The following is a 288,358-nucleotide window of genomic DNA, read 5'->3' as shown; positions in this document are numbered from 1 at the left end:
TGATCAGTGAAACCTTCTGTGTGTTGAGACCACACAAACACACCTGAACACACACAAAACACATCATTCAGATCATCTGATCATGACAGAATCACAATGAATCACACAAAATGACATGAAATAAACTTACAGAGGAGTGAAAGCAGCAGAGTCTTCATTCTGGGATCTTGTTGAACGTGTTCAGGCTGAACTTGTGTGAAGGTTGATGTGTGTAACTTTATAGCGTCTCTTAGAGGAAGTGCTGCTGCTGAGCTTCACAAAACACAAAATAAACCAAAAATGACTCACTGAAATGATGCAAGTACAACTAAATTCTACTGTTTGTTTACTGTAAGTGATGCCTTGGAAAAGTTAGGTCCAAATATCTTACCTTCAGTTCAAAATCAGTTCATAATTGTTTTAGTTTTAATGAATCTATAATACAAAACAAAAAATATATACTTCCAAAATATACTATTTCTTTTGGAAATGGGTGTATATCATGTGGGTTTGTATCATATCCTGCAGATTCATCAAATTCTTGTTATAGACGTTGAAAATATCTTGCTTCTTTTACATTCCAGACCAAATAAACAGAGAGACAAAATTGAACAATAAAAGCAATCCTCTGTAGGCTACAAATAGATCATATGGACTGAATGGAAACTTTTTCATCAAGTTCAGTATGTCAAAATGAAGTCACAGCGCACTCACTGTATGCTTTAGGGAAAGTGAGTAGTGAGTAAGTAGTTGTTAAATTAAAGAGATAGTTCACCCCCCCCCCCCCCCCAAAAAAAATGTCCCGCTCGCACTTGTCCATATAATGGCAGTGAATAGCGACCAGAATCAAGTGTTTTAAAAAGACGCTGAAGTATCAGTGTGATCCCATGCGACACGTGATGTATATTGCAAGTGTGTTGGGGATGTACGATATGAAATTTTATGTACTATTTAATGAAAATCCTGATTCAGATCCAGGGGCCGGAGTCGGGTAGGTTTAGGGATATGTAAAGTGGGAGGAGTTGGATTCAGATCCAGGGGGCGGAGTCGGGTAGGTTTAGGGATATGTAAAGTGGGAGGTGTTGGATCTATATCTCCACCCCCTGGATCTTGTGTTCTGCAGTGAGGACCATCTCCACCTGAATGAGTAAATGATGACTTAATTATCATTTTAGTGAACTATCCCTTTATGTAGTGTCTGGAAATAAAATATTTTGGTGATTTATTCATCCTAAACAATTGTGTAACCACTACATGAGCTTGATTTGAAATTTAGACACAATTTTCACTTCTTGTTTTTTCCCCCAGAACATATTTCGTCAAAACTTTCTTTGTTTTGTTACTTTTTAAGAATGTTTGATGTACTGAGCATTTTGGTTTCTTTCCTGTTAAACTGTCCAGAGTCATCTGTAAAATCAACAAATTGTGCTCTCTCAGTTTAGATTAATATATATATATATATATATATATATATATATATATATATATATATATATATATATATATATATATATATATATATATATATATATATAATTTAACATCGCTGAGTTATATTAATTTAAAAGTTTCCCACCATTTTAATAAATTCAGCTATTTTTTTTTTTTTTGTGAACTAAATGCAAACATGTTTTATGTAAAATATCTTACTCAGGACAGTACTAAATAAAAAATAACATGCATTTTGTATGATCTCTCTTATTTTATTAAAATTATTTGCATTTTCACAGATTCTGCAAGTGGTTCACATACTTTTTCTTGCAACTGTATATCAACAAAAGTGAGTTTTATGGGTCAAATAATTTTATTTATTTATTTGCTCTTTAACAATTGCATGTTATCAGTTTTTACAGTGTAGGGTTAAATGTGTTAATTCTTTGTTTGGTTTGTTTTTTCTTTTGTTAAAATTATGGAAAATGTTTTGACTTACCCATTAATGTTTTTAAAAATTCAGTAAATGACTGTAAATTTTCAATACTTCAATTTGTGATGTCTGTCAGGGTTGTTTGGTTTGTATGTGTTTTAGGGGCTGTTTACATGACACCATTTTCAACTAAAAACGGAAAACTTTTTATGTGTTTTGGCTGTTCATTTACACGACAACCACATTTGGTGGCCTGAAAAGGCAAACTTTTGAAAACGTGTTTCAAAGTGCAAGTTTTTGAAAACGCTACCATTGTCATCTCCATGTAAAATGCAAAAGCGTGAATCTGTGAAAACGGTGACCCTGGAATACAAATTTTACCAGAGGAGCCCTGCCAAAAATGTGGATTTTACCCCCTGGGTGTGATTTTTTTTATCCCCCAAGGCTACTTTTGAGCAGCAATTGGGCTGGGATTTGTTGTGAAAACCTGGCAACCCTGGTATTACGTGTTTAGTCTATCCACCTTATTTTTCAATAAGGTGTTTTGTATGAAAAAAATAAAATAAAAAAAAACAGTCTTCATTTGGTATTAATTGTGTAAAGTTGTTTGTTCCGTTCGTGATTTGATCCAGAGAATCCTGAGTGTTGTGTTTAGTTTTGAGTTTGGAAATAAAGGACTGCTGCGCATTTAGATCCATCTCCATGTTCTTCCCTGCCAGCTGTGACAATATCATCCTGTAGAAATAAAGACTGATGTTAGTCAACAGTTTTAAAGAAAAGAATCCAAATGTGCTGAAATGTTCCTGTACATTAATGTACATAAACATTTTTTAATAGTTAAAAAAAGAGGTTGATGAAACATAGTCTGTGAAAAATTTAAAAAAAAGGTTGGGTAAGTGAAAATTGGGTCTAAAGTTTAAGTCAAGCTCATCTGGGGTGCGTTTCGTCATTACTAACGCAATTCAATGGAACTTGCGGCCATAGTTGGCTAACAAGTGCTGTTGGGAAACGCAGCCCAAGTGCTTACACAGTTGTTTAGGGTAAATTAATCACCCACATCCCTTTTTTTCCAGACACCACTTAATGGAAATGAAATGCATCACTTTCCCTAAAAATAAATTTGGCTTGGACTGAATTGAACACATCATCATCATGACTAAGTAACATAAAATGTCATACAATAACAAAACATCAGAACATAACTCAACAAAAATGTTATATAAATAAATAAAATATTTTATGTAAGTGCTCATTTATGCTTTATAGGCCCGGTTTCACAGACAGGGTTTAGATTAAGCCAGGACTAGGCCTTAGTTCAATTAGGACATTTAAGTGGCTTTTATAAATGTACCTTAGAAAAAAACATTACTGGTGTGAATCTTGAGACAAAACAATGGCTCTGACATATTTCAAGATATGTCAGTACAAGTGGCTTTCAGTTAAAATTGTTCAAACATGAGTTTTAGTCTGGGACTATCTTAAGCCTTGTCTGTGAAACCGGGGGATAAAGTGAGTCAAGAAGGGGTTAAAAATATAAAAGAATAAGAAAAACTAGACACTAACTGTTAAAATAACTGTTTATTTGGTCTGGAATGAGTCAAGACAGCAACCATTACCAGAAATTAATTTTTAAAGGGTACATAACACACAGTTTCCACCAATCTCATGTTAATCGAGTGCCTGTAGAGTAGTATTGCATCCTTCATATCTCCAAAAAGTCTTTAGTTTTATCATATTTATAAAGACAGATATGCTTTACTGACTCTTTCCGGAAAAAGCTCCTGTAGGCGTGCCGAGGGCAGAGCTAAAGAGTCACGAGCAGCTTTTGCGTAGCGGTCATCTACAAGCTGCAACATCATTATGAATAAAAAGGTAACAAAACTGTGTGTTGTTTACATTATATGCACTTGCGCGCCGATTGCCAACAAAACACAGACATCTGATGCAGTTTTACTCACCGTCCACGATCTGCAAATCTAGTGCCAAACTGAGTGTGCACGCTTATCAGGGAGAAGTGCCTATATAAGGAATTCTGCCCTTTATTATGTAATACGTGGCCATTCTTGAAAAAAAACTTTCCGAAACGTATCAGAATCTGGAAGGAGTGTATTTGGCACAAAAATACTCTGGCATACATCCAACTCGTGTTTTGAAACTTTGGCCATGTTTAGCATGAGAATGCAACTCTTTAACAGTGTAAATAAGTCAGAATGCATGAAATAGCATTACCCCACCCCCTGATCTATGAGCAACACTGTAAAAAAAATCCCAGTAAAATTTACGGTAAAAAAAACGGCAGCTGTGGTTTACCGTAAAAAATACAGTAGCAACGTAAAAAAAAAATCTGTTAAATTTACGGTAAAATAACGTATTTCATTAACTGATATAATATTAATTTACCAACCTAATGAAGTACTAATATCTGTTTTGTACCTTTATAATACACTGACAGTCACCAAACACAATGGTGATAAGAGTCACATGATGAATCAAAGTTCATCACAAGCAGCTTTTCCACAAGCTGAGAAGGACAATACTTATATATAGAAGGTGCACACAGTGTCATTCACACACTCACTAAACACCATCATGGTAACATGCATGAAATTTTAAAAATGCAATAAACATTAATTTAACAACATTAGATAGAAAACCCTAATGTACATAACTGATTAGAAAAAAAATTAGAAAAACTAAGAAGAAACAAGAGTTATTTCAACGAAAATAAATCAAATGTGAAGTGTCACGCAGGGAATTGTGGGAATGTCAATTTACGGTTTTTCACTGTAAATTTTACAATGAATTGTTATTTTTCACTTCCAAAAACTGTGAATTTAACGGTATTTTACCGTAAAATTACATTAAATGTACCGTTAAATCTATTACAGTTATTCACCGTATATAGTACGAAAACTTTCTGTAAACCAATTGACAGTTTTTCACGCAGCATTTTTACAGTCTTTTACTGTTAAAATCACGGTCATTTTTTACAGTGCATGTTTATGTATTCTAGCCAGCACTAGTCATTAGTCAGCTGCACTAATAAGAAAGATTAATGATGACAATGCTGTCAAAACGGATCTGCAAAAATGATTAAAAAGGGTGTATTACTTATGCCAGGCCAGTAGTTGGCGATGTTACTTTGTAAAGAAACACTACCTGCCTATAGACTGAACACGTAATATGCATGTGCATGGTCACCGCTTTTACAAATTCATGTTTTTGTAGTTTACATGGAGATGACAACACTATAATTTTCAAAAACGTGCACTTTGAAACCCCTTTTCAAGCCCCCAAAATGCTGTTGTTGTGTAAATGAACTGCCAAAAAGCATGAAAAGTTTTCTGGGAAACATGTAAGTATATATTCTGTAGCTTCTGAAGGGCAATGCTAAATGAAAAAAATATAATCTTTAAACAAAATAAGAAAAAATTACATATCTTCAGCATGTTCAAATGTTTTCACCCCCCTTCAATGATGCATTGAACCCCCCGGCTCTTAATGCATCGTGTTTCCTTCTGGAGCATCAGTGAATGTTTGAACCTTTTTTAATAGTTGTGTTTGAGTCCATCAGTTTTCCCTAAGTGTGAAAAGCTGAATCTCAAGATCATAGTACTGCTGTAAAGGGTTCAAATATGCAAAAGATGCTGGAAAACTGAAGAATTTGCAGGACCTGGAGGATTTTTCTGAAGAACAGAGCTCAGTTTAACTGCTCAGGACAAACAAGAGACTCATGAACAACCATCACAAAACAAAAAAACAGTCGTGGATCATCCAGGTAACCACACACAGTGTTAAGGATCAAACATATGTAAACTTTTGAATGTGATCATTTTTATAAATTCAGCTATTATTTTGTTTTGTGGACTGTATGTAAATATGTGAAACATCTTATTCAGGACAGTACTAATTAAAGCATTTTATATGATCCCTCTTATTTTCTTAAAATCATTAACATTTTCTTTAATGTAAACTTTTGAACACAACTGTACATAACCTGAGACGATTTCTTCAGTTCGAAATAATGAGGAATGAATGATATGTTTTTATGAAATATAGTGGAGTAAAGTATAATATTATACTGAATAAAAGCCTAAATGCAATCTGTTAATCATATAAAGTGATCGAGTCTCTTCAGAAAATTTGGACTAAACCGCTCTAGTTTTACAATCTCTTTATAAACTTTTTGAAGAGTCGAAGTGATAGTTGCGTAACTGTCTATGGAGGGACAAAAATCTCTCAGATTTCATTAAAAATATCTTTTTTTGTGTTTTGAAGATGAATGAAAGTCTTACGGGTTTGGAACGACATGAGGATGAGTAACTGATGATGATATTTTTATTTCTGGGTGAACTAACCTTTAAGTTGGCATCATTTCATCTGATTCATTTTGTGTTTTGTGAAGCTCAGCAGCAGCACTTCCTCAAAGAGACACTATAAAGTTACACACATCAACCTTCACACAAGTTCAGCCTGAACGCGTTCAACAAGATCCCAGAATGAAGACTCTGCTGCTTTCACTCCTCTGTAAGTTTATTTCATGTCATTTTGTGTGATTCAATGTGATTCTGTCATGATCAGATGATCTGAATGATGTGTTTTGTGTGTGTTCAGGTGTGTTTGTGTGGTCTCAACACACAGAAGGTTTAACTGATCAGCAGGTCACTTTAGGACAGAATGTGACTGTAACCTGTGAGTTTAGATTAAGAGCCATTACTTGGTTTGTGATAAAATCATCCACTCGTCCAATGATGATACTGCGAACATTTGCATCTGAAAAGCCTATTCACTACTATGATGAAAAATTACGCAACAAATATTCAGAGGGAAGCAGGAGCCAATTAATTATTAATAATGTCACTGCTGATGATTTAGGAATTTATTACTGTATAATACCAGGCGAGACCACTCTAGAGGTCAGTGATGGGATCAGACTGGACACTGGTAAGTGTTAAACTGCAATACATTTATACATATTTTTAATATTTCATCAACATTATTTTTCTAATATTATTATAACATGTATATTTTAATGAAACAGTTATAAACTTTTTTTTTTTTTAATGAATGTGTAAGTGTAAAGCGTCTTTATAAATGGGAATGTATGTGTTTTTTATAATGTATGTTTTTTATGATTTGTTTAGGGATCTGATGTAAAGATTCATGAGGGTTACAGAAGAATAACGTCCATTCAGACCAACGGCTCTGTTGTTCCTCCTCTGAATCCACTGACCATTCATGAATATAGATTTACAGTCATACTCTGCATATGAAATATAGCTGACAGATTGATTGCTGTTTGATTCTATTGATCAGTATTGTGTTCTGCTTGAACATGGAATGAAATAATAAAGAACTTTAAAACATGTTTTGCTCTTGTCTATTAATATTAAAAAATGACTAAAATCTGTCTGCAATTCAAATGTCAATCACGTTTTGCAATGTTTGCTTTCTAAATAAATCATCTTTGTAATGTTTCTGACTGTTTGTTTGTCTCTCTCTGAGTTGCTAAAATAGTGGCAGTAATTAGTCCATTCAGCTCTCCTGATTGGCCATTTAAAAATAAAAGCAATATCTGGATGTAACAAGAATAATTACTTTTTGTCAACTTGCAGTTGTAATCGGTCAACAAGCTGATTTGAGTCATTGGAGTATTAGTGCATTTGTGGATGCCACTTTACAAATGTTGTTTCACCAACACAGACCTTAAATATTAATAGACAATATTAGTAATATTAGACAGTATGTTATCCCACGTAGGAGGCGACAGAGTTCAGAGCGAAGGGTGCACATTACTGGACACATCCTACACATGCCCGAACAACAACACCCAATGTGGACACCACCGGGAGAATGCAGGGGACAGGGAAGACCAAGGAAGACATGGAGACAGATGTTTCATGAAGTCCTGAAGAATGTCGGTGTCGCATGGGAAGATGTGGAGAACATGGCCACAGATTGGATACATTGAAGGACACTTGTTGCCCAATGGGCCCAGCACAGGACTTGATGATGTTGTGAGTTTATACATAACTGTAGGACAGGGGTTTTCAAAGTCCGGACTCCGGTCCAGATCCGGAGGGAATTCAATCCGGACCCGCCTCCATTTTGTATTTCAAGAGTGTAGGTATGGGTGCTGTCAAAATTGATTTAAAGATGACGTTTCCTTTATACTCTTGCATTTAACTCTAAAAAGGGCAAGACCATAAAGAGACATCAGAATATTTATAGCTATTTTTTTATCTTATTAGGAAGCAAATCATTTTTTATTTAAAAAAAAAAAAAAAAAAAGACTTTTATTTTTGATTTTAATGTTTGTATATATGCTATACATTAATTATTATACATCATTTATTAATGTTAATATTAATGGTAATTATTATAAATAATTTATTAATTTTAATTTTATTACATTTTTAATTTGAATGTTCATTATTATACATTATTTATTAATATTAATTATTGTTAATATTAATGTGAATTATACATAATTTATTTTAATTTTCATACATTTTTATGTTTGAATGTAATGTTTTTCTATTTATTATACATTAATTGTTCTGCATTAGTAATTAATATTAATTTGAATTATCATCATTTTTACGTTTTTATATATATTATACATTAACTGGTCTACATTAATAATTAATATTTATTAATATTAATGTTAATTTTCATACATTATTTATAATTTTGATTTATAATTTTGATTTTTGATTTTTTTATATATATAATCAAATTTATATAATCACATTAATTATTATACATAATTTATTAATGTTAATATTAATGTTAAGTATTAAAAAAAATGTTTTTACAATTTATTTCATGTTAATGTAAATGCCAAATATGACATTCATAACAGGCTTTGGAGCAACATTTATTCGTCCATCTGTCAATTATCATTAAATTGCATATGAGCTATAAATAGACATTCATACCTGATGTACGAAATATGATACTCAACAAGACACACACATACACACATACGCACACCACACGCACATGCACGCGCACACACATCAAAGTGCATTCAACCTATTGCACAATGTCCCATATTTCTTTCCTTTATAGGTTTGTTCATTCTGTCAACTGATATTTGTTTATGGTCGCCCTGACTATTATTGTATTAACTGTCACGTAATTTTACTGTACTGTTTTGGAGAAAATTAAAGGCAAATCACCCCAAATATCAAAGTGCATTCTAGCACTTACACCATGTCCCATATTCAAACACTCATGGAAAGCTTTTCTTTATAGGTTTGCTCACTCTTTCAATTGATATTTGTTCAGAGTGACCTTGACTATTATTGTACTTATTGTCATGTCATTTTACTGTATAGTTTGGGAGAAAATTAAAGGCAAACTCACCCCAAACATCACTGTGCATTCAGCACTTGAACATGTCCCATTTTCAAACACTGAGAAAGCGCTGCCGGTGTCAGTAAATCGATATGAGTTTTGGAGAGATATTTATCGAAAAATGATATTTTGACAGCATTTTTAAGAAACCTCAAACCTGAAAGATTCGGGGCTTTTGACAAAAACATTCGGGACTCCCCCTAAGCCCACCCCAAGCGCCGCCCCTGTTTAATAGTAATTTAACCCGTGCTGTGTAGGCAACAATTACTTAAATTGAACTTTATTTTTAACTGAAGCACGCTGGACCCCTGCGTCCTCTTCTTGGGGGGTCTCATTTAAGTTGTTGCTGGGACTGAGACTTTATTGGCCTGGATATAAGCTAATTCACGTTTTATTTTCCTTTGGGGGTTTTTTTCTGGACATGCCAGAGGTGGATTTATTTTTGAAGAAAACTAAAACGTGTCGCAAGACATAATGCGGCTGGACACATCTGTGGTTGTTTTGGTCACTTTCGCCTACATCGTGTGCCTCTGCGGATCGCTACATGGAGAAAGTGAGTAACAACACGCTTTAATTCACAAAATGCTGATATGTTATTCCGCTGTGTGTGTACGCTCCGCTCCGTTTTGGCGATTGGGAAATGTTGTGGACATGTTCTCATGGTCATGTACCAGAGATTTTTACGTCCAATCCTTGTTGCCCATATGTCATACAGTAAACATTTTACTTGTATTCATATTATATATTATTTTCATTGCATTTATCAACCTACTAAAATAGAAATAATATATAATACACCAGACTCCGTGTCAGCATACCATATGATTTGTGATCTCTCAAGTGTCATTAGAGGCAAAGCTTCAGCACTAATTATAGTTTAAATATAACTCACTTCCAGGCTTGGGAGGGTTACTTTAAAAATTAGTTCCGTTACAGTTACAAATTACTTCATAAAAAAGTATTCAGTAACATAATCCAGGTACCACAATATAAAAGTAATGTAATCTGATTACTTTTGGATTACTTCAAGGTCACATACAGAAAGACAGAAAGAAATAAAAAAAGAAAGAACAAGATAAATTACATTTTTAAATTTAATTTTAATTGTCTCTTCTCAATTTCTGCAAGTTTTTAAATGTTACACATTCCATACTTTTGAATGGGTCTCAACGATATTTAAAAAAAAAAAATCGTTGTTGTTGTTTAGAGCTTAAAAATATAAAAGTGACATCAGATCATAACTAAACTGAACAAGCTCGGATCAGACATTTCTGTTTATGTTTGCTCTGCTTGAATTTTAATTTTTAGCATTTTGGTTACTTTTAAAACCTTTTTAAACTAAGCAATCATGTCTCAGTTCCACAATTTGGGAATACACAGCACTGAAAATCCTATATATGTAAAGGGCTATACAGACATCTAGTGGCTACAGTATGGTATTACAGATTATTTTTTTAGTCCTTTGATAAAGAAAGTGTTTTCGTTGCTGGAAGGCAGAGTTTGCACTGTACAGCCATGTTATTTGCATTTTTGCATTTTTCTTTGAAAACAAAATAGCAGCGTAATTTTCATGAATTGAAAATGTGTTCCCCGTGGCCAGCATCGTTTCAACTATCAGTGGTGATTCAAATCTGCGTCTGAGGAGATTGTAGACAGGTATTATTTGCGCATGCACCAGCGGGTGGCTCGCGTGAGTCATCACTGGCAACAGAACCAGGAACTACTGCCCTGTTTAAAAAAACAGCATATGCTGGTAAGGTATGTTTTGAAGCTGGGATGCTGGTTTGAGCAGGCTTATGCTGGTCAAGTGCTGGACCAGCATGGACCAGCATATAGTACCAGCATGGACCAGAATAGGACCAACACTTCACCAGCATAAACCAGCTCATACCATCATACCAGCTTCAAAACATAGCTTACCAGCATGCTGTTTTCTTCAACAACCAAGCAGTGCTTAAAATGATGTTATTATGGCAAAATAATGATTTATTTAGTTTTAAATGAAACCATTGTAATCCTTATAGTATTCCGCCATTTTTCAAAATGTAACTGTAATCTGATTACTACGTTTTTTGACGTAACTGTAACAAATTACAGTTTTTTGGATCCTGATCCACATGTGCGAATGAAATATAATAGCCATAAACCAATTCGTAAATCACAAATGAGAAATCGGGAAATCCATTTATTAAACTAAACGAATAAACGAGCCATCTTTTCATTTCTCATTATTCCATTCCAAATAGGAAATGAAATGATCAAAACGTACACGGACCGTGCACTACTATTATAGAAGTAAAATAATGCCATATGTTTTTGAAACAAAAAGCATGTTGAATTGCTCTAATTAAAAAAAAAATGCATTGCATTAACCGTGCTTGTATTTTAATGCATTGTATTTTAGGGCTCATTGCATTTTTATGGGCTGAAATTCAACATGGTTGTATATTTAAGCAGTGAATATTTCAATTCAAAACATTTTACACACATTTTCATTGTTAAAAATGCAATAATCAATATTCACCAAAATATTCATTCTGTTTAAAAATACAACCTATAATATTCAGCAGGCAATTTTCAGTCCATTTTTTGTTTATTTTTTAATATTTTATTTGTATTATACTTTGGGCAGCTCCGACGTGTTTGCGTGGGAACACTGAACATGTGGAACATCAAAACATGCTCAAACTTAGAGCAAGGGTTTAAACTTTTATTTTGGAATTGCAGTTAACTGTTTGCATAATTAGAAACATAATGATGTATTCTCCTGTGTTGGCGTGGGTTCATAAATGATTTACCTTACAAATCTGATGAAATGACGCACATTGTGTTCCCAGATGAACGTTATAAGCAACCCAAACTCACAGCATATGTAGAGATGGACTTTGCGACACTCCACACATGTAAATGTTAACAGTTCATGTGGAGCAGCATGTACTGTAAAATACTTTGTATTTTCTGTTGTTGCAGTTTGCCCCAGCATGGACATCAGCAATAGTGTGACCAACCTGCGCGTTCTCGAGAACTGCACAGTGATCGAGGGCCACCTGAAGATCCTGCTCATGTTCAAGACCAGACTGGAGGACTTCCGGGGCTTGAGTTTTCCAAAGCTGGTCATGATTACAGACTACCTGCTTCTCTACCGCGTCTACGGCCTGGAGAGTCTCGGAGACCTCTTCCCGAACCTCACCGTCATCCGTGGTAACAACCTCTTCTTCAACTATACCCTAGTCATGTTTGAAATGATCCAGCTGAAGGAAATCGGCCTCCACAGCTTGACCAGCATTATACGTGGGGCAGTACGCATCGAGAAGAACCCAGACCTCTGTTATTTGTCCACTCTTGACTGGTCCAAGATCTCAGACTCGATGGAGCACAACTACATTGTGTCAAACAAGAATGGCCGGGAGTGCGGAGACATTTGCCCGGGTACCATCACGGGAACGATAACCTGCAAACAGACCACCATCAACGGGAATTTCGGAGAACGATGCTGGAACCAGAACCATTGCCAGAGAAGTGAGTTGCATTTCTTTTTCTTTTAAAGCTGCTTTTGAAGTTCTTCAGAATAACTGTTTGAATTTTATTAGGCAAATACTTAAGAATCTTGACTGGATCATTATTACAGTGATTATTATGTTTCTAACATGTTTTATGTTTGGCAAAAGTTCTTTTAACCCTAACAGATGGAGTGTGTAGCTTTTCATTTCTTAAACAACCATGTCAGAAGATGTATCATGGCCATATTCCAGAATGACAATGTCAAGATTCACCAGGGTTAAAAGTGTAAAGGAATGGTTCAGAGAGAATGAAGAATCATTTTCACACATGAATTGGCATCTCTGTGTCCTGACCTTTATCCTCAGTCTAAGTCTTTGGGATGTGCTGGAGGAGACTTTACAGAGTGCTCCCCTCTTGCATTGTCAATGCAAGATCTTGACCAAAACTTTATGCCCCTCTTGATGGAAATAACATCACAATATTTATTTCCATCAAGAGGTGCATGAATTCTTGTTTCCTTGCTTCCTTTCCTTGCATCTTAGCTTTACCCCATTAGGATGCAAGGGAAGGATACACCTGTGTGTCCTCGCTCATGACTCCTCAGGAAGCTTCCTTGCTCCTCATTAGAGTGCAATTAGAGAATTGAGATGTCGTTCAAGATGGCTGAGATTGATTGGTTTCCGGGTCACGAGCTGCAGCACAGAGGAGCGAGGAAACAAGGAAGCATTAATTGGAGTATTGAGAAGCACCCATAGCCTTAGGTCACTAGTGCTAAGCCAGTCAGCAAGGTAGCCCAGGTACACGTAGATAGTAAAACATGTGGTTTCCATGAAGAAAAAAAAGCAGTACATATATCTTGGTGATAGGTCTGCTTGTTTTGGGGTTGTTTTGTCGTATCCCTTCCTGTCTGTCATCATTGGGTGAAAAGTTGCTTTACAAATGTATAGCAATAGTCTTTGCACAGCTGTTGCACAACAGCTTTTTTGGCATTGGCTGTACAACCTGTAAATGATCTGTTTAGATGTTTGTGTTGAAGAGGGCTCTGCCGTTTCTCCTGCTTTGTTGGGGGGTTAATTCATGTATGTTGCATGTGCAGCAGCATGTCTTACATGCTCACAGCATGTCTGTGAATGTATTGGCAGTAGCAAGTCTCGGTACTTGCTCTGCAGCAGTGTAGCAGATCTATTCCACCAAGAACAAATACATTGACATTGCTATTAGGGCTGCATGATATTGGAAAAAACTGACATTGCGATATTTTGTTTTTCTGCAATATATATTGCGATATGAAACATTTTTACCAGATGACTCTATTTTGAAAGTATTAATCATTGTAGGATGATTAGGGGGATTTTGTAGGTGAGTGAATACGCATTGAAAATAATGAACAAATTACAAGCATAGATAAATATTGTAAGGTATAGTTTTGTTTCATGTTTCATGTCTTTTATTTTGTAGTTTGATTGATGTTGCTTGTTTGTTCTGTGCTTCCCTGGCTCCTCTTGTGCTCCTTTAGCTCATGTATTTAAAGCCTCTTGTCTGCCATGTTTGGTTTTCGTGTATTGATGTTGTAACCTGCTGTTGGTGAGTTTCATGTTTCTAGCCAAGCCAAGGTCATGTTCATGGTTATGTAATGTTTATTGTCAAGTTTAGTTTTGTTCACTTTGTTTAAATAAACTGCACATGGGTTCTTTAAGCTCCCCTTCAGTGGACTTAAATATTACAGAATACACAACCCACAAAATGTTTTCACGGTGTTCTCAGCCAGGTGATAAACAGGGTTCCTATGCAGCTTGGAAAAGTATGGAATTTGATTTTAGTATTTTCCAGGTCTAAAAAAGTATGGAAGTTCTAAAAAAATAAATCCATCATACAAGCAGAGTGATTTCACTGCAAAAGTTTTGTGATTGTCAAACACGACTGAATGAATTCAAGGCACACATGTTACGTAAAACTGTTTGTCTTTATCATAAGCCAGTCTCTTTTGAACTTCACTAATTGAATGTGCGTATTCCACTAAAACCAGCAACACATTAATAATATGTAAGTTAATTTCTCACGAGTAGAAAATATTGCCGTGTAATGGGAAAGTTAATGTCTGTTATTGATCAGAAAGTGCTCCTAAATTTTTTTCATTAGGAGCACAAGTGCTTCTAAGAAAAATGTTAGCGTAGAGCCCTGCTGATTCATTAAAAGAACTGGTTCATATATTTCATGAACAAACTGGTCCTTTTTAGTTAATTAAAGGGTTAGTTCACCCAAAAATAAAAATTGTTACTCACCCTCATGTCATTCCACACACAGACCTTCGTTCATCTTCGGAACACAAATTAAAATATTTTTGATGAAATCCGATGGCTCAGTGAGGCCTCTAATGCCGGCAATGTCACCGAATTTCTCAAAATCCAGAAAGGTACTAAAGACATATTTAAAACAGTTCATGTGACTACAGTGGTTCTACCTTAATATTATAAAGCAATGAGAATATTTTTTGTGCACCAAAAAAAAAAAAAAAAAAAGAAATAGTGATGGGCGATTTCAAAACATGTGATTTCAGCAGTTTGATACACGATTTTTGACACTCTGATACCGAATCACCTTCGCATCTGCATTGTGTAATCTGGTGATATCAGCTGCCTCAACCACTCTTCTAAAGCTTGTTTTTGTTTGTCGAGTTCTTGGACCGATGAACCTTGAATGACGGGTCACCCGGACATTGTGTTTGTCACATTTATTCCAGGGCAAGGTTGCGTAAACAAAATGTTTTGACTTTGGCCACATTCCAGTGCTTTCTTTCCTTCCTTCCTTCTAACCATGTGACTCTGGCGCCTCAAGCCTTTTTTCCCCTTTCCTCCAGGTTTGTTTTGTTTACATTTCTACACCTCCCCTCTCCCTTCAGCTCACCCCACTCATTTTCTTTAGGGTTCAGGTCAGGGGACTGGGATTGCCATGGCAGAAGCTTCATTTTTTTGATCAGTGACACATTTTTGTGTTGGTTTTTAGATTTTTGCAAATTTTATGAATTAAAGATCAAAAGGATAAACAATGCTGATTTTTACAGTCATCTGATCATATTTACCAAGGGTGTCAATAATTATGACCACAACTGTATATATATATATATATATATATATATATATATATATATATATATATATATATATATATACACAGTGGTGTGAAGAAGTGCTCTCCCCCTTCCTGATTTATTTTTTTGCATGTTTGTCAAACTTTAATGTTTCAGATTATCAAACAAATTTAAATATTAATCAAAGATAACACAAGTAAACACAAGTTCTTCACTTTGAGAACTTCATCTTTGTTTCCAAATGCAATGACTTCAGTTTTGTCTTAGTTTAACTGACGGAAGTTTTGGCACATCCAATTTTTAATTTCATCAATGCATTGGCACAGGGAGTCATTGGGGCTGTAGTCGTTAGGTGATAGGGCTAGGTAAATCTGAGTGTCATCTGCATAGCTGTGATATGCAGTTTGGTTCTTTCTCATTATTTGGCTCAGTGACAGCATATATAGGTTGAACTGTAGCGGTGCCACTGTTGAGCCTTGAGGGACTCCGCATGTCATGCATGTCCACTCAGACTTACTGTATGGTTACCGATACTCACATAATATCCTCTCCCTTCTAAGTATGACCTGAACCATTTAAGGACCATCCCAGAAAGCCCAACCCAGTTTTCCTGCTTGTCAAGAAGTGTGTTGTGATCGACAGTGTCAAACACAGCACTGAGGTCGAGTAGTACCAGCACTGATATTTTACCTGCATTGGTATTTAAGCGAATATTGTTATCTTTATAAGCGCTGTCTCTGTGCTGTGATGTGGTCGGAAAACAGATTGAAAGTTGTCAAAGTATCCATTCAAGCTTAAGAATTTGTTCAGCTGATTGAAAACAACTTTTTCAATGATCTTGCCTATGAAAGGAAGATTAGAGATTGGTCTGTAGTTGCTCAATATGGTGTTATCCTGATTGCTCTTTTTCAGCAGGGGCTTAACAACTGCAGTTTTCAGGGAGCTTGGAAAAGTCCCAGAAAGAACTGAGGTGTTTACCATTTCTAGGAGATCTGCTTTTAAACAGTTAAAGGATTTGTCCACTTTCAAATAAAAAATGTCCTGATAATTTACTCACCCCCATGTCATCCAAGATTATTCTCCTTGTAGTGGACTTCAATTGGCCCCAAACAGTTGAAGGTCAAAATGACAGTTTCATTGCTGCTTCAAAGGGCTTTAAACGATACCAGATGAGGAATAAGGGTCTTATCTATTGAAACGATCGGTCATTTAAAAAAAAAAAAAAATGTATATGCTTTATAAACACACAGGATCGCAAGTGCTTCTGCCAGACCGCCTTCCGTATTCTTCAAAAAGCTTACGCCATATGTCCTACACCTTCCCTATTCAACTTATGGAACAAACGTGGTGCCAGTTCCGTTTTTTCCAAAAGTTGAATAGGGAAGGTATCACAAAATATGTGTGTTCTTTTCTCCCTTTCTCCCATCACAGTTTGTCCTTCCGAATGTGTCCACGGTGCCTGTACCCCCCATTTGGAGTGCTGTCATGATCAGTGTCTGGGCGGCTGCTCTGTGCCAGGGAACGCAACCAAATGCGTAGCTTGTCGCAACGTCCTGTTTGGCGAGGCCTGCGTGGAGCGCTGCCCGCCGGGCTACTACACCTTCAAGGGATGGCGCTGCGTGTCCTTAAAATTCTGCCAGGACCTCCACAACCAGTGCAAGGGCAAGAGCGGCGACTGCCACGAGTACGTCATCCACAACGGGACCTGCATCCCCAAATGCCCGTCTGGATACACCACCATGAATTCCACCACGTACGTACTGGCTTTTGTTTTTAAATAAATGCAAATACATGAGCCACACTGCCAACTGTTAAACAGCATGACACTTTATAACAACTCAACTCAGATTTTGTTCCGATTTAGACACGAGTTGATGAGGAACTGTGACTTTTCAAGTCAAGTCAAGTCATTTATATAACGCTTTTCACAATACAGATTGTTCCAAAGCAGCTTCACAGTGATAATAGGAAAATGAATGGACAGAGATGGTTTTGGCTTTACAGCAGCTCTAGGAAAAAGTTATTATCGAGCTAGAGAAGGGTTTTGATCGAATCACTTCCATTGTAAAAATCGTTAATTATTAATTTAGGGCTACATTGTCTTCGTGTCTATAGCTGCAGGTCCTTCATCTCATCTGGATACGGCCTGGATCTGGCAGACTACGGTTAACCTCGGGATAAACAGAGAGAGACTAACATTAGTGTAGACGCCATTCTAATGTGTAGAAAATGGGTTTTATAGATGCTAGAAATGTGGCTTTCAAATGAAAGATTGGTATCAAAGAGCACACCCAGGTTCCTAACCGACGACGAAGACTTGACAGAACAGCCATAAAGTGTTAGACAGTATACTAGGTTATTAAGTGCAGAAGTTTTTGGTCCAGTAATTATTGTTTTTTTCTGAACTTAGTTGTGGGAAATTACTAGTCATCCAATTTTTTATATCAGCTATGCATTCCGTTAATTTTGTGAATTGGTAAGTTTCATCAGGGCACAAAGAAATATAGAGCTGAGTGTCATCAGCGTAACAGTGAAAACTAACACAATGCATTGTTACTTTGTTTTGTGTAATGCATATTTAAGTCAATTATTTGAATGCATTTATGCACCTAAAAAATCTAAAACGCCTTGAAAAGTTTTATGTAGCCTACTTTATTTTCATCTAACAACTTAGAAAAGGGCAATTGAATTGAATGATATATAGGCCTATCCTATATATTATTAGACACACACACACACTCGCACACACACACATAGACAGATAGGTCAGTCATGCCAGCTGGTGACATCATTGTGAATGCATGTTTAAAGCAACAGTCAGGAGTGTCTGAAAGCCGTTACTCCCTTTGAACGTCTTCAGGCTTGCTCTTGTGGTTTCATCTTCACCTATTGCTCTTAATTAAAAACATGTCATGCTTTCAGGTTGAACTGCACGCCATGTGCCGGTCGATGTCACAAACAATGTACAGGGGTGAAGACGGTGGACTCGGTCATGGCCGCTCAGGCTCTGCGGGGCTGTACGGTGCTCAACGGCAGTCTGATCATCAAGATCAGCAGAGGAAGTGAGTATTGTACACTTTGAAATGTTTTTGTAAGCATATATTCACTGCATTTACATGAATTTTCTGTTTTGTGTATGTTACTGATGCAAATGAAAACTCGTCTTCTGTTCCTTAGACAATATCGAGGAAGAGCTGAAGGCCAGTCTGGGTCAGCTGGAGGAGATCACGGGCTACCTGAGCATCCGCAGAGCCTACGCTCTCGTCTCCCTCTCCTTCCTCCACAAGCTGCGTGTCATTCGCGGTGAAACGCTGGAAGCGGGGTAAGACGCCACTGCTGAGCTGTATTGTTGGGTTTACAAGTGACTTACTGTGTCATTTGTATGACAGATTTTTTTATTTGCCAATGTCGTGTTCTCAGCACTGTCAAAATAAAAGTCTACTTCTGAGACATCGGCCAATGCCGATAATTTAAAAAAAAAAAAGCCAAATATCGCCCAATATATATCGGTCAACCACTAATTATTTGCATTGTGTATCATTGTTCTTTTTAGGAACTACTCGTTTTACGCCATGGACAACCAGAACTTGCGGCAGCTGTGGGATTGGTCCAAACACAACCTCACCATCCTCAATGGCAGGATGTTCTTCCTCCACAACACCAAACTCTGCAAGTCTGAGATCCTCCGGATGGAAGAAGTGACCGGGACCAAGGACAGGATCCCTAAAAACGAAATCAGCATCCCCGCTTATGGAGACCAGGCCTTCTGTAAGACCCACGGTGCTTTTGGTTTCACTGGAGCTTGAGCTTTGTCAAACCAGACCTAATATTGACCCTCTCTTACAGGTGAGAACCAAGTTCTTAAATTTACGCTAATCCGCACGACCCACGACAAGATCCTCATCAAGTGGGAGCCGTTCTGGCCCTCAGACTTCAGAGACCTGCTGGGATTCATGATCTTCTATAAGGAAGCGTGAGTTTGTTTTTTTGTTGTTTTTTTAATAATCTATTATACTTCAATGATGTCAGGATATTACCTTGATCTGGGCCATTTGCAGAAACCGACTGCCTTAAATTGTCCCACTGCCATTTAAATTTATAAACTAATATTTATAATATGTTGATCATGTCAGTATTTTATTACTGTGAACTTATTTCTTTAGAGTTATCTAAAAACATTTTTAAAAAAGAGATGTTCACTGCATCAGCAGTTAAATAAATCTATTAAATAAAACAACATGCAGCTTATCATCAATGTCTCTTCATCTTCTCCTGAACCTAATCACAGGCTCTACTCTTCAGCACAATGGTGACCCACAAAATTAAATTTTACATTAAACTGTTTTTTAACTTACAGTGTGTTACTGTTTAAATACATTTTGTGAATGTGTCTTTTTATCATACACCTTTAAACCTTTCAACCCCACAGGAACATCCTCTAGTGTCCACACTAAAAAGTGTAAAAGTAACATTGACGCTGTGTTGCAGTGAGATAATTAAGTGAATGTGTAAGTGATGATCACACATTAATGATGAACACCTGCTGTTAACAAGCAGAATCACTGAAGAGAAGTGGAACAACGAGAACAGAAAAATGGTTGGTGGCTATAAAAAAAAGACCATTCAACTGCATGATTGCTTCATGCTTTGAACTATGCTGGCACCCATCATGCATTGCAACATTAAACTTTAGATTCGATAAAAGATTAGACACAGAAAGAGATCAGTGAATCAGACAAGTCCATGACAATTATGGCATCATCACAACAGCCATTAACACCTAATCAACTACTTCTTGGCTTTTTCTTGCCATAACAAATGTGCTTTATAAACACTCAGTTACAACAGCCAGAGAAAACTAATGTTAACAAGTCGAGAGCTCAGCTAAAGCAAACACTGATCACCACAACGGTGACTACAAACATTATTATTTTCAATAAAACATCAACATCAAAATCTGTTAATTCTCAACAAGAACATCTGTACATGTATGAAAGAAATAATGTCAAACTGGTTTGTGAACTGATTTCATGCGTTCCTGGGTCAACATATTTTGTTGATCCTGGAACAACATTCCAGTCTGAAAATTTAGTCTTAACCCTATTCCTACCCCTAAACCTAACCCTACCCATAAGTTATCCCAAAAATCAGAGGCAAATGATAGATGAAAAACACTGATGTAGAAGCACCAATTCATGATTTTAAGCCTAAACTTGACATATTCTGTAAACTTGTCCCTCAAATCTGATTGGTTGATTTGAATGTTGTTCCAGGATCAACAAAAATGTTGACCCAGGAACATGTTGAACTCAGCAAAATCAGCTTCTGCCTCAGTGTGGCTGAAGTCAGTTGTATTTCTTGTGTTTCTGCTCGTCTCTTCTCTTTTTTTCTGGTCTTGTTTCTCTGTGCTTCAGTGATTCTGCTAATCAGGTGTTCATCAGTGTCTGAATTCATTCACTCTCTCAAGCATACTATATTAGTGAACTAATATAGGGAATAGTGAATGAGGGTATAGGGTGTGATTTGGAACACAGCCTCTGAGTGTCGACTTTGAGCGATGTTAACTCACAGTATATTCATGTAGGTTTTTTCTCGAAAACAACAAATATTACCCAGAATGCATTGTTTTCTACAGTATGTGTATATATATGTATATATATATATATATATATATATATATATATATATATATATATAGATTTGAACTTAAACTATTACTATTAAATGTAATAAATTTAATAATAATTAATGAATTCAATTACTTAAATTTAACATTTTATTTAATTAGAATTAGTTAATACAATTTTTGAATTTCTTTTAGCATGAAAGTACTTTTTTATTAATATCATTTATTATTATGTTTAATAGTTATTAGTTAATGAAAAGTTCTATGTGCTATGTATAAATTACATAATCTAAGAAAGCATGAAAATCCATTTTCTTTTCCCATTCAGTCCTTATAGGAATGTGACAGAATATGACGGACAGGACATCTGTGGCTCTAACAGTTGGGCGATAGCTGATGTGGACCCTCCACCACGCGTCACTGAGGGAAACCAGATAGAACCGGGTTATCTGATCATGCCTCTTAAGCCCTGGACCCAGTACGCCATCATGGTCAAAACCCAACTCGCCGCCTCTGATGACCATCAGGTCTGCGGGGCCAAAAGCGAGATCATCTACGTCCGCACCAACGCCACCAGTAAGTTGCAGCTGTCTGGGAACTGAGGACTGTCCTGCTTAATAAATGTATTATAAGTTGATAGAGCAGTTACACTATTTTTGGTCATTAAGCAACAATAAGCATATAATACAGGTTTAAAAAATGCATATTCATTTTATACATATGTTTATATTTTTAAAATAAACTATAATTGTATTATAATTGTAATAAAATTAAAATTAATATTATGTCACATCAGTTCCTAAATACAGTCAGTCTGGTTAGTAATAAGTGAAGCTGGTAATGCTGTTTGTGGAGTTGTTTAATCATATTCTGCTGAGATGTTGACAGATGAAATGTCTTATGTTCGGTTGATCTCATCTAAGGCTGTGGCTGAAGTCAGATGTAGTTCTTGTGTTTCTATTTTCTTCATTGATAACATGTATATTTTTTTTTTATGAAACAGTCATAAACTTAAAAAAAAAAAAAATGAATGTGTAAGTGTAAATGTGAAGCATCTATAAATGGGAATGTGTGTTTTTTTATCATTTGTTTAGAGATCTGATGTGAAGTTTCATGAGCGTGACAGAGGAATAACGTTCATTCAGACCAACGCCTCTGTTGTTCCTCCTCTGAATCCACTGACCGATCATGAATATAGATTTACAGTCATACTCTGCATATGAAATATAGCTGACAGATTGATTGCTGTTTGACATTGATCAGTATGGTGTTCTGCTTGAACATGGAATGAAATAATCAAGAACTTTAAAACATGTTTTGCTCTTGTCTATTAATATTAAAAAATGATGAAAATCTCTCTGCAATTCAAAAGGCCAATCAAGTTTTATAATGTTTGTTTTCCAAATAAATCATCTTTGTAATGTTTCTGACTGTTTGTCTCTCTCTGAGTTGCTAAAATCATGGGATTGCAGTTGTAATCGGTCAACCAGCTGATTTGAGTCATTTGAGTATTAGTGCATTTGTGAAACACCACTTTACAAATGCTGTTTCACCAACACAGACCTTAAATATTAATAGACAACATTAGTAATAATAGACAGTATGTTATTTCGGTCAGTTCATGTTCAACTACATCTTTTCAAGGGAGGGGTTTCCTTTTGTTTTTTTCTTAATGGCACTTCCACTCAAATTCATAGTTAACTATCTGCATATGAGTTAAACAACCACAGAATGAGGAGCTTTTATTCTTCTGACTGTAACTTTAAGTTCATGCATGATTTTATTGTGATCTTTTCATGACTGGATGTCTAACAGAAGTAATCTGAATGATCTGTGTGTTTCTTTACTGTTCTGCTGGTGTCAAACTACAGAGAGTTTATTTATTAAACTAGTGAATTTAGGGTAAAGCGTGACTTTAAACTGTCAAATTGATATTAAAGAGATTTATTGGGTTTTCCAGAAACTGACAGATTCTCCAGTGCTGATTCTGTGAACCTTAAGATCAGATTCAACATCATCTCTTTTTGATGATGAAAGACTCAAAGACAAATTTCAGCATGTTACTTATTAGTAACATTACTATTGATGATTTAGGAATATATTATTGTGCAAAATCAGGCTCAAATCTACAGTGATTGTTTCAGAATTGGCAACTCTGTATAAAATTATGACAAACGTGTTTATCTGTAAATACTCCATTAAATTGCCTTTATTTTTGACAGCAGTCTCAATAATGCTGATTAGGGGTGTGACGAGATCTCGTGGCACGAGATCTCGCGAGACTAAACTGTGACGAGATTTCTCGTCGAGGCGAAAACTAGTCTCGTGATGTTGCCATGACAGAGTGTTAGAATGATTAGGAAAGAATATGCCACCGCTACGTTTACATTATGCCTCCACTGTCGTTTTGCTTTGTATTTAAATAAAAAAAAACATTTAATTCAGTTGGAGTTGGAGTATTTACAGAGTACGCGCGACCGTTTAAAAGTGAAAGTAAACGCGCGCGCGCATTCAAACGTGATTTCAATACCCCGCATTTTGAAAGCGGCTCACTGATGAATACAGATATCTCTCAATACGAAAGCTATTTTAGGCTGGGCAGTGTAGTTGTAACCATCTCTCAGCTCTGTATCAAAGAAACATTTGGTTTATTTGATCTTTGAATATTGAGAGAGTGCGATTATGGTTGCACTTATTGTAAAGTGTTACCATAAAAATGAATAACAGTTTTCTCTTCTTATTATTTACTAGTACAAACAATAAGGTTTCATTTGTTAACATTAGTTAATGCACTGTGAACTATCATGAACTAACAATGAATGACTATTTTTATCAACTAACAAAGATTAATAAATACTGTAGCAAATATATTGCTTGTTGTTAGTTGATGTTGGTTAATACATTAATGTTAATAAATGAGACCTTATTGTAAAGTGTTCATTTTTATTTATACTGTTTTTATTTCTGTGATCAGATTGTGGTTCAGTTCAGTTGTTAGGAGGTCAAAAGCTGTAGAAGCTCATAATTCATGTACAGTAGGATCTGAAGAGACTGAAATCATACAGGAGGGAAGTCAGTCAGTTGAGTTAGTGGCAAAACCTTTTACATTACTTGAGTATTGTTGTCTTTTACTGCATATGATAATTCAGTCTCAGAAAGTAGAACTGAAATGACATTCATTACAAAATGATTAGTTACAACATTTCAAATACACCTGCAGAATATTTTTTCTAGTCATGTATTTCGCCATCTTGTCTCGTCTCGTGAACTCAATCTCGAGTCTCGTCTCGTCTCGTGAGATACTGGTCTCGTCACACCCCTAATGCTGATGCATATTTGATATTTCTTAAACACAAAACTCCTAACAGAAGTTGCTCAAGATCAGAATCAGACGAAACTGAATCAGTCACAGCATCATACTGAACGTTGTTTTCTGTAATAATAGGTAAGATTTTAGGGTTCTGCATGTATAATATATAAAATAATAGGAATATAATTTATAATATAAAATACTTTACTTAAATGTCAGTGTATTTGATACTTCATTCCTTTAGTTATCAATTGTTTATTCAGAATATTGGTGGTATTTAAGGCCTATTGCAGATCAAAGTTCAAGCGTGTAGACACAAACAATGTCAAGATGAGGAACTAGAGCAGCTTTACCACAGAAATGGCGAAGAGGTCAAACACATCTCTTATTCTGCTTTCAATGTACAGTTTTTGTTTTGTAGTTTTCCTGAAGTGGAGACTCTGGGTTTTAAATTGAAGTAAAGTAGTAAAAAAGGAAGATGTTCATCACCATTTGGGTTGTTAATTAAAAAATAAAAATAAAAAATCTTTTATCTTCACCAAGGCTTCATTTATTTGATTAAAAACACATTAAAACAGTAGACTTGATGTGAAAATCCCTCTCTTTTTTGGTAGCTATATTTGAAGCAGCTATCACATGTTTCTTCAGAAATCACCCCATTGTGCTGAATTGGTGTTCAAGAAACAAGTTTGTCTTTAACTTTTTTAATGATAAGTTTCCACTTGGAGTGTCGTGCTTATACCAGCAGGTAGATGGTGCTATATCCACTCGTGATGATGAGGTTTTTTATATTAAAATACTTAAAGGGATAGTTCACCCAGAAATGAAAATTTGATGTTTATCTGCTTACCCCCAGGGCATCCTAGATGTAGGTGACTTTTTTTCTTCAGTAGAACGCAAATTATGATTTTTAACTGCAACCGCTGCCGTCTGTCAGTCAAATAATAGCAGTGGATAGGAACTTCAACTATAACAGTAAATAAAACTTGCTTAGACAAATCCAAATTAAACCCTGCGGCTCGTGACACATTGATGTCTTAAGACACGAAACGATCGGTTTGTGTGAGAAACCGAACAGTATTTATATCATTTTTTTACCTCTAATACACCACTATGTCCAACTCCGTTCAGCTTCCGGTGTGTGAGGTCTGATCGCGCTCTGACAACGGAAGTGATGTCTCGCGCTCATTGAAGTATATGGGCGAGACATCACTTCCGTCGTCAGAACGCGTTTTTTGACCTCACTAACAGGAAGCTGAACGAAGTTGGACATAGTGGTGTTTTAGAGGTAAAAAATGATATAAATACTGTTCGGTTTCTCACACAAACCGATCGTTTCGTGTCTTAGGACATCAATGTGTCGTCACGAGCCGCAGGGTTTAATTTGGATTTGTCTAAGCAAGTTTTATTTACTGTTATAGTTGAAGTTCCTATCCACTGCTATTATTTGACTGACAGACGGCAGCGGTTGCAGTTAAAAATCATAATTTGCGTTCGACTGAAGAAACAAATTCACCTACAACTTGGATGCCCTGGGGGTAAGCAGATAAACATCAAATTTTCTTTTTGGGTGAACTATCCCTTTAAGTCATTTATGCGTTACTTCTTAGTAAAGTATAATGTGACTCTATCTAACTAGGCTATCTAAAATTAATTAATTTGTGTGCGATAAGTTTCAGCACGCTAACACTGAAAATCATTTTAATGGAGGTTTTTAAGGGTTTTCTTTTCCATGGCCATTTATACACACTATAAACAGAAATGCAAAGGGGTAAAAATAATTCTTTCTTTCTGAAAACATTGAGTTTTGATTTCTAAGTGATCAATTTATATATAAGAGTTTTCACATGTGATGGTTGTGTGTAGGTAATTGTGAAATGATTGTGGCATTTAAATGGCATTTTCCCAAATGAAACACAAGAGCTGATAGTTTTGAAGTGTGTAATGTAAAGAACTGTGCATTTGGCAAAATGTTTGTTTTACAATAGCAAACTGAGTTTAAAGCACATAATGTGCTTGTAGTTTTGCAGACTTGGTCTGAAGATTAGATGTATGAGTGAATGGTTTCACTTTTTGTGTCTATGCAATTTAAAAAAAAAAAAACTGTAAGCAACTCAAAGCAACATAAACAATCAAAAACATTACAAAGTTGATATATTCTCAAATCCAAAGTTATATTATAAAACTTGATTGACATTTAATGTTCAAGCAGCACACAGTTCTGATCATTAGAATCAAACAACAATCAATCTGTCAGTATGTTATTTCGAGTATGGCAGTACTTCTAGATATTCATGATCGGTCAGTGGATTCTGAGGAGGAACAACAGTGCCGCTGGTCGGAATGGAAGTTATTCTTCTTTCCGAAATCTAAATCAATTATAAAAAAAACAACAACAACAACATACATCAGCTGCTAATTTCCATTTATAAAGACGCTTCACATTTGCACATTGATTTTTTTTAAAATATTAATATAAATTGAATTATTAATATAAACAGCAATAAGACGTTTCTTACCTGATGACCATTTACATATTTGGGAATCTTCTGAGACAGTTTACGGTTCATCATTAATAAACCTAAAATAGCAAAATAATCTCTGATTAAATGCTGTTAAATTTATTGATAAATCTAATACAACCAAAATTATGTAAAATTATGTATTTTTATAATTAATTTTCAATATAATATAAATATATTTTAAGTATTTAATAAAATTTATATAATAAATATGTCAAATATGTTAAAAAGTTTAATTTTCCTGATTTAAATAAATTGAATATGACTTTTAATTCACTCACCTATTACTGCAGCAGACAGCATAACGATCAACAGAGTGAATATGACAATCGGGATCTGATATGATCTCTGATCTTGTGGTGGATTTCGTGTCACGACCGTCAGTGAGAGTGCCCGAATTAGCCACTTGAGGGCACTCCATCCTGGACTGTTTTCACCCCATTGACTACACTACCCATAACGCACTGCCGGACTCATTATCCATTTATCACTTCATTACACCCAGCTGTCATGTATTTTGTAATCAGTGTCTGTCCATTTAATCTCAGTTGTTTCTGTCCTCAGTTGTGGTTTGTTGTATTTGTTACGTGCACCGTTTGTTTCTCTGGCCTTTTGTTTTGTGGACTGTTTCTGTGATTTTGACCCTTGCCTGTTCCTTGGATTACGTGTTTGGAGTTCCCTTTAATAAACATCACTGCACTTGGATCTTACCATCTTGTTCTTGTGTGCACCGTGACAGAACAAACCACCAGACAACAGATCCAGCAGCATGAGCTTCCGGATTCCTCCGCCAGCCACCACGAGGGAGCGGATGGCTCAAGTTCGGGCTTTGACGGCCCAACGTCAGGACGGCTGGGAGGTAGGATGCTTCGCCAAGGTCTTTTGGACGATGGCGGTGGGGCTGGGGTACAATGATGCTGCTTTAAAGGATTTCTTTAATTGCTGCCTTGACGATCCTCTGCCTCAATGTGAGATGGAAGGGCTACGGATTTTAGACTTCTGGAGATTTGCCGCATATCTCCGCCATCGGAGAGAATGGACCTCACCGAGTCAACCAGGCAGTCTGCATGCTCCAGCCCAGGAATCCGTTTCAGAAGGCACAGGGGAGGTGGGCGCTGAGCCTCAGCTTCACTCCGGTAAAGGGAGGAGGAGGAGGAGGAGGAGAAGGAAGGCTTCTTCCATCCTTCAAGGCCCGGAGGCAGCTCCAGCCAGTGAGTCAGCTCCAGCCAGTGAGTCAGCTCCAGCCAGTGAGTCAGCTCCAGCCAGTGAGTCAGCTCCAGCCAGTGAGTCAGCTCCAGCCAGTGAGTCAGCTCCAGCCAGTGAGTCAGCTCCAGCCAGTGAGTCAGCTCCAGCCAGTGAGTCAGCTCCAGCCAGTGAGTCAGCTCCAGCCAGTGAGTCAGCTCCAGCCAGTGAGTCAGCTCCAGCCAGTGAGTCAGCTCCAGCCAGTGAGTCCGCTCCAGCCAGTGAGCCCGCTCCAGCCAGTGAGTCCTCTCCAGAGCCCGCTCCAGCCAGTGAGTCCGCTCCAGAGCCCGCTCCAGCCAGTGAGTCCGCTCCAGCCAGTGAGTCCACTCCAGAGCCCGCTCCAGCCAGTGAGTCCGCTCCAGCCAGTGAGTCCACTCCAGAGCCCGCTCCAGCCAGTGAGTCCGCTCCAGCCAGTGAGTCCACTCCAGAGCCCGCTTCAGTCAGTGAGTCCATTCCAGAGTCCGCTCCAGCCAGTGAGTCCATTCCAGAGTCCGCTCCAGCCAGTGAGTCCACTCCAGAGCCCGCTCCAGTCAGTGAGTCCACTACAGAGCCCGCTCCAGCCAGTGAGTCCACTCCAGAGCCCGCTCCAGCCAGTGAGTCCACTCCAGAGCCCGCTCCAGCCAGTGAGTCCACTCCAGAGCCCGCTCCAGCCAGTGAGTCCACTCCAGAGCCCGCTCCAGCCAGTGAGTCCACTCCAGAGCCCGCTCCAGCCAGTGAGTCCACTCCAGAGCCCGCTCCAGCCAGTGAGTCCACTCCAGAGCCCGCTCCAGCCAGTGAGTCCACTCCAGAGCCCGCTCCAGCCAGTGAGTCCACTCCAGAGCCCGCTCCAGCCAGTGAGTCCACTCCAGAGCCCGCTCCAGCCAGTGAGTCCACTCCAGAGCCCGCTCCAGCCAGTGAGTCCACTCCAGAGCCCGCTCCAGCCAGTGAGTCCACTCCAGAGCCCGCTCCAGCCAGTGAGTCCACTCCAGAGCCCGCTCCAGCCAGTGAGTCCACTCCAGAGCCCGCTCCAGCCAGTGAGTCCACTCCAGAGCCCGCTCCAGCCAGTGAGTCCACTCCAGAGCCCGCTCCAGCCAGTGAGTCCACTCCAGAGCCCGCTCCAGCCAGTGAGTCTACTACAGAGCCCGCTCCAGCCAGTGAGTCCGCTCCAGCCAGTGAGTCCGCTCCAGCCAGTGAGTCCGCTCCAGCCAGTGAGTCCGCTCCAGCCAGTGAGCCCGCTCCAGCCAGTGAGTCCGCTCCAGTACGGCATGCTCTCCCTATCAGTCCGGTGATAGCCAAGAGGGCTGTCCTCACGTTCTATGTTTTGGCGGTCTTGCGTGCCTGGAGGATGCTCTCAGAACAGCCTCAGCCTGAGCCCGCTGCCGTCCCAGAGCAGCCCCAGCCTGAGCACGCTGCCGTCCCAGAGCAGCCCCAGTCTGAGCACGCTGCCGTCCCAGAGCAGCCCCAGTCTGAGCACGCTGCCGTCCCAGAGCAGCCCCAGTCTGAGCACGCTGCCGTCCCAGAGCAGCCCCAGTCTGAGCCAGCTGCCGTCCCAGAGCAGCCCCAGTCTGAGCCCGCTGCCGTCCCAGAGCAGCCCCAGTCTGAGCCCGCTGCCGTCCCAGAGCAGCCCCAGTCTGAGCCCGCTGCCGTCCCAGAGCAGCCCCAGTCTGAGCCCGCTGCCGTCCCAGAGCAGCCCCAGTCTGAGCCCGCTGCCGTCCCAGAGCAGCCCCAGTCTGAGCCCGCTGCCGTCCCAGAGCAGCCCCAGTCTGAGCACGCTGCCGTCCCAGAGCAGCCCCAGTCTGAGCACGCTGCCGTCCCAGAGCAGCCCCAGTCTGAGCACGCTGCCGTCCCAGAGCAGCCCCAGTCTGAGCACGCTGCCGTCCAAGAGCAGCCCCAGCCTGAGCCAGCTGCCGTCCCAGAGCAGCCCCAGCCTGAGCACACTGCCGTCCAAGAGCAGCCCCAGCCTGAGCCAGCTGCCGTCCCAGAGCAGCCCCAGTCTGAACACGTTGCCGTCCCTGAGCAGTTCCAGTCTGAGCCCGCTGCTGTCCCTGAGTCCTCCGCTCTCCCTGATACGGCCACGGAGACCGTTACCGAGCTGCCCGCTCTCCCTGATATGGCCATGAAGCACCCTTGGCCTACTGCCCTGCCGCCGTCCAAGCCTTCTGCCCTGCCGCCGCCGCCCAGGCTTTCTGCCCTGCCGCCACTGCCCAGGCCGTCTGAACCGTTGGAACCAGCCTGGTCAGTTCCTCCGGCACCACCCTGGCAATCAGCCAGGATTCCAGACCCGCTGGAACCAGCCTGGTCAGTTCCTCCAGCGCCACCCTGGCAATCAGCCAGGACTCCAGAACCACTGGAACCAGCCTGGTCAGTTCCTCCAGCACCGCCCTGGCTATCAGTTGGGCACCCTGGATCTGGCCCACCATCCCTCCCCCTGATCCTCCTCCTGTCCACCTCCCTCCTGAGTTTGTGTTTTTCGTTTTTGTTTTGTCTGGTGGAGCGTCTGGTAGCCGCTCCTTTGAGGGGGGGTAATGTCACGACCGTCAGTGAGTGCCCGAATTAGCCACTTGAGGGCACTCCATCCTGGACTGTTTTCACCCCATTGACTACACTACCCATAACGCACTGCCGGACTCATTATCCATTTATCACTTCATTACACCCAGCTGTCATGTATTTTGTAATCAGTGTCTGTCCATTTAATCTCAGTTGTTTCTGTCCTCAGTTGTGGTTTGTTGTATTTGTTACGTGCACCGTTTGTTTCTCTGGCCTTTTGTTTTGTGGACTGTTTCTGTGATTTTTGACCCTTGCCTGTTCCTTGGATTACGTGTTTGGAGTTCCCTTTAATAAACATCACTGCACTTGGATCTTACCATCTTGTTCTTGTGTGCACCGTGACATTTCGGTGGGCTCCTGTGTTTTTGAGAAATAACAAGGTTTTATCTTTTACAGATAATTTGGATAATTATTAAAAATTTTTAAACATTTAGATTGCAAAATAACTTTGTATAAATATGATTATTTTTTTAAAACATAATTATGATTATATAACAATAATAATATTTCTCAGATATATATTTTCCAAGTGACTTGTGTACAGTTAAAGTCCTCTTGACACACATCTTTAGAAAATCAAAGTATTTCATTTGTTGTTTTGATAATTGTTATACAAAACAATTATTTAAATAATAAAATAATAATCTCAGTTGTATATTTATTGCATTGCATCACTTACCACCAGTGTCCAGTCTGATCCCATCACTGACCTGTAGAGTGGTCTCGCCTGGTATTATACAGTAATAAATTCCTAAATCATCAGCAGTGACATTATTAATAATTAATTGGCTCCTGCTTCCCTCTGAATATTTGTTGCGTAATTTTTCATCATAGTAGTGAATAGGCTTTTCAGATGCAAATGTTCGCACTATCATCATTGGACGAGCGGATGATTTTATCACAAACCAAGTAATGGCTCTTAATCTAAACTCACAGGTTACAGTCACACTCTGTCCTAAAGTGACCTGCTGATCAGTTAAACCTTCTGTGTGTTGAGACCACACAAACACACCTGAACACACACAAAACACATCATTCAGATCATCTGATCATGACAGAATCACATTGAATCACACAAAATGACATGAAATAAACTTACAGAGGAGTGAAAGCAGCAGAGTCTTCATTCTGGGATCTTGTTGAACGCGTTCAGGCTGAATTTGTGTGAAGGTTGATGTGTGTAACTTTATAGTGTCTCTTTGAGGAAGTGCTGAGCGTCAAAACACAAAATGAATCAGATGATTCACTGAAATGATGCAAGTACAACTTAATTCTTACTGTTTGTTTACCTTGATGCCTTGTTTTGGAAAATCTTAGCTTCAATTCAAAATTAGTTCATAATTGTTTGTTTTAATGAAACAAAAAAATCTTCCAAAATATACTTTTTCTTTTGTAAAAGGGTATATATCATGTGGGTTTGCATCATATCCTGCAGATTCATCAAATTCCTCAGTAAAAAAATTGTGCTGTAAAATAACGGTAATCTACTGGCAGCTGTGGTTGCCAGTAATGTACAGCCCTCTACCGTAAATTTACAGCATGTTACTGTATGTTATACTACCATGGAAATGAACACATTTCATTTGGGAAAACGATTACTTCACACAGTTCGAGTTTTAAAACTAGTATTTATACAGCGTTAGTACTGTGAACTTATTTCATTTGAGTCAGCTGAAAATGAATATTTCTTAACTGTAAACACTTAATATATAATAGTGAAATAATTATAAACATGATTTTAACTCAAATCACTGCAGTTTGTCCAAGCTAACAATGACACACATATATGTGTTAAAGGATTAGTTCACTTTCAAATAAAAATGTCCTGATAATTTACTCACCCCCATGTCATCCAAGATGTTCAAGTCTTTTTTTCTTAAGTCGAAAAGAAATTAAGCCTTCAACCATTTGGGTTCCATTAAAGTCCACTATATGGAGAAAAATCCTGGAATGTTTTCATCAAAAACCTTCATTTCTTTTCGACTGAAGAAAGAAAGACATGAACATCTTGGATGACAAGGGGGTGAGTAAATTATCAGGAAATTTTAATTTGAAAGTGAACTAATCCTTTAAAGTACTTATCAAACAGCTTATCTGTCTTTAAATTAAGCAACATGCAGCAGAACATCAGTATTTCTCAGCTCATCATGACTGAAGCACAGGCTCTACTCTCCAGCATAATGGTGACCCCCAAAATGAATGAATTATTGTACAAAAACACATAAAACACTTCAGTTCACTTCATTTACTCTCCTTATCAGTTTATTGACTTTGCATAACTTTTTCTATAACTTTCAGTAATATTTCAGTGAAATTAACTTGTTTCGTTTAGAAAATCTGACTGTTATGTTTTACAGAATATTTCTGTTTTTTTCCTTCATTTTATGGTAATCTACTGTCAGCAGGGTTGATGCTGTTTTTTGCTGTTTGGCAGCTGGCATTAGAACAACACCAGGATGAGTAAATGATGACTTAATTTTTATTTTAAGGCGAACTATCCGTTTAAGTAGTGTCTGGAATTAAAATATGTTGGTGATTCATTTACCCTAAACAATTGTGTAACCACCACATGAGCTTGATTTGAACTTTAGACACAATTTTCACTTCCTGCTTTTTCCCCAGAACATATTTCTTTAAAAAAAGTTTCTTTATTTTTACTTTTTTTTAAATGTTTGATGTGCTGAGCATTTTGGTACATTTGGTTTCTTCCCTTTAAAACTGTTCAGAGTTATCCATAAAATATATATATATATATATATATATATATATATATATATATATATATATAAAACATCAACATCACTGAGTTACATTAATTTATAACAACAAATGAGTTTTATGAGTCAAATATTTAACAATTGCAGGTTTTTACAGTGTATGTTTGTTTGTTTCTTTGTTTGTGTTTTTCTTTTGTCAAAATAATGGAAAACTTTTTGAATTAACCATTAATGTTTTTAAAAATTCAGTAAATGACTGTCAGGGTTGTTTGGTTTGTTTGTGTTTTAGGGGCTGTTTACACGACACCGTTTTCATCTAAAATGTTTTTTATGTGTTTTGGCCGTTCATTTACACAACAACCGCGTATTGGTGGCCTGAAAATGCAAACTTTTGAAAACGTGCAGGTTTTTGAAAAAATAGTGTGAAAAGATGAATCTCAGAATCATAGTCAATGCTGGAAAGGGTTCAAATCTGCAAAAGATGCTGGAAAATCAAGTAATTTGCAGAACCTGGAGGATTTTTCTGAAGACCATTGGCCACTTTAACTGTTCAGGACAATCAGAGGACTCAAGAACAATCATCAGAAAACAAAACAAAATGTATGCTATGCTAGTGTAACCGAGCGATACCCAAAGATCACACGGAAATAACTTAAAACAGCAACACAAGTTCGATAGCCAGTAGACGTGACCTCCAAGTTCAACACTTTTATTAACAATCAATAATGAAACCCCTGAGTAAACAATCAACTTCACATTTATAACCATCTAAAAAGAGGGAATTACAATTTTTTGTAGGTGGGGCTATCGAGCCATTTTGCCACACATAATTCTAAAACCCATATCAGATGTAAATTTTCACTACTTCTGACGCGTGTGCTAAGTTTCATGAGTTTTCGATCATGTTTAGGCCTTAAAAAATGCGATTCATTTCAGAGAAGAAGAAGAATTGACTGAGCAATTACAATAGGGTCCTCGGGCCCTAATGATTAGGGTATATAGCAAGATTTTGCATTGGTGCATGTTGATCCAGAGTTTGCATCATCCTAGCAGGATCCTAGCAGGAGTTGGGGCCATTTCTTCACAGGTGTTGGTCATCTGAAGTCTTCATAAGAGGCTGGACCCAAACTCGAGCTGATGTACTCTCGGGACGGGCATCCTGATAATAAACTGGGTGAGTGAGTCTGAGCCCTGAACATTATCAGGAAGGCTATTCCAGAAAGTGAAATAAACAATCAAGAACACTAAAAAGTTGATATATTCTCAAATCAAAAGTTATTATAAAACTTGATTGACATTTACTGTTCAAGCAGCACACAGTTCTGGGCTGCGTTTCCCAAAAGCATCGTAAGCCTAATTTGATCGTAAAAACGATCGTACGAGTGATCTTAATATTAAGGTCTGTTTCCCAAAAGCATCGTAACTTAAGTAGCACTTGATATGTGGCCACACATTTCTTTTAATATGAAAAGAAAAGGGAAGAAAATAAAAAAAATAAAAATACACATGATGTCATAAATAGTGCTGATAAAACATGTCTGCAATAAAAAATTTGTCTACCTGTAGAAATTGGCTAGATGAAGTACATAATTTGTACTACTGTCACCCTATATACCCTTTATATAGGCTTTATATAGGCCTACCACCCAAGGCCTAAAGCTCTATGAAATACTATAGGAGTTCTTCCAAGTGTTTCTGAAGTGACTGACTTTTTTCAACTATAAACTAAATTTTAAAACAAGTTTAGATATTAACTTCAAAAACACTGAATCACAGTTTGATTGATTTCACACACACACACATATATATATATATATATACACTATAATTAATTTAAGTTAAATATAGACACTATAGTTAAGTGAGAATGACAAAATAAACTAAACTGTGACATATTATGCCCAAAAATTCTTCATACAGTGGACTACCAGCAAAATTGATAGAAATTTGGAACCAAAAATTATTTAGACACTTTGACCTGACCATGTTTTGCTAAAGTGTTATTTAAGATCTTGTCATATTTTACTACCATTAAAAAAAAAAAAAAACTATAGTGAATAATCTTTAATAATGAATGAAATGTTCAAGGTGTCTGAATAAATTGTGGTTTGACTGTGTGTGTGTGTGTGTGTATATATATATATATATATATATATATATATATATATATATATATATATATATATATATATATATATATATATATATATCTTTGTTTAGCTCTACCTCCTCCAGAAGAACATTAATTTAATCTTTTTGAAAGGTATCTTTATTTATTTATTTATTTATTTATTTATTTATTTATTTATTTATTTATTCTAAACCACATCAGGTGACGATTATTAGGTTAAACGTTAAAGGATACGATTTTATAAGGTAATATTCAGCACTTGAGAAACGGACAGCGACTCTTAAGTAGCACGTAGAACGCGTTCTCGCGCGTTCATGTGACATTTTTGGGAAACGCACGTGGAATTGCAGCGAACGTTCGTAACCTCGCACGTAGAAAGCGCTCTTAAGAGCTAAGATACATCGTTATTGGGAAACCCAGCCCTGATCATTAGAACCAAACAATGATCAATCTCTCAGTATGTTGCTAATTCATAAGTAGATTCTGGCAGTATTTCTTGATATTCACGATCGGTCAATGAGTTCTGAGGAGGAACAACAGTGCCGCTGGTCGGGAAAGAAGTTATTCTTCTTTCCGAAATCTAAATGAATGAAGAAAAAAACATACATTAGCTGCTAATTCCCATTTACACTTCACATTTTTGCACATTGATTTTTTAATGAAACAATTTCTGTATTATTGTTGCTGCATGGAATATAAAACATTTGCAAAAGCAGTCAAAGTAACTGAATTATCAATATAAACACCAATAAAGACATGTCTTACTTGATGACCATTTACATATTTGGGAATCTTCTGAGACAGTTTACGGTTCATCATTAATAAACCTAAAATAGCAAAAAATCTCTGATTAAATGCTGTTAAATTTATTGATAAATGTAATACAACCAAACTTATGTAAAATGATATATTTTTATAATAAATTTTCAATACAATATAAATATATTTTAAGTATTTAATAGAATTTATATAATAAATATGTCAAGTTTAAAGGTAATTTTCCTATTTTAAATAAATTGTGATCTTGAATATGACTTTTAATTCACTCACCTATTACTGCAGCAGACAGCATAACAATCAACAGAGTGAATATGACAATCAGGATCCGATATGATCTCTGATCTTGTGGTGGATTTTGTTCCTCTAGTTCATCGAAATTTTGGTGGGCTCCTGTGTTTTCGAGAAATAACTCATATCATAATTTGCATAATTATTAAACTTTTTGTCATGCATCCTTGGCATTTAGATTGCAAAATAACTTTGCAAAAGCTTTATTATTATTATTAGAAACAATTATGATTATATAACAATAATAATATTTCTCAGATATATATTTGTGTACAGTTTGTTACTGTCCTCTTGACACACATCTTTAGAAAAGCAAAGTATCTTATTTCATTTGTTGTGTGGATAATTGCAAAACAACTATTAAATAATAATAATAATAAAATATATCTCAGATGTATATTTATCGCATTGCATCACTTACCACCAGTGTCCAGTCTGATCCCATCACTGACCTCTAGAGTGGTCTCGCCTGGTATTATACAGTAATAAATTCCTAAATCATCAGCAGTGACATTATTAATAATTAATTGGCTCCTGCTTCCCTCGGAATATTTGCTACGGAATTTTTCATCATAGTAGTGAATAGGCTTTTCAGATGCAAATGTTCGCCATATCATCACTGGACGAGCGGATGATTTTATCACAAACCAAGTAATGGCTCTTAATCTAAACTCACAGGTTACAGTCACACTCTGTCCTAAAGTGACCTGCTGATCAGTTAAACCTTCTGTGTGTTGAGACCACACAAACACACCTGAACACACACAAAACACATCATTCAGATCATCTGATCATGACAGAATCACATTAAATAACACAAAATGACATGAAATAAACTTACAGAGGAGTGAAAGCAGCAGAGTCTTCATTCTGGGATCTTGTTGAACGTGCTGAACTCGTGTGAAGGTTGATGTGTGTAACTTTATAACGTCTCTAGAGGAAGTGCTGCTGCTGAGCTTCACAAAACCAAAAATGAATCAGATGAAATGACGAAATTTACACTTACGCTGACCTCATTTTTCATTGTTGTTTAATGACCACTATTGTATAAGTGATGTAATGTTTTGGTAAACTTAGGCCCAAATGTACTTAATATCTTTTCTTCCTAAATCATTGAAAGCATTATTTTAGTTGTAATGACTCTAATACGAAAAATAAGGGAAGTTGCCAAAATATACCTTTTCTTTTGAAAATGGGTGTATATCATGTGGGTTTGAATCACATCCTGGCAGATTCCTCGAGTTCTTGTTACTGATGTTATGAATAACTTTCCAGTTACTTTTCAGGCCAAATAAAGAGAGACAAACAAAACTGAACAACAGCTTTGGCTGAATCGCTTTTTGCTTTTACATTTTTTCTGAATTGCTAAAACACATTTCTTAAAACCATCACCCACTAAACATAAAACCAAATCTTCAAACTACATTCAGAGAACATCTGATTCTTCTGGCAAAATCAAACAATTGCCTCAAAACCATTTTGTCTGTGCTCAAATTTCAAACAATGCTTTCAGATCTTATAACAGCCAGTCAAAATATGAACACTACAGATCATTCATTGGACACTACATCAAAAAATGAAGAGCACAGCATCCAAAGCAAGCAGTTACAGTAAAAAGTATACTGTAACACAGTAAACAAATTTTGTAAAAATTACGTAAAAAAGTGATCACAACTTATAAATTGTATTCTGTATGCACTACAAGTATAGTATTGTACTGAATATTGTATAGTAGGCCAGAGACTTATGGTGAATTAGTCACGGCTGAGGGCTTATTCACGATACAGCACTATCCTCAAGTACCTTATTGCTGTTATAAAACAGACCACACAATACAAATATTAAAGCCAAAAATATGTGTCAATGCAATTTTCTTGATGTAAACTTTCTCTAAAAGCCTTCCTTCCACCAGAAAAAATAGTCCCTGACCGTGAACAGCAACAGAAGTTACATTATCACGCCATTAGATAGCGGCAAAGACTGTCTTTATGAGTAGCGAAGACTTTTACATTGAAAAGACTGAATTGTTTTGAACACGGAACAAGATGCAACTGACAAATGCTTTGACTAGCGCTGTCAGTCATGGGAAAACCCCTTAACTGTTAAAAGGACAGGATAATACATCAGACATTTAAACTGATTTTTTATAATGAACATAGGACTGACCTGAAGGAAAATGCTAAATCTGAATGCAGATAATAAACTCGCTCACTCGATCTCTTTTTCACAATAATCTTCTACACAATACAGTGCATTTCAATGAACAATATCAATTGAGAACATATAGTTTACGTTGCTAAGAGTGGTTGCTAAGGGTTTTGTGTAATGATACACAGATCCGTTGGGTGAAGCGGTCATAGCCGTGTTTTATCGTGAATGAAACACAGCTATTGACCAATGAGAATCAAGGACAGGAACTAACCGTTTTATAAATATTTACATTTTTCTTACAAAATCCCATCGTTTAGAACAGTGTTTCCCAACCCTGTTCCTGGATGCACACCAACACTGCACATTTTGCATGTCTCTCTAATCAAACACACCTGATTCAAGTCATCGGCTCATTAGTAGAGACTCCAAGACCTGAAATGGGTGTGTCAGACAAAGGAGACATGCAAAATGTGCAGTGTTGGTGTGCCTCCAGGAACAGGGTTGGGAAACACTGCTTTAGAAGGCCCTGGAGCTATATGGATTATATTTATGATGGAGGGATGCATTTTTGGAGGGCTTCAAAACAGGACCCCCTGTTTTGTGTATAGCTCCGATTGTGTTTGTCTGAAAGAAGATAGTCATATACACCTGGCTTGAGGGTGAGTAAATCATGGGATAATTTTCATTTTTGGGTAAACTATCCCTTTAATGATTCACTCAAAGCACTCCTTGACGACAATGATCCTTGAGGGACTTGAGGGACCTTCCACTGTCATCTGCCATCTTGTGTGATTGGGCCACACATAACGCTGCAGTTTCCCAAGAGGCGGCAGCATCCCCTGCAGTTCCTCTTATCACGGCCACGGAGGCGTTTTCTGAACACCTTGCTGTGGCCACTGAGGCAGATTATGAACTCTGTGAACTCTCTAACATCTGTAATGTGGGCACGGAGGCCGCCCCGGCTCACTCTGTCACAGCCAAGGAGGAAGTCTCTGAACTTTAGCCCAAACTCGGCTAAAGATGGTGCACTCATTTTTATAAATGGAAGAAAGTGCAATGTGCAATATGGCTGAGAATAAGCCCTGCTTTCTAAATAAAAGAGCCAATGAGACAGTTGTCAACAAATTCAGTGGTGTTTTTAAATATTAACATTTAATCATAAGTTTGGTGAACATTTTTGGAGAGTTTGATGTTTCTCCATTCCAAAGTGATAGGAGATGCATGACTGAAATAGCTGCCCAAGAGGCGCTTCAAAGATGGCCACTGAGTTAAATTACTTGCCTTAAAGCAACACTCCACTTTTTTTTGAAAATAGGCTCATTTTCCAACTCCCCTAGAGTTAAACAGTTGAGTTTTAGCATTTTCTAATCCATTCAGCCGATCTCCGGGTCTGGCGGTACCACTTTTAGCATAGCTTAGCATAGTTCATTGAATCTGATTAGACCGTTAGCATCTCGTTCAAAAATAACCAAAGAGTTTTGATATTTTTCCTATTTAAAACTTGACTCTTCTGTAGTTACATCGTGTACTAAGACCGACGGAAAATGAAAAGTTGCGATTTTCTAGGCCGATATGTCTAGGAACTATACTCTCATTCTGGCGTAATAATCAAGGAACTTTGCCGCCATACCATGGGTGCAGCAGGTGCAATGATATTACGCAAAGTTCCTTGATTATTACTCCAGAATGAGAGTATAGTTCCTAGACATATTGGCCTAGAAAATTGCAACTTTTCATTTTCCGTCAGTCTTAGTACACGATGTAACTACAGAAGAGTGAAGTTTTAAATAGGAAAAATATCAAAACTCTTTGGTCATTTTTGAGCGTGATGCTAACGGTCTAATCAGATTCAATGAACTATGCTAAGCTATGCTAAAAGTGGTACCGCCAGACCCGGAGATCAGCTGAATGGATTCGAAAACTGTAAAACTCAACTGTTTAACTCTAGGAGAGTTGGAAAAAGAGCCTATTTTCAAAAAAAGTGGAGTGTTCCTTTAAAGGACTTTGCTCATAAGTCTGTTCAAAATCAGTTTTGGAAAGGAAACATTCATGCACAAACGCCACCTGCAAAGTCAGATTATAGGGCAGCGAGGCAACAAGTCATCTGCCTAAGCTTTCAGATGCAGCCAATGACGGTTGAGCTAAAAAATAAATAAATAAATAAATAAAAATGGTGTCTGAAAGTTGCAGTTGGTGGTCAGTTTGTGTCTACATGTTCTTGATCAACTTTCCCCTCAGCTTTCAGATATAACCTGCAAGTTTGTTGTTTGCTTTTGGGATTTGAAGGAGATGTTTAATTATAGCTAACTAAAGCAAAAAACTCTACATAAAAACAGGCACCAAAGTATGAAACTCCAATAGGAAATAAAAAAGACATTCACAAGATGCCAAATACAGATTCATTACATTTTAAAATAGACCTAATTTCTGCTTTTTTTCACAGGGACACTTAATTTGGAGTAAATTGATACCCGCGCTCTGAATACTGCAGAAGGTCTTCTAACCCAGAAGGACTCTTCATTTGTCGCTCGGTTCCGCCTTGTTGTATGTAAAACTCGCGCGACTTCCGCTTTGAGTGTCAAATATGGCCACGTCCAGACTAGAGATCAATTTCATCAGGTTATTATCGCGCTGTGAATCTCTTGCTTCAGAGAAAAGAGGCGAGACAGAATGGAGACTAGAGAAGGTAATTCCATAACTAAATTACATTTACGTTTAATTATCTGCGTTTGAAGTAAATGTTTATATTTTACACAAGAGAATATTCTGCATGAATACAACAAAGAAATACCAACCTCATTTATGAATTACGTGTCATAAACAAAACAAGCATTTGTATTAATGGATCATGCGCTAGAATTAGTTCATTTATTATTTGTTTACTGTCTTATATATGCTGCCATATGTACAAACATACATACATACATACATACATACATACACACACACACACACACACACACACACACACATATATATATATATATAATTATGTGTGTGTGTGTGTGTATTACATTGAGAATTATTAGAAGGAAAATCATATATAACAGGTTCATTTTTGTCTTTTCAAGTATGTTGGTGCTCTGGAGGAGATGCTTGTAGCCCTTAAAAAGAGTTCAAGGTATGTTTATATAACATTACAGGCAATAATGTGTCACATATCATTACATTGAGTGAAATAAACAAACCATTTCAACATTTATTGTGTGAAAATGATTTATATCAGTGTTTACATGAAACTCAAGATGATGTTGAGATTTAAAAAACAGCTAGTAGTGTTTCTCCTACATTTGTGAAACATCTCAGACTGTGATATATTAACACAGATATTAATGTAGATGAGTCATGGTTTATTTCTGATTCTCCCAGCAAACCAACACCAGAAATCCTGACAGACTACAATCGCAAGGTGGATTTCCTCAAGGGTCTCTTAGAGGCGGACAAACTGGTCAGTCATTATATTATTTGTTCACTGCATGATCAATGACAGAAAATGCATCATCGTCCAATGCCAATCATAGTACAGTAAAGAAATGTTTTGTTTGCTTTTAGCCATCTCCAGCAGAGAAGTCTTTAGCGAATCAGTTTCTGGCTCCTGGACGAACGCCTACGATATCCAGCGAGAGAACGCCGGCGAGTAAGACGGTGCACATGCAGAGTAAAGCGCGATGTGCTGAAGAAATGAGGAAGGAACTAATGAGCACCGTATGACTCTAACCTCTTCACACTACAAATGCACTTTTTATATATTCATAGATTTTTTTTTTTTTTTGACAGCACTAATTTATGCATAAAACAAACAACAATATTGTCAGAAAACAAATCTTTACAGTGTTTAATATCATTAACATACTATTATAGTTTTATTTTTAATACATCTAATATATATATAAAATATTATTATTATTATTATTATTATTAACTTTTATTTTAGTTTTAGTTTTTTTAGTACTTAAAGTTAAACTAGTTGAACACAAGATTTTATTTTCTATTTTCTCTTTCAGCTTATTTTATAATTAGCAATGTTTTATTATGGATTTTATTTAATAACCCTGGTCGTGACAATATTATATCTTCGAAAAATACTGATTAAGAAAATAAATGTTTTGTACAGTGTAAAATGTATATTTTTACTGACTTTTCTCTTTCCTCTTCTTAACAGGGTGCGTCAAGTTCCGGTAAGCTTTGTTTTGTATTTAATTTAAATGTGACGTTTTACGAAAGTAAATTACAGATATTGATCATGCATTTTTCTTTGTTCTTCGTGGTTAGGTTTATTCGAGACTGATCTCAGACACAGAAAGTAAGTGATGCTGTCATTGATTTATTGAATGCGTGGGTGTCATTGGTATCTACGGCATTCGGTTAATTTCTCCTCATTTCTCAGGAGTTTTCCCGTAGACGAGCGACAGTCGGCGACAGAGCTGGACGCTATTCTACAGCATCATAACAGTCTTCAGGAGAAACTAGCCGATGACATGCTGAACCTCGCTCGCAACCTGAAGAACAACTCACTCGCGGCCCAAAACATCATAAAGCAGGACAACCAGGTCTGATGTTTTTTTATCTCCCTTAAATTAATTATTACCACCCCAAAAGAATGGAATAAAAAAGAATGATTGAATAATAGAAGTATTAGTGTAGGTAGTACTATTTTTAATTTAAAAAATGTATATATATATGTGTGGTTTTTTTTTTGTTTTTTTTACATTTTCAAATTATGTATGGGGAGATAATAAATATATATATATATACACACACACACACACACACACACACACACACACACACATACATACATACATACATGTCACCACAATAATGATTGAAGAGGTTATTCATGGATTATTTGTTGTCTGACCACTAGAGAGCAGCAGCATATTAGTTTATTGTTACACTCACTATTGAGATTTTAAAGGGATAGTTGACCCAAACTTTTGCCAGATTTAGATTCTCTTGACAGAATTTTCATTTTTGGGTGAACTATCCCTTTAACTTGCAATGTCTTTTTACTACATCCAGTTATCCACATGGAATTACAAATCTTAACTAATATGAGTTTTTTTTAAATGATTTAATTAAATGATTTAAAGGATTAGTTCACTTCAGAAATAAAATTTCCTGATAATTTACTCACCCCTATGTTATCCAAGATGTTCATGTCTTTCTTTCTTCAATCATAAAGAAATTAAGGTTTTTGAGGAAAACATTTCAGGATTTTTCTCCATATAGTGGACTTCAACAGGGTTCAATGTATTGAAGGTCCAAATTGCAGTTTCAATGCAGCTTCAAAGAGATCTACACGATCCCAGACGAGGAATAAGGGTCTTATATCGGTCATTTTCTAAAAAAAAATTAAGTGTATATACTTTTTAACCACAAATGCTCGTCTTGCACTGCTCTGAGATGTGCCGTGCATTATGTAATCACGTTGGAAAGGTCCAGTGTCTACAAAGCGAACGTGCAAAGACCAAGTCAAAGGGCCTTTACAAAAAAAGGTAAAACAACAATGTCGGACAATTTTGAAGTTGGAGGAGGTGCTTCCACCTACCTCCAGTAAATTATCTGGAAATTTTAATTCTGAAGTGAACTAATCCTCATTAAACGCTTTGCCGTTCTCCTAGCATTGAACGCACTGTGACATTTTCTCCTCCTCGTTTTTAGACCCTCACTCAATCCATGCGTCAGGCCGACATGAACTTCGAGAAGCTGAAGACGGAGTCGGAGCGCCTGGAACAGCACGCCAAGAAATCCGTCAACTGGTTCCTGTGGCTGATGCTGATCGTTGTCTCCTTCACGTTCATCAGCATGATCCTGTTCATAAGACTGTTCCCAAGACTCAGATGATGTTAGTCACCAGTAGAACTGCTAGATTTAATTTATCTATAACAGCAAGTTTACATATAGATACTAGCCAAGGGTTATAGAGTTGACTGACATCCTCATTCTCTTGTCGTCATTCCCGTGAAAATGTACATCACCTGCATGCCATTGTGATGTCATAATGAATGAGTTGGATCCCTGTGACGCAGATCATTCTAATTAACATCCTAAACGAACCCCCCAGTATTTGTTTGGCCATGTTGATGTTCGTTAAAACGAGCGTTAAGTAAACTAAATCAATCTGTCGTTTAATTTACAACTCGTGTAATCTGACGACTAATGCTCTTCTGCTAATTTTGAGATGCACATGACCGAATTGTCACTATGTCCAACATAAAGGTTCTGTTTAATATAATAGCCTTTTTGACAGATATGAGCGTTTTGAGACGCTTAAAATGACTGAAAGTTTCATCTGATTTAATCTCAAGTATGAACACTAAAAACGAACCAAGCTGTTTTAAGGTCCAGTCGACTTGTCCAGGCTTGCCGTGTCAATCAGGAAATGTTCTGGCAAGCAGCAGGAAGTATTTTTGCTAGTCGGAAGCACAGATGGATACTGTCTTCTCCACCCAGAGAGTAAATGCCCCATATTTAGCTGCTATATCTATTTGTGCTTGTTCCCTATATAGCACATGGAGCGTTAAGTATTGCTCGGATCTGGTTAATGTGTTTGTTCAACTGTGTAGCTCTTTTAATGGATCTATTGATGTTCATTTCAAATGGAAGGTCATTGATTGTTTATGTCCTTGTGCTTCTGTGCGCTCCTTTAATTGATTCACATCAACATCTGTGAAGAAAAAACATTATTTTAATAAAACAATCTGCAATCCTCTTATACTTGGTGTCTAATTTTATGTTTTTAACCCTTGTGGATTGTTCAAATTTACTACCCTTTCGTTATGTTCGTGGATGAAAACATCCACTAAATTAAACTGCTGTAAAAATGTATTTTTTTTCAAATTTTTTGCATAAATCTGTTAATCAACCTCAGTCCTGATCAAAACTACTAAATGTTTAAAAAAATCCAGTATTTTTACTCTTTAATGCCAAGTTTATAAATGATGTCACTGATTTGGGGGGAAAAACACACAAAATGACTTATTTTCAATATAAAAAGTGATTGTGGACTGGATTTTTTTTTTTTTTTTTTTTTTTTTACACACACACTATAATATACTGTTATACTCCATATAACTCCATATATGAGCCAGAAACTAAGCTTTTTTTTGTACAGGCCTATCTAAATGGTTAATGGTGCCACCTGATGATCAACTGTAAAAATGACAAATTTTACCTCTTCCCAACAGGGAAAACCACCATAAATCAAGAATGCATGATTATATGGTGTCATGGCTTTGCAATCAAAAAATGTCTTTATAATGGAAGTCAATGGGGCAAAAACAGCCACGAACAGTAAATGAGGGAGAAAAAAATAAAATCTGATGCTGCACAAAAACTAACAATGCATCAAAACCAATGTTGTTACTAATCTTTCACATGTCCAAGACTGTGATAAAAGGTAAAAAAAAAAAAAAAACAGTCCACAATCACTTTTTATATTGAAAATAAGTCATTTTGTGTGTTTTTTCCCCAAATCAGTGACATCATTTATAAACTTGGCAATAAAAGAGTAAAAATCCTGGATTTTTTTTTTTAAAACATTTAGTAGTTTTGATCAGGACTGAGGTTGATTAACAGATTTATGCAAAAAAAAATTGAACAAAATATTTATCTGATACATTTTTACAGCAGTTTAATTTAGTGGATGTTTTCATCCACGAACATAACAAAAGGGTAGTAAATTTGCCCACAGTGTATTTTTGAGGTTTTGAAAATTTTCAAAGCATTTTCCCAAAATATGTATCAAAAAAAGATTTGTCACCAAAAATCATTCCATTTGCTGAAACACAGAGAAAGTTGTGGCCAAATTAAGACTCAAAAACACCCCATAGTGGATTAAAACATCCCCAACAACACATAAGGGTTAATCCTTTTTCATAAGTAGACCTACATTGTGGCAATAAGGTGCGGTCACATCTACTGTTCAAGTCATTTCAATGGTAATTTATGCAATCGGGAATTTTGCCTGAGGAAAGGTTTTCCCACGTATTTTTCTCATTGGGGTCAGCTGGTCAAGTCAAATCATCGGGTTGACCACCAATAGAAAGCTGCTTGGATAAGTGACTTTTGTGTGACAGTAGACGTGAATGCACCTTTTGCATGCCGTTTTACCATTTATATTTTTTTTGGCCAAAATAATACTTTGTCACATTTTATGTTTTTGCTGTTTTATAATAAAGGTAGGGTAGGCTTTTTTATGTATACTCTCTTCATCCTGGTAGCAATCAATAATAGTGGTCCAAATATTTTTTTTAAAATGTACGTGCCGTGGGATGTACCCCCAGACATCACACGCCATCAGCACGTTCCTTAAGGCTATGCTGTGTTCCAAACAAGGTTGGACGTGGGAATATCCCAAATGAAATGCCCCACCTCATTGAGTTCCAGGCAATCAGACATCATGTTCACATGATGACCACATGATGTCAATCATTTGGATTATATTGCTAAATCTGATCTTCTGCTGTACAATCACAGTGCTGCTGTAATCAATAATTAACTCAGAGATTGGGCTCTAAATGAGTTTGGTGATTCAGATCAAATAATGATTAAGTGAAAACATAACCAACACCACCTGATCACCTTTTCCTTTTGCTTGTCTGGTTGTTATAACTCAGTTACAGCAGCCGAAACAAATTCTAATATTAAAATCAAGGGTCAAGAGCTCAACTAAAGCAAATACTGATCTCCAAGATGGTGACTTAAAATGTGTGATTTTTCTCCTTTGATGATTCTGCTTGTTAACATCAGGTGTTTTCAATAACAGTCAATCATTATTCAGTTAACACTACTTCAGAGGGTGGAATAAAAATATGGCAGGACTTTTACTTTCTGACCCCTTGAATGTCCACCTCTGCTTAAAGGAACAAAACTGATCATCATTGAAATCTTGTAATGAAACAAAACCAACTGTCTTTGAAATCTTGTCACAAAACAAAACCTTGTACCTCTCGTAAAGGAATGAAACTGACTGCTATTGAGATCTCCTAAAGGAACAAAGTGACCATCATTGAAATCTCGTAGCAAAATGAAACGTGTGGCACAACACAATTATTACATTCAAATGACATGAGTAATTCATGCTATTTCACAATAATTATAAAATCATCATCATGTTGCTACTGCAAACATGTTTGACAAGCACACTGTCACAGCAGGCAGACAAGACAAACATACAATAGTTAAGAGCCCAACGAATGGAAACACCAATCACCAATATGGTGACTTCAAATGAAACAAACATGAGCGTTAAACTTCTGTTAATTCTCAATAAGAACTTCTGTAGATGAATAACAGAAATAAAGTCAATCTGGTTAGTAATAAGTGAAGCTGTAATGTTGTTTAATCCTCCTCTGCTGATATCTGGAGAGATTTAAAGTCTTCTTTCATCTTCAGTTGATTTCATCTAAGGCTGTGGCTGAAGTCAGTTAGTCTTGTTTCTGTATGTCTCTTTTTTCTGTTCTCTTCTTTCCTTCAGTGATTCTGCTTGTTAACAGGCTTGTTAATGCTAAGATGATTCTATAAATAATATATAAAGATTTTGTGGCTCCAGAGCTCTAATATTGGCTAGTTTGGACAAAAAGGATAGAGTTATTTCTGAATTAAACTCTTAAGTTCTTATAACAAACAATTAGTGGTACAGTTGTTAGCTGTGTCTTGAATTGATGTTTCATGCAGTTTTAAACAGCAGAGTATGAACAGAGCCCATAGTTTTTTATTAAATAAATAAATAAACACACATACAGTATAGCTAACATAGCCTATATAGCCTATGCATGTTTGCATTATCACCTCTGTGATGACATTCACTGTCAGTAATTCACTTTGACAACAATCCCTTATGGAAGCAATGAACTTTAGCTACGTTCGCTATTCATTCTAATGTGTCGGGAATGTCCTTAAAACACTAATCAACCTTCTGTTCTCTTCTTTTTAAAGAACGTCAAAAGATGCGCTTGAACCGTTCCTTTTGAACAAGCGTGAAAAATGATGAAAGCTTGATCGAATCAGAGCTCTGGCACGAAGTGCGCAGCGCGTTACAATTCTGAGTTCTGATTGGTCAATCGCTGTTATTTATAGTTTGTTAATTATCATACAGAGAATTTAAAACTTTCGTTTACATGATAAGACTTACATAATATATAACGCTGTTAATCTAAAGGAGATGGTAAGGGGGATAGTTGCTTACAGAGGGGATGCTTTTTTCTTCTTTTTTTCAACAAGGGGTATTTAAGACATGTAATTTCACTCGGCGGCCATCTTTGAAATATTCAAGTCATATCTCTTTGAATGGGGAAACATCAAGTTCTCCAAAGTTATTTGCCAAGCTTTTGATTAAATTTCATATTTGAAATCATCAATGAAATCTGACAACAACTGTCTCATAAATTGTGTTTCTAAACGCTCGAATCATGACAAAAAACTGTATTTTTCAGGCTGGATCAAGCTAATGCGCGTGCGCAGTCCTAAATGCGCGTCTCGTGCCTCATTTTGGAGGCACGCGTCTGACTGTTTCTAAAGGCCAGAACACACCAAGCCGACGCCGACGAACTAGCGGAGACGAAAGCAGACTGTGGGGTTGGCTCACGTCGGCAGCGTCTGTGTCCAAAGTTGCCCTGCCACACCAAAACGACGCTAAACAGCCGACGGCCAAGCAGCACGTCAGTTCTGCGCCTGCATGAGATGAAATGCCTTTCCGAAGCAGCAGGCGGCAGTAGCTGAGCAGTCAATTAGAATCATCAGATGGCCCGACGGCCCGACGAGCTCCAACGCCGATTCAACATTTCGAATCGGCCGAAAAAAGACCGACGAGGACCAACTTCAGCCGACGGTGCGGAACACACTGAGAAAACTTAGTCGGCCGACGAAGAAAAACTGCCCGACGGCCGACCGTCGGCTTGGTGTGCTCCAGCCTTAAAGAAGCTTCTAACGGCCGCTGCAGTGACTCGATGACTTTACCAGTCGGCGATTGGCTCTTATTTTGAAGGCGGGACTTATTCCGCCATATTGCGTGTTGCTCTTTCTCCCAAACAATAGGAGTGACGCGACGTGTTATTCTCATAGACAGTAAAAGAAATGGACACAGCGACCCCATTGGAACTCAATTGAGTCAAGTGAAGCCCATTTTTAGCGATTTTTAGCACTTCCGTTTCTGACGCGCAGACTCACACTAGGCTTGATGACGTCAGCAACCTGTCTGACAGATGTAAATCTTCTAGTAGCTGTGCGTGCAAACTGCCATCGTTAATCTTGCAGAGACGGCGAGCTTGAGCGGGGAGTTCTTTGGCGTGAGTGAGCAGGAGTAAGTATTCTGATTAATTAGTTTGTATAGTATTTTAAAATGTAACGCCAGTACGCCATATTAAGATAATCTCCCCGACTGTCTGTGAGCTTCTCCTCATGTCTATACGGTAATTTCTGTACTGTGCGACAGAGAGTCGAGTGGTTATGACGCAATCGTTAGCCTATTTTTACAAAAACTGTTTCTACGGGGCCATAATGTAACATAGAAGGTAATGGAGCCCTTTATACATTGTCGTGTATCTTTGGAAATAAATAATGGACAAATGGATTCTTTAAACGCCTCAGATGTAAAGTTATTCACTGTCAAAGTGACGCCAAAATGAATGGGAGTCAATGGGGATGCTAACGCAAGTGAAGTTCTGCTACAAGATGGCAGCACGCGGCCGACTTCAACTTCCGGTCGACTTCCTTGGGCACTGGTTATTCTATAGTCTTTGCCTGCATTCCCCCCTCAAATCGAGCCCCATGGTGACAACATGCTATCCGGTTGTTAAGTCTGACGTCACGCGGCAGCACTTCCGGGTCCAAACGCTCTATCTCATACCACAAGAAAACAACAAATGGTGCTAATATACACACGTAATACTACAAAAACATATATAATTATAACCTTTATCTCCATACCAATATTCCAGATGGCCAGACAATGATTCATCTTTTATAAATCGTTAAAATATGAATAGACTGTAAGTATTTAAAATGTTTAACTTTTTAAAATGATTGATGTTTAATTTGAATAAACGGCCGTCGATGGCATTTGCCAGTGAAACGAGTTGAGGCTTGGACCCGAAAACGGCGTTCCTTACGTCACGACTTAACAAGCGGATAGACCTTATGTAGCCCCGCCCCTTTTCAGCGCTGCGCTCGTTGTCTTTTGACTTCCGGTTTGTATTTCCACAGTGATCTTACGTATTTATGAATGAACTGTTCATTTAAAATCTTCCCGGTCTACTGACATTTGTTAAGACATCTGCTTTAAACATAACAATGCTCATGATAACTTTCATTAACTCTACAACAGGTAAATTCACTTCACCAGCTAATTATTCTTCAACAGCGATGCCATAGAAATATACAGGGCTACCACAAAAACGGAAAGTTCAAAGACAATATTCTGAAGATGGCGGTGCGCATGTTTCTCTGGTAAATAAGGTCAATAGCTAATAAATGAATGACCTGTAGGCAGGCTTGTGTTTTTTTCCCCTGACCACTGATGGTAAAATTGCTTTTTTGTAGTCAAGACTTTAAAATCTGTTATACAGACAAGCGTGTTCAATAAACACAACCTGAGAAGAATTCACTTAAAGAGTATGACAATTTGCTCCAGTCATGACAACATTTCTTTTGCTAGGCTATATAGGAACAACACATCTGCACTTCATCAAGTAATATTACGTCTTTTAAAAAATATTTTATGTTCGGAAAAAATGCTGAAGTACACGGAAATTTATGTGCTTTGGAATAATGTTCTTTATGACCCCTGTCGTTGTTAGCTTAGCAGTCCCCTAATGCATCATAAATCATTGTTACTGACACAAGACTCCTGTGGACCCAAAGGCCTAATTTTCCAAACCAGGTCGATCCACCTTTGAAGTGAAGCGAGCAGATAAAGTAGCTGTGAGCTTTAATTTCGTGGTTCCTGACAGGGAAAGCTCTGATCCGGGCCGCACGGTCTGGAAGGTGGCGGGTTAGCTGAGGTGAAGGGATTGAAGCGACACCTCCGCCCGGCCGTGGGCCTCTGCTCAACCCCTGGGTAACCCAGCAGGTGCTGCAGAGTTCCTGGAAACCGCTCAAGTTCACAGAGATTAAGACACAATAAACCCGCCTTCTCAGTAGATCTTTAATCGTAACATGGAACAGTTTTTACCTGATTAATACGGAAAAAAAATGATTAAATCGTGTAATTTTTGGTCACGGTTGTGAAAACGCACTCTGCGCTGCCAAAGCCGATGTCGGATCCAGAAGTGTAGCATGTAGTATCTTCTCAAGGTCGATTCTAACGTCAAATGTTTTAACATTAACAACTGAATCAAGGTCAGATTTGTCCCACGAATGGTTACTGATAAGTTTGTGCACATATTTCACAACTATACATGATTTTTTGATTGTTTATGAGTCATATACTGAGTCAAGGCATTTTCATGTCGGGTTTGTGTTAAGTTTTGAAGTCAGTGAATAAGTAAAGACAGTTCTGTGGAGTGTGGGGGGCAGTCGGGTGGAGGGCTTGTTTAAAACAAAGTTGTTGCAACATGCCCCAGCAGGAAGTACAGTGTGGGAACGCTCTTCTGCTTTGATCCTCGGCAGCTCCTCGCAGAAGGAGCCGCTATAATTACGCCGTTGGTCCTCCAGGATGGGTGGTATGGGGGATCTGCCCTCCTGTAAACACTAATGGTGAGCAACACAGAGGAAGTTGTTCAGGAAGCTCTTTGGTTACCTGGTTTCTCATTCTTTCCTCCCTGGTGTTGTGGTAAATAACCTCTTCTGTTCTGAAACTGTGCTGGCCAAGTCACTTATCTTATCCAGTTGTATCTTGAGGCTGTTTTGTTTATGGTTATGTTTGTGTAAGTTTAGATAGATTAGATAGATAGATAGATAGATAGATAGATAGATAGATAGATAGATAGATAGATAGATAGATAGACAGACAGACAGCACTCCCCAGCCACTTCATTAGGTAGGACCTTGCTTGTACAAGGTTAGACCCCCTTTTGCCTTCCAAGCTAACAGAATTTTGCTATTAAACGTTCTCTAAACCAGTGTTGGTTCTGGGAACTTAAAAAATTGTCCAGTTTTCTTGACGTTAGAGGAACATTTTTTATAAGGTATGATGTTCCTCAAATGTTCTTTCAACTTAATTTTCAAGGAACATTCTAGAAATGTTGATTTGTTACATTCCAAAACATAAAAATGTACAGTTTCCTTAATGTTAGTAGAATGTTATTTAAAGGTTAGTATGATGTTCCTTAAACATTCTTTCAATCATTCAAACACCTGCTGTGAACAAACACTGAAAGAAAGAGAAATAAGAACACAAAGTACAACTTTCTTCAGCCACAGCCTTAGATGGACTGAAGATAAAAGACATTAAATCTCTGAAGATCTGATTAAACAACTCCACAAACAACATTACCAGCTTCACTTATTTCTAACCAGACTGACTTTATTTCTGTCTCACATCTACAGAAGTTCTTATTGAGATCACCATCATGGGAATCAGTGTTTGCTTCCGTTGGGCTTTTGACTCTTGATGAGTTGCTTCTTTATCAATAATTGCAGGTGTTTCCAGAAAACACTTTTGCATTGATAAAGCAGATGTCTGTTTTAATAACAAACAAATGACTGCTTTAAGGTGGTGTAAACAGCTGTGTTTTATGGATTTGATGCATTATTGAGAATAAGACATTCGGTTTTAGACATGTTTTGTGTCATTCATACACTCACAGACATCGACATTCAGCTTATGAAGCACAACAATGGTGACGCTTCATGCCAACATTCAAAACACATTCATGAATCCCAGCATGCATTGTGGCATGCTCTATCAATTATTTATTTTTTTATTGTCACCATTGTTGAGGTTTGTATGATGAGTGCTGATGTCTAAGTGTTGTGTTTAACTTTGAAATAGCTTCAGACAATCTTACAAAAATCACTTCAGTGTTACAAATGATTTTATCACATCATTTGAGTTTATTATTCTCAAATATCATTTCAATTCTAATAGTAAGCAAAACTACAGAAAAAGCTGTTGTTTAAACCACATTAATGCAGTCATTTATCTGTTATTATATCAGACAATCTTCTTTATCAATGCATAAATGTTTTCTGAAAACATCTACAATTGCTGATACAGAAGCAACTCAACAAAAGTCAAGGGTCAAGAACCCAACTAAAGCAAACACTGATCCCCATTATGGTGACCCCTAAACTAAACATTTTCAATAAGACATCAACATCTAAACCTTTGTTAATTGTCAATAAGAATCTTCTGTAGATGTGTGACAGAAATAAAGTCAGTCTGGTTAGTAATAAGTGAAGCTGGTATTGTTTGTGGAGTTGTTTAATCAGATCTTCAATGTCTTTTATCTGAAGAAAGTCGTAGTCCTGTGTTATCCTGCCGGATGTAGTCATCAGAAGATGGAACACAGTGGTCATAAAGGGATGGACACGGTCAGCAACAATACTCAGATCGGCTGTGGCATTTAAATGATGCTCAATTGGTAAGGGGCCCAAAGTGTGCAAAGAAAATACCCCCTACACCATTACACCACCAGCAGCCTGAACCGTTGATTCAAGACAGGATGGATCCATGTTTTTATGTTGTTTACGCCAAATTTTGACTGTCGCAGCAGAAATCGAGACTCATCAGACCAGGCAATGTTTTTCCAATCTTCTATTGTGTAATGTTGGTGAGGCCGTGTCAATAGCCTCAGTTTGCTGTTCTCAGCTGACAGGAGTGGCACCGATGTGTCTTCTGCTGCTTCAAGGTTGGATGTATTGTGTGTTCAGAGATGCTCTTCTGCAAACCTTGAGTGATTATTTGAGTTACTGTTGCCTTTCAATCAGCTCGAAACAGTCTGGCCATTCTTCTCTGACCTCTGGCATCAACAAGGCATTTTCACCCACAAGATAGATAAAACCCCCTATAACAGTACTGCATAGAGGGAGAATAAGAGAAATAGAGGAGGAGATGGGGAGGAGGAGGGATGCTGGAAGAATTGTCGCTGGGATGACGCAGTGACTGCTGCTTATATACGCTTGTAATGACGTTTGGAACTACATGAGTGATAATAGTTCAAATATACTAGGCGTGTCTAAACAAATGTTGTATGGACATCCGATCTATTCGTTCCTCTAATAATGTCAATATCCCATTGGCAAAAAAATCTAGTGTTATTGACAAAGGGGTGTAAGTAATGAAACAGCAAACAATATTTGCTCTATCAATGTTTGTTCATAGACGTTTGACATTTGCTTGTGTGTTTCTTTTAGTTAAGTTATGGCTTTAAAAGGTCCCTACGCAAATGAAACAGGTGTGGCCAGGGGCACTAAGTTTCAGATTAGTTTGCTCCAATCCTGGGTAATAGCGGTGTTCATCACCATAGTAACTTACCCTCAGTAAGTATAACGGTATTTATATCATTTTTAACTCTAAAACACAACCGGATGTGCAGGGCAGTTGGACATAGTGGTGTTTTAGAGGCAAAAATGATATAAATACTGTTCAGTTTCTCTCACAAACTGATCGCTTCGTGTCTTAGGACATCAATGTGTTGTCACGAGCTGCATGGTTTTATTTAGATTTGTCTGTGCATGTTTTTTTTTTTTACTCTTATAGATGAAGTTCCTATTGACACGCATTATATGACTGACAGACAGCGACGGTTGAAGTTAAAAATCATCATTTGTGTTCTACTGAAGAAACAAAGTCACCTACATCTTGGATGCCCCGGGGGTAAGCAGATAAACATCAATTTTTTATTTTTGGGTGAACTATCCCTTTAAGCATTTAGTTTAAATGAATATTAATATATACAAATCATATGTAATATAAATAAGCTGTAAATAAACTCTTTAAAAATGACTACATGTGACCTTACATGTTTGAGTCTCCATAGCTATATTATCAACTATAACTAAGTTCATAAGTTTCACTTGCACTGATAGAGCAAGATCATTTCTTTTATTTGTCCTCTTTCATGGACAAGTATTTTTTTTAGTGTAAATGCATTTAAATTCTTCAATATTCTTCAAACTCTTAACCTTCAGCAGAAGAGTTTTGAATCACGCTGGCTCTCTCGCAAGAAGTGAATGTCAGTTTCTCTCTGTTGTAAGGCATGTGATTGGCTGTTCACCACTGATGTCATGGATTCATGTGCACACACTCCACAAACTCAGGATCAAAGCCTGAGTTGACAGAGAAAGATGATGATCAGCATCATGGTACCAACAAAGCCGAACTGGAGTGGTTTGGTTTTGTCAACTTGAAGCTAATCCTATAACCCTGAGTCTGTGCAGGTGTATCAATAACATATTTTGCTTCTCATTTGTACATATTTCTGTCACACAATTATTTATTTAAACTTATTATAATTTTTCTGCAAATTAAACTGTGAATTTAGTGTTTTATGTTACAGAATTCACTCAGCAGTCACATTTTTCAAATTGCGCATAATATTATATAAAACAAAGTGAATCTCTTGAAAACATTTTGAGTTTCACAGCATCAAAATCATTAGCATTTGATCTATAAATGCTTTACAATTTGAATAATATACTGCAGTTTTTCTTCACTATGAGAACGAGGATTATTTTTACATATACAAATTCAAATGTGTGATCTTTTTTAATAGTATGGTAATGAGAATGAGTTCTCATTGGCTGTGAGAATTCTATTGAGAACAGAAAATGACAGCAAAGCACACAAAATGACATGAACGCTCACCATCTGACAGGTGTGTATGTGGCTGGGTTGATAAAGGGGGGCGGGAATAATCTGATCACAGAAATCATTTTGGATTACTGGTGTTAGAACTGTCAGTATATGAGCTCTTGTATAACAGATAGATTAATCACAGCTTTAAAGCAAGCAAGATGTTCTGTTCCTGAAGTGCTTTCACAGATTAAACTGTCCAATTAAATTACATTTATGTTTTAGGCAGACGCCTTCATCTCACAGTGACTTCAGTGGCAAATCATCGCCATCAATGTTAGTACGTTAACAGTCATCATATCTGTTCAAACAAGTCAGTGAAATCATTCCCAGAAACAGGTTATGACTAAAACTAAAACCATAAAAAAGTTCATTGCTTAAAATAAATAACATTAAATAAAATAAAATGAAACCTTAAAAAAGTATTTTATTTAATAGTTGCCAAAGAAACATTTTTTATTTTCATTGAACTAATCATGTATTTAAATAATTAAAACTAAAACTGAAATATAAATTAATACAAACTAGACATATTATATTATGTGCTGTCAAATGTATTATATATATTATATAATATTGATATGTTTTATATTTTTACAAAATTTTATGTTAGATGTGATTAATCGATTTGACAGCACTATTATATTATATTATATTATATTATATTATATTATATTATATTATATTATATTATATTATATTATGTTATATTATGTTATATTATATTATATTATGTTATATTATGTTATATTATATTTAGTGCTGTCAAATGTATTATATATTATAAAATATTGATATGGTTTATATATTTACAAAATTTTATGTTAGATGCAAATAATCGATTTGACAGCACTATTATATTATATTATATTATATTATATTATATTATATTATATTATATTATATTATATTATATTATATTATATTATATTATATTATATTATGTTATTATATTATATTATATTATATTATATTTAGTGCTGTCAAATTATATATATTATACAATATTGATATGTTTTATATATTTACAAAATTTTATGTTAGATGCAAATAATCGATTTGACAGCACATATTATATTATATTATATTATATTATATTATATTATATTATATTATGTTATATTATGTTATATTATATTTAGTGCTGTCAAATGTATTATATATTATAAAATATTGATATGGTTTATATATTTACAAAATTTATGTTAGATGCGAATAATCAATTTGACAGCACTATTATATTATATTATATTATATTATATTATATTATATTATATTATATTATATTATATTATATTTAGTGCTGTCAAATTATATATATTATACAATATTGATATGTTTTATATATTTACAAAATTTTATGTTAGATGCAAATAATCGATTTGACAGCACATATTATATTATATTATATTATATTATATTATATTATATTATTTAGTGCTGTCAAATTATGTTTATTATATAATATTGATATGTTTTATATATTTACAAAATTTTATGTTAGATGCGAATAATCGATTTGACAGCACATATTATATTATATTATTTTCATTTTTGAAAAGTTCAAATTTTTAAATATTATTTATTGATCAACTAACATTGAATACATATATTTTAATTGATAAATCAAAATATAATTTTTATATATTTTTAAAAATAAATTTCATATAAATTAATTATTTTTTACATGTAAAATACCTCATGGATTCAGATTTCAAGTACCAAACTTCTAAACAGTCTTAAGCCTTATAGCAACACCATGGAAAAAGCGTCAATATTTTTATTTCTTGACTCTTGCTTTCTCTTTAAGTGGGTGTAACAGATCCATTCCAGCAGCTATGATCCGCTGCGATCCGCTCCGTGTTTTCGGCTTCACTGCTGCTCTACCCCAGCTGACTGGCAGTACTTGTTTACTGGTGGAGGTACACAGGGAGAGACGAGAGGGGGAAAACCATACTGCCGACAACACGAGAGAAGTTTTTCCCACTTTCAGCCCATTCCCACGCCAATGAGTTCATCTAAACCGCACACTGGGGTCTTGTGGACGGAATTGAGTGGTTTTATGGGCAGGCCCGACACGCGTTGGACGCTGGTCTGTTGATTAACGTGGAAGATTAAAACGCAACGCGACCGTGACGCGCGTACGCTCACACACTTCGGGAGCATTGTGCTAGAAGCAAAGACTTTAGGGAAATATCCATATTTTTATTTGGCTCTCAACGCTTTGAAAATACACAAACGTGTGTGGATACTTAATTTTAGGGGACGGTGGCTTATCTGACAGCGGAATAGCAAAAAAGCTCTTTTGGTTTATATGCATGTGTATATGGGGGCGAGGAGATGCCCATTTTTCTGATAAGAACATTTGGCAATACATGAAACGACCCGTGGAATAACGCATATATTTTGCCTCTGCCCTCAGAGACACTAAAATCTGTCAAATTATTGGAAATTTTGACTATTTGGAAACATCTGCAAGCTTTTCTGAGAACTGTGGATTTTTTCCCCCATTTTTTTAAGGCAGCCTGGGCTACTATACTCTTATTAATTTTACAGGAATTTGCAAACTAAAACAGGGGTATGAAAAAGTTGCAATGTACTGTACCCTTAAGGGTACCTCATTCCTAGAAGTGTGGGGTTGATTCCATGGAAGAAATGCATGGACGTTTTTCATGCCTGATCTACTCAAAGCAGAGATGCATCTGAAAAATCGCTCAAAATGATTTTTATTCATTTATTTTTCACTAGAGTGCAAGATCATGTTATTTAATAGTAATTTAACCCGTGCTGTGTAGGCAACAACTACTTAAATTGAACATTATTTTTAACTGAAGCACGCTGGACCCCTGGGTCCCCTTCTTGGGGGGTCTCATTTAAGTTGTCGCTGGGATTGAGACTTTATTGGCCTGGATATAAGCTAATTAACGTTTTATTTTCTTTTGTTGATTTTTGACACGCCAGAGGAGGATTTATTTTTCAAGAAAACTAAAACGTGTCGCGAGACATAATGCGGCTGGACACATCTGTGGTTGTTTTGGTCACTTTCGCCTACATCGTGTGCCTCTGCGGATCGCTACATGGAGAAAGTGAGTAACAACACGCTTTAATTCACAAAATGTTGATATGTTGTTCCGCTGTGTGTGTACTATTATAGTTTACAACTGAGGGGACTTGTGGAATTCACTCCATGTATACTTCGGGCTGCTCCGACGTGTTGTTGAGGGATGTCGCATCATTTGTTTGTTTTTAAATTGCCTTTTGTGTTGAACATGGCTATTTCTAAGCCGTTTTATAAATAGTTCATTTTATAAAGGTACAATTTCGGTCATTTGGAGAATTAAATATAATTGTTATTTTTGTAGTCAAACGTATGTTTTATACATCGTCCCCCCGCTTCCTCTCAAAATGGACTGCTCCCTAGGCCTGGCGTTCTTTGCGTCAGCCCGAAGGCCAGATTAGCGCTCGTGACTGGACTCGGCGGGATTCGCGAGCGCGCGCACGCCTGGATTCCAGTCACGGAGACGCACACGCACGTTCTTCACGTTCGATGTGGAAGCGCGTTGTAAACAAGTTGAGGCCCTAAAGCCGGGGACACACCTAACGATTAGCTGAAACATTCTAAGACTGAACTGAACACACATACCGATTGTTTCCTTCAACTGGAGCCGATTTTAATCGTTGACAGTCGGAGAAGAACACAAACGTTTACGATTGAGACCGCTGCTAAGCAACACACTGTGCGCGGGATCTTGAAAATGGATGTAAACAAACAGCTGGCGCTCTTCTGCAGCTATATTTGTGCGGAAAATAACAAAAAAAAGAGGAAAACGCGCACTTTGTTTTCAACAGAGAGAATTTGAGGTGAGTAAACTTTGGTAAATTAATCTATTTTTAGAGCTTGCACTCCGGTGGTGTCGCCGTTGTTAAGCAACGATAAGCTGCGATCCTCAATGAAGCTTGTTCGACTTGAAACGGCACTGTACAGACCAATAAATTACCACAGAAGTAAATGATACTACCACAATGCGACCTCAAAGGGCACTTTCACTTTCGCGATCAAAGGGGCAGGGCTCTTTATATTCTCTCTGTATATATTGTATCATTAACTGTTAATTTTGTATCCGTATCTTTCCAGATAAATAATATATATACAAAACATGATAAAAAAAAGTCTAACGTTAGTCATTATCTTTATCACTTGTTGCCCCCTATTGGCTGGTGCCCCAGGACACTAGCCCAATCCCGTCTATGGATAATCCGGTCCTGTACCTGATACGTTCAAAGCTTCCGCAATAGCAGCCCAGCTTCTTTCCTTATCACTTCTATTATGGTACGTTATTCCTTCGAAGATATGTTGTATTCGTACTCTTGCCAGAGTTCAACCAGTTTTTCTTCCATACCGGTTGTCCAATGTGTATTTATGACTGCAAACGTTTTTTGACGCCATTTCGCCGCTTGTTTACAATCGCCTGACACAGTCTCCAAGGAAACAGAGACGTCATCGGTCGCAAATATTATGCTGCCTTCACGTGCTCTCAGCGCTATTGTAAAAATGACTTTCCTTTCGAAACTTGAATGCGATTTGCTCGTAATCACTACTTCAGAAATGGGAATTATCAAATTTGAGAAGAATCTTTGCGAGGAGGACTGGCAATGACTGTTTCTAAAATTCTAAGACTAGAATCGTTAGACGCAGCACACTGCACGATTTTAAGCACCAACTGTAAACACCGACTGAACGCAACTGGCTCTGACTCGGCGCGATTGGACATGATCAGTCGTAAGTATCAAATTACATTCATAATCGGCCTTACAATCGTTAGGTGTGTCCCCGGCTTAAGAAGATTCCCAGATCCCATAATTGCAGGATTAGCCTACATTGGTTTTCTTTCTATCTATATTTCCAGAGATGTGTGCTCGTCTTCTGAATGACATCAATTTAATAATTGAGAAGGAAAAGAATGTTGCTTGCGTTCACAATATTGTACTGTAAGATATTTTAAGCTTTGTGTGGGAGTAGCTAACTCTTTATAATCATTTTTATTGCTATATAGTTCATGTTTTGATGATAATTTATATGAATTATCATTATATCAAACATCATATCATACTTAACAGAACAGTGGTTTGTTTATATTTAAATCAGTATAATATTTATTATATTAAATATATATTATTATAAGTAAGATATATTCATATTAGTTCTTGTTAATTGTATTGTAAGTCATTAACCAAAAAAGCTTTGACCAGTGGTACATTTATCAAATCATATGTTATTTATAATACATTGCCATTATTTTGGCTACCATATATGTATATACGTATGTACATGCAAAAGTTATTATAAGGCGCTATCAGGTTTGTGCTAAATTGAATTTTTATATTCACAATATTTCTCATTCATGTGTCAATGGAGTAACTTCAGCACACATTTAGTGAGATCCTGTATTGCTGTGAAATTTATAGCTACTATATCTAAACCCCTTCAGCTTTTCCATTTCTGAACATCATTTTAAATTTAGGATAGGCACTTTTATGGGCACACTTAGAATCGTCGCCTGTTAATGCTTTTTAGAGCTGCCGTCTCAAGAAAGTGCTGGACTGATGCCTGCAATAAGTAACGTGGTGTTATAAATAATGGTCTGGGAATAATTGGATCTTCCCTATTATAGGGAACTGTTGCATCCCAGCGATCCATTTGAACTGTAGATAGGGAAAACATGAGGTGTTTGCAGGTGGTGTTATTGTTTTAACAGAAACTTGATAAACCTTCATGCAATCTTTTTGTTTTTCAGGTAAAGAATCTTACCAAGCTTTGCTCTATTTGAAACCATCCCCAGTGCTTAAAGTAAACTCTCCCGTCATTGTTATCTTCGGTTGAACTTGAGAATATTAAGATGTTAGACTACGTTGGAATAGTTTTAACATTACCGTTGGCCTCTTTAACTCCATGGACCTGTTTGGGATCTTCTGACACTCTGTAGTTTGCCTTGGTATGTCTCCCAGAATTCCAAGAGTGTGGAATGTCTTTGAAGTGGCCCACCCTGTAGGTGCTCTTGCCGTTGAGGGTTTCGGGACTCATTTCGGCGTCTGCTGCCTGCTGACCTCTTGTCTTCCAGGTCATGTATCTGAACATTTGCCATGTAGCATGTGAGCTCTATGTTCAGCTCTCCGAATCTCCGGGGTGGGCTTTTTCTCAGGAAATCGGAGCATTTTCGCAGGTGCATTGGTGTGTGGCCATTTTCTCGAGGTTGTTACTTTAAAACTCATCTTCATACATTCACATACAAGAACAAACTTTAAATACATGCATAAAATGTTTGCATTATTTAAAAAAATAAATAAATTAGTTATTGAAATCTTGGTATTTATTAAAAAAAATGCTTTTAAATATATAATTTCATAAATCATTTATTATAAAAATAATGGACAAATGTTGCTGTTTTTCTTTCAAAGGAATTGTTTAACTGAAGATAAACAGCATTTTTTTTTTGCAAAACACTTACGAAAGAAAGCGATTGTTAATCAGTTTTTTGTTTTTTAATCACATTTTTTGTTCATAGTTTGTGCAAAGCAAGACTTTTAAAATATTTAACATTTTATATATATATAAATAATATATTTTTTTAAAGTATAACAGAATTTATTTTTTATGAAAAAGGCAGTGATCCTTTTTGATACTGATTATATAACTTTTCACATTAAGTTTTATGATGGTGAGAAATCAAGGAAATAGCAGGTGTTATAGTTTAGACCGTTTTAAGCCATTCACGTTACACTCTTTTCTGTTTGTGATCTTGTTACAAACACATCAGTTTTAACTCCGTATCCTCACTTTACCATGTCAAGATGTTCCAGGGCATGAACGGAGCAACCTGCCCTTATTCCACCTCGCAGGGGCTGTAATTTCCACATTGACGTATTCGACTGACCTGTTGACTTGTTCAGTCTTAACGTTGTCACGCCTCTACTCAATATTCATTGACTAAAGATTCAAGGCGGCTTGTTTCTTTTATTGACACAGTTCTCCATGTTGGGTTGTTGTAGGCCACAAATGAGGTCGATGCCTCTTACAACATGCCTGAAAAATCTGATCTGATGAGCTGGTTGCTGTTTGTATCCGTCCGGCTTTATCTGTCAATGATCTCATGCCATAATGTCTCTGTCAAACCATGCTAGTAATGCAGGGATCAGTAAGCGTTGAGTTGGGATCCTTTCAGCACATGAGAGGGTGGAAAGACAGCTTGTCTCCAGCATTTGTGTGCTTTAGAGAATTTTGGCAGCTCTGTTACACTACCTGATGGGTTACATGTATTTTGAGAACAGGTTTTTTGACCTTAATTATTAATCAAATCCCAATGTAAGGGTGAAATCAAAATGGAAGTTATGAGTTTTTTTTATTATTATTCCATGTCTGTTATTTTGGAGGCTAATCTCTTCACTTTAGTGGCTTATTGCTTTTCTAAAACGGCGGCAACATCAATATGTTAAAAGGGTCCAATGCTCATTCAGTTGTTGTTTATTAATAATAATAATCGGAATAAACAATTGTGTAAAACTTTAGGTTCCATTTAGGTTAGTTCACCCAAAAATGAAAATTCTGTCATTAATTTCTCACCCTCATGTCATTTCAAACCCGTAAGACTTTTGTTCATCTTCCGAACACAAATGAAGATCTTTTTGATGAAATCTGAGAGATTTCTGTCCCTCCATTGACAGCTATGCAACTATCACTTTGATGCTTCAAAAAGTTCATAAAGAGATCGTAAAACGAAATCATATGAATCGAGTGATTTAGTCCAAATTTTCTGAAGAGACTCGATTGCTTTATATGATGAACAGATTTAATTTAGGATTTTATTCACACATAAACTTTTTTCATTAAAGCATTGTAAGCCATGAACCAAGCCAATCAGCTACAAGGTGAATCATAACATAACAAACTTTAATTTGAAGCAAAAAAGTATTTGAAAATTGGACAAAAAGACAAAGGTACAAGACTTTGTACTTAAAGACTTTAGTGAGTGAAAGAACAACAGCATTGAGAACAGCATAATCAAATTAAAAATTGAGAAATATAAAACTACTCATTTAAAAATTTTGATTATATATAAAAACAATATATTTTAAGTTTATTGCAATATATGCATATATATATTCAGACATTTAAATATTTGAAGAGTGTAGAGATCGACTCGATTACATCATTCGCAGTGCTTCATGGGAGTGGGCGGAGCTAACGAGATCTTTTGTTGCATTTTGCTTGTTTTGACTATCTGATTGGTGTAATTTTCAATACAGCATCATGGGTAATGTAGTTTTTCACAACTTCCACTGTTAACACGATTATTTTACAACTAAGTTTAAATATTGTGGACTGACGGCTTCAACAGCAGCAAATACTAACAATTACCAGTCTCGTAGCTCACAGTAAGGCTGTCTTTAAAGGTTTCGAAGTTATCGTTAAAAATCTATTTCCCCATGGAGAAAATTCATGGAGTTTTTGCTTCTTGAACCCGACTGTTATAATACTGCGTAAACTGCAGTAGCACATCAAAATGTGTTATCACAGTTGTGTTCATCATCATTTTCAACACAGACTCATTGGAAAAACATACCTGTGTCAACATTTTTGCAAAACGCAAAATACGTATCAGTACGTACATATCATTGCAGTTTCTAACAAGCACTTTTAATCATTTTCATACACAATTATGATTACAGGGCCAGTAATCATACTCCAACATAAAACATTGCCATATTCACATTTATCTGTTACGGAAAAACTAAACACGCTTTTAGCGCCACTCACTGGACATTTCACTTCGAAACTGTCACAAAACGTGCATGTCACAACGTATTTTGCGTTTTGCAAAATTGTTGACACAGGTACGTTTTTCTAATGAGCCTGGGTTGATCATTTTACAATGACTTCAAATGTGGCTTATCCAATCAGAATTTAGAGTCTGAACAATTTTTCCACTTCAGATGCAGAAAGTTATTACATTTTGATGAAAGACTCTGAAATAAACTTTCTTCACTGTAACATGTAGTGATGACTTGCACACAATAAGACAAAATTAAGTCAATTTTGATTTTTTTTTTTTTTTTTTTCAAGTGGTCTTTCAAGTGGTCATAACTATGTTGAAATACAGTAGCTGAAATATAGAGGGGTTAAATATATTGAAACTAAATGATGTTATTTTGAATGATGATGTTTTTCCTCAGTGCTAGGGCTGTTTTTAGAGGAAGTATTGTACAAAATAATTTACTGGGTGAAGACAAGCTCCTTTTTCTTTATTGAGCTGCATATCTCAATGTGTGTGGCTATTCCCGCAATTACAGAGCCGTAAATGTGAGCGATACTCATCTTTATTCTGCCAATAAACCTTTCAACAAGGTTAAGGAGGTGACATTAATTTGTTTTACTTTGCGGTAAATCAAATTAGGATTTTTTTCTCCCTTCTCACTGCAAGTAAATATTATCAGATAGTTGAAGGGCAAGTGATTCTGAAGCAATGAATGAAAACAAGCTTTAATCACCATTTCAAAGAAGTTCCAAGAATCCCTACATTTTATGTCATATTTTCAAAATTCAGAGTTAAAAAGGTGTCTAAATTCTGAAATGTGTTGTTGTACTTGAATGTTTTGCAATCTCCAAGTTATTTTGCAGATATTTCTGTTTAATTAAAAAGTGACCAAATTACAGATAGTTGGGTTACACTTTAGTTTAGGGTCCAATTCTCACTATTAACTATGACTTTTGCCTCATTAAACTCATAATTACTGCTTATTAATAGTTAGTAAAGGTAGTTGTTAATTTTAGGTATTGGGTAAGATTAAGAGATGTAGAATATGGTCAAGCAGAAATTAAGGAATTAATATGTGCTATATAAGTACTAATAAACAGCAAATATCCTAGTAATATGCATGCTAATAAGCAACCCTAAACTAAAGTGTTTGAGAGTGTACAATTTCTCAGTTTAGCATAATTAGCAATGTTGTTAATATTATAACCTCAGTTGTATGTGCAACAAAGCAAGAGTTTATTAAATTATATTTAGTTTACTTAAGGATAAATGGGGGCTTTATGAAATTCTAGACATTTAAGTCAACTATTTCAAAACTGATCCTTTTTTTTTTTTCTTAAATGTTTTTGGACTATCTGTGAACAATATATTGCTGCACGTTATTCTTAAGAGAAGTTTTGTCTTTTTGAAAAACTGATTTTTGCTCATTGAGTGTCTTTGAATTTTCACTCAGAAATATGCCATGGAAGTAAAAAGAGTTGCAGTTGTTTCATTTTGACTTCAATAACATCTCAGGTTTCGAAGCCATTTACCAAGTGGTTTAGGAGTGAATACTAATTGAGTGTTTTGTTTGATTCATTTTTTTTTTTTCCTGTTTGATCTAGACTTTGAATGTTTAAAGGTTTCTTCAGAAGAGTCAAACTCAGATCCTGTCAAGTAATTTTACATGAAATGAACTGTTGTTTTATGCTTTGCTCTGTTCTCAGCTTGAAATCTCATTGCCTTCAGCCTGACCACATTAGGAGACGTAGCTGAAGATGAAGAATTAGATCATACTCTAGCAGGATGCCGTCCAAGTCTTTGTTGTTCTCGTAATCTCGTGTGGAAGCGTAGGTCTTTAGTCCTTTAACTGGATTGCGTTTAGAGCCTTTATATTGGATTGCTCCACCTGTTTTACTCTCTTTGTAGAGGTGTGGGATGAGAAATCAGAGGTTATTTGGTTTATTTTTAGTCATTTTACTCTGGCGCTAATGCTGCAGACCACGTTACAAAAGTGAACATTCCCGTCGCTGGGCCACGTTCCCCACCCGAGGCCAAAAGCACGGGTGTCTTTGTGAGGTTGTGGCTGTGTGCCCGAGCGCTGCTGTCAGACAGCACGTCGTCCCAGAGTTTTTCTCATTTAAGGGGAGGTGAGAGAGTTCACTGCCATCCACAGTTTTGTTTTTCCCCTCATACAACACGTATTTGCAGCCGTCCTGCCTGGATAACACATAAACAATGCCTGAATACAATAATCCAGGCCTGTATGGTTTGTAAGTGTGAACACAACCTTCATCGCCTGCTTGTTTTCGTCCAGTGCAGTTATGCTTAAATAATGTTTGGAAGGGAAACTTGATTGCTCAAGCTCCGATGTTTTTTCTTTATATAGCATTTACGCTACAAGTTTTAGCCTACTTTTAATTGAGAAAAATGGGAGACTACAGTTGTAAAGTCAACATGAAATTGTAAGATTCTTATAAGTTACATCTGTACCATATTGGATTTCTTAATTTATTGATTTCGACCAATATTGGGTTTTTAATTGTGGATGGTAATTTGCGTTTAGATTACCTTTGTCGCCATCAAACACTCACTTAATGTTAACCTTCAGGAGCAATGTCACTGTTAAATGTTAAAAATATTAAAAATTAATATACTTTTTCATATAGTAGATTATAATGCTGTGATGCTTGAATTCACTTGTAGTATTTCAAACAATGTAATTTTAGTTTTAGTGTTTTTTTTTTATTGTTGAATAGCATCAAATTTTGATTTAATTTTAACTTTAAAGTACACTGTAAACCTGAATAAGTTGGCAAAACTAAGAAAATTTGAGGCAATCAGGCAAAGTTTAAGCAAGCAGAACTGGCAGATTTTTATTTTGTACTTATACATTATAATTTTACTCAACTTGAAATGTTTGAGTACATTAATTCATACATTTATCATGTAACCTCAATATAAACATTTTTATTACTGTAAACTTAGCTAGCTATAACTAGCTAATTCAGAAAATGCTCATTTGTTAATATGTTAACAATAGCATGGTATAACACTTGCTGTATGAGTACAGCTATATAAAGCACTTAACACTTGTTCTCAAACCAAGCCGCATGCACCACTTGACACCATGATGGTAACTCTCCAAAAACCCACATTAACAGAGTCACTCTTCTAAATTAGCATAACAAAACATTAATCACTACTAAATCTCCCACTTAACATTATATAACACTTAATTTTAGCATTTACTCTCTCTTTCGAGTGCCATGGGCAAAGCATGCTGGGAAATAGAAATCCCAGCCCAGTTTCAGTTCAATTTAAGTTTGTCTAAATTAAAAGAAATAAGTTCATAAAACTCAAAATAATGTAAGAGTTCAGTTTACTTAAAATATATCAGTTCTGTGAACTTGAAAGTAAAAAAGTACTCATAAAAGTTAATTTGACTGAACTAATTTGTTTAATTTAAGCTTGTCCTGCTCAAACCGATTAATTATTTTGAAACGTTTCATTTTAAAACAATGTGTTGGAATATCTGCACTGAAAAAATGTTAGAAATTGTTAGTAAATTACAAAAAAAAGGCAAGTAACATATTGAATTAAACATGACATTTTGAGGTATAAAAACAGAAATTGTAAAAATTTACTCCAATAATCTAATGATGCAGATTAATGCAGTTAGCTTTTCTTTTGCAGTGACGACATCTCAAAAACAACTAAATTGGTTTATCCAGTCAGATGTGATGCACACAGTTTGTTTTTGGAGTCTTTGCATTCAGCCGTTCATCACCTTTTCACAGCCATAATGCATCATTTTAGACAGCAACATTTTGTGACGCAATTTTGCTCACAACGTGTTTTAGTCTTTCTTTGTGTCAGATGCTTCAACGTGAGAGGAAAACTTCAGAAATGTGTCCAAACAGTGAGCCAAGCGCCGAGGCGACGGCTCATACTGCACTTGGCAGCCAACCAGGGCAAGAAATTAACCGTGGTTTACTACAGTGGCAAAGGAAACAGTGTATCTATTGTTAATAAAGTAAAGTACACTCGCCAAGCTTTATTTGTTTGCTTTGGTTAGTCCTTTTTTCCCTTTTCATGTGCTGTTACGTCTTGTTTGAGTCGTCTGTCAAGTGCCCAACTGCCCATGAGATATTTGAAGAGGCTCACGTAGATGGTGGGATGCTTGGAGGATAGCGTCACAGCAGAAACACCAAAACTATCCATTTATTCATATTGTATCGCAGAGATGTTTCCATGAATTGGGCTTTTATTGTGTTGTCAAGTAAATCCAAATGTTTGTGTCTTTCGGAATATGCAAAGTTTTGACCTGGTTTGTGGCTGTGCTTTGGTTTTTGGATCTGTTAGGTCCATTGAGACGACAGTGAGTGATTTGTGGGTTTACTTTTTCAGAGTCTGCAGGTTCTGTACGTGTCCCACCTTGCTTGGGTTAAGGATATCCAGAATGGAAAAACCAACACGCTCCCGTGTGTTTGAAAATCTTTTAGAAAACTGTTTAGTGTCCAGGGAAGTCTAACGGGAAAACAAGTAGTGGAAATATTAGTTGAGCTGCATAATGAATTGATATTTCATTGCTGTCTAATGCTGCAGGTACATGTTTAAAAATATTCATAAATGTTTGAATATCGGACGTTGTTTATGAAGGGGCTCCTCTATCCTAGGAGAAATTTTGTAGTGGAGAAATTTGTGCCTAAGGATAGTGCAGCGAAATTAATAACATTTGACAGTTTCACTTAGAGATGCATTTCTGTTTTGTTCTGTTTGATTATATAATTTTTTTTGGCTCTAGCTGGCTCTGTAAGTTCCAGTTTGATTCTGTTCGGTTTAATTTGGTTCTTTCCATTTCTGTTTGATTCTGCTCAGTTAGATTCAGTTTTTTTTTGGATTCTGTTCTATTTGGTTTTATTAGAATGTTTGAAAAAACTTGAAATACTTCTTGTTTTATTCGTTTCTGCTGCGTGATTCTATTCAATTAGGTTCCATTTGGTTCTATTTGTTTTTGATTGATTTCTATTTTGTTCTAGCGAGTTCCATTTGTGCTTGTTGAATTTTCTGTTTCTATTTGATTTGGTTCATTTCAGTTCTGTTTGTGTCTGTTGGATTCTGTTTTTTTCAGTTCTGTTCTTTTCTTATTTTACTCTGTTCATGTTTTTTGTTTTTTTTTATTTCTTTTTCGATCTCTTGCATTCTGATTCTATTCATTTGGGTTCCATTTGGATCAATTTTATTTTTGATTGACTACTATCTGGGGCTTGACAGTTTTTTGTGTTTGTTGATTTATTTTTTCTTCTTCTTCTATTCTCTTTTGCTTTGTTTATTCTGGATTTGTTTGTGTCTGTTGGATTCTGTTCTTTTCTGCTCTCCACTTTTCTTTACTTTTTTTATTTCTATTAGATTCTATTTGGTTCTTTTTTGGCATCTTTTGGATTCTGTTCTATTTGGTTCTGTTAGTTTCTTTCAAAACAATCCAAATACTTTATGGTTCTATTCGGTTCTACCTGATTCTGTTCAGTTGGATTCCATTTGGTTCAGTTTTATTTTTGGTTGATTTCTGTGTGTTGCTTGCCAGTTCTTTTTGTGTTTGTTCTGTTTGACTCTTCGGTTCTTCAGTTCTGGTTTTGTTTGTGTCTGTTGGATTCTGTTCTTTTCAGTTCTCCTCTGTTCTTTCGTTTATTTTTTATTTTAATCTATTATGTCTATTTGATTCCTTCTGGTTATGTTGTTTATGTTAGATTCTGTTTTGTTTGGTCCTGCTTGATTTTGGTTTGGTTAAATATTTTTTTCCCTTTCCGTTTATTTTGGTTCTGTTATGGTCTGTTTAATACTTTCCTATTCTGTCCAGTTTGGTTTTATTGAATGCTTTTCTGTTCAAACATTTAAATAATTTTTTTCCGATTCCGTTCTAAAGGGTTCAGTAGAGTTCTTGCTTTACCCATAATGATCACACACCACCCAAAGCTGCTTCATGATGAGCCATAGAGTCTGACAGAGCGTGTGGGTTTATGGGTAGACGTGGGCTTACCCAGCAGCAGTCAGTCTGAGCCGGTGGTCTCCAGAACAGACAAACAGCCCATTAAATTGACCTGTCTTTCCCTGCAGACGCTCGGCCGCTCCTCTCCCTGCGGTAACTGTGTGGACTGATTCCAGAGACGGCAGGGGAGGGGCCGCACTGCAATGGCCATATTCATCTCGCACAGTCTCACCCAAACACGCAGCGCCCATCAGCACTCTGAATGAGGAATTGATCAATATTGGCTTTTGTCTCCTTGGTTCTTTGCAGCTTTTCTTCCTTAGCTGCATCCTGCTTTCAAGATGCTGTGGAAAAACATAACACGCATCCTGCGGTTGCTGTATGTGACCACGTTAGCAGTAAATGCTGACGAGAATGTGCGTTTCACGCGGCATGACGTGAAGAGCTTAGTGTTTGACGTAACAAAACATTGTAATAATCCTTTATACTCTCCCCTCCAAATACACACACCACGTTGTGTAGCGTAAGTCCTCACGCATGTTCGGTAGCATTTGTCGTCATCTGTTGGTAGAAACGTGTTTTTTTCCAGGGGTGTCGACGCAAAGCACGCTTGTGTGTTCAAATACGACACAACAAAGTGCAACAGAATGGCACAAAACACACTTTAGCTTGACAAGTGACGTTACCGTAACCCCTTAAGCCCTGAAAGCATTTTTAGAGTTGTTTTTTCTAAATGACATACACAAAAGTAACTCCAAAACTATAGCAAGGAGAATCAAAAGATAGGTATCGTTTGATAGAAAACTTTTTACATTTTTAGAAAATATAGATTGTCATTACATTTGGACATTCTCAGGCTGAGAAACTGCTGATAAACATATACATGTTTTTATTGTAATTTTACATATCTTTCTTATTTGACATGCAGTAACTCAGGAAGGAAAAAAGTAGGAGGACAATTCTTTTTGGTGAAGTTTCAATACATGTGAGCTGCATCTGGGTTAAAATTTTGTGGAGATAGCATAAAGTAATCAAAAGTTGGAACCAATGTAGCCTTTTTGTCTAGCCCTTGACGCCCCCTAATGGGAATTTTTAAAATTGTTGTTTCTCCGTGAGGAATATCTCGTGATTGTCGCGATGGATTTTGTTGATTTTAGATTCATTTCAATCGGGATCATCCACTGTAAGTAATGTCTACGATCCGTGCATGTTTCATGAAGTTATGAGCAAAAACACACGAAATCTACATATTTGATTTTAGTTAGCACCTGTGGGGTTTTATGTGTCGTAACTCCGCGAGGAATATCTCAATGGTTTATTGATTTGGACTCATTTTAATTATGAGAATCTGCTGTAAATGATGTGCCATTTTTCTCAATCAGAGCACGTTTCATGAAGTTAGGAGTGAAAACGTAAATGACATAGGCCTAAATGTCGCATTCGTATGTTATTTACATATGGTCCTTGCCGGGGCTTCTCGTACAAAAAATGCACTCAAGTTTAGTCAAAGCCCAAAACAATTATGCATGTTTTATTCTACTCCATGAGTCCTTTTAAATGACATATAACACATGATTATCTGAACTGTATGATGTTTTTGACACATTGCAGTACATAGTACAAAAAAGTATTTCATAAATTGTGAAAACATTTTTTTCCCCTTTATCAGCAAATAACTCAGCACTGCTTAGGACTTAATCGAAGTGGCTTCATTCATTGTTAAGCTTTGAAATGACACCTATTTTGTGTTGATCAGTGTAGTCGTTTTGAATGCTTTGGTGTTAATGTAATGCCCTACTTTAGATTTTTTTTTTTTTTCGTCCAAAATTTGCCAAATTCCGCAAACATTCTGTAATACTGTAAATTCCATTCTAATGACTGGATTGCTCAATTCCATCCGCATTTGCTTCATTGCAGAAATTAAAAAAGGCCTATAAGTTACCTGAATGATGATATTTTAAGCTAGGCTAGCTTAATTTCACTAAATATTTGGAGTCTGAGTGTAATTATTCATGAAATGTATTGGTAGAGGCAATGACTTGCACGCAACTTCTTGGAGAGGGTTTATTGCGCAGACAGTGTGTGATGTCAACACATGACTCATTAGTACTAACACTTACTATTTTAAATATCTATTAAAAAAAAAAAACCTTTCTACGTGTACAGTGCTAGACTAACTGGGACACAGCACATATTGTTTCCCTGTTGTCTTGATTTGCTTCTATTGCTCTCATTTGTAAGTCGCTTTGGATAAAAGTGTCTGCTAAATGATTAAATGTAATGTAAAAATACTCAAATATTTATGCTTTGAGCTACACAAGCTCAATTTCATGCATTACGTTCTGAAATGTGCATGTTTATGTTGCATTCTCAGACAGAAGGGGCGCTATTGTTGAAATTGTTTTTTTCTATTTGAGGTCACAATTTCAAGGAAATATTTTTGTTAGCACCTCAGTATTGCAAGAACTATGTACAACCAGACCATCGGTTGTGTGTTTGCATACTAGAATTCATATTCAAAATATTTCTGACCTAACTGGCGGACTGTCAGAAATTCTCAGAGAAATTAAAAATCTAGATCTCGCTAAAACTGTTGCTCTTTAAAGGCGTGTTAGAAACGTGGCTGCCTCCTCTGGATTTGAAAGAAATAGCCGAATAGTCAAGATGCCAGATCCCATCTGGTTTTGGAGCAGTGTGCTATGAGGAGCATACCTCTGCTGTCGGAAGCCGCGTCCCCGATGACCCGAGGGCCTCGTAGCTGCTTTTAGAAGCACTAGGAAATGTGTTCTAGTGTCTCTTCAGCGTTAATGGGGGCAGAAGCCTTTCAGAAAGAGCGTAATTACCCCACAGCTATTGATATTTGATGCACTCACTGTTTCACAATAAATTTTTGCTCAAAAAGCATGTTGCTACAAATTGCTTTTTGAACAGAATCCACGTTCTTGTTTGTCATGTGCAACTTGGATTCCTGACAGATAAATCTTTTGGGGTTTTTTTTTTAGACCTAGACTGATTTTTCCTGTGTTTAGGCTAAAAGCATTTTCTGCTGGCCAAAAGCTAGCCTAAATAAAAGCCATTCGTTCCATTGCTCCTACTTGGGACATGATTGCATGATGCAGAAAATTAAGATGTTCTCGAGCTCAAGTTTGAGTAGTTTAAGCTCTCTGAACACCTTTTTCCATTTTAATGGACGTTTTCTGTACCTTCTGTTCGTGTTTGTTGGAAATGGTCATTTAATTGGCTTTTAATTTGTTGTGCTTAATCAGCAATACTACTACCAATGGACTACTTGACAACATTTTAGTCAGAGGGATTAGTCAGTCAGAGTTTTGCACAAACTAACAGACCATTCTCTGTAATGGCTTATGTAAACTAAACTGAATGTTTGGAAATAGACGCAATGCATTGTGGGAAGCAGAACCTCAGCACCTCTTTTAAAGCTGTTGCTTCATTTTATCTTAATGCGTGAATCTTAAATGTCAAGAAATATCTAGCTCAAATTTCACCTCAAAAACAAATGAGTAATATTACTATAGTATTATATGAAAATAATATTATTTAATAAGTAATATAGTATATTATGCAAGAAAATTATACCTGTTTTAGGACAATTTTTTCATTATATCCTATTACAACCCTTGATGGACACATTGAAGCTCGAGTCGCCATTGGCTAATAAATTTTTTATTTTACTCGCCAGATTTTTTTTTTTACATGGAATGCAAGAACAATTCAAATGAAAAAAATCGACATAATTATAATATATAAATTTCAAACACAATTAAAGTCAAGTAAACAGTCTGTAATAAAATAAGGTCAAATAATCAAACTACAAGCAATAGCACAAATAAACACAGTAGAAAAGATGCCAATTAAATAAACAGTGCTTTTCAGGTAGATTAGGTATAGAAATTGAATTAAGTAATCAAATGCAAAATAGCACCACATAGTCTTCACTGTATAAATTAAATAATCCTTATTAAAGTTAGAAAAGTTTTTATTTATTTTTTTGCGATTAAAAATACGGATAGCAGCAGGAATATTAGGCTGCTGTCACTTTAAGACTAATGCACAGATCCAATATACTGTTACACACAAGTTTACTTTTTCAACCGTTTACATTCACTAAAGACATAACTGATGACGTTTAGTAGGATACTCTCCAAGAGAACTCAATTCAATATTCACGTGCTGTCAGACCCAGCTTTTCTGGGCATGCGCGAGTTATCTTTTACGTTTTCTTGCGCTTGAATGTTTAAATTGACAAGACTTAAAACACGTGCAAATGATAAACTTTCATGACGACACAGCACGGGTCCGACTGGGGCGGTGTCACCGAGCCCTGCAATGTGCTCTCTCTTTCTCTCACGGTGAGTGTGCGGGTGTGAGAGAAAGCGACAGAGGGCGCTCTGAGCCAAGCATCCATGCGTAAAGCTCAGCAGGCAATGAAATTATATCTGCGCTAAACTTATTTTATTGCCTCTAACTCAATTACAGGTGAGTGAAAACATTCAATTTACTAGCCATTGGCTAATAAAAGATATTTTTTAGTCGCCTCTCATGAAATTTAGTCGCATATGCTACTGATTTACTCGCATTGTATTGTGTTGTATTATTAAAAAAATTTAGTTTGCTATTAAGTATAAATTTGCATATATATATTTATTTATTTTTATTTATGTTCCTTGGAGTTTATAATGTTAATTAAGTCATGCACCAAAAAACTTATACATATGCAGAAAAATTATTATTTTGACTGTCTGAAATGAGTGGCTCCTTTAGGGTGTAGATGTATTGCTTTAGAGGAAGTCATATGCAAATATTTTTGCCCATTTGATGTCACAGTGCTTGATAACATAAATGCTTCGATTTATAATGAGGAGGACATTTAAAAGGTCCCGTTCTTCGTGATCCCATGTTTCAAACTTTAGTTAGTGTGTAATGTTGTTGTTAGAGTATAAATAAAATCTGTAAAATTTTAAAGCTCAAAGTTCAATGCCAAGCGAGATATTTTATTTAACAGAAGTCGCCTACATCGAACGGCCAGTTTGGACTACATCCCTCTACTTCCTTCTTTAATGATGTCACTAAAACAGTTTTTTGACTAGCCTCCGCCCACAGGAATACACAAAAAGGGGGCGTGGTCTTGTTGCGCTCCCACGGAGAAGAGCAAGAGTTGCGTTTGTAGAGTGTGTTTGTCGCCATGTCGTCGAAACGCTGTTATTTTCATCCCGCAGTCCAATCACCTTTGTTTGGCCTTCCCAGGGACGCTGTACTTAGAGATCAATGGTTACAATTTATGTTTAACTCGTTCCCGAAAATGATAATCCACTGAGTGCATGCATCTCCACGTTATGGTAAGAGGCGTGACCTTTCCGGGCAAGGAGCGCTAAGCTGCTGTCGAATCACAACACAGGAACCGCTGGCACAATCAGAACTCGTTACGTATTTCTGAAGGAGGGACTTCATAGAACAAGGAAGTCATCAGCCCGTTTTTATGACAGTGGAAACAGCGGTATACAGATAAGTAAATTATGTGAAAAATACTGTGTTTTTTTACACGCAAAACATGAACACATGTTATTTTGCACACTATAAACACAATCAAAGCTTCAAAAAAACACGAAAAACAGGACCTTTAAGCAATGAAACGTGCAGGATGTTTTAATGGATCAAAAGATCGAGGAAATCAGTGTTGTCACGATACCAAAATTTTGACTTCGATACGATACCCAACTTAAATATCACGATACCGATACTTAAACGATACTATGGCAAAAACCTAAAACAGCAGGAAATAACATATGACAGAACTTCTTTCTTCACCAGTGTGCAGGCTGATAATTCTGGATTTGAGCTTCATTGCCATGAAGTTAGAGTTAGCTTTAATATAATTTTTAATGTTTATTATTTTCATGCTCAATAAAATTGTAAATTATTTGCTGTTATGCTTTTTTCCCGTTTTTTTTATACATGTAGGTGTTTTTGACAGTAAGATTATTGTAAATATTAGATTACTATAAATAGAGCAATGTTATTCAAGCATAAATTGGTTTAAAATAACCGTAGCCTATATACCTTCACATATTTATGTATTTTTAAATTAATTTTATTTTTGCAACCAAAAATCACTTATTAAACTTACACTCAATAATACTCCTCTTTGTGGAGGTCTGCTTGCACGAGCAAAATAAATAAATAACACTCATTTATCTCATTTATTTAAATAATGCCATATTTCGCTTCGTGCATCTGCTTTCTCAACAATTTGTGCACGGTCTGCAAGAGCACCTATATTTGCCATCATACCTCTCGTTTCGTCACCATAAAAGCCGTTGCGCAGTTGAGAGGAATAAACACGCACTCAATAATGTGCTTTAGAAGCAGCGCGCTGCACGCACACTGCCCCCTGCTGTCGCACATTAGGAAATACAGCTGGCACTCAAAGTACCGGTACTAATAAAATGAAGAACCGGACCGTTTTTAAAAGCAGGGTATCGCGATACCTTTCTACTACCGGTATATCGTGCAACACTAGTTAGTATGCGGGGTATTGAAATTGCTTTTGAATTTGTGGTCATGCGTAGGCTACTCTGTACTCTGCGAATCCTCCGCCATCGACCTGTCAGTCATCTCTCCTCTTTATCATCACGTAATAAGTGAAATCTGACTGCGACTCTGCAGCTCGTGCTGTATGGAGCAGAGCAGACGCTTTGTTTATAATTGTAACGTCCATTGTCCAACTGAACTAAATGGTTTTTATTTCTATAAAAAGCAAAACAACAGTGGTGGCGGTGCCGCAAATGTAAACTGTGTACGGCCGAACACCTTATAACACCAGGAACAAAGGTTACATGAACTTTATCTTTAACTTTATATGTTTATAACTAATAACTTTAATTTTGTGGGAAGACAAAGGCAATGCAAGTGAAGATTAACTAAAGCAGTCACTTCTCTGAGCCTCCATGATCTTCCTGACATGTGGTGTAAGAGCCATCATGCTCCAATTTCCAAGCGCTAGTCACTATTGCTAGAAGCATATTAAATTCTCCATTGGGAATGTGATGCTAAAAATAAGGAAGCATCTCATTATGTAAACAGTGGGATATTGTAGCTAAGACATTGATGGTCATTTCTGATTGCGATCGTCACGTTCATCCATGGCTACTAAATTTTCTTGTCGAATAAAGCCAAAGTGCAAAAGTTTTGGCGCTCACTTTGAGTGTGAAATTGAATCCTTGAGTGGGTGTTGAAGGTTGAAGCCTCTCGATTGCCTTGCAAGATTCCTCCCCCGAGCCTCATTTCCAGCCCTGTTATGGAAGTCACATTTCCAGTGGCATTGTCTGGGTGTGTGTTTGTGTTCACATAAGAGGCTATTGGCACATCTATTCATGCGTGTGATCGCTAACCGTCCTGCTCGCCTTACGTCATGGATAGCGAGGCTCATGTTACAGCTTAAGTGTCCCCCTTTTATTCGGCCTGATGTGTGCCGATGGGGAAAAAAATGTTTTTAACCTGCAGTGCCCCTTCGATGGGCCCCTCGTCTCTGGTGTGGCCCTCGGCCCTTATGTAAACTCACAAACGGCCCTGCTTTAGTGTCTCAGAAGCTGTTTGCAGTTGGCCCAGATCTATTGAGAAGATTTTGGATAGATGACCTTTTGATTTAACCAAAAAAGCTTCGCAGAATGAATCAACCTTCAGATATGCGGTTATAAAACTGTTCCTGGATGCTGATTGGCCAGTGTTATTTTAGTATCATTTAAGATACTTCATAGTTTTATTTTTATATTTTCTGTTTTCATTTTACTCACATTTTTAATAATGTTGTTGTTGTTGTTGTTGTTGTTGTGTTTTTTTTTTTTTTTTTTTTTTTTAAATGTGTACACTTTTTTATTATTTTTATTTTAAAGTTAATATACTGTACTGGCTATAGCTGAAATTTTTTTTTTTTTTATTTCAAGCTAAAAAAATAAAATAAAATTTATGGTTCAGTTTTAGTAGTTAACATAATCCAGTTATGCTAAAATACACAATATGGATAAATCATGTTATAGTCGGTGCTATTGTGAGGTACCATTTGAAATTGTTAATTAATTTTTTTATTTATATTTTAATCTATTTTATTTTATTTTTTCCCCACTAAACTGTTTAGCTTAGTTTTGCTAATTTTCAGTTTTCAAGAGTTTTCTTGTTTCAGTGTGGTTTTCAATTTAATTTGTTTTATTATTTTAGGGCTGCCAAAGTTAATGCGACAACTGTTACCTTTAAAACATGTTAAACTTCTCAGCAGTTTACTGTTATTGAGTGGCATTTTCATGTTTAATGCTGGCAAAAAAGTTTTATTATATACTGTACCATATATCTATATGCCTAAAATTCAAATGAATTTTTGTTAGTTTTAGTTAAGTTTTCCGGTTTTAGTTTTTTTTTTTTTTTTTCGTTTTATTTCATTATTTTGTTTTTGTTAGCAGAATTAGTATCCTTAATATTTTCATTATGCAATAACAATTTTTCAAAACCATCAAGGCATTTGAGGCTGTGCTATTTTGTGAATATATTCCAACTATAGCGCAACCCCTCAAACATTGTTTAAAAAAAGGTCACCTGGTTTATTTTCTGCACTTCGGCAGCGTCGGTTGACCCTCATAGCTGCAGTCAGGTGCTATTTAGATGCCGTGCAACTCATCTCTGTGCGTTTGAACGCAAAGCTGTTACTTTCACAGTTGTCTGCGCCCTGGTTGATGGGTTTCATGATAAGCACCAGCGTTGTGTTTCAGACGCTGAGTTGCCACCTCAACACGCTGCCTGTTGTTTATCTGTAGATCTTTCTAGATATTCATGCACTAGTGTTGCTTGCTTTCTACTACTGTACTGTAGTTGAAGTATTTACATTGTTGACCTGTATATACTGTTGTTCTTATATTTCATGTACAACAGCAATAAAGTTTTGCTCAACTGTTTTGCTGTTCGGAGTTATCTATTATCTGTCTATTAGATCCATCGGTTTCATCAGCACTTTTATGGAGTTTGTCATCATTTCATCACACATTACCCAGTAAGCATTACTAGACCAGCTGCAGCTTCTTTTCGGCATCTAAAAAGCCCCCCCGTTCATTCCGAGAGCGTGGCATAAACAGGCAGCAACTTAAAACCTGACGTCACTGCTGTGACACCCATAAATCAGGGTCCTAAATGATGGCTAGGTGTCCGCTTTCAGTCAGGCTGAGGCAGGACGCTTCCCTCTCTTCATATGGATGAAGAGCAGTTTTAGTTGTTTAGCGAACAAGAAAAGGGGAAGTTTGGAAAGTGTGTGAACAGACAAGTGCATGAGGTCTCATGCGATTACACAAACAAGCTCCATATCTGTTTACAGCCGACCTTGGAAATGTTGACCAACACAATAAAATGTAACCTTGTCCTCATTCAGATCTAAGCGCTTTCAGGGCTCCACACTAACATTTGAGAGCAGTAGCAGCGGTGCCACTAAGTTGTGCAGATAGTGGCGCCAGCGCCTGATTCGGTAGCGCTTGTTTATTTCTTGGAAATGTACATTTGACAGTAAAGCATTGAGATGCAAATAAAATTAACTTTCAACAACAGTAACATAGCAAAAACCTAATTTTATAGGGAAAATTGTTAAATATTCTACTCTTATTAAATATACCATTGTTATTCTATATACTGAACCGACCAAAAGCAGTTCAAAGTAATTCAATAAAAAAGTAATTCAGTCGCAATTTGAAGAGTTTGTTTTTTCTTGTGACTTTTTCTGCTACATACTTCAGTACAAAAAAGTACCAAACTTTGACAAAAAATTATATTTTTTTTCATGATTTGATGTTTTATAATACTGATTTCATAATGTCTATATATAAATTCAAAAGCGAAACATAAGAAAGTATATACCAGGGAGTGAAAATGGCTAATAGGCGCTCCTCTGCTGCCATCTACTGGCTAAAGTGGCAATTTCATGTCTTATTTTTAAATAAGTGTTTATTTGCCATGAGGTGTTAGTTTTCCTACATCTTGAAGCTTTTAGTTATACAAATGGGGACAATCTATGAAGGATGAATAATGAAATAATGTTTTACGTCATCACATTGAAAGTAACATTTAAATTTGATCATATTATTTAGAGGTTTGAAGTTCTGGAAAAAGTGTAAAGCACTGAAAAGCCCTTAAAAAGTCTGAATCTTCACTCTCTGGCTACTTCTGCCACAATACCATGGTTACAGTTAGACTTACTAAATTAAATCCATGGTGAATGTTGGTGATTTGTGGACTAAAAAACGTATAACTTGTTCGTTCATGGCACAATGTTTCTCCTGGTTTCCACATCAGCGTTATTTGATTTGATATCTATGGTTTATGAGAATTCAGCGCTGTCTATTATTGGTCTGAGCTGATGAACTGCACCAATGCAACATCTAACAAAATTTAGTTGCAACGGCAGGAAAAATGGTTGCAGTCTGGAGCACTGGCTTTACTGCAACAAAGATTAAATTAGGCTATAATTTAGTTAGTTGTGTTACTTTTTATTGTATGTTTTTGTGTTAAAACAATTCAGGTTGTTGTAGTAAAAAAAAAAAAAAAACTAGTTGAAATATTAAAGTTATTTTTATGTCCCACATTTTGCATGCAATTTGTGGAGTCTGTAAAACTGTTGAATGGCATTTTCCATGGTTAGGCTCCAATTTTATTACTTTTTATTGTATGTTTTGTTTTATAACAGTTCTGTTTGTTTTAGTAGATAAACAGTTGAAATATTAAAAGTATTTTAGTTTCTCACATGCAACCCTGTTACTGCATGATTTTCTTTAGTTTGAATTTATTTATTTATTTGAAGAGTTTTTCAGGTTTTGTGAAAAATGTAGAATATTTCAACAAATTTGTATGTTGAATAGTTGAATTTTGCTGACTATTTTCTGGCAGTCCTTGAGCTTTGGCACCAGTCTGTTACAAGATATTATTTGTTTTATATATTTTTATTTTCCCCTCAGGACTATTTCTCAGAGGTAAACGGGCTGAAGTGCATTTTTGTCTGGCAAACGCTCTCTGTTTGTGCATGCTGGGACTTGTTGCTATGGAGAGATGTTGCCATTTTATGATGTTTGCTCAATTATCTTTAGGGACCTGATGTAACAATTTCTTGTATGTGTGTGAAGTCTTGCTGCAGTAATATTAGAGTTTGGATAAGAAACTTGTGTCTGCAAGGTGAGGGGTCTTCATCTGTCCTAATGTACTAATGTTGCTTTACTGACCTTACAAGATCAATGATTTCTGTGTCAGTCTGAAACGCAGTCAGTTTTATCTAGTGTCTACGTAAGTTGGTTATTTTAGGGAAATCAGGTTTGCACAACTGCTTGTTGATCTCATGAAAAATTTCAAACACATATAGATCATATTATACCTCTTAAACAAAAAGGAATTATATTTGTTATATTTTAAAGAAGCTAAGTCCTATTTTTAAGATTGTTTACCTGACAATTAAGCACATTTTCCACATCAGTTCTCATTACCACAATGTGAACGATTCTCATTCTCATACTATAATGCGAAACAACATAACATAACGCATACTATAAAAATTTTTAAATATTGTTGGGATAAAGGTATTTGTATTTGTTGTACTGTTTATAATATATATTATTTTTAATTTTAAGCAAATCGTTTTATGGTCATTTTTTTAAACAAAACTATTTATGTGAATTTATTTATTTATTTATTTTTTTTATTTTTTTTGCCAAAAGTTTGCATTTTCTATTTATACTTTGCTCTGAAGGAAGCACCTGAATCTCGATAAATTTGCGTTTTGCTTGCTGAATTTGTCAAATGTGCATCCTTAACAGCAAGTCTGTGGATTTATTTGGGTTTTATCCATATTAGGCTGACATATCATGATAAGATGAGGTAAAACTGACTTTTCAGGCTGTGATGTGAAAACCATTAACCCGCAGAAAGATGGAGGAAAAACAGAGTCCGTTGAGATCAGCAAAGTCTCAGACTTTGACACCTGCTCACACCACAAATCACATGCTCTCTTTGTCTCCAGGAGAAAAACGTTTGTCAGAAAAGCCCTTTGTTTTCCAACGACGTCCTTGCAGTTGAGATTTCGCCGCTGAGAAATCATCGTAATCTATAAATCGCACGTTCCACCGTCATTCTTTTAAATGATTTAGTCTCGTAGTGTCTTAAAATGGGTGTTTCTAGTACACTTCAGTGTTTAAAATGAATAGGCCGCAGTGAATATCTCGTAATGATTTCCAACACGAAACAAGAGGAAACCCCCACCCGTTGAAAAAGGCCTGTGAGAATTCTTTTGATGGTGAATCAATGGAGCAGCTCTGAAAGGAATTCTGCTTGATGTTATCCATTAGCAGATGCTCTCTTTTTGAGAATCGCTTTGCTAATGAATTCTCTCTGCCTCGTCTCAGCGTGTGCGGGTTTGGATTATGAATGGACTAAGAAAAGCAGCCGCGCAGAGACACGCTTTATGCATTATTCAGTGTTGATAATCTTTCATGCTCCTGTTAGGATGGTCTTCATGTGCGCTTTTACGTGAACATGAAATTGTGGCGGGCGGTTAATTGTCATACAAATAATTGCAATTTTGCAATTTACATGTCTTTTTTTTTTCGTATCAAGTAAAACGAGTGAATCTCATAAATTCACGTATTTATATTAACTCGAAATCATGCAAAGTTTTATTAAAGATTAAGATGTTATTGTCAGCAAATATTGCAGAGGCATTTTGCAATATTTATAAAAAAAAATTATATTAAGATTGTTATTAGTGTCATTTAAAATAGGTAACAGTAATGATATTGATGCTTATTTTTTATAAAAATGCATTAAACATTGCAATTCTCAATACCTAGTTCAAAATCACAGCAAAAGCTATTATATAAACATTGCTTATTAATTTTAATTTTTTTTGATAATAAATTAATAATATGCTTTTTCTTTTTTTGCCAATTTTGATTCATATTATTATATAATGAACTGTTAATTTTTAATTTCTGCTTTGAGCGTGTTTGGGAAATGCCATGCCTTTTCCCATAACGGTTTCATCACATGTGGACATCAAAACATGCTCGAACTCAGAGCAAGGGTTTAAACTTTTATTTTGAAATCGTGATGAACAGTTTGCATATTAAGGAACATATTGATGTTTGCCGTAGGTTTATAAATGATTTACCTTACAAATCTGATGAAATGGCGCACATTGCGTTCCCTGATGAACCTTATAAGCAACCCAAACTCACAGCATATGCAGAGAAGGATTTTGAGATGCTCCACGCATGTAAATGATAACAGTTCATGTGGAGCAGCATTTACTGTGAAAGGAGCCGCTCTGAGATGCACGTAACCCACAAGCATAACCTTCACGTTACTCGACGCAGGCAAATTGCAGTCGAGGATTTTTTCAGCACTCGAATTTAATCGAGTAATCGTGACAGCCTTAGTTGTGGCGTGTTTATTCCCGGAAGAAAACTCTAAAGTCAAGGTGTTTCAGGGAGTTCACAAAAAGTGTGCACTGATATAGAGAATATCCTTTGGAGTGACTTTGTGCTTTGTAACTTTGCAGACTGCTTTTCATGTTCAAACAACAACATTATACACTGAAGAAAGTTGAAAATGTGTAAAAAAGCAACAATGTCAACAATGGACTTTGCAAGTGACTTTGTCATTAAAATGCTTAGTGAATCACAGTTATCTCAAATAATTGCAGCAATATAATGTTTCCAACAGACATATAATGTTGGCACTTTGCCAATTGCGTCCAAATAAACGCTTTCACATGCTAATAATAACTTTGTATTTTCTGTTGTTGCAGTTTGCCCCAGCACGGACATCCGCAACAATGCGACCAACCTGCGCGTTCTCGAGAACTGCACGGTGATCGAGGGCCACCTGAAGATCCTGCTCATGTTCAAGACCAGACTGGAGGACTTCCGAGGCTTGAGTTTTCCAAAGCTGGTCATGATTACAGACTACCTGCTCCTCTTCCGCGTCTACGGCCTGGAGAGTCTCGGCGACCTCTTCCCGAACCTCACCGTCATCCGTGGTAACAACCTCTTCTTCAACTACGCCCTAGTCATGTTCGAAATGATCCAGCTGAAGGAAATCGGCCTCCACAGCTTGACAAACATCACACGTGGGGCGGTACGCATCGAGAAGAACCCAGACCTCTGTTATTTGTCCACTCTCGACTGGTCCAAGATCTCAGACTCGATGGAGGACAACTACATTGTGGCAAACAAGGATGACCGGGAGTGCGGAGACATTTGCCCGGGTACCATCACGGGAACGATAACCTGCAAACAGACCACAATCAACGGGAATTTCGGAGAACGATGCTGGAACCAGAACCATTGCCAGAGAAGTGAGTTGCATTTCTTCTTTTAATTCTGCTTTTGGAGTTCTTCAGAATAACGTCGCCCACAATTGTTACTCTGAAAATTAGGCATTAGCACAACTAGGGCTGGGCGATATATCGCATGCGATTGTCACACGCATTTCGTGCCGCTCCATTTGAAAGCAGGTGATGGCGATTTCGCGGTAATCAGGGAACCGGCTTTACTGACGAAATGCGCGTGACAATCGCATGCGATATATCGCCCAGCCCTAAGCACAACATTTCTTTCTACACTGCCCGGCCAAAAAAAAATGACACTGTTTGGATTTTGACCAAAAATTGATGCACCTTTTGATGGAAATAACATCACAACATTGATTTCCAACAAGAGGTGCATGAATTCTCGTTTCCTTTCCTTGTTTCCTTTTCTTTGCTTCTCAGCTCCACCCCATTAGGATGCGAGGGAAGGATACACCTGTGTGTCCTCGCTCATGACTCCTCGGGAAGCTTCCTTATTCCTCACCTCCTCACGTTGCAATTAGTGAATTGAGATGCCGTTCATGATGGCGATTCAATTGGTTTCCGGGTCACGAGCTGCAGCACAGAGGAGCGAGGAAACAAGGAAGCATTAATTGGAGTATTGAGAAGCACCCATAGCCTTAGGTCACTAGTGCTAAGCCAGTCAGCAAGGTAGCCCAGGTACACGTAGATAGTAAAACATGTGGTTTCCATGAAGAAAAAAAAGCAGTACATATATCTTGGTGATAGGTCTGCTTGTTTTGGGGGGTGTTTTGTCGTATCCCTTCCTGTCTGTCATCATTGGGTGAAAAGTTGCTTTACAAATGTATAGCAATAGTCTTTGCACAGCTGTTGCACAACAGCTTTATTGGCATTGGCTGTACAACCTGTAATTGATCTGTTTAGATGTTTGTGTTGAAGAGGGCTCTGCTATTTCTCCTGCTTTGTTGGGGGGTTAATTCATGTATGTTACATTTGCAGTAGCATGTCTTACATGCTCACAGTAATGTCTGTGAATGTATTAGTAGTAGAAAGTCTCGGTATTTGATCTGTAGCAGTGTAGCAGATCTATTCCGCCAAAACCAAATACATTAACATTGCCATATCCATTACCATGCTAATCTCTGTTACCATACCAATCTCTCAGAGTGACAGAACTAATAGTAAAGCAGAAGAGATTCGTTCATGTGAATTTGAAAGCTGAGACTTTCATATCAGAAGTAACAAAGCACAAAGCTTTTTGCGATTTAATGGATGGAAGCTATAAAGTTCTGTTCATTCATCACTTAAACTTGTCGAGCATCCAAAACAATGCTGTGTGCTGGGCTAAATGCGCTCGTTGTGTGTGCGTAACCTACATTCGATAGTATATGATGGGACTGACAACTTGTGAAGAGCTTAAAATGTGTAAAGAAGTCAAAACTGCAGCAGGAACCCTCTGTCACACACACAAACCAACATCTGCTGCGGAGATGCGGTTCTGATGCCTGTACCACACTGTGATGGGCAACATCATGACTATGATGAGAAAAAACAGGTATGCTTGAGCATTTTGTCCTTTTCTTGTCCATCTTGTGACATCATGTCCTGCTTTTGGTTCGTTTACATGTCTTTGGTCCTTGTTGCATTCATATTTTATTCGAATCCCACCAGAATTTGTTTGAAAGCAGACCAAGACCCATCTTTTCAGCGGTCTCAGTCCGCCTCTTTGGTGCACACCAGGATTTGGATTCACACTTATTCAAATGAACCGCACTAACAGAGCAGTCGCACCAGCGTTCATTTTAATTGAATAAAACATGCCAAGTGTGAACACATCCTAAAAGATCTATTCTTAGAATTTAAGAATCTGTATTGGTACTTTTTTTTTTTTTTTTTTACCCAGCTGTAGTAAACATGGGTCTTGTGTGACCCTTGGCTGATTTGCAAGTCAAAGCTACAATAGCAAAGATGAACAATGTGTATGTGAGCGAGATAGCGCTTGTGTTTGGCTGGAGGAAGCCAGTCTGGTACATTGAAGGACACTCTGTGCCAATACAAATCTTGTCTTGTTCAGCGTGTACTGCACCTGCTCGCTATTCGCCTCACACCCCGCTCAACCTGATTCAACTCGAGTACCTTGTTTACTTCCACCTCTTTTTGGAGGGAAATGATATAGAAGGGCTCGATGCGTCCATTCAGGAATCAATCGATAATCTATTACTTTTTTCCTAAGGAGCACATGTGCTTCCAAGTTCCACAAGCATGAAGAACACGCAAAAGCACTATGTTTAAAATGTGCCGCTCTCATATTTATTTAACGAAATAGCCTTTTTGAAGTTTAATAATCACATTAGGCTATATCGTTATTCCTGTTTTTCTGTCCCTAAACTTGCATGTTCCTATATATATTTTACAGTTCGCACACATCTATTTTTAGTCGCAAATGCAAGTCCAATGGATTGCACTGTTGAGCCCTAAAAAAAGTGCTGTATTTTTATACAGCATATAATTAAATCCAAAAGACAGACCAGACTACCCGTCAGATAACCTAATGACCAGTTGGTTTGGAGGTATGTTATTTCATGCATCCCTTATTAGTGATATCACAGCTGCGTTCATATGGATGAGGTCAGGTTCTTCAATAAGACCAGCGGCGCTCGGCCCAAATAAAGATCCACGTTGGTAACTAGGAGGTGTCCCATGCTCTTCAAAGGGCAGCATGCATGCATGCATGCATGAATCAACTCACTCTTTGTCATGTGATAGTGTAGTCGGGCGTAATGTCAAATCGAAACCCCATTTCTAGAGTATGATGCAATGGCGCTGTATTTGGGCAGGCACTGGGGTGAGCGAGTGTGTAACCCTACAACAAGATACCATGTCCCCAAAGAAACACGCACTCTCTGTCATGCCAAATAAACACAACCTGTCTGTGTTTGTTTGTTTAGCCTGACATTCATGTTTTCTTGTTCCTCCAAGAAATTCTGTATTTCTGCAGATAAGGGGAGGAAATAGTTTGTATTCCAGGTGGAAGGTTTTTGCCTTTCTATTGCACTTATTTCCAGATGGAACTTGAATACATATTTTATTTTATTTTATTTTTATTTTATTTTATTTTATTTTATTTTATTTTATGTTATGTTATGTTATGTTATGTTATGTTATGTTATGTTATGTTATGTTATGTTATGTTATGTTATGTTATGTTATGTTATGTTATGTTATGTTATGTTATGTTATGTTATGTTATGTTATGTTATGTTATGTTATGTTATGTTATGTTATGTTATGTTATGTTATGTTATGTTATTCCAAAACGGAAAAAAAAACAGCTTCAGTCTTTCAATACTTAACTGTTTGCACTGATTCAACTGTGAAAATGTTTACCAAATGAATTAACGTGGAAAGTTCTTGTTCCATTTATGAATGCAATAAACTGTTTTCTGTGCAAGCAGGCATTTAGCGTCATAACCGTTGTGAGTTCAGACGGAGGATGCAGACGTGAGGTTGAGTGGAAAGATAAAATCTGGGCAGGTGCTTCTGTAAACGTCGCTTTCCATACTTAGCTAGACAAAAAAAAAAAAAAGCTCAGCATGCTTGAAGTATGAAATGTTTAGTGTTTGGTTCATTTGGTATTTTGTGCTAGTTTCTAGAGTGCAGCTGATAATAAGAGCATAAACACGGACACACTTCGTCCTGCATCTCAGGGAACTTTTATTTCCTTTTGAAGAAAAGAAAATTTAGATAATTCTCCCGGCCCTCAATGTAGCAACGGTGTTAAAACTCGTCCTTTTTTTCCTCCATAAAAACGTCACAAACACAAACATGGGAAGAGGCGGAGTGTCTACAAGCAGTAGATCTGCTGTCAGATCAGTGATATCTTTTCCTCTGGCACATCGTGTTCTGTTATTGTGAGCGTTGTTCTGTTGCGCCGACAGCGGCTCTTGCGCAACCAGGACCTTTTCAGGTCAAAGTTCAGCAGCCACAGGTTTGCGATTTTTGTTGTTGTTGTGGTCATAGCCATTTTGTTTCCGTCTGATGACGTCAGAGCATTGTGCGTTGTGGACTTTAGTTCGGTTTTTGTCTGTATCGATCTCTCTTAATAAACCTGAACCTGATTAAACGAACACAAACACAAAGACAAGAATGTCGTTTTTGGTTTCATAGCAAACAATGTGTTTCAGTTAAGGCTTTCTGTTGTGTTAAATGAGTTTTATATTGTGATTATTGAGATTGAAACAGTTAAACATAATATTAGAGCAATAATTAATAAAAGCAAATAATGTTATATATGATATGTATTATATGTATTATTATTATTATTATTATTATTATTATTATAATACTAATTATTATTGATATTTTTATTATTATTATATTATTATTTTATACTGCGACAAATAATAACAATAATGATTTTATTTATAAATATATTTTATATAATATATTTATAAATACTACTACTACTACTTCTACTACTACTAATTATTATTATTATTATTATTAATAATAATAATAATAATAATAATAATAATATAATAATAATAATAATATAATTATTATTTAAAAATATATATTTCTAGTAGTAGTAGTAGTAGTAGTAAAAAATAATATTTTTTAGTATTATCATTATTATTGTTGTTTATTATTACCATTATTATTATTTTTTCTGCATTATATTTATAAATAATAAGAATAATAATACATATATAAATATTCTTTAGATGAAGTGTTATTATATATAAATGTAAAATATAATATTACTGCTACTGCTAGTAGAAGTAATAATAATAATAATAATAGTTACAATAATAAATACTTTATTCAAAGAGTATTATTATTACTAGTAGTAGTAGTAGTAGTAGTAGTAGTAGTAGTAGTAGTAGTAGTAGTAGTAGTATTTAATTATAATAATACATTTTAAATAAACTATTACTATTAATTGTAGTAATAATAGTATTATATATTATATTACAATATAAAATATATCAATAGTTAATAATGATAATGATAATAATAATAATAATAATAATAATAATGTTTCATTTAAAAAAAATGATTAGATAAAAATCATTTTAGATCATTATCATTAGATAAAATCAAAATTTTTGCACTTAGGAGCTCGAAAAATCACTGGTATGGTCTTGAGTGCTGTTAGCCATGTTTTGGTTTCTTAGAAAAGGAGACAGGAAAAAAACATCAGGAAAAACAGAAGGAAAAATGCGGAGCTCCACAAGTGCTGACATCCAGTAATAAATCTCTGACACATTTGCTCGGCAAAGATCACAGGGTTCAGTGAGTTTAAGGAAGCGGATTTTCTTGTTTTCGTGGTCCAGGTGAAAGATTCTGGAAGAAGCCTGATGTCACATCTCCTGATCTTCAGTCTGACCTTGATCTTGTTGTTTGTGTACTTGTTTATTTGATCTTGTCCAAGCTGGAGCTGCTTTTCAAACCAGAAGGACTTTGATGAATCGGACTGAATTAGATTTAACAGCTGAAAATGATTTTCAGAGGCACTTTGCGGTTAAACTCTTGTTTGTCTTGTCCATCGGAATTCATAACTATGGCGGCAGAGCGCAAAAATTCGTGCGTGGGTTGAGCCGAGGTGTCGTGTGATGCCTGCCGACAGGTGGGTGCTTTAGCTTCCGTCCGCTGTTAGGGGAAACGGTTTTCTGAGTATCAGCATCTCGGAAGTGCCAGAGGGTAAGGGTGCTTTTCCTAACCGTCTAAGAGTAGGTCATTCACTTCCCACCTCAGAGTAAAGAAGCCCTTAGCATGACAGATGAGGAGCCTGTGAGGATTCTCTTTCTCCCACTTTACTGCTCTTTTCCCGACTGTAGCCGACACTCATTTCACAGTGGAATAGCTGGGGGATCGTCTGCACAGCTTGAGCAAGCAACGGCTTTTTTGTAGTGCTTCTCAGAGTTTCGAAGAAAAAAACTCTCCAGGCACCTCTTCTAACAGAATAGGAGTCGCTCGTTGGTTAACTTGATTTGATTTTCTTTAGCAGGCGAACTCTAATGGTTGCTGTCAGTCTGAGAGCCTTATATCAAGGCCTAGATGAAATCTGCAGGTTTTTTGCACTGTTTATGAGGACAAATATGTGGAATTGTGCATAAACGAGTTTAAACATGGTTAAATGGAACTGAAAGTGCTGTTTTTTTGTATTATCAAATTAGCCTAAATATTTAACAAACGAACACACAAGAGGTAGAGGTAGAAAAAGAAGAGAGAAAATTTGTAAATTTTTGTGATTGAAAGTAAAATTCTTTGTTTTCCAATTACATTCTGATTCTTAAATGTTTATGATGTTTATAATACTTTATTATACTCTCCTGGTGTTAAGGCCCGTTCACACCAAGATTAATAAAACTTTATCATTGTAGTTATCGTTGAGGTCCATTCACACCAAGATTATTGAAACTTTATCGTTTATAGTTATCGATAAGGCCCATTCAGACCAAGATTAATAAAACTTTATCATTACAGTTGTTGTTAAGGCCCATTCAGACCAAGATTAATAAAATTTTATCATTATAATTAGCTTTAAGGCCCGTTCACACCAAGATTATTGAAACTTTATCATTATAGTTATCGTTAAGGCCCTTTCACACCAAGAACGATAACTATAATGATAGCTACATTAGCGTACATGATTAAAACTATATTATAGTTATCGTCCATAGTGTGAACAAACCATTGTTTGGGCAAAATGCTTCAGTTTCCGATTTAAAAAAAACCTCTTAAACGACTTTCCTTTCAGATGACGTCATCAGGTCCTCTTATTATTTAGCCCTGCCCTCCATATATCTTTCCCAATGAATAACATCAAGTTCCGCCTTTTTCCATAGACAGATTTCACTCAAATGTGTCGAAAGATCGCAAAAGTGAAAAGTTGAAATGTGACTTTCTGTATTAAGTCCCTTTTTAATACATTTCTCATCTGATGTCCAGTGAGTTTAAACGTTGTAAAAAGTACTGCGTTCTTATAGGTATCAAATTATCATAAATATTTCTATTTTCAATCCTCTTTTAATGCATTTTCATTTCATTTGTTTGTTGAATTAATTATTCATTATTAAAATTGACAATAATATTTATTATTTTTTAAAATTAATTTTGTTTATTTTTTTATTATCCCCTTTAGTTTTAATAAGTGACAATAAGCCTAAAGTCACATGCTTTGGACTTTGCTTGACTATATGTAGTACGTTTTTCAATTTTAACCTGTAATCTTACAGTTATGAAGGTAAAATCTGTGGACTTTGCATAAAACCCCCTTGATAGTGGAGCTGATCCATGATCCCACCGTGTCCTTCCTTCCGCTCACAGATCGCCTTGCACGTGACCATGAGGGTTTAAGTTACCCCTCTGCTTGAACTCTGACACAGATACTTTCTCGCCGTATAGATTTGTAAGCTCGTCTGAACCATCAGTATGTGCCATTTGCATGCAGTGTGTTTGTGACCGTTTACATATGGAAAAGGGGAAGTAAATGTGTTTGTGTTTATGCGTATGCCTGCAGGTAAAGATATTGTGTCCGCACAGGAAGTATGAGGCCCTCCGGCAGCTGCTAGCGATTGATTCTCACAGACAGTGAAGCAACGAACTGTGCTGCATGGGGCAAAAAAATGCATTCTGCCTTGCAACCGCACACAGAGGTCGAAACTAACTCTTGTCAAGCATCATATATATAATTATATATATTAGGGATGCACCAATACCGATACCAGTATCGGTATCGGGCCCGATACCAAGCTCATGTACTTGTACTTGTACTTGTACTTGTAAAAATACCCCCGATACCAAAGACCGATACCTCACGTGGCGTAACTGATGAAACAATGTCAGTCTCAGGGGTGTGGAAATACTTCAAAATTAATGATGACAACCCACACATTGCGAACTGCATGCTTTCAATCATTCGTTATTGATTAGTGAAGTCAGGATAGGCCGAATCGCGCTGAATGACACAGACCAGAAGCGCTCTCTCTCGCACACGCTCTCTCTCTTTCTTGCGCGCGACCATTGCGCCTGAATGGTCAAATGCACACATAGTTGTGGAGTATCTCTCTTAAGTGGACATAAACATTTGGGTGAAAACAGGATATGTGTCAGTATCCATGGATTCAGTCTTAAAGGGACCTAGCCTATATTTGTCATTAATGTCAATAAAATAAAATGTTAAATAAATGTATACATGTTAAATAATGACCACTATATCTGAAGTTTATTTAATTTGTATCTCTATAGTATTTGTTGTATTGTTTGTAAATTTCTTTTTATATAACAACAATTATATATTGGTAATTATGCCCTTTGAAGGTTATTGGACACTGTGAAATTTTTGTTCTTTAAGTTTGTGACAAGCACATAAAAATGATTACTTTTTTCATTAGAGTAAAAGTAAAGAAGCTGTCCTACATTCATTCACTGTGTTGTGCTTGGAAAACTGCAACATTACCCCCAAAAAAAAGAAAAAAGAGAGAGAGAGAGAGAAAGAGAAATTAATAAATGTATAGGCATCGGTATCAGTATCAGCTATATATATATATATATATATATATATATATATATATAAAAATATTTCCACATTGTATTTTTATGTATAACATGTTTTACAGACAATCAATCGTGAATTAAAAACATCCATTTCACAATTGTTTTATTCCCGGTGGTTTGTGTTTGGATTAGGAAGTGCAGATAGTGTTGGATTAGCTGTTTCGGAAGAATCACATTAGCAGCTGTACTTCCTCCATGATTGTGTGTGTGTGTGCGCGCTCCACTGCAGTCGACTACCGTCTACGCCAACTTCCATTCATTAGCTAAACAGGAAGCCCTGAGGGAGATGGAGGTGCTTGTGTCCTCGACGTTATCAATGGCTGCGTTTCAACGCCCTACATTTGCATAGCACCACTGACATGCTATTCTGACAAACCGTCGTCTCACGCCGAGCACTTTTCCCTCTGTTTCATGTCCTTTGGAGAAACGAAAGGAAGAGCCACAGGGGCAGTTTCAGAAACTAGATCCTTCTGACATGCATGTGAACATGGGAAATAACCGGGGAAAGTATTTGCATGTGGCTAATGACAGTTAAATGCAAACAAATCAAAATCTGTCTATCATCAAAATGTTATACAGCAGTATTTATATATATATATATATATATATATATATATATATATATATATATATATATATATTATAATTAAATAACTATATGCTAATCAATATTAATATTATTAAATTAATATAACGAATTTAACATGTAAAACGTATTTTTAATTAGTTTTTTAGGTAGCATATTGATTAAATGTTTAACACCGTTTTAATGCAATAATTTAACATAGCAATTTGTTATTTGTGTTTGTGGTTGGAAATCATGAGATTAATCGTGATTATTTGATTGTATTGAAAGCTATATTATTCAAACAACGAAAAGTTGTTTAATATCTGAGAACCTGAGAAAGTTGAATCACATTAGGTAAAGACTATTTCCAAATAAATGTAACTATCTTGACTTCTTTAGCGAACTGTTTCTCAAAACGTCTGCTCTCAAAGATTGGTTGTATTAATAACTGAGGAGGGGTCGAGGACACGTGGGCTGCTCCTGTTTTCGGGGTTGCTAGGCAACAGTGAAGCAGCTGTGATGAAGAGCGAATGTGTGCGGCGACGTGTCTGAATGCATGCGTGTGTTCACATGGGTGTCTCCCAGAAGTTTTCATGAGGGGGAACCATTTCAAATCCACACTGACAAGGAATCTGGCGTCTTTCTGAAGTTCACAGAAAATTCTTGGAATTGTTTCCTGCCTTTGTGTGGCTGCTTTTGCTTCCACGGCTATCAGTGTCTCAGGGGATCCGTGGAAGTGACAAGGGTTCCCGTCTTCCACGGTGAGATGGTTATTAAGTACATTGTTATTAGGTCTACTTGGAATCTGCCAAATTGGGATGATAGCGTTTCACCAATTTTATTAAATATTTTGGCTAATTCGACTCATTTGAATATGAGCTACCAATACTGGTGTACGTTTCTCTCTGCTGGGTTATATTAGTTAACTAGAACTAAAACCGTAAAAAAAAATCGTAATATGACAATAAAATAAACTTGCACTGAAATAAAATAAAATAAAATAAAAACATATTTTATTTCAGCTGGTTGTCGAATGTACTAAAAACTTAAAGGTGCCCTAGAACGTGTTTTCACAAAATGTAATGTAATATAAGTCTAAGGTGTCCCCTGAATGTGTCTGTGAAGTTTCAGCTCAAAATACCCCATAGTTTTTTTTAAATTAATTTTTTTAATTGCCTATTTTGGGGCATCATTATAAATGCACCGATTCAGGCTGCTGCCCCTTTAATTCCTTGCGCTCCCTGCCCCCGAGCTCTCGACTATAAAACAGTGCATAAACAAAGTTCACACAGCTTATATAACCCTCAAAATGGATCTTTACAAAATGTTCATCATGCATACTGCATGCATGGATCGGATCATGTGAGTATAGTATTTATTTGGATGTTTACATTTGATTCTGAATGAGTTTGATAGTGCTCCATGGCTAAAGCTAACATTACACACTGTTGGAGAGATTTATAAAGAATGAAGTTGTGTTTATGAATTATGCAGACTGCAAGTGTTTAAAAATGAAAATAGTGACGGCTCTTGTCTCCGTGAATACAGTAAGAAACGATGGTAACTTTAACCACATTTAACAGTACATTAGCAACATGCTAACGAAACATTTCGAAAGACAATTCACAAATATCACTAAAAATATCATGATATCATGGATCATGTCAGTTATTATTGCTCCATCTGCCATTTTTCGCTGTTGTTCTTGCTTGCTTACCTAGTCTGATGATTCAGCTGTGCACAGATCCAGACGTTAATACTGGCTGCCCTTGTCTAATGCCTTAAACATGAGCTGGCATATGCAAATATTGGGGGCGTACATATTAATGATCCCGACTGTTACGTAACAGTCGGTGTTATGTTGAGATTCGCCTGTTTGTCGGAGGTCTTTTAAACAAATGAGATTTATATAATGAGGAGGAAACAACGGAGTTTGAGACTCACTGTATGTCATTTCCATGTTCTGAACTCTTGTTATTTAACTATGCTGAGGTAAATTCAATTTTCGATTCTATGGCACCTTTAAATAAAAATGAATAACAACTTTATAAACATATTTAAAAAAAAAAAAAAAAAAAAAAACACAACACAACAACAAAATTGATAAATTGTAACTAAAATGAAAATGAAAACAGAGAATATAAAAAAAACATTAAAAATATTACTAAAAAATATAATAGAATTTCATTGATACTAAAATAACACTGTCTCTCAGATAGTTTAATACATTTTACCATTTTTAAGTCCTTTCCACACATTTTCATGCAACATGGGTTTGAATCTGGCTCGCAACATTTCCCAGTGCTTCTGTGCCTTTTCTGGTTCATCATCTTCTTGTTAAATGACAAAAGGCCAAAACATCTTATTTTTGCCCCATTTATAATTTTTTATAAAAGTTTATATGTATAATTACATTTTCTGAACAATGTTTTTATAGTATTTTTGTTCAGTAATATTTAAGTATAGTAAATGTCAACATATGATTTTATATATAAATACAATTAATAATATCAGTTAATGTTTTCAGTTGAATGTTATATTCAGTTTACAAATGGTTCAAATATTGGCGAAAAAATTAAACAAAAATATTTCTGTCAATATTTTAGGTCTTTTGCTTTCTTACTAAATATTATCATATGATATGTAAATGATGTATGTAAAATGAAATGTATGTAAATTATAAATAAAACTATTTAAAATGTATATTACTGTTACATTTTTTATAAATTAAATATATATGTAAAAAATGTTGCTATATTTGTTTATTTTTATAAGTTAAATAAATGTATAAAAGAAATATGCATTTTATTTCAGCAATTTGGTCATTAATTATCACCATTGGCATCGCCAATTAAAAAACCCAAACAAGCTAGCCAAAAATAAGAATTAAAATTAAAAAAGACTTTTAATGAGCGTATTGGGATGTTTGTAATTGTTAATGAGCGTAAGCACGTGTGGACTAGAGAGTAAAATAAGTAGCTTGAAGCTCCCCGAAGGGAAGAGTTTAATGAATTGAGGAGAGGAGGTGGCATTGCATAACTTGTTTGTGAGCAAAACAAGCCCTCCCTCTTTGTGGGTGATGAGAGGATTGTTTTCAACCCTTGGAAGTGTCACATGTCCTCCGTCGCCCATTTAGAAAGCATCTCTCCTTGTTGTTCCCCCATGTCGGATCACTCTTGTACCGTTTGACTAATGAGTCAGTAGCTCCTCTTTCAAGCGAATGACTCAATCAGTTGCAGATTGTGTTGATGTAGTGGCCAAAGTTTGATTGACGGTCCTACACAAAAGCAAAACCATCAAACCGTTTATAGGGGTCATGTGATCATTCATATCTTACCTATTATTTAACTCTGAGATCATTTACAAGGGCGTTTCCTAGTGGTTCTTGGGTTACCAGTGGTCGTCGTGCCAAATGAAGCAACATGTTTGTACTCGATGCCAGCAACATGTTGACACAGTCATTACTGCGAATATATCGCTTGTCCGTTCGTAATTAGGCAACGTTAAATAAATTCAACATGTTGCTGTCAGAGATTCCCCTCTAGCTTGTTTTTCCCAGGCTGTTGTTGTTGTTGTTGTTGTTGTTGTCGTTTCCACTTAACCGTACATCTGGACGCCTGGTGCCTCGATCATAAAACCCCACAGCTGGAGAATGACGAATGGAAGAACGCAGAGCTCTCGCTTTGCCGAATGCTTGTCCCCCCAACGTTGGACCATGGATGGTGGGTAGTTCTCGGTTACGAGCCTTTTGATCAAAGCATGAGGCTTCCCCGAGAGCAAGAACCAGCTGTGGACGCTCCCACACCGAGCACTGACTCAGCTCTGAAAGCTCTCAAAGAAACTGAGCTAAATCACATGCTAACCCATCACCACAAACTTTCCATCGTTGCTCTCCCCAAAATATGACAAACTCTTGTGATTTGTAGCCGAATCTGTAGTCTACACTGTTTGGGCGATGCCTAAAAGACAAGATTTACCATTTACAAGGCCAACCTCACCAAGAAGTTGAGGCGAACCCTACTTGGGTGATCTTCTAAGTTTGAAGAGTCCATTTGTAGTGTTCACATTTAAGCCGAATTGCTTGCAAACTGCTTTGAAAACCCTTTGTGAAGTCAAACTCTTGATTTATAGCTTTATTCTGTTTGGGTATCACCTAAAATTTTGTATTAATGAAGACCGTAATAAGCGAACCCTACCCACCTCCTGGTTTTAAAGGGACAGTTCACCCAAAAATGAAAATAGTGTCATCATATATACTTTATAAAATTGGTTTTATTGTGAAAATGAGTCTTAACAGGCAAAGCACAGTAAGCGAATTAAACTATCGTCAACATTTTTTTTAGATTTTGTTTTATTATCCTACCATGAGTGTTTTTTTACAGTAAAACATTTGTAAAAGTTGTGCTGGATTGTTTTCAAACCGCTTATAGCCCCTTTTGAGAAGTCAAACTCTTAATTTTTTGCCTTGTTCGGTTTGGATAAAACGAAAACAATTTTGCATTAACGAGAAATGGCATTCATGTCATAAGCAAACCCCACCCACTTGGATACTATGGAAGTCATTATTGGTCCACTTTGACTGCCATTTTATGGGAAAAAAAAGGGTTCAAAATTTTGTCTTTTTGGGTGAACTATCCCTTAAGTTCAGTTCACTTTAGAGGGGACTGAGTTCGTTTAGCGCGTTAACCTAAAAGCCCACATTCCTGCATTCTGAGACTTGTCTGGGGCTCGTCGAGCTCTCGATTTGTTACGTATTAGGATGTTCCTTTGTTTACTCTATTTGGCCATCGCCTAAACGACGGCTAGTTTTATGGTTCCCTCACTCCATTTAAGAATGTGCCGGCTCATTTAAATGGTAATTACAGAGCCAGCCGGACCCAAACACCTGGACCTCGTGAAGAGCGCAAGCTTGGCCTTGTCTCGTACAGCTGTGGAGAGTCACCTTCCAGCAAGTCTGGGGGAATTCCCTCCTAAATCAGCCAAGTTTGGGAAGGAAAAGCAAAGCGAAGCTCTGGATTCTGTCACCGTGCCATACTCCACTCTGGACTGTGAGTCAGACCCCAAAAAAACACGCTCTTCTGATCCAATTTAAGCCTCCAGAAGCTTGCCAGTTCGCAGTTGTTCCAAGAAAACATGTAAACATCCCAATCGCTAGCGCTATAGGCGGGATGAGCACAGAAACACTTGGCGGAGCTGTTAGGGGAGGCCAAATATTTTTAGATCTCTTGAAAGAGGGGCCATGCGGTTCACAGCAGAGTATTTTTGGGTTATCATATCTCGTTAAAAATTAGCACCCGCGCTATCACTACCACCGCCGCGTGGTGTGTGTGTAGCATCTGTGTGCGAGGATTCCCTTAACTTAGTGTTAATGAAGTTTATGTAAATGAGACCAACACATTTTGTGCATCATGTGTGATTTACGTTTGTGCTAATTTGTATAGGTCTTTGCAAATATATGTTGATTTCCTCCCAATGCTGTATTCAATGAATGTGTTATGTGTGAAATAAATATTCATAACACCAAATATATATGCATTTAAAATGATACATTTTTAACTTTCTGGTTGTGTGTTATATAGGATTCGCAGCAGTCCACTTTGCAATTGCTTTATTATCTCCATATATAAAATATTTTGGCTAATAAACCGCCATTTAATCTATTCCACACAAATCTTCAGATTTTTCCGTGCAGTCGGTGCAGAAAATGTGGAAACCGCTCTGTGTGGGTCCAGTCATTAGGTTGAAAATGTCTTTAGTCAAATCAGATGGAGGTCCACAAGATCGATATCACATGTCGTTCTAAAAAGCAGTAAAAAAGAGACAGTTCAGGAAATAAGCCAGATCGCACTAATGGGGCTGTTCTGTCATATCTGATCTGATGTGGTGTGGTTCTCTGTTTTATCTTTGCTTGTTTTCCTGCTTGTTTTCCGAGAACGCGCAGACTTAATTGCGTCCGGTTTGTATAAGGCACCATGAAACTCAGTCTCAAATTGGTCTCAATGCAACATTTGCAATGCATTTAACTTTATAATGTGTAGGGTTTTTTTTTTTATTATTGTTCAGTAGGAAATTTCATATGTCTGGACATAATGTTATCTATCCGGCCTCCTCAGAGGTTGAAATACACAAAACCCCCGCTACAAATCATTTACAATATATTGGTGAGAAAATCCCTGGTTGCGTGGTCTGTTTTTCTGCAGGTGCTCCAGGAAGACGCCCATGTGGGACCTGCTTCATTTGGCCCTAGGAATAAAACAGACCTTCCTTAATTGGGAATGAGCTTGTTTTCATTAATGGCCTGCCAGCGTGACACAATGAGCCGTCCTGCCAGTAGACTAATTGGTGTAAGTAGGGAGCACACAGTGTCAGGCATGGCAAGAACCTCCTGGCTGTTATTGGCCGGCTCAGAGTGGACTGTAATTATAAAGGGGGGGATTGTCCGGTTATTAGCGGTGTTTGCTAAGACAAGCGTCACCATTACTAATGCTCATACGTAAGTGGTGTTTACATGGACAGCGTTGGCAGTGACAAAGCGACCAGAAGTCACAGTTTTTAACAAGTGTCGTGAGCTTCTGATGTGGGTGTGGCAAATGAGCACAATCAAAAATATATAGGTAACTATACAAAAAGTTTTTACATTTATTTCTTATTAAATTATTATTAAAATAAAAATATAATAGCTCACTTTACTCCGCAGTTATAAACTTAAAAGTATAGACCGCATAGTTGAAATACGTACACAAAAAATAATATATTCTGATGAAAATTACAGCAAAAAAAAAGATTTAACTTATACTTTACTCTGAACTGTGTAGATAAATAAGTAATACATTTTTATTGGTATATAAAAATAATTACAATATAAAAATGTTACAACAAAAAATAATAGCTCTAATTATGTCAATTTTTACGGAAGAGGATTAGGGCCAAGCAATAATAAAGATTAAAGTTTTTAAATTTCGAGAAAAAACTTGTTAAATTTCAAGAAAAAAGTCGAGATAAAATGTTGAGAATAAACTCGTAAATTCGTTAAATTATGAGAAAGTCGTTAAATTACGAGAACAAATTCGTTAAATTACGACTAATTTAACAACTTTTTTCTCGAAATGTAACAACTTTTTTTCTCATAATTTAACGAATTTGTTCTCATAATTAAACGACTTTTTTCTTGTAATTTAATGACTTTATTCTCAACATTTTATCTCGACTTTTTTCTTGAAATTTAACGACTTTTTTTCCTCATAATTGAACGAATTTGTTCTCATAATCTAACGACTTTTTTCTCGTAATTTAATGACTTTATTCTCAACATTTTATTTCGACTTTTTTCTCGAAATTTAACAACTTTAATCTCGAGATGGTTTTATTTTATTTTTTATTATTGCTTGGCCCTAATCCTCTTCCGTAAATTTTAAACATATCTTACAGTATATAACTTTATTCTGAGAAGTATAGATAAAATAGTTATATAGAAATAAAAAATACAACAAATATGGTGGCTCCAATTATAAAGCAATTAAATTATTTAACTTGTATTACTTGTATTTTTTTCTGATAAGTATAGATATAAAATTTCAAATTATATGGCAATAAACTTGTATGGCTTATTTATCTTGTGTTTTATTCTGAACAGAATAGATGACCTAGTTATATAAAAATAAGTGTATAAAATAATTAAAATATAGAAATAAAAAAAATCTAATTATTCCACAATTTTAAACGTATCTGTCTTATATAACTTTTATTTTATTCTGTAAAGTATAGTTGAAATAATTATATAAAAAGTAAATTCTGCTTTAGTGTATAAAAATTAAAATACATAAAACAAAATTCCAACTAAAAATGATAAACTTATCTAACTTGTGTTTTTATTCTGAACTGTGTAGATAATTATATAAATATTCTTAGTGTATAAAAATAATTAAAATGTAAAAATGTTACAAAAAATAATAGCTGTAATTATACAGCAATTTTAAACATATCTTACAGTATATAACTTGTTTTATTCTGAAAAGTATAGATAATAGCTATATAAAATGAATACATTTTGCCTGTGTATAGAATAATTAAAATATAAAAATATTACAACAAAAAAAGATCAAATTATTACACAATTATACATTATATACACAATTTTAAACTTATGTCTTACATAACTTGTATTATATTCTGTGAAGAATAGATGAAATAGTTACATAAATATAATAAATTATGCTTTGTGAATCTTAGCTTAAGCTTGGCAACATTCTAAACTCTATTGAAATTAATTTTTAAATCGAATCTCTTCATGTTTTTTGCATACAAACTCAGTCTCTAACGAGGTTCTGTTTCAGGAAGGATGTTTTCTTAGAAGTCAGTTGCCTATGTAGGCGGTATGTGGCAAGGCAGCTCGCAATGTTTTGGAATGGATCTTTAGTACTAGCAATATTAGACAAGAATGATTTTCTTTTTCTGTTTACAAATGTTTCTGCTAAGTTTGTCATTGCTCGTTCGTTTGATAACTGTTGAGAGTAATCAGCTACTACTTGTTCCATCAAGAGGTTTGTTTTACTAATTGTTTTCCTCCATGAGGCCACGTGCTCAGTCTCTACTCCTCCCTCACGCCATAGCCGTTTATAGCTTTATCACGCCTACCATGCTGTGGCCTTTTCTTCTGCGCGGCCCCCTCCACCTCCTCCTCCTCTTTGGTTCTTACATTATGCCCCTCTCTTTCTGTGGAAGGGCAGGGCCGGGGCTGGTCAGGTGACCGTATGGAGCTCTTGTTTATCACTTTGCTGTAGGTCGCCAGGGCGCCTGTTAATCTTTAACATTGAATGCTGCCCGCTGCCCTTCGTCTGAACACTGTGCACAGCATGCTGGGCAGTGACCATCGTCCAAGCTTCGCATTTAACATTTTATACAAGCATACGACTAGCAGTCTGTGCTCTTGCAGGGCAACTTATTGAATGGGGTTTGTGGATGAATTTCATATAAATGTCCTGTTTTCACCCTAAAATCTTTCTCTTTTACTTTTTTTTTTAAGAAAATTGTATTAATTTGGATATATAGAGACATTTTCATGACAATTAAGCAAATTTTTCCTCATCTACTTTTTTTTTGTTATTCATATTATGCAATTGATATTTAAAAAAAAAAAATTTTATTGTAATTTTTTACAATAAAACATTTTCAATTATTTCTATAATAAAAAAATGGGTGAAATATGAACTGGACATTTTAAAACCTTGCATTAGATGACAATTATAAAAGAGATTTTTTTTTTTTTCTTTTCATCATTTTAGCTTTTTGTTCTTTTATGATGATGATCATGATTATTATACTTCTATATAATAATATTTTTTTATTTTATTTTTTATTAGTTAAGTTTTAATAATATTAAATTAAGTTTTAATCATAATAATATTCTTAGAATATTTCACAAGCCAGAAAGTGTGTTCAAAGTCATTCTCAGCAGTAGTCACAATCTTTTGTTGCACTTTAAGCAGGATCGACACTGATATGTTTTCATATGGCGCACATTATGAGATTGTAATGGACTTCACCATGTCCCTAATTATAGAAATGTTTCATATCCCAGCATTCCATTTGTGTGGCACTGCAGAGGGCATATATAGGCCAGAATGGCTGTAGGCTATTTCCTATTTGTATTATTTCTGATTCGGCACCTGTTTTATTAGGTGCACTCCAAGTACACTACATAGTGCATAAAACTTTCCTCATCTTAAGTTGCATTATATTTGGAGTCTGTGCTCAAAAAACAAGGTCACAGATATGCTGTAGGTGTACACTCTAAATATATAGTACCAAGAAATTACAAGGACATGCTTTTTCCGCTTTTCTGCCATGAACTAGTAACAAAAGTGCTCCCTGTTTGTCCTTGGCTCCCTGCATTTGCTGTGGTATTGTCTTTTCTTAGTGAGTCATACTATCCATTGGCATTGCTCACCAACTGAGCTGTACTTTCATTATTTGACAATCTTGGAACAGCTCATATTATTAATTTTCCAGGAAATTAACAGTCACCCACCAGGTTTGAAGGACGTGGCCTTCAAAAAGTAAATGTGTTTTATTGAATTAGGACATTGTTGCTTTGTTTCTGGGAGTAAAAGTATTGATGATTACTTTTACAATTGAATTGACGAAAATCACCTTTAGTCAGTATTTTATTATGTCATATAAATTTTAGTCAAAGTAAATTGGACTAAAAAAGCTGTAATTATTGACTGTGATTGTATTATTTCAAACTTATAATATTCATGAAACAAGTATAACATAAAAAAGCAAAATATTATTAATGTGCTATGTATGAATTAAAATAATTCATCATTATGTGTAATTATCGATGGCAAAATAAAAAAGTGTTGACCAAAAATAACAAGAAAAACTGAATTATTAGTGATACGTAATGTTTTAATTAAAATCTTTTATTTATCATTGTGATAAATATTTTTCATTATCGCTGACATTTAAAAAAAAAACTGATAATGTTTTGTACAATGTCGTCATATTTTCATCAAATGTTTTATTTACAATTATTTATTTATCATTGTGATGCAAATTTTTTATCAATGACAAAAACATTTACATTATCATTAGTAATTTCATACATTGATGATAAAATGTATATCTTGAATGGACTGTAAGTCGCTTTGGATAAAAGTAAATACAGTTTAATGTTTTTCTGAGAGGAATGAGCAGCTGGACTAAGATTTGGAAAAGTTGTGAGGAAAAAATGTACAGAATCGTCCTCAAGGGGAAAAGTTCACACTCTCCACATCTAGTTACAGTGCTAAAGCCATCTGGAAATCACGGCACCTGTGCAATCAAATCCGTACCCCTTTCCCCTGCTCACCCAGAGGTCATTGACAAGGAAACCAGATTATTCGGATATCACCGTAACCCTGGAAACAGTCTAGCTCTCTTTGACGGGGACGAGCGGTTGCAGGAGAGAAAACCAGGCAATCCCAGACCGAGGGACATGAATGGAGCGCGTCTGGCTCACTGTGCTGCGTCGTGAATATGAAGCAGCTCCGTATCTGCACTGCAGCCATTGCAGTGCCGCAGGTTTCTAGAGCAGGGTCAGCCCAACCCATCCCAACAGCCCTGTCCGCCCATGTACATATACAGCAGACCCTTCCCTAATCTCCGCTCCGCTGCTGCTCTCTGGAGTCTCCTTACTGCACTGCCTTAAATCCAATCGGATGGAATCTCACGCACTCTTTTGGATTTATTTTATCTCCGTTCTCTGTTAACCTTCCCACTAGAGTAGTCCAGCCAAAAAAAAAAAAAAAAAAGGCAAAGACGAAGGCTCAAGATTTGTTTTCCCTGCTGTCCTCATTTGGCACGGTGATTTGGAACGCTGCAATTCCACCTGCAAAAAGGCCACCCTGAATCCCAGACATTCTCTGAGTTCGGATTCTCTTCGTTTGTTCATTTGAGAAGATAATGGCCTATTCAGTTTGCTTTAAGGCTGAAAAATATGCCCTGTTCATGACTAGCTCTTTTAAACTGAGCTGATCTAGTTACATGGATTAAGCTAATATTTTTTTTTTTCCGCCAAAGTCCAATACATACGGCATTATGGGTAGGTTAAGAGGCTAAGCTATTTCAAGCAAGTATATTGGTTTCCTTAACATAGGTTGCTTACAAAACGTTGGCAACCAAATCCGTCTTTTAACCCGATGGATGGACTGTACATTTCTCGAATTTCACATTTTACTTGCTTTTTCTGTCTGTTGTAACATTCACGTCTTCTCAACAGTGCCGCTCCTGATGAGACTGTCTCTGTGCAGGTTGAATTGTAATCATTTCCCCTTCCCCCAGATGATATTCATGGGCCGGTTCTGTCTGTCATAAGAGTGTCAAGTCCGGCTTGCCCCATTCTAGACCCAAAGGAGAAGCGGGAAAAGTTTTCATCAATGGTGGCAGGGGCAGCCATTGGTCCTGATGGACAGTGATTTTTGTCATCACCTTTGCGTTTCTTGTGTAAAAATTATACGTAACTATGCGTAAAATTATTACATTTGTAAACTCGTGACTAAATTGAAAGATTTAAACCGTAAAGGGCCTTTCACATTGAACGCGATAATTCGGCGCAAATGTTCGTCGCGATGGCGCTCTTGAATTAAAACCATAGATCTCTATGGAGGTATTCACACCAGGTGCGAACAATCGCAGCGTGAGAAGACGAGATTTTTTTCATCCAGTGTGTAGAATTTTTTTCCTCGTCGCCTGCTGAAGCACCGGGCCGTCCAACTAGATTTGAGCTTATGCCTCGTTTCCACCGAGCGGTACGATACAGTACGCAATTTTTTGAAAAAAGAAGTTGTGAATGGTACCTTAATTCCGAACTGTATTGTACCACATTTTTGGGACTCTTCCTTTGGGGTACCTAGCACCCTTTTCCGGTACTAAAGGGTGGAGCTACACTCACTGCAGAACATTAATTGGTTGACAGAATCGTCACTTGCACATGCTACAAGGGGAATGACAACACGAGGCGCCATTTTTTTAAAGGTGCCATCGAACGTTTTTTTACAAGATGTAATATAAGTCTAAGGTGTCCCCTGAATGTGTCTGTGAAGTTTCAGCTCAAAATACCCCATAGATTTTTTTTAATTAATTTTTTTAACTGCCTGTTTTGGGGCATCATTAAATATGAGCCGATTTATGCTGTGCGGCCCCTTTAAATCTCGTGCTCTCCACCCACAGAGCTCGCACTTGCCTTAGACAGTGCCTAAACAAAGTTTACACAGCTAATATAACCCTCAAATGGATCTTTACAAAGTGTTCGTCATGAATGCGGCATGCATGCGTCGGATTATGTGAGTATTGTATACTGTTATATTGTTTACATTTGATTCTGAATGAGTTTGAGGCTATGCTGCGTGGCTAAAGCTAACATTACACACTGTTGGAGAGATTTATAAAGAATGAAGTTGTTTATGCATTATACAGACTGCAAGTGTTTAACAATGAAAATAGTGATGGCTCTCTTATCTCCGTGAATACAGTAAGAAACGATGGTAACTTTAACAACATTTAACAGTACATTAGCAACATGCTAACGAAACATTTAGAAAGACAATTTACAAATATCACTAAAAATATCATGTTATCATGGATCATGTCAGTTATTATTGCTCCATCTGCCATTTTTCGCTGTTGCACTTGCTTGCTTACCTAGTCTGATGATTCAGCTGTGCACATCCAGACGTTAATACTGGCTGCCCTTGTCTAATGCTTGAACATGGGCTGGCATATGCAAATATTGGGGGCGTACATATTAATGATCCTGACTGTTACGTAACAGTCGGTGTTATGTTGATATTCGCCTGTTCTTCGGAGGTCTTTTAAACAAATGAGATTTATATAAGAAGGAGGAAACAATGGTGTTTGAGACTCACTGTATGTCATTTCCATGTACTGAACTCTTGTTATTTAACTATGCCAAGATAAATTCAATTTTTCGTTGGAGGGCACCTTTAATAAAGTTGAAACACAATACTGTTTCTTCTTGTGACAAATGGCCACATGCCGAGAAGCTATAACACGATCTGCAGTATGTCCTCTATTGTTGTTTACTGTGTCACTTTCTTTGCGTGCAAATGACATCGAAAGCTACTTTCTGGTGTACACCACGCCTTTCAAAAAGGGGAAACGCAAGCCGGATCAGTGGAAACGAGGCGTTAGATCACGTACCTGGAGCAGCTGCTTTTGCACAAAAGGGCGAGATCGGTGGCACTGTTTTGAAAACTGTTTTGAAGAAAAGTTTTCCGGAAGAGAACGGATGTTAAGTTGGTGTGTGATTTACTTGAATATTTCTGAATACAGAATATCATTTCTATTCATATTCCACTGAATTTCTGTGCGCGAGTGTTATGAGTCAGATAGCGCGTTTGCTCTATATCTGCTAATTATACCTCTCGTTACATTTTATGATGTGTTCTCATAAGCATTATAGATATTTTGTGTTTCTGGAGTAGTACCAAACTTAATTTATCATAATTTAATGCTGCATGTTGACCAGCAGACAGAAAAACCTATGAGATACATACATGCAGACATACGTGCAGACATGAACCCTAAGGAGATCTATTGTTTCATGTTCGATGTGAAAGCTATGTTCGTCAGCGATTTGCCTTGCTTTATCACGTCACATTCAATGTGAGAGGGCCTTAACTCCTGAGTTGAATGATTAACTAAAAGAACTGGTTCATACATTTCATAATCAAACTGGTCTTTTTTTAGTTAATAAAAAACATACAACGCAACCAGTGATGTCCAATTCACAACCAGATGACTCTTATGAACCGATCCTTTTTGTCAGTCAAAAACACATATCTCTAACTGTGACTACAATGGTTGCACTGTATTCTTCGGTTTCACTGAAAAGAATCGGCTTATGAGTTGTTTGTTCGCGAATTAGACTACATTGGTCACGGTGCATGTTATTGTGTGCAGGGGTGTCCAATCCTACTCCAGTTAAACACACCTGAACCAGCTAATCAAGGTTTTTAGGCATACAGGAAGGAGGCTGTTGTAAGTTGGAGCTAAACTCTGCAGGACAGTGGCCCTCCAGGACCGAGTTTGGACACCCCTGCTCTATAGAAAGAGGTTTAGTTGCCATTATTTTGTGGTACGCTACTGTTTGATCTTATCCCTTTCAATTTAGACTGGATAAATTATCACTTCTTTACTCTCAATAATTTGAATAAATATTATGGAGCTATGCATATGCAATCTCGTTCAGAAGAGCAGGCAGAGACAGAGCGATAGACCATGACTCACTGTAAGAACAGCTGCTGTGAGTAACCTTTTCCAGACACATGCCCTCACTGAAGAACCATCTAGATAACAGGTGACTTTCTGTTCTTCTGCTGGAACCTTTAATTGAATCAAAGTTTCGTCCACAGAACATCCTGCATGGCCTTGATGGTCTGTTTGTCCCCTGCTTATGGGTGCCTTAATCAAATTTTTGTCATTGACCAGAAGCTGGTGTCAAACGCCATTAGATTAACGTTAGGAGAGTGTTGTTTTTTTTGATTGGCCTAATCCGATTTTGTCACTTTGGTTGCAAAGAGACGCTAACCTTTGCATGTTTTTTTTTATTTTTATTTTTTTTTTTGAGTTCACCTGCTCAAGGCATTTGAGCCTATCCTGCTGGTCGCCTGTGACAGTAATGCAAGTTAGCATGTTAAAGTCTACATTGATGAGTTAATTGTTCAGAGGTCTGGCCGTAAAGGATAGTGTTTAATTATGCCAGATATGGAGGGGAAAACCCAACATCGCAATGTGAGAAATGTGTCTCAAAACACTTCCTTGTCATGCTTCTTGGCTAAAATGCCTCTTAAAGGAATATTGGCCCAAAACCAAGGTTACAGTAATTCTCTTACAATGGAAGTGAATGGGGCCAATTTTTGGAGGATTTAAAAGCAGAACTGTGTAGCTAATCATTTTATCCCACAACTTGCACTTACATTAATTTTTCTATATTTTTGAGCAAAAAAAATCCTATTTTTTACCCTTTTTTAAGGGTTTATGGCATTGCGTTATATTAACACTTTCCCTGCCATTGACAGAATTTTCCGTCATTTATGAGGCATCGCTTTTCGTGTTTGAACTGTTATATGGTAGGGGGCGCTATTAAGCAACTTCTGAAAGAGCACTGAATTTCTGGATCAAAACAATAACACACAGTAGTCTTTGGAAAGAAAGAAAAAAAAAAAAAAGATTTTCTTGATTTTTTTTTTTTGCAACATTTTAAACTTAGCCATATTCAAGTGTAAATACATGAAGCTAGAATAAAACATTTTTTATTTTGTTTAAAAGCAGAGGCTCTTTTTTATTATGGAAATAAAAAACGTTGGCGGTGGCTGGCAACATTTAAGAAAAAAAAAACCCTGCCGGGGAAAGAGTTAATAAAATAAAATGTAAAAAATATTGTTCTATTTAATTCAGTTTTATTAATATTATTAATTACTAATATTACATATTACTGACAAAAATATGAAAATCACTTTTATACGGTTATAATAATAATCAAAATGCCACAGAGAGACCTCCTTTTTCATTTTATTTTTCAAGTTTTTCTTTAAAATCATGTTCAAATTTTATATCACTAGCAAAATTGTGAATATTTATATTTAGCCCGGCTACACAGCTGATATGAGATTTGGTGACAGTAAAAATTATAATAAAATAAGCATAATTTTTACAGTCATTTTAGGGTTTATTTTTGCATTTTCATGGCAACAAGTTTGTAAAATTGGATATAACTACACAGAAAGAGTTAGTAAGTGTTTTGTTTTTAAATTGAAATCATGTTAACTCATTGTTTATGTCTTGTGGCTAATCAATGTGTATTTTAACTTTTATGGACTGGTCCCATTTACTTCCTTTGTAGGTGCCTCATCGTATACGTTTTTTTTAAAGAAAACAAGGGATGATTGAAAATTAATTTTTGTGGTAACCAACATTATACCACAAACTCTTTGCTGAAAATCATTGTTTTTACCTTCCAAGTACATGGTTGAATTCTTTGGACCGATTTTTAGACATTGCGCAATGCAAACGTGAACATGCTTTGATGGAAAACTTGGCGCCCGACATGGGGAGACCTTCAAAATGAGCACAAACCAAAGAAGACTAATCAACTAGGAATGAATATTAATCTGTGTGAATCCCACTCCTTTCGCTTAAATGAGTCCAGTTCTGTTCAGAAAATGGCAAGAGGAGTGTTGTATCTTTTTTTTTTTTTTTTGGCTAAGTGACATGGACGCTCTGCCCTTGCTCATGTGTTTGCCGTTCAGGTGTTGTGGGATGTGCGTTCATGACAGACACTCCCACAACTTGCCCAAGCAGGTCCATGGCTCACTCCTGCGCTGAAGTGTGCACACTCCCACCCTCAAAGTGCAAAATAATGTCCTCCGATCGATAAGTTGGGTTTCAATGAACTATTCCTTTCAGTCTTCAAAGACTTCCTTGTGCGTCTGCAAACGTGAAATTAGGTTTAATTGTTTTTGCTTGTGAACTCCTTGGAATTTATGACACTCTGATACCGAATCACCTTTGCACTTCCTGTTCACCTGCATTGTGTAATCTGGTGATATCAGCTGCCTCAACGACTCTTCTAAAGCTTGTTTTTGTTTGTCGAGTTCTTGGACCGGTGAACCTTGAATGACGGGTCACCCGGCCAGTGTGTTTGTCACATTTATTCCAGGGCAAGGTTACGTAAACAAAATGCTTTGATGCTTTCGGCCGCGTTCCAGTGCTTTCTTTCCTTCCTTCCTTCTAACCGTGTGACTCCGGCGCCTCGAGCCTTTCTTCCCTCCCATATTTACGGGTTTGTTTTGTTTATATTTCTACACCTCCCCTCCCCCGTCTTCCTCGCTCTGCCTCAGCTCTCGTAAGCCGCACGCCTCTGAACAAATCATCAGTAGCGTTTACAGTAAATCTTTTGAGGCCCGAGACATGTGAGAGCGGCCAAATATAGTAAAACGCCATCCAACTGCAGCAGCATGGACGTGTGAATGCATTAGCATGTTTTTATGGGGAATCCACATGAGTTCCCAGTGAATGCTGACCCGTGACCTCAGAGTGAATATAGGGAAGCGTGTTTACGGTTTGTGTCGCCCACAGATGTCACTAGGGCACAGCAATGCAACTAAATCAATTATGTCTTGATATTTTTCAGCCTTTGGATGATATTCAGTCTTGACGTGTAATTGCTCTGCCTTAAAAAGTGGGATTTTGACCAAGTAGTCATTTTTTTTCCTTTTATTTAGTGAAAAACAAACTGGACTTTTACTTTATTTAGAATCTATTTGGCAATAAAGGAAGGTATTTAAAATTATAAAATGTCTTTTTAATACTATTATATTTTTATAATGTTGTTGACCAAAAATACTATAAAAATATATTATATTATATTGTATTATAATGTAAAAAATGTCAATTATTATATTATTTTAAAAAAAAATGGCAAAAAAGGTATTTAAGATAAAAATGTATTTTTATTATTATTTATTAATACTTTTAATTGTCATGTATAATTATGGTTTTTACTAATATTAAATATTGTTGACCAAAAATACTACAAATAAATATTGTATTATAATATAAAAAAATCCAATTATTGTATTATATTATATTTAATAAATTGGCAACAAAGGTATTTTAAGATGATAAAATATCTTTATTATTTATTAATACTATTATGTATTGTATAATTATATATTTTTTACTAATATTAAATGTTGACCAAAAATACAATAAAAAAATTATTATATTTTATTCTATTATAATATAATAAAAATGGTAACAAAGGAATAATTTAAGATGATAAAATGTATTTTTGTTATTATTTATTAACACTATTATACTATTATTACTATTGTATTATATTTTAATGTAAATGTAATTATTGTATTATTTTATATTGTTTATATATAATTTAATTATACATTATAATTATTCATTCATTATTTTTTGAAATCTGATTCAAATTTTATTGTGCTAGCAAAATTGTGATTTACTGTATTCATATTTGGCTCAACGTAACACCTGCTTTAAAGTTTTTTTTGTTTTTTGTTTTTTGTTTTTTTTTTTCTAGTTTTTTTTGTTTTTTTGCATGCACTCTGAATGCACTCGATTATTCCTACACATCCTTAGTTTGCTTGATATTTAAAGGTCAGGATTTTAAAGAGAGGGGCGTGTGGTTATAGAATTAAACAGATATAACGATAATGCTAAATTAAATGCATCATAAAACTTTTTAATCATATATGTTCATTTTAATACACAATAATTTTGATAGCCAATGAAAGAGATAGAGATCAGACACAATGCTTATGAATGAAAGCAGGAGGGACTACAAAGGCCGCAGAGAGAAGAGAGGGATCAACCTTGGGGAGATGCCGTGGAGGAGGGAGGGGGGTTTGTGCAGGGTTACACTGTCCGCAATCGCTGGCGTATGTGAGGAATGCTGCGAAAGTGGAGGCTGCGCCCGTCTGCATGCTCGCTCCTGCCTGTCCTCGTGTATTCTGGCGTTTCCTCTGCGTCCGTCTGCCGCCTGTCTGCCGGCACGTCGGGGGTTAACGCTGGGCGGATATCTCTCTCTGTTAGAAGAGGCCATTGAATGGCTGCCTTCCACGGACAGCAAAAACATTGGTTAAGGGTGAGGGCGGATCTGAGGCTGCTGCGGAAATATGGACCGGATCTGGAGTTGGATGAACTGTTGTGGTGTGCGTAAACGTGGTTGGGCCTTGCAAATGGAAGCAGACTGTTTTTTATTTTTTATTTTGTACTAATAAAATTAGTCTTTGTTTTTACTAATATTAAATATTATTGGCCAAAAATACTAAAAATACTATTTTTATGTTATAATAAGATTTATAAAGGGAGACCAACTTTATTCATCATTCTTTTGTAAATCTTATAGCTAGCAAAATTATTATAATTATATTACAAATTAATTATATAGATATAACATATTATATGTAATTATTTGTAAAAATGTAAAAATTATATTATATATCTTATTTATCTTATATATAATAGCTTTATAATGATTCATATAAATAAATGTTTTGTATTCATCATCCTTTTTTAATCTCATTTAAAATGAATATCACTAAACAAATTGTGAAAATTCATATTTGGCCCAGTGTAATGCCTGCTTTGAGTTTATTTTTAGACATTAATAAAATATAAAAAAATGTAATCAGACACAGTATTAGTTGGTGCATAGATTATTTTCTACTTTGCTGACTTCAAGTTTCCTGACATATTTTCGAAGGGCAGGATTTTGGTTTGTGGTTATAATGTCAAACAGGCAGACAGTGGTTTAATATGCTTGTTTAGGTGTTTTACACACCTCAGATTGACATATTTAGCAACATTTCAGGAATTCTGCCTTTGGTTTCTTTCTTTTAGTCTTACTTTTTCTGCCTCTTTTCTGCTTTGAATGCATTCTAGACTTCCCCCCATAATCCCCGTCACCTATTGGGTGCTCCTCCTTCTTATTTCAGTCAGGCAGTGGTATGGTCCGCCCTGTTGCTGACAGGCAGAAGGGTCCATGTTGTTTTGCTCCTGTGGGGCGGCCCAGTGTCACATGATGGACTGGTTTATAGCACTAATGAAGTCCAACAGATTTGCCTGCACGCTGTAACCTGGAAGGCCGGCTGTGTCCGACATCTCCCACTGAACTCGTGTCAGGAGGAGGCGTTTCTGTTCAGGCTGAATTTAATGACGGGTTGCATTGACACACTGAGCTCCGTGTTTACATGCTTAGATGGGTCTTTTATATAAATGTGGTTTTGATTTATTGTATTATTTATTATAACTCATTTTAAAAGTAATTATTTTTAATTTGTGTACATATATGCTTATAAAAAATGTGTAAAAAAAAAAAAAAAATCATTAAATTTCTTAAATTTATGTAGAATGGTTTACATTGAATAGAACGTTTAATTGAATGTTAGGATTAGTATTAACCAACACAACACGCGTACAATCATCGTGAACGTGCGTTGGAGATCAATATTTTGTAAATAAAGTGGTAAAATGATTTTTTGCGCAAACAAAGCACTCGCATCACTTCAAAAAATTGAGGTTAATCCACTGGGGTCACATGGAGTTACTTTAGTACCTTTCTGGGGCTTGAAAGTGGTAGTTGCGTAGCTGTCAACGGAGGAACAGAAACATCTCAGATTTCATCAAAAACATCTTACTTTGTGTTCTGAAGATGAACGAAAGTCTTACAGGTTTGGAACTACATTAGGGTGAGTAATTAATGACAGAAGTTTCATTTTTGAGTGAACTAACCCTTTAAAAATAGGGAACAAATTTTACTTTTTTTTTTTTTTTTTAACTTCTAGTCCATTTCAACATACTAGAAATGGAAAGTCAAGCACATTGCATTGTGGGATAAACCTCAAGTGTGAGCTTTGTGTTTGTATCTTGCACATTTTGTCAAATGTAGTATCCCTGCACATTCTGTGTATACTGAAAATGTGCATGTTGTTGTACTACTGCTACTGTTGTAGCGTGCTATTCTCGACATGCTTCTGGAACACGCTGTGTCTTTGTTGTGGTCTAGCAGGCGGATAGTGTGAGTGTGAGATGAGGAAGATGACTTACAGACTGCTGTATTCATTTATTCTTGCACCCTGCGATGCACAAGCTTCACTTCCAGATGGCCCTGCGGCCAAACACGACTCTGAATCACTTCCTTCCTGCTGATTAAAGGCGCAGAACGATGCCACTGACCTCAGATCGCCTTTTTGTGGATCTTATCCATGATTTTATCACATTTGGTTTCATTAACGTGATGTTGCGGTCGATATACGTTGGTAAGATTGTTTATTTCAGCACAAAGGAATAATGTTTTCCTTAAGGCAAGACCGGTGAATAGGGTAAAAATGTAACTAATAGAGATCGCCATGCTTCCCCAGTTGATTGATATTTCAAAAAACTTGTAATACAAACATTTTTTGCAATTCTTAATGTAATGTTTAAAATATGGAAATGAGGCATGACCTAATTAAATATGTACTAATTTGAACATTGCATAAAATCAAAAATTCTTGTCAGAGGTTTTACAGAGGTCATCACTAGTGGTAAACCAATATATTGCTGTGACCGATATTTGCATTTTTTTAATTATTGCCATTGGCCGTTAAGTTTCTGCTTGGCTGTTAAGTGTTGGAAGCAGACTTTTATTTTGGCAGCGCTGACAACACAGCGCATTTAAGACAAGTCATTTCAATCGGAGGCCATCTTTGAAGCACCTCTAAACTTTACCAGTCGACGATTGGCTCTTTAATTTAAAAGGTGGGACTTATTCCGCCATATTGCGCATTGCACCTTTTTCATAGTAATATGAGTGCACCATCTTTGTATAACTAAAGTCTTTGGCCTGAATGCAGATGCACAGGAGCTCATTCTCCATTTTCATTAGTTTACTGTCTAATGAATTATTAGACGAGCTGTTGAACAAAGAATGTGAATGGTATATGGAAAAAGTATTATAACATTGTCTTTCCTGTTATTAGTAATAGAACACAGACATTTCAAACTATGCTCCACAATATCCAATTGACAGCTATAATGGCATATTCATGTCATATTTACTGTGTAAATATTTGTAAAATCTAGTCTTTATTTGAGAACATCTGATCCCCATTACTTTTTTATAATAGTATTAAAGAATCAAGAAGTTTCTATCCAGAGTATGAATCTGTTTACATATTTTTTTGTCATTATTTTTGATATGTTGATAGTGTTGATATTTTCCAGTTATTGCCGCAGTTATGGATGTTATTTACAGCCATTAAATGAAATAATGTGATATCACATTTAGCCTTTTGTATTTATATCTAGTTATCACTCCATAAATCAGAAAATACTGTCAACAGCCAGAAAAATAACCATTTTTACCATGTTTTAGGGATAAATCTGGCACATGATGCATGAATAAACCCCTCTGTAAAAATGTTCAGTTCTGCAAAAAATGAAGAAGAAAAAAACAACAAATTTTGGGAAAACAGCCTTTAAAGATATGGATTGTAGTTGAAATCTACATATGCAAATAGATTAGGTGCAATAAAATAAACAAGTGTATTTTGAATGTTTTCTTTCCACTAGTCTGAAACAATATTTTATGGAAAGCCCAAAATCTCAAAACTGAGCAGTGCAAAAAGTGAAAAACATTGTTTTTGGCTGTAATAAAATGAATCTAATAAGTTATCTGTGTTCTTTTCTCCCTTTCTCCCATCACAGTTTGTCCTTCCGAATGTGTCCACAGTGCCTGTACCCCCCATAAGGAGTGCTGTCATGATCAGTGTCTGGGCGGCTGCTCTGTGCCAGGGAACGCAACCAAATGCGTAGCTTGTCGCAACTTCCTGTTTGGCGAGGCCTGCGTGGAGCGCTGCCCGCCGGGCTACTACACCTTCAAGGGATGGCGCTGCGTGTCCTTAAAATTCTGCCAGGACCTCCACAACCAGTGCAAGGGCAAGAGCGGCGACTGCCATCAGTACGTCATCCACAACGGGGCCTGTATCCCAGAATGCCCGTCTGGATACACCACCATGAATTCCACCACGTACGTACTGGCTTTTGTTTTTAAATAAATGCAAATACGTGAGCCACACTGCCAACTGTTAAACAGGATTTACTTTGCATTCAACTCAACTCAGATTTTGCTCCGATTTAGACGAGGAAGAGTAGGACAGAATGAGATTTAGGAGCTCCATGGTAGATGAACAAATCACAAGAGAAGATAGAGTTGAATTAAAAGGCAGAGACGGACGTGAGGAGATGCTTTTGTCCACGGCAGGGAATATATCAGGGATTGTTAACAGCAGGAATCAGTCTAGCATTCAGAAGTGAGTCTCAAAAGGTCACAGGCCACATTTCACCATGAAGTCGTAAGGAATAATGTTCTGAATTTGAAAGAAAATAAAGCCTTATATATATATATTTTAATGACAGTTAAACACTTTTCTCTCTAAATTCTTACTAGCATAAAGTACCTATTTTATTTTATAGGGTTTTTTGTTATAATTATTCTCAATGGTGATTCTTATTACTGTAATACATGAATTATTGAATGTATAACAGTAAACAAATGTTAATTTAAATTCATTTCAAATTAAATATGATTGAATTATAATGTTATATAATTAATAATAAAATTAGTTAAAATATTAATTTATTCAACAAATTAAATTCATTTTAATATCACAATATAAAAATCTTTAAAAAAAATTACTTTTTGAGAAAAGCTTTTTTTTTTTTTTACATTATTTTCATGACAATTTAGCACATTTTTATTCTAAATTCTTATTACCATAATGCACTTAAATTTTTTTTAATATTTGTTATTCTTAATGGTGATTTGCATTACTGCATCACGTGTATTTTTAAGTGCATTACAGTAAAAATATTTATTAAAATGAAAAAAATGATTGACTTATTAAAATATAAAATTATTTAAAAATAAATGTTATATTTTAAATGAACGACATCATAAATGAGAAATTGTCATGGAAATATTGCCACAATACTATATAATTTAAAAGAAAATGAAGCAAAACTATAACTTCCTCTTTTAAAAAAAGAAATTTGTGCTGAAATTTGACATGCATGTGTTCTTGACAGATTTTATGAGATTTTTTTTCCTCTTATATAAATGACTAAATCATGTGCTGCAGGCATGAAGCAGCAGTTTCTGGTTAAGGCTGTGATTTGTTTTGGTCGTTTAGCAAATTAATGAACCGGTTGTCACGCTCAACTTGACCGGGAGAAGATATAACTGTTCTGGAAGTATCATAACATCGTTTAGTCTTTTCGTCAGTCACGCTAAATTGAAAACGAGCAGATTATAATGGCTGATGTCAAGTGTTAAGAGTGTGATAAAATGCCACCCTGATTATTCCAACACAGTCATTTGCAATCCGGCTGGATTTGTCAAGCCAAGGGGAAGTATAATGAGCCAAACCAAAACAACATTGCGTGTCGGAAAGCGACATTAGCGGCCGTTTTTCTTTTTTTTTTCTTTTTCTTTTTTTGAGCCCGAGTCTGTTTGACTGGCCCGGGAATGTCCGGAAGCTCCCGCACACGCTGGCTTGCACGTCCAGCTTCATGTGTGGGAATTATTAACGCACAAATAAACAGAGAATTAACACTGCGAATGGGAGTGAAGCGCAGCCTCGTGGGAACAATGGCAGCCTTTGTTTGCGTTCACTGGGGTCTCGGGGCCTTTAAAAAGGTGGCCTTTGGATTCTTTTGTCTCCATGTCGGAGCGCTGCAGTTGCAGAAGCTTGATGAGATCTCAGTTTTCCAGGAATTTTGTTTTGAAGTGACGTCATTCTCTTGTTTTTCTCGTCCGGCCACCTTTCGCCTTTGTGGGAGGCAGTCATGCGGCGGTAAGGCCCGTTTCGTAACAGGGAGCCCCATCCTTCCCTGTTATTTTCCAAATGAGAAGACTGAGCAACGGGGACCAAAATTCACAGGCAACTGAACGTAATATGAAGGGGTTAAAATACACAAACTGCGAATCTGCACTGTGTGGAACTCCAAAACTGGAAAGGGAATTAAAGAGTGGGATTATGTGTTTAAAAACACTCATTTGTGAATGAACTGTGGGTTCTTTGGTTGTTTTGGGGGTTTCAAATAAATGAATTGCTGAAATGTGTGATGCTGTTGAGTATTTCTTATAGTGGCAGTTAAAGGTCAAGACTGAAGGCCCCCGATATACTCATGGCAAAGTTCTTTTTGATTCTTTGTTTAGAGGGAAAAGGAAAGTTTGAAATGGTATAATATGAATCCCAGTATAATATGATTAGGGGTATGTTTATGAATCATATTCGAGATGAATATGAGTTTCTAATGCATTTATGCACCTAAAAAAATCTAAGACACCTTATAAAGTTTTTTTATTTTCATCTAACAACTTAGAAAAGGGCAATCGAATTGAATGATATATAGGCCTATCCTGTATATTAGACAAACACACACACACACACACACACACACACACTCACATATAGTATATAGTCTGGCATTCTTGCCCTGTTTTTGGTGGAATCAGAGAAGAAAGTGTAATATGAAAGCTCTGAATTAATTTGGAAAAATAGCAGTGAATTCCTCTCACCCATTGCTGCATTTTAGCAAGATTTGAGTGAGATTACATAACGTTACTCTATTGTTTTGTTAAAAAGTGATCAAATTAAGCAGCAGAATTATACAGATCAGCTGCGTCGCAGGGATTCATTACACAATTATTTCCCTCCTTTCCACTGTATCTTTCAGTGCAATTGCCGATTCTTGCGTCAAAAGGCCTCGTCTTCAGAGTTGTCTCTTCATACGAGACAGTCAGAGCGGGCGTTTGCCGTGATGCGGAGCTTGCATACTGCAAGGCCAACACAACTATCTGTGGTATTTTGTTTGGTCTCAGTGGGATTGTGTTTTCATGTTTGCCCTCAGTGGCCCTTTCCTTTCAGATGCATTGCTGCATTGCAGCTTGAGTGGAGCACACAATACCGTTACACCGTATTTGGGATCGTTCCAAACACAACAACAGCGCAGGTGACATGAGGGAACAATGTGTTTGGGCCTGAGGCAATCACAATCACAATCGTGAAAAGTCATGCCAGCTGGTGACATCATTGCGAATGCATGTTTAAAGCAACAGTCAGGCGTGTCTGAAAGCCGTTACTCGCTTTGAACGTCTTCAGGCTTGCTCTCGTGGTTTCGTCTTCACCTATTGCTCTTAATTAAAAACATGTCATATGCTTTCAGGTTGAACTGCACGCCATGTGCCGGACGATGTCCCAAACTTTGTACGGGGGTGAAGACGGTGGACTCGGTCATGGCCGCTCAGGCTCTGCGGGGCTGTACGGTGCTCAACGGCAGTCTGATCATCAAGATCAGCGGAGGAAGTGAGTATTGTACACTTTGAAATGTTTTTGTAAGCATATTCACTGTATTTACATTAATTTATATATATATATATATATATATATATATCCTGCCTTAGTTTTACTCATTCATTTAAAAAATAAGAAAAGCAACTGTAGCAATTAATAAAAATAGAAATTATTAAAGAATAAAGTAAAATTTGAATTAAATAAAAATATACATTAAACAACAGAATATTAAAATTAAATGGCTAACAATAATAATAACATTATTTAATAAACATTTTAAATAAAAAAAATAATTATACATAATTAGACAGCTGAAAATAGAATTAAATGGTTGTAAAAATGAAATCCAAATACATAAAATATTTATAAAATATAAAGATTTTTATATATTTATAAATATATATAAACATGGATTTTTAGATAAAAACAAGATTTTATTGACATGAATATTGTCAGTTTTTTATTTTGATATTACATATTTTATAATATTTCAAAAGATTCTTTGTAATATGTTTATTTTAGCTTATTTTAGCCAAATTTCTGAGAGTTTTCCTAATACTAAAAATTGTAGCGTTTTATATACAAAACCATAAAAAATGCTTGTCGGACCAATTATTTGAACTCCAATTAGACAACAAAATATAAAAATTATTTTAGTATATTTATTTTAATAAAACGGTAATTTTAATACTAGTAGTAATAGTAATTAAAAGTGTTTGTTACAAAAAATATTTAGAAAGACATTTATTCAATTGAGCATCTATTTTGAATATCTGGTTGCTATGATTGACCAATTAGTGTCAAGTCTTTATGTTTTTAGCATACAGTAGTGTGTATATCTAAATAGCAGTATATGTGTATGTGCATGAAATAGTGTGAGGTTACTGATGCAAATGAATACTCGTCTTCTGTTCCTTAGACAATATCGCGGCAGAGCTGGAGGCCAGTCTGGGTCAGCTGGAGGAGATCACGGGCTACCTGAGCATCCGCAGAGCCTACGCTCTCGTCTCCCTCTCCTTCCTCCGCAAGCTGCGTGTCATTCGCGGTGAAACGCTGGAAGCGGGGTAAGACGTCACTGCTGAGATGTATTGTTGGGGTTACAAGTGACTTACTTTGTCATGATTTTTGATTTTTTTTATTTGCCAATGTCGTGTTCTCAGCACTGTCAAAATAAAAGTCTGCTTCTGAGACAAACAGAAAGACTTACCAGCCAAAAAAAAAGCCAAATATCGGCCCATATATATTGGTCAACCACTAGTAATTTGCATTGTGTATCGCCGTTCTTTCTAGGAACTACTCGTTCTACGCCATGGACAACCAGAACTTGCGGCAGCTGTGGGATTGGTCCAAACACAACCTCACCATACTCAACAGCAGGATGTTCTTCCTCCACAACACCAAACTCTGCAAGTCTGAGATCCTCCGGATGGAAGAAGTGACCGGGACCAAGGACAGGATCCCTAAAAATGAAATCAGCATCCCCGCTTATGGAGACCAGGCCTTCTGTAAGACCCACGGTGCTTTTGGTTTCACTGGAGCTTGAGCTTTATGTCAAACCAGACCTAATATTGACCCTCTCTTACAGGTGAGAACCAAGTTCTTAAATTTACGCTAATCCGCACGACCCACGACAAGATCCTCATCAAGTGGGAGCCGTTCTGGCCCTCAGACTTCAGAGACCTGCTGGGATTCATGGTCTTCTATAAGGAAGCGTGAGTTTTTTTCTTCATTATAAGTAATTTGTTTATTTAATTAGAATTAGTTCATACAAATTTTGAATTTCTTTTAGCATGGAAGTACTTTTTTCTTAATATTGTATATTATTATGTTTCATAATAATTAGTTAATAAAAAGTTCTGTGTGCTATGTAAATAAATTACGTCATCTAAGAAAGCATGAAAATACATTCTCTTTTCCCATTCAGTCCTTATAGGAACGTGACAGAATATGACGGACAGGACGCCTGTGGCTCTAACAGTTGGGCGATAGCCGACGTGGAGCCTCCACAACGCGTCACCGAGGGCAACCAGATAGAGCCGGGTCATCTCATCATGCCTCTGAAGCCCTGGACCCAGTACGCCATCATGGTCAAAACCCAACTCGCCGCCTCTGATGACCATCAGGTCCGTGGGGCCAAAAGCGAGATCATCTACGTCCGCACCAACGCCACCAGTAAGTTGCAGCTGTCTGGGAACTGAGGACTGTCCCGCTTAATAAATGAATTATAAGTTGACAATAAGCATATAATACAGGTTAAAAATGCATATTAATTTTATATATATTCGTATTTTTAAAATAAATTAGAATTATAATTGTATGATACTTATAATGAAATTAAAATATACATGTTATATAAGTAAATAAATGGATAAATTATGATAAATACATATGATACAGGTTGGCAAAAATGCAAATAAATTTTATACACATATTTATATCTTTTTAAATAAATTATAATTGTACTACAATTATATAGAAATTAAAATTTGAATATGATTATATATTTAAGCAGCAGTTTCTTCTCAGTCCATCAGCCCTGTAGCGTGATGTGTATGAAATGACTCGTGAAAGCTTGTCATCTGAGAACCGAAACCTGAAGCGACGTTTCTGTTTCTAATGTGTAACAGGACCCTCGGTACCACTGGACCCCACTTCCAGGTCCATCTCCTCCTCACAGATCATTCTCAAGTGGAAGCCACCCTCCGATCCCAACGGAAACATCACCCACTACATCATCTACTGCCAGAAGCAGAATGAGGACATCACGCACTACAAGTTCGACTACTGCCAGCAAGGTATATTACCAGTGTGTTGGTGTCCCTCCTGCAGCGATCAATGGATCCGCTTGTATGGTCAGACGTCCACAGCATAGTTGCTCATTAAGTTCTTTGCTTCCTCCATACAGGAATGAAAGTGCCGTCCCATACCCCTACACACCACGACACTGAAGACGACCAGAAGGGGAACCAAACGGAGGTGCCCGATGAAAAGGGCCGTTGCTGCGCCTGCCCCAAAACAGAGACGCAGCTGAAGAAAGAAGCCGAAGAGTCCGAATTCCGCAAGACCTTTGAGAACTACCTCCACAATGAAGTGTTTGAACCCAGGTACACGGCACCACATGCACTGATGCATTTATTACATTCCTTGTCATGGCATCAGCAGTAATTTCCTTAAATTACATTTTCATTTAGACTTAAAAATACAAAAGTACATATGTCACATGTGTCACACCAGAATACTGATAAACTGGGAATTATTTTCATTTTTAATATTATGGCAGATGACCAATAAGTAGTTGATTTGATTTTATATAATAATAATAATATTATATAAAAATATACATTATAATCTAAAAGTATTTAAACACACTATATATATATATATATATATGTGTGTGTGTGTGTAGTTGATTTTATTTTATGTAATAATAATAATAATAATAATAATAATAATAATATTATATAAAAATATATATTATAACAGTATGTAAATACACACTATATATATATATATATATATATATATATATATATATATATATATATATATATATATATATATATATATATATATATATATATACACATATGTATTTTTGATATATTTTTACTTATTTTTACTATATATATACACACACACACACATATTAGTAAAAATAAGTAAAAATATATCAAAAATATATCAAATATATTAAAAATGTCTGAATAATTTTTGGTTTGACTCTATATATATATATATATATATATATATATATATATATATATATATATATATAATATAATTTTAATTTTAGTTTTTTGTAATTTTGTTATGTGCTTTTGACATTTTGTATACTTTTATTTCAATTAAGAAAAATGTAATATTTCTAGGTAATGACTATATATATATATATATATATATTTATTTATTTATTTAATATTTTATACATTTTATTATACTTTATTTATTTTATTATACTTTATTTATATCTTATTTATATTTTATTGCGGCTTTATTTCAAATAATAAAACTGTTTTAATAGTAGTTCTAATTCTTTTAATGGTTTTATAATTTTATAATTCTGTTTTATCAGCTATATAATCAGCTATTTATTTAATGCTTATTTTATTTTTTATTATTCTTGATACAATTATAAGAAATTATAATTTATATTAAAATGTATAAAATTAATATATTTATATATTATAATAAATTTTTTCAACCTTTATCAAATGTATTTATTACAATTAATCACTTTTTAGAGTTAATTTTATATCACTATTTTAAATGTCAAAGCAGAGGACTACATAATTGCTCCCAATTGTCACCATTTTATAACCCAGTTTTAATGCAGAAAAACAAAGAGTGATACGGTCTACCCATCTGCCACATTAATCATTCTGTACATGGTACACCGTGTGCATGTCCTTTCTGAAGCGTGCTGTGGTTTAATGGTTTCTGTCCATTTTTCTCTGTAAGCACCATCCCATAAGGATTTTCTTATGTGCCAGTCTGGAACGCTGCCATGAGGACTGGTATCTTGCTGTGGTTTAATCCTGTGCTGAGTCCCATGAATAGATTGCTGTAGTATTAAATGGGTCCTTTCTGTTCTGTTGAATATCAAGGGTCTATAGCGCCATCTACTGGTTCATAGCTTAATTGATTTGCACGGTCCACATTGCAGCTAATTCTGCCCAAGAAATGCCTACTTAGACAGGAAGTGACAATTTGACCTTGTAAATTACTGATTTTACAGTAAATATTGCCATTACAATATAGTTTTTTAAAGCTGGTCAGAAAACACTACTAACACTTCATTAATTAGCATTAGAGCTAAAACAGTTGGAGTGTTTATTTAGGTCTGTTCAGTCTGGCTGAAACTCAGTTTTCACTGTCAACCCGCAGACCCCACCGACGGCGCCGTTCAGTGGGTGTAGCCAATGCTACTTTGCCGAATTTTGCAATCACACCGTCCAGCCTGCCCAACTTTGCCACCACTTTAAGCCCAGAGGACAAGAGCCCGAAGATGGTGTTCAAAGCCAGCTCCAAAGAGTCCACGGTCATCTCCGACCTGCTCCACTTCACCAGCTACCAGATCGAGATCCAGGCCTGCAACGACCCCACAGACCAGAGCCGCTGCAGCATGCCTACATACGTCAATGCCCGCACGCTGCCTGAACGTAAGACCTCCGGACCACATTTTACATAAAATAGGATACAGAAAGGTTTGGATTCATGTTGTAATGTGTGGACTTGCTGTTAATGTTCTTAGAAAAAGCAGATAACATTGTCGGGCCAGTGACTCACGAATTTCTTCCTGAAGAACCGGAATTCGTCTATATCAAATGGAAGGAACCAAGAGCACCCAATGGCATGATCATACTATATGAAATCAAGTTCTTGAGGATGTCAGATAACTATGTAGGTGTTTAATTAATTCTTAAGAAATTCAGTATTTCTAAATGTAAAAATATACATACACATATACAACAAATAAATATATATTTCTCTACTCATATTTTGCAAAATAAGTTTTTAAATAATTTTTAAAATATTTAATGTTTTTACAAATAAAAATACAACAAATAAATATCTATTTATCTATTCATATATTGCAAAATAAATTTTTTAATATTTTTTAAAATATGTAATGTTTTTAAAAATAAATGTAATATTTTATGTAGTATTATTTAATATTTTTATATATTTAAAAATGATTTGAATAAAATATTTATAATATAATATACAAATTATTTTTTGGTGTGTATATGTGTTTATTAAATGCTCTGCACCTTCCCTGTATTGCAGTATGTAAACTATTTTATGGCTTTGGTTAATTTTTTCTTTCCAATTTCTTGTCCCACAGGAGGATCAAATCTGTGTGTCCAGAATCACTTATGAGAAAAATCATGGCTGTCGATTAAGAGTAGGGCATCCTGGGAATTACAGTGTGAGAATCCGCGCCACCTCGCTGGCCGGCAACGGTTCCTGGACGGAGCCTATGTACCTCTTTGTTCAAGACAGTAAGCTTTCCTGTTTGTTTTGATTTTCTGTTAATTTGGACACTTCAGTCTCTAATATACATGTTTTGCAGAGGAAATGAACATGAAAATCATCATCGGCCCGGTCATCTGCTTCATTGTACTGCTGTTTCTGGCCAGTACAGTCTTTATTGTCCTTAAGAAGAAGTATGTACAAGACACTCTTAAATTAAGCCCTTATTTGTCATATAGACAGTGCTCTCATGATTTTTTTTTTTTTCCCCAGACAAACTGAAGGACCGACTGGCCCATTAATTGCTTCCTCAAACCCTGAATATTTAAGTGCAAATGATGGTAAGATTTTGGATGTAACCCAGTTAATAAAATCGATAATTAAAAGACTGTTATCAAATGTTATTGATAAATGTGTGCTTATATATATTATGTTTATATCTTATACACTTGTATTTGATTAAATAAAAACAATACATTTTACTAAACAAGTAGGAATAAAATAAGCTTAAATAAAATCCTGGAAATAAAATCTGGCATCTTTATACAATTATCAAAGAAATAATACTCTGACAAAATAAATAAACCAAATCACTGGAATGAAACATATATTTAGATTATTATATTTAAATTTTAGCTTTAATTTCATGCACAGCAACAATAAAATCTTGTAAATGAAGTTTGGAATTTTTATCCAGTTATTCAAAGAAATTATCTACAGACTAATTGGTTACCAGAATAGTTGTTAGTTGCAGCAATATAATAAAAAATATGGTGTATATTTACTTATTTTTGTTTTATTTTAAAGCTTTTTTTTTTGTAAGCAAAACACAAAATAATAAAATACAGGAATTACGTTTTACTTAAATTAGTTGAAATAAACTGAACATCCAAAATAGTTGTTGGTTGTAGCACTATCAAATCAAATGTGTCCACCTCTGCTATGTGATAGAAATGCTGAGTTTGTGTGTTCGCAGTGTACATCCCAGACGAATGGGAGGTGCCTCGGGAGAAGATCAATGTTTTGAGAGAGCTCGGTCAGGGATCGTTCGGAATGGTGTATGAAGGCATCGCTAAAGACATTGTGAAGGGTGAGCCGGAGACGCGAGTGGCTGTGAAAACTGTCAACGAGTCTGCGAGTCTACGTGAGAGGATCGAGTTCCTTAATGAGGCTTCTGTCATGAAAGCATTTAGCTGCCATCATGTGGTGAGTGTGGATGTCCTTGCGAACCGCAAAATATCAAGGTGAAAACAAACTTGTCTAAATGTTTGACGTGTTTGCCTAGGTCCGCTTGCTTGGTGTGGTATCTAAGGGGCAACCATCATTGGTCGTGATGGAATTGATGACGCATGGTGATCTGAAAAGCTACCTGCGTAGCCTGAGACCTGATTCTGAAGTAAGACGTCCTGCTGTAGAACGACAACTTATCCCCAATTGTTGTATCCCGGACGAGCCCCCAATTTTGTTAGCCCCCAATTAATAACCGTATGCTAAATAACCCAGTTTCCCTTCAGATTCAATGGCTCCACGAAACATCACTGTCAATAATTAACAGTAGCCTTTGGAGTTGTCGTTGATTTAATGTTTTGTTTTGTTTTTCAGAATAACCCAGGCCGTCCACCACCAACCCTGAAGGAGATGATCCAAATGGCAGCGGAGATAGCAGATGGCATGGCATACCTCAACGCTAAAAAGTTTGTCCACAGAGACCTTGCTGCCAGAAACTGCATGGTGGCTGAAGATTACACTGTGAAAATTGGAGGTAAGCAGACTAGAATTGAGCATATTTGGAGTCAGACCAGAGGTTCAAAGTGTGAAACATCTTGATTTTGAATTTTCGTTGCAGATTTCGGTATGACGCGAGATATCTATGAGACTGATTATTATCGCAAGGGCGGGAAAGGCTTACTGCCTGTCAGATGGATGGCGCCAGAGTCCCTAAAAGATGGCGTTTTCACCGCTCACTCTGACTGCTGGTGGGTATTTCTTTGGGCTTATGTGGGATTTTTTTGCTAACCAGGTTTCCAGAAGAACAGTTATATCACCTCCAAGAAACTAGTCAAGAAATGTCTTGCCAATCCTGTTAGGTGTCCAATCCTGTTCCAATCCTGGAGGGCCACTATCCTGCTGAGTTTAGCCCAATTTAATAGACCTAAATCAGCAAATTAATGTCTTTGAGATTGCTAGAAACTCCCAGGCAAGGGTGTTGAGCTAAAGTCTGCTGGACATTGTCCCTCCAGAAGTAGGATTGGACACAACCCTGGGTTAGAGGAAGGAGAGGTTCCATCAAAATGAACGGATATGTGGACTGACCCAGGTTATTGAGTTGGCAGTACAGTAATTAAAAATTTGTCTACTTCCAGGTCTTTTGGAGTGGTATTATGGGAGATCAACACGCTTGCTGAGCAGCCTTACCAGGGACTGTCCAATGAGCAAGTGCTCAAGTTTGTCATGGATGGAGGATACCTGGACAGACCAGAGAACTGTCCAGAGAGAATGTAAGTACTGATGTGGAGTCTGCTGAAAAGACTATCTTAGAACATTATGAACTTAGTTGTAGCTGGCTGACCAAGCAGATTTTGCTGTTTTATCCTAAGAAACATGTTGATGTTCCAATCCCAGTATCTAAAACCAGTGAATGACAGTGACAGAAATTAAAGGTGCCATCGAACGTTTTTTTACAAGATGTAATATAAGTCTAAGGTGTCTCCTGAATGTGTCTGTGAAGTTGCAGCTCAAAATACCCCATAGATTTTTTTAATTAACTTTTTTAACTGCCTATTTTGAGGCATAATTAGAAATGCGCCGATTCATGCTGTGGCCCCTTCAAATCGCGCGCTCTCCGCCCCCTCCCGAGCTCTCGACTCTATCATTGCATAAACAAAGTTCACACAGCTAATATAACCCTCAAAATGGATCTTTACAAAGTGTTCGTCATTGCAGCATGTCTAATCGCGTAAGTACAGTGTTTATTTGGATGTTTACATTTGATTCTGAATGAGTTTGAGGCTGTGCTTCATGGCTAAAGCTAACATTACACACTATTGGAGAGATTTAGAAAGAATGAAGTTGTGTTTATGAATTATACAGACTGTTTAATAATGAAAATAACAACAGTCTTGTCTCCGTGAATACAGTAAGAAACGATGGTAACTTTAACCACATTTAACAGTACATTAGCAACATGCTAACGAAACATTTAGATAGACAATTTACAAATATCACTAAAAATATCATGATATCATGGATCATGTCAGTTATTACGTAACAGTCGGTGTTATGTTGAGATTCGCCTGTTCTTCTGAGGTCTTTTAAACAAATGAGATTTACACAAGAAGGAGGAAACAATGGAGTTTGAGACTCACTGTATGTCATTTCCATGTACTGAACTCTTGTTATTCAACTATGGCAAGGTAAATTCAATTTTTAATTCTAGGGCACCTTTAATGACTTAATCAGTATGACCTTATTCTACATCCCTTAATCCTACCCAATACCTAAACATAAATGCTGCAAAACTACCTTACTAACTATTGATAAGCAGTAAATAATAAGCAGACTTATTAAAGTATTTCAGCATTGTTTCAGTCAATGATTTTGGCTTACAAAACTATTTAGTCTGAAACTGAAAATTACTTGTTTCATCTGAATATTTCCAGTTTCCAAAATTTTGTTGCATCTCTATCCAAAACGCTATATATTCTGAATCCGATTCTTATTAATAATTTTCTTATTCTTATTACAAATATCCAAGTTGGATTGTGCGATATGTATCGCCTGCGATAATATCAGAATTGTTTTAATAATGTGCAAGCTGACAATATCCAGTATGTCGCTTGCTTTCAAGCCACCTCTGAGCTGCATTAAACAGTCTAAATGCCACTTCAGATGCAGTATCTGTGCCACTTCTGCAGTGCAAAGATGGGTTTTGTTGATACTGATTCATTCTTATAAAATGTGCATACATCTAAAAAAATCAGTTAAAGGGGGCAAATATTGCCTCGTAGTGGGCAAAACACACTCGGCAAAATATTGTGTAATTATACTGACAAAATCCCAGAGATATCATTTTTTTTTTGTCAATATCGCACACCAGTCAAGGAGACACAAGGATTGGCTTGGAGATTTAGGTAGTAAGATTGTCTTCTCTCGCTCTAACTCTTCTCCCAGGCACAACCTCATGCAGATGTGTTGGCAGTACAACCCGAAGATGCGGCCCACCTTCCACGAGATCATCGAGATGATGAAGGAGGACCTGCATCCCACTTTCCAAGAGGTCTCCTTCTTCTACAGCGAGGAGAACAAACTGCCTGAGACCGAGGAGTTCGATATGGACTTCGAGAACATGGAAAGCATACCACTGGACCCCTCATCCTATTCCCAACGTGAGGAGAGCCTCAGTAGAGACAACGGCCCCTCGGTGGGCCTACGGGGCAATTATGAGGAGCACGTGCCCTATACACATATGAACGGTGGAAAGAAAAATGGCAGAATTCTGTCTTTACCCAGATCTAGTCCGTCCTAACGTTTGCCTCGGCTTTTCCTCTCATTTTTTTAAAGAAAAGTTTTTAAATGCGTTATTTTTGCAGAGGCCCTTAAAGATACAGATCTCAGGTCTTTTTTGTTGTTGTCGTCGTCGTCGTCGTCGTTTTTGTCTCATGCTACACTAGTATGGTTACCACGAAAACGGACGTTTTTTCATCCAGCGCACCATTCGCTTTCTGACACTTTTACACTTTTGCCAAGTTTCCAGACAGTTTGGTTGGGCAAACTGTGAACATGACTAAATCAACCAGAAAAGCTGCTTCAGCTACGTCACCTCAAAGTCCACTTCCTTCTCCCTTGGATGCTTATTTCCTGTCTTTTTTTTGTTTTGTTTTTTGTTTTTTTGTTTTTTAAGTGGAAATCTTTTAAGATAGTGGCCTTTTATTACGTGGCCTATAAAAAAAAAGAGAAGTGTCTATCAATGCTTGTGTTAATAATTTCTTTAGAACAATGACTTTACAGTGTGGAACTATGGGATGGCTTATATTCTTTTAGAACAAACGTTTGTTTTCTAGAGGAATGACTTTTATTTTGTCCTGGAGAATTCCTGAATTCACATAGATGATTTTCACATTATGTTCTGGTGAATGAGGTTTAATTTATTTGCTTTATTTTTTTCTCTGAGCTTTTTACTCCTGTGTCCTTTTTACCGGCTGAAGGATATTTAACAGTTATGAATTGGACAAAAGAGTTACTCAGACTGACCAATAGCTGCTGCTCTGATATAAAGTGGGTATATATAGATTGGTATCAGTATTTTAAATATATTATTCACAACATCTGAACTTTTGTACATAATTCTAATGTCTTTTTCTAATGTCTTCATCAGCTTTGCTTATACATTTTTTTTTTCTTCTTTTTTTGCAACAGAATCTCTTTTTATGAGCTCTTTTTAATGTCTAACCAAAAAAAAACGTCACATTAATTAACGTGCAGGTCGACTCACAGGGATATTCCAGTACACAAAGGGGAGCATTTTTGGTTTAGTCTAAAATATTGAATATCAAAATGTCAATTTCAATTTGGGATAGTTAATAATAACTATAAAATTCATAATAGTAAAAATAATAATTATTATTGAATTAAAAATACACATATTTGAAGATAGTAAACAAATAGAATTGTTGTAAGATATCCCTCAGTTTAATTTTGGGATTCCGAGTGCTGTTATAGAGAATGTTTTGGGAATGTTTTGAAGGATCGCCTTCAGTGGGATATGAAAGGTTGTTTTTTGCTCGATTTACCTGATTTAGGATCTTATTGTGAAAGATAAGCTTGTCTACCGAGGGACGCTGAGTGGAAATATACTAATTCGACCTGGATCAATAAAGCATTCCAGTAAGTTATCAGGCTCCGGTACCTGTTAAAGTATCCAAAAGTGAGAGTAGTTCTCGCACGGCATCACAAAACAATGGCGTTTACTCTGTAGTTCTGAGAAAGCGAAGTCTTAGAAGACCAATGGGAAATAAGCTTCCTTCTCTTTGTCAGAATGATGCCGCTTAACCCCTTAAAGAAGAAAAAAGCAGTTAACCTTCACAGCTTTCGTATGCAGACGCTCAATTCCTCAACTTTGTGCCTTCTCCCATCGCCAGAGGCAAGAGAGATGGCATTTTTACTGGATCTTACTTGTCGTCATCAACAATGTGCACATTTCATGTATGTGCGTGTATATTTGTGTATGTATATTTATTTGTGGGTAGTTGGGAGGGAAACGGCAAAACGAGGCTAAAATTCACGCGCAAGCTTTTGTAAACATGTTTGCCATTTCCTCACCATAATGCTCACGTTTTTTTACCGTAGCCTGATAGAAAAATGCTCCCTTTTTCTCGACCTTATTGGCTTTTTTTTTTTCAGATGTACATAGCACAATCAAAGAAATCAAACTTGTTTGTAGCTCTTCGTTACACTATTACTATTAGCAGTGAGCAGACATCTATATGATTTTTTTTTTCTCCCTAAATTACAAGATTATCATATCTTTGAAAAGGCAGATGTTGAAATTTGTATTTATTTTATGATCCTCATAATTATGAAAATCCCTGCTAGCTTTTATTACAGTACTCTAAGGCGGGTAAAGCTAGTCTTTTTTTGGTGTTTTTGTTTTTGTTTTTTAAAGAGAGATACAGCTGGCGAGGCCGAGAATACAGTGGGTTTACTAGCGCTAAAGTGTTTTAGTTGGTTGTTTGGACACAGTCTACCTCAGTATTTTGTTAGAAATTTATTAGAGCCGAGTGCATCTCTCTTTAGTTGTTTGAATTTCTTTATCAGGCTTGTTTCGGGGCAGCGAACACCACAGCTACAATCCCTAATTCGGCCACTAGAGGTTCTCTCTCGCAATTACGAACATTAAACCTTATTTCCCTTCGGCAATTTGTTCGATTTTGATTTTGGAGAAAGCTTTGAACCCAAAGAGTCACTTTAGCGGGTTGCGTCTTTCGTTTGAGTCATCTGAATTACGCAGAGTCAGTTTATTTGCGCAACAACGAGATAAAATGATCACTTAAAAAATTTAACCATGGAGTATTACAAAGGTACAACGTCAAATACTGTGAGGTGTGTGGGAAAAACTAGTTTTTATTGTACGGTACACCGTTTGGCTCTGTAATGCTAGGAGTTTTATACGGTCTATTACATAAAGCACTTATTTGAATAATACAAAAAAGCCACTTGTCATTAGTCCGTATTTTTTCTTGCGATTTCAGCTGAATTGAACCTTTCAGGTCACGTCCAAAGAGTGGATGACTACTGAATCACAGTTTATTGCGCAAAAATGCCCACGAAACACATTTTGTGTTATTTTTATTTTTATTGGCTATGTAGTTACAGTGGGCGTTTAACCGTTGGTGAAACAGCTCTTTGCTCGCTGCAATATCTTACCGAACAAACTGATGCCCACCCCAAGTTCAGTGTAGTTTCTTTTGCATATAAAAAAAAAATCTTTTCTTTTTTGTTTGTTTGCTCCAAATGTGATTGTCAATGTCTTTTTTTTTTTTTTATCCATGTGTTTTTCTACTGTGAAAATTTCTATCAATGCCATAGTTTATAGTAAACACGGACTTCACCTCTGCCTCTCCTTACACGTGCGTTCATGAATATTCTTGCAGACAATCCTATGTGCCATAGAAACGTTTTTTTTTTTTTTTCCTCAGGGAGATGTGAGCGTTGGGTTTTGTTAATCGGAGGAGCATCAATTATCCACTGCTAGCTTAATCGTACGAGAAAAACTTAAGGATGGACAACTGCAAAAACAATGCCTTTGGGTGCCTGTCGTGCATCTCTAAAGCATTTAGCATATTTTGTTGCCTCTCCATTGTGTGTCGGGGAATAAATTGAGCGCCCCCTGGTGGATCCGTAGTGCCTTGCACAAACCTAAGTATCCTCCAAGCCAAACCTGGCCAACAAACTCCCTGGACCGGATTGTTTTTCACCCAACATCCTCAAAATACTGGAGCCTATTGTACAGATTTCTAGACGTAGGTACACAGGTTAGCACATCTTCGGCTCAACGCTTGGCTCGGTTTTACTGTATTGGTATATGTGAATGATATTCTTTTATTTTTATTTTGAATTAAGCTGAACTTGTCTCTTCTTGGAAATGCTACAGCTTGTGTTGTGCGCTTGGCAGACTGCCCGACGTCGTACGATAGATTCACCAAACAACAACTTTGGCAGCTCCCAGTGTATAAATCTAAATTAAGAGAATATAATTTTGATAAATGACCTTAAATTTTCACTCAAACCCAAATGCGGTTTTCTACAGCAAGCTAGAAGAGCAAAACAGGTCGAGAGCAAGGCATTGTATGTATTTTATTGTTTTTAAAAGGAAAAAAGTATTACACGTAGAGATATTAATTTCTATTTTTTTAGTCAAAATAGGGAGGGCAAATTCAATAACTTTTTTGACTGACTGTAAACTTTTACTATTCATGTACATTACGGAATTAACATTATCAATGTATATAGCTTTCTTTTCAATAAAAGTGTGATGTCTTTTGTTCATGGCATTACACTGTGATTCAGAGATATAAATGACATCGATTTTACTCTCCAAACTGATCGGATGACAAACCCGTTCGGGGTTTGGCCTACAATGATGTTCTTTGTACGACATTGCATTGTTGTTTCATTCTTTTTATTTCATGTACAACTACTTGTTTGCCATCCAAGAAATGATTGCATATCCTTTGTCAGCATTTTGTATCTGTAAATTGTTACCCTTTTCTTTGTACGATACGGAAAATTCCTCTACGTGGCGATTCATAAAGGTGACCGTTTGAATAAACAGTTGTTTTTCAATGTGAAAAACTGGAAAAGACCACTGCAGACTTTATTATAAGCTACAATCATACAAAAATAAAGGTATGATTGACATCTGAAACGATTGACAACTTACACATACAGATGACAGAGAGCAAATCTGGATGATAAAATCATGTTGACCCCAGTTACAGTACATCAGCAAGTCAAGTTTTGTTAATATTGAATGTGTTAAATGTTTATTTCTTATGTAAATCTGACATCTTTTGGGCTTATATGTGATAGACGGACATGTTTCAAATGGTCTGGCCTGTTTAAACCATCAAATTAGCAGCAAATTATGTGTTTTCCAAATGTTGTCCTGTAACATTTTCTCTTTGGTTGAAAGTTTCACCATTTTGTTTGTTTTGTTTATCCCTGCTGTTCCTTGTTTCATTTTTTGTTTGTTTTTTGTGTATTTTATTCTTCCTCTGTGCACATAGACGATCCCCAGACAATGTTTTTTTGTAGTCCCGTCATTCACCTGTATTGTAGAAAATGTTATTTAATCATCAACACACACTTTCCCCTCAACTTTCCCTTCACTGGTTGAATTTGTGCCATTTACGTTGCGGTACACGAGCGTATGGAAAACCATCGTCACTTATTTAAACAAAACAACTAATCTGTCTGACCAGGATCAAACTGTGCCATGATTAACTAGTACGGATCGACAGTTTTAGTTTTTCAAGGAGAGCCAAGCAGTGACGTGTACAGTAAATGTTGGAATGAAATGAAAATAAATCTTGCTGTGTGTAAATTATTCAATTAACTGTTTATATGAAATTTATGAATTAAAAATTATTGGGAAAAAATGGCTCGCAGTTGTGTCTGTTCCCAAGATAATGAATGGTATTATTTTTTACAGTACATGTTAAGTTTAGTTAAAAAACATAGATTATGTTTTTAAAAGTTGTAATATAAGTCTAAGGTGTCCCCTGAATGTGTCTGTGAAGTTTCAGCTCAAAATACCCCATAGATTTTTTATTATTAATTTTTTTTATGCTGTGGCCCCTTTAAATCCCGTGCTCTCCGCCCACAGAGCTCGCGCTTGCCTTAAACAGTGCCTTAAAGTTTACACAGCTAATATAACCCTCAAAATGGATCTTTACAAAGTGTTCGTCATGAATGCGGCATGCATGCGTCAGATTATGTGAGTATTGTATACTGTTATATTGTTTACATTGATTCTGAATGAGTTTGAGGCTATGCTGCGTGGCTAAAGCTAACATTACACACTGTTGGAGAGATTTATAAAGAATGAAGTTGTTTATGCATTATACAGACTGCAAGTGTTTAAAAATAAAAATAGCGACGGCTCTTGTCTCCGTGAATACAGTAAGAAACGATGGTAACTTTAACCACATTTAACAGTACATTAGCAACATGCTAACGAAACATTTAGAAAGACAATTCACAAATATCACTAAAAATATCATGTTATCATGGATCATGTCAGTTATTATTGCTCCATCTGCCATTTTTCGCTGCTGTTCTTGCTTGCTTACCTAGTTTGTTGATTCAGCTATGCACATCCAGACGTTCTGCCCTTGTCTAATGCCTTTCATAATGATAATGTTGGGAACGTGGGCTGGCATATGCAAATATTGGGGGCGTACACCCCGACTGTTACGTAACAGACTGTTGTGTTGAGATTAGCCTGTTTTCCGGAGGTCTTTTAAACAAATGAGATTTATATAAGAAGGAGGAAACAATGGAGTTTGAGACTCACTGTATGTCATTTCCATGTACTGAACTGTACTGAATGTTATTTAACTATGCCAAGATAAATTCAATTTTTCATTCGAGGGCACCTTTAAATGGAAAAGAACAACTAAGATCAAAATTTCTTCTTTTATGGTCCACAGAAGACAGAAAATCGAATGACATGAGGGTGAGTAAATTATATTAACCCTTTTGTGGGTGTTTTTCCCCCCAATTAAATGAATGTACTATATTTTGGTTCAATAATTTCTATAATGTTTTTTAATTTAATATGTATTTTGGGGGGGGATGTATGTAATAGTTATGATTTTAATAGTATTTTAATAGTTATGATCCATTTATTACCTTTTAATCACTTTTTGAGCATAGACCTGAAAATAAAATTTTCCAACTTAAACTGTCGTAAATATTGAATGCTTTGAAACAGACTTAAGTTTGGTCTTTTTTTTTTTTTTTTTTTTTTAAGAAGATACATGGCAGATTATTGCTGACAAGAAAAGTTTAAAAAGTGAAACTAAAAAAAGTTATAGAAGTTTAAGGGTTTTTTTATTATTTAAAAAAAAAATGCTTAAATTACTATTTTTAAATTTTAATATTAAATTTATATTTTACAAAACATGTTTTACGCTAAAACTGTGAGAAAATCAAAACCTAAATCAAAACAAGGTTGATATCTCAAAAAATTAGCTTTCAGTAAGATTTTGTTTGGGCGCAGTACCACACGTTTCCACTAGATGAAATTCGCTTCCCATTCATTTAGGATGCAGTCATTTTTGACAGTGAGCAGTACAAGTGTGGCTATTTTTCAGGACCATTTAACCTGTTTTTTTTGTTTGTTTGTTTTTAGTTTTTCCACTGTTTAGCAAGTGCCAAAACCTTTACCAAGTTTTGTACCATTCCGACGAAGTCAAATAATTCTAAAAAACGAAGTTGTCCAATTTTTTGGGTTAAAAAATTAAATAAATAAAAAGAAAGAACGGCACCAGAGAGTTTAATTTCTACTTTTTAAGTTTTGGTTGAGCTGTTACTTTAAACATGTAAGTTTATAATAGCGTTTCTACTCTTAGAAATATTTTGTTTATATTCTTGCATTTTCTTGCACCACAGGTTAAGTAGTATTAGTACAAAATAGCAAAAAAAAAAAAAGAAAATTGAACAACCTTTACAAAAAGTACTGAGGTGATACCGTATTTGATGGTACAATAACATGGTACTTTGATATGGGGTATTTCTGGAACTTCGGGCACGTGTTATGTCACAGGGTTTAGTTTCACTTAAAAAAGATGTGAACGTTTCATATTAAAAACTTTTGGAAGTTTTTAACATGCCTTTTATGAATAGATTTTATTATTTCATCCTACTACGGTTACCACACCTCAACATTGTTCAGATGTTGTATTTCAAGACATTTGTCAGGTTTTTTTCACTGAAACGCTCTTGTCTGTAGGACTAATTTCTTATCTCATCCCATGCCTCCGTTGCTAATTACAAAACATCATTTTAGACGTAACTGAGGCTTGAGTCCTGATAGCAGACTAATACAGTTATTAGAGAGATCTGTGTGTGTCTCTCAACAGTGTTTAGTAGCAGCGTCTCTACTAACTGTAAATTTATCTGCATCAAGAACAGCGCCATTATTACCTCGCTAATGAGAAATGTCTTGTAGCTTTTAAGTTGTTAAACTATTTCACAGATAAACTCGTCAGAGCAGTGCTGACAGCATGTTTCTGTGTAATTGTGTGTGAATTTGAGTGGGAGAGAGAGCGGGAGAAAGATGTGCTGGTCATATAATTAATATCATCAAAAATTTGATATATTTCACTAATTCTATTCAAAAAGTAAAACTTGTATATTATATTCATTCATTACACACAGACTGATATATTTCAAATGTTTATTTCTTTTAATTTTGATGATTATAACTGACAACTAAGGAAAATCCCAAATTCAGTATCTCAGAAAATTAGAATATTACTTAAGACCAATACAAAGAAAGGATTTTTAGAAATCTTGGCCAACTGAAAAGTATGAAGATGAAAAATATGAGCATGTACAGCACTCAATACTTAGTTGGGACTCCTTTTGCCTGAATTACTGCAGCAATGCGGCATGGCATGGAGTCGATCAGTCTGTGGCACTGCTCATACGGCTGCGTTGACCTTGGACCTCAGAAAACACAGTGGACCAACACCAGCAGATGACATGGCACCCCAAACCATCACTGACTGTGGAAACTTTACACTGGACCTAAAGCAACATGGATTGTGTGCCTCTCCTCTCTTCCTCCAGACTCTGGGACCCTGATTTCCAAAGGAAATGCAAAATTTACTTTCATCAGAGAACATAACTTTGGACCACTCGGCAGCAGTCCAGTCCTTTTTGTCTTTAGCCGCTTCTGACGCTGTCTGTTGTTCAAGAGTGGCTTGACACAAGGAATGCGACAGCTGAAACCCATGTCTTGCATACATCTGTGCGTAGTGGTTCTTGAAGCACTGACTCCAGCTGCAGTCCACTCTTTGTGAATCTCCCCCACATTTTTGAATGGGTTTTGTTTCACAATCCTCTCCAGTGTGCGGTTATCCCTATTGCTTGTACACTTTTTTTCTACCACATCTTTTCCTTCCCTTTGCCTCTCTATTAATGTGCTTGGACACAGAGCTCTGTGAACAGCCAGCCTCTTTTGCAATGACCTTTTGTGTCTTGCCCTCCTTGTGCAAGGTGTCAGTGGTCGTCTTTTGGACAACTGTCAAGTCAGCAGTCTTCCCCATGATTGTGTAGCCTACAGAACTAGACTGAGAGACCATTTAAAGGCCTTTGCAGGTGTTTTGAGTTAATTAGCTGACTAGAGTGTGGCACCAGGTGTCTTCAATATTGAACCTTTTCACAATATTCTAATTTACTGAATTTGGGATTTTCCTTAGTTGTCAGTTATAATCATCAAAATTAAAAGAAATAAACATTTTAAATATATCAGTCTGTGTGTAATGAATGAATATAATATACAAGTTTCACTTTTTGAATGGAATTAGTGAAATAAATCAACTTTCTGATGATATTCTAATTATATGACCAACACCTGTATATTGGGTTATCAAAAGAGCAGTACTGCGATTATACAGCAGGAAGGAACAATTATACAGCAAGTCAGTCAGTAAAGTGTGAAAAGCAGCTAGTTTAAGCAAAACAAACTCTTCAAAAGGTGTTTGTTCACCACGTTAACCACTAGCATTTTGAGTTCCGCTTATCTTTTCCAAACCCCTGCAAGTGCACTCATTTGTGTGAAAATGCTGCACCTATCACATCATCACATGCATATGCAAAAGACATTGGTTTTCCTATACAGTTTGAATTCTAACGTCCGCCATCAACATGTTTTGATCGTATCACGTTCTAATAGAAGGGCCCCTTATGGGTGTTCAAGGCCATGTGTCTGCGCTGGATGTCAGCATGAAGAGGAAGTTGTAGCAGTGTTGTGTGTTTTAGGCTGTGGTTAACGCAGCACTCTGCTCTTTTCAGACGTTTCAGCTGGCATAAAGTTGTGCGTTAGTCTCAGAGGAGGACGTTTTGCTAGTTGCGGATTCTAGTTTTTTCTCTTTGAACTCTTTGGGGTGAGTACATAACATTTATTTTTTAGTTTATATACAATCAAAATGCTTACTTTTTGAATTAGTCTGTGCCTGGTAATTCATTATCTTCTGCAGTACCAGATAAGCTGAGATGCTATCGTACAACCTTTAATGTGTTTAACCTCGAGTTTTGAATGAAGTATGGATATTTTGACCTATGAGAACCCAACGTGAGCTCGACTTGATGGGTCTCACTGGTGCTTTCGGCCATTATTGCTTCACCGGCTTCATTTAAGGAACTGTCTAAGCAGAAATGCTGTGGTATAGTGCAGATCAGTGTGGTGCAACTGCATGACAAAGTGTAGAAAATCATACTTGACGTTAGTTGTGTCTTTTTTATCTTGAAGAGGAAGGTTATTTTTCAAGAGCAACCATCATGACGCTTGTTTGTGCTCTTTGGTGCATCACGGATGGTATTTTCCACTTTCAGTCTTGTACACAAGATCACACACAGTTGTAGATTTCATTTTTGTCCATTTTGCAAAAAAATTACAATGGTCTTACTGTGGTTATTATTATTTGATGGTGATGGTATCATATGGCAATACTATAGTACTTTGAAATATTTTTTTGTTACTCCTGCCCTGTTGAAAAAGCCAGCATATGCTGGTTAGGTATATTTTGAAGCATGGAAGCTGGTTTGAGCTGGTTTATGGTGGTCCTTAGCTGGTCACACTGCGCTTAACCCCAGGTTATCGTCGTTCTATATACCGCTTTTAACCCCGGGTAAAGGAACGTTTACACTTGTAATTTAGAAGTGGGGTTAGCACCGCTTTTTACCCGGGGTTATGAAACCCTGCTTCAGAGCAGGGTTAGCCTCACATTTGCGGTGTCGAACTTGTACAGTGTGAAACGATGCGGTGTTACAGTTAGACACTTAGCAAAGGAAATGCTACGTTTGAGAGAAAAATATGTCAAATGCTGACAGATAACGCGTCAATTTGACGGAAGAAGAAAGCGCTTCATTCTCACCTTTATAGTCCGAAATGTCCATTCAGTAAACTTGATAGTACAGTCGGCAATACGACGATGTTCAATGCTGGATCCTATGTAAACAGGTCACGTGCTGCGTTTATCCAATCAGTAACACTGACAGCGCAAATATGCAAATAAGAATGTTAACCCCACATTGTGAATACCCAGGATTAATTGTTAACCCCGGGTAAATTATGAGCAGTGTGAAACGTAAAGAAAAACAACCCAGGATTCCGTTTAGCCAGGGTTTAGGATGACCCAGGGTTAACTAGTTCAAGTGTGAAAAACCCTCATGGTGCTTCCAAGAATACCATGGTAGTACCATAATACATTTAGGAATTTGTATTAGTTTATTTTTTTGATAGTAATACAATGGCATATGAATATAGCATTTATACAATACTGTAGTATATACATTGGCCCCAAAAGTATTAGGCCACACTTAAAATTAACATTTTTATATTTTACTGCCATAATCTGAGGTATTTCAGATTAAAACAAGATTTACAAAAGAAGTGAGAAGTCTAAAAATAAGTGGCCTTGATGATGTCAGCAGAAAATGAAAGTCGTTTCAGGGTGGTGCAAGTTGTTACGTTTTTATGAATGTTTGCAAAACAATAAATAAGTGTGACCTCAAGTATCCAAATAATCTTTGAAAGGGCAGTACCATGGTATTTACCACCTGATACTATCACTGTACCATGGTACCATTTTTTTGTACCGTTAATATTAGACACAATTCCCTCCCATTCAGATCCAGTGGTGCTTCCTTTTTCTCTTCCATCCCTCCCACTCTCTCTCTCGCTGTGAGCCCCCGCTGCCGTGCCTCTTGACTTTAAATCATATGTTAGTTAATCCCCGGCGGTTCCCTCCTCTGATCCGGCTGTGGGACTCTAGTTTTCCTGATATCTCGCTCACTGACTCCTCTGGGTGAGACCTGTACCGTCCACATGGCAGATCCACCTCTCAACAACTCTTGGCCTTCATTCTCATGGATGAAACGATGGTCCTTCAAAAGAGGTAGATAGGATAACTGTGTTTTTCTGGCATCTTTCTCTGCTATTTCTGTCCCTACATATATAAATATATAGAGTACTTGTTTTGTACTGTTATTTTGAACTTTTACCATGGTATATTGTTTGTTTTGTGTTGGTGAACAAAATCAGCCGTGTGTATCTAGAGTTATGCAGTGGTATGGTCGTCTTTTCTGCCTTAAACTATAAATAGTTAAGGAGGTGCTGTTCTTATTTGTGGTTGAGTGTGTCACTGATGTGATGCTGCATGAGTTTGTGGTCTGTCAGACCACTGCTGCTCAAGAGGACTGGTCACATTGCAAGCGGGATGCACTCTTGCATGCAGCTCTCATGACCTGACTGTGTGTTAGCACATACAAAACCACATTTTCACACTTCTGATAGATGTGTGGGCTTTTATCATCACTGTAATTTGAGCTATAATTGGAAATCACTGGACTCCAAAATTTGGAAATATATTCAAATAGTAATAACAAGCCTAGTGGATAGTGCATAATATGCTGAGCCATGACCTCATACAAGTGATGTTTGAATCTGACTCACAATTATTTTGAACCCACGTTATTTCCTCTCTTTCTCTACTATTCTTCAAAGAGAAAATGGCAAACACAAGATAAAAAACAACCTATTTATTTTTAGCTGTTAGCCATTAGCACATTTGCTCCAAAACATTGAGCTTCTCTAGACAGACAGAAGGGTAGATGGACAGACTCAAAAATAAATAAATAGTAGTTCTAACAGAAGTCACACCAATTCAAATTAGTGTAGTCAAGTTGCATCAGAAACAATAAGAAACAAAAGCATCCGTTAATGAAGCTCCAAATATTGTGTGCATTTCCAGAGAAGGTAATTTCTTGGAGTTCTGCATTGCTTTACAGATTTGGGGTTGCCCCCGTAATCCTCTTGGAAAAGCTCAAGACTCACATAACATAATTCTGCAAAATGCTATTGGCAAACGTTTAGCTTCCTCCAGGGATTCAGCTACTCAAGTGCATGGCACGGTTGAGCTATTTAGAGCCTGTTTCATATTATTTAGACCAAAATACAACTTTGCATCTTAGTGTGTGGACAGACATTGGAGTGTGTGAAAAACAAAAGTTTTCTGCGGTAGACCTACAGTAACCCTTGTAAAAGCTGGGAGGCCCCTTTAAGTATTCATGTTGGAGCATATGGTAAGAAGGGGGCAGCCATAAAAGGATATTTGAACATGACAAGCATCATGGTGCTCTTATAGTTTACATATCACGTGTCTGATTCAGATACAAACCACCTCACCGCACTCAGACTCTGTCATTCGTCTAGGACCGAGATGATTTACGCCAGAAAGTACTGTAGGCTTCATTCATCCATCGTTTAAGGACAGGCAGTCGGTGAAGGAGAAAGGTTCTGGTTTGGACTTTGGTAACTGGGTTTTGTCCTAGTCCATATCATTGTCGTTATCAAATCAATAGGTGCTCAGATCTTTGGAAAGGTCGCTTCAGCAATGCCCCAGTTGGGCCTTAATTTAACTCCAAGGTAAGTTCTTAAAGGGTTGGTTCACCCAAAAAATTTTAATTATCCCATAATATATTCACCCTCAAGCCATCCTAGGTGTATATGACTTTCTTCTTTCAGCCAAACACAATTGGAGTTATATTAAAAAATATCCTGGCTCTTCCAAGCTTTATACTGAAAGTGAATAGTAACTGACTCCATGGGGTTAATAAAGGCCTTTGTAAGAAAAATATCCATAATTATAACTTCATAAACATTTGAATCACTAGCTTCCGGTAACGTCCGCTCGGTGCGCTCACAAGAGAGTCGAGTTCCGGCGTGTGACGTAGGATTTAGGAGTAGCGTAAGCTTAGGTGAGAGTAGATGCCTCTCGCGGTTCAAACAAATAAGACTTGGCCACAAACTCAAGCTCGTCCATTATTCCGATATTAAAAATTCTCGTTTTAGACTACTACTGCGTGACCAGTGTTTTGTTTTGCTCTATCCTCTGCGTTTTCGGGTTCATCAATGCATCATGCTTTGCTTCAGAAGGCCTTTATGAACCCCCTGGAGCCGGGGAGCCTGAACCCCCTGCATTTCTTAGTTGGAAACACAAGTATTTAGAAGGCTTCTTGAAGAACCATAGGTTTCCCTATGACATCATGCTGGCAGCTATTATATACCTGCTATCAAACACAACACAGAGTTTTGCCTCTGTAAACTAGCGCTTCCATTTCACATCAGATTAAGATCTTCTGTTTACAGGGAAATGCTTCCAGCTTCTATCTCCGGCTGTGTGTTGATGTAATATGCTAGAGTTAATGGAAGCTACTGATAAGTTCTGACAGTAGCAGCTTGAAGTTAGAAGGATTTTATTTAGGGTATGCCATCATACTGGCTGTCCAGAACCATATCTCTATTATTGCTTTGTCACAATCCTCACAAACAAACACAAGAGATATGATGTAATTAGATATCCAGAATCCACACCACTCTTAATTTGTTTCGTCTGGTGCGCAGAAAGTGACAGCAACAGTATGTTTGATTAGGCACCTCATTAAAAGCAACACGAGAACACGAGTTCTCACAGTTGCGGATAAAACTAATGGTGGAACGTTTGTGTTTCAGCTTCAGATTGCAAACCATGCACTCAAATTCGTGCCCCGGTCTCAGCACCCAGTTCCTCTTCTTCCTTGTCCCCGGCTTCCATCCCAGAAGACGTCTTCTTCAGCAGTTCTCCTGAAGACAAGGTAAGACTCAAAACACAACCTAACCCTTAAACTAAGGGGAGTGATTGGTTGGTAAGAATGATGCATCAGCCCCTAACCCAGTCCTAAACTTAAAGAGATAGTTCCCCCTAAAAATTTAAATTCTGTCATTAATTACTCACCCTCATGTTGTTCCAAACCTGTAAGAATTTTATTCATCTTCGGAACACAAATGAACATATTTTTAATAAAATCTGAGAGCTTTCTGTCCCTCCATAGACAGCTTACACAACTACCACTTTGACGCTTCAAAAAGTTCATAAAGAGATCGTAAAACTAAATTGAGTGGTTTAGTCCAATTTTCTTAAGAGACTCAATAGCTAAACCCTCAAACTGATTTGTTGCCAGGAATGTTGTTCCAGGATAATCAAGGATGTTGACCCTGGGACATATCGTCAAAATCAGGTTCACCAAAAATAGTCTATATGAATTGTGCACTATTTATAAGACTTCTGAAATTACAACAGCTTATGAGAGGAACAGACTGAAACTGAAGTTAAAAAAAGTTGTGTAATATCTTGAGACATTGATCGATGCCTTGGTTCCTCCATGGGGATTTTCCTTGTAACAAGTATAACAAAATTGGATAAATGTGTCTACTAGTGCTTATTTCATCACACAAGAAGTTCAGCTGACTGCTTCCACTTTCAGTCCATGAATGACACTAGCAGAAGACTCATTTAGACTTCACGTTATTATTCATGTTGTGACCTTGTTGCTGTAAGAAAGTCAGCTGTCTATGGGTTTCCTGTTTTCAGAGGAACTTTTTGGCTGAGAGTGACGAGTGCAGCAGTGAGGAGGATCTTTTAGACCTCTGCTCTTCTCTGAGAGATTCAGAATATTTCAGAGACCTGCAACTCGGATCCACTGACCAACCAGACGTGCAACTTCCTTTCTTAACGGCACCTGACAAGGGTCCTACCCCTTTGGTACCTCCTGTGTCCACATCAGAGAGTGGATCTAGACAGGATTCCACAGAGTTCCACACCCATCAACTTGACCAGATAGACCACACTGGGATTTTTGCTGGAGGAGAAGCCATGGATCGCTTGGTTGCTATCAGATCTTCAGAGTACCAGGATTATCCAGAATTCGAGCAAGATGAGGACTCGGACTCAGATAACTTTCCTATATTGGTTCGATCTATGTCCACGTCACGTAGACACAGCTGGGAAGCGCCAGTGTCACCAATTGACCTGGGCAGAAGGTAAGACTCAATTTTTCAGTGTTCCCAATGTCTAAATGTCATTTTCAGGACTAAATGTGATGTTATATGTCTGAGAAGTGCATGTCTTCTGACAGATTAATACTGTTGTATGTAAACACTGTATGGTTATGTATGTAGATTCAGTCTAGACACCACCGGCATTGACAGTGATGGGGAAAGAGAGGACCAGTGTTTGGCCAAAAGTTCCCATTTACCATCTCCCTCCTTCTCCGAAAGCTCAGTGGAAGAAACGACCGGTGCCGTGGAAAGCGAAAGCCCCAAAACAACAGTAACTGTCCTTACTGAAATCTGTGTCTTAGTATGAACAAAGAAAGACATTTATATAACTCTATAAACCATACTTCTGCTCCTGGAGGGCTACCATTCTGCCGAGTTTAACATCGACACTAATCAAACACACCTAGATTACTTGAAAGTAACAGGCAGGAGTGTTGGAGCAGTGTAGGAACTGAATTCTGCAGGAAGGTAGTCCTCCGGGAGCTGGGTTGGCTATCCCTGCCATAACTCTTACTGATACAGACTTTTTTTAAATATTGACAGCAGCCACCCTCACCAGCAAGGACAGTGTATTCCAGATCTGAAATTCTTGCAACTGATGAAAAATCGCAAGCTGACAAAGTTTCCCGCATACTGGAGACTTCTAAGCAGGCTGCCAGAGAGGATAGAGGTTAGTGAAATGATTCTCCAATTAGAAAGACAACTCCAGTCTGGAAGAATCAGGCTCTCATGGGCTCTAGCTCTGAAGCAATCAGATAAATCCTATGCTAATTCTGTCAGGAGGATTTCTAGGATCAAAAGCTGTGAAACAGCCATTTTTACTGTGTTCCACAAAGACCTTATTTATTCTGTAGTTCTACAGATAAACAATGTTCTGGTGCTTTCAAGAACCGAGAAGAACCTGTAATGTAACAGAACACTTTGAGCCTCCAGGGAACCATATAGAACCTTATACAGCCATATATTGTTGTTGCATAGAAAACTGAACCTGAAGTGCTGCAAAGAACCATTAAATTACCGTTATTTTTCATAGTATACATGTAGTCCTGACTTTGTGTTGTTTTGAAATTCCAGAAGAGCAGGAGTCGGAAGAGGGGCTGCAGTCTGTGGAGGGACGAAGTCATGTGTAAGTTTCAACACTTAAGTTTTGATGAAGAGCACCATAGTTGCTACCACAAGATTATTTTGAGTCAGTGAAGCACGGTGGCTTGGTGGTTAGCGCATTTCCCTCACAGCAAGAAGGTCCCCAGTTCTAGCCCCAGCTGAACCAGGAGCCCTTTCTGTGTGGAGTTTGCATGTTCTCCCCGTGTCAGCATGGGCTTCCTCCTGGTACTCCGGTTTCCCCCACAATCCAGAGACATGCAGGTTAGGTGAAAATTGCCTGTAGATGTGGAAATGTGTGTATTTGTGAGAGCACTGCAATGGACTGACCATCTGTCCAGTGTCCCAGTCCCCTGTGTCCCAGTCCCCTGCCTCCGGCCTACCGGGACAGGCTCAAGCCCCGTATAAGGATTAATGAATGAATATTAGCTTTTAGAAGAGCGCTAGCATATAGATTAGCATCAAAGCTAATAGACATGAAAATAAAGGGAAAAAATCTACAGTAGATAAAGTTGAGCTAAAGGAAAGCTGTGGGTGATTTGATTCTAGCCCACCTCTGATGTAGTCAGCCCCTGTATGTGTGAGCTAGGCAGTAGATTTTGTGCTGATGGTTTTATTTGGACAGCGGCCCGCCGTGTGCCCTCCCACTGCCACACACACTTAGCCTCAGTGTCTTGTTTGTCTCAGGCTGATGGTACAGAAAGTTCTACAGGAGCTTAAGCAGTATCACGGGTAAGTAAACAGTGTGAAGGAGCCTGTCGTGTCCTCCTACAAACTAACAGCATTAACATGAGTGCCACTGGCCCACGTTTGGTTTGCAGTCCCAAAATAGAAAGCATTGTTTGTCACTCGCCTGTCTTGAACATGTTGTGTACGTTTGCATGTTTAGGACATATTTTATCTTCTGTGTTTACCCCTCGTGCTGTATTTTTAAACCTGGTGAGGCTTTTCCTGGTTGAGACGTCCTTGTTTTATTTCAAAAACCTGTATGAGAAACCAGAGCGTGCTTTTAACAGGGTCATGAAACATCTGCACAGTAACTGACGCTTCTAACAGCAGGCTAGCAAGAGGCTATGTTCGGAATGGAAAACTAGCATACTGCGCAGTGTATACTTCTGTATACTATTTAAGTTTTTTTTTCTAAAAAGAGTATGAGAAACAATTTAAAAAGTATGTTTGCTGCATTGTTTGTACTGGCTGTCTGGGTAAAATAATGAGACAAGAAAGAGATGTTAAAAATTGAGGTTGAATTTTGCATTGTGGGATACAAAAATTGTGCATACTGCAGAAACTTTCTGATTTTTATTGTTCGAACATAAAAAATAAATACTAGCATACTTTGTACTACTGTATGATATATTTCAGTAGTAGTATGCACATTGTCACATGACCTCTGTATAATTCAGTAATTATGGTTATTATCTTGCAATCTTTTTTTTCTACATTTTTTATTCAAACTTTTTATGCAAAATTGTTGTACAAAATTGTACAAAAATTGATTGTCCAATCAAATAAGTCAAGTAGGCGGTAAAAAGGTAAAATTTCCGTTTGGAAGTATGGAAGGGTTTGTTGTATACTGTACAATTTGGCAAAGTTGTAGGTTTGCATACTGCAAAAAATAGTTGGACTAGTATGGTAGTATGCCATTCCGAACATATCCAGAGTTTTCTTGTAGTAAGCATGCATATGTTACCAATGGAGAGTCTTATACTGAATTAATTTAACCTTGATCTTGATTATCCTGGATTTTTCCTCAGAGCTAAATGCAGAAATTCAAGCATAGAAAGAAAAGAGGAGAGAGGGAGTGTCACGTGGTACGAGTTTCTCGAAATTGAGTAAGTCTTTGACCTTCTTGTGTCTTTTATATATATAGTAATCACACTAATTAATATGTACGGCATATAATCTTGTCCTCTTGAATTTTAATTGGGTTTGGTGTGTGTAGAAATGATGAGGAAGAGGGGGAAAGACCGGAGCGTCAGGAAAGAGGCACCAAAGTCAAGCGGACTCTGAGCTCATTGAGGAACCGCGTGACTGGATCCTTCAACAAAGACAAAGTAATCAAACACACGCTGACATCACTCATGCTCGGGCTGTGTTTCTGCCGTGGGATACAGTCATGTTCATTTCTGCAGAACTTTACTGCAACTTCTGTGTCCTTGCAACTTCCTCCTTTTCTTGAATGTACTGTAGAAATGTTAAACCGGTCATGCAGACTATGGGGAAGTTTTAACCTGTTCTTTAAACCAGACAATGTGCCAATTGTATATTATCTTTTAAAAATAAATAAAACACAAGATCAGTTAATAAATCAATAAATCTATCTATATTCATAAAGAAAAAGGCATATGGTTATTTCTCAAGATTCACACACTTTTAAGTCATAATTTTTATGTAGATATAGATATAAATATATGATATATGTAGATATAGATATTACAGAAGAGGATTAGGGCCAAGCAATAATTAAAAAATAAAACCATCTTGGGATTAAAGGTATTATAATTAGGGCTGTCAAACGATTAATCATGATTAATCGCATACAAAATAAAAGTTTGAGTTTGCCTAATATATGTGGGTGTACTTTGTGTAATTATTATGTTTATATAAATACAAACACATCCATATATTTATATTTTATATAATTTATATTATATATAATTTTTTTGTACAAAAATAACATATTTTTCTTAAATATATACATTAATTTGTGTGTATTTATATATACATATTATTTACACACATTACTCACACATATATTATGCAAACTCAAACTTTTATTTTGTATGCGATTAATCGCGATTAATTGTTTGACAGCCCTGATTATAATGCAAGAATAAACTTAAATTTCAAGAAAAAAGTCAAAATACAATATTGAGAATAAAATCATTTAATGTCGAGAATAAAGTCGTGTTTCGAGAATAAATGTTACATTTCGAGAAAAAAGTTTAAATAAAATGTTGAGAATAAATTCATTAAATTTTGAGGATAAAGTTGTGTTTCGAGAAAAATACTCAGTTGAAATTGGATTTTATTTGGATTTTGTGAAATTTTATTCTCAAAATTAAATGACTTTATTCTCGACATTGTATTTCGACTTCTTTTCTCGAAATTTAACAAGTTTAATCTTGCATAATAATGACTTTAATCTCAAGATGTTTTTTTTTTAATTATTATTATTATTATTACTTGGCCCTAATCCTCTTCCGTAAGATATAGACATATTGTATATGGATTTTGATATTTCAAAAAAAAAAAAGTTTTTAATTTTTTTTTATTAAACATTAGAAAAATATACAAAACAAGATGTCATCACTGGGTGAGGGAACACTAATAATAATGGCAAAGTATACAGAAAGACTGAAAAAAGAAAAGATAAATAAAAAAAAATACACATATTCATACACACGTAAATACAATGGAGTACCACAAATAGAAAAAAAGACAAGTAGGCAGAATAGTACACACTGGGCACACAGAGTAATTGCAACAGCGATAATAAAAAAACTATATATATATATTTAAAAAATATATATAATAATAATAAAAGTAAAAAAAGAAAAAAAAAAGGGGGGGGGGAGATAGGAATGGATTTTGATATTTAAAGGTTATATTTGTGTGTCCTGTTTATTTTCTCAGTTTTTTTTTTTTTCACTGCAAAAATGCTTTTCTTATTGAGTTTTGTCTTGTTTCTAGTCAAATATCTAAAAATTCTTAAATCAAGAAGCATTTTCTAGACAAGTAAAAATTATTGTCTTGTTTTCAGAAAAAAAAAGTGTCAACTTTAAGTAAGCTAAATTATCTTATTTCAAACCAATTATTTTGCTTACCCCATTGGCAGATTTTTTGGCAATATTTTTTACTTGTCTAGAAAATGCTTCTTGGTTTAAGAATTTTTAGATATTTGTACTGAAAACAAATCAAAATCTAAGTAAGAAAAGCATTTTTTGCAGTGTTGGTAACTATCAGAAGATAATGCTACACATTTCTTGATTTCTCTGTTTTCAGGGTAAGACTCGAGAGAAAGAGCAGCACAAAGAGAAAAACAGAGAGAGAGAGAAGGACAAAGAGAAAGAGAAAGAGTTGAGAGAGCGTGAGAAAGTGCGGCGCCGCAGCGTGAGCGGCCACCAGCTCGTGCCTGGCTCATTTTCAAGCTGGGCGACATGTTCACTGTGCAGCAAGACCCTGCAGAGGAAGCATGGCCTGCAGTGTTTGAGTGAGTAACACACGTACACACCTGTGCACACGTGCATCTGCTCCGCTACCCATGCGACACGCGCCGCTCTGCTCTGCTCCCACCACAGCGCAAGTCACAGTAAACCAAAGACTTTCTTATTTTGATGAGGCTTCTGCATCTTCCATGGGTTTTCATTAGAACATAAGGACTGATAAAGCATCAGCCGCTTGACCCACTGACACGCTCTGTCACGTGATGCAGCGCTGCTCAAGATTCGGCTGTTTTGCAACCAACTTTGTGCAGATGAACTAATTTGATATTATCGGGTTTCTAGTGACTGAGGGAGTTTAAAAGAGGATGTTCTTGTGACTTAAAGGGACAGTTCACCCACAATTAAAATGGTTATTATTTATTCACTCTCATGTTGTTCCAAACCTCTATGACATTCTCTTTCTTTCTTTCTTTCTTTCTTTCTTTCTTTCTTTGTCTGGAACTGAAAAGGTGAATTTTATATTCGATTTTCAGACCACACTTTTTATTACAATGAAAGCGGATGGGGACTGGAGCTGCCCGGCTCCAAAACAAGCAGAAATGTATAATTAACATAGTCTAAATGACTATATCCCAAGTTTTTTAATGTCATATGATAAGTTAAGCAAGGAACAGATTAAGATTTAAGAAAAACAGACTACTTTACTGATGTTTTTTGTTGTTTTGGAGCTTGACAGCCGCAGTCCCCATTCACTGTCATTGTATGGAAAATAGCAGCCTGGATATTCTTCAGAAATTCTCCTTTTGTCTCCCACTCAAGAATGTAAGTTGCATGGGATTTAAATGACATGAGGATGGTAAATAGTGACATATTAAAATTTTTTAGGTAATCTGTCCCTTTAAGGATCACTAAGTTGTAAGATGCCAGGTCATTAATTCAGCACTGTGTTTGTGTTTAATGATTGAAGTCCCTTAAAGTATGCCACAAAGTGAAGATGTTTCAGAAAGTCCCAGAAGATGTTCATTTAGAAAGTATGAGTTCATTTGTTGACTGTTTGTTTCCCTATTTTGGGAAACCTTCTTTTTATATTCAGTGCTTTGTCATTGTTGGCAGGGTGCAAAACTTACAGAAAAGGAGAAACAAAAGTGTTGCTGTAATGAATTTATTTGTAACGGTCCGTTACTTTGAAGTCCTTAACGCCATGGGAAATCCCCCATACTCTATTCTATCAGATATGAACGGTTAAAAAAAAAGATGTTTACTTTTGGGTACATAAAGCCTATATATATATATATATATATATATATATATATATATATATATATATATATATATATATATATAATATTATAAATTAATTTCTTCACTTCACTCCTGGTAAGTGTGCATGTCCTAAGAGTGACTCATGTGTTTATATTCAGAGTGACAAAAGCACAATCACTCAGTACAAGCTGTAAATTTAAAGCCATTTGGTGATGGTGACAGCAAAATATTATGTATGACTCTTTGCATGGCACTGCTTATTAAACAAGTCATGCTGATGTATTTCCTCAGACTTAAGAGAGACCCTCTCTGCCCAGTGTTCAATTTATTTGAAGCAGTCATGACCGTTCACCAGTACGTAAAGTAATCACTAGTGTGACGCTGAAATATTACAGTAGACCGCTAATGCGGCATCACCTACTGTACAACAGACTTTTGATGGATTCATCATGGATCTTTCAGTCTATACAGTATATAGTCCATATTTATCTTTTGGTCAATGATAAAATGATGGATGAATGGTTGGATAGATAAATTATTTTTTAAAATACATTATAAATCTAAAACCACATAACCATACATAGTTTTTAATATCTCATTCTTTCATTATTCATGGAAATATGTGAAAATATACTATCCACCTTATTCTTACGACCCATGACGCTTTGCGTGAATTATTATTCAATTCCGTTGAAGGGATAGTTCACCCAAAAATGAAAATGTGATGTTTATCTGCTTACCCCCAGGGCATCCAAGATGTAGGTGACTTTGTTTCTTCAGTAGAACACAAATGATGATTTTTAACTCCAACTGTTGCCGTCTGTCAGTCTTATAATGCATGTCAATGGGAACTCCATCTATAAGAGTAAAAAAAAACATGCATAGACAAATCCAAATTAAACTCTGTGGCTCGTGACGACACATTGATGTCCTAAGACACGAAACGATCAGTGTTGCCAAGTCCACGGTTTTCCAGTGGAATTGGGCTACTTTTACATTGTTGCCGCGGGTTGAATCGACCCAAAATAATGTGATATTTAGTCCCTGGAATGCGAATTTTACCAAGGGAGCCCCGCCAAAAATGCAAATTTGACCCCCCGGGGTGCAATTTTTACTGTGGGACCCCCCCTGAAATGCCATTGGGCTAGTTTTGGGCTAGTTTTAAGGAGCAATTGGGCGGGTTTTGTTGTGAAAACCTGGTAACCCTGCTATAAACAAAATAATACGTTTTTTTTTTTTTTTAAATGGGTACAATGAGATGATATTATTCTACTCAGCCTTCAACCAACAAACATTAAAAGGACATTTAAATGTGAAAAAGCATCAACAAGGTACTTTCAACAGACCATATGAAATTGCACGATTCTTTCCACAGCAATAATGGACGGGTTAAATATAACTATAGTGATCTGTATTATGTAATATGCGTTGCCTTAAAAAAAAAAAAATTAATGAACTTCAGCATTGCGTGATGCTATTTCAAAGTGATTTCCATAATTTTTACAGATAATAAATTGTATTTACCTGTGAAAACAAACCTGGAAAGAGACTATTTTAAGTATTTGAGGAGAAAAACGAGAGATTCTTCATGCATTCCAGTGAATTATTAATGGGATATATTGTAAATTATATCAGGAAAACAGACCACAAATGTGCAGTATATGTTGTCCTTTTTCATACTATTTACAGCGGTATGCAAAGGGACAAAAGAAAATAATCACAAGGATAGAAAGCAGCGACTGAAAAGAAATATTCTTGTTATAACGTTACGTTAAAATACCAAGCGTTACGTTATTCTCACGATGTCTGAAAATAAAACATGAAAGAAAAATTGATAGCTCATTCAGTCAAACTGACGCATAAGCTTTATTTGTAGCACAGCCTTATGATTTGAAACGATTCGTTTCAGTCTTTTTAAATGGAAGTTCCCCAAACCGGAAGTGCCACCCATAATTCGAAACGCAGTCAGGAATAAGGTGGATAGAAAATATAAATGGTAAAATATACTTTACTTAAGCATTTTCATATTTATATATAAACAAATATACATTGTACAAATATTCATTTATTATTCAGTGACCCATAAACATATCAGTGAAAATCGCGCCTGTCCCTTTAAATGTGGGACTCAGCCTGTGGAATGCGCCTCCTGTCCCATAATGCTGCGCGGCGCAGTGCGGGGACATCAATCTACATACAGCAGTCGCGATTGGCGCTGCTTTTTTAGGTTGCCAAGTGATGTGTTGTGTGTTTTTGTGCGGCTGTCATAGTAACCTGAGTGATGTTTAAAGTGATGCGATCGTAGCGCGCGTGACGGCGTCATAAACGGTGAGTTTGTTCAGTGCAACAGGTGTTTGCTAACAGAGCTAATAAACACACAGCCGCTAAAAGACCTTCAAACTCTTTACACACGTCTGTTTTTACTTGACGCATTTGTTTGTTCAGCTGCAGGTGTCTCTTTTTTGAACTTCTCAAATGACAGTTGCGTTGAAACAGTTTGCTGGAGAGTCGCAGGCTGAGAGGTCAGCTGTTGTCCACTGAGTTTAGTTTCATTGGCCAGTCGAGCAGGTCAGTGTTACGCAGGACTTTAAACGCTTACAGACGTGTTATTTGTCAGGCTTTTGTTCATATTCGTTCATTTGGCTCATCGCAAAACATTGAGATTATTGTGTTCAACGTAATGAACATCTCTGTAACAACAATATTTTTTAACAATATAAGAGCCGACTAATCAAAAATGACGTCAGGATCCCACCAGAAAGAGTTGCTAGGGTCTTCTAGATGATTGTTCTGTGGTTGCTAGGGTGTTCTGAGTGGTTGCCTACCACCAAGTCTCTATAGTTTTTATTTATTTAGGGTTTTTTGTAAGTCGGATAAGTTAAAAATGTAGGTTACAACCTAACAAAACTTGAATAGTTAGAGTGAGTAGTAATCATGGCATTTTATTAGCATATTTTGGTTCTGATTTAACATAAAATTTGTATTAAAAACTGTCTTTAATACTACATCCTGTGTTATTATAATTCAGTCTTAGAGTTTTTGCATAAATAATGTATATTATTATTATATTAGATAATGTAATCAATGTTTTGATTTTGTCAAATAAGCAGAAATAAACACTAAAAAGTTCAATATTAGTCAAATTTTAGTCTTTAATAATTGATTCCTGTTAATAAATAGAAACTCAAAAAAATATAATAATACTAAATGCCTTATTTTTCCTTTTTTCCTTTTTTATAACAATAATAATATTAATATTATGCCATTCTTTATGCAGATTTGTTTTGCAATCTAAAATAGTTGGACAAGATCATAGAATCATAGAATTTTTTAGGACGTTTTTGTTCTGACATCTAGGACTTCGGTAAAGTTGGTTTTATATTCGCACATTCGGACTTCTGATAAATTCAGACTTTCCAATAAATGTGCAATAAATTAATGTTTGCGAATTTTAAGCAACGACATGATATTGACAACCAACGATTGTCAACTTACAACATTTTTCACAGTCGATCAAAATAGGCAAGTATTGTTTTAATGGCATATTTACTTGTGAATGTCCACTGAATGTCCAATGTAGTGTGATTAACAAGGCTATTGAATACGGATGTCCGAATATAAAACCAACGTTACCCAAGTACATCTAGGGTGTTCTGAGTTGTTGCCTACCACTAAGTCTCTATATTTTTTATTTATCTATTTATATAGGGTTTTTTGTAAGTCGGATAAGTTAAAAATGTAGGTTACAACCTAACAAAACTTGGTTAAAGTGAGTAGTAATCATAGCATTTTATTAGCATATTTTGGTTCTGATTTAACATAAAATTTGTATTAAAAACTGTCTTTAATACTACATCCTGTGTTATTATAATTCAGTCTTAGAGTTTTCACTGTTCTTAGTTTGGATAAATAATGTTTATTATTATTATATATAATATAATCAATGTTTCGATATTGTCAAATAAGCAGAAATAAACACTAAAAAAGTTCAATATTAGTCAAATTTTAGTCTTTAATAATTGATTCCTGTTAATAAATAGAAACTCAAAAAATTATAATAATACTAAATGCCTTATTTTTTTCCTTTTTTATAACATAATAATAATATGTTTTTATGCCATTATTTATGCAGATTTGTTTTGCAATCTAAAATAGTTGGACAAGATCATAGAATTTTTTTAGGACGTTTTTGTTCTGATTTTTTTTAATGTTATAGTGTGTTGAATATTACATCTTGTCTCACAATTATTCAGTCTTGCAGTTTTTGCTCAGTCTGGATTTGGCTGAAGAATTTATTAGATTATTTTATATAGAGTTTTCTATTTATTAACCAAAAACAGTTATTATTAAAGACTAAAGATCAGCCAATGCTCATATGATGGAGATTATTTTCTGTGCAGTGACAGATATGTATTTTATTTGTAAATGTTTTAGTATTCTGGACAGAGTAATTCTTGTGGTTTTGATTATAGACGTTTCTAAGCACTTTTAGTCTGTTTTTGGAGGAGTGATGATGTTTCGGTTCCTTCTGTCCTCATGTAGCCCTTTTAAAGCTGTTTTTTTTTCTGCATGGTCACATGCTGTTAATTGCGTTTGGCAGTAGCAGCTCGGTTCAGGGATTCTCCCCCTCCACATGCCTGACCGCCCGCTGAACATCCCCGCCCTGTCAGCTTCACGTCAGTTTGGTGACACAAGCTAGTTTTATGTCTTTGTCGGAGCGTGAGATAAACAACCACATGTCGTTCTTCTTAAAACACTGTCCACGTTCGGCCCACGTTCACATTCCAGCGAGCGGATCATGTGATGTGATAACAGGATTATGAATGATCCTCGTGGAGTTCTAGTTCCTGTTGCGTTTTCAAGTCATTAGTTGCTCACTTGATCTTGACGCTGAGCTGAATGCGTTTTGAATAAAGTCTCCTTAATGTTGATCGCAGACAGAAGTCTTTATTTCTAAAAGAATTCAATTTGCTCAATTAAACAGCTAAATCAATGGGATCTTTCAATTTATGCTGGTCTGTATCAATTACTTATATATTTAATATTTAAATGTGATCTGCTTGCTATATTTTATAATATATGTTGTTTGTTATTTTACATTTTAAAAAAGTTCAAATTAAATTATTTATTAGGTGGTTAAGACTAAAGATCAGCTGATATAGGCCCTTTTCACAGACTATGATGACGTGTTTTATATTTTCAAATTAAAAAAAAAAAATGAATGTACATTTATAACAATATACATTGTATTATATTACCTTTGCATCAAATTACAAAAAGCTAGTTAACACTGCTGTGAGGGTGTTTCTAATACAGCAGCTATGGGAGTGACGGTAAAAATGAAACATTTCTCTCTTCTGACTGCCGTTATCAATCGCTCTCTATTTTTTCCTCTTTTTGAAAGTTGTAAAAACACAATTGTGGAATTTTTCTTTTGGTATTTGTGCAAATGGAAACACTCAAGTCTCTCATTCACCGCTATAAAAGTTAACCCGACTATGACAACTTCTGTTCTGAGAAACACGGAAATGTGAAAAGGGTCTATTGCTTTTAATGTCTGAAATGATACAGATAATTTGGTAACACTTTACAACAAGGTCTCATTAGTTGACGTTAGTTTTTGAATTTACTAAAATAAACTAAATATATTTTACAGCAGTTGTTTCTTAATAAAAATGTTCATTTTTGTTCTTAAAAATGTATTAGTAAATGTTGAGATTAACATTAATAAATGTCGTAGAAGTATTGTTAATTGTTAGTTCAATGTAGTTAATTAATGTTAACTAATGAAAGGTTATTGTAAAAAGTTATTTTTATGTATCGGATTACTTATATGCAGAAAAGATTGTTTTTTATTAACGTCTATTTTATTTTTTATTTGTTTATCAATAACCCTGATCACTATACTAACACAATAAAGATGTGTGCATTATAAATATTTTAATATAACAATAAAAGTAACAATAATTACTATTTATGCCATATTTGTTGTGTAGAGAACAGATTTTTACTTCCATTTTTATTTTTGTCTGTTTATTTCTGTTTTTGACTCAATAACCCTAAGTTTGATAATGCTACTACAATAAAGATATATGCATTATAAATATTTATGAAATATGAACCATATGTATGCACAGCTGTTTTGCGATCTAAATATAGTTATGACATTTATTTTTTCATCTTTTTTTTTGGATCTGTTTCATTGTTTTGCTTCACATTTATCACACAAGTATGAATGATTGATGATTGTTATTAGGTTGTTGAGTAATTATCCAAAGTTTTGTTTTGTTAGATGATGCGGGTAATATTTATGAATTAGGACATAGTCATTTTGAGAGCATTGTTGTTGGCCAAATAAAATTACAGAAAGAAAAGTTTTTCCTTTATGTTTTTGAAAAGTTTCGCGCACAGATGACAACATTTTCAAAATAATCTTCATTCACACAGATCCACGAAAACAACTAAAATGCTGTAATATTCATGTCAGGCCAGTAGTTGGCGATGCTACTTTGTAAAGAAACATTACTCACATACAGACTGAACACGTAATACGTATGCGCATGACGTCACCGTTTTCACAAATACGTGTTTTTGTAGTTTACATGGAGATGATAACGGTATCGTTTTCAAAAACTTGCACTTCTAAACCCCTTTTCAAAACTTTGTGTTTTCAGGTCCCCAAACCGCCGTTGTCATGTAAATGAACAGCCAAAACGCATACGTTTTCTGGTTTTAGTTGAAAATGATGTTGTGTAAACTAGAGGTTTTTTTGGGTCCTAAAATCTGTACCCGACATGCATAAATCAATTTTTAAAAAAAGAAAAAGCCAACCCGAGACAAACCCGATCAAATTAGACGTGTCCAACCCGGCGGCATTTTTTTTTTCGAACCTTTTTTTTTTTTTTTCAAAATTGTCAAAATTTTTTCAAAATTCACCATTCATAAGCATTTTGTTCCACCTCAAATGACAAGGAAATTTATATTTATGGTAATATTAAGAAGCAAATGCCCACACTTATCCTCTCAAATGGCTCTGACTTGTAGTGTAAATGCCCCCTAAATGTCCTCAAAGCCAACAGAAATGAACTAGAAGCCACACATTTTGATTTATTATGTTAATTTCTATGATATGTTGAAGTTCATCAGTGTTTTCTGCTCTGGAGGTCCTGTGATGGAGGCATCGATCAGACTCTCAGTTTATTGTGTGTCTATTTAGGTTTGTGTCTAAATGGATGGAATCAGTCACTTTGTGGGGTGAAAAGTGGAAAATGGCCCGCAGGGACATGACAGGGATCTTTTGAATGGATAATGAGCACTTCTGAAAGCTCTTTACCCCCGATAAACCTGTGCAGATAGTTCGTTTGCTGGTGTTTTTGTAGCAAAACCAAAGTTATGTAGAAAAACACAGTTTCGTATCTGAAAATCTGATTATGCTTTTAAATTTTTTTACCAGATTTCTTAGTGCATTACTACTTTGATATTCTGTCAAAATTGAAAGCAGTATTGCGAAACAGAATGGTACCGTAGCATTACGGCATCCGCCCCAGTTCTTGGAGTCCTCCCCTTCACATGTAAATTCAGTTTACCGGACAGCCGGTTCTGATAAGAAAGCGCTAACCTGTTTCTCTCTCTACCGCCGTCTCTGTTCGCACCGACAGACTGCGCCGTGAACGTCCACAAGAGCTGCAAGAACCTGCTGCCCGAGTGTAGCAGTAAAAGCAAGGTAGGATTCATTCACGTTTGTACATTCACTTGAAACATTGAACAAGAGTTGAATAAACTTCACTCTTTGTTTGTTTGAATCAAATTAAGTTCCTAAAAGACAATAAATCTTTGTCTTGTTTATCTAAAGAGGTTTATCTCTGGTCAGAGGAGTGGCAGGTTGTCATTGTGAAGATTGTTGTAAATGATAAACTAAGCCAGTCACTGTGTGTTTGTAAGAATGTGTTTTTTTTTTCTCTCTACGCAGACAAAAGAATCGGTGCACAAGTCGTCAAACACCGCAGCTCAGTTGTATAGCCAAGGTAAGCATTATATTTGCCGAAGCCGTGTCGCTTCTTGTGAAATTTTGCAGTTAAAGTTTAAATGCATTAGCATTTTTAAAAAATATCCATTTATGTTGAACATAATTTTAGGGTAGTTTGACTGTAGTTTAACTAAGTTGGCGACAATACAGGTGCAAGTCATGGGGTCAGTATTTAATTTATTTAAAATGATTTTAAATCATATATGATTTTTTTTTGTCACAAAAACAAGAAAATTATACTAAATATCACCAATAAATCTATAAGATGGTGATCTGAATTTGAAAAAAGGTTATTCTGTGCAAATGATTAGTATATATCAATGTTGTTTTATTAAATTTTTTTGCTATAAAATCACCATAAATTGTCACAAAGATGATGGGATTATGGACATGAATCTGTGAAGCATTTTTGAATTTTGTTACTTTGTTTTGTCATTTTTATTAGTTTTTGTTTTAAAATTATTTATATTTAGCTCTAATTTATTTTATTTCAGGTAAGCCCTGGGTATACTTGGTGTAATACTTAGTGGGTATACTGTGTACGCATACATAGGTGTTCGACAGTTTTGAGCAATCTCTCACCACGAGTTACAACCCCTATAAACAACTTTATATTCTTTCATGCTAGCGTTGTACAAATGTGGGTACTTCCTAACATCTTCACACAATCTCTCGTCTATGTAGGCCTTCATCGTCGCTGTAGCTTGTATGCGTTCCGGTCTATTCTGTTTATGCAGTTTTTCTTCGACTACCTTGTGAATCGATGCCCCCAGGGCACGGTTGCCACCTTGTGGATAAACTAATTAATTTCTGGGGGTGTGCGTACTGTACGCGCATACTCTTCTGATGATGAAACTGGCGTCACGCGCACTCTACGCTGACCCTCGCGTACGCATAAAAAAGTGAAGTATACTTTGGGCTTTCGTTGCCAAGGCGTTTTTAACTTAAGATTTTTTTTCACATAATATTTTATTTCATTTTAGCTTTATTTCATTTAACGAAAGTGATTTTTAGTAGTTTTAGTTAACAATAACAACACTGGCATGCAATAGAATGCTGCAAAAACTAATATACAACAAGTAGTAATGTAATAATATATCATTATTTGCTGAAAGAAGTGTCTGTTTAATAAGCATCAGTGTGTGAGCACAAAGAGTGCTCCACGTCTAATCTGCTCAGTTTAGTTCGCTCCTGCAGCTGCACGAGGAGCTTGTTTTGCTGTCCTCTCCTGTGTGTTTGATGGTCTGTCTAATGGACGAATGCTGAACGGAGTCCCCTGATAGCAAATTAAGGTCATCTGGCTGTTTTTTCCTGCATTTGCCATCGCCAGAGAAGCACTTAAGAGGTTAATCACGGTTTTGCAATTAATTACCCCACAAATCTGATCAAGATTCACTGCACGTGGTGTAGGTTGGACACAGTTTTGGGTGGTTGCAGAATTCTGCATTGCAAATGTTAATAAACGGATATTTTTAGTCCTGGATGCGGACTGGTTACCGCAACTCGTTCGGGCAGTTTTAGAAATCGAACTTGATCAAACTGATTGAGAAAACAAGTCAAATCTAGTGGAGTAGCATTTCAAGTACATTGCTGGTGGCTTTTTCCTGGCCGTCCTTTCTTTACCTCCTGTTTTGTAAGATTCTGTCATGAAATGAAACCGGATGACCCTTCTGTAGACAGAAGATTCACTGCTGTTATTACTCATGAGCTCTGGACATCTTGTTAAACACCTCCCGCTGTGACTTCGGCCGAGGTGGTAATTGCTTTAAGAAGCGCGGATGAAGCTTGTAATGCTTCACTCCCCAGCGGAAAACATCTGGAAATGTCCTCCTTTACCCAGAAACTTCTGGAAGCACATCTTCTGGTAATTGCATGAAGGGGCTGCAGCTGAGAATTAGTCATTTTGCCACATTTAAACCTGCGTTATTAATCTTACTGATGACATTGTCTGCACATTCATTTATTAATTAGATAGATGTGGTTATTCTTGAATTTTGAGACCCAATACATAGTTGGACAATCTGTTGTTCATGTAAAAAATGTAATAAATAAATAAATTGAAATAATTCATTTTTAATTCACGATTTTATAAGGTTGTTTAGTAAATGTTAAAGTGCATGGGCTAAGAAAGATCAATTTTAAAAATGTAAATAACATATCTCCATAATAATTTATTTTTGCTTAATTTTTTTAAATTGTTTATTTACTAAATATTTGTTTCATCTGAATGGGATAGTAAAGAGCGAATTTATATATTATTTTACAACAAATAATTCCACATTAAAGGATGAAATTATTTTGCAGTGCTCAATTACTATTTGTCCGAAATGGATTTTTTGAAGGGACAAGAGAATTTCCCGACTGGACAAGAAACCTGTTTAAAATGTCAATAACGAAAAATAACTAGGGAAGCACCAAAACTTCGGCTACCAATAACCTTTGAATGAGAATGATTCTGATTTTATTACAATCAGTGTAAGCTGCGATTGATTGACATTTCATATTTGTATATATTTAAAAAAATATATTAAAACACGTATTTATTAATCTCACATTATTTATGCCGTTGTAATTTTGCTGTGTAAATGCATTCATTTCACCTCTGAGCTGCGTTAAACAGTCTGTGTAAATATACATCTAAATGCCACTTCTGCAGCTTCTGTGTTTCCTGTGCAGTGGAAAGATCAGTTTTGTTGATTGTGATTTCAGTTGGTTGGTAAAAAAGCCCTAAAGTGGCTTACTATTGTAATAGTGGCTTACTATTGTAATGTATTTTTTTATGAATTTAACATGAAATATGACATGTATTTAATAGGATTAGGAAAAAATTGTCCTTTATAAAGATAAAAAAGCCCTGGAAATTAATTTTAGGGAGCAAATATCATTATTTTTATTTATTTTTTCATTTGAAATATTTATAATTGTTATTATGATTATTGTAATTTTATTTAATTTGAATGTAGCATTTGTTTTAATTTGTTACATTTTCTAAGGTTCTTGTTTAATCTGCTGCATGAGCTAATAAAGTTGAATTTATTAATATGTATTAATTATATAAAAATAAGTGTACTTTATTAATCATATTTTTATTTTAAAAAAATATATATTTTTTTTTTGTCATTTTATTTTATTTAATTTTGTAATGTATTTAAATAAATTGATGTTAATAATATGATATATATATTTATATAAAAATATATATAGATATTTTTAGACAGATATATAGATAAAATCATTTGAGTAATTTGCTTTGTTTTTTAACAAATTAAAACATGTTCAATAAGAATATATTATTATTATTATTATTATTATTATTATTAATTATAATTTATTAGCTGTCCGGTTCTCCCTGGAGATGATAATGGAGCTTGATGGTTTACTTGCTCACACTAATCTGATTGTGAGACTCTCGCCTGTTTCATCAAAACAGCCTCCGTCTCATCAGGAGAGTGCTGGGAGGGAGGCGAGGAGGAAAGGCGCATGCGGGATTTCTAGAAGCCACTCTCCACTTTATAAAGCCAACCGTCCTCTCCATTAGTGCTTTCTGTTTCCAAGTGTAGAGTCAGACATCATGGCACTGGCTTTACCCAGAGTCCGTGGTTCTCAGAGGAAGAGCGGTTCTCGTCCCCCGGCGTCCTGGGGTCTGTCCCGCAGGCTCGGGGTTCGAGTCCTCCTCCATCGAGACCTCCTCACCTGCCGTTTCCTTGACTCCATGCCTCGCTCGTTTCTGAGGCGCTGCTACCGCACTGACCCGTCTCGTTTTTCTGCAGCTCTGCGGGACCCCATCTCTGCCCTGACTCCCATCAATGGCTCGTCTCGAACGTCACGCTGTGCTTCAGGTATGACCGTTCCGCCCAAAGGACACAGCGCCCAACCTGCCGCCTCCAGCAACCCTACAGTCAGCCACAACAGCAGCAGCTGGTGAGTCCTGTGTCTTCAGTCATACATGCTGTTTTTTACACAAGTATGCCATTTACGACAAATTTATTTACTGATTGATTTTTATTCATTCTCATTACTCCACCAACACTGATTACTTTTAGCTTATAGACAGCTGTATCCAGGTGTTTTATATGACATAATCAGAAAGTGATTTATATTAAATTCAACTTAAAGGATTAGTTCACTTCAGAATTAAAATTTCCTGATAATTTACTCACCCCCATGTCATCCAAGATGTTCATGCCTTTCTTTCTTCAGTCGAAAAGAATTTAAGGTTTTTGAGGAAAACATTCCAGGATTTTTTCTCTATATAGTGGACTTCACTGGGGTTCAACGGGTTGAAGGTCCCAGACGAGGAATAAGGGTCTTATCTAGCGAAATGATTGGTCATTTAAAAAAAAAAAAAAAAAAATTAAGAAAAGTCCTAGAATGTCTTCCTCAAAACCCTTAATTTCTTCTCGACTGAAGAAAGAAAGACATGAACATCTTGGATGACAAGGGGGTGAGTAAATTATCAGGAAATTTTAATTCTAAAGTGAACTAATCCTTAAGCACAGACTGGCTCCATCTTATTTGCATAATATAACGTAACATCTATAACGCATTTCTCTCTTTGCTTTCCTGTTAACATTAATGTTCATCTTCAATGTAGCATTTAGGTTGAATAGAAGTGTGAGGCTTATGTATCAATGCAAATGAAGGACATTCATAATTACTGCAGCGTTTGCATACTCATGTTCTCTGGCAGCCCTATCACAGGAGAGATGGACGAGGTTGATGGATTCAGGCTGAAGCGCCCCACTGACGACACTGTATCTCTCGCCTCCACGGCGCCCGAAACTCTCATCGTTGAAGGTGAGGGGTTGATTTTAAAAGCCCAGCAACACTGAGAACACCCAGAACGTCATGTGTGTAATTTACGACGGGGGTTTTGTAAAGCATTGAGCAATACTTTGTAATTCTGGATCTGCATGAATGTTGGTCTTTTTGTGTGCAGATGCATATTACACCACAGTGCGAGGGGAGCTGGAAGCCATCGCGCAAGACTTCGAGGTGGAGTCCTGGAGTCTGGCTGTGGATCAGCACTTCTTAAAGAAATATTCGAAGGAGATGATGAAGAGACAGGATGTTATATATGGTTAGTGTTAGTTACCTACCCACACTGTCCTGGGAACTTGTACATTTTTTATCTCTGTAAGTTGTCGATTGTGTTTCCAGATCTTCTCTAAAGCTCTTCCTGTCTCCTCCAGAGCTCATCCAGACAGAGATCCACCACCTGCGGACACTCAAGATCATGCTCCGCGTGTATGCTCGAGAACTGCGGGAGACGCTACAGCTGGACGACAGGAGGCTGGACTGTCTGTTTCCCCAGCTGGACAGCCTGCTGGAGCTGCACAGCCACTTCCTGTCCCGGCTCAGGGAGCGTCGCACAGAATCCCTGCAGCCGGGCAGCGATCACAACTATGCCATCCATAAAATTTCAGATATCCTTATATCCCAGGTACATGCCCTTAATTTAGTGCCGTACTCTTTGCTTCAAACATCCTGTTGTCACACTTTCACCCCACACTTTTCGCTGTTGTAACACCCTGCGTTTCCTGCTTCATACTTCCTGACATCACTCTTTTGCCTTAAACAACGCTCTTCACATTTCCTGTCTTTTGCTTCCTGCTTCACACATCCAGTTATCACACTTTTGCCCACATTTCTTGCTGTTGTCATACTTCCTGCCTTACACTTCCTGGCCTACATTTCCTGCGTTATACTTTCTATTGTCACACTTTTCCCTTAAATTTCCAGCTTCGCCTTCCCTGTCTTACAATTCTTTCTTCAAACATCCTGTTGTTACATTTCCTGCCCTACACCTCCTTGCTCACTTCCTTGTAAAGCCCGACATTTCACATTTCCTGTCTTTCGCTTCCTGTTTCCTGTTGTCACACTTTTGCTCCAGGCTTCCTGCTTTTGTCATACTTCCTGCTTCACACCTTCTGTCCTGCATTTCCAGCTTCATGTTTCCTGTTCCTGTTTCAAACATCCTGTTGTCACATCTTTTTTTCACATTTCCCGCCCTACACTTCCTTGCTCAAACATCCTGTTGTCACATTTCCTACTCTACATTTCCTGCTTTAACATCTTTTTTCACATTTCCCGCCCTACACTTCCTTGCTCAAACATCCTTTTGTCAAATTTCCTACTTTACATTTCCTGCTTTTAACAACTTTTTTCACATTTCCTGCCCTACTTTTCCTTGCTCAAACATCCTTTTGTCACATTTCCTACTCTACATTTCCTGCTTTAACATCTCTTTTTCACATTTTCCGCCCTACACTTCCTTGCTCAAACATCCTGTTGTCACATTTCCTACTCTACATTTCCTGCTCTACATTTCCTGCTTTAACATCTTTTTTTCACATTATCCGCCCTACACTTCCTTGCTCAAACATCCTGTTGTCACATTTCCTACTCTATATTTCCTGCTTTAACATCTTTTTTTCACATTTCCTGCCCTACACTTCCTCGCTCAAACATCCTTTTGTCACATTTCCTACTCTACATTTCCTGCTTTAACATCTTTTTTCACATTTCCTGCCCTACACTTCCTTGCTCAAACATCCTTTTGTCACATTTCCTACTCTACATTTCCTGCTTTTAACAACTTTTTTCACATTTCCCGCCCTACACTTCCTTGCTCAAACATCCTGTTGTCACGTTTTCACCATACCCTGCTGTTGTCATGCTTCCTGATTCCCACCCCCTGTCCTACATTTCCTCCTCCTTATTTCCTGTTGTCACACTTTTGTGTTTCATATTTCCTGTCATTCGCTTACTGCTTCAAACAAATTCTTGTCACATTTCCTGCCGTACACTTCCTGCTTCACACATGCCTTTTTCATACTTCCTGTCCTACACTTCCCACTTCATGTATTTTGCTTCCTTCTTCAAACATCCTGTTAAATTTCCTGCCTTACACTTCCTGCTTCGTATACTGTTGTCACACTTTTGTGCTTTTGCTTCCTGCTTCAGACATTCTCTTGTCGCCTTTCCGGCTCTACACTTCCTGCTTTACACGTTTTTCACACTTCCTGCGCTACACGTCCCGCTTCACATTTCCTGCTCTACACTTCCTGCTTTTAAGTTTTTTCACACTTCCTGCGCTACACGTCCTGCTTCACATTTCCGGCTCTACACTTCCTGCTTCACACGTTTTTTTTTTTTTTTTTTTTTTTTCACACTTCCTGCGCTACACGTCCCGCTTCACATTTCCTGCTCTACACTACCCCCTTTTTTACGTTTTTTCACACTTCCTGCGCTACACGTCCCGCTTCACGTTTCCTGCTCTACACTTCCTACTTTACACATGTTGTTTTCATACTTCCTAGGCTGCGTTCCACTCCAGTTTTAGACGTGCACTCGCGAACTTCCCTATACACTTTCCCTTGGGGGAATCCCTGCCACCATTTTGAAGTGCGTTCCACTTTGTGAAGTGGACGAGGGAAGTTTATATTGACAGACCCTCGCTCCCTTGATTTTAACCGAGGGAGAGAGTCTACTTCATATGTACACTTCAGTCAGCCTCATAACCCACAATGCAACACGATTATAACGTCACCGCATATCGTGTTTAATTTACCCCACCACAAACAATTCTATGATATATTAATTATTTTTTTAAACATTTAAAACACACACATATATATATACATATAGAATGCTGTATTAAACAATTTTGTAAGGGGAAAAAATAAATCGGCTCCATTGTGGATTCAAGTGATCAAGGGCTTAGGACGTTCCAGTTCAGCCCATTGCAAAGGTTCTGTCAGTAGTGGGCACTCATGCTACGTATGCAATGACGTACATCTGAGTCAACGAGACCGAGGGAAGTTAGCGAGGGAAGGGCATTTAAAAAAACGAACTGGAACGCAGCCCTGGACTACACTTTCTGCGTCACACATGCTGTTGTCACAAGTGTGAAGAAGAAAATAATGGGAAGGAAGTGTAAAGCAAGAAGTGTGACAAACAGCATATGTCAAGCAAGTTAATTTGTGTGTATCTGGTTTTAGTTTTCTGGAGAACTTGGAGAGCGAATGAAGGAAAGTTATGGTGATTTCTGCAGTCGACACACTGAGGCTGTCAACTACTACAAAGAGCAGCTCCAGAGCAACAAGAAGTTCCAGAATCTCATGAGAGTATGTTGAGATCTTATCTCAATGTTGTTAACATTTGCTAGGTTGTCTTCAGCACTGCTTTGAATCATTTTCTCACCTTATTGTGTTTCAGAAAATAAGTAATCTGTCAATAGTGCGGCGGTTAGGCGTTACAGAGTGCATCTTGCTGGTGACACAGCGAATCACCAAGTATCCTGTTCTTGTGGAGCGCATCCTGCAAAACACAGAAGGTTGGTCATTATGGTGCCGTAAAAGTATCCAGATGTTATGAATGTGCATGGTTATAAACACTTACTTCTCATTGCAGCCGGGACAGAGGAACATGAAGGATTAGCACAAGCTCTCGGCCTAATCAAAGACACCATAGTTCAGGTGGACTCCCAGGTCAATCTCTACGAGAAGGAAGCACGGCTCAGGGAAATCACCTCCAAGATGGAGCCCAAGTCCCTCGGGAAAATCAAAGATGGACGTGTCTTTCGTAAGGAGGACCTTTCTCAGGGCCGCCGCATACTCTTGTTCGAGGGTATGGTAAACTGGAAATCAGCATCTGGTCGCCTCAAAGGTATTATGAGAACGACAATTTGCATGCATAAGTACAAAGCCCCTAAAGGGACATTGGTGATGGTGGGAAAAAAAAAAAATGCTTTTGCATTTTCCCCCCATTTCTTGGGGAACACAATACTTTTCAGAGAGATTATCGAAATATTGTTTTTCCTCTCATCTCAAATTTTTTTCCACCACAAATGTCCCATTGGAGGCTCCAAACATAAGTCTGTTTGGTTCATAATTGACATTTGAGATTCTTCTTTGCTTCGGTTGCAGATATTCTAGCTGTACTTCTTACCGATGTTCTCGTCTTGTTGCAAGAAAAGGATCAGAGATACGTGTTCTCAACCGTGGTGAGTATGATATGCACTTTAATTTTGGTTCATACAGGATGAGAAATTATTCATCTTAATGTACTCATCTGTGTTGTTTTTCTGCTAGGACAACAAGCCATCCGTTATTTCACTGCAGAAGTTGATTGTGCGAGAGGTGGCTCACGAGGAGCGGGCCATGTTTCTCATCTGCGCCTCCTCGAACGAGCCCGAGATGTACGAAATCCACACAGCCTCGAAAGAAGACCGTAACACATGGATCACCCACATCCGTCAGGCCGTGGAGAGGTCTGTATTCATCTATCACCACATTAGTGTCTGTATTTACTTCTATCATTATTTTTTTTAAACCGTTCTTCCTCTGTTCCTGTCCATCAGCTGTCCACATACAGAAGAGAGATTGTTTAGTGAGGAAGAGGAAGCCAGAGTCACCCGGTTCAAAGAGTTTCACGGTAAATGCAGCATGTAGATTGTTTGTTAATGATTTTGTAAATCATTTTGATTGTGTGATTTGCTTTTTAAGAGCTTTGAAAGATCTTTTGTCACTAGAGGGCGCACTTGCGTTTTAATACTGAAATCTTGCTGTCTTTTGTTTGTCAATTATTATAAGCACATGTGCTTTATGATGCTCTTCTGATTGAAAATTAAAAATACTATCTAATGCTTCACCTCTTGAACATATTTTACTCTGTCTATGTGTCCTTTTCCCTAGATCGCCTGACATTGAAGGATGCTCAGATTGTCCAGAGCCTCACGGAGAAGCTGCAGTTGTTTGCAGAGCTGGCTGAATCTGTGGCCGGTCTAGAAGACACCAGCTCCCGCTCCCGTCTGCTGCTGCGGGGGGACGCCTCTGACCTCCAGCAGGGGGAGCAGCTGCTCAAAGGAGCCATTACTGAAGGTAACACATCTGAGCAGCTCACACAGGTTCAGGGCCTGAATAATAATAATAATAATAACTTAGCACTGGCAATTTGCATCTGGTTGCAAGCAAGATTGTTTAACAGCTAAATGTAGTTATTGAAGCGTATCTCTGTCTTTCTGTAGTGGAGAACCTTCAGAACCTCCTGGCATCTGGAGCTCGGGAATCTCCACAGACTGAGGGGAACCAGAGTCCATCCTTGAGTCTGCTGCCACGCAGAGCAGACACTTTCGGCGGATACGACAGCATTGCTACCATACTGCCTAAGAGTAAGAGCCATTACATACGATTAGACAGATTACATATGTTGCATTAATGGGGATTAACTTAAGACTCATTATTGTTGTTAGATATCTGTATTCATTGCATATTTGAAAGGCTATGCATCCCAATCCGCAAAGTATCTGTACAATACTGTAGGTAAGATTACAATTAGTATGTTTTGCATCATAATATGTTGAATATAGTGCTTCAGATGTTCCTGGATGCTCTTCAAATATGCGTGCATGCGGTCTTGTGAGGCCTAATTGCCCACAATCTCCTTCATCAGTCATGTTTGTAGTGTTTATGTGCATTTCTATTTTGTACCTTCATGATATAAGTTTGTAAATCAGGTGTAATTCTGTGTTGAATCAGACGGCAGTATAAAGAAGAAGGTTCCCGGAGCATCCGGCAGGACCAGGGACCGGAGTCAGAGGGCCAGCTCGGATCCGCTGCTCAAAGAGGTCTACACGTGTCAGGACCAGGATGAGCCGGTGAGAGAACGCACATGTAGCCATTTGCCAAACACACGATGGGAACATGCCCGTGTTTACTAAACGAGGAGAGTGACATCAGATGATTTGGGCAGGAATTTTAAACCGTCATACCGGTCAAGATGTCAGTAGATAATAATAAAGTTATAGATTTGATGTTTAAATCAAATGATTTGGTGTGATTATATATATATATATATATATATATATATATATATATATATATATATATATATATATATATATATATATATATTCATTCATTTATAGAATATAGTATCTAATAAATAAGTTAATTTAAAAAAAAAAAAAAATGTGTGTATTATTATCTATGTAATACAAACTATGATAAAGTACTACATTACTCATCTACCATGAAAATGTCTTTGAATTATCTTCATTTGGGGGCTTTTTCAGCAAATATTGATATACATGATATCATTTTTAATTCATTTTAATCTGTCGTCTCTCTCAGGACGAGGCCTCCTCACGTGGCTGCCACAAAATGTGGTCCATCTGTAAATTTCCAGAATCAGAGGTGAGAGCGCACATCAATTTGGAATTGAGAAGATAATGTCTCCCTTTGTTTCCCATGAGATAAAAGGCACATTGTTTCTCATACACCTCCCAATACATATCTGAGATGGTAACCTTTGCGTTCACCGCACCTAATGGGCAGTTAATGCAGCCATACTTCACTTGGCAAGAATGTGGCATTGTGTATCGTGAGAATAATGTCTCTGAATATTGAATCATCCTGCCAGTAATGTTGTCCTTGTTTTCCTGTTTTACCAGTTCTATGAGCGAGTGCTGCTGCTGTCACAGAGGCTCTACAGTTTACAGGTAAACACACTGATGTCTCACTCACTCTGACAAATCCAGATAAGATCTTGTTTAACGGAATTAAATTCGTCAGGTGTCTCGTGGCATGTTGTGCTCATTTATTTGTGGGGTGTTCTGATGTCAAACAACATCTGTAATGTTGTAGTTAAACAACTGCCTTTCTTTCATTTGTCTCTTCTTTTATTTTTATTGTTTATTTTGTTTATTCATTTATTATTTATTTTGTTTGCTCTTTCATTTGCTCATTTGTTCATTCAAATGATTTGTTCATTCTTTTTTCGTTTGCTCTTCTTCTGTTCTTTTGTTTCATTCTTTTGTTCTTTCATTTGTTCTCTGTATGTTCTTTTGTGTGTTCATTTGCTCCTATGTTCTTTTGATTTCCATTCGTTCTCTTCTGATTTGTCATTTTGTTTTCTTCTATTCTTTTGTTTAGTTTATTCCTCAACTTTCATTAATTTTACTTATTTATTTTTGTGCTTTCATTCTTTCTCTTTCATTTATGCTTTTTTCTTTCATTTGTTTGTTTCTATAACAGTCCATTGTTTCTTTCTGGCCTTTCGTTCTTTATTTTGTTTTCTCTTTCTTGTGTCTTTTAAATTTTTTCATTTTCTGCCTTGTCTTTCATCCTTCTGTTTTTGTTTGTCGCTTTTGTTATTTTATTTGTTCTTTTGAGTTTATTTGATTTTTGTTTGTTTTTCTCTTTTGTTTGTTCTGTTTTTTTTATTTTGCTGTTGTTGTTTTGTTTTTTGTTGTTCTTTCTGTTGGTTTGTTCTTATTATAGTCTTTAGTTAATTTTTCTTTCAATTGTCCTTTAATTTTCTTTCTTTTCTTGCATTCTTTTGGTTTTGTTTGTTTCTTTCTTTCTGTATTTTTTTTTTTGTTAATGCTTTTGTTTGTTCTTTTGACTTTGCCTTCTTTCTTTTTTCTTTCTTTCGTTCTATTTACATTACATTGAATTTACATTCTTACCAGACACTTTCTTACCAAAGCGACTTACAATACAGTACACAAATCATGTTTGAGCAAATACAAGGACAGGCAGCTGAGAGGACACAACGCTTGCTAAACTAAGCCTTAGTTACCTCTTAACTACTATCCAAACATTAAGTACTTTCTCTCTCCTTCCCCTTTCAGGCCATAATTTCTCAGCAGGACAGCCACATCGAGCTCCAGCGGACCTCTCTCCTCACCGCCGAGCGGGACCGTCCCGGCAGCCGGAACCGTGGCACCGACGTGCTCCTGGAGCAGGAAAAGCAACGCAACCTGGAGAAGCACCGCGAGGAGCTTGCCAACTTCCAGCGGCTGCAGAGCCAGCATCGGCAGGAGCAAGCGCGCTGGGAACGGGAGCGGGAGAAGCAGCGGCGGCAGGCCGAGGCCGACCAGCAGAGGCTGAAGGAGAGGGAGGAGGAGTGTCGGCGGCTGGAGGTGCGTTTGGCCGAGGAGAGGCAAGAACTGGAGAGGCAAAGACAGACGTACCAGCAAGACCTGGAGAGGCTGAGAGAGTCCACACGTTCGGTTGAGAAAGAGAGAGAACGGTTGGAGCAACAGAGGAAGTTGAAGAAGCACAACACGGTACCGAATACGGCAGCACTGTACGCACAGGAAGTTGGACAGGTGAGATGCCTCCTGACTCTAGTTGTTTCCATACTTACTATCCGTCTCCATGAGATTCTTGGTTCTCTTGGATGGCCACATAAGCTAAAGCTACTGAACTATCTAAAGTTCATTCAGACAGGTAACTAAATACTTCCTAATCATCATACCAGTTCGACTAGTTGACACACAAGTGTAAAATTACACACAAAATAGTAAAGTCACCAAGCACCAAGTCTGATTTTTATTGCTCTCCAAAAAAAAGTTCACCTGAATGAATCTTTCAGCATTCAAACAATTGTTTATGTTTAGCATCATGGTCAAATATTTTGGAGAGTTTTGATGATTTTTTTTTTTTTTTTTTTTTCTAATTGTCATAATTCGAAAATATTATTACAGTTTAAAATAACTGTTTTCTATTTCAATATATTTTAAAATGTAATTTATTTGTGTGATGCAAAGCTGAATTTCAGTGTCACATTTATGCTTCAGAAATCATTCTAATATGCTAATTTGATGCTAAAGAAACATTTATTATCTTTATCAGTGTTGAAAACAGTTGTGCTGTTTCCTATTTTTGTGGAAACTGATGCAAAAAGTTTAAAAGGAACAACATTTATAATGAAATAGGAATATTTGTAACATTTGAAATTTCTTTACTTTGACTTTTGATAAATTTAATGCATTTTGGCTGAATAAAAGTATTATTTCTTTAAAAGAAATCTTACTAAACACAAACTTTTGAATAGTAGTGTAGCTAAAAACATCTTGATAAGTTATAGCCTTTTAATGATATTCAGTATTTCTCAATTTATGTTTCTATTCTGAAATGGCTTGAGTTCTTTTTTTAGTCAGAAATTATCACCATCAGTTCAAACAAACAGCCATTGTTGCCACACAGTAAAATACTGTAGCATGTCATTTTAAAAATTCAAAAGATATTTTTCAAAGAAGTTGAAAAATATTTTTAAATAAATGTTTTTTGTGTACCAATATAACAATACATGGTAATAAAAATTCATATTAATTTGTATTCATATTTTTTTATCAATACCTTATGAATCGATTGGAAGGTTTTAACTGAATCTCAGAAAAGAATCAAACTGAACAACACTGAAGTTAGAAGACTAACTCGAATCTGTCATGAATATTTGATACATCGCCCAGCTATTCAGGGAAATGGGAGCTGGCATACATGAAATAATCATGATGTCACCTCCCTGCTCTCTTTCAGTGCCACATGTTGTTATTATAAATGACAAGGTGTAGGTGTGCCAGCTGAGAGCTTCTGCCTTTCCCACGGTCTCCTTTCAGTTCCACTGTACAGGACAATCGAAGGAACAATGTGGCACTGTGAAGTTTTCATAGCAGCGGCTTGGCTAATCAACCTGCCACCCTTGCCCTACCTGTTTGCTGATGAGCCTGCTAGATTACCCAGAAGGCTCTCTGAGAAAAAGCGGACACTCAGACAAGCGTTGTTTGAACAGTCTTAACCGGCTCACAGAAAAAGTCCCTGTGTAAACAGCGCATAACAAAAGCCACATATTGTGAGATTTCCAAGTCTCAGTACTGAAACCATCCCACAAATCTACTTGCATTTTGCATTTTTGTTCAACAGTTTGACTGACTCCATCTGTTTTTGGTCAAACTCAGGGGTCTTCGTGATTTCCTTCAATCATGTTAAACCGATTTGAGCAGCACAGACTGTCTGTCCATTTGCGTGTGCATACTTGATGACTAACCCCTTTCGTTTCGACAGATTACTCAGAAATGGACACTGAATCAGTGCTTTAGTGGTGAAGCCTTTGGTACATTTTTCTACTTGTATGTAGAAAAAAGGGGTTTGAGAAACAGCATATTTTCAAAATCAACTGAGTTGTCAAAATGACTAGTTGATTTACCACCGACTAGTCAACTATTCATTGCATGATTTGAGGTAAATCTAATTTAACTCAAATCATGCAAAGATACTACTGTACTTGTTTGTAGGGCTGTACAAATTTGGCCAAATATTTTGTGAAAATCTATCAAATATGGCTCAAATATAAAATAGAGATAATTATAATTGCTACTACTACTACAAAAGAATAAATATATTTAGTTGTGCCACCCTCATGTCGATCCAAACACGTAAGATCTTCATTCATCTTTGGAACACAAATTAAGATATTTTTAATTTTAATTTTTATCAAGATATTTTTAATGAAATCCGAGAGCTTTCTGACCTCAGACCTACGTTGACGAATAATTTTCGTCATTATTTTAATCAACGACATTTTTTCACAGACGAAAACAGGACGATAACTAAATGAAAACCATCTTTGAATGAAAAAAACTATAACGGAAACCGATCGACAGTTTCGTCAACAAATAAAAACTAGACGGAAATGTTAGGGAGGGACATTTTGGGAAGAGATCCTGTCCTGCGCTGCAGATGCACACATTTGAACTGTAACATACAGGAAATTAATTGGCATGTCTCATAAAACACTAAAAAAATGTAAATGTCTGGGAGAAAGCGAAGAGCAGGCAAATGGATAAATCTGAAAAAGTGTGACAACACAAACAGACAGACAGCCTACTAGTACTGAATTAAGTTCTCGTTCATGAACAGACAAATACACACAACATTATGTCAAAATGTCTGTTTTGGAGAGTAGTCAAAAACACTGTCTTAAGAAAACGTAAACAGTTGTGAGAATATCGGATGTGCATCAGTGTATTGGATCCCAGCATTTGGTCTTAAAGTGACAGCAGCCTAATAAACCTGCTGCTGTCTGTGGCCTTAATATTGATCAAACCACAAAAGACTCACACAGAAAATCACTCACTGCTCTTTAACAGCTATAATAAGGATGTTTAATACTAATATTAATATATGTTTTCTTCAGGAGTAGGCTATATGATGTGTTCAGAAATTTTGCATTACAATTTAACTAAACCCATTAGATAAAACCGTATGATATTTAGTCGACTAAACCTAAAATATTTCAAATTGACATTAGCTTTGTGCATCACGGCCTTAATGCAACACTGATGTCAGATGCAGATGCAAAGATGTCTCTGCATGTGTATTTTTACCAATAGTTCAAAGTTTTGGAGTGCGACAGTAATATTTGGGTAAATGTGTAACAAAAGCTGTACTTTGATGGCTGGAAATAAATGTAGACAGTCAAAGTTACTCTTACTTTTAGTGTAGCATATTGTTGTCAGTGAAGTTACATCTCTATTTTATTCCTTTTAAGTCATCACCACTAAAAACATAAATCTAGATAAGCTTCAAGCACGAGCTAACAACTGACTAGTCGACCGCCAAGATCCTTCCCTAGTAAAGTAGGTTAAGAATCTCATGTGATTTTTTTGTAACATTTAAAACTAACGTTAATTAACATTTCTAATGTCCCTAACAGTAAGTTGCCACAGCTCTGCTGTTCATTGTATGTTTTTGAGGTCATGCAGGCACGTCCGGTCATGCCCGGCCTTGTCAGATTTCCTGTGATCTCGTCTTATCTCATGTTAGTACGGCTATGAGTACATAGTAACCGTCTGTCCATGGTGCCAGCCTACAGACCTTGTTTAAATATATGCCAAATAGTAGAGATTTATTTCGACAAAGACAATCATTTGCAGAAATGTGGTTTCAGATGTTTTTCAGTTCATTTAGACAGTTCTAGTTTCATATGAGCGTTTGTGAGTCAGATTAAGCTCATGGATGTGTTTTTGGCAATGTCATTTTTATGATTTCACTACGATTTTATGGTTCACTAATTGTACCGTTCGTCTTTGTTTTGAGTTCCAACTGTTCCCTGGACTAGTTTTATTATCCGCTGTATTGTTTATTATCCTTCTCAGTGTCGGCTGTCATGTCAGATATATTGGGGGTTGTTTGACCTGGGTGAGACCTGCTCTTTTGTTACTGCCTTAGTCACTTCCTTTTGTTAAACCAGAGCTCAACTCTTTAGATAACGTCGAATTTTGGTCTTTCATGTGCTGTTTTTCTTTATCTTATCTCTCTCTCTCTTACTCACTCATACAGTGCAGGTCAAAAGTTTGGAACGTTTAAGATTTAAATGTTATTGTAATATAAAATGGCTGTTTTCTATTTTAATATTTTTTTAAAATGTAATTTATTCCTGTGATCAAAGCTGAATTTTCAGCATCATTACTCCAGTCCTCATTGTCACATGATGATTTGCTCAATTATTATAGGTACTCAATTTTTAATAATGGTTCTTATTATTTAGAGCTGTCAAACGATTGATCGTGATTAATCGCATACAAAATAAAAGTATGAGTTTGCATAATATATGTGTGAGTAATGTGTGTAATTAATATGTATATATAAATACACACAAATTAATGTATATATTTAAGAGAAATGTACAAAATATTTTATTTATATATGATATAAATTACATAAAATAAAAAATAAATAAATATACTTGTAAATATTTCTCAAATATATACATGAATGTGTTTGTTTGTATTTATATATACATAATAATTACACACAATACACCCACATATATTAGGCAAACTCAAAACTTTTATTTTGTATGCGATTAATCGTGATTAATCGTTTGACAGCCCTATTATTATTATTATTATCAATGTTGAAAATATTTTGCTGCTTAATATTTTTGTGGAAATCATGATACATTTTTTTTTAGGATTCCTTGCTGAATAGAAAGTTCAAATGAACAGCATTTATTTAATATAAATCTTTTGTAACATAAATGTCTTTACTGTCACTTTTGATCAACTTAATGCATCCTTGCTGAATAAATTTTTCCTTTTTTTTATTTTTTATTCTTGTTTACCCCAAATTTTTGAATGATAGTGTATCACAGTTTCCACAAAAATATGAAGAAGCACAACTGTTTTCAACATTGATAATAATCAGAAATGTTTCTTGAGCAGCAAATCAGCATATTAGAATGATTTCTGAAAGATCATGTGACACTGAAGACTGGAGTAATGACGCTGAAAATTCAGCTTTGCATCACAGGAATAAATTACATTTTACAATTATTAAAATAGATACGTTATTTTAATTTGTAATAATATTTCACAATACTGTTTTTACTGTTTTTTTTTTTTTTTTTTTTTTTTGATCAAATAAAACTTCAAAAACATTAAAACATCTTAATCATTCCAAACTTTTGACCTGTAGTGTGTTCACTCAAATTTGATGTTCAGCTTTTCAAAGGAGGCAACTTATATATGGCTGAGTATATTTTGCTTTTGTAAGATTTATATTCCACATTCCTGTTTCCAAGGAGTCTGTCTTTGCGCTGCTTCATCATACAGTAAAAACACCCAAAACAACCCTTCAGAAACAGGTATTTAGCACCATGATTTAAGAGCCATGTTTTCAGCAGCGAGCCCTTCCGACCAGCCCGTGCACAGCAGAGTTGCTCCAAATGAATATTTGCCTGGAGTATCCAGGGAAGTCTTGAGTTGGGAAAACCGCAACGTATAATTACCTGCCAGCACCCTTTCATTAATACCAGCGCTGGAATGCGGCCAATCCTAATTGTTTATGTGCTGTCAGTCAAGTCTTTGTGCCGAAAACCTTGCACACCCCTCGCATTTTTACGCTCTGGAAACCTTATATTTACTGAAGGCACCTTAAGGACTGGGAACAATGAAGCATCTGTGCTGGGATCCCAGTATTTGGGAAAACTACTTGTTCCACGAAGACCAAGATGGTTCAAGATGATGTCGCCTCTGGCCAGTTGGAAAAGGTCAGGCTTTTCCAACCTCTAGATGATTGAGGATTCCAGAGGAACATCTCTAAACGTTCTCCCAAACAACATTTTGTCCCTTTTTGGTGAAATTATGGAAATTGAAGGGTGGAATTGTGACTTGCTGAAGCATAATGAACAGATTCAGGAGGGTGGCACTAGTTTGCATCACATCTTAAGGTGTGGAGAAGATTGGCCATCATCTCCACACCTTTAAGTAGATGTGACGGGCAGGACATGATTATTCAATCTTTATCGTGAGCCTAAGGGTAACGTCACGGTCAATTATTTGAACTCATTTTCAAGGTTTACTTCGAGGTTTTTCCCAGGAATTGCATAATCAGTGTTGGGCCCTTGAGCAAGACTTGGTTGTTCCTCCAAAGAGTGTACACTATGTCCTTTGGATGAAAAGGATTGGGAGGGAGCTGCTCTCTGACTGTTAGTTGCTGATGTGCATTAATAATCTTTACCTTATGCTTAACTTAGTCCTTTCATGTGGAGCTGTCTTCAATTTGTGTTACATTTTATGCCCGTGTTGACTGCACTCATCAAACGTCTTTGTTCTGCACGCAGTAGACCATGTGTTTTAAATTTAGCTTCTTCCTTTAAATCCCAAACTCTTCGGACTGGATTTCCTACATGGCACATTAGCTGAGCAATTCCTGTGTATCGTGCTTAAACATGGATGTTGCTCTCGAAGTTTAAACACAGTGGAGGTGCATCTCAACAAACTTTTTGGCTCAAAATATTTACTTTATGCTTTATTCTTATAGTAGATGTGTTCATTCAAAGTAACAAGTGAGGAATAGTTTAAGACATTTGATTTATCGCAGCAATATTGCCTGTATTGTTTGACATCCTGCAGTTGGTACAATTCTTAGCTATGAATCCACTTTACGTACATTGTCACACTGAAATCAGTAAAAATTCAACACAAAATGCAAACATCTAATGAGCAAAAAAGCTCAATGAGGGTTTTCAACCACAAAAAATTGTAAAAAAGGAAGGAAAAGTTGGCACACCACAGCTCCAAAAACAGAAAAAAAAATTGTCATGTTCTCACCACTGAATTCAGTACAACAGATTTTGTAAAAATGGCTTTCTGTACAATTTACTCAGAACGGACAGAACGATTTTCTGTATGAATACATAAAAAAAGAAAACATTTTTGCATAAATGCTCATTTCAATATAGATTGTTCCTAAATATGTTTGTGTATTTGATTCTGTTGTTTGCATATCCATTCTCATAAAATTTGTTACATTCAGTTAAACATTTGTAAAGCCATTTTTGAATAAATTGTTGCATTTAATTCAGTTTTTTGTAAATAGATTCTTGTATAAATTGAAACCATTCAATTCAATAATTCAGGAATCCATTCTTGCATACATTGTTGCATTCAGTTCAACTATTTGTAGCCCCCACCTACCCCCCCTCCCCGAAAAAAAGATTCACATTACTTAAGAATTTATACAAATTAGTTTTTCACAAATGATTCTCTATGATTACAACTGAACAGGTCTAACATTTTTGTGCATGCTCTTTATCTTTGAAAAAAAATGTTGGAGTTTCATCCTCATACTAATGCAGTTGATGAATTAAAATGTTCATCGACCCCTTTGCCTGAAATTGCTTATCTACATGTGGTGTTAATGTTTGCATTTGGCTTTGTGTTTTAGCTTTCCGTTTCCTCCAGCGTCAACGGTGAGCTGATGTTCGGCAGAGCAGGGGACCAGGCGCTTCCTCTAAAGTCGCTCCTGAGGACCACTCTCTCCGCATCCCCCGCCGACTACCCAGAGCGTCCTGAAGTCCACTCGCGCCGGGAGAGCTCCTGCAACACCCTGCCGGCCAAGACGGAGGTTCCCATCCATCTCATCAGCACCACCAACCAGCTGCACAAGCAGGGCAGCGTCCAGCAGCAGATACCGACCAAACTCGCCGCACTCAGCAAGGGCAAGGAGAGGAGCGGGAAGAGCAAGAGTGCGCACCGCACCGAGAGTATGGGTCAGTACCGCACTGGGCAGTTTGCGACCACCTAATGACCTTCTTTGGGAGCGAATTACCGTATATTATTATTTTAAAATTATTTGAATACGTTTAAATAAAATATAATTTAATAAAATAAAAATCATGAAGGTATATGCTAGTCGATGAGTTGAATCAACTCCACAGTAACTACATAAATTTATCCACTAACCATTCAGAAACATCCAGTTTCATTCTAAAACTTGTAACTTCTTCCTGAGTCTCTCCATCAGTGTCCGAGTCCGGTTCGAACATTTAAGGCTGAACACCGTTACTGACAATCCTCATTTTGGCTGCGTGAGATTATCCAGCTTTGTTGTTGTTGAGTATCCTAAACATGAGCTGTTTAAGCTCCGCCCTCTTCTGGAAAGGGGGCGGGAGCAGAAGCTCATTTGCATTTAAAGGGACACACACAAAAAAAACTGTGTTTTTCCTCACACCCAAGTAGGGGCGAATTTGACAAGCTATAATAAATGTTCTGTGGGGTATTTTGAGCTGAAACTTCACAGACACATTCTGGGGACACCAGAGACTTCCTTTAACCCTTTCAAATGCTCTCGAAGCGCTTTAGCTTGTATATGTGAACAAACCAAGTGATCTCAGACCCCCTAAAAGGACCCAAAAAAGCGAACTGTACTCAAACCACCTTTGAGTACGGTTCGTTTGTGGGTCCATTTGTGGTTCGATTTCTTTGTGATATGCGAAAGCATTGAGGTCCGCTTTGTGTTTCGTTTCGACAAGCGTACCTTCAGGCTCGCCATTCCCGAGCCTGAAGCCAGAGTCTTTTCCGTCACTGCTGACAACAAGGTCCATTCGCGATCGCATTCCTTTGTTACACTTAATATAAACTACTAATGATCACTATCAGCATGCAATCTTGGTTAATATTGGTTAATATTTACTAACCCATTATGTTTCTATTTTATATAGTAAGTTCCATAGGTTTTTTTGTATGCATAGAAAAAATTGTTTTAGTAATATTCAGCCTCTATTTTGTTTCAACTTCCATGTTCTCTAATCAGTAAATAATGATAAGCTTTATTTTCTTTTATTAAACATTTACACCATTTATTTATTTATGACTTATACATGGCACATTTGAACTATGAAGGAAATAGATATACATTTAAAACCATAGATATGACAGTCTTCCCAAGTAATTGTAAAATCATCCGTTTAAAGCTCTGTCACTTCCAGTTTTATTTGAATACAAATATAAATAATTTTGAGATTGTTACAGATACAGGCTCAGATGCTCACCACTAATATAAATGCTGTTAATTCATGATACCTAAATTAATTACCAAAAGTAATTAATAGAAACTTACTGTGAAGTGTTATTATTGTTTTCTGAGCTACAACAGATTTAGAGCAGACATGAAGATTATAGTATCAAATTAGGTTGAGCCAGTCTGATGTGATAAACTTCTGATCAGTTATCCACTGCTTATTTTTTCTGTATTTTTTTATTTATTTTAACAATTGGAAAGATGCAGCAGTGTTACTGAAAACACAGAAAGCCGGGGTCTGAGTTCTTATGAAGTTGTGGTGTGAACATGAAAGGGTCTGAGATCACTTCAGTGCTGAAGAGGACCAAAAAAAGAACCGGGTTCTCTTTTGAGTCCACTAGATTGTGAACACTGAAGTCACTTTCGGCTGGTTCACTTTAAGTGAACTGGGTTTGGTTCTTTTAAAATGAACTATATGTGAAAACACCCTTATATTACATCTTGTGAAAAGGGGCATAAGAGGTCCCTTTTAAGATCAGTGCCAAACAGAGCAGTTCATTGTGGCATGAAGGCAGTTTGTCTCTATTGTGGTAGATGATGTTTTTGGGTCAGTTTGTGACCACCTAACAATGTTCTTTGGGAGGAAATTTGCTGATTCCTAAATCCATCTTCACTTTTTCACAGCTTCTGTTGACATGAAGGCGACGATCAAGCTGTCAGCGAGGGATTCGGATGGAGGTCACAAAGCACGCCGGCCCATCAGCCCCCACCAACCACAACATTCGCACTCAGGTAAGACAAACAACCGCACCCGACATTCCCGGCTGCGCCTGAACAGGCCGTATCCCGCTGTGTAAACAGTCATTAGGTCCAGCTGACAGGCCTGTTGTTTGGTTTGCTCACCCTGCAGATTCCCTCAGCCCTCCAGACGCTTATACAGACGCCCAGTCCAGCCTCGCGCCCGCCGCTCTCAAAAGCCACAACCAGACCTCCCAGCACAACCTCCCGTACACTGTTAGCGATGAAGTCGCCAAGGAGGACGTTATCTTTTTTTGAGCTCCTCGTGGCATCCGAAAGGATGGGTTGTGTTGACGTTTCGGCCGGTCTTATGATATTTTACTTAAGGAACACATTTTAATCCTTTCTTACCTAATAACAAGATTTATTGCAGCCTGTAAAGACAACGGGAAAAGTGTTTTAGTTTGTACGAAAAAATAAAAAAGTATGTCCAGAAAACCCAAAGACTTTGACGGACAGCTTCAAGTGAACTAAGGTGGACAATTCTGTAGCATGCGATCCGAACGGACGATATGAAGGATAATGGATGTTTTTTTGGTGGCTTATTGTTGTGGTGAGCAAATTTGCACAGCGTCAATGTCCCATTTCATTTCAAACACTGTATTTGGGACGACAGATGGATCTGTTCGGTTTCAGTTATAGTTAGTGCTGTCGTGGTCACACTCTGGAAAGTTATTGCTTATGGAAAAAGACAAATCAAACGTTTTGAAGTTTAAGTAACAGGTTGTTCACTTGTTTATCCTGTCCAGGATATTGTATTTTTGACCATACACTGTATACATAAATTGCTTAATTTTAACCTTGATTATTTGATTGCAGAAAAGCCAGCTCCATTTCAGTGGTCGTTTTATTCACGTGGTCCGTCTTTTTAAAGATTTCTTCCAAATGATCGTACAAGAATAAGCAGCCGACGTAAAGAGAAACCAAGATTTTATTAACCAACATTCTGTTTTTAATTTTTATATTAGTAGGTCTTCAAAGAGAAGGGAGCAGATTATCTGAATATTTTGAGATTACATTCAAATTCAAATAAGATGAAGCGCATAAATGTTTCCGATGTTAAATGAACCATGTTTTCAGCTTTCTAAATAATCAAAAAGTCCATCTAAGACATGAATTTGTTTGAATATAAGCAATTGAATCACACAGACACAAAAAAGGAATTTTAAGGTCATTATTAACCCCAAAAAATCGAGAGCAACATATTAAGAAATGAGGGTTACACTTTATTTTACAGTATGTGTACTTACTGTGTACTTACCCAAGAAAGTACTGGTAATATAAGGTAACTACATGGGTTAGGTTTAGGGGTATGTTCAGGGCTAATACCTAGTTATTACCCAGCTATTGTAATTGATATAATAAGTACATAGTATGTACATGCAGAAACATAAAGTGCTACCAAAATGAGGATCATTACAGTTTTGGTGCTGTGATAAATTTCATGACATTTTACCCCCAAATTGTCATTACCATAATGCAGAAATTCTCATTACCGTGATGTGAAGAGAAATTTTTTTTTTTTTAATCGTTTTAAAATTATTCAAATCATTTGAATAAAATACAATTGTAAGTATGCATCATGGTAGTATTTGCTTTACTGTTTTTAATTTATGCTATTTTTAATAAAATGGGCCAAAAATAGTTGTATGGACAAATCAATTTTTCTTACTGTATTACAGTAATGAGAATCTGATTTGTCCAAAAAAAAATATTTATTTTATTATTATTATTTTGCATTACGTTAATGAGAACTTTGGGGGGAAATGTGTTTAATTGTACGTTTTCAATGCAAAATTGAAATCATCCTAAAATAGGCTTTGTCGTCTATTTTTAATATTTATTTGGGGTGAAATATGACCAGCTCCATTTAATATTAGTGCCAAACAGAGCAGTTCATTCAGGCATAATAGTAGTTTGACTTTTTTGTCAAATATTGTGGTAGAGATATACATCTTACGCATCCTACTTATTTCCACATTCAAGAAGGAATTTTTTAACATCGTTTCCTGTAAACAGATTTACTTTTGGCATTTCCTCCTTTCTTATGACCCACATTCATTTCATTCCATGTCTAATTTAAGTCCCTAAAGCTGTCAAGTATTTCTTGTTCTCAAGTCGAGTACAGAAACGGCACGCGTGATGTAATACTTACTTTGGATTTCAGAGTAATGCCGCCAAAGACTAGGACTTAAACCACTGTTTCTAAATCTAACCCATGAGCTGTGAGTATCAAGTTACTGAACGATCTCTGTCGTTCGTTTCCTGCGACCATATGATTTGTATGTATATGTTGTACATAGTTTCCTTCTAACATAGATGAGATGTAGATATTATGCAAGGATGTCATGTGACCACTGGAATTACAGATGGTTATGGCACTCGATCTGGGTGTCATTTTATTTTGTTTCATTTTGTAGGCACTTTTTTTCTTGAAAGTCTGTCATTCAGCCTTAGTGTTTTTATTTTAGTTTAAAAACTACCCATAATGCATTTCTTTTGGATCACGTTTCAGCTGTTGCACATTATTTTTTAATGTTATTGTTTTTAAAACAGCCGTTTGATTTGATAGCCTACGATATTAGTTTCTAGGTCCAGTGCTTTTCCATGGTGCAAGTGAAGGGATATTTTCTCACTGTAGCAGATCGGTTCTGACCGTCAATGAAGCATAAATAAATCATGTGATGTTGATGATGTTTTAATGAAGTCAATGATGCTGTTCGTCTCACTCCTTTAGCTGCGGCGCACTTTACTTCTGAATGAATTGTTCTCTTTGATTTCTTGTATTTCTACAAATGTGAGCTAAATAAAAAAATCCATCATGTCGCTTTAAATTGTCACTTGATCCGGCCGGCATGCATTGTGACTGTAGCTTCTTGATGTCTGTGATTGTATGACATAATTGTACGATGTTATTCCTTTGTGATGTTGTCCAATTATTTCAGATATGTCCAAAATATATGATTTTTCTGTTTCCAGTTACACTAGCCACTTTTCAATACCAGCAAACTTTAAGGGGACCTCAAGTGTTAATGTTTCTGATGTTTAATGTCTTAAGGATTTAACACGCAAGGCCAGTGTGAATTTTTTTTCCTACCACACCATATTATTCACTCTATCGAAGAAAAATAGAAATACTTGTGAACACTTAAAACTGCTGCCTTTAGAAACATTTTAGTAATAAAATGTGAAAAAAATCTGTGTCATGCTTTACTCTTCATTCAAAACTTGTCTTTATGTGTGCATGTCATAGACTGTAAAAAAAAAGATGGACGACGCACCTTCACTCTCATCCATTGTAGAAAAGTGAAGCCGCCAGTGTCCCAAAATGGCAAATACGGTATGTAGCCTATATGTAAAACCTAAAAACAGTACATAGTATCCAGTATGCGTAGTACTCAACTACGTTAGAACACAGGCTAGACCACTCTTGACTGGCGTTAGGCCCATTTACAATTGAACTTGACCGCAAAGGAACTCAAAAGTAAGTAAAAACACTAGTAATCGGTGCTTATGTTAAGCAGTATCCTCCGTGCTGTGTACGGACAATATGATTTTATTTCCGTCACTCTACGCTCATATGTGAGCGCGTGACCCTGCTGGCCGCGCGCCTGTTGATTCTGGCCCGGTTCTCACAGGAAAAGAGACGGAGCCCAACTTAACAGGACCTGGTGGCCGTGTCTCAGGCCATGCTAATTGTAGAGCTGTGGCGGAACAAAGCTATTTTCAGGTGTTGTGGTTTTCCTTTTATCCAAGCCGGATCTTACAGCCGCGTGTCCAGTTCCTGAGTAGTTCTTTACCAGATGATGTCTCGTGCTTTTGTAATGGTTTTCTGTCCGTCTGTGTCTTGTGCTTTGCTCATTTTAGACGCTGTGCTGCGAGACAACCCCTGTCTGGTTCACAAGTGTCTGTAGTCTCGTCTCTCTTTTTAATTGTAGTTATTTTGTGCAAAGACCTCTGTCCGCAAACGAAAACAAACCTCATGCTGCTGCTTTGTCGTCTCGGCTGTAAAAGTAGCCAGTAGTTCACTAGCAATATGCTTGGTAGTGCCCCAGACAAATTACTAGGGAGTGTTTAATTATATGTAATGTAGCCTAATATGCTAATATATATTGTTTAGTATAAATTAGTTCCAGTTTGATTATTTAACTGTATTTGTGCCATACTGTAAGAATATTTTACTAGTTTAATAACACGTTGTGTTAGTTATGGACTGAGTAACCGACTGAATCATTATTATTACAAAACTCTGAATACATTTTTAATTTGTCATTAACATTTTGTCATATGAACACCCAGTAAGTCTCACAAACCTTTCCTTTCCTTTTTTTAATGTACTTTTTATTTATTTAATTAAAGGTGCCATCGAATGTTTTTTTAAAAGATGTAATATAAGTCTAAGGTGTCCCCTGAATGTGTCGGTGAAGTTTCAGCTCAAAATACCCCATAGATTTTTTTTAATTAATTTTTTTAACTGCCTATTTTGAGGCATAATTAGAAATGCACCGATTCATGTTGCGGCCCCTTTAATTGCTCGCGCTCTCCGCCCCCTCCCGAGCTCTTGACTCTATCATTGCATAAACAAAGTTCACACAGCTAATATAACCCTCAAATGGATCTTTACAAAGTGTTCGTCATGCATGCTGCATGCATACATCGGATTATGTGAGTATAGTATTTATTTGGATGTTTACATTTGATTCTGAATGAGTTTGAGTTATTATACTGAGTTATTATTGCTCCATCTGCTATTTTTCGCTATTGTCCTTGCTTGCTTACCTAGTCTGATGATTCAGCTGTGCACATCCAGACGTCCTGCCCTTGTGTAATGCCTTGAACATGAGCTGGCATATGCAAATATTGGGGGCGTACATATTAATGAGCCCGACTGTTACGTAACAGTCAGTGTTATGTTGAGATTCGCCTGTTCTTCGGAGGTCTTTTAAACAAATGAGATTTATATAAGGAGGAGGAAACAATGGAGTTTGAGACTCACTGTATGTCATTTCCATGTACTGAACTCTTGTTATTTAACTATGCCAAGGTAAATTCAATTTTTAATTCTAGGGCACCTTTAAAGGTAATTAAGGGTAGGGTAGGCAATTTTTTTCATAAACACTTTTGTTATGCTGGTTAAAACTCTTCACATCCTGATATCAATCAATAATAGAAGTGCTCTAAATATTTAAAAATGCACATCTGTGTAAGTCTCAGGAACAAAAAAAATGTCCAATCTGTGAATCTGCAGCTGTCAGGTGGTACAAGTAGAGCTCCGTAAGTCGTTTACGTTCATTATTATTGTAATGTTATGTGCTTTGAGACATGAGGTAATTTAATGCCATCTTTCATCTTGCGATGCTTTGCCGACTCTGCTGTATGCGTTCATGTGTTTTTGAGGAGGTGTGGCTTTGGAGACGCTCTGAAGGGAGGGTGGGATCTCATGCTTTCAAAGCTAACTTGCTATTGCTAGCCTCTCCGAAATTACTTACCATACCTTTAAAGATGCACAGTTGAGTGCATGAAGTGTCCAACAATCCACACTTAGTTTTTTTGTTTTGTTGTGGGGGGGGTTTCGGTTAATTATCATCCAGGTATTTAAAGTGCAATTTTTCTTTTTGGAAATTAATGTGTGAAAACTCTACTCACACTATTTATACTACAAAACGGTATAGAATAGTGCATAAGTATGTGAATTGGGACGCACCTAGTGAACTAAGTAATGGCTCTCTGAATCTGATTCAAACTGCTAACACACAAACAAGCTTGAGGGCATATAGTGAATCTTTTTGATTGACTCATTAAAAAGAACCGATTCATAATAGAATTTTGTTCCCAAATCGGACAACTCAAGCTCTCGCCGTTTTTGCTATATAGATTTTGCTATCTTTCAAGATGATATTTGACTAAAATGCGTATACAGAGTATTTATTTAGATTTTAAATTATTGTTGCAATTTTTGTTTCTAGCATTTGCGAGCAGTGTATTCAAAGTGTGGAGCCCTGCATTTGACTAGGATTCTAGTGCTGTTTATTTTCCCTTTAATATCATAAGAACTTCCTGCAATCTTTTTACAAGCATGATATTGTCTAAAATCTCTCTCTCCCTCACACACACAGAGAGAGAGAGTTGGATAACAGCTCTGCAAGGTCTAGACCAGTGATCATGCCTCATGCAGGCCATATAACTTCCTGTCCTGGCCTCATAAAAAGAAATGTTTTGTGTGTTTTTTTTCTGTGTCCATGGAAACAATTTTACTATGTCTTTATTGCTTTTTCAGTAATACTTTGTAGTGAAAGTACTACTAAAGACCACCTGTTGTAAAATGACCAATATAAATGTACAACAGTGATGAATTAAGTTATTGTTCTTTGTTTATCATCATGAAAAACGAAATATGACCCGGAAGATAAAGTTACTGCTAACTGATAGTATGCCTCAACACACACTGTGTTTATTCATAAGTTTGTAGAGGTGTAATCCAATAAAGTGGCCTGTGAAGAATCTGCTGCCATAGTAAAATCTTTGTGTATTTAGTTACAGGCCAGAAAATCTTTATTTGGAATTGTGTGTGTGTGTGTGTGTGTGTGTGTGTGTGTGTGTGTGTGTGTGTGTGTGTGTGTGTGTGTGTGTGTGTGTGTGTGTGTGTGCGCGCGCGCGTGCGCGTGTGTGTGTGTGTGTGTGGATGGATGGCGATCTGTGATAAAAACGCTCGTACTCTGTAGGTCTTGTGCCAAATAGCTGTTGAAAAAAGAGTGTAAGATTCTTGCCAAGCCGAATGATCTATAAATGTCAATGGCCTGTGTGACTGAATGCCGTTAGCTGTTTATTTTTCATCCAACCGGTTTGGTTTCATGCTTTTACTTCTGCATAGTTTGATAACTGATAAATCTGTCAATTGTTTGATTAGATCAGTTGGATAAAGGTGTGCAATATTATTTACAGTATTTTATTGTAAAGTATGTTATTCAACATTTTGTCTAATATTCTCATTTGCAAATTAAAGGGTTAGTTCACTTTAAAATCAAAATTACCCCAAGCTTTACTCACCTTCAAGCCATCCTAGGTGTATATGACTTTCTTCTTTCTGATGAACACAGTCGGAGTTATATTAATAAATAACCTGACGCATCTAAGCTTTATATTGTCAGTGAACGGAACCAACAAGTTTGAAGCTGAAGAAAGTGCATCCATCCATCATAAACATACTCCACACGGCTCTGGGGTTAATAAAGGCCGTCTGAAGCGAAGTGATGTGTTTGTGTGAGAAAAATATCCATGTTTAACAAGTTATAAATTAAAATATCTAGCTTCCGGGATTTATCCCCCTTTTTTTTTCTAAAAAGTGACTTGGATTTCAAAATCACCATCAAATCTTTGGCTCATCAAAGAACTTTGCTTCAATTTCAACAGACTTGATATATAGAAAATGATTGAACTTTTAACAGAAATACAATCCATGTGATATTAGATGTGCATCATATGGTGCTACACACAAAAAGCCAAGGTTCGTCCTTGCCCGCAGCTGCTTCATTAACCTTGCGAGTTAGAGAGGCTGACACCCCAACACCCTAGAGACAGGCGCAGACAGACGCCTCACTTCCTTTTGTTGTATTATTCATCCTGATGTCACTTTTCGAGTGCCTTTTCAGTTGAGTGGCCCATAATTATCAACCGGGCCCATATCGGGATGGGCAGACTCGAAAAGAGACCATCTGCCCCACCCCGTCTGAATGACACAAAGGTCCAATTACGGCTCTGTCCCGTCCTAGAGATACGATTCACTCTCATTCCTTCTCGTTTTTTCTTTCCTCCAGGAAATAGCACCGAATCCCACTCATCCCAAACAAACAAGGGGCATTATGGTGATGAGGAACTATTTCAAGCATCCAAACATGTGAAGCGTCCGTGGAATGCTTGTGAATAAGTTCTGTGGCATGTCTAGCCGCTATCACCATTTTATCTAAGGGGGAAAATATCCACTTCCCACATTGGAAGACATTTAAATCTGTGCAAAATATTGCAAATATCTAGATTCTTCTTCACTGAGCTTAGAGGAACAATTTTCATTTTTTTCCCTTTGTTCACCTCCTGCGAGTCTAGAAATGTTTTGAATTTGATGCTACGCCTCAACCTGAGGCCATCGACCGCACAAGGCAGAGCATCAAAGCTCGGCATCGCATAATAACATTCACTGTTAGTCAGAGCGCTGCTAGATCTGTCAGCGAAGCTTCTGTCCACACCGTCCCTCCCAGACGCCCCCCTACTGTTCAGCGTAATTACTCCATTGTGTAAACAGTGATTACTGCTCCCCCCCTTCCCCAAAACGCTGTTCCTCTCTGCTGCCCATTTCTGTCGGAACGCTCTCAGAAGTCTCTCGTCTCAATTTTAGAGACTCAGAGATTTCTGTGCTCAATTGTTTTCACAAATAACCGGCTTCTTTTATGGCGTCTAGACAAAGAGATGTTTTGGCAAGGCGGATGGAGGCGCCCACCTCTTTGTGTTGAATGCCGAGTGATGTGCATTTTACTGAGGGAAGATTTATGTGCGCTGCAGGAGAACCTGCGACTCGTGTTAAAGCGTGTCAGTTATGCTTCCTTTCCTGTGTTCTAATCATCCATTAACTTTGGCAAGAACGCATTTAAGCATTTTTGAACATTCTGAGTTACTTGCATCAAGGTTTATGGCCACAGAGATATAGATAAGATGACAGACTATCTAACAGGGCACATTTTCCTGCTGAAAGAGGCCACAGTTAAGGAATACCGTTTCCATGAAAGGGTGTACATGGTCTGCAACAATGCTTAGGTAGGTGGTGTGCATCAAAATAACATCCACATGGATGGCAGGACCCAAGTTTTCCCGGCAGAACATTGCCCAAAGCATCACACTGCGTCCGTCGGCTTGCCTTTTTCCCATAGTGCATCCTGGTGCCATGTGTTCCCCAGGTAAGCAACATACGTGCACCTGGCCATCCACGTGATGTAAAAGAAAATGTGATTTATCAGACCAGGCCACCTTCTTCCATTGCTCCGAGGTCCAGTTCTGATGCTCACGTGTCCACTGTTGGCATTTTCCGCGGTGGACAGGGGTCAGCATGGGCACCCTGACTGGTCTGTGGCTATGCAGCACCATATGCAACAAACTGTGAAGCACTGTGTATTCTGACACCTTTCTATCAGAACCAGCATTAACTTCTTGAGCAATTTGAGCTACAGTAGCTTGTCTGTTGGATCGGACCACACGGGCCAGCCTTCGCTCCCCACGTGCATCAATGAGCCTTGGACACCCATGACCCTGTCGCCGGTTCACCACTGTTCCTTCCTCGAACCACTTTTGAAAGATACTGACCACTGCAGACCGGGAACACCCCACAAGAGCTGCAGTTTTGGAGATGCTCTGACCTAGTCGTCTAGCCTTCACAATTTGGCTCGTCAAACTCACTCAAATCCTTACGCTTGCCCATTTTTCCTGCTTCTAACACATCAACTTTGAGGACAAAATGTTCACTTGCTGCCTAATATATCCCACCCACTAACAGGTGCTGTGATGAAGAGATAATCAGTGTTATTCTCTTCACCTGTCAGTGCTCATAATGTTATGCCTGATTGGTGTATATACAGTATATATCTATCTTGAGGCTGTCAAACCAAAATCAAGGTTTGTACTGACCCAACATTTCAAATTAAGTTATGCAACACATTTTTGTCAAGGTGATCATTTCATATATCATCCCACTAAGCTTCTCAGTGTTGCTCAACACACCTTGAGGTCTGTGTAAATGCTGTTTATGCCATAGTGTGGTGGCTCCCTCCAGTTAAACCACAGGACTTCGAGGAGACCACTAGAACATTAACGTTCCTGACAGATCACATCTTGACTCGACTGAAGGAAAGTACCTGCGCCCAGATGCCACAGACGCATCTACACATCAGCACTTTGAGCTGCCTGTGGTCAAAGACGGCCTGAATTGTGTCATTTTGTGGCCACTTTTTACCTAGACGTTGCTTTGACTTGTCTGGCAGTGTCGACTACACAACATTTCTTGCATTTCTTAAGGAATGGGAGTTGCTGTGTTGGTTGGGCAATAAACCTCAGTTTGAACAGTGCCTGAGGATACTAATTTTTTTCTGTGCATAATAAACAAGATGTGCTTTGCTGGAGGTTCCTGCAGGGCAAAATAACATTTTCATTAGTACATTGATTTAGCTGCAATTACAGGAGGTGGACGGTTGGAAAGGACGCTTCTGGCCCGGACCCTGGAGGTAATATCCCCATGGGGGGGCAACCATTGGAAGCTGATTCTCCACTAATGCGGGATCTTTGTGTTCCTGGAGGCCCCCCAGCTGCACGCATCCGCCTGGCAGACACACGCCAGCATTTAGGTGAAGGGGGGCAACCGACCCCTCTCCCCCCTCCCAGTGTCCGTTCCACCCCATTGCGCTCTTTCTGTGCAGGGTTATGGCAAGCGTTAACCAACTACCCTCACTGAAACCGCCTACGCCAACCGCCCCTTCTTTCAGTCCATGCTGTGGCGGTCCTTCCTTTCCAGACCTCATTGGCTAGTCCTTTTGTATTCTGCCAAGTTTCAAACGTCTATTTATGTGCGCTGCATTAATTGCGTCGGCGGCAGAATCTTTTTAAGTTTGTCGGTTTTTCATTTTGCATGACAATGGTGCTTTTGAGCAGTCTGACAAAAACAGGCTAGCGCACACACACACCCTGCCAAGATCCCTTTGAAAGGAAGATGTCTCGTATCCCGTGCCTTTTTTTGTTTCGTCACATTCATTCAGATGCTGTTCCCCATCTGCGCTCACACCTGAAGCACTTAGCGGGTCAACATGCTCAGCTGGCGTACGTTGCTTGTGATGAATGGAGTTTGTTTTTTGCCGCCTTTTTTGCAGTCTTACACAAAAGCTACTCTGTCAGCAATGCAAGACCATTTTTTAATCCGTGTACCTTGTATACCGTCAATAATCTATAGTTTTAATACACTCAAAAAATATATATATTTGTGCTGCTTGTTCATGTTGTTTTAGTTAGAATTAATTTCATTATTTTCAAAAGATGAATGTAAAATGTAAAGTAACTTAATTCTTTCTTGTTGGGATTACATGAAAAGTTCCCAGCATACTTTGTATGTGACTTGATTAGAAGAGTAACTAGAGAGTATCTTTTGAGCCTAATTTTATTGGGCTTTACTAAACTCAGGTTCTACTACACATGTAAATACACAAATACTACTAAACATTAATTTGTTCAACAAAACATTTTGGTTTGAATAGACTGCAATTGTATGGAAACACACATATTTAATACTTTATGTAACGTATCTTTGCCAACTAAACCTAAGAGGATAAACAGCCATGACATTTTTCCCATCCCATTTTGTTCACATTTACCTAGTGTGCCAATATTAGTAGATCTCAGTAACTTTCAAACTTCAAAGGAACATCAAAATTTGTCAAACTTTCCTGTGCTAGATCAAACTGTCATCCTATTTATTGCAAAGGCTTCAATGGTTGCAATATCATTTTTACAAAGACATCTGTCTGGAAAAACAGTTTTCTTCCCCATGGGATTGCACCCAGCTGCTTTTAGGGATTTCTCCCATCTGGCATCTCTGATCGGCTCTATTAGTGCACGGACCCGTGGCTTTTGACCTCCACATGCATAACTTATTCAAGAGTGTCTAGCTGGCATCAGGCCAGCTCTTACTTTCTGTATCAATGTCTTTTTCAATCAGTCTCCTGGAGCTCAGCCATGGATTTGGTTTGGAAAAGACTGAATTGGTTAAGATGTTTGATTTCATTATTCAGTGTTGATGTACTAAAGTCATCCTATTATGCTATTATAAAAATTCCTCATTTTGTTTTGGAGGTCTTCTTCAATTGGTTTACAACCCGAATTCTGGAAAAGTTGGGACATTTTTTCAACAAATGGCTGAAAAAGCAAGAAATTTTGAAAAGATTCAGCTGGGAGAACATCTAGCAACTAATTAAGTTAACTGATATCAGGTGATTAGCTATAAAAGGGATGTCTTAGAGAGACAGAGTCTCTCAGAAGTAAAGATGGGCAGAGCTGTGAAAGAGTGCATAAAAAGATTGTGGAATACTTTAAAAACATTGTTCCTCAATGTCAAATTGCAAATCTCATCATCTACAGTGCATAACATCATCAAAAGATTCAGAGAAACTGGAGAAATCTCTGTACGTAAGGGACAAGGCCGAAGACCATTATTGGATGCACGTCTTCGGGCCCTCAGACGACACTGCATCACTTATTGGCATGATTGTGTCAATGACATTACTAAATGGGCCCAGGAATACTTCCAGAAACCACTGTCGGTAAACACAATCCGCCGTGCCATCTGCAGATGCCAACTAAAGCTCTATCATGCAAAAAGGAAGCCATATGTGAACATGGTCTTGAAGGGCCGTCGTGTCCTGTGGGCCAAGGCTCATTTAAAATGGACTGTTTCAAAGTGGAAAATTGTTCTATGGTTAGACGAGTCCAATTTTGACATTCTTGTTGGAAATCACGGACGCCGTGTCCTCCGGGCTAAAGAGAAGGGAGACCTTCCAGCGTGTCATCAGCGTTCAGTTCAAAAGCCAGCATCTCTGATGGCATGGGGGTGCATAAGTGCATACGGTATGGGCAGCTTGCATGCTTTGGAAGGCACTATGAATGCTGAAAGGTATATAAAGGTTTCCAGATGACGTCTATTTCAGGGAAGGCCTTGTTTATTTCAGCAGGACAATGCAAAACCACATACTGCAGCTATTACAACAGCATGGCTTTGTCATAGAAGAGTCCGGGTGCTGAATTGGCCTGCCTGCAGTCCAGATCTTTCACTTTTAGAGAACATTTGGTGCATCATTAAATGAAAAATACGTCAAAGATGACCACAAACTCTGCAGCAGCTGGAAACCTGTATCAGGCAAGAAAGGGACCAAATTCCAACACCAAAACTCCAGAAACTCATAACCTCGATGCCCAGACGTCTTCAAACTGTTATGAAAAGAAGAGGAGATGCTACACCATGGTAAACATGCCCCTGTCCCAACTATAGCAGGCATCGAATTTGAAATGAGCTCATTTTGTGCATAAAATTGTAACATTTCTCAGTTTAAACATTTGTTATCTATGTTCTATTGTGAATAAAATATTTTCTCATGTGATTTGAAAGTCTTTTAGATTTCATTTTATTCAAATTAAAAAAACATCCCAACTTTTGCGGAATTCGGTTGTTCATGAATCCAAGGTAAAAAAGACACTTTATTTTTCTTATAATATACGTAGAAGCATCATCCTTTTCACAGTGTCTGAAATGGTTTGATAAAGTGTTCAGTCTCCCTAAACTCCTACTTTCTGAGAGCTTACTCTGCTCTCATTGGTCATATGGCCCAGTCTGTTGTGATTGGTCTGCCAATTACAGCTGCCGAAACAAAGGGCCCATTACAATATCTGGATTTCAGCTCCAGATCTTCTTCAGCACTTGATACACAGTGATACGAACAGTAACGATGATGTTGGTTTTACTGTATCAATTCCAGCAAGAGTCCTCATCTTTTGGAAGTGATGCAATGTGGATTGGCTTTCACAGCACAGAAAACAGCATCTTCTGGACATGTCGACAACATGAACCAAACTCTTCCAGGCCTCAGCTACAACTACATTGTTTGTGGGTCAAAGTAGACATTGTTAGTGGGCAGCCAATGAAGATCATAGGCGGGCATGATGCAAATTTCTTACAAACCTATGTAGGTTTGAGCATGAAGACTGGAATTACTGACAACATTCACAAACAGCTATATTATTACACACTACATGATAATAGAGACAATTTAATGATCTGCCTTGAGAACAATGTGTTGATATTTGATTAGTGGTCCTACAACCCTCTGAAGTGGCTTTTTTGATGAATCTTAAGAACATCTGGTTAATTTCTCAAAAGTTTGTTTGAAAGAAATGTTCGACTTTTGTAATACATTTTCCCTATTAATATAAACTGTAGATTGGCTTCATTTATTTGTCTCTTTCTTTCAACACTCAGATCTCTTCCCTACAGTCTGGGCAAAGGAATGCAGTCTGGAGTCTCTGTGCCATTCGTTGGCATTTCCACTAATCACACCTGCCCGGGAATGAGTGGAATGAGGCTGGTGCCATGACATGTACCCACACACCCTTACAAGAGTCATGTCTGAAGACGACCATCTCTGAGCAAAAATAGCAATGTGAGATCATAAAGTTTGTGCACAGAAATCAAACTTTAAACTCCAGGTTTCTGGAGCGGCTGGAAAATGCTGTGGTTGAAATCGACTGGGTGTGACTGACAATTTCAAAATTCCAGTTTATCTAGCAAGTTATACAAGGTGCAACACATTCCTTGTCACTCAGCGGATCACAGTCATACTAATCCGCAAATCCAATCCTCGCGCTACAAAGAGAACACTTGCTTGGCATTTTCAGACATTTTATTTAAAAAAAGTCTTTAACACACACACACTGACAGACGTTAGAAACTATATTTGGCATTAAATGTCCAAAACAAACAAGAATCAGTATATCAAAAAGTTGTACACAAATTAAGACAACATATTTCAATGCAAAACAGTTTGCAAATGCAACATTTAGCTGGTAACATGTCTCTATCTGTGCTGCTTTCTTTGGCCTCAGGCAACACATTCTAATGTCTTACGTTTAAGAAAAACACCCTTATGAGTGTAGATGACCGTTCAACAGTGAGAAGGACAGCATCTCAATACAAGTGCAAAATCTACTAAAAAACATAATCGAGGCTACATGTACAGCAACAACATGTAAGACGTTTGCTAGGATGTTGCTCACTTTGAAAATAATTTATTGAAACATTGGCACAAAAACATTAGGGAAGGAATCCACCGCTTTAGTAGTTTAACCACCTGTTATTCACATTGTAAACTACACATTCTACAGTTGCGTGAAACTAATATTCTGAATAAAGAAAAGAAAGCCTATTTTAGGACCAGTAAGAGTGATTTAGCATAGTGACGTTATTTCCATGACAGTTAAGAACATTTTTCGTCATTACCGCAATTTGTCCAGTCTTTTTAAGTATTTATTTTTTAAGTCAACATACAAATATTATAACTTTAATCATTTAAATAATGTATTCTTGTTCTTTTCATTTATGGTAACCAATTCTTTGCATTACGGTAATGAGAATTTGGAGGGAAAATCTGCTTTAATTGCCTTGAAAATATCATTAAAAACAGGCTTCATTGTCTACAAGCAAAATATAACTTCTTATTTGGTGGCTCTTATTTTGCATTGTAACATTCTTTTCATCACAATTAAGATCATATTTACAATTTGTTCTGGAATTCTAAGTATTATTTTTAGAATATATTCAATTTAAAGAATACATTCTTGTTCTGTTCCATTATGGTAATGACTTTTTTTGCATTACGGTAATGAGAATTTAGAGGGAACATGCGTTTTATTTGCCTTGCATATAATACTGCAATGCAAACAACCTAAAATTAGGCTTTATTTTCTTTATGCAAAATATACTATTATTTAGGTGTGAAAAATGACCCAAACTTGTCTATTAGCCCAGCCTGGCTATTCGTCTAGTACTATTATAACAAGAATACAGTGCTGATCAGAAAAGTGTTTAGAATATGTATAATATATTCCATATTCGAAAACATCTGATATAAAAAAAGGCAGCACAGCCTAACTTTATTAAAGTTTTGGGTTCATTTCCTCTTTCAAAGGTCACCCAAGTTTACTAAGAACACAGTGAGCCCTGTTTCATGCACTAAGGTGAGTGACCAGAGGCAAGAGTTAATAATTATTTAATTAATGAACGCACAGGATCCGTGTGAGTGAGCAAGACTTCGAAGTATGGAACCTCAGGCTAAAAACAGCCTGGTTTAAAGAGATAAGTCTAGTAAGTTTATGTACACATGTGTTCATAATGCTGCATCCCTCTTTTGGGTCGAGTCGCCATCAGAACTGCAGCGACCTGGGATGGGCTCCGGTTGCCATGATTACCATCCCGACTGACCTAAGGCTTGGCTTCCAGTGAAAGATCCATGTGAATGTGAAGGAGGAAAAGCGCCTCCCCCTCCCCCCGGCATTCCCAAGCCCCGTGGGGGGGAAACTCGGCTGCATTCCAGAGAACGCTGAAAGATCTGAGGACGGAAAAACAGGGAATGAGTTACACATGTTGAACTCGACATGGTTCACCTACAATCCTTCACATTAGTTTGAAAAACTGAGCACATGACAAAACTATCATTTGCTTTATGGTATGTGTATGTGCTTCAAGGTATGTATATCATACGATATAACTAAATTATCCACAAACACCTGCTAATGAGATCACATTTGGTATGTTAAGCTGCTTTTGATTTCAAAAGAGCTTTAAAACTTGTACTGTAAAATTATTCTTGCCCTGTTAAATTTGTTTCATCCCCTGAAACATGTAGGTAATGAGATCATGAAGTTCACTTGTGCCTAATTTCCACTTTCACAACATGTTTTTACACAACCTATAAAACAAGCTGTTCCAAGCTGTTGTTTTTGAACAATTTACCTTTTAAGAGTGCATTTTATCTTTGCGGTTGCATTAGGAATGCGTAAACTGTTTTGACTAAAGCTTAACCAATATCTAGAGAGAAAAGTGGCATATAAAATGACAATATAAAATACAATAATTTAATGAAAAAAAAAATATTATTAATAGTAATAAAAAATATTGTAATTATTTAAACATTTAAAAAATATATATATACAAATAATTTAATGCTAGCAAATGAAAAAATATATACACAAAGATGCTGAAAAAATACATTAATTACTATGGAAGAGGATTAGGGCCAAGCAATAATAAAAAAAAAACATTTCGAGATTAAAGTTGTTAAATTTCGAGAAAAAACTTGTTAAATTTCGAGAAAAAAGTTGAAATAAAATGTTGAGAATAAACTCGTTAATTTACAAGAAAAAACTCGTTAAATTTTGAGAAAAAAGTTGAGATAAAATGTTGAGAATAAACTCATTAAATTATGAGAAAAAAGTCGTTAAATTATGAGAACAAATTAGTTCAATTACAAATGACTTTATTCTCAACATTTTATCTCGACTTTTTTCTTGAAATTTAACGAGTTTTTTCTCGTAATTTAACAACTTTAATCTCGAGATGGTTTTATTTTTTTATTATTGCTTGGCCCTAATCCTCTTCCGTAAATACATATATTAAAGAAATAACTAAAAACAAATATATATATATACTCCGTGTTGTAAATGTGTGATTTTCAGCTAGGCCGGTTCCAGCTCACTCAAGGAATAATGCCAGATTGACACCGCTGAAACTGATTTAGAGTTTAACAGGGTTAACAGCACTGTAAAGTCTAGATAATACTGTGAACTAACTGCTAAAACTAGCCAGCGGATCCTTTTGCACCCCGCCGTGTCTCTTGACACCACAACACGTCACCATGTGTCTGCTGGTGTAATTAAAGGCTTGAACCCCTTTACCGGCAGGCATAATTATCTTCTTCTAATCAATACTGTTCTGGACATGATGCATGAGGGTCAAAGTTCAGTTGTGGACAGAAAAAAACACTAAATTAAAATGCTATTCTTATGTGTAAAGTCACGCAAGGATGTTTCTCACAATACTGCATCCTCTCTGATGCCTATTTTTCCGTTGTTGAGACGATCAACACTCCAGCAGCATTAAAAATACTACCTGAGAGCTATCAGCCTTTCACAAGTACAGCAGCTTTAGGGACAGTTATATTTAAATATCAGCGGCCCGTATTTCATACCTTTGTGTTATTTCGGGGACATAGCAGACACTTTAATTTAAGATGTGAGAAGTGATGCTAAACGAATGCTCAGTAAAGTGAACAGCTCTTCAGCATTGCATAACTAACGCTCGAGCAGCGCTTATCCATCAGCCTTCCCAAACCAGCAGCAGAGCAAGTGACCTTTGACCCAGTTTGCAGCCCTTGGAAATTCCATTAAAGCAAGTCTAAAGACCCGAACGCATGCCTGGGATTCAATCAGCTTGTGTTAGATTTTATAGTCTTGTTTTCATCACCTAGCACTGCAAATCCTTCTTGTTTTTCTTCATTACACCTACTTTATTCTTTCAACCTCTGGAAACCACGGCCATGTTTTATTAGACAGTCATCTATATGCTTTAAAGTGAATAAATAAATAAATAAATAAAAAACACCCTTATGGTCTTTAAGGACTTAAGGTCTTTGTATTCAAAGTATTGTTTATTGCATTAATCTTACTTTTTAGTTGATTGTAAATCACTTGTGTTTGCAACTTACTATTTTTACAGAATAATAAATAATTAAAATAATAATAAAAAATTTATTTATATGAGTACTAAATATGAGTAGGAATTTTTCATTAGCAAGACTTTAAATAAATAAAAAAAAAACATTTATTTAGGTAATATTTAATAATCAAATGTGTTTCTTTTCATTTTTATCATATTTTGTAAATTAAATAAGGAAATAAATCTAAAAAAAAACAAATATTATCACTCTAAGTAATGACAACCATAAATAAAACTTCAACAATCCCAAGAAATAAATAAAATATTTATTGAACACAACTAATTTGTTTAGTTTTGTTATCTGCTTATTTGGAAGTTAATGTTTTAGAAAATATATAATAATATATAATGTTATTTGTTTATTTAAATTCTAAATAAATGTATTTTATATATGGTGAAAACAAATTTAATGATTAATATGGATTTTAAATAAATAAAAATATTTAAGTCATTTTAAACAAATACATTCCTTTATTTTTTGATCACAATTGTTTTTCATAATTAATAAAACTTAATACATTTGAATATTAATCGCTCACATTAATTTATGTATGTATAGGCTATGTATGTAATGATTACCCTTAATAAAAATGAAACAATAGACTACTAATAAATAAATATTTCTTTAAGTAGTGGTTTGGCTCCAGCTCTTTCCTGATGGCTTCAGCAGCTGTAATGAGGGTCACAGGGCTGAATTAATAACAGCTGTGTAAACTACTGTGTGAATTGATCTGTGCTCGGATCAATCCCTAGTCAGCACCTTATTTATTAGGAAACGCCCTTTGCTTTGCATTATGAGCCGCCCCTCAATATTCTGGCAATGTTTACTAATGAGTAAGAGTTAGATAATCAATCAAATGGTGACAGGACGGCAGCTTAAAATCTTACTGGAATTTTCTTTTGCATATTTCATGATGTTTATGAGTTCTAATTGGTCTATAAATTAACAAGAATACCGTCTCTCTTTAGTCTTTGCGCCCCCGGCTTGAAAAACAAAGGCAGTTTGTATGCTAATCGCACCCTTTTCACCTCCTCTGGTGTATGAATATTATGCAATTCTGATTAATTACATCAAGCGAGTTTGCGGCTGAATGACCTGTTTGATCTGTTTACGGCTGGTAACCAATTTGAGGGCTTTGTATTATTCAATTTCTTTCTGCAGGTCCCACTTCCACGGACAAAGAAATGAAAAAAATTCCATTAACTTTATGCAGATCCAGCCGCGCCGTGGGGCTTGCGAGACGCGGTGACTCCGCGCACGTGTCGGTAAAAGATGGCTGGCCGCAGCTGCCAAAATAAAGGATCTTTCTGTTAGCACTCTGGTTAGCATTAATAAAACATTAGTATTGACCGTGACGGTCACTCTGGTCCGCCTCCGTGAATAATAAAACCGTCCCAAGTGCCAGGAACTGACCCTTGACCTAGATCAGGTGTGTCATACAACAAACAGAGGACTCATATGGTGTGTGTTGGGTAAGTGCCAGTTACTACAGCCTGCTCTGCAAGACCAAAGAATGAGAGGATCTTGATAACTTCCTCCATGGTGCTCATGTTACAGTTTGGATTACTAGTCTTGCCAACTAGACATTAAAGTTGCCTGAAGACAGGAAATATAATTCATCTGTAACCAGGGTGATGTTCAGCTACATTATACCTTCCTTCTCTCTGAATACTGCATGTTACACACAGGCTATACAACTTTTTTATATATAGCCTAGAAAGTGAAACGGTAGGCATTATGCAACGATAAACGTTTTAAGCTGTAGCATGCAAATAACCTCATCACAGATCTTTACTTTACAGTAATAAAATGCATTTTAAATTCACATGTGTGTAAACATGTCTTGTTTTGGTAGTTATATAAGGGTCAAAAAGAGATTAAAGGGTTAGTTCACCCAAAAATGAAAATTCTGTCATTAATTACTCACCCTATGTCGTTCCACACCTGTAAGACCTTTGTTCATCTTTGGAACACAATTTAAGATATTTTTGATAAAATCTGATGGCTCCGTGAGATCTCCATTGCCAGCAAGATAATTAACACTTTCAATGCACAGACAGCTACTAAAGACATATTTAAAACAGTTCATGTGACTTCATGTTATGAAGTGATTAGAATACTTTTTGTGCGCCAAAAAAACAAAATAATGACTTTATTCAACAATATCTAGTGATGGGCGATTTCAAAACACTGCTTCATGAAGCTTTACGAATCTTTTGTTTCGAATCAGTGGTTTGGAGTGCATATCAAACTGCCAAAGTCACGTGATTTCAGTAAACAAGGCTTCATTATGTCATAAGTGTTTCGAAATTTCAATGGATCACCACTGGGGGGCTTTTGGCAGTTTAATACACGCTCTGAACCACTGATATGAAACAAAAGATTTGTAAAGCTTCGAAGATTCATGAAGCAGTATTTTGAAATCGGCCATCACTACAGTAGATATCGTTGAATGAAGTCGTTGTTCTTTTTGGCGCACAAAAAGTATTCTCGTCACTTTATAACATTAAGGTTGAACCACTGTCGTCACATGAACGGTTTTAAATAAGTAGCTTTCTGGGCATCTGAAAGTGTTAATTATCTGGCTGGCAATAGAGGCCTCACTGAGCCATCGGATTTTATCAAAAATATCTTATTTTGTGTTCCAGAGATGAACAAAGCACTTACAGGTGTGGAACTACATGAGGGTGAGTAATTAATGACAGAATTTTCATTTTTGGGTGAACCAACCCTTTAAATATCTGATATTACATCCAGATCATTGCCAATACTGGAAAAGGACGTATAATCAAGCACAGTATAGAATTCAGTACAGTAGGCTCTGTTTCTGATAAATGTAGTAGGTCATATAAAAAGTCTGCATACTGTGCACAGTACACATACTGCATGAAAAGTATGCTAGCATGCTATTTCAAACATAACCCAAGTTAAACCACAATCTAAGCAGAGTTTTGTGGCTGTTATTCACAATACGTCAACATAGGAAATAGATCTGTGCTTGTCAAATCATTTCATGGGGTTGTTCGAGTAAATAAAGACAATGCATAAAGAAAAAGTACATACTTGTAGAAAAAGTGTGTTGGGTGAACTGCTTTCCAGTGTATTCTGAATATCTCTGTACCAACTCAAAGTCAAACAGTGACTCACTGTGCTGATATGCAACGACAATAGGAAAGAAACTTATCTGCGTTTAAATGGGTGTGACTGGCTGGTGAGAAATTATGAGTCTACTCCTTTAGCCTGATGTATCTTCGATGCACTCTAATGCATGTTGGGTTGTGGCAAAAATGAACATCAAAGAAAAGAACATTTTCATTTCCTTGCCCCTGTTACAAGATGACAGCTTCTGAAGCTACGTGTATTTTTAGTTTTAAGCTGCTGGCTGCCAAATGGTGCAAAATATAGCTGCACCCTATTACACATGCCTCACTCCACTGTTTCTAACAAGGCTATTCTGTGCAAAAATCAATGGCGAATTAGCACTATTCAAAAGAGCTGAACTCTCAAAGTAGATAAAAGAGACTTGTCAACTGCAGCCGTGCAGATCTGAGGCCTCTCAGACTCTCTTCTGCCCGTCTCCACCCAAACCATCTGTTTATTATTGAGGAAGGGCAAACAGCAGTTCCTCTAGGCGTCCTTCCATTAAGTGAGCGCTGAGCTTATGGTAACAAGCTGTGAGTGTGCTAAACAAGACAAGCTGTTTTAGAAGCAGAACTAGCAAGAGTTTAGCATTATAAAAATCCTTGATGTTTTACAACAAATAACGCATAGGGCCCTGTAAAGACGTCACCTGACAAGATGAAACGGTCCAGTTTCCAACCTTGAATCTTCCTGCCAAACATTACACATCAATCTCAAATAAACACACCTTCTCTAAACATCGGTGATCTGTGGGAAACCATTATTTGAGATTGCTATCTGTCTGGCTACTGTGTACACTTGTGAGAACAATAAGCCCTGACATTTATTTAAAAGAAGACAGAGGATTTGTAAACAACCCAGGGAAGCAAAACCCTTTTCAGTGGAGCAATGTGCAAAAAATGGTACAGGCCTCACCAAAGGGAGAACTACAAGAATGAACCTGATCCTGTTCTTGCTGGAAGCATTTGGAAAAGCCTGTACGCCCCAGAGAGATGTGTTTTACTCTGTAATTTGTGCTGCCACATTCCTGTTCAAACTATTAAGAAACATTTGGTTTTTATTTGACACCCAACAGCACTAATTACGGTTAGACATTTTCATCAACAAACAAAATTACTGTTTTATACATCAGAGAGGGCATGAATATTCAAAGCAAATGCTGTCAGTTGGTCCAGGACAGTGACATCGGACAATACTCACCAAATAACAGGTGTATTTTCTTCAAGATGGGAGGTACTTCCAGGTGCTGACAAATGCTGTCGGGATAAGCGAATATGGTACGCTTGTTATGCTATCCCATGAGTCCGTTGAGGGGTCATAGCAGTCCAAGGTTTTACACCTCTGCGCCCCAAAGTATCCCCCGACCACGTACAGGCGATTCCCCGACGCCACCGCATGACAGCTGATTCTCCTGGAAGTCACGTCACCAAACTTGGTCCACTGGAACGTCTCGCTATTGAAGCGGTACGCGGAGCTCGCCGAGAACTCAGTATCTCCGCCAATGACAACAACATGGTTCCCAACGACTGCTGCCGCTGTGTAACGCCAAAGCTGAGGACAAGTGGCCGGGACAGTCCACCTGTTCTCACAGGGGTCGAAGCACTGAACCTTAGGATATTTGTCCCTGTTTACACTAGTCCCTCCGAAAGCAAAGAGTTTGTTTTTGGCCCCTACGACAGCAGCATTGCTCACACCCTCTCGAAGAGGAGCTACCAGTGTCCACTTGTTGGATTGGGGGTTGTACTGCTCCACTTGTTTGAGAGACACAGATGGGGATGCAGGGAACGACCCCGCAAGGGATGTGTGTCCACCTACTACATAGAGAATGTGGTCAAGTTCTGCTGAACCATGTCCAAATCTAGCGACGAGCATCGGTGCAGCTTTGGACCATTCGTCATGCAAGGTGTCATAGACCCAAACGTCTTTTGAAGACCCGTTTTCAGACCCTCGTCCACCTGTGACATATACCTTACAGCCAATAGCGCAAGCACTACACTCTTTGCGAGGGCTAGGAAGGTCTGTTTTGGGAGTGATCTCTTTCGCCTTGTGATCAATCATGTATACTTTGTCGCACATGAACGTTTGGCCTCCTAGAAGCAGGAGGGCTTGGCTGACCTTCCGGGGTCGGGCGCAGAAGCCCGTGACAACTCCGTCATTCTGCAGGATCTTCATTTTGCAACGGACAGCGTCTTCCACAATCTCACGGCCCACCTTGTGTCCCATGACGAGCTCCTCGGATGCAACATTCTTTAGCAGGTAGCTCTCAGGGAGCAGGGCGAGGCGAACGCAGCGCAGAAGGTCGGGAAGATCCAGATGTCTTCTCCCAATGTCTGCTCTAACCCAGTCAATAACAGCCTCGTACACAATGCTTTCATCCTCAACCTCCAACTCCTCGCTAAAAACGAGCTCCTGAACTTTATCTTTGGGCAGGCTCAGGAAGTCCTCAGTGTGGTAGAGATTAGCGAAATTTGCCAGGCACATCCGCCAAGAAAGTTCATACAACTTCTGGCACTGATGAGCATCGGACAGAAGCATCATCCCAAGACAGTTGGACGGATGCAGGTTCTTCTCCAGGAATTCTGCGGCGGCGTCACGGATGTCGTGGAACTGGAGCATGTCGCTAGCCTCCAGCAAAGACTCCGCATTTTCCTCGTTGATGATCACCCGGGCGGAGTAGGCGTAGTCTAGCAGGAGCTCCAGAACCTCCGGGTGCAATGAGTCATGGAAGTTGACCTCGGCGTCTCGGCTCTCCTTCAGGCCACCGCTGAACATGGCCTCAAAATAGCGGCTACACGATGCCAGAACCGCCCGGTGGCATGGGAATGCTCGATGTCCAGCACGCAGGACTACATCCGTGAAAATACGTCGCTTGCGGAGGAGGTTGAGGTGGGTAAGTAGGCTGTCTGCATGTGACGTCTTGTGGAACAGCTGGATGTTCATGGATCCAGAGCTTGACCTCGACTTTCGGTTCTCGTGATTACTGACAGACATCTTTGAACTAGATAAAAGAGTAAAAAAAAAAAGAAAGAATTAAAACTATTTCCTTTTAGATCCCTTTGGATAAAGCGTTCAAGTCATCCGTGGACATTCATTTGATATTCCTCAGAAGGCCTATTGTTCAGCAGTGTTTAAAAATCCTTAACATATAATTAGACAGTGGATACATCACAGTTAGAGCAATTACACTTGGAACCAACCATATCCTTGGACGGCAGTAAACCCATAATCGTTTGTTAAACAGCACTAAAACATTACAGCTTTTCGTTTACCTTGAGATTGTCCTGTCTTTCAGTACAAGGGTTAATGATTCATGGGAAATAAATCATCGCCTTCCTCTTTGATCTCTGATAAAATTACTGCTCTTAGCTCTCATTTCATAATTTTGGTTATGCATAAAACAAAGCAAATTGTACAGGAGTATGAACCAAAATGAAAGCTACACCACTGTTAAATAAATAACATTTACAAGTGTTTAATACTGGTCACATAATAAGGCCAACAAACCAAATCTTTAAAAACTCTTTAAACAGACTTGACAATGACTTGAATTTACCATGTTAAATCAAAAAATACCATAGTCGCTACATTTATTGCTACTAGAAATACTGAGAAAATATTAATACATTAAAATTCAGTATGAATGTATCATAACGCTAACTGCAGTAACTATGGTCATCTATAGCAACACGTGCATTTAAATAACTTTAATACAAATATATTATTGACATGAAGAAATGGACATGATGTTTAAAGTATTTCGCAACCTATTCAAAGATTTAACGTTAAAGTGACAAGTTTTCGCCAGACAAATCTACGGAGCGGTCCATGTATACCTCACGTTTTTACATTAAAGGCATTGTGTGGTATAACCAAGTATGATAAAAGTAATATGAATTTACCTTATTTCCTTTCGTCGCGCGGACTTGCACAGTATGCATTAGACTTTTAAAGACGGGCGTTACTCTAAGACGTCTTGAAAGATTTCAGTAGTAACATTTCTCGTGATGAGAATGATCAGTCTGTGAGATCTGCCTGTTACACACTGGGGAGCATTACTACTGTGAGTGAGTGTCGAGTAGTGTGGATTTCAGTCGCTCCTCCTCTTTCCGCATGTTAAATGTCCAATCCTGGCGGAGGAGGTGATCTTAGGACACGTTTTATTAGTAATCAGAAGTGTTTCAGATAATTATTGAGCATACATGTGTGTGTGAATGTGACTAGCACTGGTATTGAGACATAATGCATGTTTTTCATGTTTGTGATTGTGAATGATAGTATCATGTAAGGTCCTCCACAGATAGCAACACCTTCTCAGGAAGGTCATATTCCAGTTATGCATGAAGTGTTCAGCAGCTCTCAGTTCAGTTTAAGGAAAGAAATTCTACTCTTTTCAATTACGTATCTCTGACATGGAAATGTAAGAATGTGTCTTTTCTAACATAACACCAAAAATAGACAGAAATTTGAGATTTTAAATACAGTACAACTAAATTACAAAGTAAAACGACAACAAAAACAATGTTTACTCAATTAAAACAATATATATATATATATATATATATATATATATATATATATATATATATATATATATTTAAATCAGTAGGCCTACTGTACGTGGTTTTACCATTTTATACAACTGCTGTATCCCAGGTGAAAAAAAGTACATTTTCTATAATGTACTTAAAGTGCTCTATTTTTGTGCACTAATTTTGTACTTAATATACTAAAAATTCTTCTTTAGTACTTCTTAAGATCATCTTAAAAACATCTAAGTGTACTCAACTGTGCTATTTTGAGACGGTATGAAATATGAACTAAAATGTGTTTTTAATATACCATCTCTGTATTTAAAAATATATATTTAGCTACCACTTGTTGTACACTATGGGTTCAAATGTACTATAAGTGGTATCTAAATACATTTTTTAAATACAGAGATGGTATATTAAAAACACATTTAAGTTCATATTTCATGCTGTCTCAAAATAGCACAGTTGAGTACACTTATGAGTACACAGATATTCTTAAGATTATCTTAAGAAGTACTAAAGAAGAATTTTTAGTATATTAAGTACAAAATTAGTGCACAAAAATAGAGCACTTTAAGTATATTATAGAAAATGTACTTTTTTTCACCTGGGATGTACTGTACTGTATTTAAAATCTCAAATTTATGTCTATTTTGATGTTATGTTTGACAGAAAAAAAATATTTTTAGAAAAGACACGTGTTCTTACATTTCCACGTAATTAAAGAGAGTAGAATTTCTTTCCTTAAACTGAACTGAGTGCCTCTAAACACACAGTATGGGTATCGAGCCTCTTTCATTGAGGTATTTAGTATCAATCCACAGTGTTTTCTTTCCGACGCAGGAAGAGCATGTTATTCTTTGAATCTTTCATTCATCCTTAGTGCTGTTGTTGTACAAACATCACCAGTGTACTGAGCTGTGAGTGATCACTCACTGTACTGTGTGACTGTTAATTACTGTCAGACCCCCTGCCAACACTCACTGTTTATATCTAATAGAGTTATTAGAGCTTAAACACAGCCGTTACTGTCTCAATGTCCTGTTTACACAGTCCTCAACACCAATTATATCTGACTTCCAAAACAAAATCCTTCTGGCTGGTTTCACACTTTTAACTTCCACTATGGTCATGTTTTGGCTTTGACATATTTTGAAATAAACTGTATCCCTTTATTTATTTATTCATAAAAAATCGAACAGCAAATTGTAAATTAATTTCTTTACAGCAACAGGTTATCTGTTGGAATACAGCGGCACCTACTGGACAGAATCCGTATTGCAATAAAGCTGAACCTTTAGAAACACAAATCCTTATTATTATTATTTTTTTTTTTTTTAAAAAGAGATTTATACCAGATACCGAGATTGCAAATTTACACAAAATAAATAAATAAATAAATAAAAATAACATTAATGTAATTTTGTTGGCTGTTTGAAATTGCAAAATCTTGTGTTAAATCAAAATCCTTATAAAATCATAATTTATGCTAATAACACCTTCCCTTAAATTCGTTTTTTGTAGTTGTTTTAAAAATCATCACGTTATGATCTTATTTAGGTTTTTTTTCTGTTATTAAAAACTACATTTCCCAGAAGTCCACAGTCAGGATGCTTTCCTGAGCGCTTCCGGTTCATCTCAAGGGCAAAATTATCACATGTACAGAAGCGACACAGACTTTAATCCAGTGTGTCAGTGTTATTAGATCTATAAGTGTGTAAAATGGACAGTTTCGGTTCTGATTTCTCCTCGGGCTCATCGTCTGGTAAAATGGACACTGGCACTATAATGGAGCAGGTCAAAGTTCAGATTGCTGTTGCAAACGCGCAAGAGCTGCTGCAGGTTAGTGACTTTAACCTCTTGATACTGTTTTAATGAAACCCTACTAATTAATTTCATTGTGCTTCTTAAAATGAATGAGTATGTAATATTTAATAGGCTTGTGGTGGATAGATTTACATTACATGTTTCTGAATAAATGAATTACTCTAATAAAAATGTGTTACCTTGGTATACTTTGCAGTACCATGTAAATGTCATGGTGGTGATGATTTAGCACAGTTTTATAGTGAAGTACATTAATATTATCTATTATCATCACCGTATACACATAGCAAAAAGTATACGTTGTAGTAGTATTACCATGGTCCTTTTTTGTAAGGCTTTTTGTCTGTACTATGGTAAAACTGTAATTCTGAACATGTACCGTGTTACTACCATGAAATACCGTGGTATATGAACACAGTACCCTTTCAGAAAGTATATTGTGGTAGTACCACCATACAGTGATGCATGGATTCACGTACTATGTTATTTACATGGTAAATGACTTCCAAGATTACCGTCCATACCATTACAGTACTATACTGTAAAAATGTTTTTTCAAAATTGTAAATAAGTTTAGAAATAAAGTGTTTTTTTATCAGAAAATACTATTTCAGTATTTCTTACTTTAAAATGTCATGTTTAATTCATTGTGTTGCTTGAATGCAATGTGTTTCTTTGTAATTATTTGTCAAATTTCCAAGCAATTAATTGTTTCAAAGTATTTTCAGTATTATAAGGGCCATCAAGGGATCCAAAAGGTACCATAGTACTAGCGTACTAGAATTATTTCATGCGTTCCTTATTCCATTTGTCATGCATTGCAGAGAATGACTGATAAATGCTTCAAGAAATGCATTGGCAAGCCAGGAAGCACATTGGACAACTCTGAACAGGTAGAAGCATTACTTCCCTTTACCGCTGTTGTGATGTTATTAGGAAATAACATCTAAACTCATGCATAACCCTTTTGTTTTTTGCAGAAATGCATTGCCATGTGCATGGACCGCTACATGGATGCCTGGAACACGGTCTCCCGCGCATATAATTCCAGATTACAGAGGGAAAGGGCACGTATTTGATGTGCAGATTGCGTCCTCTACTACCTCGGTATCACCTGAGTCCTCAGGTAGAGATGTCTGGTCTCCAGATGCACGACAAGTGTATATAGACTCGGCACTCTTACCACACAACAACAGCTGATGGCTACCGAAGAAACCGGGTGGTTGGATTTAGACTCTACGTGGACATTTTTCATTACGTTTTGTTTTCAAACCATGTTAAAATGATTATATACAACATAAAATAGCTGTTTAATAATTTTCAAATTCAAATGAAAGGATTGATAATTGTGGTAGCAGTTCAAGTAATGGCCAGAATTGGGATAACAAGAGGATGGGTCAGGATTTTAGCTCCACCCTTTCAGTATCCAGTTCCAGTTCAGGTCTCGCTATGTTTAAAAACAATGCTAAAAATCAGACCCCTCCCCTTATGCTGTTATCCATTCATCAAGCAGCCAATCAAAATTCAAGCTGCCATCTGTCTGCCTTTTGTCATTGTGTGGATGTTACTCCATTCCCTGAGGGAATGGCTCACTTTACCACCTCTGTTCCACAAAGCTAGCTCTTCTCCCAGAGGGGGAGAATTCAGGGGCATCTTTGTTGCAATAATTGTCGCTTCTTCACCTGGATTGGCCGAATAGTGCTTCTAACTTACCTCTGAGGAACAAACTGCAATTGTCGACTCTGGAGTGTCTTTTGTCTCATTGTCTGTTAAGTACAGTAGTAGGGTTGTTTAGACACTCATGAACTACAAACCCTTGTAAAAGCAGTTCCCTTTGTGTACGAGCATGTCAAAGTTCCCAATTTCCTTTGCTTCACTGAGTTTTGTAAAGGCTTGGACAGAGATGCAAACTCCACCAAGACATGTCCAGACAGATGTTGTGTAATTGTCATCGGGCTGTTTTTATGGAATGCAAATAAATACCATCAAGTCAGACCATTTTTTATTGATGTTTTTGTTGCATTGATAAAATATCAGGTTAACAAATGTAGCACCATTTGTACAAATTAGGCCTGAAACACACTAATCAAGTACATCATACTTACATTTTGTCTTCTTTGCACTGCCACAAGCGGTGCTATAGCATGGATTCCACAAACTGTCTTATTCTACAGCCTGGTCAAGAACTGTCATGGCGGAGCAACAGTCTGAAGAGAATCTTGTTTACTGGCACCGACTTTTATATTGAGGTTTGGTTCCGTCTTAGTACCGGAAAGAAAATGCGTATGTTCAAAGGGATTGCGTACTTGCAAAATGTGGTTTGCATACTTGTGTAGAATGTTTCTGGCCTTAACAATGCATCAACCAAGTCAAAGCAAATTGCCTTCATTTTGTGATATTCTGTTACAGGAATATACATTCTGCTGGTGAAATGAGAAAGGGGATACCTCTATCTCTTGAAATCAGAATTTATCAAGAAAAATTTAGGCCAGCAAATGTCATTTTATCGTCCATCTGAAGTGAAAATCACTTCTCAATGATCATCAATTGTAAATATTTCTAAGCCATATTGGTTATGCTTAGGCCCACACTGGATCTGCAACCTGCCATATTGGAGCATTTTCCCTTCAAAATCAGTGCAGAAATTGCACAAAAATCTGCAATCTGTTTTTATGGAGGCCTTATGGTTTATTCTCCTAAATGGCAAGTAGTACATCAAGGGCTAGTGCGTTGTACACCAGAATGCATTGTTAATAAATACCAAAAATAAATATTTTGACAGTACAGTATGAACATGTTGGTAAAGTAGTCCATTTGAGTTTCATGCATCTTCTTCAGTTGAGAGACACGACTGCACATCACTTGTGAGACAGATGGTGGAGGACATTTCTGGATCTTACATTTAAAAAGGGAGGTATATAGATATCCACTCTCTGGCGGCAGTGACCCGCATATAAACTCCCGGGAAGCCAATTCGCCCACAGCCGTGACCCCAGCTGGTCACCCCGGCCAGGAACCAACGGCCCTGGGGTTCACGGCACGTCAGAGGGCCCCCTGAGTCTCCCTGCAGAAGAAGAGAAGACCACTGCGTTCATTGGTGTTTTTATGAAAGGTGTGACATTTAAAGAAGTCTGCTGAAAACTCAAGGATATGGTTGAATTACATTGGGCTGGGTTACGTAATCAGCTTAAGAGGCAGGGTGGATGTTTTAAGGTAAAAAAAAAAAAGGACTTTTAGAGCATTAAGTATCATTGGGTATGTGCAGCAGTGCTTCAGAAGAAGCAATTCGGATTTCTCCTACTCCTGTGCAACTGCTGATTTTTTTTTCGGACAGTAACATTTACAAACCCTTAAAAGGATAATTCACCCAAAAATGAAAATGATCCCATGATTTACTCACCCTCAAGCCATCCTAGGTGTATATGACTTTTTTTAGACAAACACAAAAAAATATCCTAGCTTTTCCAAGCTTTATAATGGTAGTAAATTGCTCTCCTGACTTTGAAGTCCAAAAAAGTGCATCCAAGCTCCTTCTCTTATCTCGAAATCCTTTGATATTTCTCTTTAAAAATTTTAATTTTAGACTTCTAATTCGTGACCGGTGTTTTGTTTTGCTCAATCCTCTGCACTTCTGCGTTCACCAACACTTCATGTGTCAGGTCAGAGATTACTCTTTTGGGAAAGGTCGATGCTGGAAGCTACTTATTTTAGTTTATAAAGATTAAAATATGGATGTTTGTCTTACAAAACCCATCTCTTTGCTTCAAAAGGCCTTTATTAACCCCCTGGAGTTGTATGGATATCTTATATGATGGATGGATGCATTTTTTCAGACTTCAAAATTAGGAGAACCATTCATTACAATTATAAAGCTTGGAAGAGCCAGGATATTTTATAATATTATTCAGATTATGTTCGTCTAAAAGAATATCATATACTCCTAGGATGGTTTGAGGGTAAATCATGGGATAATTTTTCTTTTTGGGTGAACTAACCCTTTAATATTGGAAACAAGTTCATGATTTGATCTTGACCACAAACTCACCAAACATGTGTCCCTCTCCCCTTCCATAGAGCCAGCACACATCATGCTGTCAGCAAGTTCAGCACCATAAGCTCGCTTGCAGTCCCACTGATCAATGACACTAACCTGTGCTTTTTGCAGCAAATTAGTTATCATACCTATGTGGGACAAACAGACCATACATCATAATGGATCTATAAATCAGAAGCAGTCCACAATTATGACCATGTCTTTTTGGAACAAGACTTAAAGTAGACAAAGTCTAGAAGACCTCTTTTGTGTCGTTTTCACACTTGGTACGTTTGATGCTAATTCAGTTGGCTCCTCATACCCATGCTGGGAATGGTCAACATTCATAGGCTGATTATTTCTGCAAAATATTTATAATCAATAGCATTTCATTTTTGGATTGCATTTACATCAATCACACAATCATGTGAGTCAAATCCCAGACCCCTTTCTAAACAGGAACATGGAACTCATAAGTGTGGTTCCTTGGTGCACACTTCAGTTCAGAAGACAGCTTTCACATTACCTAAACTTTAAGGTCAATTGAATCTGGGTCTACACCAAAACATCCAGTGTGAAAACTACTTATCTAGTTTTAGGTTTTGCCTTGTCACCTTGACCAACCCCAAACTCACCGTCCTCTTTCACAGCGCCCCATCCGATGATGTAGCATTCCATAGTTTTGATGAAGCTATGCCAGGGAGAAGGCAAACACACAGTCTGGATGGTGTAGGACTTTGGGGCAGGGATGGAGAGTTCCACCAAGGCCACATCAAAGTCCATGGTGCTGCTATTGAAAGCCGGATGAGGGATGATCCTTTGCACTGGAATAACCAGAGCACCCAGTCCAGACCAAATGACTGACCCAAGACTTACTGTCCAACTGGCAGGGTTCAGCTCACTATTAATGAAAACACACAATAAACTCTTAACTAAGATTCCTCTTCAACTCTTAGAAAGTAGAAGATGTTGGGAAGTCGCCAGTCAGTGCTATACTACCCTCTGAAGCAGTGAGCAGCAGTCAGGAGCCATTTGCAGTGGATGAGCGTAGCTCCACAGCGGTGATTGCGTTGGTACTGCAGACTGCCCACCCATGGCCATTCACCTCTCCGGGCAGAGACGCCACCGATAATCCTCTCCTGTCCAACAGCTGGACGATTCCCACAGTCTACAAAGCAAACAGGTGACCCTTATATTCTTGTTCTTCAGGCTACTTTTAAAGGACCTAATGAAGATGAGGCTGTGAGTGATACGTGCACAGTCTGTTCAATAAGTTGTGGAGTTTTGCACCTTGGTGTCTATTAGTCAACGCAACATTGAAAATATGCTTTTCTAAAAAAACTTCTAGTAGATAAAAGAAATGGGTTGTGAAAATTGGCGACAGTCCAAACTAATAAATGGACCGTACATTTACCATTCATGGCTATCCTTGTTTCTTTTGTGTAAAGTTAAATATGGCACCTACCCTGACTAAGATCTACACTAGCTAGTTAACCACACTAAATTAATGTGGGTGCAAAACAAAGGGATTGTTGTAGAACAGGGGTGTCCAATCCTAGAATCAACCCTGGATGTGCCTTCCTGCAGAGTTTGGTTCTAACCCTGCTCCAACAGGGTTACTTATTATATACATTATTATGCGTTTCTGAAGATATTAATTATCTGGTTGCTTTGTATTTGGTTAAGTTTGGAGCAAAATTGTCCGGGAAGGTATATCTCCTGGAACAGGATTGGGCACCCCTGTTGTAGAGATTGAAATTATTAGAGATTATTTACCACAGTTTTTCTCGTCAGCCTCATTAGGACAGTCAACGACTTTGTCACATTCTGGGTTTATCTTGCTGATGCACTTGTTTCCGCCACAGTTATAATTACCACTGCAGTTCCCAGGAGCAGGATTATATTCATCATTGGCGAGCTCAGAGGACGAGCTCATAGCTTTAACAAGATGAGCCGTAGTGGTCGTGACACTAGGGACAGTAGTGGCGACTTGGATTTTTGGTGCCGTATTGGTGTAGCCCAGAATCCAGTTGCGGAGTTTGGTGACGCGGGAATAGACCCCAGGCTTGTTGACCTGTGCGCATCCTACTCCCCAGCTCACCACGCCCGCTAGGAAAAAGCGCCCAGGGGCCACCTCACATACCAGAGGGCCCCCAGAGTCTCCCTGAAGGCCAAAACCACATTAAAGGCATTCAATTGTGAAAACACTTTTTAATCAGGAATTATTGCTATAACCCTTACCTGACAAGAGTCCACCTTCCCTTGAAGAAAACCAGCACACATCATATTTTGGGTGAGTGCACCTCTGTATACAGATGACTTGTTGCAAACTTTCGAGTCAATGATCTTCACAATTGCCTTCTGTAATGTAGAAGGCACATCACCTGCTCGGGCACAAAGAGGTGTAGTCTTAAAAGGGGTAGTCTAGAGTAGTCAGACTTTTGACTTTTTTGGCAAAAAGGCTGGTCTTCTTCATGGAATCATTTTATGATCAAGAACCACCAACTTAAGCAGGAAAAGAGCACCTGATTGACATTTAAATTGACCAACCACTGTTTGATTGCTGTTTAGGGGTGAGGTTAAACTCAACAAACTCAATTTATAGAGAATATTCAGATGCTTTATACAACATCAAACATACTCACTGGTGTACTGATTAAGAGCTCCCCAACCAGAGACGATGCAGTTCTGCCCAGGACTGAAAATGTGAGAGGATGATGGGATACAGATTGGCTGAACATAAGGGCTAAACGTCAAGGGCGTTTCCAACTCCAGTACGGTCACATCACTGTCAGTGGTCATGGGATCATAGACCGGAGAGACAACCAGGGACTTGATGTTTATTATGGTGGCTTCTCCCTCCTCCCCACTGACTAGATTGGCTCCCACAAGAGCCGTCCAATCTTTTGGGTTGTTTTCTCTTTGGTATATAAGGAAGACATATTTAGATATACATTGGCGCCTATAGGGACTGATGAAGATTTTACAGAAAAGCTTCCTCACGTTTCAAAACAATGAGCGGCACTGACAATCCAGCGATTGTTGACGATGGATGCGCCACAGGTATGACGGCCACGTAGTCTGAGACTGACCTGCCAGGGTAGCTCCCCGTGACGGGTGTTTTCACCACCCACAACACGGTTAGCCATGGCAGGACGTGTTCCACAGGCTATAAGAGAAACAAAGGTTAACAATCAAAGAACAATCTGAAGAAAATATGACTTGGAACGACATGAGGGTGAGCAATTAATGACAGAATTTTCATTTTTGATACAACTATGTCAAATGTAATCAATAATCCTTTACTTTAGCTAGCTGTTAGTTTCCTTTTTTGTAAGTTTAAGAACTAATTTTGGTCTAAAGTGTTAGTTTAATTGCTCATAATAGCAAGATGGTGACACTTACAGCAAAAGGCTTCATCTGAGCCATCAACACAATCGGTTATAAAGTCGCATTCTGGATTTAGCTTTGTGATGCACTCGCCGTTGTCACAAGTGAACGTGTTCTCAGGACATTTACCTGCCGTAAAAGACAAAGACATCTGAGCACCCTGAGTTTTCAATGAACCTTGATATGATCAACAATGTAATCACATTTGTCTTACTTATGTCATTCCCAATCTCATAGAATGACTTTCCACTTGCCCCTGGAATAAGAAAACAAAAAATGGTCAAAACGACACTCTTATTAACCAAATTTTTTTTTAATAGGAAACTGGTGTACCAAGAAGGATGATGCTACTGATCTCTCCGTATTCTGGGACAATGATGGGTTTCCCGTTCAACATGGCCTTCAATCCAGTGCGAAGGAGGTCTTGGACAAAGTTCTCTGTGTACCCCTGGACTTGAGAAACCCGGAAGATCAAACGAAGAGTGGTCATCACATTTGTGTTGATATTCCTGAAAGATATCACACTCTTAATCAAACATTAAAAATTATGTAGAGATAATTCCCCAGACCCTATAATGTTTTATTGCAACATGGAAGTAAGCTATTTTCTAAAAATAGCCACTATAAGTAAATAACTAGAAGAAGTGCAGTAAACAGTAGAACTATTTGCACTACAAACTAGTGTGTTTATAATTAGGACAATACATTAAAATAATATGGTAAGAAATACCAGTTTGCAATATCAAGCAACACAACAAATTATTTTGTACAGGTAAAAATAAGACACTGAATGTCTCATATGTTCAAGTTACAAATGGCCACATCCAGTCTTATGGTAAAAATAAGGTGAATACAGTAAAAAAATATGGCATGTAAGCAGTGTACCTACCCATATGCAACTATCTGGCAGTCAGTAAAATGATTTGCCACTGCAGAGGCGGTAAAGATATTCCTGATCTATAAAATAGTGAGGACAGCAGTAGACATCAGTTTGTTAAAACCCATTTTACATCTGCAATGTGAAGTATTTCAATGCAATTTATTGGTCATACGTTTGCTTTCAGAGTCGCGGTCAGAACTACAGAGAATCCTGATGTTTTATCTTGCAGGTCTGAATCATAACTGAGCCCTTGCAATTCCACTGTCTCCATGAAATAATGTTCCTCTTGTATTAAGTAGGCTAAACAGGAAAAACAAGCTTGGTTTAAGTGTCCAGCAATATCACAATATTTTGATTCTGTGGACAAATTACTCAGACGGAGATAATTTACCTGTCATAAAACCCACAGCAGCCCCAATGATGAGAAGAATCAGTATTGCAGCTAATGTCATACATTTGCAAGTGGAGAGGTAAGCTGGCCGTGAATCACCCTCGGGCCACTTATTCAAGTCTTTCTTCTCCATTTCAGTCTATACAAAGACCTGCAACACAACCTGGACATTCAAACTGTAAAACACAAGAACACATGGAGGTAAGAAACAGACAGATGACCAAGTAAAAACAGGATTGGGTTTTTAAGATATCAAAAGTATTAGCGTCTCCCTTGGGTACCGAAAGTGAAAATCATCTCGTGGGATGACAAAGTATTATTTCACCGTCCATAGAATGAGACAATACTAGGAGTGGTTCAGAGAAGCCCAAATAAACCTCTGTCGATTCTGAGATGTTACATGATGGAAATATGAAGCCTGATGTTCCAGAGAGTATGGTTACTTTTCACTTAAGGCTTTTAAATGCCATAACAACTCTGATTACAAATATGCTCATCAAAAAAATACAAACAAACAATATAGTGGGAGCACTGACGATGAATGGCAATTAAAACTTGAAGTGCAAAACTATTATTTACAGTCTTGCCAACAACAATGCAAAGGTATCAAATAAAATGGCAGTTTTGGGCATACTATTTGGCACAACAAAACAATATATTCCCATTATAACTCACATATAATAAAATAAAATGTATGAAGTAATAAGCTATTTATAATATATAATGTTATTTCATGTCACAAACATCCATGCTAAAATTGTGGGAGTATACTGACTATATATGCCAATTAAAACTTATTTTGCTGAATTATTATGGTTTACTAATGCACAAAACCAATGCAACAGTATCAAATATAAAATGGCTATCATAAAATAGTATAATAAAACAAATAATACTATTAAATAATTATTTATTTTCGTTTTTAACACATTACAAATTTAATTCAAACAGTTCAAATACTTTTCTGAGGATACAGATGTGCAATAAAACGGTGTATAATAACTTCTGGCACAATTTTAGGACGAATAGAATAGAGTATATGGTTACTCACCGTTTCAGACAGCATTTGGTCACTGAGGCATCTGATCTTTACATTGACGTCCGAATAAACCGCACGACACGTTTGGAGACTGTATAGAATTCAGCAGCGCTGTTATGCGGTAGGGTACATGTGGGCGTGGCTTCACACAGGTGAGGGCGGGGTCTTTTATTGGCCCATGCTGCAAACTATATTTTTTTTTTAACAAAATCCTCAATTATTTCTCACAAAATTATTTTAAGACATTTAAGGGATTTGAAGAAACAATAAACTGTTGTTCTTTGGAGGGGCAAAATAAATACATTTAAAAAAAAAACTCAATCCAAAAGAAAACCAAAAGCTTATATTGACAATAGTTTCAGATTTCTTAAGTAAAAGCCTACCCAGTGAAAAAATGCTGCAAATTTGATATTAGCCAAAAGCAGAGCGAGCTTTTTTTATATATATATATATATATTATAAAATACTTATTCTATTTACTTTCCCATATATGTATTTTAGTTTATAGCTGACCAAATGTTTCTATTTTTTTTTTTTTTACATTTATCTGTTCGTTTATATATTTAAGTTTTTATGTTTTGAATATATAGTTCCCTATTCTTTTTTTTTTTTTTTTACCTCGTAGGTTTAATCTGCTGTGCAAAATGAAATGCAACTTGCCATACTAGACCACCTCTCCTCAGACTTCTACTGACCTGGAATAGTATTAAGAGTTGGCACGGATTCAGACAGCAGCTCCTCTTACAGACCCCTCTAAAGTTAACCATCAGTTAACAGACCCTGAACCACTATAACTGTGTTACCCAATAAAGCCCAGACTTGGGTGCCAGTGCGCACTGATAAAATCTGGAAAGTCCTGCTGTTCAAAAGAGCACCAGCAAGGCAAGACACACTGAGCCTTTCATTCATAACTGCTAGAAAACTGCTATCACAAATAGAGGGACCAACAAAACTCGATTAGCCTGACACGTATTGCGTTAAATATCAGAGTGAAAACTATACTGGAACTAGTGAGTATATTGATGTACATACTGTTTCCCACCTAAAGTAAATCCAGAAAGGTTACAAGCAGGTCTTTGTGGCTGTGCTAAGAAGCATGAATAGCTAATCTCAATCTGATAGCCATCAAAAAAGCTCTCCTCTTGGTGGAAAAACCCTTGTTTCATTGCAAGATTTTAGAAAAGTAAAACACGATCACCTTTGTGAAAGTAGTTCTGCTGTTATACATGTTAACAAAGTGTATGCGTGCATATTTTTGTATTCATTTGACAAAAGTAGGGGGGAAAAATCTCCTAAATAGGGAAGGGTCCATGACTGAGTCTTTAATCTTAGGAATTAGTTTTGTAATTGTATAACAGAGTAGAGGACACCACAAAAGTAAACAAGAATGTTTTCTCAAGGCGTCTTGAAACCGAAGCCCTTCAAAATACAGTTTAGAATAGATTATACAAATGATGTTCTGTGACAATGTCTGACTGTTTGTGTGTGTACAAAAGCTTTCTGGATGGGTAAAGATGTGGGATCCACCCTTTGAGGTACAGGCATAATCTCTGTTTTTGCTTGAATTAGAAATGGTTAAATCCCAGATGTTTATTATTGTCCAAACGAACGTCAGTAGTAAAACAACACTGAACCAGGGCAACTTTACGCACCTATTTTCATGAACATAAAACACGCCTTATAATTCAAAACCATAATCAACACACACACAAAAACACGTTTCAGAAACAGAAACAAAACCAACCAAAACACATTTATCCTGAGTCTAAATACAAAATGTTACATTTTTCATGATTTCAGACCTAACAAAAAAACATCTGTTTTCTTCATCAGACATCTATACAATGCAAGAAAAAAAAAACAAGGCTGAATATTATCCATCCTGCTGTTGAATGAAAGGGTTTGGAATGGCCTCCATCCCATCCTGTGGACAGATAAGCACGACGGACGTCCCTCGACAAACCACCAGACCGAGCTGCCTGGTGTCTTCGGTCAGCTTGTACTGATCATCAGGATCTGTTCAGAATCATCAGGATGTTATCAGTAATCATAAACAACGATCCTGAATAAAAAATCTTTAAAAAAATAATCAAGGGTTTTCAATCATTTAGGCTATATTCAGTCCAAATCCGATTTTTTGCTTATCAGATTGAAACCAGATCAGATTGAGCAAGTGTGAACGGTAAAATAAATAAATAAATAAAAAAATCACATGAAATGTAACTTTTACAAATCTGTTTCAAGCTACATTTATATGTGGTTTGAAATCCTATTCAAATCGCATTTTTGGAAATCCCTTCGAGTCTGACCGCTCTGATCGGATTTTGCACAGTTTAACATAAGTTTAACATCAGACGCTGTTAAAGGAAATATACGCTGATAGACATTTGATTTCAAACACTCCCCTGTGTTTGGAGAAGTGTGTCAAAGATGTCTATTTACAACATGTTTTTAAAGTGTTGATCAATGTAGCCAATCAGAGACATATATGTTGAGCGCGTGAACACAATGGCCAATCAGAGGTTTTTAAGAATCTGTTCAAACAGCAATCAAAAGGAGGGAAATTTCTAGAGGGAAATGCTGGTATCGTCACATTTTTTAAATTTCAGTATCGACTTGGTATTGAAGTCGGTACTTTTGACAACACTACTAAACATTGTCGTGTTGTAAATAAGACAACATCTGTATTGCAAACACCTCCATGTTGCGGTTGTTGTTGTTTTTGACGTATGCCTACCAACGCAACATCAAACCAATGCAGATTATTCCAGAAACCAAAAGAGCGGCATGGACACACAGATCGGATATGAACAGTTGCGATAGTGATGGGGAGTGATGGGGAATCCAAAAGAGTCGATTCCTCGACTCTGAATAGCCCCAGAGTCGGGGTCGACTCCAGCACAGGAATCGACTCTCGGTGTCGACTCTGTTGCTGTGTCCGGAATCGCTCACTTGTTTACTGATTCTCAAATCCATAGCCTACAAAATGCATGGCAGTTAAGTGCATAATGTCTATGGTTAAGTGCACTAAGCAAGGAGTGAACAAAATGAAGCCGGGAATTCGGACACTGACGAATCACGTCAGAGAGTTGTCGCTGAAACTTTGTCACATACATTCATGTAGCTTACTTTAGAAATAGATAACAGTCATAGTGAGTTTGTAATTATACATACCTCGGTGTCAGCTTTAGTAGGCTTATTGATGTTAGCTTATATTATTGCAATAAATATAGATTTGATTTTCCATTTTCCAGATTTGATTGGTGCGATCCTATCAGACTTTTGATAGCAACCTGATTGTAACAAAGCACTGTTCGCCAGAGGAGAACTGGCCCCCCGACTAAGCCTGGTTTCTCCCAAGGCTTTTTTTCCCTCCATTTTAACACCTATTTGCCACTTGTTTGCCACCTGATGTCACCTGATGGAGTTTGGGTTCCTTGCCGCTGTCGCCTTTGGCTTGCTTAGTTGGGGACACTTGACATTTGACTTGACATTTGATATTCAACAGTATTTTTGACATTTATTCAACAGTGTTTCTTATCTGCCTGCATTGACACTATTATTTAAGAGCTGCTGTGCAGCCAAATTATGTACCAGTTATCAATGAAAAGCTGCTTTGACACAATCTGCATTGTAAAAAGCGCTATATAAATAAAGGTGACTTGACTTGACTTTCCAAAGTTAACCGTGTTCATTAAACTAACCATACATAAAAATAATAAAAAAAACTCACATCAATAATAAACACATTAATAAGTGTACATTAGTGTATGCATTTTTTATGTATTGTATTAATTTTAGTATCTTTAACTCTCGTGTCCAAGCACTTTTAAGACAATGATCATGTGCATTTAGCACCATCCCCCGACCATTATAATGAGATCAATTCATTAAATAATCCCTGCTTTCTCGTTTATTTAATTCTGACATAATATTCGACCACAGATGTTTTTCGTGACTTTTCTCTTGGTAAAATGAGGTATCGGCAATTAGTGTGTAAGGTGTGTAAGGACTGCCATCTTGGCTTATTTATGACCGTTTTGATGAACAGTAATTGGAGTCGAGGAGTCGATTCCATCGACTCCAACAATGGGAGTCGGGAGTCGGAGTCGACTCCAAAAAACCTGGAATCGAACACCCCTAAGTTGCGATACACAGTGTGTGGGTGTCAGTAATTTAAGATCAGATTCCAATCGGATATACAAATAATCGGATTTGGACTGACAGTGTGAACGTAGCCTTAGATGCCATGGACCCCCAAATATGATCCTCCTATGAATATGTGTCTCGTAATCTAAAATGCAGCAATATAATTTAATGTATAAAGACCCAATTTATACTAGAAAAAATTTGTGTAAAATATTATTTGGGAAATATTTCGTTTCTATTGTTACATCATTTATTGAAATCTTTGGTTTCTTTAATGCATTTTTATGTATGTTAACCTTATTTTTTTATTGTTTATTAATTTTTTTTTTTTTTTTTTTTTACACTGATCCTAGTTTGAAAACCCTTGAGAAAGAGGACGAAATGAATGAAGAGATTTTACCTCGCATGTATTCAATAGTGCCATCCAACACAAGATTCAACAGCGGGTCGAAGCCTTTTAAGACACCACTTGCTGAAAATAGCAAACAATTAATGTTAAATTCAATGTAATTTAGTTAGTTGAATTATTTAAACCCCTAATTCATCTTATAAAGCAACTATCTCACCTTCTCGACCTCCTTGGAACTTTACTCTTATATGTTTGTCGATGTATTTCGACAAATCAAAAATACTCTCCTTCTTTTTCTTATCTTTATCCTGAAAATCAAAACAACATTTCATAATATAATAGGCCTGTGTAATATATATCAGACCAGTATGTTATAATGTAGCTTAGCTCCTCAATAACACACACCACATCAAATTTACAATAACCAGCCGAATCTAGTGTGTACAGTTTGAACGTTTAGAGTCCACAAGACATTAATGTTCTTACATGCTTGTTTATAAACCCCATGCGCCCATAGAAGCGTTTATAAAGTAAACGCTGTGGAAACGTTTGAGCTACTCACCGCCATGTTCAAAACTCCTATACGCCCCGCCCACTCGGCGTTGACGTTTGACGCCTGCCTCTCGACCAATCACAACACGCGTTGGTGAACTCCGACAGAAAATATTTTTAATTTTATCAGCCTTAAACACCCACAAATATATATTAAACACGCCTTCACTGGTTTATATTTATTTTTTACGATCGTCAAAAACATAAATATGCTGAAATACGATAATACGCGTGATTAGGTTGAGGCGCTCAGCACATCCGGTGAGAAACGGACAAACGCGGGAGCGAAGCGCGAAAAAACAAATGATTCGTCCAACAATCTAAAAACACGAATAAACTGCGATTTTTTTAATGATAATTATCGCTTTTTATGTTATTATATGAAGTCAAAATGACGGAACTACTTTTTAACAAGAGGTTACAGGTTCAGGTGAAGAATAGAGAGACCGACGAGAGGTAACGTAATACTGATTGTTTATGTATATATTTGAACATAAGACCTAAATGAATGTTTGGGGTTATGTTCTTTAAATGTCATGTATGTTATAATATTTTGTTTCTGGAGACTATTAAGGGTCTAAATGTGTTTATATATGATGCTGTTTTAAATTACAGACGTTCAGTCATTCGCATCAGTATTGAACTGCAGCTATCATCAAATCCTGTCCATAGGAAGGTGAGAAATTATCATTTATACATCATTATTTATGAATGTAAAGCATTTTGTTGGTCTTATGACTTTCTTGTTGTTTTATCAACAGGATTTGGTTGTACGGCTGACGGATGATTCTGATCTTTACTTTTTATACAATCTTGTCATATCAGAGGAGGATTTTCAGAGGTGTAGTGTCATTTTTTTTTTGTAAAATAATGATCTATATGTATTGTCAGCACAGTAATATCTGACTCAGTGTGATGTTTTCAGTGTAATAATTATTATTCGCTTTCCTTCACAGCTTAAAAGTACAGCAAGGGCTTTTAATAGACTTCACATCATTCCCACAGAAATTTATAGACTTGCTTGAGCAGTGCATCTCTGAACAGGACAGAGAAAGCCCACGGTGAGAGAAGATATGAATATTATCTCTTATACATCTCTCATACATGGTTGTGAGAACGGTTTCTGTCTGTTTCTGTTCAGGTTCCTGTTGCAGCTCACGTCAGCTTCATCAGCGTTCGACCATAGTCCTTCAAACCTTAATATTGTAGAGACAAATGCTTTTAAACACCTCACACATCTCTCTCTGAAGCTGCTCCCGGGATCTGATACGGATATTAAGAAGTATCTGGCCACCTGTCTGTCTTCTGCAAAGGTGCAACTCATCATCATGGACTGATTATGAAGGGAATATATATAATGTTTTTTATCCTGCTTGCTTTAATGAATGCATCTTTAATATTTCTGTTTTCAGGAGGAAAAGCAGCAGTTGGAACAGAAGTTGAGAAAGACTGAGGAAGATCTGACAAGACAGCTAAATTATGCACAGCAAGTAAGTCATATTCAAGATGGTTTCTCCAAAGTTAACTTATATATGTATTGTTTAGAATATAACCACCAAATTGTTAAAAACTGAACAAAACCCTCACAGGCTTGATAATTGTCAGTATCACCAAATAACACATTAATATTTAATAATGAGTTATACAACTACTATAAGTATATCCAACCTTACCCAGATAAATACAATACACAAGTTAAGCGATGTGTACTATATCAAATCTCAACTGCTTTATTGTCATTGCCAAAAAACATAAACTGTTATCACGCAGCTTGACTGTTATTTCATCCAAAAAAGTAAATCATATTGTCGCCCTGCTTGATTGTAATATTTTGTCAGCAAATGTGAACTGTATTATCACCTATTTTGTCAAAAAACTTAAACTATATTATCGCCCTTTTCATCAAAAAACATAAACTGTATCGCCCAGCTTGATTGTTCTGTTTTGTTAAAAAACTTAAACTATCTTATCGCCTATTTCATCAAAAAACGTAAACTATATTATTGCCAAGCAATATATTAAAATTTGGATATAGAGTACATCCTGTTTTACCTGCATATATACAGTATATTCACGCAAAACAATGTATGTATCAATTGACTGAAATGTCGCTAAATGTCACTATATTGTCACCCATCTCTAATCTGCTAAAGGTGACGATAAGGCATAAAGATATTAAGATATTATACAGATCATCATGATTTTCTAATATATATATATATATATATATATATATATATATATATGTGTGTGTGTGTGGAATATATATGATGTATTAACCATTTTGATTTTAGAATAATTATATTGATTAATTTCGTTATTTATTACATAATTATGAACTATTTTTTTTATTCATCCTGCAGACCCTGTCTGAGAAAAGTCGAGAATTGGACAAACTCCGATCTGAATGGACGTCCCAAACGACGTCTCTGTCCAGCAGACACATGCAGGATCTCACAGCTGAGCGTGAAAAAGCTCTGGAGGTGATCTGACATCCATAAGCTGACATGGCATTTCAGTGCTGAATGCACTTGAGATTTTGTTATTATGGGGGAAAACATTGAAATAAGTTGAAAAAGTAAAAAAAAAAAATGTATGTATATAAAATACTTGAGCATGGAGTAAAATTTTGTGTGAACAAAATGAAAAAAATATAAATATAGATATATTAATATAAAGTCCAGTTATTGTCAGAAAGCTAAAAGCTTTTGTATATATTTAAAATCTTATCTCTTCAAAAAAGATTATATCTGGCTGTACTGATGTTATTTTTTAATTGTTTTTTAGACACAATCACGTCTGCAGCAGCAGAACGAACAGCTGCGACAGGAACTTGAATCGTCTCATCACAGAAGCACCCAGCAGCTCCAAACCAAAGTCTCTGAGCTGGAAACGGCCAACAGGGAGCTCATCGACAAGAAATACAAGAGCGACTCCACCATTCGAGACCTTAAAGCCAAACTGGCCAGCCTGGAAGAGGTGGGATATTTATTTAGAAGGACATGGTCTGGAAATCACAAGAAAATCTGATGGTATAACTTTGTGTTTGTCCAGGAGTGTCAGAGGTCAAAGCAGCAGGTTCTGTCGCTGAGGAGAGAGAACAGCAGCCTCGACACCGAATGCCACGAGAAAGAGCGTCTCGTCAACCAGCTGCAGACGCGAGTGGCCGTCTTAGAGCAGGAGATTAAAGATAAAGACCAGCTTGTGCTGCGGACCAAAGAGGTGCTGGAAGCCACTCAGCAGCAGAAGGTCAGCACATTTCTGGACATACATTTTTATTTTATTTATTTAGAAATAACTTTAAATGTGTGGGGGTTTTTTGGGGGGGAGGGGATATGACAGGAACATATCCTTATATTCATTAATTTTATATTTTAATTTTATTTGTTTGCTAGAATTCTTTTGAAGGAAATGCAGAAAGTAAGCAACTTCAAATTGGTAAGCTGGAGGCCACAGTAAAATCCCTGTCGGAGGAGCTCATCAAGGTTCGTGTCTGATTTTAACAGTGAATCATTTATACCAGGGATTCTGCAGGTCTTAAAAAGTTTTAATTCGCCCTTACACAAATTACAGCCTTAAAAAGATCTTAAATCAGAGCAGAAAGTCTTAAATTCATGAAGCCATGACATTAAATGTTGCATGCATTGCAAAAATTATTATTTTTCTCAGTATTCTTGTCCTGTTTTCCAATACAAATATATAAACCACTTTAAATCAACATACAGTACAGTCCAAAAGTTTGGAACCACTAAGATTTTTAATGTTTTTAAAAGAAGTTTCGTCTGCTCACCAAGGCTACATTTTATTTAATTAAAAATACAGTAAAAAACAGTAATATTGTGAAATATTATTACAATTTGAAATAAATGTTTTCTATTTGAATATATTTCACAAAGTAATTTATTCCTGTGATGCAAAGCTGAATTTTCAGCATCATTACTCCAGTCTTCAGTGTCACATGATCCTTCAGAAATCATTCTAATATGCTGATCTGCTGCTCAAGAAACATTTAATGTGTACAATTGTACAAAATATTTGTGTACAATATTTTTTTTCAGGATTATTTGATGAATAGAAAGTTCAAAAGAACAGTGTTTATCTGAAATCTAATCTTTTGTAACATTATAAATGTCTTTACTGCCACTTTTGATTGATTTAATGCATCCTTGCTGAATAAAAGTATTCATTTCTTTAATTTCTTTTCAAAAAAATAAAAATAAAAATTCTTACTGACCCCAAACTTTTGAACGGTAGTGTATAATGCTACAGAAGCTTTGTATTTCAGATAAATGCTGTTCTTTTGAACTTTCTATTCATCAAGGAATCCTGAAAAAAAAAGTACACAACTGTTTTCAACATTGAAAATAATCATAAATGTTTCTTAAGCAGCAGATCAGCATATTAGAATGATTTCTGAAGGATCATGTGACACTGAAGACTGGAGTAACGATGCTGAAAATTCAGCTTTGCATCACAGGAATAAATTACTTTGTCAAATATATTTAAATAGTACACAGTTTTTTTAAATTGTAATAATATTTCACAATATTACTGTTTTTTACTGTATTTTCAATTAAATAAATGTAGCCTTGGTGAGCAGACGAAACTTCTTTTAAAAACATTAAAAATCTTAGTGGTTCCAAACTTTTGGACTGTACTGTACATTTACATAAGGTGCAAATGTAAAATGAAGTCTTGGAAAACTGTGTTAAATCAAGTGAGTTTGTTTAAAACAAGAACAAATATCTGTTCACTTTATAATATCTGTAAACTTCCCTTTGAATTAAGATGATTTTTCTGAGTCCACTGGCAGATATTTGTTCTCTCACTTAATTTTGATCAATTTCACAGAAAGCAAGACTTCATTTTGTATCTCCAGTAAATGCATCTTGATTTAAGAATCTTTAGACATTTGGACTGGAAACAAGACCAAAATACTAAGTAAGAAAAGCATTTTTTTGCAGACATTTATATTTTAGAGAACCTGTATTGTTGAAATAATTTATTACTTAAATGTTCTTTACTTGATCTGAAAAAGGTCTTAAATTTACCTCCATATAACCTGCAGAAACCCTGTTACAGTCCGATTGATCATGCCCTCACAGACATGAATTCCCATTGCAGGCGAACGGCATCATTAAGAAGCTCCAGGGGGATCTGAAGGCTCTGGTGGGGAAGATCAAGGTGAAGAACACCGTGACCGTGTCTCAAGAAAAGATCCTGCAGGAAACTACGGAGAAACTCCAGCGGGAGCAGCGAGAACTGCAGGACACCCAACAACGGCTCCGACAGAAAGAGGAAGAGGTACCGTATCAACACCACATGATGCTGCCAACACTTCTTTTTCTTTTTACCAATTTTTTTTTTTTTTTTTTTTTTTTAGGCAACAAAATTAAAGGAGCAATTAGAAGCTACAATTCAGAAACTGGACGAGAGCAGGGAAGTGTTAAAAACCAATGAGAATGGTGAGTTTGATACATGTGTTTATTAATAATTTTAAATGTATATGTATTTATTTATATAAATTTATGAATTTTAAATGTATCTATCTTTTTATATATATATATATATATATATATATATATATATATATATATATATATATATATATATATATATATTTTTTTTTTTTTTTTTTTTTTTTTTTTTTTTAATAATGTGTGGGTTTTTTTTTTTTTTTCATGTATTTTGAATGTATATTTTATTAAGTATAAAAATATTTTTATTTAATTTTATTCTTAAATATATATTATTTCAATGGAATATAATTTATTATATATTATATAATTTTCATTGTATTTTTCTGCTTTCATATAGTAATAACTTGGCTGAACAAGCAGCTGAATGAGAACCAGCTCTCTCGGAAGCAGGAATCTTTGGGAATGTTCGAGACGCCTGCCGCAGGGATGAGAACAGGAAGTGTCTCTCATAATATGGTAATTAAACACACATCACTGAAATTGTGACATAAATTCCACCAAACAGGTCTTTGTCTGCTTTGTGTGGCTAGAAATCGTACAGTAATCATCAGTTTGATTGTTTGCATGTCAGATTGGACTTGTTTTTAAAATTATGTAGCCGTTCTTCTCTTCTCTAGCTTGATAGCAAAGGTTTCCCTTCATCTTTGGGACAGGGTTACCCCATCACCTCTACGATAAACTCCAAATATCCTCTTCCCCTTTCCTGTGTGAGCTCAGGAACTCGCTCTGTCCTGACACTGCACAATCAGACGTCTGGACCAAAGGCAGGCCTCGTCTCCTCTTCTCTCCCATACCATCTTTTCCTTTGTACATCTCATGTTTTGTTTTTTTTTCTTCTGTGGTTTGCATGTCTCTATTATATGGCGCTTTTCCACTACGTAATACGCCTCGGTTTGCTTTACTTCTGGTTTGCTTTTCCACTGCAGTTTAGTACCGCTTCAAAGTGGGTGGGATTATAGACCGTCGTTATAGTTGCCCCGCCTCTACTGCCGTGGATCCTCTCCTTGGCTATGTCTGCACCTCGTCTACTGACCACGATACAGCCATTTCTGTTTCTCAAGTTGCGTGCGGCGGTCATTTAAAGCAAGTCGTTTAAAAAAGTCATGCAAACAATTGATACTGCGATGGCTGTTACTGACTATTTAAATCTAGCGGGTTTGGTGTCCTCATGTTTCAAATCCAGTGACGTTGGTAGTGACGATTCTCTCTGACCAATCAGTGATCTGCAGTGTTTACACGTCACATTTAGTGTCGGTACCAATCGAGCTGAGCCGTACCATGCAGTGGAAAAGCGCCAATTATATAGTCTCTGTTCACACTGCACACTATTCTGATAGTGTTTTATCTAGTGTTTTATCTGCATGGGTTGCTATAATAATGATGTTAGCAAGTAACATTAACTATAGCAACAGAGCAGATGGAAAACTGGCGTTTTGGTTTGTACAATGTTTAATGCATGTAGCTTTCCAAAATGATGACAAAATCTTCTTGATGAATAATTGAGCAAATATTTCAGACTGAAACGGCATCAAAAATTTTTTTATAACATTTACTTTCACCATAATTTTGTGTATATATATATATATTTAAATATATAAATATACAATATAATAATTTTACAAAATAATTCCTTTTTAGTAATACAAAATATAATAATTATTTTTGTGATTATATAATTGATAAAAAGTTATATTTTTATTATATTTTGTAATATTTAATACTGATTTTTATAAGTATATTTTAATAAATTTTACAAATTTGACTGCCTAAAAGTCAGATTGTAGCTGTCAGCAGTGTGAACTCAGTGACAGTCACTGCCTATGAATATCTGACAAAATCATGCTGAAGCCTTTTTGCAATTATAATGTTCTAAACTACATTTTAGGTTCAGTTTAACCCTATGAGTGCCAAACCTTCAGCAGCAGAAGTGAGTCCCTCTACACTCGCCCAACCTTCCAATAAAGAGAAGTGAGTTCCTCTTTAGAGCCATTTACTTCCCGATTTGTTATAAAACCTTCGGTCTGAGCTGTATCTCTAATCCGAACAGTGGAGAACCTGTTGGCCTGGACTCCAAGTACTTTGAGAGACGAGACGACAGCATTCCTCTACGCGGTCTCCTACCCAGCATGCATCTAAATAGAGGCAAACGACAAAAACATTTTTTACCCAGTTATTCCTAATTGCAACAATTTTAATGGAGATTAAATAAATGCTATATTTAATACAAATGCCTTCTACCTGCAGAAGTTCCTAAGCCTTTGAACACAGCTGGAGCAAAACCGACACCAGCTGCAGCTTCTGCGTACTTCCCAGGATGACGAACAGTTTATATGCACCTCTATTCATCACTACGTTTTGTGTGTGAACGCCACTACTAAGATGCTAATGCATTGCAAAGTGTCCATGCAGATAATAGTCTTGTTTGTTTCATATGTTTTCAATAATTTATTAAAAAATTATTTTTAAACCTATTTCTCAATCTGTTTACAAAGAGATGCCTTGATTGCTACCCCTTACTATGGGACCAATTTGTCAAATTATAATGGTGCTGTTTTTGGTCCTTTAAGTCTATGGTGCCTAAAAACCTCTTTTCAGTGTCTTAAACTTGTCTGTGCCATACATGAACTCTCTCTGAAAGAGTTAAAGGATTAGTCCACTTTCAAATAAAATTTTCCTGATAATTTACTCACCCCCATGTCATCCAAGATGTTCATGTCTTTCTTCAGTCGAAAAGAAATTAAGGTTTTTGATGAAAACATTCCAGGATTATTCTCCTTATAGTGGACTTCAATGGTCTCCAAACGGTTGAAGGTCAAAATTACAGTTTCAGTGCAGCTTCAAAGGGCTTTAAACGAGACGAGGAATAAGGGTCTTATCTAGCAAAACAATCGGTCATTTTCAAAGAAAATACAACTGTATATGGTTTATAAACACAAATTATCGCCTTGTATGTGCTTCCACTTTCCATATTCTTCAAAAAGCTTACACTGAATGTTCTACGCCTTCCCTATTCAACTTACGGAAAAAAAATGAAACTGGCGCTGCGTTCGTTCTGTAAGTTGAATAGGGAAGGTGTAGGACATACAGCGCAAGCTTTTTTTGAAGAATATGGAAAGCGGAAGATAAGACCCCTAGATAAGACCGTTATTCCTCGTCTAGTATTGTTTAAAGCCCTTTGAAGCGGCACTGAAACTAATTTTGACCTTCAACCGTTTGAAGTCCACTATAAGGAGAATAATCCTGGAATGTTTTCATCAAAAACCTTAATTTCTTTTCAACTGAAGAAAGACAGACATGGACATCTTGGATGACATGGGGGTGAGTAAATTATCAGGAAAATTTTATTCGAAAGTAGACTAATCCTTTAACTCACCTTTTGCCAAACAGTCGGAGAGCTGCCATTTCATATTCTCTAATAGTGCGATTCAATCAATTGGCTTTTTTTATTGAAGGTATTAGGATTAAAGTACTTGATTGGTTAACAAACTGTGACTGTGGTTTGCTGTGTAAAGCTGTATATATATTGTGTGTACATTTATATTGTATTTATGGTTTAATATAGTAAACTTTGTAATCTGTTTATCATGGATTGCAATTTTAGGACACAAGTGAATAAAATCTAATTTGCAGAAAATTGTTTGTCTTTTTACTATGGAACTAAAGTATTAAAAACAGACAAAACAATTGCTCATACAGCAAAATATTTAACTTTTATTGTAAAGCATGTTTAGATACTTTGTGACATATTTACATATTGGTCGGTCAAAAAAACGATACACCATGTTAAAATTTATAATGACGACAACAAAACCACAGAACATTAAAAAAAAAAGCACACAGTATTCTGAGACGAAGAGAATATATTACAGGAAATCATCTCATAAATATCCAAAGCACACAACTAATATTACAGATGAACTCATCTGTCTTACGTCAATAAAATATAAATTTGGTCAAATGTATCTTAAAACAAGCCATTCATCTTGTCTCTATGAAAACCAAAAATATAGAAAGGCCACTGGCAAATTTCACCTCCTTTTTTCTCAAATGTTACTTTGTCAGTTGGCATTTACGAAGTGTTTTGCGTAAACGTACATATTTTTGTAAAAGAATGTTTCTACACAAGGCCAAAGCGAATCCAGACAAATGACACGCCATGTATTTCAGTTTCACTATTGGTTTAGAGTCAGCTCTACCGTTGTTTTATGAAACTCAACTCGCTCAATTGTATAAGAAAGGCTGACGCTGATCAGATCTCGCAATTGGAAATTTCAAGCATCACTTAAATTCACCAGTTCCCATCAACAACACAATTTAAGCTGGGGAAGGCACCATTGATTCTAAGTGGTATAAAGAAAACAGGCATCAGCTTAAACATAAGCAACAAACAAAAAAGGAAATCTGAAGCCGTACCACAATCATTCCAATGCAACGTTTGTTTGTCAAAGTCTGAAACTGAACTCGGTTAAGGCCATTCACTTGGAAATCCATACAATTATGTGTTATGTTCCCTAAAAAAAGGTCACTGGGCCTCAAGAACGACAAGCGAATTTCATGAATTCCAACAAAAGTTTTACAGAAATTCGCTCAATTCTTATACAAACAAAATGGTCTCGTAAAGAGTTTTACAAACAATTTACATGAATCATTCAACTCGAATTCGTATGAATGGTTATACGGACGATTCGTTCAGCATGAATTCTTACAAATGATTTTACGACTCAAATTTTGTAATTAGATTTATGAATTATTTACCAATCTGTTCCACTCAAAATCTTACGAACGATTTACACAAACTCTAAAAAGCTGAAATTCTTACGAATGGTTTTACGAATGACTTTCTACGCAAATTCTTGCAAATAGATTTAGGAAATGATTTACACCATTGTTATCCGTTTCAAATTTTTACGAATGTTTTTACGAGCAAGTAGCATAAGTTTGTGAATTCTTGCGAATGGTTTTACAAGCGTTTTGTACAAATTCGATCCGCTTGAGTTTCACGAATGAAGCCTGTTGTTTGTATGTATGCAAGTATGTTCTCGCTAGGCCCTTCTGATAAGGGGAACACACTGTGTTCGGAAACATTCCTGACCGGGTTAATGTCCCTGAGTGAGCTATGGTAATGAACTAGACAGTCGAAAAAAAGAGCAACGTAAAAAGAAAAGAAAAAGGCAAAAAAAACAAAGAATAAAAAGAATAAATACAAGCCATTGCAATAGTGCCTTTGGACAGAACCATCGTTAAATATATGTTCTTCTATATACATTTCTTTTAAAAAGTGGTGCTCTATTCATGATACAGCAGGGACACCCAGTCTCAATCACTGAGACTTTCCTTCCAGCAGAGTTCACACACCTGTCTGTAATTTTCACTTAATTAGCGAGTTCAAAACTCTGCAGGAAGGTAGAGCTCCAGGTGCAAGACTGAGCGTGCCTCCGATATATAGCTTTACGTTTCAATAAATGACAACAGCCTCCATGCGCAGTTCGTTTGTCAATGTAAGGGGGCGTGGCCAATACAGCCACATCAAAACTCCCAATCACACGTTAGTGTCCTGTAGGAGGGGCTCTTTGGCCTCTCCGGGTGGGTGGGGACTGTGCGGGTGCCCGTGGGGTGATGTGGGCTTCTTCCAGCTGCCCGCACGAGTGCCAATATGGGGGTGTTCGGGAATGAAAAGAGCCACCAGGAGCGCCAGCAGCACAGAACATGCGCCGAAGAGGAACGGCGGCCCTGGGATTATTGCACTCTGTGAGGGGAACACAGTTAACACAAAGTCAAGACTTTTCCCAAAACGTGCCATTTACACACAAATGTTTGTAACGTGAATACGAGCAATGACTTTTTAAAATGCATCTCTATGAACTCTTTCACACTGTGTATAAAATACCGTGACGATTCACTCATTTTCACATGTTGAGGCTAGAATGAGTATGAATTGTTTGGACACCAAATATTTTGCAATTTTACTGACGATTTACACAGATTTGTTCTTCTTAAATTATTGCAAATAGATTTATGAACTATTTACTTCTTAAGAACGGATTTACACAAATTGGTACTCCACAGTTCCTTCAAGTATCCAAATATTTTTTAGAGAATAACGAAAAATTGTTTCTGCTTAAATTCTTATGAACGGTTCTATGAACGTGTTTTGCTTGAATTCTTGCAAATAGTTTCACAAACTATTTAAATGTTTTTCTCTTGACTTAAGAATAGATTTATGAACAATTTACACAAATTTGTTCAGCTTGAATCCTTGCAGTTTTACAAACTATTTATTCTTCTTGACTTCTTCAGAATGGTTTTACAAGCAATTTATATAAATTGATAGGGATGCACCGATGCCATTTTTAAGGACCGAATACGAGTACTGATATTTTTTTTTCCTGGTACTCGCCGATACCGATGCCTATACATTTATTAATTTCTTTTTTTTGTGATGTTGCAGTTTTCCCAAGCACGACACAGTGAGACTAATGAATGTAGGACAGCTTCTTTATTATTATTCCAATGAAAAAAAGTATTAATTTTTATGTGCTTGTCACAAACTTAAAGCACAAATTTCACAATGTCCAATAACCTTCAAAGGGCATAATTATTAAAGTCATAATAAAAAAAATCAAGTCTTTTTTTAACCTGCCTTTCAAAAAGTGCTAAACAAATATTACAGTACAAATGTTTATAACATAACACTGTGAACCAATGTAAACACAACCAGATTTCTCATGGTGGAATATGGACGAGTGGGCAATATGACCATGATATGAAAACATTTATTTCACAATATATATATATATACATTCATTTAACATCTTTTGTTGTTTTATTAACATTAATGACAGACAAATATTTAATTAGGCTACTCTCCCTTTAATATCGAAGCCATGCATGTAATATACTGACACATATCCTGTTTATACGCACCTGTTTGCGTCCACTTAAGCCATAACCGACTGTATTTATGTGAGATACTCCACACAATAGACATTTTGACAACTATTTGTGCATTTGGCCATTCAGGCGCAAGGAGAACTGATCGCGTGCTGTCTGAGAGAACTGGGATCGTGCGCAAGAAGGAGAGAGAGAGCACTTCTGGTCTGTCATTCTGCGGGATTTGCATGCAGTTCGCAATGTGTCGGTTGTCATCATTAATTTTAAAGTATGTTCACACCCCTGAGGCTGACATTGTTTCTGCTGCTGCTGTCGGTGTCTCTGTGCATGGAAAATTCTGTCAGTTACGTCACGTGAGGTATCGGTCTTTGGTTTCGGTGGTATTTTTACGAGTACATGTACATGAGCTTGGTATCGGGCCCAATACTGTTACATGGCATCAGTGCATCCCTACAAATTGATACTGCACAATTCCTTCAAGTATCCAAATATTTTTTTAGAGAACAATGAAAAATAGGCAATTTTGACACAATTTTCACAAATTGGTTCTACTCAAATTCTTACAAATGGTTCTACGAACAATTAACAACAAACTCATTCTGCTTGGATTGTTTTTTTTCCAGATATTTAACTTTTTTTCAGAGAATAACAAAAATGATTCATATTTACAAAGAAATTGGTTATGCTTCAATTCTTACGAACAACAATTAACAACAAACTCATTCTGCTTGATTTAAAATTTAAACAAATTTTTGATTTAAAACGAATGTATTCTGTTGACTTGTGGAGGCTAGGTTTTGTTTTTAATGGCAATTCATTCAGGTATCCATCCTTTTTTTCAGAGAATTATGAAAATCATGCAATGCCATGAAAAACTGTTCACAAGTATCTTATACTTGAGTGTTGTTTAGCTGCTATGGACTTCTGCATTTTAACTATAGCATCTATTATAAAAAACTAGCTATTAAAACAAACCTGAAAACAACATAAACATCTTTCAACATAGTTCAGTTAAATGCAATGACGTGCGGTAATTTACCTGTTGGTGGTGATCATGGTGATGCTGTATATCCGGGTCTTTCTCTGGAACTTGGTCCAACTCGACATGAAATATGTAGAAGATGAAACCGTAGAGGGCCGGACCCAAACCATTACACAGCCCACGGATTCCCGTAACCATACCCTGACCCACGCCTACAGAAACAAGAGCTTTAGCAGTCGGCCCTAAAGAATAAACCTGCATATGTAACTTCAATTCAAGAAAACCTACCTTGCTGATCCGGATCGGCTGTGCGGGAAATCAGGGCACTTACAGCAGGGAAAGTGATACTAGACATGGCGGCAACGGCTCCAGCTGCCCACATCATCCTGGAAGTTAGGAACGATGGATTGGACATTCATTAGTAAAGAATCATTAACAGTTTACATTATTCTTAAAGCAACAGTTTAACTAAAAATGAAAAAGGCCATCATTAATGCCATTATTCACTAAAAAATATGACTTATTTTAAATGTTTCAATTTTATATTTTAACACATTAGGCTTCTGGTCTTACCATGGCTCAGATCCGAACCCATACCAAGCGAGTTGCAGAATCTGAAATCCCAGGCCCAGCAAAATTGTATTCTTGTTCCCGATGGAACGCATGAGTAAACTTAATACTACAGTCTACAGGAGAAAAGAAAAAAAAAGAAAAAAAATCACATTCAACATCATCCCTACTATAAAATGAAGAAGTAAAAATCTTTTAAAATCATTTATTATCATGTATCTTACTGACCTGTGCAACAATAGACAGCAATCCTAGAACAGCGATGAAAGCTGCAACACTTTCAGGTGAAAATCCCATTATCTGGATAAGAGGATAAAACTTTACGACCCTGTTTGTTATCAGGATTTCAATAAAACAGACTTGACCCACTAACCACAACTAATTAGTAACCGAGTTAAAGATTAACCACAGAGATAAACGAAATCTCTCTGTTGACGAACCTGTTGCAGATACAGGAAGAAGCTAGAGTATTGTCCAGCTTCAGGCAGATACGACAGGAACACTGTTATACAGATGAGCAGAACTGTCGAGTCTTGACCCACCTTCCTTAGAGACTGTAGAGAGAAACAGATTGGGTGAAGTGATTTTTTTTTTATTGTACATGCTAATTACTCCTATTTTTAAATCTAATGCCCATTTAAAATTAATATTTAAAAATTATATTTAAATGATTTAACACTGCAAATGTATTCCTTTAAAATGCTATTATAATGCATTTTAAATTACTGATTTTAGTTTTTAGTGTAATGTCAGCCATTTATCAGTTTATTGGCCTAAAAATTAATTCTAAAATTCAGCATCAGGTAGGATTTTAACATCAATCCATCCCTTTTTGTAAAGGTATTGCAACCACGTATTGACACGTGCTGTACTAATACAGCTTGAGATTTGTTCGATTTGCATTCATCAGTGTGCTTTGAAACCACATTTAACAGCCTCTCATGTGTGTCTTCTAAAATTTACAGGAACACATTAACCAATCAAAACCAAGAATAATGTGGTGGAAACTTTAACAGGCTTCGCAGGAACTCTTCAGAACAAACCACGTGTGAAACTCCCATATATGACATGCGTAAGCAGCGTACAGATATGATGCAGCTTTCAAAAAATCCATTATGTCAACACCTCAAACTGTGGAGGATGAAATGGGTGTTAAAAAAAAACAAAAAAACTTCCCTATTGAAAACCACACAGGATATGAGGGGTGTTGTGCCATTCTCTCTTTTTAAAATAAACATTTCCAGCAACATTAATGCTGAAGTTACTGCATTTGCAGTGCATTTAACAATTTGAAACAAACAGACTGACTGGACTGTGATATTATTGTACCAAGCAGGTTCAAAGAGTTCAAATCTACTCACAGCAAAGGGGTCAGCTTGTTCCCAAGAGATGGGGGCGCCCCAAGACGCCGGCCTCATCTTTTCTGGAAGTGACTCGGGCACGGCCACTAGGATAAAGCAGATGTCCAGCATAGCGATGGCAGAAGCCAGAACCACTACCAGAGTGTCTCCATAAACCTGACTCAGATACGCGCCGATGGCCGGGCTGATCACGAGACTCGCCGCAAACGTGGCAGAGACCTTTTGAAAAAGGCACAGACAGGTTTAGTGCAAAAATAGAGGGGCGTGAAGAGAGATGATGACGTGTTGATGGGTTATACGCACCATGCCGTAAGCCATACTGCGCTCATGCTCTTGAGTGATGTCGGCCACGTAGGCGAATATAACCGAGAAGGTAACGGCAAACACTCCAGATACAGAGATAACGGCAAAGTACCACCTGAAACACAAGAGGAATGCTTTAAAATCATTCTGAGCATGTGATTTAAGATGTGCACGATGTGCATTAAAAAAAAAAAATACAAAACAGACTGATATATCGTTGAGACTGATATTTGTGCTTTTTGAGAATATCCATATTGGCTTATCAGGTTATTTTACAATATTAACCTTATCAGTATTATATTACAATGAATGTGTTGTAAATTACAATACAAACTGTACATTTTAGACAGAAAATAATATGAAAAATAAAAAATGTATGCAGAACAATGTTCATTTTATTTCATTGATTTTGTGTACATCTAATTTGCTTCTTTTTAAATTAAATTAAAAATTAAAATTAAATAAAAAAATAAGATTAAGTTCAAAAAAGTATTTTAAATACTTAACTAAAAGTAAAACTGAAATAAAAATAAATTAAAGCTAAACTGAAATATTAAAAACTAATAAAAATGACATGAAATTGAAAATATAAAAATTAAATCTAATTAAAAATATGAATAAATATTAGAGTACATTAAATTAAAAATTGTTTTTATTTTTATTTCAATGTTTCATTTTTGTAACATTTTACAATAAGGTTCATTAGTTCATCAGTTAACTACATTAACGAACAAATAATGAACTTATTTATAAATAGTTACACATTAACATAAATATAGTTCATGTTAAAATTTCAACATTTACTCATACATTAAAATGAAGAGTTGTATTTGTTAACATTAGTTAATGCACTGTGAAGTAACATGAACAAACAATGAACAATTGTATTTTAATAAACTTTTTTTGTTAATTGTTAGATCATATTAGCTAATGCATGAACAAATGAGACCGTATCGTAAAGTATACAAAATATTTTGTTTTATGTCCAAAAAAAGAAAAGTAACGAACCATGGGCTGATCTTCATTAAAGGAATTGGAGCACACGTGAAGAACACCGTGAGTAAGAGAAAGGACTTCCTTCCCCACACGTCTGACAGAGCACCAATCAGAGGAGCGCTTAGAAACGACAGCAGACCCTGCCAACAAAAGCATCAGTTGATGAATTATGAACTCGACTCTAATAGGTCTCATACAGGAAGACGTTAAAGATGATACCTTAACTCCCTGAATCAAGCCATTCATGAGAAATGTGTGTTTCGGGAATGTTTCATGAAGAGCCTGCAGTCACATGACACAAAACAACATCAGTTATGACACCCATGCAAGTGTATTTTGAACTTTTGTACATGATCATGTTACACAATATAATAACAGGGGCATACAAAGGGTTTCTAAACACGACAGTAAGTCACTTGATATGAAAATAAAATCTTGCTTCCATTAAGATGTTTTTCTTCATACAAAAACATTCTAATTTCTGTTTAAAACAACCCAACTTACTCCTAAAGTAGGTGCTGTGAGCAAACCCCAAGCGAAGAACTCCAGAAATATGACGATAACAGCATGATAAACGCTGGGGGAACCGAAGCCCTGAGGCTGGAGAGAGAAGAACCAGAGATGGTGAAGAACATGTGAAGAAATCAAACAGCATTATTATACATCCTTAAAGCTGCAGTTTGATTTTGACAACAGATAAGATAAGTGCCAACCACTGTCGATTCTGGTTGCTGTAGGCAAGATAAAACTTAAAAAGGACGTACTAAAAACTAAAAAGTTTTTCCTTTGCATTTTTCGCATACAGACATTGACAGACAGCAGCATACAGACAAGCAACATTGTCAAAACGATCCCTGGTGCTGTATTTATTTAAATTTAATTAAAACATTTTTTAAAAATTATTTTATATTTAAATTTTAAATTTCTGAAATTAAAAAAAAAGCAGTCTACAATTTTTAAAAATAAAAACCAAACAAAATTGATCTTGACAGCCAGCGAACAAGACAAAAACTCATACATTTCTGCCATCATTTGTGTTTTTAAGCATTTCAGACAAATTTTTTTGATCAAGGGCCTATTTGTAAAGAATTGGCTTTTTTCAGGCAGTATTGTAATAGTCAACTTACAACAACCAACGATTGTCAACTTACAACATTTTTCACAGTCGATCAAAATAGGCAAGTATTGTTTTAATGGCATATTTACTTGTGAATGTCCACTGAATGTCCAATGTAGTGTGATTAACAAGGCTATTGAATACGGATGTCCGAATGTGCGAATATAAAACCAACTTTACCCAAGTTTCTAAATCTCTGCAAACATATTATGTTATTTTTATGCTTTAGTACAGTCAAAAAAATTACAACACCTTTAAGCTGAAGTACTAAAATTATTAAATCAAAGTGAAATAAAACAACAAAAGGGCATAGCAAAATTACTAAAACTGAAACTAAAATGAAAAAGAAAACTGAAAATGTAAAAGGCTAATTCAAATTAATAATAAATATTTTAATAGTATAAAAATAAATACTCAAATAACACTTTCAATAGATACATTTCATGACACATACATTCAGATATCAGATTCAGTCTAAAATGTAATGACAAATATGAAGTTTCACATTTCTTCCCTTACAAATAATACTGTGGCGGTACTATGACAATAACATTTATATTGATTTATATGATGATGTTGATTGACTACCATATTCATCTAACTTACCATGTTATTTACCTCAAATAACAGCATAAAATTACCATGGGATGGTACCACGCAACAAAAGGGTAAATCTAAGGCTAGCAATACAAAGATTTTTATACTACTTTTTTATCATAAGTGAATCATATAACAAATTAATCATTTTCTTATATATGTGTTTTGTGATAAAAAACAAAGAAATTATTTTATTTGCAGTCATGACAGATGAGCTGGACATCTTTAAACACCCCTAATGTGTCATATAACCATCTAAACACTGATATTATCACGTATATAATGATTTAAAACGTTAATCTTAATATTTAGGCCTATGCGTGCAGATTTTATTTCTTGGTAATTACAGGAAGTAAACGCTGATGTTTACAGCCATGATGAATGACAGATTTGAAGTTACAATCCTCCAGAATATACCCAAAACATTATTCTCTCAAACATTAACAAAATAGTTATGTATATGTGTACCTAAGATCTAAATCTTCGTGTCTACGTGTTTGTTGTGGTTAAATCCAGCAGACACTCACCGTTCCTCCATCCTTGATGATGATTTTCTTCGCCAGCAACAAACTGCGATTCACTCGCTTCTTCTTTTTCTGGGTCATATTATCATCCTAGTTCTTCACACTAGGTTAAAATCGGGTTCGTTTTAACGTAAACGCATGTGCGTGAATGCGGAGCGGGATATAGAGGAGGGAAGAGGGGGGAATTTTAGGAATTTTGGTCTGTTTTCCGTCCATTCAGTTTCGCATCATGTACACAGCAGCCATTTTCCCGAAGAAAGACGCATGGTGGCGTGATGACGTCTGCATCATTCGATTCCGCCTGGTCACGCCCGCACTCAAGGCGCACACGTGGTCAAAACAGGAATATACGAAACACGAGTAAAAACAAAACAGCTACTAAATTATACTTATGCCCTATATTTGTTATATAAGCTATTTTATTATTTTCCTTTTAATTTTAGCTTAATTTTTACCATTTCTCTTTTTTTGAAGTTCACTGAAACTATATTTATTATATTTAACATGTTTAACCAGAAATCACTACTGTACTTCTTATTTATTTATTTGCATTTGATAAACTTTTCCTGCATCCAAAACATACTGAATAGGTACTACATTGGAATTTGAACGTACTTCGCGACCATTAAAAAAAGTATGTTCTGTATAGTATGGATATGAGTTAGGCCCTGTCCCAAATGGCACCCTAAACCCTCACGGTCTTCCTCTGAGTCCGCACTTTCATGACGTAATGCCGCTTTGACTGCCGGGTAAATTCCTCTACGTAGCTCACAGGCCCTGTCCCAAATGGCACACTTCATGCGCACTTTCAGTCTTGTGGACTTACAATGGCCGCTGCATGACTGTACACAAGACCGTAGAGTGTCCCATTCGTCATTTAAAGGAACACTCCACTTTTTTTGAAAATAGGCTAATTTTCCAACTCTCCTAGAGTTAAACAGTTGAGTTGTACCGTTTTCGAATCCATTCAGCCGATCTCCGGGTCTGCCGGTACCACTTTTAGCATAGCTTAGCATAGTTCATTGAATCTGATTAGACCGTTAGCATCTCGCTCAAAAATGACCAAAGAGTTTTGATATTTATCCTACTTAAAACTTGACTCTTCTGTAGTTACATCGTGTACTAAGACCGACGGAAAATGAAAAGTTGCGATTTCTTGGCCGATGTGGCTAGGAACTATACTCTCATTCTGGAGTAATAATCAAGGAACTTTGCTGCCGTACCATGGGTGCAGGAGGTGCAATGATATTACGCAGCGCCTCTACCAAATGTCTCCATGGTTGCAAGGCACGCTCCCTGTGCAAACGGGGTCACAGGCGCTGCGTAATATCATTGCGCCTGCTGCACTCATGGTACGGCAGCAAAGTTCCTTGATTATTACGCCAGAATGAGAGTATAGTTCCTAGACATATCGGCCTAGAAATCGCAACTTTTCATTTTCCGTCGGTCTTAGTACACGATGTAACTACAGAAGAGTCAAGTTTTAAATAGGAAAAATATCTAAACTCTTTGGTCAGTTTTGAGCGAGATGCTAATGGTCTAATCAGATTCAATGAACTATGCTAAGCTATGCTAAAAGTGGTACCGGCAGACCCGGAGATCGGCTGAATGGATTCGAAAACGGTAAAACTCAACTGTTTAACTCTAGGGGAGTTGGAAAATTAGCCTATTTTCAAAAAAAGTGGAGTGTTCCTTTAAGCTTAAAGAAAAGTGCTCATGAGCGCCCCCTCTGTGGCTGCTATGCGCCCTCGATGTGCACTTCTGCTGAGCCTGCAAGACTGCGAGTGGACTTTACCCGGCAGTCAAAGTGGCATTACATCGTGAAAGTGCGGACTCAGAGGAAGACTGTGAGGGTTTAGGGTGCCTGGGACAGGGCCACAGTCTTGCGGGCTCAGCAGAAGTGCGCGTTGAAGGCACATAGCAGCCGCAAAGGGGGCCCTCACGAGCACCCTTCTTTAAGCTTAAATGACGAATGGGACACCCTACGGTCTTGTGGACTTAACAGACTTGTGCACGCAGCGGCCATTGTAAGTCCACATAAAGTGTGCCATTTGGGACAGGGCCTGTGAGCTACGCAGAGGAATTTACCCAGCAGACAAAACGGCATTATGTCATGAAAGTGCGGACTCAGAGGAAGACCGTGAGGGTTTAGGGTGGCATTTGGGACAAGGCCATAGTCATATCTATACTATACAGAACATACTTTTTCTGTAAAAAACCGAAAGTGCACATGAAGTGTGCCATTTGGGACAGGGCCTAATATGTCCAGACGTACTATCAGCCATATTGTTACGGTCATGTGACCTTCCACCAGTTTCGCTTCACTGCCATTCATAAATCTTCTCCTAGGGGCCTCATGGGATAGTAAAGTGTCCAGTGGATGCACACTTCAGAATCTTGTTGGTAGTAGGTGAGCTGGGTACTTTTCGCCTACCGTTTTTTGAATACTATGAATCTGGACATATTACTCTGTTGGCATACTGCTTTTTGCATACTATATAGTGGGAAAGTATTCAATTTTGGACACAGGTGCTGAATTCGGAACCGCATACTAGTATACTATTCATACAACTTTTACCATATCTTTCAATGGCAGAGATAGTAAGAGTAGTATGCTAGTATGCAGTACTGAATTTAGCAAGGGTTTGACTTGATTTAGTGCACTTGAACATTGAAGCCCTAATAGCATTCCCATGAATAAGCCTGTTAAAATGGAGTGGTTTTAACTACATTACAGATGACAGACAACTTACAATTTTTGGATGTATCTGGTGTCCATTCACAAAAGCAAAACATGAATGTTAATGAATTTTATTTTGCATTGAACAAAGCATGTTTGATGGTTCTACAGTACCATGCACACAGGAATCTGAATTCAGTCCCAATGACGAATCCCTTCAGGTTGAAGATTTGGGATGTCAGAAATATTCACAGGTCAGAGGTGCCTCACTGTCCTCTACAACATATTCATATTTACAAGCTATAAAAAAAAAAAAAGAATAATAAAAAAAAAAGACCACAGCACATAAATACCACACATATTACAGTCTGTGTCATGTAGAAGATTTAAGCAATAAATAATAAATATGAAATGAACACGTACATTTTTAGGTCTAGGTATGTAATACCGCTATCATTTAATGAACACGTTTTTTTTTCCTCGGCAGTCTCAGTAAATTCTCTTTTATTGCGAGGACTACTGCCAGTACAAATCTGACAACCACTAATAATAAAAAACTAAATTTACAAGCATGACAGGCATCAAATACTGAAACCTTTCTATCTATTTTTGAGCATCTAAAACCATATGGTGAGTCATTCACACATTAACATGCTACATTCAGTGGTACGTATGTGCCAACCGCTGGTGTGAACACGCTTCACTCAATGATAAAACAAACATATACGAACCGAAAAGGAGAAATACCGTTTTCTTCTCTGAGATGTTCTTGTGGGATTAAAGACTCCAGTTTCCTGTCAAGCGCATTTGAGATGGAGGGTTATGACAATGATTTTGGCATTATGTGACTCTTGCTGTTACAGGAAAACTGTATTATAAGAACAACCCTCAGACAGGAAACCATGGCAACCTTATTATAGGAACAGCACAAGACCAGAAAACAGTTACAGGAACAATCCTCAGGGTAGAAGCCATGGGAACCATGTTATTGAAGCAACTGTCAGACTGGAAACCATGGCATCTGATTTACAGGAACATTTCTCAGCCTGGAAACCATGACAACCATGATTTTGTAGCAACTGTCAGACTGGAAACCATGGCAACAGTGTTATAGGAACAACTGTCAGACTGAAAACCATGGCAACTACATGTTACAGGAAAAACTCTAAGATTATCATAACAAAAGCATTACAAAATAACTAGCAGACTGGAAACCATGGCACACTGTGTTACATTGGGTAAAAAAAAAAAAAGAAAGATCAGATCAGAAACCATGGCAAATGAGTTACAGGAACATTACTCAGACTGGAAACCATGGTAACCATGTTACAAGAACACCCGTCAGACCAGAAACCATGGCAACAGCGTTACAGAATAAATCTGAGACTATAAACCATGATGACAATTGTGTTTCAGTAACATCCCTCAGAAAGGGAGCCATGGCAACTGTTATCGGAACAACCGTCAGACTGGAAATCATGCCAACTGTGTTACAGAAACATCCCTCAGATCAGTAACCATGGCAACTGTGTTACAGAAACATCCCTCAGATCAGTAACTGAGTTACAGGAACATTTCTCAGATTGGAAACCATGGCAACAGATTTACAGAACAACTATCAGAAAGGAAACCATGTCAACTGTGTTACAGGAACAACCCTCAGAAAGGAAACCATGGCAGCTGTGTTACAGGAACATCCCTCAGATCAGAAACCATGGCAACTGAGTTACAGGAACATTTCTCAGACTGGAAACCATGGCAACCAGGTAACAGAACAACCATCAGAAAGGAAACCATGTCAACTGTGTTACAGGAACATCCCTCAGATCAGAAACCATGGCAACTGAGTTACAGGAACATTTCTCAGACTGGAAACCATGGCAACCAGGTAACAGAACAACCCTCAGAAAGGAAACCATGTCAACTGTGTTACAGGAACATCCCTCAGATCAGAAACCATGGCAACTAAGTAACAGGAACATTTCTCAGACTGGAAACCATGGCAACAGGTTTACAGAACAACCCTCAGAAAGGAAACCATGTCAACTGTGTTACAGGAACATCCCTCAGATCAGAAACCATGGCAACTGAGTTACTGAAACATATCTCAGACTGGAAACCATAGCAACTGTGTTACGGGAACACCCGTCAGACCAGAAACCATGGCGACAGTGTTACGGAATAAACCTCAGACTGTAAGTCATGATGATTGTGATTCAGGAACATCTCTCAGACTGGAAACCATAACAACCTACAGGCAGGCCGTTACAGTAAGAACAGTAATAACAAGAAGGATCCATGGCAAACTAATAAAAGGAGATGCTTACAATCTACAAAAGAAGCTTTACTATAGTAATACTGCAGAAGATTTGTTTGTTTGATATATTAACATCTCATCTCTTGATGATCGGGCGGGGAAATTATAAGGAGTGAGTTGATGTGGATGGATAGATTTGTGATAGAATGTTCCGGTGTGGTGTTAGGTTTCAGGACTGGTTTTACAGCTACACAGCAGTCCTGTTCATCATTTTCTTTTCTCGTGTCTCTCTTCTTCTTCTTCTTCTTCTTCTAGTAGTCTCTTTCCACACGATGGTTTGACTCGTTCTCACGCATTCCGTCCCTCAGTCGAGCTTGCTGAGGAAGTCGAGCAGAGCACGGTGGAACTCGCGGGGTTTGTCCATGTAACAGGCGTGTCGTGCTCCCACCAGCTTCACCACGCTGTGATGGGGCAGCTGAATCAGGTTCTTATGCGATTGGGCGCCCAGGTTAGTGTCTAACTCCCCATATATGATCAGAGTTGGAGTCTGTCACACAAACAGGAAGTGAGAATTAAAACAAGTCAAGGAATTCCTAAGTGTGAGATGATTAGAAAGAAATACGGCACCTGGATGTCGCGGTACTGCTGTGGGGTGATGCCGCGGGTGCCCACGGGGGCGATGGGCACAAAGCCGTGCAGCTGGGCGCTGTGTCTCTGGAGGAACGGCAGGGCGTAATGGCCGCTCATAGACGGGCTCAGTAACACCGGCGCTCGCACGCCCAGAGCTTCCAGAAAACGCTTTAGCAGGTCCACACGGCTCTGATCCGACTTTACCGACTCAGAATCTGGAGAGTTCCCGAAACCTGAGGAGGAGCGAGTCAGTTTAGTGATCTGCGCGATTATGGATAAATTGAGAATCACAATTTATTTTGTTTAAAATAGAGATCACGATTCTGAATAGACAACTAAACAATACAATATATTTTTTAAAATATTTAATTAAATTGAATTAACTATTTTAAAAATAAATTAGTTTGAGTGAATGATTCAATGACTCACTCATAAAGACTTCACTTGTTTCATTACATTTTTGTACGAGTATTTTGAATGAACGATTCAATGACAAATAAATTTTTTAACAGTCACTTGTCGCCACCTACTGGTATATCAATGTAATTGACAATCTTTATTTGAAGCATCAAAAAGGTGATGTACTCTATTTTGATCACTACCGTAGACATCCAAACTATGAACTTTATTCCGGAAATTCTGTGGTAATATGAATTATTGTAAAAGAGAAATAATGATACTGTGTGGTTGAAAAGACTGTTTGTGAAGCTGTTGACATTTATGAATAAGATTGCAATCTTTTAAAGATTAATCATGCAGCTCTATTTATGTATTCAATAAATGAGCAATTTACAACATATCAAGAACATTAATGAAGTGAATTATTATAAGTTTACAGAGCTCATACCGGGCAGGTCGAGCGCGAGGGCCTGGTACCCGTTGGAGGCCAGTAGGCTGAGAGTGCCCAACTCCTCCCAGGTCTTAGAGGTAAAGGCCTGACCATGAAGTAGCACCATCTGCAGCCTGATAGAGAGAAGATACAGTTACTGAAACTCAGCCTAATAGATCATATTAGGCTATTAGGTTCCCATATAAAAAAACAACAACAAAAATAACATGCATGGATGAATTGTTCACAATAAGATCAATAACATGCATTTAGAAAATAAAATAAGGTGAATTTCCATTTCATGCTGATGTTGGTAATGCACTGTGTGAGTTGTGCTTCATACATCTCTACTCTACTGAGAAAAAAATAATAAACCTTTTTTGCATGCAAAATTTCACTATTGTGACCACACCTTTACACAAGTCTATGGAGCAAGGTATGGAAGTTTGTTTCTGGCACAGAATAGAAAAAATTTAAAAGACAACTTTTTTCACAATTGTAAGTTTTTATCTTGCAATTCTGACTTTATGTGAATTGTAAGATATAGGCCTGGTTTCACACACAGGGCTAAGCCTGCTAGCCTGCTTTTAAATCAGTTCATGTGAGTTCAGTGGTTCTACCTTAATATTATAAAGCGAAGAGAATATTTTTTGTGTGCCAAAAAAACAAAATAATGACTTTTTAAAAATATCTAGTGATGGCTGATTTCAAAACACTGCTTTGGAGCGTTATGAATCTTTTCAGTCGAATCATGATTCGGATCCCGTATCAAACCGCCAAACTGCTGAATTCACGTGACTATGGCGCTCCGAACCACTGATTTGATTCGTAAAACTCAGAAGCTTCATGAAGCAGTGTTTTGAAATCGGCCATCACTAGATATTGTTAAAAAGTTGTTTTTTTGACGCACAAAAAATATTCCCGTCGCTTTATAATATCAAGGTAGAACCACTGTAGTCACATGAACTTATTTAAATATGTTTTTAGTACCTTTATGAATCTTGAGAGAGGAAGTACCATTGCTATCTATGCAGGCCATGCTGAGCCATCAGATTTAATCAAAAATTATATCTTAATTTGTGTTCTGAAGATAAACGAAGGTCTTAGGGGTGGAGAACGTCATGAGGGTGAGTAATAAATGACATTATTTTCATTTTTGGGTGAACTAACCCTTTAAGATGTGTCAGTACAAATTACTTTCAGTTAAAACAGCTCAAACAGGCATTTTAGTGTGGGACTAGACTTAAGCCTTGTCTGTGAAACCAGGAGTATCGGTAAAAACAAGACACGACTGCTTAGTTTTAATAGCCTATTTTTAATTTTTAATTCAGATTAAATAAAAGTACTTTGATTATATTGCTTTTTACTTGACTTTATTTACATATGTGACCTTGAATCCAAAAGCAATCAGATTACATTACTTTCATATTGTGGTGCTTGGATTACTTTACTGAATAAGTCATTTGTAACTGTAACGGAATACATTAGAAAATAACCTTGATTATTCATTATACAGTAACACAGTAACACGTACAGACTATATTGTTTATATTCTGGTACAAAGCCTTGCCAGATTTAATGTTCTATACAATAGAGCTTTTCAATTAGGCCTATTACGTAAATGTGTTTATCTAGGCATTTCACTACAGCTATTATATAAACCATGGTGGAATTAAATTTGAATTATAAGGTGTAAAGTCACCTGGGCAGTATCTGTCGTCCGGCGCTGTCCACAGGCAGAGCCTCCCTGAAGAAGAGTGGCGGGTCCCCGGGCAGCTGTCCGGTCCTGACCGTGATGTTGATGCTGGATGGCGGCGGCGGAGGAGAGGCGGCGATGAGTCCCATCCGCTGCTGCACCTCCAGAGAAGGCTCCATGCTCCCTTGCCGTATGGAGGGCAGCAGCAGATACAGCAGCACTGTAGCCAGTAACACCAGCCCCAAAACCACCAGACGGTTGCGAAAGAAATTCATCATCTGCATGGAAACCCATTTAATTACAGCAGCTTGAACATTCACACTCATTTTAACAAGATGACACGATGAAGACCCATTAATCTCATTAATCACAGCAGATTAAACCCCCCAGACTCCATTTTAACCGAAGGACATAAAAATAAAAAATATCTTAAATACATGATTGAGTATATAAAATACTTGCATATTAAAACAAAGTATTCGTATTTATAATTTGTAGTTAATGTATAAATGTCTACATCTAAAAACGTCAATCAAATAAAGTGCGCAGACGTACTGAAGCTACAACCAACCAGCCGGTATGTACAACACATAAGAGCTATGTCGCGCTTTTAGTACGTACCTAAAAAGTATAAGAAATAATGTAAATATCCAATAATCGATGACTGCCTGAAAGTTTGAGATAGATCATAATTCGCATGTAGTGACAGTGGAGCAGCGTTAATGCGTCACACACAATAACAGTTCCGTGTGGAAACACGCGAACGTGTGCAACGGTTCCGATTGTTTATCGTGTTCATTCCTGTCTTCATTCTGATGTGTTGTAAAATTATATCTCATAATATTATGGCATGTTACTACGCATTTGGAAATTCCCAGAGCCTCTAAGTACACATGATGATGGGGGAAAAATGAAAAGGGAGGAAAAATTATATTTCAATACTTTTGTGTTCCCTCCAGATATTTGCGTTCGCTCGCAAAACTTTTTTTGATGGAAATAATATGAGATAGGAGGGAAAACTATATTTAGTATAGTATAGTATTATCATTATATATGCAAGCGAACGCAAAAGCATTAAAAAATTATAATTTTCCCTCACATCTCATATTTTTTCCACTTAGTGGAAATTGTTACATTCAGTAAATTATACTAATTAATAAGAAAAGTGAAAAAATCTAATCTTTGTATTACAAATATTGTCTTGTTAGAATCTAAATGTATTCATGTTAATATACTATGTTATAACATAGGCCTACCAACTTTGTGTTAAAAAAAGTAGATGTTTTAAACAGTAATACCATGTTTTTAGACAACGGTTCTGATCGTTTGTTTTGTTCATTCCTGTCTACTTTCTGATGTGTTGCATTATTGTATCTCATAATATTATGGCATGTTACTACACATTTGGAAATTCCCAGGACACATGATGTTACTATGCTATGTTATAACATATAGGCCACTTTTGTTTAAAAAAAAAAAAGACAAAAAACAAAAGAGTGTTTTGCAGGGTATACAGTAGGCCTATTAATATATGATAAGATACTATTACTGTACTATGGAACAACTTTGGTAAAATTTCAACAATAATTTGACTACAATAGAAAACAAAGCAATGGTAACTGTTTTCATTTCTGTTCTTTGTGCCATTGCATTGTTCAAACTGAGCCTTATGTAATATCGCACCGATGACGTATTCACTAAGACATGTGGGTTCCATATTGCAATGTGATTCCCAACAGCCTGAGCCACAGATTCCAGTATTATTCACACATACTCTACCAGAAAACACACAGAAGATCCTAACGGAAGGCCCCGCTGGGGGTCCGAGAAGAGGAGGGGGGGGGAATAAAAAGGAGACTGGATGTCTGGTTCGAGTTATAACACAAGGCATTCTCTGTGCTGCCAGCCCATAATGTTCCCTCTGGCACCGTCCTACAGCCCCCTTAGAAGTGGAACAGGACCTAGAAAACAAGAAACCAAAGGGTGGAAAGAAACTAGAGGAAAAGTGAACTAGCTAGTAAGGATGAGGGCAAAACGGTCAGTGTTGGGGAAAGTTACTTTTAACAGTAATGCATTACAATATTGCGATACTCCCTAAAAAAGTAACTAATTGCGTTACATGATTACTTTTTATGTAATGTGTTACGTTTCATTTTGCATTACTTTTTCTCATCTGGGCTGTGCTTGCTTGTTTGTTTTTTAATAACAAAAAAAAATATTTTTTTGGCAAATGTAAAGGCTCTCTATGGGATTAAATTCCCGCCAAAAATATTGCAGTTACGGATCAAAATATAATAAGCATGAGTCAATTTAAAAAATTAAAAGCGCATTTAAAAAAATAATCATGAATCAAAACTTTAAACACATTAAAAATTATATTGCACAAATCTTAAACTTGTGTTTATGTGTTCTTAAAAGTTGTTTTCCTTGGTTTTATTACTCTGTGCTCACTTACATTTTCTGCTTATATTTTACTCTTTTGTACGCTTATGCTGTTTTTCTCTTTGCTCCTCTTTACACTTTCCGCTCTTGCTTTTCCAATTGTTGGAGTTTGAGTTTCATGTAAATTAGGGCAGGAATTTAATCCCATAGCTCTCTCACACCAAAAGTGAAATGAATAAGCTTCAGGCTGAAGGAAATGCAAATTCATGCCTGTACATTAGAGGGCGCAACTCAAACAACAGCTGTGCTGCCATTCTGGAATACAGAAGAATAGGAAAGAGGACAAGAAAGTTCAACACTCTTATTGAATTGGATCATTGAAGGTCAGCAGCAAAGACATTGACAAAAACAAGTTTTACAATATTTGTGTAATTTAACATTTAACTATTGCAGGCTTGTGAAATATTCTGAGTTTGCATTTCACTGGGTTTATTCATTGAGAAATACTGAATCTGTTATTGTGCAAGTGAGATGAGTAAATGCAGGCTTGCATTTAGTCTAGAACTACAATAAGCCTCATGTTTAAACAGCGCACACAACGCCTCTGCGATTGACTCATGACTTCTGTCAACATGGGGACAGGAGAGGTGCAACTCAATAAACAGGAAATCAAAGTATATTGCGTAAAAGTAACTCATATTTTGTAAATGTAAAAGAAATGTGATACTTTACTAGTTACTTGAAAAAAGTAATCTGATTACATAACACTGAAAATGGCATTTGCAAATAGATTCCTAAACATCTCATAACCTTCCATTGTTCCCAATTTCCAAATTCTAAAACTTTAGTTTAAAATGAAACAAATCCCATATTTTCAACATGGTTTCAGACTCTCTGGACTTACTTTCCAAAAGTAAATGACAAATTCAAGCTTTTAAATAGAAGATTTATTGTAAAAATATAAAATGAACACTTTTAGGGCATTTCACTTGACTCAGTCACCAAACAATCTAGATAGCACAAGCAGAATTTGGTATCAAAATTTGGTAATTTTGGTATGAAAAATAAAAATGAATACAAATACAAATACTTTTTAAGTTTAATTCCGCACTTGTTTCAGTGAGGTTCCTTTCAATTAACACAATCAAGTAAAGGGATTGTTCACCCAAAAATTAAAATTCTGTCAATATTTATGAAAAAAAGCAAGTCAATCAGGTTTGGAAATAACACAACAGTGAATAATGTCAGAATTTTAATTTTTGGGATGAACTATGCCTTTTTAAAGGCACTATAACAAACAACAGAAAACTAAAGAAAAAAAACAAACATCTTTTATGGTTGTTTTGCTGCAAGGACAAAAATTCATGCTAAACATACACAAATAAAACCTTTCCAATTTATCCCACACAAATAAAGAACAGAAATGCAAAGTTCAGCAATTAAGGGGGAAAATCCGGTCTCAAAATAGTTTTGTGCAACCTAGGCAGAAAAATAAAAGGCATCTAATGTTTCTGTGAACCACAGTATGCTGGATTTGACATTTACATTCATGTTTTTGGCAGATTTTTTAAAAAAAATCCCTCACTATCCAGCAGTGATCTAAGAAAAACCTGCTGAGAACATGTCCAAGGTCATATTTCACCCCAAATCAAAATAAAATAAATGACAAAAACTTCGGTTTTGCATAAATTAAACCTATTTTGTAGGACCAACATGTTCTGTGACATTATTTTCATGGCAATTAAGCACATTCGCATTACTGTAATGCAAAAGAAAAAAAATCGAATCTTTTTATTACTGTAAAAATTTATTGTAAATTTAAAATGATGAATTTAATATTAGTAATTTATAGAATAATATGTAATAAATTGTAATTTTATACCTCATGTTAGTATTTGTTGTATTACCTTTATTCTACTATGGTTGAATTTAAAAAAAACATGACTTTCTATTTACTGTAATAAAACTAATGCAATACTATTATGAGAATCACATTGAGAATAAAATGACGTCTGAACACAAGAATTTCTGGGAGTAAAATGCATAATTTTACTCAAACAAGTTTAATTTTCCCTAGGCAAATGTAATTTATCTAGTTTCTTTTAATTTTGGAGTGAAATGTGACAGAAAACAGGTTTCATGACATTCAGTCCAAGTGAGGTTTTAATGAGGCAGCAGCGTTGCAAGTAACAACATTTGTCCCTTTTAAGGAGCTGGTCATGTGATGCACAACAGAAATAAGGTCACCACTGGTTTTGTGCAGGTATAAAGAAGGCAAAGAAGTAAACTGTCTTGAATGACAGCTGTACAGAGCCCAGCACGTGACATGCGGACAAACAAGGGAACAAATTATTTCAACCTGGCCACGATTTAGTAAAAACAAGGGAGCAAATTATTATATTGTGTGCATGATTTACTTAAAACAAGAGATATTAGTTTAGTAATTAGTAAGTTAATTGTTAATTTGTGGCCACTATATACATATTTTTTTTCTCGCGTGTCATGTGCGGGGCTCCATACAACTGAAAACACCACATCAATTATTTTTTTTTTTTATAAAAACAAGATAAGACTTTCACACACAAACATCATGTCTAGCTAAAAACAAAACAAAAAAACACTTAATTCCACCTGCCGCAGTTCAGCCTCCCATGCTGCAGGGGGCGATCTACTTGAACAGAACCACACTGAGCCGCCACTGTGCTGCACTTTTAGTCCACAGAGTAAGCTTGTGTTTTCAACTGCTCCATTCGTGTCTTCTTTCGAATTCCTTCGAACAAAGGGCCTTCCTGCCGAAGACGTCGTGCATCTCTTGAAGAGAAGGCCCAGCGAATCTTCCTCAAATCGGTTCTAACTCCTCAGTGTAGGAACCCCATCAAGAAGAGCGGTAACAGCAGAACTTGCAAAAAGGTGGTCCAGACCACCGTCGCACTGTTCCCGGCCTCACTTCGACTACAGTCGTCGCCGACGTACCCGTTGTAGCATTGACACTGGAACTCGTCCCGTAAGCGGCTCAGTTCTTCCACTCCCATCTTGCCCAAAGCCTTCAGTGTGTTTCCTTGGCGCTCTATGCTGTGGGTGTTCGGACTGAGATGCAGGTACGTGTCCGTGTCAGGGTTTTTGCGAAGGCAACGACCGCGGAATCCACAGAGGTTTCGGCTGCACTGTTCTGCGGCTGACGTCACGTTAAGCAGTAACGACCCAACGGCCCTCGCAGGTATTCGTTAAGATTGGAACAAGTCGCCTGGAAGATGCAAGAGGAGAAATCAATTACAACTTTCAGGATTTTTGTTTACTAGGTTGTAAATTAGACCAATATCTATTGCAATCACTAACTGCTTAGACAATTAATCGGCCAATTTTTTCTACCATTTTGTGGCTATTTTTAGGCATAATAAATGAAAAAACTGATAGCCTATTATGTAACTTCAACATCATGGAACGAAGTCATTTTAAGTGACCCAATAAAGTAGACTCAAAGTGAATTTTATATGGCTCCCTGACATGATTCAGGCACTCAATTAAATTTCATATACTTCAATGTCACCCAACTTAATTATAAGGCTGTAGTAGCTGGTTAAACTTTAGCACACATTAGCATATTAAATGCTCCTTCAGCAAAGTAGTGATAAAATACTCCACAATGGTAGCCCAGTGTAATTTAAATTGTTCTAATAATTCCAACAAAATTGAACATTAAACACTATTACACACTATCAAGTCTCTCCCTTTTCTCATCTTGCTCAAAAATACATAACACTTAATTTGAACATTTTGTCTCTCTTGATTGAGTAACATCATGCAAAGCATGCTGGGAACGAACACACCCCACCCAGTTTCAGTTAATGCAACAAAAATCATTCATGTAATCCCAACACAAACAGAATAAGTAAACTTCAATTTTACATATATTTAAGTGAATTGAACACAATCAAATTAAGTTATGACAAAATGTATAGAAATTGTGTTGCTTTAGCTCATTTTAATTAAGCAATTTAATTAAGCAGCAAAAATCATTTTTTTCAGTGAATACATGGCTGATATTAAAACGCCACTTTTCCATAAAATGTAAACCAATAAGAGCATTAAACGCCTGACAAATGAAGAAGAAACAATGTAATAAATACTGTTTTTTCAAGCTATAGTGGTGTGAAAAACTTAAAAATAAACACTAAAAAATAAAATTATTATATTATTTTTTAAAGATTTATTTTTGGCGTTTTTGCCTTTATTATGATTTAGTTACTAGACAGGAAGCGAAGTGGGAGAGAGAGAGGGGGACGGGCCGGGACTCGAACTCGGGTCGCCCGAAGCGCATTGGCGCGCTGCCCATGAGGCCATCGGTGCCGACAAAAACTAAAATTAATTTTAGTAAGTTATTAAATTTGTGTTTTTAAAGATTCACTTAAAGTGAGCGATAGATGACAGCAAAGGTCATTTAAAAGTAAAAATAGGGGAAATGAGTATACATAATTGCGATACATAAAAACCCCCACATCATAATAACATAATATTGTTCGATAATCAATACGGTATCAATATATTATGCATCCCTAAATAAACCCCACTAAATCATACAAGACCCATCCACCAGTGGTGATAATTGACTCATTGTAGGCCTACATGATCCCTTACTTATATTTTTCACCCTGCTTTTAATTATCATCATCATCAGTCGATCCCTAAAGTCCATTTATGTGATAATGTTGAGTTGCATGACCAAACTTACATGACTGCTAGCATAGTTGGAGTCACCCCAGAGGATCACGCCCGCTACACCCAACGCCACACTCTCGCCGATAGTCGACACCAGATCCATCTGCCAGGAGAGAAGACAGAAAGAAATCAGTTCATCTGGATGCAAACATTATGATGTGATCAGGAAACAAAACACATGTTTTAGATAACACTTCATGCGTCACTGAACGCGGGGCTTTCAGAAATGGGAAAAGACTTCATGGTCTTACCAATAACAAATAATCGCATCAGCAAACTAAACTCCAAACACTGAGGCTCTTGTGAGTGTTTGTGAATAGTTTATCTGTGTGCGTATTTGTTAATCGTTCTGCCATTTGTATATTTGTGACAAGTGACATCGGTGATGAACGACAAAGACTTTATTCTTCCCTTTCTTGACCGCACACTTCATTACATCACTGACAATCACTCGTTCACTTATTGGCTTTTGTTGAAATACTTCAGCTCTCGTTCCACGGACACTGACGCCATTCCCTGTGACGATCCGAACTCTTGATAAAAATGAATGACTTCTGTGAGACAGACATAATGTGTCACAAAAAGTAGTTTTATTTCAAGAGAGGTTTTACAATTATAACATGGATCGTACAAATTTATATTAATATTTAATTATTATTATAATTAATTCTTATAAAATTATTATTATTTAGAATAAAATTATTATATTTATTTAAAAATAAATCAAATTATAAAGAAAAAAAATAATGATAATACTTTATAGTAAATGTTGAATTAATTATAAGGTATTATACTATAAAATAAATATGATATTAATAGTATTAATAAAAATAAAAATAATTATTATTAATATTATTAATTATAATAATGCCAATTATTAACTATAATAAAATTATTTTTTAAAAATAATCAATATTAACAATATTCATTTAATTACAATAATACTTATAAAAATGATAATTATTAATCAATATAAATGTATAATTTATTTTAAAACAAATCAAGTTCTAACAAGGATATTAAATATTGGTAGTATTAATATATATTATTATTACTGAATATAACGTTCTAATGAATTATAATGGAAGTATTTATTATAAAATAAAAATGATAATAAAATAAAATGCTAATTATTAACTATAATGGAAGATATCAACATATCAGTTGAGACAGAGATCATAAAACTTAAAAACAGAAAAATAACAAAAGAAATAAGTAAATAAAGTGCTCAGTATATAATTAACATTTTCCACTGCTTCAGGTTTGCTGATTCTGTTTACAATTACACTGCCAGAGTTTTCATTTTCAAGTAATTAAACAAAATATGTCCTCGTGTTGAGGCGATTTGTTGAACTTGCAGCGCCATTAAACATATTCGGTTTCATTTGCGTTGTATAATTAGTGTGAAGTTCTAACAGCGCAGTTTATTCACATGAAAAATTCCTGTCTTACATAAGGCTGTTATAAATTCACCAAGTCATGTGACGAGTTAACACTCAAATGTCTCAAGAAACGTTTTCCACAAAGAGTTTGTTATAGCTAAAGTGTGGCGTTTCTCTCAGAGACATGCTGTAAAAGTGGCTTGGCTTGTATTTTTATACCTGGCAGCGCTCAGACTCTCTTCACACACACGTCTGACAAACCCCAAACGCTACCAGAGGCCAAACCCCAGTCATTCCCTTACAAACACAAACACTCGCTCACATACAGCCAATCTGTTAGACAAAATACAAATAACACACCACACTGAAACACCATGTGATCTTCTGTCTCCAGACAGACCAGAATTACTCTAGATTTCAAGGACAGTTTTATTGATGCCTCAGTGTGGCGGACCAGATGCGTCATGTGACCTGCTGTCTGTCTGTACAGCCAGTTCTGCTAACTAGGCATGATATGATTAATCAAGCACTGAAGTCGATGTTATGTGGCATTCACACCAAGACTGCTAAATCACTAAAATAAGTTTCAATATTTTTTGTCGTTTGAAATATTTAATTTAAACATCATCATACAGCAGATTCAGTAAACCTCAGGGCCTCACGTGTCATCTGAGCTGCTGATGGCATTGTGGTATTTATTCTACAGAGCCAACGAGACTCGATGAGGAACACAGATGAGTCTTTGTCTCCAGAAAGCTGAGAAGATTCTGCAAGCTATATTTAGGACAAGCTGTGACATATATCAGCATGCTTAAATTCTCTGCACCTACATCCAGTTGGCAACGTTGCTCAACACCAAGAAAAACTCACCATGACATTGCAGTCCTGAAATATGAACATCTTCAGCTGCAGCTGAACTTCCTTTTAACGGTCTCAGAGGCCAACAGACCATCACAAAGATCTGTTCAGCTGTTCGCATGTACCTCAAGTTTGGCATTAAATGGGTTTTTGCTTCTGCAGGAACTGCCTCAAATATTTTGGTGCAGATCTACAAAGATTGACCTCAGGCTACTTAAGGGGAGGAACCTAGAATAACGGATTTCCCTTTGGATTAAAATGTCAACTAAATGACTATTCACTAGATTGCATGAGGGATTTAAGTTGGGATGCACAATATATCGTTACTATATCAGCCAATATAAGTAATTGGATATGTAATTGTTCTTCCTCTATTTTTATATTTATATTACCTTTGCCATCATCTAGCGCTCACATAAAGTTAATATACTTAAATATGTGACCCTGGACCACAAAACCTGTCATAATGAAATTGAGGTTTATACATCATCTGAAAGCTTTCCATTGATGTATGGTTTGTTTAGGATAGGGCAATATTTGGCCGAGATACAACCATTTGAAAATCTGCAATCTGAGGGTGCAAAAATATCAAAATATTGAGAAAATAGCCTTTAAAGTTGTCCAAACGAAGTCCTTAGCAATGCATATCCACTCACAAAAATAAATTATATATTTACAGTAGAAAATTTACAAAATATCTTCATGGAACATTATCTTTGCTTACTATCCTAATGATTTTAAGCATAAAAATCAATAATTTTGACCCATACAATGTATTGTTGGCTATTGCTACAAATATCCAGGGTCCAGGGTCACATACATACTTTAAGTATATATACTTACTTATATACTTAAAATACTCACAATTAATAATACTGTAAAACTTTCAATGAGCATATGATGAGGTAATCTAAATGTAAAAACAGAGAAAATGAACATGAGCAACAAATAAATGTCCCATTTCAGCCAACACCAATAAAATAAAATAAAAAAAAAAACTAATATGATACCAAAATGTTGTGGCAGACTACTTATGGTGCAGGTCAACCCATCCCACAGTGGTCCAGTATGAACACTCCTTAAGAAAATCAAACTCTTCCACACCAAGACAAACGTAAGCATCACCCTTACAGAAATCTCACCTCTGTCAGCAGCGGGAGTTCAGGAGAGTTGCCGTTAGAAGTTGGAGTACTGCTTAGGTAAGTGGGCCGTGTGTAGACAAACACAGGTCTGGCTGACCCGTTCCCAACAGACGCCAACCTCATGCCCTCCTTGACCCGGTTCCGTACGAATTGCCGTCCAGACGGTTTGTCCTTCAGCGCTTTTCCCATGTATATGGAAGGAAACAAAGCCGTACTCTCCGTCCACAGCCACTTCAACTGGTCATTCCTGGTCACCTCTACATCCGGACAGCGTCCTGTGTAGTTCTGGTTATTTTGGTAATTGTGGTTGTAACAGTCAGGAAAGAGGTAGAACCCCCAAAGCTGCTGGGGCCGTAAGCTCTTGGCCAATCGGAGAGTCTCCAACATGAACTTCTGTGCAGAGAGCTCGAACTCTTGTTGGGCCACTTTGGCCACCTGATCCTGAGGCCAAGTTGGGTTTTTCTCAGCGACTAACCGTCGCGAACGCTCGCGGTAAATGTCTTTAGGGCCCCAGTTGCGTATCCAGAGGGGCCGCCACTCTTCCCAGTCGATAACAGCAAGACCTTTGGCTGTCAGGTCCTTGATGTACTTCTTGAGCCCATCCGGCATCTGTTCTAGGTGTTGCATGAGACTGGCGGCCTGCGGTAGGCCGCCATTGACTGGAGTGCCGTCTGCCTCAAAGTATGGGTACAATCCCAAACGGCCATGATAGAAAATGGTGAGATTTTGCTTTGTGAAACCCTCATTTGGAGATGCCACTATTTGGAACTGATCCAGCTGGAAGTTGACGTCATGTCGAGGCCTACAATCTTCTGTAGGAGCGTTCCAGGCCAACAGCAAAGGCTTACCAGAATACAGTGGCCATCTAGTGTTTTTTAACTGCTGTGCATTTAAACAGGTCCAAAAGGGCATCAAAAACAATAGTTGCAGCCAGGAGACCCATTCAGGTCGGGTCGTCCCAAAGAGACGCGTGATGTTCCTCATTTCAGACCTAAAAATACACAAAAAAACACTAAAATTATTAAACTACTACATTCTAAATTATGTTCATTTACGCAAGTAATTGAGCACATTAAAGGGTTAGTTCACCCAAAAATGAAAATAATGTCATTTTTTACTCACCCTCATGTCGTTCCACACCCGTAAGACCTTCGTTAATCTTCGGAACACAAATTAAGTTATTTTTGTTGAAATCCGACGGCTTCGGGAGGCCTGCATAGCCAGCAATGACATTTCCCCTCTCAAGATCCAAACATATTTAAATCAGTTCATGTGAGTACAGTGGTTCAATATTAATATTATAAAGCGACGAGAATATTTTTGTTGCGCCAAAAAAAAACAAAATAACGACTTATAGTGATGGCCGATTTCAAAACACTGCTTCATGGAGCTTCAGAGCGTTATGAATCAGCGCATCGAATCATGATTCAGATTGCGTGTCAAACCCAAACTGCTGAAATCACGTGACTTTGGCGCTCCAAACCGCTGTTTCGATACACTGATTCGACACTCTGATTCATTATGCTCTGAAGCTTCCTGAAGCAGTGTTTTGAAATCGGCCATCACTAAATAAGTCATTATTTTGTTTTTTTTGGCACACCAAAAATATTCTCGTCACTTTATAATATTAATATTGAACCACTGTACTCACATGAACTGATTTAAATATGTTTTTAGTACATTAAAAGGATTAGTTCACTTTCAAATAAAATTTTCCTGATAATTTACTCACCCCCCTGTCATCCAAGATGTTCATGTCTTTCTTTCGTCAGTCGAAAAGAAATTAAGGTTTTTGATGAAAACATTCCAGGATTATTCTCCTTATAGTGGACTTCAATGGCCTCCAAATGGTTGAAGGTCAAAATTACATTTTCAATGCAGCTTCAAAGGGCTTTAAATTATACCAGATGAGGAACAAGGGTCTTATCTAGTGAAATGATCGGTCATTTTTGAAAAATATACAACATTATACGCTTTATATACAGTTGTATTTTTTTTTCGAAAATGACTGATCGTTTTGCAAGATAAAACCCTTATTCCTCATCTGGTATCGTTTAAAAACCTTCATTTCTTTTCGACTGAAGAAAGAAGGACATGGACATCTTGGATGACATGGGGGTGAGTAAATTATCAGGAAAATTTTAATTGAAAGTGAACTAATCCTTTATGCAGGCCTCACTGAGCCATCGGATTTCATCAAAAATATCTTAATTTGTGCTCCGAAGATTAACGAAGGTCTTATGGGTGTAGAAAGACATGAGGGTGAGAAATAAATGACATTATTTTCATTTTTGGGTGTACTAACCCTTTAAACAGTTATTAATTTTTCACACTTTTATCACAACGCAACTTACTATACATGTATAATACACATTTTATCACCTGTTTATCACCATTTTAACACCTGTTGCCTGGGAGTCGAACCCATAATCTTGGCTTTGTTAGTACCATGCTCTACCAGCTGAGCTCAGTTTACGAGAAAGTTTAGAAGGAACTTTCAAAGGAAGGAAATTAGATTTTCTATTAATACAAAAAAAAAAAAAAACTAAATCACATCCACTACAACCATTAAAATAGTCATGTTTAAGTCACTGTTGCATTATTCTCATTCACATTCATGATGCATGAATGTATAATACGCAAAAATATACATTTTAACTTAACATGTGTACCATCGGAATCGAACCAATGACATTGTCATTGTTAATACGCCGCTCTGGCATTCCAACTAGAAGAAAAGAAATAATAAACAAGTTTGAACGTTCAAACTTTGTTTCAAACATTGTTACAGTGTTGTACGTTACAAAACCACTTCCTCTTTTATTTCTAATAAGAGTTACACAGTTAAACTAACTGTAATCTATTAGAATGAGGAAACACTGACCTGTATAGATCGGACTGAACCCGTTCAACACTGAACCGGTCCGATCACTCATAAACTACCACGCAGTGTCTGTCCATCCATCCAGCGGATGCCAACACCTCATAACTATAAACTCCCAATCGCTATTTCAATACAAAACAGTCTATTATCATTGTTTCAATGCCGTAAAACGCCTGGTACGCGTTTAGAGAGTATCGCTCATGCCCTGCTGGCTCATCTGATCAGTGATTGAATGTGTGCGGATTTCGGCCCTCAGATTGATGAATATAGTTGTGGGTAGAGGGGTGCGAGTTCGTAAATGACGCAAAAATCGCTATTCTTTAACGTTAAGTTTCGCGACCACTTACTATAATACGACCTATTATTACAGATAACTTGTTATAAAGTGTCGGAGTCGTTATTTTGGGTGTAAAACCAGTGGGGTTCACGACAGTGTGCCCTTTGGTCCCCCCTACATGGCGAGTTGGTTTCGTCCGGATTTCTCCGCTGGGGATGAAGAAGCGTTTCTGCTGAACCGAGCTGAGAGACCTGCAGGAGTCCGGAGCCATTACACACAGATCACATTTCACTCCATAATCATTGCGAAGAATGAGATTTTCTATTTTTTGCTTTTTATTTCCTTTGCTCTATTTATTATTTGCCCCTTTGTGACATGGCGTAACTACTGTATGAAAAAAAAGTGAATGACTGACTAGCAAAAAGACCTGAGGTAACGTTAATATTACTACGTTGTTTTTGAACACGGTACCATGATAGTACCATGGTTTTAGACATTTATCATGTTAATACCATGTTTTTGATCTTGTATCATGGTAATATCATGGCACTTTTTCGAATTACATTTCAATAAACGGTGTTAAATTACATTAGACTTTAATACACTACATTGGTAAAGGTTAAATTCAGTCAAACAGCTTTGTGAAAGAACTAGAAACCTTTAGAGCTTAGACTGAAAACATTAACTTTTTAAACACTACATTAAAACAAGCCAAATGACATTGCACAACACAGTAGTGTTGGCGGAACTTGCATTAACCTTTAATAGGCAGGAAGTCAGCTGACTGCAGGGAAGAGCTGTTTCCCGTGGCATTGGGGAGCGTCCTGTGTGCTAACTCACCTGAAACTGATGACGTACACATGAATGAACCCACTGAACGGAGGATGCAACAACCTTAGGACCTCGTAATATCCCATAGTACTCTGCACTCACATACATTTTCTCATGAGTATCCCACTTGCTCTTTACGGATGCTAATGTTGGTAGTAATCTGGGGTCACTGGCGAGAACAAAAGCTTATTCAGGCTCAAACTATGAATCCCTATAGGACGCCTACAGAATATAAAGGCCTCCCAGAAAGACCTCGTTTCCATGTGTTACAGTGAAGATGGGCGTAATGACAAGTTGCGGTCACTGCTATAGGAGTTCTGAGGCCTGCATTAACAGGAAAACTGGAGGGGGCGGATAGAAGGAAAACCACCCACAGCTGCAGTCCAAAGAGGTCACCTTTGATGTCGCCTCTGAAGGGCAGATGTTACGAAAACATAACAATTGGTATTAAGACAGTTTCAGTACTTCATTGAGAATTAAAAATATTCATGTACGGGCATTGGCAAGTAGTTTGAGTGCATTTGTCCCTCAGTTGACGAATGCTGTGTGTATGTTTGCTTCTGTCCGCAGCAGGAGGCTGGGCGGAATATACCTCAATCCTAAAACACATCTTGTACTAATAAAGGACTGTAAGAGCCAACACAGACCCTTACAGCCTCTTATAAACAGAGGGCAGATCTTACAGCTGCGAGCGATTTTCACTGCTAATGTCTAATTACGTGAGGTAAAAAAAAAAAACCCTCACCATCTGAATTTGACAGGTGTTTGTTCTTTAATGTTTAAATTCTTTCTCTCGCATCTTGTGTCATGGTCACTGCTGTTAGCATTAACTAAAAATACAAAAAACGTATTTACATTAATTTAAATAAATTAACAGAAATAAATTGAATATAATTAAATTATATTTTATTAAGTAATCATTCAAAATTACTTAAATTTAAGCTGCGGTCAAAACACAACCAGGGTCTAGATTAAGTTCCGGGTAAAAATTTCCCCCTCAGAAAGTCCCTGCTCACGAGGTAGTACTTTTTCAAAGTTTAGGAAATTTCGAGGGTGGGATTTGGGTGCTGAACATGCTGATTGGTTGACTCCATGCAGCATTTTATTTTAACCACCATTTTTAAAAGTCTGTTGCTGTGCATGAAGTAAGAATTGTTTGCTATTCAAATCAACAATGGAGTTTAAAAAAATACGACAGATGGACCGACAACAAGGTTCAGGCTTTATTAAGTGCGGAGGGCGAAATCCAGCGGGAACTGGAAAGTCACGCACAGTGCTACGTCACCGGACTAATCTTCACGGTACTTTAGACTGTGATGGAAACACAGACTGCAACAGGTCTGAAGGAAAAAAAGTTCCTGGGACAAATTGTTCCGGGTCATTTCAGTGTGAATGCGGCTATTGTAAGCAGCCTGAGCATTTTGCCAAACATCTCCTTTTGCATTCCAGGAAAAAAGGATAATCATATGGAACGACAAGAGGGTGAGTAAAAAATGACAGAATTTGGATATTTGTACATATACCATGCTTTTCCCCCCCATATCCATAATACTATCCTGCACTGCATTGATATAAATTTTAAATGTAGCTTACTCCAAAAACACAACTTAGATTAATTTTTCTTTAGAAAAGATTAAATGAACACTTTCTGTCTTATGGTACTTCAAACAAAAGCTCCTACTCACCTTACTGATTGTCTCTCTCCCAGCAGACAGACGTCCTCAGTTGTCTCTCTCTATGTAGATGTACACCTGCTTCAGCTCGCCTGTCACTGTGAGTCTCCCTTAAAGCAGCTGTGTATTCAGTTTTGGTCTTGGAGAGACCACACCCCTGCACCTCCTACATTCCTGCCCGTCTCTCCCACCCGTCACCAGCCCCGGGCGCCTGGCCAGTCTTTTTATCTTACCGTGATTAAGGATTGGATCTGAGTGGTTTAGATTGATCTCAGATCAGCCCCTGCAGGAGACCCCAGGCAGCCCCTGGTTCTGGTTGCCAAGGTGATCTAGAAGACTCCAAGCAAATTTAAATTATAAGATGAATAAATCACTGTAAAAGTGATGAAATGAGAGATGATGGTAGAGATAGAGGTGAGAATGCTAATTAAAAAGATTTATAACTAAAGAAATAAGTAGTGCTTAAATATAGTTGAATACGGCATTAGCAAAGTCATGGTTATCATTCCCGGGGGGGACAAATACTGATTAAAAATATGTATATTCAATACATTTTAGGTCACTTTAGATAAAGGGGGAGGGGGGGGGGTACCTCATCGAGATCATATAACAAAATATAAAAGCAAAAAAAAGAGGAAAAAGAGCCAGCAAAAGTAAGGCCTTAAGGTGCAGTCACATTTACATTTGTTCTGCATATTCAAGGAATCAACGGGACCGGGAATTTTTGCGAGAGTGTGAAAGATTTTCCCATGTAGATTTCGCAATGGGTTGAAGTTTGTCACACAGTTCTGCCAAGAGAAAGCTGCTTGGTTTGTGCTTCATACAATTGCTACACTATAATGACAATAGACTTTCTTTGCGCACAAAAATTCACTGAAATTTCGTTAATGTGACTACACATTTACTTTTTAAAACATACCATAAAATACAGATTGTTACAACTGTAGAAGCTGCTTTTCCATTGTTTATGTAAACATGCTCTAGACATGTCTTTGACCACTGCATTTGCGTCTTTTAAGTAGTGCAAAAATATCCCAATGTGATTTTCTCCATCGGGCAGCCGAATTCTCCACTGAATTTGTATGTCTGGGCTGGGGAGTGTTTTAGGGGTGTTGGAGCACCGAAATTGTACAGAATCAACCTGCGGAAACAAAATTAACCCATGGCAACAAATGAAAAGTATTCCGCAGGAATTCCAAAGGAAAACCGCAGATTTTTGCAACACTGAATGTGGAAATCAAGTTAAAAGAGGCTCAACTTTGAAAAAACACATCTCGAGACTTTGCGTTTTTCTAATATTCTGTTTGAATAGCTTCTAACAATTGGCTTATGTTTTCTAAGTATTAGATTTGCTAAACTCACCACCACAATGCCAGGGTGTTGCTGTGTATGTCTAAGGGGCTCTGGGTGAATTAAGCTCATTGCTATGGAGTAGCTAGGCTGTTGTTAGTGTGTTGCAATGTAGCTGCTAGTGTGCTTGGGGTGGTAAAAATACTAATTTTATCAATAGCTGCACTGAAAATTGAAAGTCAAGAAGAAAACTAACAAGCCACACAATTTGAAGTATCATTCATGTCCACAGCACAAAAGCTCCAAAACAAATTTTAGCTTGCCATTTAAACAATGACATCAGTGGAGTCTGAAAGGCTTGTTTAGAGTGATGAATCCCTGAGTAAAAATCAATCAGCTCTGTCTTCGCTAATCAGAAGATCGATAACTGACCTCCGATGTCTGAGCGAAGCGATCATCGTGTTTGACGAAGCCAGTAAACACAGCTGAACTGCCTTTCTCTTGTTTCCTCTTCTCTGCTGACTCAGGAGCTGTTTTCTGGGTATTTTGCAGAGAAAGCAAAGAACAGAGACCTGTAAGTAAAAATGAGAGAGGTTGAATCCATAAAACCCTAAAGCTCAGCAATAACATGGAGCTTTATTGAAAAATGGATAAGAAAACACTGAAATCTGATTATAAGCACACATGCTGTTCTGACAGAAATTGACATATAAAAACCACTGGTCATTTTTTGTTTCTTAAAGTAATAGTACACCCAACAATTATTATTAATAATTGAATCATTTATTATTAAAAATATATTTAAAGTGATTAATTGTTATTATAGTATTAAATAACATTTATTATTAATATTACAATTTTATTTATTTATTACAATTATTTATCATCTTGTTTTAGTATGGAGAAAAGCAGCCTGGACAGTTGTCTAAATAACAAGTTGTCTTGTGCTCCATGAAAAAAGGGATGCTTTTCAGTCAACTAGCATGTGTTAATCCTACAATAAACCCAATGCAAGTATGTGAACACATATACTTCTGGATATGCATGATTAAAATGCACTGGCCAAACATTTCCGGCCTAAAATTGAGTGAGAGTTTTGAGTGATCTCTTTAATTAAAGTCACACACACTTTCGCTGACCTGTGTTTCCTGTGTCAGTGTCCGGGATGGGGTACAGGATGAGTATTTCCTCTTTATCAGCCTATTCCTCTCCCGGGCCCCATGACTCTGTTGGTCATGACACGGGACTGTTCGGAAGGGAAGGAAGGTCATGGGCACCAGCAGGACAGGGACTCCTGGCACAGCAAGATTCCGGCTGCCGTGCGTCAATAACGGGAGAAGCATCATGGTGCCCAAGGACACGTCATTGATTAGGGTTGCGTGAAATTTAAACAAACCCATTACGAAAAAGAGGCATTTGGGGATTTTCTATGTTACAAACTGACCATAAAGCAAAATTTATAGGCTAAAGGAACATTTATGGCACAACTGAGAGTTTGGAACATTCCTAACAGCTAAATATTTGAAATACATGAATGCTGTTGCCTGAGGTTTCAATTATTGAAAATCATCTGAAAGTAATTAAGTAGAGGACCAGCCCGCATTGATGGATCAGCCCTGCACACACTTTCAATGGCTATGTTCGGAAATATTATACTGGAGTACTGCATACTACATACTATTAAAAATAGTATCTGAAACTGTGTGCAGTGTGTATTTCAAACATTGCATGTTTAATGGAATAGAATACTAGCAAACTGCCTAATTTTCTAAATAATATGTAAAATCGGTTGCAGTATGCAATGATAAATGCTTCAAACAGTAGTAACACATCACATACTATATAATACAGAAATTGGTAGTATGCTCTTTCAAAATGGCTAATTCAGTGAGCAGTGTCCATGTATCATTCATTTCTGAAATAAGTTTTAATATAATTTGAATCTTAAATCCAATTTTGTGTGAAAAGTATTCACTTATAGTAGTCTACTTTAAAGGTGCTGTAGAACGTCTTTTCAAAAGATGTAATATAAGTCTAAGGTGTCCCCTGAATGTGTCTGTGAAGTTCCAGCTCAAAATACCCCATAGATTTTTTTTAATTAATTTTTTTAACTGCCTATTATGGGGCATCATTAACTATGCACCGATTCAGGCTGCGCGGCCCCTTTAAATCTCTCTCTCCCTGCCCTCCCGAGCTCTCGACTATAAGTGCAGTTATACAGTGCATAAACAAAGTTCACACAGCTAATATAACCCTCAAATATATCTTTACAAGATGTTCGTCATTCATGCTGCATGCATGCATCGATTCCTGTGAGTACAGTATTTATTTGGATGTTTACATTTGATTCTGAATGAGTTTGAGGCTATATGCTCTGTGGCTAACGGCTAATGCTACACAGTTGGAGAGATTTATAAAGAATGAAGTTGTTTATGCATCATACAGACTGCAAGTGTTTAAAAATGAAAATAGCGACAGCTCTCTTGTCTCCGCGAATACAGTAATAAACGATGGTAACTTTAACCACATTTAACAGTACATTAGCAACATGCTAACGAAACATTTAGAAAGACAATTTACAAATATCACAAAAAATATCATGATATCATGGATCATGTCAGTTATTATTGCTCCATCTGCCATTTTTCAATATTGTTCTTGCTTGCTTACCTAGTCTGATGATTCAGCTGTGCACAGATCCAGACGTTAATACTGGCTGCCCTTGTGTAATGCCTCGATCATGGGCTTACGTAACAGTCGTGTTATGTTGAGATTCACCTGTTTTCCAGAGGTCTTTTAAACAAATGAGATTTATATAAGAAGGAGGAAGCAATGGAGTTTGAAACTCAATGTATGTCTTTTCCATGTATTGAACTCTTGTTATGCGACTATGCCGAGGTAAATTCAATTTTTGATTCTAGGGCACCTTTAACAATAGGCCTAAGTCAAAAAGGCTGATATCTCATCAAAGGTCAAATCGAGTACATAGCATTGTGGGATACAGTAAATAGAATAGATCAAGCACACTGCATACCAAAAAATACTAGTACTGCACACTCAGTACAGTCTCATGACAATTCATAACTGTTTTATATTTTGGCAAATTGGTTACAAATTAGTACAATCAGCTTATGCTCTATTTCACAGTTGAGTTTAGGGGTGCCAGCTACATGCTTCATTACATTTTCTTACATTTTCTTCTATTCTTACTCTACATCACATCCGTTTGAGAGTCAACAAAATATTTAACTAAATTATTAAATTAGTTGTGTCAGACTAAATATTTTAGGGGATTTTACATGCTTTATTCAGGTAGATTCCATTAAATAAATCAAGCCTTAAAAACTACTCTAAAATATCATGTGTAGGCCTAATATTGTTACCATATTTTTTAGAGTGTTCTACAAAATACTAAAACTACAAAATAGCATGAGTAGTATGTTAGAATTCATTACAAACATACCCACAGTGTACATATCAGTTGTGCGCACATTAACACCGGTCTGGAATTTAATGCAAATCTAACCTGGAAGCCACTGGAACATTCTGCTAATGCTAAATGCAGCTGCACAGCTGAAATGAATGATGAGCCGATTTTAACGTGGGAGTTTTGATTGCAGATTTGGGATATAAAATTGTTTCATATGCACTGAAGCAGTTTGAGTAACTCATATGATAAAGATTACAAGTCTCCAGGCACACCAGCTAAAAGCTATCACAGCTCATTTTGGCCTCTCCAAGGAAATCACAGCTAGTCTTCATAAAACCAAGCGGGAATAGAAGTCCCAATTATGATTATGGGTGGGTGTGAGACCGTGGTTCTTTAAAGATGGAATCACGGATATGGAATGCAGATTAATCATGACAACATCACTGTCATACAAAATTAGGATCTTCACACTTTCTGAATAAGTGCTAAACATGCCATTTGCTAAAGTGTTCAGAGGTTATCAGCACAACGCTGTGCAGCTGGTTCTGAGAGGTTGCTAGGTGGTTGTTTTCTGGCCCGACTCAATAAATCCCACTCTATATGACGGGATTTATTTGCTCATTTTATCATCTGTAAGTTAGACCATTAGAACAAGCTCATTAACAAATCATTCATGTTTGTAGCACAAATGGTGGTGGACAACTTGCATCGCAAAGTTTAAGAATGAACAATAATAGTGATGCTTGACTTGGTGGTAGACATCCAGCTTCACACAGGTCAAAAAAATTGTTTCTGCAAGCGCCTTTGTCCAGTTCATACTGGAAAACCTTCCTCATGATGATAAATAATTCCTACAGTAGAAGATAACATTGTTTCCTTCATTTTCCATACAAAAACAAAGGAGCAGACTAAGTAAGGTGGAGTTGAAAGAACAAAGAGTTGTGGAAAGAACAAGAGTTCAACTAGAGGATAGCGGGGGGAAAAACAGACTGCAGGAGGGAAAGACAGTCAACTGGCAGAAAGGTAAAATAGCTTATAGTATTCAGTTTTGTTGTGTTGCGGATGGAACTTAATTAAACTAAACAGAGGAGGCAAACACAAAATATTGGTTTTGCTCCCCTTGTGGTTCAACAGGGTAAATATTCAGCAGGGATAAAGTCAAAATCTAGACAACCACATTAAATCAACATGGACTCCTTTTACTTTCTAGACAGCTAAAATTATAAACTACACTGCTCAAAAAAAAACACTTAAATCACATAATGGATCTCAATGAATGAATAAAATATTCAATTTGAAAATCTTTATATAAATTCCATAATTTGTTAAGAACAAAATTATGTGAAAACAGTCAATGGAAACCAAAATCAACACACTGAGGCCTGGATCACATGTGCTCAGTGTGAACCTGCTCTCATCCGTGAAGAGAACGGGGCGCCAGTGGTGGACTTGCCAATTCTGTGTTCTCTGGCAAATGCTAATTGAGTTGCACGGTGCTCAGCTGTGAGCAAAGGTCCCACGAGAGGATGTCATGCCCTCATACCACCCTCATGAAGTCTGTTTATGACAGTTTGGTCAGAAACAAACACACCAGTAGCCTGCTGGAGGTCATTTTGTAGAGCTTTGGCAGTGCTCCTCTTGTAATTAAATGGGGAACAGACTAGCTTGTTTGAAACCAAATGTTGGTTTGTGGTTATGGGTGACAAAAGTTATCTCTCAATGGCTTCTGAAATGTATTTAATCTCATTTATAATGTCTTTGCTGCTGACCTTCGATGACAAAATTCAACCATACTAATAAACAAAAATGACTTTAGATAAACATCACATTTGTGTTTTATTTTTTATTTTATTGCTGAAGTAAGAGTGTTGAACTTTCTTCTCAGTATCCTGTTCTTCTGTATTCCAGAATGAAAGCAGATCTGAAAGGTTTGTTTAATTTGCGCCCTCTACTGTACGGGCGTGAATTCGCATTTCCATCAGCCAAGGCTTATTCATTTCACTTTTGGCATGAAAGGCTCTATTTTCAGCAAATGTAAAGGCCTTTTTTTGATATTAAAAACCTCACTCCGAGGTGAGAAAAAGTAACGTAACATTACTTTCCATAAAAAACTAAATAAGTAATGCAATTAGTTACTTTTTTAGGGAGTAATGCAATATTGTAATGCATTACTTTTAAAAGTAACTTTCCCCAACACTGATACAGTCAACTATGTACGGAAGAGGATCAGGGCCAAGCAATAATAAAAAAATAAAAACATCTCGAAAAAACTCGTTAAATTTCGAGAAAAAAGTTGAGATAAAATGTTGAGAATAAACTCATTAAATTACGAGAAAAAAGTCATTAAATTACGAGAACAAATTTGTTAAATTACGAATTTGTTCTTATAATTTAACAACTTTTTCTCGTAATTTAATGACTTTATTCTCAACATTTTATCTCGACTTTTTTCTCAAAATTTAACGAAATTTTTTCTCATAATTTAACTAATTTGTTATCGTAATTTACCAACTTTTTTCTCGTAATTTAATGACTTTATTCTCAACATTTTATCTCGACTTTTTTCTCAAAATTTAACAACTTTAATCTTGAGATGGTTTTATTTTTTTATTATTGCTTGGCCCTAATCCTCTTCCGTAACTATGTTATTTGTGTAAATAAAAAAAATAAAATAAAAAATAAATAAAAATGGATTGAGAAGATTTACTTGCAATGACATCATGCCAAATGACGTCACTTCATGTGCATCACATTTTATGGAATATTAAACAGTAAAAAATAAACCATAAAAATATTTTTTTTTAGACAATTCATATATTAATTATATGTCAATTAAAAAGATTGTGTTGAACAACAACAAAAAAAGATGTAGTCCTCATTTTCCAATCAAATCCACATCAGTTAATTCCCAGTTAATATTCAGTTTTAATATCAAATTAACAGACAAACACAGTTTGATGTGCATTTATATTGTGGTATTTTCTTTAATGCCAACTGGTCATTTCAACTGTAATAAATAAAAGACTGCCACAACAGTGAGGAGGGGGCGGGGCTTCTCACAGTGACTGTCATAACTGTGTCAGTCAGTGCCTCAACTGTCCAATCAAGGAGCGGCAGCAATTCCATCATCCAATCAGCATACAAACAAATCACAGCGTAGTAAACAGCCATTGATTATCTCCTACTGGCTGAAAATAAAGCAGAATCAGGTCTATAGGAACTACATGCAAAATTCAGGCTGTAGTTTTACTTATTTTGAACTAACCCTAACCGCGTCACCTCTACGAACATCGCATCCTGACGATCTGCGAAGCTCTGCTTGTTATACAATACCCGTCGATTAAAGCATTCAAATGCAACCTGATCATTCTGAGGGCTTCTAGAACATCTTCGGAATTCTAAACGGAACGTTCTAGAAGGTCCTCCAGAGTCCTTCATGATGTGCTCCAGATAAAAGTCAAACATCGCTAAATATTCTCTATTTCTATGGTCATATACTAACAAACAAACAGCCATACAGTCATATACAAACCACACTTAGTGTCTTGGCCATACAGCCCATAATAGTCTTCAAGACGCACATGTGGAGGATTACAAGAAAACGAAAAGAGTCAGGACATCATTGCCAGGCCACAGCCTCTTCTCAGGCAGACAGCCAGAGCATCTCGCGGCCTGTTTGCCGGGATTCCACATACACGCGTCGAGCCCTCCCAAACTCACGGGGGCGCTACACAGCAAGCGTGTTCAGGATCCAGCGGTCGGGAGGAAAATGAGGGAGGACGGAATCTTCGCAGGAGGTCACCGGCGGCATCAAGCTTCACAGATGACGACCGGAAAATCGACGTGGATACAAGGGTGATCCAACTTGATGATTCCCTATGGAAAAATTCCCAATAATAACGTTCTAGTAATCATGAACATTCAAAGACTCATGATTAAAATTCAATCTAATGAAAACATGTAGAAAATGTTAGCAAAACATTCCCATGCTGACTAACCTGAGGTATGAGATTCTTGTGGATTCGTTTTAGTTTGGCTTTCTTACGGCCGTTTTTCGTTACTACCGTTTCTTCGTAAAACTCATGGGCCAGGTCGCCATCCTCATCGAAGTACAAAGAGCTTCACAACATGAAAACAAATTTAAAAAAAAAACCCACACACATATATATATATATATATATATGCAAAATTCAATACCAACAATATCATTCATGCGTGCCATTATCGTTAAAGCTGTGGTGTCGACTTCCCTATTCTCAAAATTAGGGCGATTATTAATAATTTATAGTTATCGCTAGGGTGACCAGAATTCTCATGGTGGAAAACGGAATGGGATGGACAGGACCCCCCCAAGCACAATTTTATTTCATGATAACGAATAATCATATTGTTATTTTGTTTCTGTTATATAACCGACTGTAATTACGTGAGATATTCACTTGTATTCACTTGATCTTCTCCGCGCTCTCTAATATCCCGCCTTCACTAACCTCAAGTTAGTCGATAACGAATTGTGATCGGATGATACTTTTGTACTCCAAAATATTACTATGACGAGATTGGCTACCTTTGATTAGGCTATTCTCGCATGATAGAAGACTGATGGTGCGTTCACACCAGATGCGAATGAAGTGTTAAGCGCGAGTGATTTACATGGGTGCGATTTGTGAGAATTGAGCGCACATAACGTGTTTTGGCGCACTTAACGCGTGATTCGCACGAATCGAAAAATCTGACCTTTGCCGAATATTCAATCAGGAGCTTGCTCTAGTAGTGACGTGATTACGACATAGCAAGCGGAGGCAGAAATCCGAAACAACAATGGAGGAGAAAATCAACGTCGCTGTATGTGGATACCCAGAGCTGTACAATACATCTTCGTACTTTTATAGAAACAGGAATAAAAAGGATCTTGCTTGGAAGAAAGTAAGTGAGGAGGTCGGACAATCTGGTAAGTTGTTAAAAACGCCCTTTACTCAATTTGAGCTATATAAACATATTGAGACTACAAGCTAGCTAAAGCCGGTAAATTGAGCTTATTCAACGTATTTTACAACTACTTTCCTGCTGACGAGTTGATGTGTTTATTCAGAAGAAGTGTGCAGAAACAAGTGGAAGAGTCTGATGCTGCGTTCACACTGAATGCGCTTGGGGCGTCTGATTTACATGTTAAGTCAATGTAAACGCGCGTCTAGACGTCCTGTGGCGCGAATCAAGCATCTAGTGTGGCGCGAATCGGCCGTTGACACGCGAATGGCGCGGCGCGAATTGAGCGTTCACGCGTCTGACGCCCTAGATGCCCGAGTTGAAAAATCTGAACTTTGGCGAAAATTCGCGCCACGTTAACCAATCAGGGACTCTGCTTTGGTAGTAACGTGTTTATGACGTGATCACCGGTGGAGACCAGAAGAAAGATAATATTAGTTACTAATTTTAGTCGCTGTGTGTGGCCACCCTGAGCTCTATGATGTGTCATCATATTTTTTATCGAGACAGGAAAAAAAAGGACCTTGCCTGGAAGAGGATAAGCGAAGAAATCGGACAATCTGGTTAGTTTTAAAACGTTTTGCATGATTTTAGCCGTTGATATAGCCCACCTGCTAGCTAGCAAAAACTTGCCGGCATAACAGAGTTATTAAATTGCCGCTACTGGTTTCCAACTGACGAGACGATGTGTTTATTCAGAGGATCTGTGCAGAGAGAGATGGAAGCCCCTCCCATGACGCGAATTCGCATCTGAACACACTTTGTTTAGACGCGCGAATAGAGCGAATTTGACGCGCGTCTGAAGCGTCTGACTTCAAAATGTTCAAGCGTCCAACTATACGCGTCTGGCGCGAATCTGACGCCCCAGACACGTTCGGTGTGAACGCAGCATGAGGGACACACACATATATTCCCATGACGCGAATTCGCGTGTGTTGTGAAGTGAATTTCACGTGCGAATGTAGAGCAGGATGACAGAATTCTACATTACATTACATTCTAGACAGAATGTAATGTTTCTTCATTAGGGCAATAGGGCGACGCACCACCAAAGTGAGAAAGGGACGGATTTTTCAATCACATTCAACCACAGAGTTACGCTCGCTGTCACTGCTAGGCTGTTTGTTCTGCCTCTGGATATAGTCCAATCAGCGTCGAGTCACGCTCTGTGGAGTACCGCCTCTTTTTGGGCATTTCAGTCTGGAGGAGATTTGCCCCGACTGCTCCCATAGACTTCCATGCAAAGAACTTTTTATTCGAACTGCAGGCACTGCAATGCAATCTCTATGGGTTCCGGGAGGGCTCGCACTAACGTGCCTTCGTCATCATACGTAACCTTAACCTGTGCAGCGATTGGTGGAAACAAACAGACCTCTATTAATATTTTTTTTAAGCTGAAGTGACATCCAATAATTTCCTCAGTGCATATTTACATTTTACGGGTATATTCTCCATCTGCAAATGTTAGAAAGTCGAGAAAATATTTCCATTTTGCAGCCATGCGTGGACGAGCCTTCAGCAAGACACACTTCCGTGAACGAGCGCCGCCGCGAGCATGCGCGCCAAACAGACGGCGTTCAATCTGAGTCAAAATACATTTTGCTAAAAATATTTGTTGTTGAAAATTTGTTTTTGTTGGAAAACATAATTATGCCATATGTAGAATTTCGAAAATACAACTAAGTGTATTTGTATGATAGCAGTAACTGTGTAAAGTGACTGTTAATAGGGTAATCAAAATAATAATAATTAGTTTCTTTTGTTTTTATTTATTTTCATTTTTAGTTTAGTGTATTTAACTTCTGCTTTAAAAAACATTTTGTTTTTAGATTGTAAAGTTACAATTTTAGAATGTAGCCTAGGCCTAATGTGATTTGACCCCTTTTTTTGCACATAATATAGCATATACTACACAGTTACATTCATGTTTGTTTTTTATAGCCTTCAATATGAACATTGTTTCTAGGACAATATTGGGCAGAATGTGAAATATATATATTTTTTAATTAAAAACAGATATATTCTTTTTAGATCCCAGCCCTATGGCATGCTTTAAATACTGAATTTTCCATTTTTTAGATAAGCAGTAATGATACATTATTATATCACTTGTTAAATGATTATTTAACAATTAGCCTATTCGTTCCTGCATTTCTTAAAAAAAAAATAATAATAAAAAATTGCGCCCCACCAAAAAATTTTTGCACCAGCCGCCACTGATGTAGAGTAAACTCAAAATGTTCCAACTACGCAAGAATAGCGCAATTTATTTGCGCAAGTTGCATCTGGTGTGAACGCCCCATGATACTTGCTTTAATATGATCACCTGGCAAAGACAATTTAGGAATAATGAAATACGAGACAAAACAAGTGAGGAATACAACAAGCGAGTCATCACAAAGAAGCAAATAGACAAAGGAAGTGCTCACAATACAAGTTTCAGACATTGCTCAGAGTATCATATGCTATAATAGAGAGGGATTAAAGAAAATGAAAGGATCTGATTTTTTTTGTTTGTTTTTGTTTTTTTTAGATGAGGTTAAGCGCTCACGAAAGAGATGAGTTTTCCATTGTCTTTTGAATATTGCCAGGGATTCTGCATTCCGGATGAAGGCAGGAAGATCGTTCCACCAGCATGGAGCAGTGAACGAAAATGTTCTAGAGAGTGATTTTGTGCCTCTCATCCCATTTCATAAGTTGGGACACTAAAAATAGAGCTGAAATATGTGACTGTCCCAGGAAAAACGGGACGTCTGGTCACCCTAGTTATTGTTCTTGGTGTGAACGAGCCTGCTTTTCCAATTGTTTTCCTATGTAAACATTCACTAGACAGATGCGTTTAACTGCTGCGCTCGTGTCTCGCCGCAGCGTCGCGCACGTGACATGCTGTTCTAAAGACGTTCCTCTCATGTTAAAAGAAGTTTAACTTTAAAAAATATATGTGGCTCTGTTTGTTTTTTCTTCATTCCAGTACCCTGTGAAATTCTTTGTGTGTGAATGGAACACTTGATTGTAATCGGTCCCTTTTGGCATTCTGTGAACAAACGTCATTGTTATTAAAATGTAATATGTGTGTGTATTATTTGGTAATAAGAGGAATAACATAAGTCAGCCATTCATTATTGCAAAACACAAGACCTGTTATGGTCTATTTTGCTATTATGTACTGTACGGACTGGACTTTATCCTTTAGTTAACACTAAAGGTTAAATGACCTCAATGACTCAAATACTTTGAAAGCATTACTTTCGAAATCTGCAAAGAAACACAAGAATATGTGTTTTTCAGAGCATCTGTTCCTTCTCTGAGTGTAACTGGCACAGCGGTTGAGTTATGCTGTCTGAAATCAAGTTGCATGCCAGGGGCTGTGGCTATATTTACCTCCTCCTGGTAAACACGAAAGGCGTTGCATTTCGGATACTCCGCACCCTGGCCAGGCTCTGCTCTTGGCTGTCTTTGGCAGGTTCATCCCCACCACCCGAACCAGAGAACGGCCAGTACCCTTTACCTTTAGACCCGCTGCCGCCCATCATGGGCCGCAGAACATTCTCCTCCTGGTCGGGTCACACTTGGGACAGATCCTCAGATCACACAGAGGACAATCTGGAGGACAAAAGAACAAACGGTTATTTGACTCATATTGTTAAATATTTACATACTGGTATCATGAATCTGATAATGTAAGTCATAATAAAATATGGCTACTTTTTATGACATGGGAAACCTGTGATCTGTGCTTTCCCACCAAGTCAAACACCAAATCCATCATAAATTATATTTTATGTTCTTTAAAAATTAACAATATTTTATGTAACAAACATTTTAACTTCAGCAATAGCATGTAGCATCTTAAAACAAGACAGATTGTGTTTGACAGCAAAAATTTAGCAAAAACAAGAGTCAATTTTATTATATTTGATTACTAAAAAGATTTGACATAGGTATTATTATTAATAAATAACATCCAGTTTAATTATTTTATTTTCCACTTGTCTAAATTGATGTAGCTTTCGTGCTAATACAGCTAACATCATCATAATGTCTTGCAACGTTTGTGTCTATAACACAATATTATTCATATTTATAATGTTGACACTTACTTGAATACAGTCTCTTGATGTTAAATGAAGCAGAGCAGAGGATATAATGCGAATTAGCGCGGGTTTGAACAGATTTATTGAGTGTGTAAAGTCAGAAACGAACCGCAGCAGATCAGACAGTGAATCAAGACACTGTCAGCCGCTCCTGTAAAGACGGAAATACATGGAAACGCTTCGGTTAGGAGAATGGATAGAATAAAAGTTATTTTTTAATAGAATAAAAGTCTTTTTTTCAGTCAATTTTTTATTGCCATATTATTTTATTTCATATTTTTGTAGATTGTCTTTTTATTTGATTAAAGTCAATATTTGATCAAAATTAAGGATTTTTAGACAAATAATACATTTTACCATATAAATAGCACCCAACAATGTCATTTCAAAACAATGTATCATACAGATGCTACAAATTTAATTTATGGTTTGCATTATAATTACTTTGCCAAAAAGCAGACTAAATAATAACTAATAAGGTGTTGTGCGTATAATTTAATAGATAAGCATAAAAAATTGACCTCTAATGAAAAATCTGTATTCTCTTAATTACATGTTGGTCATATCACATGTAGGACATTATTTATATAAAAAAATAAAATAAAATAAAAAAAAATCTAAACTAAATGCTTTCCTTTAAGAGCTACTTAAAGGGCTAGTTTACCCAAAAACAAAAATTCTGTCTTTAATTACTCACCCTTATGTCATTCCACACCCTTAAAAGTGTTCAATGTCAGAATGCCGACTCATTATTGGCCGGCTCCTGCATCAGCATCACACGCTTGCATTGTGGTGCTTACGTGTACAGTGTTGGCCAATAATATAGAACCTGGAAGCGTGGACGTAAACAGCGTAAGAGAATCACACAGAAGAGAAGATATTGTTGAATAAAGTCATTGTTTTTGCACACAAAAAGTATTCTTTGCTTCATCCACTGTAGTCACATGGACTATTTTAACTGTTTTTAGTACTTTTTTGGATCTTGAAAATGGTTGTTAAAGGGATAGTTCACCTAAAAATGAAAATTCTGTCATGATTTACTCGCCCTCAGGTTGTTTTGAAATCTGTATACATTTTTTTGTTCTGTTGACCTCAAAGGAAGATATTTTGAAAAAAGTTTGTAACCAGGCCACTAGTAGGAAAAAATAAATACTATAGAAATCAATGGTGCGCCAGAACTGTTCAGTTTCCCACATTATTTAAAATATCTTCCTTTGTGTTCAACAGAACAAAAAAATGTATACAGATTTCGAAACAACCTGAGGGTGAGTAAATGATGACAGAATTTTCATTTTTGGGTGAACTATCCCTTTAAATTGCTGTCTATATAAGTCAGATGTCTCTCAGATTTCATCAAAAATATCTTATAATTTGTGATCCGAAGATGAACGAGGTCTTACGGGTGTGGAACGACATGAGAGTGAGTAATAAATGACAGAATTTTCATTTTTGGGTGAACTAACCCTTGAACATGCTTAAAGTTTATAATATTAAAAATAAGAATAATGCAAAATAATGCATATTGCACATTTCAAACAATGAAATGTTTTTTTTTTTTTTTTTGAAATGGTTCTTGCACCCAACAAAAACAGTCATTTTAAAGGGGAAAAATACTTTACTTTTATTCAAAGAAATTTACAACAAATATCCAATATATACATGGGTCCTTCATTATCTGACAAGTATTGCATCATTAAATGGTGGTATATCAATATAGACACTAAAATAATCCTTTTTTTCCCTATTACAAGTTGAAATGGTGCTCCAAGTACTCTTTAATCTGCACTGATATATGCATTCACCACAGACAAATAATCTGTCACTCCACAACTGGATCTACAGCTACGACCGCAGCATTTCTTCCAGTATCACATCACACTCCTCTTACACTCATCAGTCACTCTTTAACACACGCTGCTGCTACTCCTCTCTCTCTCTCTCTCTCTCTCTCACTGCATTTCCCTTTCATTTACAACCCTCTCATATCCTCTATCACAGTAGGACAAAGGGTTCTTCCACACACTCTTTGGATTCAAACAGTAATAAGCTGCGTACGAGCGTCCTTAGTACGTTTCCTTCTCCTTATCTTTTGTTTCTGAGGTATAAAAAGCAGCTTATTTCAGCCAGGCGTACTGAAGTTCTTCATAGCTTCTTTCATCTTGTCTCGTGCCAAGGCGTATCGCCGCACGATCTGCCGGACATAATCCTCCTCTTCCCGCTGCAGAATGCGCAGGAAGTTCTGGAGTTCGGGAAAACTAAATGCATCCCACTGCGAAAAGAAACCAAAAATATTGTTAATGCTTATACCTCAAATGTGTTTAAAGTGATTTTGCATATTTAAATTTGTATCATTTCTTTGATGACCACATAAAGACGTCGACTTCCTGTCAGAAGGATGTTTACTCACATTAACTTCCCCCGTTTCATTCTCTTTAAGAACTAAACTGAGGACTTTCTCATTGGGTCCAGCACACAGACGCAGGAAAAGCGGACACTCGTCATCCGACATCTTCCTTAAGTACACTGAAAAGAGAAAGACAATGTGAATTGTATCACTCGTTTACGATTTATATATTGTTTATTATAAGAATCAACGTAGATAAGGTGTCAAGTATACATAGTCTCCCCACCTTGATTCTGCCGTTCGCTGCGTTCGAACAGCGAGAACTTGGCCGGATTGTCCACCACGGTGAACTTCTTCAGCAGTGCTTCGATGACTTCTCTGGCCCGTGTGTTGGAGCTGATGTGCAGGTGTTTGACCGTGTCTCTGGGCAGGTAGAATGAGGTGCGATGCTTCAGTGCTTTGTCTTCTTGACAACTGCCATCCCACCCCGAGGAGGAGGACGTGCTCCGTGATGGAGGGAGAGACACGGGTCGGGCCAGCTTAAACTGGACCTTTATGAAGCCAGTGTAAGATCCATCACGGTTCTGACGGGGAGGACAAGAAAACATTCAGCCAAACATGACCGAGTGACACGCTGAAGTTTGATACTTTTGGTTAGGGATTTGTCCAAATGCAAGTACCACAAATAAATATAATAATAATAATAAATAAATTAATATAATATTATGTTCACTACCAGTCAAAAGTTTGGAAACATTACTATTTTTAATGTTTTTGAACAAAGTCTCTTATGCTCATTAAGGCTGCATTTATTTCATAATAAATACAGAAAAAAAACAATAATATTGTGAAATATTATTACAGTTAAAATTATGTATTTCTATTTGAATATACTTTAAAATGTAATTTATTTCTGTGATGCAAAGCTGAATTTTCAGCATCATTACACCAGTCTTCAGTGTCACATGATCCTTCAGAAATCATTCTAATATGATGATTTGATACTCAGTTATTATCAATGTTGATAACAGTTGTGCTGCTTAATATTTTTTTGGAACCTGTGATACTTTTTTCAGGATTCATTGATGAATAAAAGGTTAAAAAGAACAGCATTTATTCAAAATATAAATCTTTTCTATTACTTTTTATCAATTTAACAAATCCGTGCTGAATAAAAGTATTAATTTCTTTAAAAAAAAAAAAAAAAAAAAAAAAGAAAGAAAAGAAAGAAATTACTGATCCCAAACTTTTGAACGGTAGTGTATATTGTTACAAAAGATTTCTATTTTAAATACATGCTGATATTTTTTAACTTTTTATTCATCAAAGAATCCTGAAAAAGTATCACAGGTTATAAAATAATATTAAGCAGCACAACTGTTTCCAACAGTGATAATAAATCAGAC

General features: G+C 36.8%; 15 protein-coding genes and 1 long non-coding RNA gene across 23 annotated transcripts in view; 6 read left to right on the top strand and 10 right to left on the bottom strand.

Moving 5' to 3' along the window:
• Positions 1 to 9,523: 9,523 nt before the first annotated feature.
• LOC125263652 (insulin receptor-like) lies at positions 9,524 to 22,733 on the top strand. Of its 3 annotated transcripts, none has more exons than XM_048182726.1 (9): positions 9,524 to 9,758; positions 12,176 to 12,724; positions 17,226 to 17,547; positions 18,717 to 18,856; positions 18,972 to 19,116; positions 19,348 to 19,562; positions 19,641 to 19,767; positions 21,749 to 21,996; positions 22,510 to 22,733. In XM_048182726.1, the coding sequence occupies exons 1-9, from the start codon at positions 9,680 to 9,682 to the stop codon at positions 22,512 to 22,514; spliced, it is 1,830 nt and encodes a 609-aa protein (XP_048038683.1). In that variant the 5' UTR covers positions 9,524 to 9,679; the 3' UTR covers positions 22,515 to 22,733. The 3 variants fall into 3 exon arrangements, with proteins under 3 accessions (XP_048038683.1, XP_048038681.1, XP_048038682.1); XM_048182725.1 differs by having other exon boundaries at positions 9,526 to 9,758; positions 22,515 to 22,733; XM_048182724.1 differs by having other exon boundaries at positions 21,749 to 22,733.
• Positions 22,734 to 26,828: 4,095 nt separating this feature from the next.
• LOC125263657 lies at positions 26,829 to 28,481 on the bottom strand. The gene is made up of 3 exons (XR_007183864.1): positions 27,534 to 28,481; positions 27,250 to 27,311; positions 26,829 to 27,099 (listed from the first exon to the last, which is right to left on the bottom strand). It is a non-coding gene; the product is annotated as an uncharacterized LOC125263657 (long non-coding RNA).
• Positions 28,482 to 36,003: 7,522 nt separating this feature from the next.
• LOC125262827 lies at positions 36,004 to 37,937 on the bottom strand. The gene is made up of 5 exons (XM_048181691.1): positions 37,781 to 37,937; positions 37,361 to 37,693; positions 36,922 to 37,041; positions 36,637 to 36,698; positions 36,004 to 36,451 (listed from the first exon to the last, which is right to left on the bottom strand). The coding sequence occupies exons 1-5, from the start codon at positions 37,806 to 37,808 to the stop codon at positions 36,326 to 36,328; spliced, it is 669 nt and encodes a 222-aa protein (XP_048037648.1). The 5' UTR covers positions 37,809 to 37,937; the 3' UTR covers positions 36,004 to 36,325.
• Positions 37,938 to 41,617: 3,680 nt separating this feature from the next.
• use1 (unconventional SNARE in the ER 1 homolog (S. cerevisiae)) lies at positions 41,618 to 45,808 on the top strand. Its single transcript, XM_048182722.1, has 8 exons — positions 41,618 to 41,776; positions 42,162 to 42,211; positions 42,460 to 42,538; positions 42,643 to 42,795; positions 43,253 to 43,268; positions 43,363 to 43,393; positions 43,478 to 43,640; positions 44,755 to 45,808. Exons 1-8 carry the CDS (start codon positions 41,675 to 41,677, stop codon positions 44,935 to 44,937), a joined length of 777 nt encoding a protein of 258 aa, XP_048038679.1. The 5' UTR covers positions 41,618 to 41,674; the 3' UTR covers positions 44,938 to 45,808.
• A 12,904-nt stretch (positions 45,809 to 58,712) lies between these two features.
• insrb (insulin receptor b) lies at positions 58,713 to 137,111 on the top strand. Its single transcript, XM_048182721.1, has 21 exons — positions 58,713 to 59,916; positions 85,446 to 85,994; positions 117,880 to 118,201; positions 121,402 to 121,541; positions 122,449 to 122,593; positions 122,820 to 123,034; positions 123,115 to 123,241; positions 123,454 to 123,701; positions 124,157 to 124,324; positions 124,435 to 124,633; positions 126,414 to 126,688; positions 126,781 to 126,929; positions 127,375 to 127,531; positions 127,603 to 127,696; positions 127,776 to 127,843; positions 128,479 to 128,708; positions 128,788 to 128,898; positions 129,105 to 129,264; positions 129,349 to 129,478; positions 129,866 to 130,000; positions 131,673 to 137,111. Exons 1-21 carry the CDS (start codon positions 59,838 to 59,840, stop codon positions 132,025 to 132,027), a joined length of 4,056 nt encoding a protein of 1,351 aa, XP_048038678.1. The 5' UTR covers positions 58,713 to 59,837; the 3' UTR covers positions 132,028 to 137,111.
• Positions 137,112 to 143,461: 6,350 nt separating this feature from the next.
• arhgef18b (rho/rac guanine nucleotide exchange factor (GEF) 18b) lies at positions 143,462 to 187,561 on the top strand. 3 transcript variants are annotated; one of them, XM_048182719.1, is made up of 31 exons: positions 143,462 to 143,689; positions 146,305 to 146,426; positions 147,203 to 147,651; positions 147,790 to 147,940; positions 148,216 to 148,339; positions 148,744 to 148,795; positions 149,458 to 149,502; positions 150,528 to 150,605; positions 150,716 to 150,827; positions 152,779 to 152,986; positions 161,861 to 161,925; positions 162,172 to 162,226; positions 165,999 to 166,149; positions 166,919 to 167,025; positions 167,168 to 167,308; positions 167,421 to 167,671; positions 170,232 to 170,357; positions 170,449 to 170,566; positions 170,644 to 170,898; positions 171,159 to 171,235; positions 171,324 to 171,502; positions 171,593 to 171,666; positions 171,927 to 172,112; positions 172,259 to 172,402; positions 172,770 to 172,888; positions 173,364 to 173,426; positions 173,684 to 173,731; positions 174,866 to 175,345; positions 182,751 to 183,075; positions 185,010 to 185,117; positions 185,236 to 187,561. In XM_048182719.1, exons 1-31 carry the CDS (start codon positions 143,620 to 143,622, stop codon positions 185,379 to 185,381), a joined length of 4,629 nt encoding a protein of 1,542 aa, XP_048038676.1. In that variant the 5' UTR covers positions 143,462 to 143,619; the 3' UTR covers positions 185,382 to 187,561. The 3 variants fall into 3 exon arrangements, with proteins under 3 accessions (XP_048038676.1, XP_048038675.1, XP_048038677.1); XM_048182718.1 differs by having other exon boundaries at positions 143,463 to 143,689; positions 148,213 to 148,339; XM_048182720.1 differs by lacking the exon at positions 149,458 to 149,502 and having other exon boundaries at positions 143,463 to 143,689; positions 148,213 to 148,339.
• A 12,018-nt stretch (positions 187,562 to 199,579) lies between these two features.
• enc3 (ectodermal-neural cortex 3) lies at positions 199,580 to 210,698 on the bottom strand. The gene is made up of 3 exons (XM_048182717.1): positions 210,508 to 210,698; positions 207,809 to 209,606; positions 199,580 to 201,301 (listed from the first exon to the last, which is right to left on the bottom strand). Exon 2 carries the CDS (start codon positions 209,597 to 209,599, stop codon positions 207,830 to 207,832), a length of 1,770 nt encoding a protein of 589 aa, XP_048038674.1. The 5' UTR covers positions 209,600 to 209,606; positions 210,508 to 210,698; the 3' UTR covers positions 199,580 to 201,301; positions 207,809 to 207,829.
• A 2,057-nt stretch (positions 210,699 to 212,755) lies between these two features.
• timm13 (translocase of inner mitochondrial membrane 13 homolog (yeast)) lies at positions 212,756 to 214,962 on the top strand. Its single transcript, XM_048182716.1, has 3 exons — positions 212,756 to 212,982; positions 213,792 to 213,860; positions 213,948 to 214,962. The coding sequence occupies exons 1-3, from the start codon at positions 212,863 to 212,865 to the stop codon at positions 214,044 to 214,046; spliced, it is 288 nt and encodes a 95-aa protein (XP_048038673.1). The 5' UTR covers positions 212,756 to 212,862; the 3' UTR covers positions 214,047 to 214,962.
• tmprss9 (transmembrane serine protease 9) lies at positions 214,950 to 223,771 on the bottom strand. The gene is made up of 15 exons (XM_048182711.1): positions 222,713 to 223,771; positions 221,662 to 221,837; positions 221,443 to 221,570; positions 221,280 to 221,347; positions 220,724 to 220,899; positions 220,605 to 220,646; positions 220,406 to 220,519; positions 220,004 to 220,169; positions 219,646 to 219,920; positions 219,242 to 219,384; positions 218,777 to 219,164; positions 218,000 to 218,168; positions 217,636 to 217,901; positions 217,013 to 217,149; positions 214,950 to 216,031 (listed from the first exon to the last, which is right to left on the bottom strand). Exons 2-15 carry the CDS (start codon positions 221,792 to 221,794, stop codon positions 215,870 to 215,872), a joined length of 2,367 nt encoding a protein of 788 aa, XP_048038668.1. The 5' UTR covers positions 221,795 to 221,837; positions 222,713 to 223,771; the 3' UTR covers positions 214,950 to 215,869.
• Positions 223,772 to 223,997: 226 nt separating this feature from the next.
• Positions 223,998 to 227,902, bottom strand: lsm7 (LSM7 homolog, U6 small nuclear RNA and mRNA degradation associated). 2 transcript variants are annotated; one of them, XM_048182715.1, is made up of 4 exons: positions 227,761 to 227,902; positions 227,416 to 227,506; positions 227,250 to 227,321; positions 223,998 to 224,716 (listed from the first exon to the last, which is right to left on the bottom strand). In XM_048182715.1, exons 1-4 carry the CDS (start codon positions 227,764 to 227,766, stop codon positions 224,574 to 224,576), a joined length of 312 nt encoding a protein of 103 aa, XP_048038672.1. In that variant the 5' UTR covers positions 227,767 to 227,902; the 3' UTR covers positions 223,998 to 224,573. The 2 variants fall into 2 exon arrangements, with proteins under 2 accessions (XP_048038672.1, XP_048038671.1); XM_048182714.1 differs by lacking the exon at positions 227,761 to 227,902 and adding an exon at positions 227,685 to 227,760.
• A 79-nt stretch (positions 227,903 to 227,981) lies between these two features.
• Positions 227,982 to 235,701, top strand: sass6 (SAS-6 centriolar assembly protein). 2 transcript variants are annotated; one of them, XM_048182712.1, is made up of 17 exons: positions 227,982 to 228,206; positions 228,366 to 228,426; positions 228,512 to 228,591; positions 228,707 to 228,811; positions 228,892 to 229,063; positions 229,163 to 229,240; positions 230,114 to 230,233; positions 230,538 to 230,729; positions 230,805 to 230,999; positions 231,146 to 231,235; positions 232,875 to 233,054; positions 233,134 to 233,215; positions 233,568 to 233,686; positions 233,848 to 233,994; positions 235,116 to 235,198; positions 235,278 to 235,372; positions 235,475 to 235,701. In XM_048182712.1, the coding sequence occupies exons 1-17, from the start codon at positions 228,121 to 228,123 to the stop codon at positions 235,546 to 235,548; spliced, it is 1,959 nt and encodes a 652-aa protein (XP_048038669.1). In that variant the 5' UTR covers positions 227,982 to 228,120; the 3' UTR covers positions 235,549 to 235,701. The 2 variants fall into 2 exon arrangements, with proteins under 2 accessions (XP_048038669.1, XP_048038670.1); XM_048182713.1 differs by lacking the exon at positions 233,848 to 233,994.
• Positions 235,702 to 236,921: 1,220 nt separating this feature from the next.
• On the bottom strand, positions 236,922 to 246,893 carry mfsd14a1 (major facilitator superfamily domain containing 14A 1). The gene is made up of 12 exons (XM_048182709.1): positions 246,575 to 246,893; positions 244,838 to 244,933; positions 244,553 to 244,615; positions 244,346 to 244,473; positions 243,338 to 243,452; positions 243,035 to 243,253; positions 242,114 to 242,227; positions 241,902 to 241,973; positions 241,677 to 241,789; positions 241,392 to 241,489; positions 241,161 to 241,315; positions 236,922 to 238,976 (listed from the first exon to the last, which is right to left on the bottom strand). The coding sequence occupies exons 1-12, from the start codon at positions 246,650 to 246,652 to the stop codon at positions 238,770 to 238,772; spliced, it is 1,458 nt and encodes a 485-aa protein (XP_048038666.1). The 5' UTR covers positions 246,653 to 246,893; the 3' UTR covers positions 236,922 to 238,769.
• A 2,473-nt stretch (positions 246,894 to 249,366) lies between these two features.
• abhd14a (abhydrolase domain containing 14A) lies at positions 249,367 to 255,442 on the bottom strand. Its single transcript, XM_048182708.1, has 5 exons — positions 255,285 to 255,442; positions 254,670 to 254,941; positions 252,986 to 253,101; positions 252,136 to 252,371; positions 249,367 to 252,055 (listed from the first exon to the last, which is right to left on the bottom strand). Exons 2-5 carry the CDS (start codon positions 254,939 to 254,941, stop codon positions 251,873 to 251,875), a joined length of 807 nt encoding a protein of 268 aa, XP_048038665.1. The 5' UTR covers positions 255,285 to 255,442; the 3' UTR covers positions 249,367 to 251,872.
• Positions 255,443 to 257,977: 2,535 nt separating this feature from the next.
• Positions 257,978 to 268,274, bottom strand: hyal2b (hyaluronidase 2b). Its single transcript, XM_048182707.1, is given in 5 exon segments — positions 257,978 to 260,238; positions 260,241 to 260,289; positions 261,775 to 261,864; positions 265,144 to 266,134; positions 268,028 to 268,274. Coding segments are annotated over 4 exon segments (1,458 nt in total). The 5' UTR covers positions 266,128 to 266,134; positions 268,028 to 268,274; the 3' UTR covers positions 257,978 to 259,903.
• A 10,214-nt stretch (positions 268,275 to 278,488) lies between these two features.
• On the bottom strand, positions 278,489 to 284,773 carry tusc2b (tumor suppressor 2, mitochondrial calcium regulator b). Its single transcript, XM_048182706.1, has 4 exons — positions 284,615 to 284,773; positions 283,896 to 284,117; positions 279,527 to 279,647; positions 278,489 to 279,404 (listed from the first exon to the last, which is right to left on the bottom strand). Exons 2-4 carry the CDS (start codon positions 284,045 to 284,047, stop codon positions 279,339 to 279,341), a joined length of 339 nt encoding a protein of 112 aa, XP_048038663.1. The 5' UTR covers positions 284,048 to 284,117; positions 284,615 to 284,773; the 3' UTR covers positions 278,489 to 279,338.
• A 1,430-nt stretch (positions 284,774 to 286,203) lies between these two features.
• rassf1 (Ras association domain family member 1) overlaps positions 286,204 to 288,358 on the bottom strand; it is an 11,478-nt gene continuing 9,323 nt past the window's right edge. For both annotated transcript variants that reach the window (XM_048182704.1, XM_048182705.1), the window contains 3 exons: positions 287,239 to 287,536; positions 287,016 to 287,131; positions 286,204 to 286,877 (listed from right to left, as the gene is read on the bottom strand). In XM_048182704.1, coding sequence (XP_048038661.1) covers positions 286,728 to 286,877; positions 287,016 to 287,131; positions 287,239 to 287,536 — 564 coding nt within the window. In that variant the 3' untranslated portion in view covers positions 286,204 to 286,727. The remainder of the gene's footprint in view (positions 286,878 to 287,015; positions 287,132 to 287,238; positions 287,537 to 288,358) is intronic.

The sequence above is a fragment of the Megalobrama amblycephala genome, linkage group LG2 (genome assembly GCF_018812025.1).
Source record: "Megalobrama amblycephala isolate DHTTF-2021 linkage group LG2, ASM1881202v1, whole genome shotgun sequence".
NCBI lineage: Eukaryota > Metazoa > Chordata > Actinopteri > Cypriniformes > Xenocyprididae > Megalobrama > Megalobrama amblycephala.
Note: the sequence above shows the minus strand (reverse complement) of the source record. Positions and strands in the feature narration are given on the sequence as shown.

Coding starts and splice junctions, on each gene's coding strand:
- tusc2b (XM_048182706.1), bottom strand. CDS start 284,047: ATGATGGGCGGCAGCGGGTCTAAAGGTAAAGGGTACTGGCCGTTCTCT. Junction 279,648..283,895: donor TTCGTGTTTACCAGGAGGAG/GTAAATATAGCC, acceptor CATGTTGTGAAG/CTCTTTGTACTTCGATGAGG. Junction 279,405..279,526: donor ACAAGAATCTCATACCTCAG/GTTAGTCAGCAT, acceptor ATTTTTCCATAG/GGAATCATCAAGTTGGATCA.
- abhd14a (XM_048182708.1), bottom strand. CDS start 254,941: ATGATGAATTTCTTTCGCAACCGTCTGGTGGTTTTGGGGCTGGTGTTA. Junction 253,102..254,669: donor GGACGACAGATACTGCCCAG/GTGACTTTACAC, acceptor TCTCTCTATCAG/GCTGCAGATGGTGCTACTTC. Junction 252,372..252,985: donor CCTCGCGCTCGACCTGCCCG/GTATGAGCTCTG, acceptor GCTCCTCCTCAG/GTTTCGGGAACTCTCCAGAT.
- tmprss9 (XM_048182711.1), bottom strand. CDS start 221,794: ATGGAGAAGAAAGACTTGAATAAGTGGCCCGAGGGTGATTCACGGCCA. Junction 220,647..220,723: donor CAGTAGCATCATCCTTCTTG/GTACACCAGTTT, acceptor TTCTTATTCCAG/GGGCAAGTGGAAAGTCATTC. Junction 217,150..217,635: donor GGGCGCTGTGAAAGAGGACG/GTGAGTTTGGGG, acceptor TGTCCCACATAG/GTATGATAACTAATTTGCTG.
- LOC125262827 (XM_048181691.1), bottom strand. CDS start 37,808: ATGAAGACTCTGCTGCTTTCACTCCTCT. Junction 37,694..37,780: donor TCTGCTGCTTTCACTCCTCT/GTAAGTTTATTT, acceptor GTGTGTGTTCAG/GTGTGTTTGTGTGGTCTCAA. Junction 37,042..37,360: donor GATCAGACTGGACACTGGTG/GTAAGTGATGCA, acceptor TCGAAAACACAG/GAGCCCACCAAAATTTCGAT.
- sass6 (XM_048182712.1), top strand. CDS start 228,121: ATGTTATTATATGAAGTCAAAATGACGGAACTACTTTTTAACAAGAGG. Junction 228,207..228,365: donor AATAGAGAGACCGACGAGAG/GTAACGTAATAC, acceptor TTTAAATTACAG/ACGTTCAGTCATTCGCATCA. Junction 229,241..230,113: donor AGCTAAATTATGCACAGCAA/GTAAGTCATATT, acceptor TTCATCCTGCAG/ACCCTGTCTGAGAAAAGTCG.
- insrb (XM_048182721.1), top strand. CDS start 59,838: ATGCGGCTGGACACATCTGTGGTTGTTTTGGTCACTTTCGCCTACATC. Junction 85,995..117,879: donor CCAGAACCATTGCCAGAGAA/GTGAGTTGCATT, acceptor CTCCCATCACAG/TTTGTCCTTCCGAATGTGTC. Junction 123,035..123,114: donor TTATGGAGACCAGGCCTTCT/GTAAGACCCACG, acceptor CCTCTCTTACAG/GTGAGAACCAAGTTCTTAAA.
- timm13 (XM_048182716.1), top strand. CDS start 212,863: ATGGACAGTTTCGGTTCTGATTTCTCCTCGGGCTCATCGTCTGGTAAA. Junction 212,983..213,791: donor ACGCGCAAGAGCTGCTGCAG/GTTAGTGACTTT, acceptor CATGCATTGCAG/AGAATGACTGATAAATGCTT. Junction 213,861..213,947: donor CATTGGACAACTCTGAACAG/GTAGAAGCATTA, acceptor TGTTTTTTGCAG/AAATGCATTGCCATGTGCAT.
- lsm7 (XM_048182714.1), bottom strand. CDS start 227,705: ATGGGGTTTATAAACAAGCAT. Junction 227,507..227,684: donor TGGGGTTTATAAACAAGCAT/GTAAGAACATTA, acceptor TTTGATTTTCAG/GATAAAGATAAGAAAAAGAA. Junction 227,322..227,415: donor GTTCCAAGGAGGTCGAGAAG/GTGAGATAGTTG, acceptor TGCTATTTTCAG/CAAGTGGTGTCTTAAAAGGC.
- use1 (XM_048182722.1), top strand. CDS start 41,675: ATGGCCACGTCCAGACTAGAGATCAATTTCATCAGGTTATTATCGCGC. Junction 43,394..43,477: donor ACTGATCTCAGACACAGAAA/GTAAGTGATGCT, acceptor CTCATTTCTCAG/GAGTTTTCCCGTAGACGAGC. Junction 43,641..44,754: donor TCATAAAGCAGGACAACCAG/GTCTGATGTTTT, acceptor CCTCGTTTTTAG/ACCCTCACTCAATCCATGCG.
- enc3 (XM_048182717.1), bottom strand. CDS start 209,599: ATGTCTGTCAGTAATCACGAGAACCGAAAGTCGAGGTCAAGCTCTGGA.
- arhgef18b (XM_048182718.1), top strand. CDS start 143,620: ATGGCAGATCCACCTCTCAACAACTCTTGGCCTTCATTCTCATGGATG. Junction 146,427..147,202: donor GCAGTTCTCCTGAAGACAAG/GTAAGACTCAAA, acceptor TCCTGTTTTCAG/AGGAACTTTTTGGCTGAGAG. Junction 170,567..170,643: donor CATCCTGCAAAACACAGAAG/GTTGGTCATTAT, acceptor TTCTCATTGCAG/CCGGGACAGAGGAACATGAA.
- LOC125263652 (XM_048182724.1), top strand. CDS start 9,680: ATGCGGCTGGACACATCTGTGGTTGTTTTGGTCACTTTCGCCTACATC. Junction 19,563..19,640: donor TTATGGAGACCAGGCCTTCT/GTAAGACCCACG, acceptor CCTCTCTTACAG/GTGAGAACCAAGTTCTTAAA. Junction 19,768..21,748: donor ATGATCTTCTATAAGGAAGC/GTGAGTTTGTTT, acceptor TTTCCCATTCAG/TCCTTATAGGAATGTGACAG.
- mfsd14a1 (XM_048182709.1), bottom strand. CDS start 246,652: ATGACCCAGAAAAAGAAGAAGCGAGTGAATCGCAGTTTGTTGCTGGCG. Junction 244,934..246,574: donor TCATCAAGGATGGAGGAACG/GTGAGTGTCTGC, acceptor TTCTCTCTCCAG/CCTCAGGGCTTCGGTTCCCC. Junction 243,453..244,345: donor TTAATGAAGATCAGCCCATG/GTTCGTTACTTT, acceptor CTTGTGTTTCAG/GTGGTACTTTGCCGTTATCT.